General features: G+C 37.9%; 1 protein-coding gene and 1 pseudogene across 8 annotated transcripts; one reads left to right on the top strand and one right to left on the bottom strand.

Moving 5' to 3' along the window:
- Window positions 1-58,850: 58,850 nt before the first annotated feature.
- Window positions 58,851-287,935, bottom strand: RPS6KC1 (ribosomal protein S6 kinase C1). 7 transcript variants are annotated; one of them, XM_082471434.1, is made up of 15 exons: window positions 287,694-287,935; window positions 260,913-260,948; window positions 254,644-254,764; window positions 220,985-221,100; window positions 208,215-208,308; window positions 195,068-195,430; window positions 163,655-163,770; window positions 154,148-154,240; window positions 120,830-120,877; window positions 119,478-119,610; window positions 108,291-109,886; window positions 107,930-108,019; window positions 90,469-90,551; window positions 89,279-89,374; window positions 58,851-59,337 (listed from the first exon to the last, which is right to left on the bottom strand). In XM_082471434.1, the coding sequence occupies exons 1-15, from the start codon at window positions 287,796-287,798 to the stop codon at window positions 59,269-59,271; spliced, it is 3,159 nt and encodes a 1,052-aa protein (XP_082327560.1). In that variant the 5' UTR covers window positions 287,799-287,935; the 3' UTR covers window positions 58,851-59,268. The 7 variants fall into 7 exon arrangements, with proteins under 7 accessions (XP_082327560.1, XP_082327559.1, XP_082327565.1 ...); XM_082471433.1 differs by lacking the exon at window positions 58,851-59,337 and adding an exon at window positions 79,160-80,148; XM_082471439.1 differs by lacking the exon at window positions 58,851-59,337 and adding an exon at window positions 79,160-80,148 and having other exon boundaries at window positions 109,863-109,886.
- LOC309665497 (NADH dehydrogenase [ubiquinone] flavoprotein 2, mitochondrial pseudogene) lies at window positions 253,572-254,629 on the top strand (annotated as a pseudogene). Its single transcript has one exon. The product of its transcript is annotated as an NADH dehydrogenase [ubiquinone] flavoprotein 2, mitochondrial pseudogene (transcript).
- Window positions 287,936-288,358: the final 423 nt, after the last annotated feature.

The following is a 288,358-nucleotide window of genomic DNA, read 5'->3' as shown; positions in this document are numbered from 1 at the left end:
CTTTCTACAAGTTACAAAAAGTTGCTTCATTTTTTTCTTATTTTTTTAATTTACGAGATGAAAGCTAATATTATGTCAGGCTCATAATAAAAGCTCAACACTGAGAGATCTAATAATTCAGTCGGGCTGAAGTAAGCTTTAAGGGCAACTTCTTGGGTAGGAAGAGTCAGAAAGGACTTTGCCAGTTCATTTAACTCCATTACACAGCCACGGAATTGCACCTGTAATGCTGATCGGACACCTTAGTAGTTTTTTTTTTTTAACTTTTTGGCCGCACTGCATGGCATGTGGGATCTTAGTTCCCCAACCAGGGACTGAACCTGTGCCCCCTGCAGTGGAAGCATGGAGTCTTAACTGCTGGACTGCGAGGGAAGCCCCTGATCAAACACCTTAGACCCAAGTCCCTGAGAAGGAAAATGGAGTAAGCATGAAGAGGCGAATGCACGAAGCAGATGCCTGGGTTAGAATCGCTGTTTCAAAAATTACTGGCTGGGGACTTCCCTGGTGGTGCAGTGGTTAAGAATCCGCCTGCCAATGCAGGGGACCCAGGTTCGATCCCTGGTCCGGGAAGATTCCACATGCTGCGGAGCAACTAAGCTTGTGTGCCACAACTACTGAGCCCATGCTCTAGAGCCTGCGAGCTACAACTACTTAGCTGCAAGCCACAGCTACTGAAGCCCGCGCGCCTAGAGCCCGAGCTCCTCAACAAGAGAAGCCCCTGCTCGCCGCAACTAGAGAGAGCCCATGCGCAGCAATGAAGACCCAATGCAGCCAAAAATAAATAAATTAAATAAATAAATAAAATTAAAAAGGGAAAAAAAAACAATTACTGGCTGGGTGACCTTAGGTAAGTTACTTCCTCCTCTTTGCCTCAGTTTCCCCATCTGTAAAATTAGGATGAGAATACTAATAGCTACGTCAGTGGACTAATCAAACAATTTAATATATGTTTAGGGCTGAAACAGTACCAGGCACATTTTGAGTGAGACGTATGTGTATTTTTCAAAGCATAAATGGGTGAGCACTATTGCAGAAGCATACCAAAGCGTTCGTTTATTCAAAAGGTATTCAAAAAATCCTGAACACAGACTCTGTGGCAAGTATTGTTCAAGACACTGGGGGTAACGAAACAAAGGTCTGTATCCTGATGAGCTTACAGTCTAGCAGGTGGAGACAGACAATGAACATAATAAAGTAACTCTACAGTATGACAGAGAATGTTCTTTACTTTAGGAGCCCGAATGGTGTCAGCTTATAAGTGCCTGAGGACAGCCTTCTCACATTGCATTGTTTTGTTTTATTTTGTTTTCAAAAGGATCAGCACAATAAATCTAGTTAACAACCATTGCCACACATAGTTACAATTTTTTTCCTGGTATGAGAATTTTTAAGGTCTACTCTCTTGGCAACTTCCAAATATATTATGCAATACGGTATTATTCACTATAGTTGCCATACTGTACCATACAGGCTCAGGACTTATTTATTTTATAATTGGACATTTGTACTTTTTGACCCCCCTGCATCCATTTCTGCCTTCACCCTGCTCTTACTTCCCCCCAGTGCAGTCATTCTGGGTTCCTGAACCTGAAGGTGCACTGTAAATTAAATTGATTGACTGATTTTTAAATAGATAGCATACGTACCTAACAGTACATACTTTGCACACCTTGTCAGTGCCATGAGTGTTGATCGAGATCAGAGATCTGGAATTACATTTGCCTGTGCCAATTTGAGTACTGGGACCAGCCCAGGGTTAGATTGTTGTTGTTGTTATTTTTTGTTGTTGTTATTGCTGTTGCTGTTATATCCAAGTCTCTTTAAACACCCTAGTGGGCTTTCTCCACTGATAGAGGTGAGGATAAGCATTAAGGTTAGGGAGGCTTCAAGCAGTAGAGACTTAGTATTACTCATAGGGAGACCTGAGAGTCAAACCCAGTTGGACTAAACTCAATCAACAGTCACCTTCTGAGGGGCTTCCCTGGTGGCGCAGTGGTTGAGAGTCTGCCTACTAATGCAGGGGACGCGGTTTCGAGCCCTGGTCTGGGAAGATCCCACATGCCGCGGAGCAACTAGGCCCATGAGCCACAACTACTGAGCCTGTGCGTCTGGAGCCTGTGCTCCGCAACAAAAGAGGCCACGATAGTGAGAGGGCCGCGCACCGCGATGAAGAGTGGCCCCCGCTTGCCGCAACTAGAGAAAGCCCTCGCACAGAAACGAAGACCCAACACAGCCTAAAATTAATTAATTAATTAATTAAAGAAAAAAAGAAAAAACAGTCACCTTCTGGATGTGTTTTCCTGCCCATTCGCAGCCAGGAATTGCAGAAGCCACCTCCCAACAGAGTAGCTTCAAAGAGCCTGTGTTTGTAGGATGGTGAGTTTCCTTTGGTTTTTGAGACCATTTAGTTTCTTTAGAAAAAAGATCTTCCTTCCTTTTACTCCAACATTTTGCACAGCAAATAGTGCCTTCTTTGCACTGGCCCCAAAGCTACCTTCATTGAATTCCAAAAATTACTGCATATTTACAAAATTTCAGGATTCAGTTAGCAAATCTCTACTTGACCAGCTGAAACCCTTTGTGCTTTTATGAACTTCATCCATGTCTCCATTTGGCATTTGACTTTTCATGCTGACAAGTCCTCAACTTCTAAATTCTTATTTCATATGTCTCTACTGAAATCTGGCAAAGAAACCTTTAAAATATTTAAAACTTTTGACCCCATAATTCTACTTCTAAGTATTGATCCTAAGGAAATAATCAGAGATGCCCAGGAAGGTGTGGGTAGAAAACATTTCATTGCAGTGTTAATTATAAAAGTGAATATGCAATTTCAATATAATCTAAAAATAAACTAAATCTAAATAATGCAGGAGTAGTCACATACAATTTTGTAGACCCGTCAATTGCTATATTACACAGTCATGAAAATGTTTCAAAAATACTCAGTGACAAAGGATACAAATCCTACCAAATAGGATACAAAACATGTACCAAATAGGATACTAAAAAAGTACATACAGGGACTTCCCTGGTGGTGCAGTGGATAAGACTCTGCACTCCCAATGCAGGGGACCCCGGTTTGATCCCTGGTCAGGGAACTAGATCCCACATGCATGCCTCAACTAAGGAGCCTGCCTGCTGCAACTAACACCCAGTGCAACCTAATTAATTAATTAATTAATTTTTAAAAAGCACAGATACTTTGTTTTTCAACAACTATTTAAAAGAAATACATACATATATAAATGTGTACGTATATAAATTTTGTTATATGTATATTTGCATACATAGAAAAAAGAAAGAAAATACAACAAAACATTAAATGCTGTTACCTCTGGGTAGTAGGATAATATATAATTTTATTTTCTTTTGCCTTGAATATTTTCCAAGTTTTCTATAATGAATCTGTATTATTTTTTTTAATTATTATTTATTTATTTATTTGGCTGTGTTAGGTCTTCGTTGCTATGCATGGGCTTTCTCCAGCTGCGACAAGTGGGGGCCACTCTTCATCGCGGTGCGCAGGCCTCTCACTATCATGGCCTCTCTTGTTGCGGAGCACAGGCTCCAGACGCGCAGGCTCAGTAGTTGTGGCTCACGGGCCTAGTTGCTCCGCGGCATGTGGGATCCTCCCAGACCAGGGCTCGAACCCGTGTGCCCTGCATTAGCAGGCAGATTCTCAACCACTGCGCTACCAGGGAAGTCCTGTATTATTTTTATAATCTGAAAATAAAAGTGTTTTTAAAAACCATTCCAACTCTTTAATTAATTCAGCTGTCCTTTCCTGGGTCTTCTCCAGCTCCATTATGTCATTCTTAAGAAGCAATAGCCAATATGGCACAGGATTTTCCAGGTGTCCACTTTTGGGAAATCTGATTTCTGACTCTCAGAGGCAGCTCTCTCTCAATCTCTCTTTCTCTCTCTCTCACGCACACACACACACACACACACACACACACTCAGCCACATCTGCCGCAGAAGTGTCCATCCTATTTACCAGGACCCCTACCTGCTCTCTTGTTGATAAAAGAGAATGCTCTACTTGCACCCAGATCAAAATATCACACGACCATCTAGCTGCACGTGCATATGATGAAAAGAAAGAGCAAGGTCAATTCTGATTGCAAAGCTGTAAAACTGATCTCTGATTTATTTTCCATCCACACGTGATCCTAGAGATGCAGGACTTTAATTAAGGAGAAAGAGAGAGAGAAAACACAAAGGAGAAAAACTTTGAGTCATAACCATCGCCAAGCTTGCTGCAAGGGGACAGACTCCAGGATCAAGGTCTAGCCAGGCAGAAGGAAGCAACATGCCATCCCATAACTTTTGCTGGAGGTCTAAGTCCACACCTCCCAAGCTGCCCAGTTCTCAGACCTGTGGGGACTTCGGAGAGTACTCAGACCACCCAGAGGTCCGCCAGGAGTCGGGGGGGGATTTGAGGAAGGGTGGGTAGAGCGCCATAGCCCTCAACATGTAAACAGTCTAACAACCAACCTAAATGTTTATCTTTCCCGTGATGAGACCCTCTGTCTCTGGGGAGAGAAATGTTAATAATACCACGTTTTATCATGCGCTCATGGCCCTGTCAAGTTTGATCGTTACTGCCAGGTCCCGTAGCACAGCTAACTCTAAGCAACTTTACTATAAAGGACAAAAGGCCTGTTTTCCAATTTTATTTCTGAAATACTGAAATACACCAAAACGAACTGTTTTGTTTCCCATGTGGTCTGTGGTTTTGTGTTTGAGAAGGTTTTCAGGTTTTACAAATTTGAGTTCAAATAAGAAGTGACTGCAGGGGAATTCCCTGGCAGTCCAGTGGTTAGGACTCCGCGCTTTCCCTGCCAAGGGCCCAGATTCGATCCCTGGTCCGGGAACTAAGATCCTGCAAGCTGTGCAGTGCGGCCAAAAAAAAAAAAAAGTGACTGTAAATTCTCTGAGAGAGTCCCCTTCTGCTCTTTGGGACCGATTTGCCAATCTATGATTGGCCCTAAGAGTCTGATGACCCTTAGCATTGACCTCAGGCTGAGTTCAGCCTGCTGAAACTATTGTAAGCCAGAAAAGTACAGAAACCTGGGGAAACCTTTCCCTGGGGCAGGGAAAGCAGGCTTGTCAGAAGCACCTTGACAATAACCTCAAGTATCATAGGGTCTACAACCATCCGACCTCCCTTTGCTGCCCTGGATCATCCCAGTAGTGACGTGTTACCCTCCTCCACATCAGTTCCGGTGGTGACAAATGGCACAGGGTACGGACAGAGGGCCAGAGGGAAAACACATCCACAAGACCTGCATGTAGTTAATAAAAATGTATAAATTTTTAAAATAGGTACTAAGCCTTTCCTAAGCTAATAGGACATTTGTTAGAAAAGAGTAATGAGGACAACAGGATAGTTGCCAAAGAAAACCAAAGCCATCTTTAACTCTAATTTGAGAAAGAGACCCTAAGAATGAAGACTAGTGTGTGCTGGTGTTACTTCCTTTTTCTCACAGCCCTTCAACAAATTCAGTCACCCATTCACTCATTCATTCAATTCAAGGAGCACTTATTAGGCACTTATCTGTGCCAAACATTGTGCTGAGGGCTTTACAGACATTATCTCATTTCATCCTTTCACAAACCTGCCCAATAGGATTTGTTGTTATACGGAGGAGGGAGAGAAGCAAGGACATATGGCTTTTCATTCTACCCAGAAGAACTACAGAGCCACTTAGAAGATCTATAGTCTGTTCTTGCTACATCAGTTAGGAATACTTCAGCGGCAAGTTGCAGACAAACCTACTCCAAATGCCTTAAACAATACGGGAATTTATTATTTCTCACAGCAGAGCATCCAAAGACAGGGTGAGCTCAGGATGGGTGGATTCAGCACCTTAATAGTGCCAAGTCCTGGGGCTTCCCTGGTGGCGCAGTGGTTGAGAATCTGCCTGCCAAGGCAGGGGACACGGGTTCGAGCCCTGGTCTGGGAAGATCCCACGTGCCGCGGAGCAACTAGGCCCGTGAGCCACAACTACTGAGCCTGCGCGTCTGGAGCCTGTGCTCCGCAACAAGAGAGGCCGCGATAGTGAGAGGCCCGTGCACCGCGATGAAGAGTGGCCCCTGCTTGCCACAACTGGAGAAAGCCCTCGCACAGAAACGAAGACCCAACACAGTCAAAAATAAATAAATTAATTAATTTTTAAAAAATAGTGCCAAGTCCTACGTTCTTTACATCTTTTTTCTGCCATCCTGTATGTCAGCATCATCCTCAAGATGACAGAATAACGGCTGCCATATTCAGATAGTTTTAAGGGCAAGGACAATGTCTGTAGAAGCACCTTTGGAAGACTTCTTTCATGTCTCCTAGGCCAGAATCAGGTCACATGCCCTTTCCAAAGCCCATCACCTGCAAGGCGAACAAAAACAACCATGAAGATGAAGAAGAAGAGGAAGAGTTAGGTGGAGAATATTTATTATCACACCCCTCGGTGTTGTTTTCATCTGGTGCAAGTAGTTTCCAGAGTAATCGCTGGAAACATCAGTGAAATTATCTGGGCTGCTTTAGAAAACGTCAGTCTCCGGGGCTTTTCCTCAGAACCACTGAATCAGAATCTCTGGAGTCCAGAAATGTATATATTTTTAAATTTATTTTATTCAAGTACAGTTGATTTACAATGTGTTAATTTCTGCTGTACAGCAAAGTGATTCAGTTATACATATGTACCTTCTTTTTCACATTCTTTTCCATTATGGTTTATAACAGTGTATTGAATATAGTTCACTGTCCTATACAGTAGGACCTTGTTGTTTATCCATTCTATATATAATAGATGGCATCTGCTAATCCCAAACGCCCAATCCATCCCTCTCCCACCCCCTCCCCCTTGGCAACTACAAGTCTGTTCTCTATGTTTGTGAGTCTATTTTGTAGATAAGCTCACTAGTGTCATATTTTAGAATCCACATATAAGTGATACCATATGGTATTTGTCTTTCTCTGTCTGACTTACTTCACTTAGTATGATAATCTCTAGGTCCACCCATGTTTCTGAAAATGGCATTATTTCATTCTTTTCTATGGCTGAGTAGTATTCCATTGTATATATGTACCACATCTTCTTTATCCATTCTTCTGTTGATGGACATTTAGGTTGTCTCCATGTCTTGGCTATTGTAAATAGTGCTGTTATGAACATAGGGGTGCATGTATCTTTTTGAATTATAGTTTTGTCTAGATACATGCCCAGGAGTGGGATTGCTGGATCATATGGCAACTCTATTTTTAGTTTTTTGAGGAACTTCCATACTGTTCTCCATAGTGGCTGTATCAATTTACATTCCCACCAAGAGTGTAGGAGGGTCTCCTTTTCTCCACACCCTCTCCATCATTTATCATTTGTACACTTTTTAATGATGGCCATTCTGACTGGTGTGAGGTGATAGTTTTGAATTGCACAGAAATATATATTTTAACAAGCTCCCCGGTTGATTCTCATGTTCGGTGACTTTGAGAATATTAAAATACATCCTCAGACCCTATAAGAGATGATGCAAATCTTTAGTGTGGTCTACTAGCCCTTCCGGAGCTGCTCCTGCCCCCCACACCTCACTCCAGCTACACTGAACTCCCAGAATATGCCAATCCCATTCTCACCTCAGGGCATTTGCCTTTATGTTCCTGGGCAGGTTGAATAACAGCTGCCCCAAAGATGTCCATATTCTATCCCCATAACCTGTGACTATGTTATAGGACTTGGCAGTCTTGGTTAAGTTACATTTACCTTTGTTTCTTTCCCATTTCCTACCCACTACAGAACTGATCAAGTTTTCTTTACTCCTTTATTTTTCCTCTGCTGATTTGAAAGCTAGACTTTTATTTTTATTATCCTAATTACCTGTACCTTTTAATATATATACATAACTACATATTTTCCTAATTCTAAAGCTGTTCAATGTCTCTCATCTCTTCCAAAATAAAGCAACTATCTCCTGAGAACCAATAACCTTAATTTTTCTTGTTGCACCCTTTGTTAAATAGGAAAAAAAGTTTTTACAATAATTAATCTTATTACCAAGAGATACGAGTTTCACTTTTCACCAGCTTTTTGGCATCCACTTCCTTCCCTCTGGGATCACTTTTCTCCTCTTTATGTATACCCTTTATTAATCTATACTGGAAAGGTTTTAGAGGGCTAATTCTTTTGGTTTTTGTATTAGTGAAAAGGTCTATGTATCATCTTGAATCTTAAATATTAGTGGGGTTTTTGGCTATGGAATCTGGGTTAATGCCTTTTATCACTCAACACTTGAAGATATTATTCCTTTGTTTATATTTATTGTTAGTTATGAGAAATTCATAATGACTGTATTTGTCATTCTTGACCTCCACTACTGATAACAAAGGGCTCTAGGTAATTCATATTCAGACCAAATTTCCTGCAAGAAGTTTCTAGCTCAGCTCTGCCCCATGTATCTCTCATCCTCCTGGGATTGGCAAACTAACCTGGACATGTCCTTTTCATGAGAATGAAAGAAGCACAAGAGTACATATATGTTTGTAAAATCATGCTCTGTACATATGTATGCACATAGAGCTTTCATGTAAAGAGTGTCATACCATACATACTATATTGTCCAATTTTTTTCCACTTAAACAATATAATAGGCATTATGCTATGTTAGTACACATAGATTCTACTTTATATGGTAAAAAAAAAAAAAGCTTAAGCAAATGAGCTTAAATAAAAGAAGAGCAAAACTCTTATACCCTCACAACATTCTGTTTCATTACTCAGAGATAACCAATTCTATTTTGTTTTTCCAATCATTTCCATCATAATTCTTATACTTCTGTGTCATGACTTATGAACTTGATGGTATCAACTGACTCTCCTCTATCAAATACGAAATTTATGAAATTTAACTCTATAATACTACCTCTTACCTCACCAGTATTCCCAGAATTTTATTGGCTGTATCTTTCATTGTTCTGCTGGTTACCTTTATAATGATGAATATCCAATATTAAGTTGTCTGTGCATTATCTACAGGTTAATTATAAAAAATTAAACACCAGTAAATAGGAGTTCTACTGCTGACTATAGCAGATTAGCTTATAAGAGATCAGCCCTCCTGCCAGGAATAATTAAAAAGTTGGGCTTAAAACAATACATTTGCTAAATGCAGTGTGATATCCTAGATTGAATCCAGTAATTTTTTTAAGGACATTAGTAGAGAAATTGATGAAATCGAAACAAAGTCTGCAATTTTGTTAATAGTAATGTACCAATGTTAACTTCTTAGTTTCAGCAAGTGTACCATGGTGATGTAAGATGTTACATGTTACATTAGGAGAAGCTAGGTCAGAGATACATGGAAACTCTCTACTATACTATTTTTGCAACTTTACTGCAAGTCTAAAATTATTTCACAATAAAATATTTATTAAAAGAAAAAAAAAAAACATTTGAATGCACTGGAAAGCAGGAAGATTTTGGAGGGCCAGTATATCAAAGAGAAGTACAGAAGAAAGTCAGCTCCCCATGTAGTTTTCAGCCTCAAGGCATCTGCCAATTCTTAAAGCTGCAGATAAGAGGCTAAGAAGCAGAGTGTCAGAGAAGCAGTAGTGAACATGAGAGCCCCAACCCTGAGAGGCTAAACAGAATTCTAGGCACCCTCACGTGGCTAGAAGAACAAAAATTGGAATTTAGGGCCCATCGAGACAGAGGATCCCTGGAAAACATCCCAGTCATGCCCTAGAAGGGAAATTCCCTAGAAATAAAGGCAAACCAAAATAAACCAGTCTTTCCCAAGACCGAAGCCCAGCTCTGAATAAACTTAATCTTAGTCTAGATTCAGGCGCACTGCCTGCCATCTCTGAAAACATCATGCACAGATCCCCTGTACAATTTTTATTTCACAACATCCATAATTCAATCAAAAATAGTTGGTATAATAACAGGCAAGACTAAATGACTGAAAGAGGAAAAAACAAACAATAAAAACAGATCCATCAAGAGAATGAGAAGACAAGCCACAGACTGGGAGAAAATATTTGCAAAAGACATATCTGATAAATAACTGTTATCTAAAATATACCAAGAACTCTTAAAACTCAACAATAAATAAACAAACCACCCAATTAAAAGATGGACCAAAGACCTTAACAGATACCTCACCAAAGAAGATGCACAGATGGCAAATAAACATGTGAAAAGATGCTCTGTATCTATGTCATCAGGGAAATACAAATTAAAACAACAGTGAGACATTACGCACCTATTAGACATTACAACCTCTACACACCTATTAGAATGGCTAAAATCCAAAACACTGACAACACCAAATGCTGACAAGGATGTAAACAATAGCAACTCTCATTCATTGCCCATGGGAATGTAAATTGGTACAGCTACTTTGCAAGAAAAGTTTGATGGTTTCTTAGAAAATTAAACATACTTTAACCATACGTTTTACCATCTGGCAATTGCACCCTCAGTATTTATCCAAAGGAGCTGAAAATTTAGGCCCACAGAATAGCCTACACACAGGTGTTAACAGGAGCTTTATTCATAATTACCAAAACTCGGAAGTAATTTAGGATGTCCTTCAGTAGGTGAATGGATAAATACTGTAGTACATCATACAATGGAATATTATACAGGGCTAAAATGAAATGAGCTATCAAACATGAAAAGACATGGAGGAATCTTAAATGCATATTACTAAGTGAAGGAAGCCAGTCTGAAAAGGCCACTTGCTGTATGATTCCAACTATATGATATTATGGAAAAGGCAAAACTAAGATTGCCAGGCAGTGAAACTCTTCTGTATGAAACTATAATGGTTGATAACATGTTACTACACATTTGTCAAAACCCATAAAATGAACACCAAGAATAAACCCTAATGTAAACTATGGACTTTTGGTGATGACGACATGTATATGCTAGTTCACTGAAAGTAAAAACATACCACTCTAGTACCAGATGTTGATGGCGGGGGAGTCTGTGGGTATTTGGGGGAAAAGGGTACGTGGGAACTCTCTGTACTTTCCACTCAAACTTTCTGTGAACCTAAAACTGCTCTAAAAAATAAAATCTATAAAAAAATAAACTAAACATACCCAAAGGAAATCCAAATATTGCAGTTATCAGATAAGAGTTTTGAAATAACTATGATTAATAACGTTCAAGAAAATAGAAGAAAAGATCGATAATTTCATCAAACTGAGAGAGTAATTGGGACAACTTTAGGATGCTGTGGTGTTTTGTTTCTTGATCTGGATAATAATATTCATCAAGTTATACCCTTTGATTTGTGAATCTAGATTATACCTCAGTAAAATAATTTATTCTTGAAAAATAAGCAGTATTTATAATATTAAGTTATATAATTATTCACTGCAGAACCAAAGAACGTGATTGAACTCAAAGGAAAATGACCGACCCTTTGTCACTAAACCTGTGTAATTTGAAGAAAAATGTACTAAAAGTCAGGATCAAAAAGCATTGGCATTTTCTTAGTCCATTCAACTATTTAACAAATAATGAGTGCTTACTGTGTGCTAAGCACTTTTCTAGGTGCAGGAAATAGAACAGTGACTGTAATAGACAAAATTCTCTGCCCTCACGGAGCTTACATTCTATTGGGGGTATAAAAAACAAAAACAAAACAAAAAACAAATAAGATATTTATAAGATATAATAAGATTATAAGGAGTATTAAAAGATGTTAAGTTGAATGAAATCCACTTTTTTTTCTTAAAAGCATTCTTCTTGGAGTTATCTGACATCCAGTTCTAACTTTATCTGATTGGTTTTTTGGCCTGCTGTCCAGCTGTCAGACTGGGATTTCTTTCTTTCTTTCTTTCTTTTTTTGCATCTTTATTGGAGTATAATTGCTTTACAATGGTGTGTTAGTTTCTGCTGTATAACAAAGTGAATCAGCTATACATATACATATATCCCCATATCCCCTCCCTCTTGCGTCTCCCTCCCACCCTCCCTATCCCACCCCTCTAGGTGGTCACAAAGCACCGAGCTGGTCTCCCTGTGCTATGTGGCTGCTTCCCACTAGCTATCTATTTTACATTTGGTAGTGTATATATGTCCATGCCACTCTCTCACTTCATCCCAGCTTACCCTTCCCCCGCCCCGTGTCCTCAAGTCCATTCTCTACATCTGCATCTTTATTCCTTTTGAATACTCTCTGCGTATTGGATTCTGTGTTTTCCCCCTTCTTCAATTCTTTTCTTATTTTGTTGGATTACATACTCAGATTTTGTTTGTTTGTTTTGCCTTGTTTTGTTTGTTTGCTTTGTGTTTATTTTGTTTTGTTTGTGTGGGAGATAAAATTTCTGAATCCTTTCATCTCTGAAAAGTGTCCTAATACCTCACACTTGAACGATAGTTTGGCGGGTACTAGAAATATAGGTTCGAAATCATTTTCCCTTAGGAGTTGAAAGGTATTGCTCAATTCTCTTCTAGCAAACAGTGCTGCTGATGAGAATCATATGGAAATCTGATTATTTTTCCGTAATTGGTAATCTGTTTTTTCCCCTCCATATCCTTTTAGAATCTGCTTTTTTCCCCTATGTCCTGAAATCTAATGAACAGAGAGCTAGATGTGGATATATTTTATTCATCTGTTTGATAGCTAATGGGCTCTTTTAATTTTTTAAAATAGGCTATCTTTCCTGAACTTTGGAAATTTTGATTATCTCCTTTTCTTCATTTCTCTGGTATCTCTTTCTGGAACTTTAATTGCATGGCATTATATCTCTTAGTTTGACCTTTTCTGTCTCTTAACTTTTCATTTGTATCTTACATCTTTTCGCTCTGTAAAGAAATTTTTTTTCAGTGTTAACTTCCAGGACTTTTATTAAAATGCTTATTTCAGTATTTTAATTCCAAAAATTCTTTCTTGTTCTTTAATTTCTCTCTTTTTTAAAGCAGCAGTTATTTTACAAATACAATATTGTCTTGAAGTCCTCTGAGGATACCAACTAAAAATAATTTAAGTCCTCTTCTTTTCTCTAAATTATCTGTTTCCTCTGGGATTAGCTCTATTTGTTGGTTCTTCTCTTTTGCACTTTACATTTTTTTCCCCTTAATGTCTAGAGATCACCCAGTGTATATTACACTAAATAAAGGTCTTATTTATAATTATGAATGAAGTTTGACTAATATAGGTAGATGGTACAACTTTCATCTGATATTGTATGTGTCTTTCCCACTATGCCTCTCCTCTGGACGAGAAGACCGACTACAAGCTGTGAATATAGCAGAAGGCTGGCAACTGACTAACTGTGTTAGGGGACATGGGTGGGAGCACGGAAACAGGCTGGTTTCCAATCCCTGCCAAATTAGGAAAGAGCTGAGCTACCAAGAGCTGCACGAAGAAACTTTTCCCATTCCAGATGTGACATTCATGTTTCTTTAAAGAACAAGCCTCTATGTACCAAACACTACTGCTCTTTATCACTCCAAGGGAGAAGATTTGCTTTTCTTTAAAATGCTAAAAAACAGTTCATAATCTAAATTTGGTCAATAAGTGAGATGATGAAACTTTCCCAGTAAAAAAATGATGGGCAATTTCCAAGAAATCAACATATTGTGACAGGAGGAGATGGTACCAGTCAGACTTTAGGTAATGGGAGTGATGTCGGATCAAGTGTGTGACTTCCCCTTTGAAGGGGCAGCATTCATCCGGTGGATCACATGCAATCAGACTCACCCCTCACCTCTACACCCCACATGAGCAGGAAAGACCACCTGGTGAGAAATCGACGGAGTTGCAAATAATGAAAGATAGTGGGAAATGGAGGGCATGGGAGAGACTCAGACTTGCCAAGAGGGGGGCCAAACAGAAATGAACACTTGCTGACCTTTGGGGTAAGAGACAAGCTTTGCTAGGATAGAGTATGTACAATGTGCTGGCTATCTGTGCTGTCTCACGTAATACTTACAATAGCCCCATGCAGTAGGTGTAACGACTGCCACCATCTTGCATTTGAAGAGGAAAGTATATCATAGAGGCAAAGAATTCAGGCTGTGGAGCCAAGTGTTGAGAATCAAATCCAGGCTACTCCACTTCCTAGCCAATGGCCCAGACAAGTTACTTAACATCTCTGTGCCTCACTTTTCTCACCCATAAGATGAAGACAATTATAGCATGTACCTTGTGGGATTGTTATGAAGATAAATTAATTAGTATGCATAAAATAGTGCCTTAAAACAGTGCCTACAACATAGTCACTGGTCAGTAAATGCTAGTGTTTTTATTATTACTGGGGGGCTAAGTAATTTGCTAGTGGTAGAGCCAAGATGTTAACCCCGGATATCTCAGACTCCTCGATCCACGCTCTTACCCACCACTCTATGTGGCCCCTCTCAAGCGGTATAGCAAATGTCTCCATGGCGAGATACCAGGATGCCCAGAATTGCTCCGGACCCAAACATTTCACTAACAGCCTGTTAACTGGGCATCCTACAGGTCAGTAGCTGAAGGCTTTGTTTCCTGTTAAAATATAAATATATCCCCTCGTCCCCTGGCCCTCCCAAAACTTTCATTCATCGGTCAGTCACACTGGAGTGTGAATGAGCTCCAGATTCTCTCGTGAAAGCAGCTCTTAATTGGAAGGCTGGTGTAGGCAGCTTGATGAGTATCTGAGGGCCCTGAAGATAAAGGGGACAAGCTGAAGGAGCAAAAGGCACAGAGGTCAAAGATCAGGAGCTTCGGGCTTCCCTGGCGGCGCAGTGGTTAAGAATCCGCCTGCCAGTGCAGGGGACACGGGTTCGAGCCCTGGTCCAGGAAGATCCCACATGCCGCGAAGCAACTAAGCCCGTGTGCCACAGCTACTGAGCCTGCGCACCTAGAGCCCGTGCTCCGCAACAAGAGAAGCCACCGCAATGAGAAGCCCAAACACCGGAACAAAGAGTAGCCCCCGCTTGCCGCAACTAGAGAAAGCCCGTGCACAGCAACGAAGACCCAACGCAGCCAAAAACAAATAAATAAATAAATTTATAAAAAAAAGATCAGGAGCTTCAAAGGTAAACTTCAACCAATCACTTAGGATAGCATTTGACAGTTTTATATTTTCTCTTCATCATTGCCCTGAAAGACAGGGATTACTATCATTTCTATGTAATATAAGGAGGAAACTGAGGTTCAGAGACACTAAGCGACTTCCCTGAGGTGATTCAACTGACAAAGGGCAAGACCCGAGCTGGAGTCCAGATCTTCCCAGGCCACATCTTGACTCTGACCATGGTCCTGGCTCGCCCCTCTCCAGCCACTGCACGGTTCGGCTCTGGTTTATTCCTGCCCACAGCCACTCAGATGGAGTCAGGCAGGGCCAACAAGCCCTCGTGCCCCACATTTCTGTCCATTCACTGGCAGCTTCTGTAGCAGGTCCAGATTTATCCAAAGAGAGGAAAGGTCATTGTTCTACACCATTTGCAAGAATATCTGAGTTAAAAATGCAAGATTTGTCATTTGCATGGTGAAGGGAGGCGGGGGAGAGGAAGCATTGTTAGGTGTTGGTAATGTAAAAACATAAGTATGCTGTTATTTATGTAATTAGTTATTGCTTTCATTATGGGTGCAGTCTTAATGGTTATAGTATTTATGTATAATTACCTTAATATTCACTGAAATTTCCAAGTAGCTCTCTAATTAACTGTCTCAAATATATAATTACATTGCATCTTTACGCAAGACTTGCCTAATTAATGTAGTTACACCACTTCTTTTGTGAATGTGCATTATTAAATGCTCTTTGCATCATTCTTCTGACTTCTTGTAATTCACGCTTTACAAAAATTAAGACCCCGAATTAGAAACCTTCACTAGCAGCCCAATGTAGCAGCAAAGCGAGACTCAGAGCTACTCAAAAAAACAAGGACTTGCTAAGCCTCATTATGAGTTTCTCGTTATACAACCTTCCTGTTTGGAGGTGAGAGGAGCCCAGAGTAGCCAGGCTCATTAGAACAGGCAGCCTCCAAGTGAGGCCCTAAGGTCTCAACTTTCCTCACCCACCTCAGGCTATTGTCCTCGGGTTAACCTGCCCTCAACAGGGAAGGCCACCTGGTGTCCTGGGACTTCAGCACAACAGGGCTGTTGAGCACTAATTCTTCATCCCCTTTGAGGTAGCATGTCTGAGGCAACCTCTCTAGGTCTTGATTTCATAATCTGTAAAAAAGGTACAGTGGCAACTACCTGTCTTCTCAAAAAATTCTGCAAGAATTAAATGAGGTGATGGACATGAAAAAACTCTGAAGTATATCATGAATGCAGCATATGAGTGCAAGGGATTGTTTCTAGAACCACTTCGCCTTGCTACCAGTGTTCTCACAGAATGTATTGGTTACTCAGTGCTGCATAACAAACTACGCCAAACCCAGTGGCTTAAAACCACCAGCAGGTTATTTTGTTTGTGATTGTGTACCTGGGCAGTTTGGTTCAGGCTCCGCGGAGTGATCTTTCTGGTCTGAACCCAGCTCAGCTGTTCTTGGCCAGGCTTACAGCCATGAATGGGGCCACAGCAGGGATGGCCAAGACCTCTCTCCATGTGGCCTCTTGCCCTCTTCCAGGCTCGCCTTGGCGTATTCAGTGTTGGAAGCATTTCCAGCCCAAGATCAAAAGCTACAAGGCTTCTAGACCCAGAACTTGCACAACACTCTGTTCATCAAAACGCCTCACAAGACCAGCCCAGATTCAAGGACTGAGGAAAGAGACAGCACATCCTGATGGGAAGAGCTTGTGCCACTGTCTGCAGTTTATTACCTGCAACCTGTTCTTTCCAAGAAGAAAATAACCCTTCAACTGATCAATAACCAAGGGTTTGTTGAGCACCTGCTATGGACTTTGCATTGTGGGAGATCCCACAGGGGATCCAGAAGGAGTTAAGACAGCTCTATGATCAGGACAATCAAGATGGCTGTTCTCTTCTTTTTTTTTTTTTTAATAAATTTACTTAATTATTTATTTATTTTTGGCTGCGTTGGGTCTTCGTTTCTGTGCGAGGGCTTTCTCTAGTTGCGGCGAGCGGGGGCCACTCTTCATCGCGGTGCGCGGGCCTCTCACTATCGCGGCCTCTCTTGTTGCGGAGCACAGGCTCCAGATGCGCAGGCTCAGTACTTGTGGCTCACGGGCCTAGTTGCTCCGCGGCATGTGGGATCCTCCCAGACCAGGGCTCGAACCCATGTCCCCTGCGCCGGCGGGCAGACTCTCAACCACTGCACCACCAGGGAAGCCCCAAGATGGCTGTACTCTTGCTCTCTGTGCATCCCCTGCTCGACCAGTGCCTGCTTCACCTGTACTCTACTGACGTGACTGACCTTCCTACATCCTTGCCCCAGGTCCCAGCTAGTGATTGTTCTAGCTTTAGATCAGAACTCTCCACTATGCTTATCAAAGGGGTGTTGAGGGGCATGCCCCTCTGCTGGTTTCCCTGGTAATCGATGAGCCAACCTGATGTCAATTCCCCCTATAACTGATAACCTCCCTTGCCCCTGGGAGTAAAGACTGCCGCCATGTCCTGCCCACTGTCCAACCCCCATGGTGGGGTGTCGCTCTAGGACCTTGCTTCAGACGTGTAAGCTCCCCCATCCATTAAGCCATTGATGTCTCTGTTGCTGACTCCAAGTCTTTCTTCAGTCTTGAAGCTGGGCAGGTACAGGTCTTGCAGGCCTGTAGGGTGCAGTCCAGCATCGCTCACTTCCAAACTACTGAGCCGCAGTTGAAGAGGCAAAGCGAACAAACATGAATGGAGGGGAAACAAAGCATGTGAAACTATGAGGTGCAGACTACAAGCACAATAAAAATGCCCAGAAAGGAGAGGCCGATGGATTAATGAGAGAAGACTTCATGGAGCATAATCGGCCAGGCCAAAGCAGGGTGGTGAGAATGGACTTGATACAGGAGGCCGTGAGACAGTCAGATGAAGACGAGAGTGAGGCTCATGCTGGAAAGGCCCTTGGAGGCATCTGGACTCCACGGTCCATGGGAAGGCAGGTGGGGTTTGAACAGAGTAGGCCCAAGATCCGTGAATAATGATGTCTTTAACGTTAAGGGAACATTTTCCAAGAACCTAGGAACTCAGCTGTTCTCCCAGATAACCACATAGTTCACTCCCCTTAATTCAGGTCACCTTTCCAGGGAGGTCTCCCCGACTATCCCACACACATGCACACACTCACACACACATATACACACACACACATATATACACACACCACTTAAACACATGCACAGAGCCTCACCCCTCACCAACCCCTTACCCTGCTCTACTGTCTTCAAAGAAATGTCACTGCCTTATGTGGTATTACATACTTTTGTGTTTCTTTTCTTTTTGTCTATCTGTCCTCCCTTCCCCCACAGGATTATAAGCGGCATGAGGGCAAGAACTCGATTCATTTTGTGTGGAGCTCTATCATCTCCACACCCTCGAATATACCTGGCACACAGCAGACTCTCAGTAAATATCTGTGGAACGAATGTACACTCTATGCCCGGAACCAATCAGCTAGGTCCAGTCTTCACCAAGAACAGCACCAAAATCAATAACCATAGTGATTATGAGATACTGGAAGAAATGCCATGGGGTTTAATGATCATTCCCTGAGTGCATCACATAGAGGGCAAATCAACCAACCTCACCAACCTGTGTCCCTCTCTGCGTGCTGCTCCTGCCACCTATGTCCTCCAGAAGCTGACGGGGTGGAGGTGCATAAGGTGTAAACAATGCTGGGTAGAGACGCAGAGCTGGACACATAGAATTATTAACATAACCATAAGTGGTGGTAGAGCATCTCCATTTTTACAGAGCAGAAATCTAAAGTTCAGAGAGAAAAAGGGACTTATCCAAGTCCACATAGCGGCTCATTGATGATGAAAGTGATATTCAAAGCCAGATCCTTTGGCTTCAGATCAGAGCTTGGCCAACTACTGCACTTGCTGCTGTAATACACGGGCTGGCTGCGTGGGAACTCTGAGCCCTATCCTCTGAACCAGGGAGAATGAGGAGGGCAGGACTTAAGAGGGAGAGGGAAGCAAAGTTTACCCCTGTCATTGGAAGGACACCATTCACAGTGTAGTCTGTGGTATCCCCCAGAGCTGTGCAACACAGGAAAAGGCAGTAAGTGTATGAAAAACTCAACAAGCAGGGTGACAACTAGGAATAGAGATTTGCACTTGGAGTCGGTAACTTTTGGCTCCATCGCTTACTTGCCTCGTGTTCTTGGGCAAGTCACGCTGCAGCCTGCTTCTTGAGAGGATCAAAGAGATAAGGTATGTGAAAGCACTTTGTAAATATGTAAAGAGTCAAAAAAATGTTAGGTATTGTCATGCCCTCCATATCAAATAATGACTCTGTGCCCCTCCTTAACTGGACACACCCCATCACTAAGAAGAGGTCTTTCTGTAACAGCAAATACGTATCACATAGCCTCTCTGTGCCCAACGGTCTCCTACGTGGTGGAGAGGATTTAGTGAGAAGCACTTGGCACCTGGCACAAGAGTGGGACCCTAGCTCATAAATTTTGACTCATAAGCTTGATTTCAGCCTCACTATACTTACTATACAAGAAGAATTGGGGCTAAATTTGTCATTTTCAAGCTCAAGTTTGAAGAGGTTCCGAAAATATCTTATTGCATTTCATCACTCAAATGCACTTTATTTATAAACCAGTGGAAAACACACACGCCCAAATGTATCACCTATCAAATATTAGCACACTAGATACCTTCAATGCTTTAACTCAAGTTCTTGTCAATTTTAAAACAAGAAAATGTTATAACTTTTAACTTCAGAAATTTATTTTAATAATATATTGCTTTCATGTCTTACATATTGGGGTCCCATAAAAAATTTCTTTCGAAAAAGGAAATATACTGATAAAAAGAAGTTTGAGAATCACTGAACTGGATGATCTCAGTGGCGTTACACATGCTGAAATATCTCTCATTCTGTGGGTGAATATAGAACAGAATTCCTGCCTTTAAAAAGAATGCAGTCGGGGCTTCCCTGGTGGTGCAGTGGTTGAGAATCTGCCTGCCAATGCAGGGGACACGAGTTCGAGCCCGGGTCTGGGAAGATCCCACATGCCGCGGAGCGGCTGGGCCCGTGAGCCACAATTACTGAGCCTGCGCGTCTGGAGCCTGTGCTCCGCAATAAGAGAGGCCGCGATAGTGAGAGGCCCGCGCACCACGATGAGGAGTGGCCCCTGCTTGCCGCAATTAGAGAAAGCCCTCGCACAGAAACGAAGACTCAACACAGCCATAAATAAATAAATAAATTTTAAAAATTAAAAAAAAGAAATTTGCCAAAGAACACATAACTAATAAATGGCAGCACTAGGGTCCAAAGCATTTTAAAAAAAAGAAAGAAATAAATTAAAAAAGAGGATATTTAAAAAAAAAAAAAGAATGCAGTCTTCTTGAGAAGATAAAAAGCAAAATGTGATGAAATACAGCATAAGACAATTGTGCTGCCTGCCCCCTAATATCATTTCTACCCTTTCCCCATAATGTTATCTGTATACACAACGCTTGCCCAGAATAAAACCTACACTTCCCAGTCTCTTTTGCATCTTGGTGTGGCCATAGGACCAAGTTCCGGCCAACGGGATTGTAGATAGGGGTGGAAGTTGTGTGCTTGTGTGTACACACAAAGTTCTCAGTAAGTGTACTTAAAAGGAAATCTGTCTTCCTTCTGTCCTTTTCTCCTTCCTGCTGGCTAGACTATAGACTTCATAGTTGGAGCTATAGCAGCCACTTTGGAGCATGTATCAGAAGCTACATGTGGAGGTTGGCAGAGCAATAAAATAGAAGGAAGTTGGCCCCTGACCATGGTGGACCAGCTACCTGGACCTTCACATGAGTGAGAAATAACATCCATCTGATTTCAACCACTGTTATTTAGGGATTTCTGCCACTCACAGCCAAAACTAATCCTAACTAATACACCAACCTATCATTATGTACTTAACTTCCCCTAAGGAGCAATAAGCTCTCTGCCATCCCATCCTCTTGAGGCCATGAAATGTGATCCTCATTTGTGCTTTTTATAGAAGCCATCATTAGTTCATGTGAGTAAAAAGTGACTATCAGAGCTGGTTCTTCATTCTGTGTACCTTTCTGCGCCTCAGCTCCTGCATGTGCAAAATGGGGATAATAATTCCTAACGCTGTTGTCGCAGGGAGACGTATGGTGGGGAAGTCATTTGATATAAGCCTCAACTTCCCAAAGGGTTTCAAATGTAGCCTTTTCATATTATCTCCAGGTGAGGTATTTTTTCTGTCACAACAATACACAATAAGATTGGCAGCAGAAGACAGCCATCAAACACCTTCAGACGAGCATCCCGCTACCATTTGTGTGTGTGTGTGTGTGTATATTTTTATATATATAAATCCTGTAAATATCTTACGATCAGGAGCATATTTATCGTGGAATTAATGAGCCTAAGTTTCCGGGCCCCAGATCACTTTCAAAGACCACAAGAGAGGCCCTTGAAATGTAATCACGTTATCATATATTTTTATAAATTTTGCAACAGTAAGATATTTTAGCCAGTCGGTTAAGACTTCTCCCTCTTTCCACTCACCTCCATTCCAATTTCCACTCGGGTGGTAGAGGAATGGCTGCAGGCATTTTTGAGATTCAGCGCAGGGAGAGCTGAGTTGATGATACATTTAGTTTGGGTTTTGCGGGGTATGTTTGTGCGGTTTGCAATCCCTTGTTATATTTATTGTTAGTGCTCCTAGTGTAGAAATGGCTGCCAGGAATACTTCTACTATCATCAATTCGTAGAATACTTAAGAATAGTACATAAGAAAAACTTCATAGAGGTGTTCCCAAATCTGACAAAATTTGGAGCCACCTATGTGACCTCGGGCAAGTTAATCAACCTCTCTGTGCCTCAGATTCCTCATCCATCAAATGAGGATTAGAGTCTACTTCATGGGGTGGTCGTACAGATTAAAGCAGTTAATTCACATGAAGCACTTTGAACAGGGGCCTGACCCTGTTCAAATGTAAAAAAATGTAGTAAAAATGCTACTGCTATTATTATTATGGCCCTGAAACTGGAGGCGTTTTCTGTCTGCTTCCCCTTTGTTGACCAGGAAGTCTTTTTTTTTTTTTTTTCTTTTTTTTTTTTAAATTATTTATTTATTTTATTTATGGCTGTGTTAGGTCTTCGCCTCTGTGCGAGGGCTTTCTCTAGCTGCGGCAAGTGGGGACCACTCTCCATCGCGGTGCGCGGGCCTCTCACTGTCGCGGCCTCTCTTGTTGCGGAGCACAGGCTCCAGACGCGCAGGCTCAGCAATTGTGGCTCACGGGCCCAGGTGCTCCGCGGCATGTGGGATCTTCCCAGACCAGGGCTCGAACCCGTGTGCCCTGCATTGGCAGGCAGATTCTCAACCACCGCGCCACCAGGGAAGCCCTGACCAGGAAGCCTTAAGCCTGCTCTTGAAGTTTTCCAGTGAGTGTCTCCTAGTCACCATTAAAAAGCCAGTCCTTGTTGCCAAAATGTCCCTAATATGCAACATGGAGCATCACCGGAATATCGGAAAAGAGTTCAGGAACGTTCCTACAGCTGTACCTTTCATGAAGCTGCAGAAAATCAAGCAACCAAAACAAATAAACACACACCCCAAATCTCACCCTAAGCATCTCACAAGACAATTTACCACAGCTAGATAAATCACTGGGCTCGATTATCCTGCAGATCAGTTTAAGTCCGCTGTGTACATGGAGATAATGGGCGTGGATATTTTCAGTGAACATGAGACAATCACCACATGGGTGAGTAAGTAAGTCGTATACCCTTAACACAGGTGACACATCAGGCTTTTCCCTTCATTTATGACATTCACTCCACCAAATTCAGCTTTTCAGTTTTAGAAAATATAGCTCTCCATGTAATGAAAGAAATACCAGGAACCGTGGTCACAAATATGGCAAGAATTGTGCAGGATCAGTCGGCATACCCCTCTTCCAAGTCTCTTGTGCAGACACAAGGGTCTACACACACTCACAGGAGAAATGCTGGGATGGCTATTTCTCTTTAAATATGTAACTATGGGCCTAAGAGCCACCTATGATTGTGGAATGGAAAGAAAAAAACGGATTTGAGAAATGTTTGGGAGACTTTCCCACTGATTGGATGTGGGGTGGGGGGTTTAAGAACAGGAAGAAACCCAGTTAGAACTCCCATGCCCTGACTTCTAGCCCCTGCTCTTTCAGCTCTGCCTCTTGTCGTCCGCTTGGAGCCCTGAGTTTGCTTCCAACTAAGAAAGGCAATAATGCCTCCTCTACCTAATCCATGGAGTGGTGGAAAAGTCCAGTGAGGGACTGGTGTCTTTTTTGTCACCTGTTATATGTCAGTTATGATGCTGGATCCATCCCATGGAGGGTATGAAAGAGTGGTGTCTAAGGGCACGTGGTCCTGCCACCCCATCCGAGGTCAGCCCTCTGGATAAGAGTGTGGCCTGGTCAGGGCAGAGAGAAGACACCCCCTCCACACAAAGAGGAGCTTACAGCCCCCCTGGGCCGCCCCACAGATAACCACAGAGGAGCCGACTAAATGGTATCTAAGGAAACAGTTTACCTGCCTCCAGGATCTGGCCCACACAGAATGAGACTCTTCCTATAGGCCTTTCTCAGGCCAAATTCCCAGGCACGGCTGGCCGTCCCGGTGCCAGAGATCTACTAGAGTCCCCGTCGGAGAAGCATATGTCTTCCGAGGCATTTCTTCTGTTTGGCATATACAGACAAGCCTGGCCTCCACTGCCATTTGACTGGATTGCTGTATCATGGATTTTGTTTTTTCCTATATGACAACTGGTAAAAAAAATTGTTTGTTTAAAAAGGACCATAAACTGTCACACCTAAAAAGATATCTCCAGGAAGGCTCCAGCACTTAACAAATTTAATTTAGCCAATGTTTAGTGAGAACCAGCTATGTGCCGGTGCTGTGGTGTGCTACAGGGAAGTGGCATAATATGAAACAACTGTGGATGTTTTCACTGAATTTGCTACCTTTTAGTTGGTTGGCTCTGTCATGAGTAACAACACCTAAGCTATGCATTTGAAACATTGGGATAGTCCATTATGCAACCTGGGATACATGTATGGAAATTTTTTTTTCCAATATAGGATTTTTCCATTGTCTTTTTTTTTTTTTTTTTTTTTCGATCTTGTGATGCCCTGATAGCTACCAAAATAACCAGGGGCTGCAACATCTGGGAGACCAAACAGACACAGGAAAAATACGGCAGAGGGGGAAGATCCCTGAAAACAGGAAACATGGAGAGGAGAGCCCAAAGATGTCAAAACAAAGGCAGGCTGGGCGGGCAGCAAGGGAGGAGGCCGGGAGAGAGGCCGGGGGTTCATCTGTCGGCACGAGTTCCTCAGGAGTCTGCAGAGAATTGCAGGGTGACGTAGTCCCTGCCACACAAAGGGACCACAGCCTTTTCACCTCCGTTTTACACAAAAGGCATGGCGTCCTTCAAAGCCAAATAACAGCAACGCCACCAACCTCCTTACCCAGGCGCTAACCCTGCCTGTCGCGGCCTCCCAGCCCCCAGACATTAACAGACGTGGAGGGGTAGCAGTGCCGCGGGGGCCCGGGGGCAGGGGCCGCGTTCCAGCGCTGCCCAGCCTCATCACACTGGCCCTCCGCGTGCCCGCGCGCCCTCGCTCTTCTCCTTCGGCCCCATCTCCCCGCACGGGCACTGGGCCAAGCCCACAATATATAGTTGTTCAATTAATAGTTGACCGGAAGGTACTAGAAGTGGCTTTGACCCCACCACGCTACACTTCTACCACATCGCTCTCATCTCCTGGTCCGTGTTTTCAGTTCCAGCTAGAGCAAAGTTCCTCCCATAGCGGAGATGGGCGGCCCTCCTGCCTAGAGTGGGCACCCAAAGGACAAGCCCAACTCTCCCGGTTGGATGGGGACCTAGAATTCATCACGCCCAACCTTCCGCTTAGACATGAATCCTCGATCCATCTTTAGAACAGAGACACTTTAGTTTATGGGTCTCCTGTGTCAGGACACTAGCACCCAACGAGGGACACGTGTTCACTCCCTACTATGGACAAAACAATGACTAAAAGCTCATTTCTCTCTTTGTTTTTTCTTCAAATGGCAAAAAAACCCACCAACACCACCTCTTCTTCTTCCTCTCTGTTCCTTCTTCCATGTGCCAAGAAAAAATGTCACCTTCTGATTCTACTTTTCCAGCAGTTTCCCTTGTGAACTCTCAGCAGGGATCTGAGCTCCTCTTGCTTTGGCAATTACTTCTTCTCAAAGTAGCTGCTGAGGCCATGAAAAGTCCCCCTCCTGGGAGAAAGTGAAAGCGTTCTAACCCCACAGCTGGACACTCAATCCACGGAGCGCTCCTGTTCACCTTCTCAAGAAAAGGAGGGCAGTGGAGAGGAGAGGAGATAACACCCTGTTCCCATGACACCCTGGAATCTTCTTTCTCCACTCTCCACACTGGTCCCCACCCTGTACGAGTGAAATGAGAAGGGCTTCGGGGCAGTTCTCTGTTCTCCCCGTTGTCACACCAACCGAGTCCCCTACCCCTGTGACCACGAAGGTTGGTGCCATCGGTCACCAGGATCAACGAGCCTTTAGCGACCCCAGCTGCACATGGACCAGGCCCTCTGCCGGAAGAGCTGCTGTCTGGGAACTTCCAGCTCCTGTCGCACTGCCCTGTAAGTTAATGGTTACATGTATCTCCCAACAGGATGGTGATTTAATTATCTGATTCCCCAGTGTCCGGCAATAAACGCGTATTAACCTGAGACGTGAACAGAGAGGCCAGCTAGTTATGGCATTTCCAGACAGGGAGTCAGTGGTGACTTGGTGGTTAGGGGAAATGAGGCATCTTGAGACTAAAATCCCAAATCCAGAGCAGACAGGATGGGACAGGAGTGGGTTTAGGTTTCTCCTCTATCCCATGGGAATCTTTTTCTTTGGTCTGTTTAAAGTTAAAGCAATGGCTGAAGGAGCCAGAGTGGACACAGTGCCCAGTGTGAACGGGTTTCCATCCCTCCGGTGCCCCACGGGAGGCCCTCAGACAGACTGGTGGAGAGGTCTGTGCCGGGAGATTTTCCACACAAAGCGATGTCCCTCTTGAACCCTTCTCACTTCAGGTCCCTTTGAGAGGGTGCCAAGGTTTCACTTGCTGGCACGGAGACCAGCTCCTTCCCTCAGACACGATATGTGAAAGGAAGGCAGGAGGAGCTTTTGTTGCCTGTGTGACTGGGAGGGGCCGGGGGTCCAACGGTGAGACCCCAATAGAGGAAGGACCTCAGACAGCTGTCTGCCAAGGCACAGAAGAATGTCTTTCTCACTTTAGGAGAAAGAAAACAAACAAACAAACAAAAAGATCTAAGGAAAAGGGAGAGAAAGGTAACCATGGAGCTTTTTCCAAGGAGCCTAAGACAGCTATCTCCGCCAGCCAGAGAGTGGGAAAATTCAGCTTTGTTCTGATGAAGGGATATGAGGCTTATTTGGACCAGGAAAAAAAAAAAGAAGCCATCCACTGAATAATCAGATGCCTCTGGACTGGCTACAGAAGGCTCTGTCTGGTGGTGTCCATTCTGCCCGCTGGCTTCCTACAGAGATGAGAGCCTTCCCCAACAAGGAGGCCGCCATTCTCCGAAAGTCGAGTTCTTGGCATGGAGCTGGGGCCCTTGCGATAAGGGATTAGATGGTCTGGGGCCCACTCTGGCCTTCTCCCTGCCAACGCCACAGAAAATTAAAATGCTCCCTTGGACCTGCCTGCCACTCCACTCCCCACTCCCAGTAAATCTGTGACCCCACGGGTCCTCTGCAGGGGGAGGCATCTACCTCTCAATAGATGAGCTTCCTGGGATAAAGGAATCTTTCCATCTGTAAGACGGGAAAAGAAAAACAAGCCCCAAGACGAACTTCATTTCCATTTCGATCAGTCCTGGCAAGTTCCAGAAAAAGAACTTGCTTTGCTTTATTTTGTTTGTAACGGCCCAAGTGGTACTCTAAACCAGAAGAAAAGGGGCTCCGGCTAACACCCGACCCTGGTGGGGGGCTCAGGGTTGGGAGATGGAACTCTTCGTGACTGCAATCTTGGTCTGTGTAATAGGAATTTTTAAAGGGTGTGATCAAACCAGAGGAGGAAATGCCTTTCCCCGTGACTCTCTCAGCTTATTCAGCTCCTGGAAAAAAGCTGTTAGCCTGTGTCCACTCGTTTAACAGAGATCAACCAACCTGGCGTTTCTCTCAGCCTTTCAGCTACGTGGGGGCCGTTCGCAGTGCCTCTAACTTTGCAGTGTCGGGACCAGGGGAGCCGCCTCCCTCCTTGTCTAGGATCTTTCCCTTCTCATCTCCCCTCTCTCCCCTCCCCCCTCCCTCCTCACCTCCTCCCAGCGGTCCTCCCACACCCAGAGGTCCACGCACAACCGCAGAGATGGCGGACTCCCGGCTCACACTGAGTGGACACAACACAGAGCATGAATTCAGGAAAAGAAATGTCTTTCCTTTCCAAGAAGTCACTACTTCGCTTACCCAACAAATGAACACCAGGCTTAAAAACGGGAATTTGGCAAAACGCCTTTTGTAACTGAAGGAGCTCAGCGGCCCACATTTTCGCCTGCAGCAAATTCTGTGACGGTATCACAGTTTGGGAAAATAATTTGAGTAACCTCTTAGAGATGATGGTTAATGTGATTTGATCTCTAGGCCGCATTCGTTTTCAGAAATCATTTGTTTACAGAACAAATACGTCGCATGCCTTCTGACGGTGGAGACATGGGGATGCCGGACTAAAACGGATAATACTGCCCTCACAAAACCCACCCTCTAATAGAGACAACAGATGATAGACATGTAAATAAAATTCAGTAAATAAGTAAATAACTTTTACACCAATAAATTTCAGAGAGTAGTAAAATCATACAGCAAATAAAAGCAGAGTGACAAGATAGAGATGGGTGTGGAAGGGTGATTGCTAATTGACCTTTGGAGGACAGAGCCGGCCTCTCTGAGGACGAGGGATTGATGCTGAGACCCGCATGATGAGATGACCCAGGCTTGGAAAGATCCAGAGGAAGGGACTGTCAGGCAGAGGGAACAGCAAGAGCAAAGGGAGGTTGGGGAAGAAGTGTCAGAGCAAGCCTGGGTATATCAGTCTAGCCAATTACTTTTTCAACAGTACCGGAAAAGTCCCCTCACTTTCTGAATGCTTTCTTTTTTTTTCTTCCCCAAAGAGAAATCAATCATAATTATTTTTTTCCCCCAATTTCTTCCCTGCCAGGGCCTCTTGCCTTATATCAGCCCCTTCCCCCAACACCCTCCCCTGCCGCCCCAGACACACACATATGCACACGGAGACACGCAACTACTAGCAATGCAGGGGCTGCAGAGAGAAAATGAAGTTCCTTCTTCAAAACCTTAAGACCACCCGCAAGTCGGGCACGTAACCAGGAACCTGAGTGGAATTCCTGAGAAGAGGTCCCGGGGCTGGAGACACAGGCCAGGGTGTCAGAGAGAAGCGAGGAAGCATTGGTCAGACTCTTCCGCAGTGTTTTCTTTCATCTTCCTTGGTTTCTATGAGCAGCACTGGTTAATAGTGTACCTTTTGTTTTTTTTTTTTTTAGCAGATTAAGAGTTAGTCCGAGGCAAGAAAAGTATCCCAGTGGTTGGAAAATAGAGTGACTTCTTTCTTTCTTTGCCCCATTTGCTCCCTCCTCCTCGGGCTCCTGTCCCTACACCCCAGGCCTGTGCAATCTTCCCATTTCCTGCATTTTCGTGCGAAGGAGCATTCAGGAGGTGGACAAACAAGGGTTTTATTCAACTTGATCATCTCCTCAAAACAAGAAGAGAAAAGAAAGAAAGACAGAGAAAAAAAAGATGAAGAACAAAAGTTGGGAGAGGCCAGACTAAATGGATATGATCTGAATGCATATGTGTGTTACAACTCATACAACCAGCATCAGAGAGGGACCAAGATCAAATAAATGGTAAAACCTGACAAAGAGAAGAATAGATGGTATGTGGAGCCATCTGTTTTGGAGGACACCCAAATCTGTCTGAATCTGTGAGGCCAAACTACCAGCTATTCTAAGACGCCCCATTCCAAGAGTGGCCTAATGCGTATCTACACAATCAGTTTCTCTCACCATCACTTTGGCTGCAACTTTTTTGTGCAATTAAGTAATTTATTCCTTTCTTCAGCCTCCTGATTCTAATGAATCTGAGCCACAAACAAGCCTCAGTTGCTCCTATTCAAGGAGTCTGATTGCATCTGGCAGTGATTGCTGAAAATCCTGAAGAGGAAACAGGGAAGGGAAGCATATTGTTTGGGGGGGTAATAGGTGAAGACCTGCCTCTCTTGACCTATAATACATTAGTGTCAGTGAACATTTGGCAGCCTTCAGATGATTAGCAATGAAGATGAATCAAGCAAAAAAGAGGTAGAAATCTGCCTCATCTGAATCACCAGAACTGCATACATTTGCATGCTGATTAGCTGTTCTTTTGTCTGTGTTCCTAATTATTATGACACATTATGTCTTCATCAGGCAAGATTCTGATCTGTCTTGTTCAAAATGCATGTAGAAAAAAGTGCTGTTTATTGATTCAACATGTAACTTTTATTTTTATGTTTGCTTTAATTAAATACATATTTGATTGCCTTTGACTGCTGTCCTTTTTTTTTTTTTTTTTTGCTCTTATTTATTTCATCTTGTTGACAAACACACAGGTAACCTTCCTTTATCATTCTCAGATCATTTGGTGCCCACTGTCTCTTCCCCCTCTGCCGCCCTCTCTCTCTTTCTAAGGTGCTCACTTTCATTTTCTTGAAGAGGCAAAACAAAGGAGGAAAAGAAAACAAAACAGCATCCCTAGTAACACAGCAGAGAGGGGAGCAGGGGGCCGGGGCGGGGGCAGGGGAGGGCACCCAGGCATGCCCAGAGGAGGGAGGGAAAATGGCTCCAGCCTTAACAAGAGCAAAGAAATGTTCCTGACTCTGGAGAATGGCTTTCCAAAGGGCCCTGGGTAGCAGAAGGGGGTTAGAAATAACAAGATCCTGGGAAAGAAAGAGACCCTGTCATTCCCAGTTGTCTTCACACGTTATTGATTGTGAGGATTTGTAAACAAGGTGTGAAAATGCCTGTCCCACGGGTTAAGCCTCCATTTTTCCCCAAACCAATGACTCTGATGGAATATCCAGGAAAGGAGGGAAAACTGTATTCCCAATGGGCTCTCCTTAGACCAACTCATGCCCTCTTTCTGGGAAGTGGAAGTAGTGAGGGAAACTCAGCATCTATCCTTGCCACACCCCACAGACCCTCCCAAGAAGCAGCCAGGAAACCAAATCCTCAGGGACACGGGCACTAGGCAGAGAAGGCTGGAATGAAGGACCTCCAGCCCTCCCCTAAAAAGAGGCAAAATGTACGAGCATGTACCCCACTGCTTGCTGGGGTTATTCCCTCCAAACAACAGGGGGTTCTTTCAGTAGGGGACGGGGGAGAAGTGTGAGCAGAAAGGAAAAGGTGTTTGTTTCCTGCTGGTTACAGCCACCCAAAGCCCTGACGTCCTTATCACCCTCCACCCAGGGATATGCTAAACAGCTGTAGTTAGCACCAAGCTATTTGGCGAATCCAATCAAGACACTTGGAAAGCAAAAGAGCATCATAGAGGAAGAGCCGGATGCAGGAGTAATTGAGTGCGCTGAGGGTCCATGGATGCTCAGAAAGAAAGCGGGGCCCAACCAAATGCAAATGGCTCCTCACTGAAGAGGCATAATGCCCACCACTCTTCCCTGCTAATGGGCAATGATTGGCTGGAAATGTAATCAACAGCTCTGCCCCCAACATCTATCCCTAGTGAGGGATGATGGAAATCCATATTCATGAGAAAGCAAACCAGCAATGTTTACTGGGTGCAGAAAGGGGGCAGGGCTGGCCTGGGTGAGACTGAGGTCCTTGGAGAGGGATAATGAGGCTGGGAGCAGGGAAGCTGGTGGTGTTAGAGCCCCCGCCTCACCCCGACCCTCCCCCACATATCTGCCCCTCCCCAAAGTGTACACACATCAGGTGAACCTGGGACTACAAAGAACTCCATGTGCCAAATCCATAATCTACCTGAGCAGAATTTCCCCAGTGACAGTGGCCTCCAGACGTCTATCTGGAGGCCTCCGTCTCACAGCATCTTGTGTAAAAGCCCTCACTCCCTTCCCCACCAACCCACCCTCTAAGAGTAGCATATCTACTCCATAGGTAGGAATAGACATGGAGCAAATGATAACAAAAGGTACAGGTATAACACAGACATCTTGAAATCTATTTGGGGATGCCTCCATCATACACTGGGTTATCTAAGCTAAAAATAAAGGCTATCAGGCCTTGTGCCAGGTTGAATATTGTTTATATTAGTCAGCTTGGGCTACCATAACAAAATACCACAGACTGGGCAACCTAAACAACAAAAATTTATTTTCTCATAGTTCTGGAGGCTGGAAGTCCAAGATCTAAGCCTCTCTCTTTGGCTTGTAAATACCCACCTTCTAGCTATGTCTTCATGTGGTCTTTCCTGTCTGTGTGCACACTCCTGCTGTCTCTAATCTCCTCTTCTTATAAGAACACCAGTCATATTGGACTGGGGCTCACCCACATGATCTCACTTAACTTTACCTTTAAAGGCTTTATCTCCAAAGTCATACTCTGAGGTGCCAGGGCTTAGGGTTTCAACATGTTAATTTTGAGAGAACACAATTCAGCCCGTAACAGTGTTTCCCCAAAATTCATGTCCACAGGAACCTCAGAATGTGACATCAATTGGAAATATGGTCTTTGCAGGTGTAATTAGTTAAGGTGAGGTGTCACTGGATTAGAGTGGGCCCTAAACTAACTCAATAACTGATGTTCTTAAAAGAAGAGGAGACAAATAGAAATACAGACCCACAGGGTGAACACCAATTGATGACGAAGGCAGAGATTGGAGTGATGCAGCTGTAGGCCAGGGAACACCAAGGATTGTCAGCAAACCACACCAAGTTAGGAAGTCAAGGAAGGCTTCTCTAGAGGCTTCACGGGGAGCATGGCCTAGCTGACACCTTGATTTCAGACTCCAGCCTCCAGAACTGCAAGAGAGTAAGTCTGTGTTATTTTAAGCTACCTGGTCTGTGGTCCTTTGTTACAGCAGCCCCAGGAAACTAATATGAGCATGACGACTGAACCACAGAGAACCCCCAAATCTCAGTGTATAATTAGATTATCACTGGAGCCAACCACCTGATCACAACAGCACAAACAGGTTTGCATTTCTATTCCCTCTTCTGCCTCCCAAGCCTCCCTCTGATGAATGAGCCAATAAGCAGTGACAAGGTTTTAGAAGATCCACAAGTGAGACAGCAGATCCTAGACATCTGGTCACCAGCTCTCTGAAGTCAGAACCCAAAGAAATACAGGGAGATAATCGTGTTCAATAAAGTCAGAAGTCCAAACTACAAACAACTCAAACAGTCTTTTGTCTCTAGGCTGAGGTTTAGAGACCTGTACCAATCCACAATGACCCTCAGTGAAAGGAGAAAAATAAAGTCAAAACACTGAGTTTGTATAAAGCCAAATATGTTTAATTCGATGGACTCCCCCTTTATTCTGAGAACATATCCTTTTAATATCTTAGATGTCCTACCTACTATGAAATGATGTTAATAAGAGAGTGTAAGAATTTTTCTAATATCCATTCTTAGCAAAATTAAAAGCTGGCAATTCTTTGACTGGCCCCCAATTAAAAAAATTAAAATCCATGACCTGTTACTTCTTCCAAGAAGCCTCTCTACATTCCTCCCTCCTTTGATATTGATGCACAAGTCCTGTGTTTCATTTTTTACTCACTTATATTTAGTTCTATAATTATTCCCTGATTCCTTCCAAATAGATTGCAAATAGATCCTTATCTCCCAAGGAGGAGGATCGTGACTCTTACATATTCTATTTCTATTTTTACATAGAGCAGTACACTCCACAGGTGCCCAGAAAATGCTGATGAGTGAATAAAAGAATAACCAGATAAAGTTGGTAAAAAAAAAAAAAAAAAAAAAAAAAATCCAAGATATTTTCAGTGGGCCCAGGACAAAGCAGTAATTTATAAATTAATAATGAGGACTTGATGGCTTCTGAAGTCCCTTCCCACTACAGCTGTCTATGGTTCCTGTCTCTGGGCGAACTACTGGGGTGAGAAACAGACCCCAAGTCAGTTGAAATGATCATGAAAAAGGGGGTACCCATGCCACAGGCCCAGAGAATTATGGAAGCTTCCATGCTGAAATTGGCCCAAATTATGAGGCAGCGTGGTACATCACCATGATCCAACTGCTTCTCACCACCTTCGCCCAAACCACCTTCATCCTTCGCATGAATGCGTTAACCTCTAAGGTAGTCAGAATCCTGGCCTTCCAAAAGATGAACACATCCTAACCCCCAGAACTTGTGAATATGTTACCTTACATGGCAAAAAGGACTTTGCAGCTGTGATTAAATGAAGGACCTTAAGCAGGGAGATTGTCCTGGATTATGCAGATGGACCCAATATAATCCCCAGGGCCCTTATATGGGAAGGAGGAGAATCAGAGTCAGAGAAGGAACTGTGACAATGGAAGCAGATGTCAGAGAGGAAAGACTGGGAGATGCTGTGCTGCTGGCTTTGAAAATGGAGGAAGAAGGCATGAGTCAAGGGATGCAGGTGGAAAAGTCAAGGAAGTGGATGTTCCCCTAAAACCTCCAGAAGGGACGCAGCCCTGCTGCACCTTGATTTTAGGACTCTGAGCTCCATAACTGTAAATTAATGTATTTATGTTATTTTAAGTCACTAAATTTGTGGCAATTTGTTTCAGCAGCGGTAAGAAATGAATACACCCTCCTCACTGGCCTCTCTGCTTCTGCCCTGTCCTTCTACGGTCTATTTCTACACACAAAGGCAAGAACAATTCTTTTAAAACCAAGTCACTCTCCTGCTCAACATCTTCCTGTGGTGCCCTATCTCAGGGTAAAATACAAAGTTCTTAGACACCCACAAGGTCCTGCCTGACCTAGCCATCCACCTTCTGAGGCTTCCTTTCATTCCACCACGGCCTTATTGGTCTCCTTGGGGCTCCAGGCAGCCTCCTGTCTCAGAGTCTTCACATTTGCTCTGTCCTCTGTTTAGAAGGCTCCTTCCCAGACATCAAGAGCTAGATTCCAACCTCCTTCATGTCTGCTCAGACGGCACCTTCTCAGAGAGGCCTTTCTTGAACACCCTGTTTAAAGCTGAAACCTCAAAACTGAAACCCCCTTCCACTCCCAGACTTCCCTCCCTACCTGATGTTCTCGAAGGCACTCAAACTCTCTGACGTGGCTGGAGCCGATGAGACAACGTAACCAGTGCTGATAACAGCAGTCATGCTAATCGCAGCTAAGTCCCTGGGTACGCACCAAGCCAGGCGTCGTGGTCAGCGCTTTCCATGTATTAACTCGGTTAAGCAAATCTCAGTGGCTCTTCACATAGGGCCCTGAAAGGTACTCAAGGAGCCACAAAATTCAAAATGTAGGGTGGGAATTGCTGATTTCCGATGAAGGTCCCAGCTGGTTCAGGACAAAAAGAGGAAACTTCACTGGGCAAAACTGATGTCATCACAAGAGCATTGATAAAATGGAATCGGAGCCAAGAGCCAGCCCTCCAGCTCTGGAAAGTGTCTGAACCATAGTAGGTATATAGTCAGAACCTGCTAATTCGGGTTTTGTTTTGTTTTGTTTTGTTTTAACAACAAACAAACTAATGTCACCAGCCCATATGGAAAGAGAAGGCCCACATTCAGAAACATGGAAAAGCTCAGAGAAATAGGAGACTTTGGCTGAAGAAGCCACACTTGTCAAAGCCTCCAAATCCCACCCACCTTTTCTTGTCACAGGCCCGAGTGGTAGCTAAGAGTATAGATGAGAACCAGACCAGTGACAGAGGGCAGGGATGAGACGCGACGGGGGCTCAGTAAGGGGCCTGTGAGAGCTCTTGCTCCCCAAGGATTCACAGACGGGGCAGCGTGACCAGCGGCGCCCACGTGAGTCTGTGATCAGATGTGGGGTTGGGGGTGCTGCAGGCGGGCTCTCTCCTTTCTGACCCTCCTCCCACGGGCCTCATCTGGGGAAATGCCTTCTGAAGCAACAGAAACCCATCTACAACGAACTCTTCTCCTCCACTCCGCTCACGGGCCTCAGCATCCCTGAGGTGGTAGAAAAAGGAATCCCCTTTGGAGGCCACATTAAGGGTGGGGATTTTCCTTCGTTTGCAATTGTAATCTCAGTAGTCACTCTAGTCAATAAACAAACAAGTGAAAAGACTCAGTGAGGTGTAAAAATAGATTTGCACAGGGCAGACAACTGCGCATTCCATTTATTTACCTCTTCTAACAAACCGATACCTGGGGTGACATTTATTAATAAACGGCATTACCAGGTGCCTGCTATGTGACTCACAGAAATTAATTACCCAGCCCGTGGTAAAACCATAACAAGCCTGCAGTGCTGTAACATTTGTGCTCATTGAAAATGAGATAAGTGCTGTGGGTGCAATTTGCATTCAATGCAGTGTATTAATTATCTTCAGTTCTCTTCATGATAAATATACCTGACTGAATCGCTCTCCTAATTTACCGGGTAATAGAGTCATAAGTGGATTCCCTTAGGTAACCAAGGGAAGGCGCTGAGTTGTGGGCAAGATGGAGGCCCAACTCTTTTCCAGCTACTTCCCCAAGCTTAGCTCCTGTACTTCATTGCCTTGCATCATTCCTCGGAGTACAGCGAAGCCAACCTCTTATACTCACCATAACTCCCCGCCTCAGGTCCTAATCCTTCCCCCTCCTCTTCCACCAGACAGGCTGACTATTCTAGAAACTCAGAGTGTGCTCAAAAACATGAAGTTAGAGGAGATATATTTCAATCCATTGAATAACTCTTCTGAACACTGAATGTCATCTCTGCAAAGAAGGGCTTTCTGCTCTTCATTGCCTCCATATTAATTCAGGATTTAAATGTATTCGGTTCTAAATGAACATAAATTGAAACTTGTACTTCGATAACTATCAGGAAAATACAGATTGAAAGAGACTGGGCAGTTGCAGCAGATTAATGCTTGGGGATGATGGTTTGGAGAGAGGGCTCAAATGACAAACCCAAGGTGAGATGTTCAGCAAAGCTGCTCAGTACCGCCCAACAAGGAAAGCCTGCCTTTCAAGATGGCAAGAGGGAAAATGCATGATCAGTGATTATGAACTGGAGCTCCCCGACCTCCCAGTGCTGGCACGTCTGCAAAGCCATGCATTTTCCTCTTGCCTTCATGCACTGAGCAGTCTATGATGAAGGTGAGGAGACAGTTAATAATAATAATAATAATAATAGCAGTTACCATGAATTGAGGGCTTACCACGTGTCAGGCACCATGTGTCAGGACTTAACTTACATTATCTAAATTAATGCTCTTTAAGAAGCCTTCTCTGCTTTCTCTGTCTAAAGAACCCCCTCTTACACCTGAAACTAACACAACACTGTAAATCAACTCTACCCCAAGAAAAAATTTTAAAATATTTTAAAAATAAAAAAATAAAGAACCCCCTCTTACCCCTCCCCACACACAGTAACTTTTCAAGGCAGCACCTTGCTTGCTTCCTGGAGGGCACTTGTTCCAGCCTGTCATCACCTTGCCCGTTTACCTGCCTCCCCTCCCTCATTAGCATACAAGCTCCGGAAGGTGGAGTCCTAGCCTGTTCGTCTTCACCCCTACCCTGTGACCAGCACACAGTAGGGTACTCAACAAATACATACGGAATGAACGCAAACTTATAATACTCTCCCAAAGTAAGCAGACCGAAACTCAATTTATGACCCAGACCGAGCGATGCACAAAACATGTTCTCAAATTAACAACTTTATAAGGTCTCCCACCCCACCCAGAGCACTCAGAGTGGCCAGGAATCCCATGTGATAAGGGCCAGTGGCACACAGAAGGCCTACTGTGAAATCCCATCTACTAGCCAGAGAGGAAACTCCAACCTGATTCTAAGCTTCCTCAGAGTCCAAGGGAAGAGGACAGCACGGTTGTAAGAACCCATAACACAAAACCAACCAGGAGCCCAAGGGAAGCACAACTATTTCTGATCCTCACACTGGAGAGAAGTTTCTCCTGAGGACAGAGAAGACATTGTTCAATATCCAATCACACCCACGCAGTAAGGAGGCTGCTGTCAGCCCACAGGCACTTCCGTGTGAATGAAAAAAGGACATACTTCTCCAGGCCAGCGTGACCAGGAGGGCACACGGCTCGGCAAGAGGTGCCCGGCTGGATTTCAGCCCTTGTTTGCCCCCTTAGGCGGGAGGCCTTGTACAGAACATAGCACGCCTAGGGCGTCCTTGCTGAGGACCTGCAGGTGACTGTCTCCTCCTAAAGCGTCTCCTGTTAAAGTGCAATCTGGTAAAATCATCTCCATGGAGGCCCTTGGGATGCGGTCCTGGTCCTCTGGTATATGTTACCACGACATCTAGGGTAACTCTGCTAGGTTATACCTTGATATGAAAAATGACGGCAACCGCTGGGTTTCTTCTAAGAGAGGGGTGATATTTTACTTTAGCGAAATGAGCATACTCTCCATTCTGGTAAAAAAAAAAAAAAAAAAAACCCTGAACTCTTAATATGTCACTTACTTCCTGTTATGGACTGAATGTTTTTGTTCCTCCCAAATTCAGATTTTGAAGCCCCACCCCCAATGTGACTGTATTTGGAGACAGAGCTGTCTTGGAGGCTATTAAGGTTAAATGAGATCCTAAGGGTGGGACCCTGATCTGATAGGATTCATGTCCTTATAAGAAAAAACTGATCTATCTATCTCCCCACCATGTGAGGACTTGGCAAGAAGGAGGCTGTCTACAAGCTAAGAGAAGAGGCCTCAGAATGAAACCTACCTCGCCAGCACCTTGATCTTAGACTGCCAGCCTCCAGAACTGTAAGAAATAAACATTTATTTTCATTAAAGCCACCTAATCCATGGTATTTTGTTATGGCAGCCTGAGCTAAGACATTGCCCTTAATATCAATGATATTTATCCCCCTGGAAAATGGGCATCTTTGTACAAAAGGAGAATGCATAGTTGGTTGTTGAAGCCTAGAACTAGGAAAAGAGAAGAAAGACAATCGGACAGGAAATTATTTGTTCTCTGTTATATCCCCAGCAATTTCAATAGTGCCTGGCACATAACAGACACTCAGTAAGTATTTCTTAAATGATGAAAATTGTAAATGATTATAAGGTAGCAGATAATAATAGCAGTTACATTTATTGAGCAATGAGCTAAGCTATACGTCATATGTGTATACACTGGGCATTAAGCTAAACTCTTTACAAACCAGGAACAGAGCTTTAAGTACATCATCTAACTTAGTCCCTACCATAACTGTCTGAGGTAGGTGTCGTTTTTCCCATTTTACAGATAAGAAAACTGAAGCTCATCTGCACAAGCTCACAGCGGTAGTAAGGAGTGAAGTCGGTTAAGATTTGAACACAAGTCCATCTGACTTCAAAGCCCATGCTCTTAAACGCGCTACAAATCTGAAACAATCCAAAAAGTGGTATGGAAATCAGGTATCTGTAAAATAAATCTTAACTGAAATACACCAGGAGTATTTACTATTTAAAGGGAACTTGCAATCAATTCCAAGTTGTATATTTTAAAAAACTACCAATGTTTTTTATGAAAGAGCACTCATGTATTTATTTGTGATAAATATACCAGCTTCATTTTAATCCAGGACACACCCATGATTCCAAAATCGTTTTTATTTGGCTCTGCAATATAATGTGTGACATTTCCGCCAGGAGACTGACCTTCCTAGATTTTGCTCAGGCTAGTACAGAAATGGATTTGTACTCCCCAAAGCACACCAATGGGAAGAGAGGGAAAAGAAACAACTATCACAAGTTTGCTGAAAAGTCCACCTGATTAAACTTTTTCCAAAAAGATGCATAATGAACTCACATGGTGTTGTAAGGGTCAAAAAGATGGTTTTTTATTGTTGTTGGGAAATTATCATCATTATGTTCCTTTAAATATAAGCAGAAAATCAAGTTTTCCCCAGGCAGCTCACCATTCCATCACATCATTTAAAATCACTGTGAATGAAAGCACAGAATAGCATAAGGGCTCACTGACTTCATTGATTTTCCTGGTTGAATTACTGGGCTCAAATAGTAATTATGCACTGTACATTTTTAAGGTCTATTCTTGTCCCCATTTCAAATGCAGAAACACACCATAGAGAGGTCAGGTGAGTGGACTGAGCCTGTGGGCAGGGGGGACTTGCAGATATTCTGTCCAACTCTTGACCGAATTTGAATATCACTCAGAATTTAGTCTTTTAAAATCGCTCCCATTCTTCAGTGCCCATTTCATGTTATAAAAAAAAATAAAAAATTACTCAACTGAATGCCATAATACTCTGCTTACATCATTTGGGGCAATTCATATGACAGAAACAACATTCAGTGGGCCTATATTCCCCCACAGTATTGATAGTTTCCATTGCTGTTAATGGAGGAAACTTGGAGAGAAAAGAAAGTCCCTGTGGTCAAAAAAGCTAGTGAAAATAAGTTTTACTTAAGCAAGTGTCTTTATAGCAAGATTTCTCAGCTCCTTTAATAGGCTAACAGGCATCTTAAGTCCCCAGATCAGGGACTCCTGATATCATGTACCCCTAATGTGTTTGACAACAGGACACTCTTTAACCAAGAACCTAAGGTTTCCTGTTCCATAACCAAGGTTTTAGGAAACACTGTTTCAGGGAGTACATCAAATACACTAGGCTTTGAGAAGGTTACAATTTACTTGAGGGTTGTTATGAGTTGAATCATCTTGCCTAAAAAGAAATGTTGAAATCCAAACCCCTGTTATCTGCAAATGTGACGTTATTTGGAAATAGGGTCTTTACAAATGTAATCAAGTTAAGATGAGGTCGTTAGGGTGGGTCCCTAATTCAATATGACTAGTGTCCTTATAAAAAAAGAAGGTCATGTAAAAAGACAGAGATACACAAGGAGAAGACACATGAAGACAGAGGCAGAGACTGGAGTTATGCCACCAAAAATCTAGGAAGCCTGGAAGAGGCATGAAAGGATCCTCTTCCAGAGGCTTCAGAGGGATCACGGCCCTGCCAGCTCCTTAGTTTCAGATTTCTAGCCTCCAGAATAAATTTCTGTTGTTTTAAGCCACTTGGTTAGTGTTACTTTGTTATGGCAGCCTAGGAATCTAATACAGGAGGATGAGACACATGACTGACCAGCTACAAAATGGAGACTAAATAACACAACAAGGGGGGAGGATGGAAGGAGGTGGTGTAGACGGGTGTCCAAAAAGGATTACAGATACAGCTTTGTCTATATTCGATACCCTGTAATAAACCATAATGGAAAAGAATATGAAAAAGAATATATATAACAATCACTTTGCTGTACAGCAGAAATTAACACAACATTGTAAATCAACTATACTTCAATAAAATAAATTTTTTTAAAAAAGGATTATAGATAACAAAGATGCAAGGCTTGAGAAGAAAAGAGGTCTCTGGTGGCTGGGGTGATTAAAGATGGCTTCCAGGAGAAGGTGGGAGAGGTGGGATCTGGATTATCGGAGGAGCTAACACACACACACACACACACACACACACACACACACACACACACACCCCTTGATGGAGTCACTAGAATAAATTGAACCCCGCTTCTGAGAGATTTCTCCCCTGGACAGCTCAGTGGTCATCTCTCTGCTTTGAAGGCACCATGTAAAGCCTAGTAATCGCTCATAGATTTTCCCAAATGAGTTTTAGAAAACACATGCAATTCCCATTTTTGTGAGTTCTGGATTTCTGGGTCAGCTTGCATATCATGAAAAGAACAGCTAAATAAGAACAACTAAAACAATTAATAATTCTAGATCAAACCAGTTAACGCAACTATCTCGTTTCAATAGGAAAACCCAGGATAAGAAAAATATCTCTGAAAATTTGGAGTAAAAAATCTCCATTGAATGAAATAGCAGCGAAGGTTTGCATGGGGAAAGGGAAAGAAATCACAAGAACCTTAACTTTTAGCATGAAATGCATCTGTTAAATAGACCTACTAATGGTGTTATTGTAGCTAAAAACAGCAACTTGAAAATGTTGTGTACATTATTACCATCATTATCCACCAACTGTAAGAATGCTATGTTAAAACTAACTCAAAACACCTCGAGAAAGGTAATTGCTACTAATGGATCTGAAGTGTGCAAAATTGGACTTCATTACCTTGTCCTCACATTGTGGGGCTGGGGAAGCTGCTCGAGAGGGTGGTTGGTAGGCTCACTAGTCTTTCCAACAGGACAGAGGTTTGAGGAGAGGGCCGGGCTCGCTTTCATTCTGTAGTGCAGGGAAATTCCATACTGCAGAATGTTACCGGCAAGTGTTTACCGGGCAAAGCCAAGGGAAGGAGATGGAGTTTTAGCACCATGCTCCAAACTCTGCCAAGCTGATTCTGTGGTGGAGGAAGGGACTGGAAATACCATAGAATCTTCCTATGCTGAAGATCTTCCAGGTGCCAATTTGTCAGATCAATTGCCACCAAAATGAGTTGACCCTGAAATTTCGTTGAATAACTCAGAATCCAGGGTTATACAAGCCAAATGGTCACCTCGAGTCATCTTCTGCTCCCAGACACCCATGCCCGTGAGAAGAGAGTGACCCAGCTCCTCGTCTGCTCTGGGGTGATACCGCCCCAGCTCTCTCGGTGCATCACACACTTCTTCCTGACACTTGGCCTAACTTCCTTCAGCTGTAATAACTGCTCTTACTCTGAGCTGAGTTCCCCATCTCCTCACCTCACATATCCCCTAAATTTCCCTTATCCCATGCTAATTGAGAATTAAAAAAAAAAAAATCAGCCCTTAAATGTTTCCCAAACTTTCAAAATGAATGTCCCCAAACAGTACATGCATCTTAACACAAAAGCTTCCCTCTTCTGCCCAACTCTCCACCACCAACCCCATGCCCACCAAAAAAAAAAAGAAAGAAAGAAAAGAAAAAAGCAAAAACTCCAAGGAAGCTGATTTCGAGCAGGAATTTCAACCTCTTTTCTCACTACAAGTTTGACAACTTAGGGGAAATTTCCCTTCTTTTTGGTGGCCAAAATAAAATAAAGGAGAACAAGGAGGGCCAAATGACCTGAAACTGCATAGGTAATCTCTGACCTAAAGAGCTGCCGAAATTCTAAATTAAAAAAAAAATTTTTTTTAAGTCCTAGTTTGGGATTAACACATACACACTACTATGTATAAAACAGATAAACAACAAGGACCTACCAAATAGCACTGGGAACTATACTCAATATCTTGTAATAACCTATAATGGAAAAGAATCTGAAAAAGAATATGTATATATAATATATATATAACTGAATCCCTTTGTTGTACACTTGAAACTAACACAACACTGTAAATTAACTATATTTCAATTTAAAAAAAGTTCTTCATCTATGTAATTTCTTCCCAGCCCCAGTGGCTCTGGGTGAGCAGGACCCCAAGCGCCCTTGCAAGTCTGTGATCTTGAAGCTCTTAGTGACTTTGCCCCCATCTCTTCACCAAAAGACTGAGAAGCAGAGACCCAAATGGTCTTCTGGTTCCCAGGGGGTGAGGCTTCACCCTGGCAAAGAGCACGGGGGGGAGGGGGTGGCCGCAGGGGTCAGATAAATGCACCGCAAGATGAAATGCTGTTGGGGGAAGAAACCTGGCAAACAGTCTGACTTTTAAAACAACTGTCTTATATGTAACCCCAATATAGATAATATAACTTATTTCATCATTCATGTTAATTTCTTTGTTTATTCAAGAATTACTTATTTAGCATCTCCTAGCAGCGTTACTGTTCTAACAGTACCTGCAAACAAAGAAGACACAGGTGCCTGGTGCACAGATTAAAAGCACACAACGAGGGACTTCCCTGGCGATCCAGTGGTTAAGACTCCGTGCTCCCAATGCAGGGGGCACAGGTTCGATCCCTGGTAGGGGAACTAAGATCCCACATGCTGCACAACAAGGCAAAAAATAAATAAGGATCAAAACACCTTTAAAAAAACATACAATGAATACAGAACTTATATTCTGATATGGGAAGGCAGATAATAAACATATCTATATGTCAGGCCTTGATCATTTTTTGAATGAAGAATAATTTAGTAGGAAAGGATAACAAGGTGGGAATTCCCTGGTGGTTCAGTGGTTAGGACTCTGTGCTTTCACCGCCGAGGGCGCGGGTTTGATCCCTAGTCGGGGGACTAAGATCCCGCAAGCCGCTCGGCGTGGCCAAAAAAAAAAAAAAGAGAGAGGATGACAAGGTGAAGTGCTCTTTTAAAATGGGTGCTCAGGACATGCAAAAAGCACTGAAAGAAAGTGAGATATCTGGGGGAACAGCCTCCTGGGCAGAGGGAGAGAAGTGCAAACGCCTTGAGAAGAAGACCAAAGAGGCCAGGGGAGTGGAGCACAGCCCAGGAGGAGGAGAGTAAGATAGACGACATCAGAGAGCAATACGTGGTTGGGCTTTATAACCTCAGGGAGGACATGGGATTTTATTCTGAGGGAGATTAGAAGCCGCTGGAAGGTTTGAGCTGAGGAGGGATAAGGTCTGGGCTGTTTTATTAAAAGGATCACAATGGTTGCTGTGTGGAGAGTAGACATCCCAGGGACAAGGATGGCAGTGGGAGGCCAGTGAGAAAGCCACGGCAGCAATCCAGGGGAGAGACTCGGGGGGAGAGAAGTGGTCAGATTCCAGGTGTGTTTTGAACAAGAAGCCAACAGGAACTGCTCGTGGGTGGGAGGAGGGGGATGAGAAGGAACCAAACACGACTGGCTGGAGTGACTAGAAGAACCGGCGAAGTCGGCAGACCTGCGGTCCAGCCCTGCTCCACCACCAACAGCATGACCTTGTACAACCTCTCTGGGTCTTCATGTCAAAAGTGAGATGGTTGGACTAAAATTTTCTAAATTTCTTGTGGACTCTGACATTTTTCACTTCATTTTTGGCATGAAGTAAGAGTATAAAGCAGATCATTTTTTTAAATTAAATTTATTTATTTACTTATTTTTGGCTGCATTGGGTCCTCGTTGCTGTGCACGGTCTTTCTCTAGTTGCGGCGAGCGGGGGCTGCTCTTCATTGCGGTGCATGGGCTTCTCATTGCGGTGGCTTCTCTTGTTGTGGAGCACGGGCTGTAAGCGCACGGGCTTCAGTAGTGGTGGCACGCGGGCTTAGTTGCTCTGAGGCACGTGGATCTTCCCGGATCAGGGCTCGAACCCGTGTCCCCTGCATTGGCAGGCGGACTCTTAACCACTGCTCCACCAGGGAAGTCCCCAGATGATTTTCTAAATACTCAGGTATTACATCTGTGTTCTTACGGTTCAAATAATTCTCTTTTCAAACACCTATATTGTCATCATCCCTTTCAATTGTCTCTTCTTCCATTTTTAATTAATCCTGCTCTACCAGATCTCCAGTTGTCAAAGGCTTTGCTCCGTATTGTTATCAACAACTTTATGAAAACTTGGATCTTCTGCAAGATTTGCACATTTACTTTGCAATCTATTTATATTTTATTTGCATTAGGGTTGTCAAATGTTTCCAATACCCTGAAATTAGCTGAGACGGACTGAGAGCCGAAAATGTTAAAGATATTGACCCAATGGGCAGGGTTAAAACTCCGGTGTTAAACAGGGAGGGTTGTTTGAGTGGAGGCTGATTTCATAAGTGGTCACGTTATTACTGAGAATTTCCTTGTTAGAATGACTTTTCCTTCCGTATGCAACTAGGGCCTCAGATAATGAACACTCAGAGAACAAACAGATCCTTACCCCAGTAAACAGCTTTGAAAAGTTTCCCATAATGGGTCTGGGATGTCTTTTAGCAGATAGGCATGGCGTTTTAACATCTAGTTCCAAATCTGTGTGTGTGTGTGTGTGTGTGTGTGTGTGTGTGTGTGTGTATAATTATAATTATGAGTACTAAATATTCTGTGGGTCCCAATAGAGAAAATATTTTGGAAAATCGGTCCCTAGACTTATTTATCATATAGACATAGAGATAATAAGGATGAAGAAAAATGTAAAAGCACATTTCCTATTTTTCTTTGGAAATAAATTCATTTTTCATTTTTCTTTTTAATTTTTGGCAAGAGCCCACTGTCATTATACAGCCCTTTACTACTCAAGGTTGGCACAGTACTTGACTTGCTGCCCGCTGTACCACGAGAAGTTCCCAAGCAAGTCCTGTGCTCTCTGGAATGAGAGAGCCTGGGGGAGCCAGGAGAGTCATGCTGACGAGAAGAACAAAGGGAGACAGGAAACCGGTAAATTGACCAGGTAGGTCCTGCTAGGACTCCCCTTGTCCTGTTTACCATTTCACTTGAGTTTCATGGTGCAGATTCTGTGGGGAACCCATCCCAGAGTCCCAGCCAAGAAGGAGCCCCTTTGGAGATCCTGTGGGTCTTCACACCACTTCTCCTGAAGCAGCTGACAAGGAAAGGTGGCATTCCCCCTGCTCCATCCTAGGGGGACTAAAAAAAACCCAAAAAACTTAGAAGAACCAGAGGAGAGACATTCATATCATTCCCATTTGCTCGTTTCAGCTTTTTAAGACAAGAGAAAATTCTGTGTAAGACAATAGACTCTGGGACCCAATAAGAATAAGCAAAGTTTTACAAAGCAGCCAGAGGAATGAGCAAGGGAAAGAGAAACATAAAAGGAGATGGTGCTCCATTAACACCTTTAGTTTCCTTGAAAACCCATGTCACAGGGATGAAGCACATAGTTAGTTCTGCAGGACTCATCATGATCAGGGGAAAGCACTTCAAAACCTACATCCTTCTTATGGGAGTGCATGTGAGAGAGAGCCGATTAGCAATTACCTCTATTGCTTGAATTAATCTGGCACTAACTGAACAGTCACATTAGCTCAGAGATGGAAATATGAAGACAATAATGTGCCTCCACTTCCCTGACCCACCAGACACACACACACACACGCACGCACGCACGCATGCAGGCATCCCGTGACAGACACCGCTAGATGATATCGATAGTTCCATGCGAGCTGCAGCATCAGGACTTGGTAGAGTGCCTACTGTAGTAAGTGTTTTGTAAATATCTGTTGAATGAATGAATCACTGCACTCTTCCTCCCTGAGCCTAGATGCTGCCTTAGAGCCCTGCTCAACAAAGCAATTGAATTCTAAGAACTTTACTACCAATCAAATAGCCATGGCACACAAATTTAAACCTGCCTCTGGTCCCTATACAAAAAGCTAAATCATAACACTCTCCCTTTAAGTGATGCGATTTGTATAGAAACTTTAGGTAGATTCCTGGGTTACTTTGAGCTCCATCATGACATCCAGGTTAATTTGATGTTGTTGTTTTCACCGTGAGGCATACAGCTTCACATATTTGTAAACAACAAATTCAGTTTGAAACATAAAGCCTAAATAATGGATGCTCTCATAAATCACTATTTATTGGTGCTGCTTGCACATATTTAATAATGATGTTTTTCTCTAATTACTGTGTTTGGACTACATTTTAAGGCCTCTTGTTTTGGTAATTCAGGTAGACATCATAATGCTCAACAATATTTCCAGTTCTCTCTCCTTCCTGAACCTACAGACAATCACATTTTCCTGACCCCAGGCGATCAGGTGAGGTCATGTGCTTAGTTTTGACCCAAAGGCTGTAACTGTGTGTCACTTCCAGGTTGAAGCACTTAAGAGATGATGCTCAATTTTCTGCACACTCATCACCTGCCATGGTCATCCTGAAATCATGTCTTACGATCAAGGTGCCATAAAATCCAAGCAGACTGGATTGTTGAGTCGTACCCCACTGGATGACAGCTACCTGAGTGAGAAATAAACCTGATTATGTAAAGGCACTAAGATTTTGCTGCCATTGGTTACTATAGCATTACCTAGCTTACCGTAAGACAGTAAAGATGAGGCCTGTCAGTTGTGATGGAATACCCGTCCCCTGATCTCAGTCCAGTGCAATTTAAGAGCGGCAACCAGATTCTCAAAAGTCACAGGGTCAAAACAGTTGATGAAAGAGCAAAGCAGAGAAGAGGTGAAGATAGAGAGGGCAGGGGGAGGAAGGAGGAGATGGCAGGGGCAAAGAAAGATGAACAGAGGAATCCATTACCAGGAAATTTGTGATAATGCATTTGGCCAGTGGGATTTGTCCTTACCCAAGACACCAGACACACTGATGCCAGCTAAGGGAAACCCCAGCTGTCACTCCTAACTCTTCTCCACTCCCCTACCCTCTGTTCCGACACCTCCCTCAAGCTCAGCCATGGGCGCCGTCTCCCTTCCGCTGAGTTAAAATGAGCTAAGCAGAACACTCAGCTGATTGAAGTTGGGGTTTTTGACTCTGCACTTTTCAAACAACTAGTTTCATAAAGCCAGAGCAAAGTCGAACTTTACTCCAGATACTGGTTTGGCAAGTATATTGTAAACAGTCAAGCTTAAATCCCAACTTGATCCAGTAGTAAAGATTTTGCATGATTTCAGCTGTTTCCCAAAGACAGGTTCCAGGAAAGAAGACTGTGGTTTTACAGTATTAGTAACAGCAAAAATGGGAAATAGTCTAAGTGATCAGCTAAAGAGAAATTCATTAAAAAACAAACAACAACAGCAACAAAAACAGGAGACACCCATGAAATAGAATGTTATGGGTAAAGCAAAATGGTGTTTTCAAAGAAGGTCTCAAAGGATGTGGAAATAACTTAGAATACAATGTTAGGTGAACAAAAAGATGCAAAATTTTCTAAACAGAATCATCTCAATTTTACATAACAACACATGACATGCATAAAAAGACTAGAAGGAAATATATTAAAAATGTTACCAGTGACTATCTCTGAGTGATGGGTTATGGTGATCTTTATTTCTTCTTCAAAAGTGTCAAAATTTTTTCAAGTTCTCATTAATGAATATATACGATTTTAAATCAGAGGAAAACTTTTATTTTAAACAAACTAAATTTGTATCAGGGCTTCAGTGATTTTATTATTCCAGGGTATGTTCTGGGGTGAGGAAAGCTTTGGCTCAATCCTCTATACCACCTAAATGCAATCCTAGACAACAGTCATAAACGCGCAATATGATGGCTCTGTTGAAAGGATGTTTTATTTCTATATTTTTCAGTTGATATATTATTTAATTAAATAAAATACGATTATAACACTGTTCGGAGCCTTGTTGTTAAATTATTTATAAAAATCTTTTGGTAATATAAGGCTATTATATTATTAGCTCATTTGAAATCCAGGGATTCTTAAGATAATTCAGCATGGCTGGGAGGAAGGTGCTGGATCCTCCAGGCCTCTGGCACATCCTACACTGGACTTTGTCAGGAGAAACACAGCCCTGTTTGGAAAAGAGCCCTACCCAACCTCCACATTGGAGTCTTAGGGCTGCCCCTGCACCGCAGGCCAGGGTGCAGGCATCCAAGCAGGCATGAAATCTGCTCCAATGCCCAAGACTCCTCCACAGAGCTGGAAGCAGTCTAGGATGGCATCAAGTTTCCAGGGTTGCTTTAGGAGTGGGGGGAATCTCAAAGGTCAGTTTCGATCTGGAAAATCTTGAGATGAATCGTGAAGGGAATACTAGAAGTTGCTCCTGGGGCTTCCAAATAGGTTCAAGCTCCCAGGCACAAAGCAAGGACTTCTTTATCTTCTCCTCTCCCTCCCATCCTGGAGCTGACTGGGAGCTCATAAAACAGAGGGCCCTCTGCTCATGCTGCAGCCTGGCTTGCTGAGGACCAGCCAATCAACTAGTTCTTACTGGGCAGCCAGCACATGCCAAGTACTGGCAGGGCACTGCCCAACATTTGAGGTAAACAAAGCAGAAAAGGCATATAATCTAGTGCTTCTCAAACTTTCTAAGTGTGCACGCACATCACTGGGGGATCTTGTTAAAAGTACACATTCTGTCCCAATAGATCTGGGGTAGGGCCTGAGAGTCCAATAAGCTTCCAGGTGAGGTCGATACTTCTAGCACTTGGACGATATTTTAAGTATCAGAGGTCTAGTGGGAGGGGGAAAAAGTCCAGCGGGCAAAACATATACAAAAAAATAAGCTACTACTATTGAATACCTAGAGTGTGCCAAGCAGTAGGAGAGCTTATTACATGAGCTCTATCCCTGGGTTTCTCCCAGCCTGGATCTTAGTAACAGGTGTCTGGAGGGACACTGAAGCCACTGGGACAGAGAGGAGGTGCCTATGGTCAAACCTGTGCCCACGTGTGGATGGGCCAGTTAGAGCAATTGGCATGTTAATCTTCCACCAAACCTCAACCCTACCGTTGGGTGCTCACTATGAAAATATGATCCAGTAACCTCAGGATCTGAGGCTTAATCCATACGGAAACCACAACAGGAATATAAGTATCACAAACGGGTCTTTAGATCACTTCTTAGGTCCTTTCCAATTCTAGGAACCTATGAACATAACAGATGTAGAAACCTATAAATAGCCATTAGCCAACTTCTGGCCAAGCAGAGACATCGTAAAAGCATAGATGGGCAAAGCATGTTATTCCTAAGCAAGGTTTATAATGAAATTAAACATCTTTCATGTTAGAGACTTTTTTCTGATGTCCATTCACGTTGAGAGTGAAGGGCTCAGAAGTTGATTGGAAGCTCTGTGTGGGAGGACAGGCTTATCTACCGGGCGAATCTCAGGCCCTACGCCAGATCTACTGAAACAGAATTTGCATTTTTAACAAATCCCCAGGTGATGTGCATACACAAAGGTTTGAGAAGCATTGAACTACATGCCTTATCTGCCCTGTTTGCCACTGCATACCCATGGCCATGACAATGCCTGGCATCTACTAGCTGCCCAGTAAGTATTTCTTGACTGGCCATTATATGGACTGTAATTTATAATGAAATTATATGCTAAATTTTAATTTTAAAAGCAGCACAACTGTTGAACTCAACAGCTAGAAGTTCTAAGGCACCAAAGGGCCTGACATTCTTTCTGGTGGCACTGTCATATTAGCAGGACATCGGAGCTTTACTATCTTAAAGCTATCTCTGTTTCCTACTAAAACCCTGCTAAAATAATAAGCAACAGAATAAACAAAGGACAAAGAAAACAGGAGAGGAGAAGACAGCATACAACAGATGTTTCCAAATATTTGGGGAATGGAAGGTGGATGCATGAGTGATAACTGGCTTAGCAGAATGGAAAAATATGAAATCTAAGAACCATAGAGAGGATGCCCTGAAATGGGGTTGCTTCACAGTAGAGGCCCAGAGAGGCTCAGGGGCCTTCCTCAGGAGGCAGGGTGAGGGTGGAGCTGGAAGAGGAGGATTGGCTGCTCCCCAGCCCTACCTGTGGCAGCCTGGAAACCACTCTTCCACAACTCAGTGAGCCCTGGGAGGTTTATTCTTTGTATAATTAGATCAGAGCGGCTCTGGTGAAGACACCAGTCACTACAGAGGGATGAGGTGAGGTGCTTTACTGAAACAATGGCATTAGGTAAACATTGACACCATCCCTGCCGCCTCCGCTGCCTCCACCGCTGACAGCCAGGCTTATATATCCTAAGGACACTGATTCTTCTCCGAAGAATCTGACCTAAGAGAGACGACCAAAGATGCTGACCTGTGACGCATCCCCAGTGGGATGACCTGCCCCCATCAATCACCCTTCAGTGAAGTCTACCGACAGATAAGCCTTGCCCAAGACACAGAGCTTGCACCAACCTCTAAGAGCTTCAGTTTTAGTAAACAGGTGTTAGAAGAAAGTCTTCACCTTAAAATACGGAAAATAAATCAAGGGAAACTTGGAGCAGATGGCCGCAATATTTCTGTTCCCACATTTTCCTTAAAACTTTGCTCCTTCTTCCATTGAGAGGTGGCGTTTATGTTCTCTTCCCTTGAATCTGGGTGGCACTCCAACTAACAGAGTCACACTGTTCAATACGGGAGCTGGTGGCCAGCAGGCCCGTGTGGCTATCGAGCATTTGAATTGTGGCTATTGCAACTGAAGAACTGAAATAATCATTTTATTCAATTCTAAATCATTTAAATTAAAAAATTGAAGTAGTATAAAATATTTTGCCAGTAACTTGATTGTTTGGATAAGACTGTATTTCCCATTAACTACTGAAAATTTTGCATCTGAAAAAAATTTAGCATTTGAATTGAGATGTGCTATAAGTATAAAATCTAAACTGGATTTTGAAGACAGTTTGAAAAAAAAGAATGAAATATCTCATTAATAGTTTTATATTGATTACATATTACAATGATATTTTGAATATATTAAATACAATATTAGTAAAATTAATTTCACCTATTTCTTTTTACTTTTTTTTTTTAAACACATGATTATATTTTAATACACAACCAAAATATCTTTTTACTTTTTTAATGTGGGTACTAGAAAGCTTAAGATTACACCTGCGGCTCACAATTATATCTCAGCTGGAGAGCACTGCAATAGAGTAAAGAGGAATGACTCTATGTGACTTCTGAGGCTAGGTGATAAAAAGGATCCGGCTTCCACCCAACTCTCATGCTCTCGGGACATGCGCCCTAGAAGCCCTGAATCATCACATAAAAGTCTGCTGTCCTTGAAGCTGCCATCCTGGAAGGAACATATGTTGCTAGAGAGAGATGCCCCAGGTGTTTGAATCTTCCCGACCCAGACACCAGACATGCAAGTGAGCGAGCCTTCAGACACTTCCAGCCTAGGTGACGCTGAATGGACCAAAGATGAGTTGCACCTGCTGAGTTCTTCTCAGTCGAAGGTTCATGTGCAAAATAAATGTTATTATAAGCCACTAATATTGGGGGAGTGGGGATTTGTGACATAGCACTAGATAACCAGAACAGAGCGAATCATGCTAGAAATACGAAATACAAAAAAACTAAAACTACAGTTCCTCTCTCCTTACAGAGATAAATATATATAAATATATCATTAATAAAAATAAGAATAGGATGTTATCAAATAGGTGTATCCAAAGAACAAGAGTCTTGAAAATTAAAAAGATGACTGCTGAAAGAAAACTCAATAGAAAAACTGAGATTAAGCTGAAGAAATGTCCAAAAAAAGAATAAAAAGAAAATAGAAAAGAAAAAAAAGGTTTAATCATGCAAAAAAGCCCAAACCTAGCTAACAGGAATTCTTGAAAGAACAGCAAACAGAAGAAATATACAATAAATAGTCTCTAGGCTAAAGGACATGAGTTTCCAGACTGAAAGGTCTACTGAGGGCTCATCACTGGGAAACTGAGAAAAAGCCACATGACTGGGAAATTCAGAACAGGAGGAATTGAGAAAAGATCCTAAAAGCTTTCAAAGAGGGAAAAAGAGTTGCCTCATTCTTGCTCTGCTACTCCTCCTACATCTTCACCAGACCCTCCTTCCTCTCCTCCACTGCTCCTTCTTAAACATATCTTTCTCACTGGACAATATCACCTCACAATGGTTTTTAAAAGGAGGTGAGAATGAAAATAATCCCAAGGTCAATGGCTTTATAACTTCAATCCTTAGTCAAATGTAGTAGGAAAGATGAAAGTTCACTGAAGAATTAAGGATTGTCCTCGGAACATATATTCTGGGGCTCCTCAGTCTCTATCAATTTATTTTTTGATCATATATTTTGTCAAATGTATGGATCAAAAATTGACCATGGATGGATATAAAAAGAGCATAAATACTAGAAAAGATCTCTTAGCAGCTCTCCCTGAAATCTTTCATGTCAAAATTGAGTGGCCAAAAATCCAGTTCTATAAAATAATGCTATTCTGATCTCAGACTATTAAGTATCTCACCTTCCAGTACTACTCTGATCTCCCTGTAAAGATATCACAACTGCCTTATCTACCTTCTGTGTTGGTGTTCTTAAACCTGAGGTGTACCTCTTGGAAGTAACCTTATCAGGTACCATTAAATACAAATACTGCAGTGAAATTCCAAGGAATTACCCCCACTGGATTCATGATTCCCAAGATATCATACACCCACATCCTGGGCTTCCATACTGACAGGAAATCTAAAACTGAAACTCCCTCAAGATTCTTCTGAAGCAAATGGCATCACAAAGGAGCCACTTTTCCCAAGAATCCCAGATCAGGCAGCAGACAGCTAGACACGAACAGCTTTGACCCATGACCTCCTGATCAAGATCCAGAACACAGGGAGCCACTGAATGCCATACCCTTGTTTGTCTCTTTCTTTCATCATTCTTTCCATAACTATCTATTCCCTCCTTCTCTGTTTGTTTAAAACTTTGTTAAAAGGAGATTCTTAAAATTACTTCCTCTAACGTTACAGTATTCTGGATGCCAGAGGTTAAACCTTGGTAAATCAAGAGGATGAATGAAGTATTGGGAAAATTTACTGATATCAAACCTCCCTTCTCCTTGGTCTGGAAATGGAAGTGTTCTTCTGGCTGATCTGAGGATGGGGCAGGATCTGGACTAATAAGCATTATCCAAGGCCTTTTGACAACTCTTTTAATCCATGTTGTCTCCACAGTCATTCACTGTGTTCTCTTCAGAGTCTTAAATGCTTCTAGTCAGCCACTTATTCAAAAAAAAAAAAAAGGATTGAAATTCAACTACAAAGGCAAAACAAAAGTCACAAGAAACTCGATAGCAGTCCTCACCAATGGGTCTGAGACTGCAGTTGACAGGAGTTAGATAATTTGAGGGAGTGAACAACTCAGAATCTGATCAGATGATAAGACTTGGTCTCCCTGTTGACCAAGAAGGGGAACTCTAAGAGACTCCAAGTGACTAAAAATTTCCTGCTGTGGCCCTTATATGACATGGCCCCTGCAGCTGTTGTTCCCCCATTCTTGATAAAACCCAAATCAAGATCGATTCCACTTCATTCCTCTAATTCTTCCCATCTTACTGATGCTCTGGTCAATTTTCTTCTACACCTGCTGACTATGGTTTTACTGTTTGACAACTTTGTGTCCACTGTGAACAAAGAATGCAAGGGGATAATGAACAACTGAAAACCATTGTTGTGTTAGGGTAGTGAGACTATTAAGACTTGTTTCCTATTTTCCAAATTTTCTCTAAGGTAGTTACATCATCTTCACAGTAATTATATCTCCTAATAAAAACGGGAAGGGATGCATTACTCAGTTCCTACACAATTATAACCACTCCAAGAAAAGATTTCCAAGAACATCTTAAGAATTTGATGTTTTCCACATAGTTACTCAAGGTAAGTCTTGAGTCACCTGGAATATTGGTTTCTCTAAACTTTTTCTTTACTTAAAAAATAGGGTGGGAGGGAGACGCAAGAGGGAGGAGATATGGGGATATCTGTATATGTATAGCTGATTCACTTTGTTATAAAGCAGAAACTAACATCATTGTAAAGCAATTATACTCCAATAAAGATGTTAAAAAAAAAGTAGCCTATTTCTCCAGCAGAAACATGAATATTTGGTTTAGAAATGACCAACGAAAGCTTTGATTTCCTGCCACCTACTCTTCTCCAAAATGCCAAATTAATGGCATCTGATCCTAACAAAGTGAGGCATCCACATCTAAAAATCTCTTTATAATGGGGGTAGGGAGAGAGGGGGAAAACGCAAGGGTAATTTTTTCCCAATATGTTTGTCATTATTATAGGTTATATATACAGAAGGAAAGTTAATTAAGCTTTAAAAAAAAAATCCATCACACATCAATGGCCGCATTTTAATGAGTACAAAAAGTTGAGGTGTTTACTACCAATTAAAGTGGTTTTTAAATAAGCATTAATTAACACAGAAATTCAGAAGAAAGTTATACCTTGTCAAAGAAAGGCCAGTGCAGGCTATGCCCACTTCTGCTCCCATTCATATTCAGATAGTAATTACCACCAACCCTATATTTTCCATAATAATGAGGAGATGCTGTCATGTCTATCAAACAACAACACACCACAAAAGTGGTAGAATTAGAAATTCTCAACCTGAAGTAAACTTTTCAAATTTTTTCCTTCTGGGCTTTTCCCTCATCCGTGTCAGAGTTATTCAAAGAGGAGGATGGCCTGATTTTAATGGTGAGTTTCTCTTTCTTTTTCCCCCTTTTGTAGGGAGCACTGTGTAAGGAGTACTCACTGGTCAAGTCTACATCAGTAAATCAGAACAATTACCCAATCATGATTTAAGAGGGCCTGCAGTTCTTCCTTTGTTTCTTAATAATTATGTTAATGTGCATAATACTACTCTCTCTATCCCATTTCCTTTTAGAAAATATTGTCTATCATAAGGTGGTAAGGAGGAGAAGGACGTAAAATCTTTAAAACCCACAACCTAACTAGCACACAGTCTGATGGATGGTCTCATCCTTAAGTGGAAAGTAATGGGGAGTATGCTGGAGTTTGGGGCAGCACCTAGGAAGACGTCATGGGGGTGGTCACAGGAAAGGGGTTCTCAAGCACCTCGAGGCAACACGTTCCAGAGATTGAGCCTCAACCTCACAAATCAGATTTTCTTACTGATGACCTTATTCTTACCAAACTCACATACAATTAGCCAATGAATCAGTATATTAATTTACTAATCTTTAATGGAAGAGTTCAGAAATTCCCTTTTTAGAGCTTGGAATTCTCATGCTTCCTCTCCAGGTGATCCCCCTCCCAATATCAATGTGTTTATTAGGAAAGGAAGCTGAGTTATTAATCAGAAGGCCCCTTGGTGAACTCAGAATTGGAACAGGAAAGCAGAATGGTGTGGGAGGGTTCTGCTCAATGGAATTTCCCCTCTGCACAACAGGGAACCTCTTTTCTTGTGGGCAAAACACTCTAATCCTTTGCATGCAGTGCCTCTGCCTTATACAGTGCAAATGTGCCAAGTTGGTCTCTCTGGACTCCAATTTTCAGTGAAGATTCCTCCCCTGTTTCACTGGTACATATTTTGCTTTATCTAACAGTAAAGTTCCTCCCTTTGTGGTAATTTAATTAGTCAAATTCTCACCATGCGAGAAGCTCCTCACAGCCACAGTCTTTAATGATCCAAGGATAGAACACCAAACAAGAAAGATCAATTCCAGGAGTTTGCATTGGACATGTTTTCGATCAAGTTGGCTAAGTTGCTGTAGAGTCGATTCTTGAAGCTAAAGGGGGAGAGGAGGCAGTGGAAGAGACTTCATCATCTCCCAGAGAGGGGTGGTTTCTCCCCAGTGTGCAAGAAGGTGACAGGATGCTTCCACAAGTTCGCACAAAGAAGTGGGAGGGAATCTACCAGTCTTCTTGAGCCTTGAATTATGCATGAATAAAGAGATGGATGAAGAGATGGTTTGATTATGTGGCCTTTTAGTTGCCAGAGTGTATTTTCAGTGCATCCCCGGCAGGCTGTGGTAGCTTCAGAATTTCTATTTATAAGACAGGTTTAGGGAGCAATCCAGTTGGAAGGGGCTTAGAGAACTTGTCTGGAAGCCACATTTGCAAAGCAGACATGCCATTTTTACCTAGATTGAACGTTTCTTGGAGTGGCCTGGGGGTGCTGATGAACACTGAGGGAGGAAATGAGGACTCTGCCCGTTGCTATGGGATTACTGAGGGTGGGAGCCAGGTCTAATTTATCTTTTTTTTTTTTTTTTTTTGGCTGCACTGCGTCTTCAGTTGCTGTGCGTGGGCTTTCTCTAGTTGTGGTGAGCGGGGGCTACTCTTCATGCATTGCGTAGGCTTCTCATCCCGGTAGCTTCTCTTGTTGCAGAGCATGGGCTCTAGGCGTGGGGGCTTCAGTAGTTGTAGCACATGGGCTCAGTATTTGTGCCACGTGGGCTCTAGAGCACAGGCTCAGTAGTGGTGGCGCACAGGCTTAATTGCCCCACGGCATGTGGGATCTTCCTGGACCAGGGCTTGAACCCGTGTCCCCTGCATTGGCAGGCAGATTCTTAACCACTGTGCCACCAGGGAAGCCCCTAATTTATCTTTTATCTTTGAATCATGTAAATGCCTAGCAGGATGAGTAGTATAAGACAAGTGTTCAAAATTTTTATTAAATGAATGATGAGTGAGTTTTTAGTTCCATGTTAAAGTTGGTTAGTTCATGCCTGGGTTTGATTCCCTTATAAGCCCACTGGCTTCCCTCCTGTTTCATGACTAGTGACTGCATTCTTAATTTGTACCAAACAACTGGTATACCTTCCCTTGTCACAACCAGGCGCAGGAAGAGGCTGATAATGGACCAGCAAAAAGCTACAAAGAAAAATCTCAAAAACCCAGGAATTTAGTTGGAAAGAGAACAGGCTGAATTGACACAGGAGAGAAGGAGTGGCTGGTAATCAGTGTGCAGTAGGAAGCATACCGTGGCCCACAGCTCACTGACGAGCCACAGAGCACAAATATCCTGCCATTCAAGTTGTAGGCACTCTCCATCATACTTTTTTTAAAAAAAATACAGCTGTTCACTGTTGACACTCACCTCCATCTTATCTGATCCATTTGTACAGGAATAAACAGGCTTTGAAGAACAGTTAAGTACCAGTGTGCTTCTTAGGAGAGAACAGTAAAAGGCTGGCAACCCCTCAAATTCCAGAAGTATGAAAATCTCCTACCAGGGCTGCCACTTTGGCCTTTGCTTTTTTCTCATTCTTTTCACTGCCGTTGCTTTTATAGGAAAATACTCGTTTAGGGCACGGTTTAAACATGCAGTCAATTGTACTTCTTTTTGGAAAAGTGTGCAATTTCCCCCCATAGCACAGAGTTGGGTAACATGCCTCCTTGGTCAAGTCTGGCAAAAGGAAGTGCCTCTTTTTCTGAAATTCCTCAGTTATGTTACCTTTATCTGGCCTTATTAAAATGGAAAGAACTTCCCCTATGTGTGTCCCATTCTTCTATTTATCAGACTAGGGATAGATTGTGCCTTTCCACTCAATTTGGACAATGAACTGAGTTTCATTTTTATTTATGGGCTTCATAAATCCGTTTCACTTGCTGCTTTTCATGCCCCAGTTCCACGCTGTTGTGCTGGGATTTCCCACCCTGCCAGGCAATTAAACCAAAAACTCAGGGAAAAGAAATTTCTTTACAAAACTCTTTTAAATCCAAAATACACATAATCATCTCCATTTTGGGTCCAATATATTTAATGGACAGGGCCTTTAAGTCTTTTTTTTTTTTTTTTTTTTTTGAGCATCCAACTCTCCAGATTAATTCTTTCGCTGTCATAGCCAACCCCTCATTTGAGTTCTAAAAGTTAGTTCAAAATTCCAGGATGGAAAGCATGCTTAATTTTAAACCCTCTGTCTCCAGACCAGGTGCCAGGCTTGTGAGAAGGTACTACGGTGGCCATGTGGCTGATGGGCCTGAGGAACAGCAGGGGGTCACACACCATGATCACCTGAGCTCGGAGCAGGACGAGCCCAGAAACCTGGAACAGCACCAATAGTTCCATGTTCTATGCTGGATTAGATAAAACCGACAAACAAATAAACAAAAGCAGCCAAACCCAACCAGACAGACCAAACAGCACGCTTCTGCCTGATAAGGCTGCATCCAATAGGATCCAATCCCATCTAATAAAATTTATAGACTGGGCTCAGGTATAGTTCAATCCTGTTATACGTAAGTCTAAGAAAAGAAATCCAATAAAACTTTATTTAGACAGAGACCCAATAATCTGAATCTCACAATGCTCAGACACAGGCCAAGCTAAAGTTTACTTTGATGCTTTCTCTGATTCAATCTCACACCCACACACACATACATATATATGTGTGTGTGTGTGTGTGTGTGTGTGTGTGTGTGTGTGTGTGTGTGTGTGTATTTCAAGCAGAAGTGGGCAAAGAATGTTTAAAGCTGGCCCTACAAGGCTGTAAGCTACTTAAGACCAGGAACCATTGCTGGTCCCTCTTTGTGTTTAGTCCATCGAAGGTGCTGCAAGTTTGTTAGATTCATTGACCTGAAATTCTTTATATGTGAGGTGAGCAGGCTGCTTCAACTGTCATGCCACCAATCACTAGGGCTGACCCAGATGCTCTGGCTGACTGTGAAGGTGTCTCCTTTCTCTCTCTATGTGGAGCCTGGGAAAAGATAAACTAGAAAGTAAGAATTTGTAAGTGTGTGTATTGCACAATGTTGACACGGCCGACACAAGTGTTTTGGTCCAGCTGGCAGGTTTCTCCCTGGAGTAGAGGTGGGTGGATCAGAATGTGATAAGAATGTCACCAACCATTAGGATCATCCACCTCCCTTTGCAAACCACATAACCTTCTGTCTTCGAAGGTACTTGCCTAGTAGGGAGAAAACAGAGATCATATGAGTACCCTCATTCATTTAGCAGTTACTATTATTTTGGAAAATTAATAAACTGACATTCTGATTTATATCACAATCTTTTGAACCTTTGTTAATGTGGATCTATCTCCCTGAACCTGATGAATTATGGTGAATCAAGTTCTGGACCTGGCCAAGATGGGGTCTAGAGCCCGAATTGTGCTAGCAGAGCAGGGGTATAATACCATGGAACATCCTGCCTCAGCAGCCAGTCAGCCCCCCTAAACCTTTCTAATACTATATAACATCTCAGGAAATACTTAATTCTACCTTAGGGATACTGCATGCTAAAATGAGTAAGAGAAATATTAGCTAGAATAGCACTTTCTCTATCGCACTGGATTGCTAAACTGCACTGAAGTAAAATCCCTCAAAGAAAAAAATGGTGTTGCAAAAGAAAAAAAGAATCCCTTTCCTTAATAACACTGAACAGAGATGGGCCTGAACCAACATAGAGACTCAAGGCTGTTTCATAACATTGTGCAGGTTGTACACTGTACAAAGGCGCCATCAAAGAGGCACTTTTCATTCATAGGCATTGTTATAGATTTTTGTATTTACGCAGTAAATGCCCAAGGAAGGGCTGCCTTTTTCTAAATTGCACAAAGATAAAGGCTGGCAGTAGCTCTGTAGAAACTCATATCTAGTAAAAGGACAAGGTAGCCAACATCCTCTTTATTTCTATTTATATATTTTTTATGTTTTTATTTTTATTTATACATTTATATTTGTGTATATGTATTATGTGTATGTGTATATATATATATATATATGTATATATATATATATAGTATCCCCAAGAAGTCCCTCCATGTGCCCCACCCAATCATAATCCCTCCCTTCGCCCAAAGTAACAGTTATCCTGTTGTAGTTATCACTTCTTTCCATTTTAAAAATCATTTTATCATCAAAATGTGCATCTCTAGACACTATTGTTTAGACATGCCCTTAAAATTTTCAGTATCTTTCTTTTAATCTATGGGTTTCTCCTCCATCATTTTCATATCTTTATAAATTATCTGTTGAAGAATTCAGGCAATTTGACATATAGTTTCCCAATGTCTTGATGTTGCTGACTGCATACTCATGGAAAAGTTCAACATGTTCCTATGACTTCTGTATTTCCTGAAAATTGCAAGCTCAGTCCACTTAAGTATCAGACCGCTTTTGGATCCCCTCATGAAGGCTACAGGTGGTGTTTAGCAATAATACTATAGGAGACGCAAAATGTCTGGTTGTCTTTCTTTTTATAATCTTAGCAGCCATTGATGTTTAATGCTTGTATCCATCCATTAGGGGTTGCAAAATGGTGATAGTCTAATTCTATCACTTCTTTAACATTCTGTAGCTGGAATAACTCTATAAGAGACTCTGTCCCTCATTTACTATGTGGATACCCAGTGATACAGTTCATATAAAAATCAGTATAAATGCTTAATTCTTTCCCTTTATTTCCCAGTTTTCAAGATAATGAATTAGTTCTCTATAATTCTCTGAAGGTGATCATTCTTTGTAATATCATTATTAAATCATGGATTAAACATACATGATGGGTTTCGGTTTTTCTCATTACTAAAGGTCAAACTGTCCCATCTTTGGCCAGTAGAAGGCTCTGTGTCCTTTTGACATGACCCTAGAAATCTTGGATTGCTTCTTTGTTATCCAAGATGTTCCAGCTTTATTTTGTAAACTTTCTGCCCCAGACTTATTTCTCCAAGAAGCCATAATTTATTTTACAGAAAAATGGTATTTCAAAACCACAATCTGAGTGCTAGAGATGCTCTTTGCTAAATTAGACATAGTTTCTAAGACTTTCCAGTGGAATAAACTAGGAAATAGTATTGATTCAAAGGAAAAACATCTTATAAATGCATATTGGTGCTTTCTATTCAAATTCAACACTACAGAGCTTTTACCTAACCACTTCTCTGTAACATTGGAATCTTCTTTCTTCCATTCTGAGAATCCTGGTTCTTAAAAGCAGAAGGGATGATAGACTTAGAACATTTCACAATGACTTATTTGTTTTATCCCACGTTACACAGCAACAATCTCAGAATGACAACACTAATATCACCACCAACATGATTACCAAAAATATTTTTATATTTTTGTATATGCTCTCCCTACTTTCCCCATTAAAAAAATAGACCTACCAAATCTATACTGTCAGAGTATAAGGTCATTACACACTATACTCTTTCCCCCTTAGTCCTCCTTTAGTCCTAGTTCTAAGGGCAACTATTTACTTAATGCTTAAGTCTTCCCCCCACCCCACCCGGCACCGCACGGCACGTGGGATCTTAGTTCCCCAACCAGGGATCGAACCTGTGCCCCCTGCATCGGAAATGTGGAGTCTCAACCACTGAACCACCAGGGAAGTCCCCACTTAATGCTTAAGTCTTACGTTGGTGTCTTTCTCATCACCTCAGTCATCTACAATATATTCTCTAGTAGATTTCTCAGGAAGAGCTCATGCAAATAATACTCCATGAATACTCACATGTTGATAACTACTGTGCTCTTCATACTTAAAAGTTAGCTTTATTGGGTATAAAATCCTTGGCTCACTCTTTCTTTCCTTATTTTAAATACAGTTGACCCTTGTACAACACAAGGGTTAGGGGACCTGATCCTCCACACAGTAGAAAATTTAGGTATAACTTATATTTGGCACTCCATATCTGCAGTCCCTCTGTATCCACAGTTCCACACCTGCAGATTCAACCAACCATGGATGGTGTAGTAGTGTAGTATTTACTATTGAAAAACACATATAAGTGGACCCACAGAGTTCAAACCCATGTTGTTCAAGGGTTAACTCTATGTTGTTTCATTGTTCCCCCCTCAGTAAAACACTGTTGTTGAGAAGTGATTAATGATAATCTTTTCTCCTTTGTAAGTCATGTGCACTTTTTCTTCTAAAAGCTCAAAGGATTTCTTCCTTTTCTTGGTGTTAGTCATACTGTAGTCATTCTCAGGTATGCAGTGTGATACTTCTATATTTAGCTTCAATTTTTTTTTTTAATTTTCAGGAAAGTTTTCTTGAATTAGTTTTTCTAGTTCAATTGCCTTGCTTTGGTTTTCTTTGTGATCTCCTACCAACCATATATCCAATTTCCTTTGCCCACTTCAATATTTGGCACTTTTTCTTTAACCCTTTGTATCTCTTTCTCTCTTAATTTTTTTATTTAAAAAAATTTTCTGACATTCAGTTTCCGGTTCCACATGCAAGGAGCTTAGAAGTCACCACTCTATCCTAACAACAAGTAAAATTCTGAACAGACTGAAAAAACAACAGTTCTTCTTGGATCTGTAAGAGATGGGCAAGGACACAAGGCAAACTGCTGCTCCCAAGAATGGAGAGACAGACAAGTGAATACAGGGAGTCATGGCTTACCATAGCAGAAATTCACAAATGGAAGACTCAGGTGGGAACCTAGGCTGTGGTAGGAAAACCTGAATTGTAATTGACAAAGTGATAGAGGCTCAATGTGGACAAGCTTGAGACTTAAAAACTCCAGGGGACTCAGTCATTGGGGTCCCCTACAATATCATGAGATTTACCTCCAGAAACTCAACCAATTTATCAATTTATCAGAGAAAAATCCCCTCATGCTTCCATGCTCCCAGCAAGGGAGAGGGAAAGGAACCATTTTGAAATATGCCAGAGCATTCTGTTCTTCTTGACAAGACCTTCCCTCAGGGGAAACTAGTTAACCATAGCCTAACCTGCTGGGATATTATCAGAGCCTAACTGAGCTGGGGAAGGAAAATACCCAACTCCAGTCTCCTCTAGCCTCCATGTGGGAGAATGGAAATATCTAACTCCAGTCCATTCTAGCCATCCTGTCCTACCTAAGGGGGTTGAAAAAAACTAAGAAACTCTTGTGAATTTCACAGTCCAGAGCCATAGTTTCACTAAAAGAGTGAGACCTAATCACAGGACTATAGAATGCTTCCCCTCTCCCCATACTTCACAATGACATTACTAAAGGCTTATTTACAGCAGGTCATTTTACATAGTACATCATGTCTGGCTATCAAGAAAAAATTACAAAGCATACCAAAAGGCTGAAAACACAGAGCAAGCAACAGAACAGAGATGTTGGCATTACCACACTGCAAATTTAAAACAAGTATGATTAAAATTATAAGGACTCTAATGGGTAAAGTAGACAACATGGAAGAACAGATGGGCAATGTAAACAGATAAATGGAAATCCTAAGAAAGAACCAAAAAGAAATGCTAGCGATAAAAACAAAAACACTGTAACAGAAATGAAGAATATCTTTGATGGGCTTATTAGTAGACTGGACATAGCTGAGGAAGGAATATCTGAGCTAGAGGATATATCAAGAGAATCCTTGAAAACAGAAAAGCAAAGAGAACAAAGATTGGAAAAAAACCCAGAACTGAATATCCAAGGACTGTGGGGTAACTACAAAAGGTATAACATATATGTAATGGTAATACCAGAAGAGGAAAGAAACAGAAGAAATATTTGAAATAATAATAACAGAATGTCCCCCAAATTAATGTCAGACATCAAACCACAGATCCAGGAAGCTACACCTAGAGGAACAAAGATAGGACTCACATCTGACTTCTCCTTAGAAACCATGCAAGCAAGAAGAGAGTGGAGTGAAATATTTAAAGTGTTGAGAGAAAAAAGAATGCCAACCTAGAATTTTGTATCCTGAGAACTTAACATTCAAAAGTGAAAGATAAAAAAAGACCTCCTCGAACAAACAAAAACTGAGGGAATGGCTCAACATTCAAAAACTCATTAATGAATCCATCATAACAGGCTAAAAAAGAAAAATCACATGATCATATCAGTAGATACAGAAAAAGCATCTGACAAAATCTACCCCACATTCATAGACTCTCAGGGAAGTAGGAACAGACCGGAGCTTCCTCAGCTTGATGAAGCACATTTACAAACAATCTATAGGGAGGGATAAATTAGGAGGTTGGGATTAACATATACACAATACTATATATAAACTAGATAGCCAACATAGACCTACTGTATAGCACAGGGAACTATACTCAATATTCTGTAATAACCTAACTGAGAAAAGAATTTGAAAAAGAATAGAAATATGTATATGTATAACTGAATCACTTTGCTGTACATCTGAAACTAACACAACACTGTAAATCAACTATACTCCAATATAAAATAAAAATTAGGGAATTCCCTGGCAGTCCAGTGGTTAGGACTCCATGCTTTCACTGCTGAGGGCCTGGGTTCGATCCCTGGTCAGGGAACTAAGATCCCACAAGCTGCATGACACAGCCCAAAAAATAAAAAAATTAAAATTAAAAATTAAATTAAAATTTTAAAAAATCTACCCCACATTCATAAAGACTCTCAGTGAAGTAGGAATAGAGGGCAGCTTCCTCAGCTTGATAAAGCACATTTACAAAAACTCTATAGGGAGGGATAAATTAGGAGTTTGGGATTAACATATATACACTACTATATATAAAATAGATAACCAACATGGACCTACCGTACAGCACAGGGAACTATACTCAATTTTTTTTTTTTTTTAATTTTTATTATTTATTTATTATGTTTATTTTTGGCTGTGTTGGGTCTTCGTTTCTGTGCGAGGGCTTTCTCCAATTGCGGCGAGTGGGGGCCACTCTTCATCGCAGTGCGCGGGCCTCTCACTATCGCGGCCTCTCTTGTTGCAGAGCAGAGGCTCCAGACGCTCAGGCTCGGTAGTTGTGGCTCACGGGCCCAGTTGCTCCGCGGCATGTGGGATCTTCCCAGACCAGGGCTCGAACCCGTGTCCCCTGCATTGGCAGGCAGATTCTCAACCACTGCGCCACCAGGGAAGCCCTATACTCAATATTTTTAAAAAATCAATAAGGGAAAAGAATCTGAAAAAGAATATATATTTTTTTATATTTTATATATATATTAGATATATAATATATATAACTGAATCACTGTGCTGTACACCTGAAATTAACATGACACGTAAATCAACTGTACTTCAATTTTTAAAAAGTACAAAAAAAGAGATGAAAGTAAATAAAGTACTCCTTATTAAAAAAAAATCTACATCTGACATCATACTTAACGGTGAGAAACTCAAAGTTTCACACTAAGATCAGGTACAAGACAAGGATGTCCCCTCTCACTGTTCCTTTTCAACATCATACTGGAAGTTCTAAGCTAATGCAATAATACAAGACAAGGAAACAATAGGTATGCAGATGGGAAAAGGAGAAATAAAACTGTATTTGTTCACAGATGACATGATTAGCTATGCAGAAAATCAGAAAGAACTGACAAAAAAAACTCTTGGAACTAGTAAGCGATTATAGTGAGGTTGCAGGATACAATTTCCTATATACCACCAATGAACAAGTGAAATTTTAAGTTAAAAAACACAATGCCATTATATTAGCACCCCCCCGAAAATGAGATACTTTAGTATAAGTTGAACAAAAAGAAAAAGACAAGATCTTCATATGAGGAAAACTACAAAACTATGATGAACAAAGTCAAAGAACTAAATAAATGGAGAGGTATTTCATGTTCATAGATAAGAAGACTAAATATTGTCAAGATGTCAGTTCTTCCCACTTTGATCTATAGATTCAATGCAATCCCAATCAGAATCTCAGCAAGTTATTTTGTGGATATCAACAAACTGATTCTAAAGTTTATATGGAAAGGCAAAAGACCCAAAATACCCAACACAATATTGAAACACAAAGTTAGACAACTGACACTATCCAATTTAAAGATTTACTATAAAGCTACTGTAATCAAGACAGTATGGTATTGGTGAAAGAATGGACAAATAGATTGTTAAACAGAATAGAGACCCCAGAAGTATTAATAGAACCACATAAATACGGTTAACTGATTTTTGACAAAGAAGCTAAGGCAATACAATGGAGTCTTTTCAACAAATGGTACTGAAACAACTGAACATGCAAAAAAATGAATCCAGACACAGACCTTACACCCTTCACAAAAATTAACTCAAAATGGATAACAAACCTAAAGATTAAAAAAAAAAGACTATAAAATTCCTAGAATAAAAACCTAGATGAATTTAGGTATGGCAGTGACTTTTTAGATACCAGACCAAAAGCACTTTCCATGAAAGAAATAACTGATAAGCAGGACTTTGTTAAAATTTCAAATTTCTGCTCTGCAAAAGACAATGTCGAGAGAATGAGAAGACAACCCACAGACTGGGAGAAAATATTTGCAAAATACATATCTGATAAAGGACTGTTCTCCAAAATATACAAAGAACTCTTAAACTCAACAATAAGAAAATGAGCAACCTAATTTTTAAAATGGGCCAAAAACCTTAACAGGCACTTCACTAAAGAAGATACACAGATGGCAAATAAGCATATGAAAAGATGCTCCACATCATACGTCATCAGAGAAATGCAAATTAAAACCACAATGAGATACCACCACACACCTATTAGAATGCCCCAAATCTGCAACACTGACAACACCAAATGCTGGAGAGGATGTACAGCAATAGAAACTCTCATTCATTGCCAGTAGCAGTGCAAAATGGTACAGCCACTTTGGAAGACCATTGGACATTTTCTTACCAAACTAAACATACTTTTACCATACAATCCAGCAGTCAAGCTCCTTAGTGTTTATCCAAATGAGTTGAAAACTTATGTCCACACAAAAACCTACGCATGGATATTTATAGCAGCTTTATTCATGATGGCCCAACCATCTTGGAAGCAACCAAGATGTCCTTCAGCAGATGAATGGATAAATAAACTGTGGTACATCCAAACAACGGAAACTTATTAAGCCTTAAAAAGAAATGACCTGGGGACTTCCCTGGTGGCGCAGTGGTTAAGACGCCACCTGCCAATGCAGGGGACACAGGTTCAAGCCCTGGTCTGGGAAGATCCCACATGCCACGGAGCAACTAAGCCCGTGCACCACAACTACTGAGCCTGCACGCTAGAGCCCACGAGCCACAACTACTGAGCCCACGTGCCACAACTACTGAAGCCCGCGCACCTAGAGCCCGTGCTCTGCAACAGGAGAAGCCACCGCAATGAGAAGCCCGTGCACCACAACTAAGAGTAGCCCCTGCTCGCCGCAACTAGAGAAAGCCTGCATGCAGCAACGAAGACCCAACGCAGCCAAGAATTTAAAAAATAAACATAAGATAAAATAAAATAAAATAAATTTTTAAAAAATGAGCTGGGACTTCCCTGGTGGCGCAGCAGTTAAAAATCTGCCTGCCAATGCAGGGGACATGGGTCCGAGCCCTGGTCCGGGAAGATCCCACATGCCATGGAACAACTAAGCCTATGTGCCACAACTGCTGAGCCTGCGCTCTAGAGCCCAGAAGCCACAACTACTGAGCCCACGTGCCGCAACTACTGAAGCCCGAGCACCTAGAGCTCATGCTCCGCAACAAGAGAAGCCACCGCAATGAGAAGCCCATGCACCGCAAGGAAGAGTAGCCTCCGCTCGCTGCAACTAGAGAAAGCCTGCACGCAGCAACGAAGACCCAACACAGCCAAAAATAAATAAATAAATTTACTTAAAAAAAAAAAAGAGCTATCAAACCATAAAGACATGGAGGAGGCTTATAATGCATATTACTAAGTGAAATATGCCAATCTGAAAGGCTGCATCACATATGGATTCCATCTATGACATTCTAGGAAAAGCAATGGAGACAGTAAAACGTTCAGTGGTTTCCAGGTGTCGGGGGTGGGAGGAGGTAGGGAGGGATAAATAGGCAGTTGCAGAGTATTTTGAGGGCAGTGAAAATACTCTTTACACCATAATGATACGTGTCATTATACATTTGTAATGAAAGTGTGACACCAAGAGTGTGACACCAAGAGTGAACCACGAACTTGGACTTTGGGTGGTAATGATGTGTCAATGTAGGCTCATCCGTTGTAATGAATGTACCGCCCTGGTGGGGGATGTTGATGATGGGGGAGGCTACATATGTGTGGGGCAAAGGGCCTTTGGGAATTCTCTGTAACTTCCCCTCAATTTTGCTATGAACCCGAAACTGCACTAAAAGTCTGAATTAAGAAAAAATTTTTTTTAATTTTTAATTTTCATTTTATATTTCTCTTAAGGCATTATCTGTCGTGCTTATTCACTCTTTTGGTCCTCCCAGTTTAATCTTCATTTCTGAAATAATTGTTTAAATTTTATCTCTAAGTCTTTCCTGAGATGTCACATCATTTCTGAGTTTTCTACTTATGATTTATGCTGTTCTTTCCTGTCTTGTATAATTTTCTTAATGTCTTGCAGTGCATTTTGAAATTGTAAATTAATTTTTATCTGTTTTGTGAGAACATCTTTCCAGAATGCTTTCATTATCTGTAAGGATGTTATTCTATTCCTAATTCTCTTTTTTTTCTTATAGTAACTTTATATGGGACTTGATTCTTTTCTGTTGTGTATTTTTATGTGAAATTAGTTTTCCTAAACTATGAGAATGAAGCAGGTTAAATTTTAAAATGCTCCAACTTCACAGAGCTCCCTCTTCTGTTGTTTTTGTGAAGTGTTTAAAAAAAAAAAAAAAAAAGAAGTATGACATCTTGCTTTCTGAGATTTCCTGGCCGCCCTTCCCTTCCTTTGAACTGGACCATTCTCTTGTCCCTACCCTGCTCCGTTGTGATTCCATTCCCAGCAATTTCTCCTCAATGTAGGGCCCTGTACTAGAAAGCTGTTCTGGCAGGTCAATTTTGAGAGTTCAAGGAGCCCGCCCCTTTATTCTCTTGTATTGCAAGCTCTTTGCACTTTACCAGGTGTTTGAGCAGGCAAAACGCCTTCACCTTCAGCTGCTGTCCTCAACTTGGCCCACTGAGTTTCCTAATGAGTACCAGTTGGCTAGCTAGGATTCTCCCATTCTCCAGTCCAGTCAAAAGCTGCACTGTTTCTTCCTTTTGTTTCCCACACGGATGTGCTTATCATGCGAGTCTTGTGGTTCTTGGTATTTTGTCCCCAACTGCTCACATTCTGGGATTCCTGGTATCTTGTTACCTAGTTTTGTTGTAAATGTCGTCTATGAAATTTTGACTTCGCTTATCTAATTGCTCTGTACGTTTATACGTGGGATTATGTGAGTAGTATGCTACTGCCATCATTCCCACCATCTTCCCAGGATCATCACCATCTTTTAATTCAAGCTAATTTTTTGCTTTATCCTTCCTCTTGATTCCTTCCTTTAGCCTGTCACAGGAAGAACTTGGCCTCAGTTTGTAGAGTCCCTGTACTAGAGTGAGTGTGTGTGTGTGTGTGTGTGTGTGTGTGTGAGTGTGTTGAGGTGAGATGTACGGGCACAGGGTCATGAGTGAGCAGAGGTTGCTAATTGGGGGCAGATGTGCAAAAAGTTAAAGACATAGTCCCTGCCCTTAGGCGTTTATAACCTAAGAGTCCAACACATATCTGCTTAGTGAAGCGCAAGTACAGCTACCCAGTTTTCAATCACAGCTCTTACTAGCTTGCCATGCCAACTGGGGTAAGGCAACTTCTCGGGACTTTAGTTCCTCCCTTTGTAAAACACAGAGCCTATCACTGCCCTGTCCAATTGTGTAGGTGTGGGGAAGAAATGAAATAATGGGAGCCTATGTAATCTGGTCACCAGTGGCCTGCATCCTGGGTTGGGGGAGGGCCGCAACTCTGTGATGTTCTCCATCTTTGTCTCTGCTCCGCAATGCCTCAGACAGTGCTTGACACATTCTGAGTACTCAGTATTTGCACCTTGAAAAAAAGTACTAACAGCCCTATTATGTGATAATTAATTTAAAGAGCTCCTTGGCCTCATCAGTGATGACAAGAGTTAATCAACCCTTGTTTGGGGCTGGAGAGGCTAGCCTCAAAAAAGACCCTTCACATGGAAGCAATGGCCTTCACTCCGAAAGTCAACCGTCAGAAGACAGGGAAGAGCTGAGTTTTTAAAATGCGTGTTTTATTATTCAGCCTTCAGCAGAAATGTCACCTTTCTAAAGCAAGCTGTTATCATGCGCTCACCGTGCCAAACAGGCGCCTCTGAGGAGCAGGATTTTATCTCAACATTTCTCGTGATTTGTGTTTCTCTTTCAAGGAGCTCCATGCCTTAAGGCACCTGAAACACTAACAGCACAAGAAGGTGAGGTTACAGGAGGTGCAGACTCCAACAACATGAAACGGGGATTTTTGCAAAACAGGTCCAGGATCAGCATCAAAGCCCTAGTCTGCAGTCACCCTGCCCAATAATTCATGTCCTCTCCGCGCAGTTCATTGTTTTCTGGTGGGCTCCTTGGTTGAAACCATATTCTCAAAGAAACTCCGTTTTGTGACAGGGCCCCCATTAGCGGGCTCAGCCACAATGACAGGCCTAGAAGCAGCCAGCACAACTGCCGGCAACGCTTGCCAAGAAGCCAGATGCTGCCACACACTGGCATCTGGGTCCTGGAATCGCAACCACGCTCTCAGTCTGGCTAGGGACTCTGACCCCAGCTACGGAAGGAGACAAAGGAAGGGAAGAAAGAGACGGAGCAAGGGGAGGGAGGGCAGGCTGGGGAAGAGTCTCCTGGTAATTTCCCTACCATGGGTTTAGAGCTTCCACAACAAAAGACTCGTTGGAAGGCTGCTACCAACGCTGCCATGGGCGGGAGAGGTAGCGATGGGGAGCATTCTAAACCCAGCGAGCTCTTCTGGCACCTGGGGAATGGGGGTGGCTGATTCTAAAGGAGACAGCTGCAGCGGGCAGCCACCGCTCTCCCCTCGGCTCCCTCACGCCACGACAGCCCACAGCGGAAATAAGCTGCCGGACAGGGCTTCAGTCTGCAGCAGAGGGATAGAGAGTGGCAACGTCAGGAGGGCTGTCGCTTTCTGCTTTCTGAGTGCCAAGGCTGACCAGCGTCAGAAAGGCCAAAGAAATGGCCAGGGCGAGATCCAGACTGGCAATCTTCAGGGGATCCTTACAGTCAAGAAAGGTGTGATGGGGGTGTTTTGATCACAGGAACAAGGTGCAGGCAAAAAGAAGCCCTTTGCCTTGAAGTGGCCTTTGATGCTAGGGTAATACGAGCCTGAGTGAACTTTCAGGTCCTGCTGGAGTCACGTTAGGTGGAGGTATGACCCGGAGGGGTGAGTTGAATGAGGAAAGTTTAGGGTTTGAAGTGAGAGGTGAGAGAATAAAAAGCAGGCAGCAGATCTTCTTTCTCAAAATACCAAATTCTATCCAGCACCCCCTTTACCCACATCACGCTTGTCGGGAGTTGCTCAGGGCCTTACACTTGAAACACAGGTTAGAGGAGCAAGCGAATGAGAGAGTGACGACACGGTGGGAAGAGTCGGGCCTCTGCGGCCATAAGACTCGGGGAAACAGCCCCAGAGGACGCTTACCAGCAGGAGGGCTGCTTCTCTCAGGGGCACAGAGGCTTTTTTCTGTTCACCAGATACTGTATTCCCTAACCAGAATCGTGTGGTGTGCCTCTGCTCATAATCAGCGGGGAGAAGCAGGTGTTGGGGGAACCTCTGTCTACCAGTGAAAAGACTTGTGCAAAGCACGTCCTATCAATGGCGGCTTAAGAAATAGTGTCATTTTGGGGGATAGGGAGGGTGGGAGGGAGACGCAAGAGGGAGGAGATATGGGGATGTATGTATACGTATAGCTGATTCACTTTGTTATACAGCAGAAACTAACACACCATTGTAAAGCAATTATACTCCAATAAAGATGTTAAAATAAAATAGATAACCAAAAAAAGAAAGAAATAGTGTCATTTTTAAGAAGGATAGCACATTACTATTGAGGCTGAGTCCAGACATAGCAAGAACACAGAGACACATGAAGCCACTGCCAACACTGAAACCCCACCTACTGAAAACATGAAATTATCTAAACATCTTGCACATGCTCATGAGAGGTCAATATATATTTGGTCAAAATATACTTTATTAATCATCTCATCTAATAACCTTGGTACCTTATAAACAAAAGAGCCTTAATTTAAAGTGAAAAATAGGAAAAGAGTGGGTCACCCACATTTCCCCCCCGCCAACACACACACACACACAAAGCCTTCAGGGAACATTTCATACATTTTACTTGACTCCTGTGAAGCTTGGTGCCCATTTTCAACAGGCCAAACCAAGTCTACCGAGAAAGCATCCCAAACTAAGTCCCTCAGTTCTAAAGAGAACACTGAGCAGCTCTGCTACCCTTCAGAATGAGATGAGAACATTCTGGCATCTTTCTCAAACTTGGTTTAGATTCTTTACATTCAGATTTTGAACAACGCAGGGACTAAATACTAAATTTCCACTGTGGCTCTGCTTAAGAATGAGCAAACAACCCAGCAGTATACAACAAGTAATGAAAAGAATTATGACTATAATGCTTATTCTACTTCTAAATGGATGAGTCATTTGAATCTAGTAACTATGACAGAAGTGGCTGAGTCTCTTTGGGGGGACAGAATCACTCCCCACTATGTATGCCTCCCTTTGCCCCCTCCTCTGATGTTTTCTTTATCCAACTGGCTATTCCCCTTGCCTTTTCCCTTCCTCCTTGTTGTCCTCATTATCTATCTTCTCTTGTCATCTGTTCCCATTTATGCAAAAACTGCTTGGGCCAGCCTTCTGGGAAATACGCTAAGTGTTGGGAAATGTCTTCAAACTCAAAACACACACCACAGGATGTTTATGTTCATACAAAGCAGAGGCAATAAACTGACGTTAAACTAAGACAGTGGTTCTCAAACTTGATCATGCATCAGAATCACCTGGAAGGGCTTGCTAAATAAAACAGATTGCTGTGCCAGCCCCCAGAATTCTGATTCAGTAGATTTGGAATAGAGTTCAAGAATATGCTTTTCTAACAAGTTCCCAGGTGATGCTAATGTTGATGGTTTGGGAACCCCTTTTTTTTCACTTCCCTAAAACTTTTTTTGGGGAGAGTAATTTCAAACTTAAAGTCACAAGAAAAGTAAAAATCGCTGTATTTCCTTGACCCAGATTGGAATCATTTTTTTTAAGGCCCACTAAGCTAAGCTACAGGTAGTCAGAGGGGAGAGCAATCACCTGACAGGACGCAATGCCTTCTAAGAGCAAGAGCAGAACACCAGCCAAATAGAAAGCAAAGCCAACTGTTTAAAAGGTGGGAAGAAGTGGCACAAAATGATGAAAGAAAGTGAGATGGGACCCAGGGGTTTTAAGCTCAGAATAGTAAACACCGTTATCAACCAACGCGGGAAACGTGTAGAAGCTCTCCTGGTTTGTCTCTCTGGTGATTCCTTGGAGGTGATTTTACAAACAACAAATCGGTATCTCCTAGTATAAACTGGCTTCATGAAAAAAGGAAAGCAATTATCTGATAGGGAAACTCTACACCTGAGAGACATGGATGAGAGGACGGTATTTTACCCCTCTTTTGTATTCTATCTCCTCAACTTAGGACTTTATCTCTTGCCTGAATTTCTGCAGTGACTCCTAACTGATCTCTCTGCCTCTTATCACTTTCTCTCCAATATTATTCTCCATTCTAACCCTAAAGTTACCTTTTTAACAGCAGGCTGCAGTAATGTCATCTCTCTAAAGTCCCCTACAACTTAGAGAACGAAGTCCAAATGTCCACGTGGCATTTAATCTGGCCCCAACCCACCCTTCAAATTCATATGCCTATGCACCAGTCCAAACACAATACGCCCAGCTTTACGTTTTTCCAGCGCCATGCCTTTGTATACAACTGTTTTTTGTTCCACTGGAAACTTTCCTTCTTCCCAAACAAAATCTGGAAAAAAGAAAAGCCCTTATGTTTAAAAATACCATTCAGAGGTCAAGGTTTTGTTCCAATACAGGAAGCCTTCCTGCAGTTCCTCGGATCTCTCCTCTGTATGCTCACCGTACTCTATTTGTACCCTGCAACACAACATTCTGCCCTACTTATTATTTATGCTTTATTTCCCGAGTTTTATAAGATCCTTGAAGACAGGTACCATGTCTTTTGTTCAGTGACCAGAGAAACCCATAGGAGGCAGGGTGGGTAGATGAAGAGGCGATGAAGAGAGGAAGACGGAGAAGAATGAGAAAAGAGTAGGAGAGCACAGGGAGGGGACATGTTCAGTTTTATAGTTTTCTTAGGCATTTAGAATGTTTTTGCTGAAGACAGATCCTTCAAATATCTAACACATTTTCTTTCCAGAACAACCCAGACTGAACAGTTGTATAGATTTTTTGTTTTGCCAGCACTACACCACCTTTTCTTCTTATTTTCTATCTATGTCACAACTGAGTCAATTTCATGTCTGTCTCCCATATGATAAGGGCAACATCACACTGCAGTCATTATTTGGGCACTGAAACAGGCTCAAATCCCTTTACATTTGTCAAATCCCCTTTGACATTTGCCTCTTTGGGTGGGGCTGGTCAAACTCCTGCCTTGTGGATTAGCTTTAGGAGGAATTTGATCAACATTCCCAGAAGAGTTACCTTTTTGATATGAAAATTTTTTGAGACTTACAAAAGCAGGATGCCAGCATCTCTAAGTGTGACTAAAAGCTGGTTCATTTGCCATTCTTCCTTACCCCATTCAATAAGAGGTTTTCCTGCCCAAAGGAATGAAAGCAGCTCTTCGTAGACACTCACCAGCTGTCTTCTGCAAGAAAGCAGAGCTAGAACCAACTCTGGATAAGCGTGTCACTTAATTCTTTCCAAAAAGTTAGTTCAGCATCTTTTTTCCTGGGATAGGAGGAACAGTTTCAGTTTCTGCCTAACTCTTGCTAGGGGAAGAACAAAGAATAGCACTTTAAATCTAGCTCAAAAAAACACGCTCTCTATTGCTCCAGATACCTGGGCCAACACGCCTGACAAGTATCCTGCTTCACTTTCCTAGAGTAACACTCACTTTCTCTCTTACACCTCCACACATTTTCTCTGCCGCTATTTCTCCCTGAGATAGATCCCTGGATCAAGGGAAGAAGTCATGTGATAGGGACAAAAAATACAATGCTATGCCATCTGACTACATATCACCACTATTGTAAATCTTCCTAAAAAAGGAAACTTGTTCTCCGGTTTCCTATTTACTGTCCTTGAGAGAATAAGTGATGCCGAGTCACAAAAACCTGTAGTACTTTGCTTCCCATTTCCCTACGGCTACTAAGTTTACAACTTTACTTAGAAATAGCTGACTTCACAGCTTTTGCCATTTAGTAACCCTTCAACATGAGGACTTGATATGAAATCCTTAAAATGAGCTGAGTAGACATCAAATACTTAAAAGTCCAAATTACCTAGACTGGTAGAGGTTAATGTTCTACATTAAATAGGAACAGAAAGTATCAATTTTGTACTCTGATTATGCCTGCCCAATAATTGAGTCAAATAAACACATAAAATATGATAGATGAGGGCAATGGGGGTAGGAAAACCACCACGGTTGTTGAGAAAGGTCTAAGAAGTGAATAAATGTAGGTGTGTCCTACCCTCCTTTCACCTCTGTGTACTTCTATCTGGACTTTCAACTCTCCTTTTCCAGCGTAGAGCTGACTGAGAAATAGTCTTTTAATATTTCAATCTATTTTAAATTTTTATAGCCACATAACCACTAAGGGCTATGCTACTGAGTGGGTAAATGGCAGTAACCCAAGTATCTGGGATTACTAAAAAAAACAATTATAAGAAAACAGTTAAGTACCAATTTAAGATTTTCATTAACCTTGTATTTTTACAATGTTGGTTTATCAAATTAGTTCACTCTGAAAAAGAGAAAGGCCACCGTATACTTGGGAAGCTTAGAACTCAACTACCTTTTCATTCTATAGGTGAGGGAACAGGTCTAGAATATTGTTATTTGATTAAAGTTAAAAGAAAAGGCCAGTTAGTTACAGAGACAGGACCAGATAACACTGGTATAGTGTTTTATATAGTTTTATAGTTTTAAAAGACTAAGACTTTCTATTATATTCCACAATCCTCAGAGAAAGAACTTGAAATACGAGGCTTCATTCATTACCCAGAGCATTTAGAAATACCAAAGGTTAAATCAACTACTCTAAGAAGAAAGATAATGCATCTTATGCCTTGGCCTTTGCTATAAAGTAATCCCTAAGTGAGTCCAGTAAAGATGCTAGAAAGGGCCCCCTGAGAGGCAAAGAATCTTTCAGTGCTATAGTCAGATTTCTCTCTATTTAGAGTCATAAATTATGAACAAGTGAATTCAACTAAGGCATACTATGTGTAGGGTCCTAACATAATGTTACTGGTCATAGCATGAATATTATTTATAGATTTTAAATTCTTCATTAAATGCACTATATAAAAGCCAAACTCAATCTTGGTTCACAATGACTCTGAAATAAGATAGGGTAGGAAAAGCCTGAGCATCAAAACACAACAGGAAATATAGCTGTTTAAAAAGGTTTAAAAGGCAAGTTTAAGTATGTTAACAGGAGGTCAGTTATTACAACAAGTAAGTCGAAAGGATATATGTTCCAAAAAAGTATTAATCATATCATAGTTAAAACAAACCGCTAGAATCACGGCATTCTTTTTTACTCTTAGGGAGCTTAACTTACCCTTCTGTGAAACAGAAATGGTAGATTTTCATGCCTTGCCTGAAGATAGGTGGCATTACACCAAGTTATTGGCGACCCACTGGTAAAGCTCTCCTATAGAGAACATAGTAACATAACAGTCAAGGACACTGGTACTTTCATATAAAAGTATAAAATCAAAAGAGAGCAAGGACTCAAACAGATGTTTGAACATCAACGTTCTTAAGGACATTGTTTACGACAGCCAAAAGGTAGAAATGCCCAAATGTCCATTGACTGATGAATGGCTAAACAAAATGTGATATACACATACCATGGAATATTATTCAGCCTTAAAAAGGAATGAAATTCTGATATAGGCTACAGTATGGGTGAACCTTGAAAACGTTATACCAAATAAAATAAGCCAGACATAAAAGAACAGATATTATATGATTCCACTTCTGTGAGAGACCAAGAAGAGTCAAATTCATACAGAAAGTAGAATAGTGGTTACTAGGGGCTAGGGGGAGGAAGAATGGGAAGTTATTGTTTAATGGGTAAAGAGTTTCAGTTTGGGATGATTAAAAAGTTCTGAAATGCATAGTGGTAATGGTTGGGAAAAATGTGAATATACTTAATGCCACTGAATTGTATACTTAAAAGTGGTTAAAATGGTAAATTTTATGTTATGTAAATTTTACTACAATAAAAAAATCAGATGAGAAAAAAATAAAAACAAGTTTAAAAAATCAAATGAGAAATACTAAGTGGTAAGTTCTTCTCTGATTTTGATATTTCTAATATACATCATCAAGTAAAAACAGACTAGGGGCTTCCCTGGTGGTGCAGTGGTTGAGAGTCCACCTGCCAATGCAGGAGACATAGGTTCGAGCCCTGGTCCAGGAAGATCCCACATGCCGTGGAGCAACTGGGCCCGTGCGCCACAACTACTGAGCCTGCGCTCTCAACTAGAGAAAGCCCACGTGCAGCAACGAAGACCCAGTGCAGCCAAAAATAAATAAATAAATAAATAAATTTTAAAAAAGAAAAAGCTTTTCAAAAAAAAAAAAAGCAAACACAGACTTGGGTCCATCACCCCAAAGCTATTTATCCTGTGTGTTTATTACTAATATAATTCATGTCCACCATGATTATGAATGATGTATTTACATTAAGCACAATTCCAAACACAGAGAGAGAGAGAGAGAGAGAGAGAGAGAGAGAGAGAAACTGAAGCAGTGGAATTCTGTCAACACACTAACACAGCAACCATCTGTTAACACTGCCCTTTGAATCCAAGGGACCCAAATCATGTGGTAGGGCTGGGAGCTTCACCTTAGCTGTGAAGTCCTACTTTCATGTCATAGGGCACTTCTGGAAGGAAGCTCTGTAATGGCCAGCTCTAACTACTTACAGATTTCCTACTAGTCCTACACAGGAAGTCATTCTTGTGTCTCACCTGCATGAGTTCCTGTTATGAGGCCAGGGGGCTGGTGAGTTGAAATCCAGTTCCAGGGAGTGATGTCATCTTGACTGAGCTATGATCCTGCTGACCTGCTCCCCATCCCAGTGTTGTTGCAGCACTTCAGCTGGGGTTCAGGTTATAAGGGGACCAAAAAGGAAAATGGGGGAGTAGGATAATAGAAAAAGCAAAAATGCTTGCACATTTCCTTTGTGCCACTAAAGCATTTTCTGCTTCCATTTAATTTGATGGGCAGACCTGGCCAATGGCAGCTGGAAGCTGTACAGATGCTCTTGGAGTAGGGATAGGCTCTCACACAGATCTCAAAAATACAAAGAATTAAAACATACAGAAAACTTTCATTATGTTGTGGCTCCTAACTTGAAAATGGTGACTTATTCTTTCTTCTTTGGATAAAGTTTAAAAAGCAGACATTAACTTACAAATTTTGTAAATTGTTGTAAACAATGCATGACTACAGGAGCTATCTTAGCAACAGAAAGAAATAACGAATACAAGTGTTGGGAGATGTATAAATACTCATGTTCTTTCTATACAACGTCAAGTAGATTAGGAGGTCAAATCTGGAAATCCTGTCAATACATAATAAAAGAGGATTGCCATTCAATCCCATTTAGATGAGATCCTTTGGTTCTTAGGATACTAAGCCAAAAAACTAAAATGAAGTCAAGCATAATAAGAAGCAGAAATTGCTAACATTCCAAAATGAAAGGAAGAGAGGCCTTTGAAAAAAAGAAAAAAAATCTTAAGCAATTAAATGAAAGAGAGATTTAAATTTTTACCACGTTTATTTTACATGATTCTTTAGTTCTTATTAAGTTGATACAATTTAGGGAAATAAATACTCCCTTCCCTTTTTTGTTGCATATGTATTAATAGGGGTAGGAAGAACAGAATATGACAGAATAGACAAAGGGTGTAGAAAGTGAAAAAATAAAGATGAAGAGAGAGAGAGAGAGAGAGAGAGAGAGTGTTCATATGAACCCTTCTGTTAGTAGTATCAACCAACAAAGTACAAAGTTGACAACATGAAGTGTTTTCTTCTCACGTGGACTTCAGAAAGAATGACTATGGGACCATATTCGACATACATTAATTATATAGCATCGTGGTTCAGTTTTCCTATCAGACATGATGTGTATATTCTTTTTTTCTCACTTTTTAAGCTCCATAGATGACATTATTCATGAAGCACTTTTAGTATATTATTCAGCAAATATTAATTTGATCATATTAAACCAATCTTGGTTAGCGGAAAGCACTGTCAGCTGCCATGTAAAGGTCCTCCTTTCAAGTAACACTTCATTCTACACTTGGAGCTTCATATCAGAGGAAGGTCTTGAAGGGCATTCCTCTTTTAGTTGAGTTTACAACTCACCTGCAACACTAAATGCAGATAAAATAAAGATCACACCTCAGTTAAAGGTTTGTACATAACAGCCCCTTGCAAATGTAGCCAATATCTTGTCCAGACAGTAACTGTAAAGGAATTGTTCTCTCTCAGGCTTTTTCTTTCTCCATTTCCTCTAAAGATCTTCATCCCAATGCTTGGTGCCCCATAACTGAGTGTAAGGCAGAGCTACCTCTGTGCTGGAGACGCCTGTCATAGAGAAGATCAGAACGTGTGCAGAGAACCCTGCATTATGTTCATCTCATTAGTTCTGCCCAATCCACAGGGGTAAAAAATGGATGAGATTTGATATCTTCAACACCAGCAACTCCAGCACCAAGACGCTCCACAGGGTTGAACTGTAAGAGCTAAAAAAGAAGGATTTAGTGAATAGTGGGAATCCAACTAAAGAATCAAAGGAAAAGAAAAATATATGAAAGGAAAGAACTTCTAAATTCAACCCCAGTAACAAATGGACTTGACTGACAGCCAACTGACTATATTTCCTTGAAAGGGAATTATGTCTATGATACCACTCTAGCTGTGGGGTGGTGGGGAACATATCTGAATTTATGACTTTTCAACTGATTTGAAATATGACCTTGAGTAACTCACTTTGTTTCTCATCCTCATATAGTACAATAGGATAGTTACACCTATCAATTTCCTACTCCAAAAGTACAATTATGACATTAATTAGATATTGCACCAAATTCTGAGAGATCCAGTTACTCCTTTCATGATGAGAAAGTTTGGGAGGCACAATAAGTCTTTCAACCCCTAGTGAATTATATATGCACCGGGTCTAAACTTTACCTAAGGTCTGAATAAGCCAATTCATATTCCAGAATTGCTTTCTTTGAAATAGCTGACTCACATGGAACAATTTGATACAATGAGTGAAACGTGTTTCGACTTCTTCACTAATAGGAATCAGGTATAAAATAAGTTAATAAATGTTACACGCAATAGGATTGTTAAGTGTGGGAAAATAAAAGTAGTCATATACAATTATAGACGACCCTGGGCATACTGAAAGAATGTGTCTTAAGACATTCATGCATCCCCAAATTTTTGTTTTAACAGCTTTACTGAGGGATAATTTATACAGCATAAAATTTATCTGTTGTAATTGTACAACTTAATGATTCTTAGTAAATTTAAAGAGTTGTGCAACTTTCACCACAATCCAGTTTTAGAACACTTTCATCACCCTAAAAAGTTTCCTCATCCTGTCTGCAGTTAATCCGCATTTCCGTCTCCAGCCCTAGGCAACCACTGATTTGTTTCCTATCTCTATAAACTTGCCCTTTCTGGATATTTCGTATAAATGAAATCATAAAAATATGTTGTCTTTTGCAGCTGCCTTCTTTCACTTAGCATAATGTTTTTGAGATTCATCCGTGTTGTAGCACGTATCAACAGTCTGTTCCTTTTTACTTCTGAACAGCATTCCACTATTTGGATATAACACATTTTGTTAATATATTCACCAGTTAATGGACATATGGACTTTCCAGGTTATGGCTATAATTAATAGTATATATGACTTCCTGCTGACACATATTTTCATTTCTCTTAAGGACATTCCTAGGAGTGGGACTGGTGGGTCTTGTCTTAAGTTTATGTTTAGCTTTTCAAGAAACTACCAAACTTTTCTAAAGTATCTGTACCATTTTATGTTCCCGCCAGCAATGCATGAGAGTTCCAGTTTCTCTACACCCTCATCGATAATTGATACTATCTTTTTCATTACAGCCCTTCTAGTGGGTATTAGTGGTATCTTATTATGGTTTTAATTTATATTCCCTAATGACTAATGATGGTGAGCATCTTTTCATATCCTTCTTAGCCATTTATATAGCCTCCTTGGTGAACCTTTGCCCATTTTTATACTGAGCTGTCTGCTTACTGCGTTAAAAGGTTCTTTACACATTCTGAAAACAAATCTTTTATCAGTTGCATGATGTGCATATATTTTGTCCCAGTCTGTGGCTTGTCTTTTCATTCTTTTACTGGTATCTTTTGAAATGCAAAAGTTTTTAATTTTAATGAAGCCCACTTTACCATTTTTTTTTCTTTTATGGATCATGTTTTGGTGTCATATCTAATAATTCTTTTCCTAACCCAAGGTCATGAAGATTTTCTCCAATTTTTTTCCTACGATTTTACAGTTTTAGCTCCCACATACAGGTTTATGAGCTATTTTGAGTTAATTTTTGCATATGATATGAATTAAGGGTCTTAGTTCATTTTGGTTTTAGCATGTGAATATTTGATTTTCCCAGCACCATTTGTTGAAAAGATTATTTTTTCATCATCGAATTATCTTGGCACCTTTACTGAAAATCAATTGACCATAAATGTAACAGTTTATTTCTGAACTCTCAATTCCATTCCATTGATCTATATTGCCTATCTTTGCTCTAATACCACAATAATTAAGTAGTTACTGTGGCTTTATACTGACTGGAAATTGGGAGTGTAAGTACTCCTTCTTTGTTCTCTTTCAAAATTGTTTTGGATACTCTAGGTCCCTTGCCTTTTCATATTCATTTTGAAGTCAGCTAAAGGTTTCCCAATTTTGCTGATCTTTTCAAAGAACCAACTTGTGATTTAATTTTTCTCTTATTTTTCTCTTCTATCCAATGAAGATTTTCTCTTTCATTGATTTCTGCTTGCTTTCTTTCTTCTGCTTGCTTTGGACTTACTTTGCTTTTCACAGTTTCTTTTTCTACCTTCCTCAGTTACAAGGTGAGATTTTTATGTGAGACCATTCTTTTGCTATACAGATGTCTAAAGCCATAAATTTTCCCCAAGAACTGATGTAGCTGCATCCTATAAATTTTGATATATCATGTGTTTGTTTTCATTCCATTAAAAACAATTTCTGGCTTCTCTTGGCATTTCTTCTTTGACTCAGGTTATTTAGAAGTGTGTCGTTTAATATCCAAATATCTGGTATGGATTCACCAGATCTCTTTCTGTTGATGATTTCTAATAAAAAGTTGCCATGGTCAGAGTATGCTGTATAATTTCAATCCTTTTAAATACTGAAAGTTGTTTTATGGCATAGCGAATGATCTATCATGGGGAATGTTCCATGTGCATGTGATAAGACTGTATTCTGCAATCATTGTTCTATATATGTCAGAGTTGTTTGATAATGTTGTTCAAGTCTTCTCTATATCCTTGCTGATTTTCTATTAATTATCAAGAATGGGGTATTGAAGCCTCCATTTATTATTATTGGATTATCTATTATTTCCTTCAATTCAATCAGACTTTGCTTCATATGTTTTGAAGCTGTTATTAGAGCATATACATTTATAATTGTTATATCTTTCTATGTATTGATCCTCTCATCATTATAAAACATCTTAGTCCCTGGTAATTCTCTTGTCTCCACATCTATTTTCTCTGATATTTAATAAAACCACTTCACCTCTCTTATGGTCACTGTTTGCATGGTTTATCTTTTCCCACCCTTTTTCTTTCAACCTATTTGTGTTTTTAATTGAAGTGTGTCTATTGCACACAGATAGTTGGAACTCTTTTTTATCCAGTGAACAATCTTTGCCTTTTGTTTGGCATGTTTAGACATTCACACTGAATGTAATTATTGACATGGTGGGTTTACGTTTGCTAATTTGCTACTTGTTTTCTACGTCTACTGTCTTTTTTCATTCCCCTTTACTGCCTTCTTCTGTGTCAAATACTTCTTACTGTACTATTTCAGTTCCTCTATTAATTTTCCTTTACTATTTTTTTTTAGTGGTTGCTGTCAAGATTATGCTTCTTAATTTATCACAGTCTACTTCAGATTAATTCCAGTGACATGCAGAAATTTTGCTCCACTATAGTTCCATTCCTTCTGTCCTCCTTTGTCTTCTACTGTCATTAAATACTATATGTTACATCTATATACATTATAAACCTACAAGCACAGTGTTACAAGTATTGCTTTGTACAGCCTTATGTCTTTTGAAAGAAGTTGAGCAGAGAAATGAGAAAAAACATATTTAGTGTTTTCTATTAACTCATATTTATCATTCCAGCACTTTTCATTTCCTCCTATGAATTTGAGTCACTATCTGGTAACTTTTAGCCGAAGGACTTCTTGTATTATTTCTTGTAAGACAGGTCTGCTAACGATGAATTCTCTGTCTTTACTTGGAAATTTCTTAATTTCATTTTCATTTTTGAAGGATAATTTTGCTGGATATAGAATTCTTGGCTGACAGTTACTTCCTTTCAACACTTTAAATATGTCATTCCACTGTCTTCTGTCTTCCATTGTTTTTGATGAGAAGTCAGACATCAATGTTCCCTTGGATACAATGAGTTGTTTTTCTTTGGCTCCTTTCAAAATTTTCCTCTTTGTTTTTGTCTTTCAACAATTGGACTACAATATCTCTATGTGGATCTCTTTGTATTCTTCCACATAAGGTCCACTAAGCTTCTTGGATGCATTTCAATGTTCTTCATCAAATTTAGGATGTTTTCAGACATTGTTTCTTAAACATTTTTTGCTGCCCCTTTCCCTATGTCCTCTTTTTGGAACTCGCATTATATTGGTATATTTAATATCATCTTACAGGTCTCTTTATCCCTGTTCATTTTTCTTCAAATTTTTTAATCTGTTTTTCAGATTGAATAATTTACTATCATGTTGAGACGCTCCAGTGAATTTTTTTTCCCCTACTTAATTCTTCACTTCAATTATTGTAATTTTCAACTTGAGAATTTCTATTTGGTTCTTTTTTTCCTTTTAATGTAATTTCTATCTCCTTATTGAGAATCTCTATTTGTTGATTCAGTATTGTTTTATTTTCCTTTAATTCTTTATACATGATTTCCTTTAATTCTTTGAACATATTTATAATAACTGCTTTGAAGTCTTTATTAAATCCAAAAATCTGGGGACACTCAGAGTAATTTCTATTGACTGTTTTTTTCCCTGCCTGTGGGTCATACTATCTTGTTTCTGTGGATATCTTACAATATTTTGCTGAAAATGAGACATTTTAGATAATATATTTTAGTGATTCTGGAGTCTTATTTTTTTCTCAAGAAGACTGTTATCAATTGTTGTTGGTTGGTTTATTCTTTGTTTGATAACTTGTTCAGCTAGATCTGTAAATCTGCTTCCCCCACCCCACTGTAACAAGCAGAGGTTGATATCTCTGCTCATTTTTTTTTCTTTTTTAAGAAAAAAGTTTTAAGTTTTCCTTTTTTAAGCTTGGTTTCCTAAGGGTCACCACTGTGTCTGCATAGCTTAGTGGTCAACCAGTGACTGAAAAGGGGTTGCATTCAAATACCTTAGCTACTGAAGCTTCCATCCTATGCCAATGGGCAGGAGAACATATTCAAAATTTAGGCCACTTTCAAGTCTGTCCTGGTTTTTACTTTCCACTGAGATCTTTCCCTGCACATGCATACAGCCTCAGTGCTGGTCTTCATGGCCTACGCCAACCTGGGAGAACCTTCACACCTGACCAAGCAGGGAAGAGAGAATGCAAGTAGCCCCAGGCAAGAATGCCACAGAGTCCCACAATTCTTTCCCAAAGTTCAGCTATTTTTCAAGCATAAGTACTTTCCAGATTGTTGCATCCCTTTGATCAATTTCCAGAGCACAAAGATGGTTATTTTTGCCAATTCTGTCCAACTTTATAATTTCTTTTTTTGAGAAGAGAAGTTTCCATATTTCTCATATGGCTATAGCCATTCAAATTTGAGAATATTCCTATAGCATATAATTTTTTCCACAGAATTTAGTCAACTGCAACTGAAATATTTGGATGATTACATTAATGGTTCTATACCTATAGGAAATCCCACTATTCAAATCAAACCTAAACTTTTATTTCTTCTTTTTCCTTTATTTCTATTTTTCTACTATTCACTAATAATTAATTATTTATATAAAAGCATCAGTTGATTTCCTATTATGTGCCAATCCACTACTTTTTAGACCTCTTCAACCTGTATCACCAGCAGTTGCCTCACTCTCATGTTAGCAGCCCTATACTATAATCCAACTATATGCTTCATCAAATTATAAATTACTACATGTCGTGAGCTTTCAATGCTGCCCTATCAATAATAATAATACAAAACATTTATGTGACACTTACTGTGTGCCAGGCATTATTCTAATTGCTTAACATAGGTTAATTCATTGAACTCACAACAACTCTATGAATAGCTACTATAAATATCTCTGTTTTATAGATGAGAGAACAGAGACTCAGAGAAATTAAATAACTTGTTTAAGATCATATAGGTAGTAGGTAGCAAGGATATGATCTGAATTCAGGTACTCAGTCTCCAGAATCCCCGCTCTTAATCACAACATTACACTGCTTTATGAGTGCGTGATCTGCAAATGCCAAGAATCTATTACTTCACTTTGATATCACCAAATCCACAAGGGGAATGAAGCATATACTTCAAAAGACTGTACTCACAGTCTTTTCACTTGAAATTACTGTATCTAGCATTCAAAATGACTACTTTTTATCAAAGTGAACTGCTCAAAGAATTTTTATATTAGAAGTTGCTAAACTGTGTTAAGAGAAAAGCTGCTACTATAAAACAAACAGCATAAGCACATCCTAAACATATCAAATCCATTTTCAAAATCAGACAAGTCACGCCCACTGACTGAAATGTGGAAGGCATTAAACATTTGAATACAAATCTAAAATATCAAACATTGGTAAGAATTAACTATAACTATAGCATGTTTTTTAATATTTCAGGAAACATATAAACATATAAGTTCTTTCTTTCTTGTTAAAATTGGCTTTCCCACCCCCATTCTTTCCAAAACATGACCTCATTATGAAATTCCAATAAAAGTTCATATTTTGACTTTTACTAAAGTCAATTTACCTTAGTTCATGGACTCTTCTATAATTTTGCAAGTGTAAATCTATAGGCAAAAGTATAATTGTTTACCCATGACTGTCTTGCTTATCCTGCCATTTTAAATACTCTCCCAGGCCTTCTGAGAGATCACACAAAGATTCTATTGCTAAAAGAATGTGTCAGCCAGTGGCAAAACCAAGACAGTCACTGCCAACCTCCTTTTTCCTAAAGAATAGGCAATAAAGCTGAGCATTGGAGGCACAGAAATTTGTTTTGAAGGTCTTTTTCTCATATAATATCTTTCAACTGACAAAGCGATTATGTCACAAAGAACTAAATGTACACTGTGAAGTACAAACATCCATGCTCTGAGGATCTGTAAAATGTTAATATCTTTTTTTAAAACTGCATTTAAAATGTAACTATGTTTACTTTAGCACCATTCACTTGGACTGAGATGACTAAACCATGGGTACAGGGAATTATGAAATCTAGGAAGAAAGCAAGGAGCTGAAAAGACCAAAGAGGGGAAAATCTCCTCAAAGTGGAATAATTCTTTCCACATAAATCATTTTGTGATTTTTTAAAATAACCTTTATGAACCATGAGGTAGTGGAAGAGGAAAGTCAAAATGACAAATTGCTAATCATGCCAAGAGACCCCTTTTCCCTTTCCTGATGATGTTTCCTCAACATGAGTGGTAGTTTCCTTAGGCAGGCCAATGACAGAATGCTGCTTTAACTATATAAGCTATACATATCTGTATTTGGGAACTTAACATATCTTAAGCTCAGACTCCTTTACAACATAAATTCTGATAGACAGGAGCAACAGACCTTTATTAATTAATGTGGGGAATTCTATTCTCAATATTATATAATAACGACTACTTCTTTAAGAAAGAGAAACAAAAAATAGCAGTTGCTAGCCTTCCTTAAATTAATAGCCAAAAAAATACTTTGAATTTACCTTGCTGTGCCACAACAAAGAATATGAAATCAAACGAGGAGTTGTCCTTTTTGCCCATTAGAATGAAATGTTTTATGTGTCTTTGCATTACCTCTTAATCCTTTTACAAAGTGCTCAGGGTACTCTCATCTCACTATTTCCAACCTGATTATGTTTCTTTAGACTTTACATACTCTGGGCAAATTAATCTTCCTGAAGCACGACTCTGAGCCTTTCACTCTTGTGCACAAAAACTCCAAATCTCAATTTTTTACTGAGTTAAATACTATCATTCTCCCCTGGTGTTCATGATAAGAGAGCCCCAACTTCTCTTTCCATTCTCATCTACTTACTATTACTCATCCTTATATTCATCCTTGTACTCTAGATAAACCAAACTTTTGATTTCCCAAATTGAGTCTTTCTGACTCCTTCCTTGCCTTTGTCCAAGCTTTTCATTCCACCCAGTTATTCCCCCACATCCAACCTTGCAATGCCAAAATTCTGGCTAAGGCTCTGCAAAAATAACACTTTAACAAAAACTTTCCTAATACCACCATTGCATCAATTATCACACCTCTTTATCCTGACTCGCCAAAGTATTTTTTAAACCTCTCTGATAGCCTTTATTAAATCCATCTGTGATATAATTATTTGTGAATCTCAAGTTTGTAGCTTATGACACTATGCCTTACATATATTCGTTGAATGGAACAAAAATCACTGCTCAAGAGAATACTAGGTAATACTCTTCTTAATATATTCTCCCCTCCCCTTTTCTCTTTCTTTTTTTTTCACAAATTTTGTTTTCCCTGATTTAAAAAATAATTCATGTTTCATTAAACAAAAATTTTAGTTCTTCATCTTTTTCAAATAACTTTTCCCTTGATATTTTCCCAAAAGCACAGGGGATCACAGTCCTGACAATTCTTGCTGATTTGCTGTGAGCCTATCACACCTCAATGCTAACAACCCTCAGTGTACTCATCAAAACTTGCTCTTCAAAGCTAGATGAGCATTTTACACATGGCGAATCAATTTAAGGAGCTCACTAGAGTTCCAAGCCTACCTCTGGGATACTGAACTTTAATTATCAATAGTCTCTTTCTTCAAAGCCACCAGAAATACACCAACTGACACCAATATTCAAGTTCCATGAATGGATCTACAAGTGATCTAACTTGGCAAGATTTTCTACCACTTCTCTCCTAAGTAGCCCATTCCTATGTTTATAAATATAGCCATTCACCATATACTGTCTCGAGACTAGCTCTAAGGAATAAACTCTTTGAAAAGTTAAAAAAAAGAAAAGAAAAGAAAAGAAAAGAAAATAGCCATTCACATATGGTTACAAAATGTAATAGAGCAGCTCCAGACCAGCTAAAAGCAATACTTAAATCTCACACCTACACAGATATATGGAATTGACTAAACATTAGCCTGGATTTAAAATAAATAAATAAATAAATAAATAATACCAACAAGCTTTACCTATTCTCTCCGACATCACCAATACTCAGATAATAGTAGAAGCCTAAAGATATACAGTACTAGTTCTGAATTTGTAATTAGTAAAGGGTCCTTCTTGTCCAAAACTAATTTCTTTAAGGTTTTGGAGCCGTGGGCTCTGCTAATTTGCATGGTTGATATACTTGGCCAATAGGTCAATTAAATTACCTGTTGAATGAGTGAGCGAGCCTCTTCAGAGACACATTCTGGCATGTTCAAAGTAGTGTGAGTATTTATTCCTGCTGGATGGCACTCAACCAGAGTCTGAAACAATCAATCAGGTACACTTCTTATCCCAAACAACATCATATTCTGTTCCATCACAGGGTTTATGGACTGTAAATACAGAAAGCTCAACAACCACCTTAACTGGAGGTGCAGTAATCACCACAGTACCCTCTAAGCAGTTTAGGACAAGGGCTATGAGCCCACAGAACTCTAACTGAAATACAGGCAGTCATCAAAATCACATCATAAGCTTAGGCCACTCACCTTTTCCCTTAGTTATGAAGAGAGTGCCTCATAATAGAAAAACTTCCATTATACCCAAAAACGAAAATGGGATTTGATATCTCAAATTTTTTAATGTTCTTAAAAACCTTCAAAGTTGAAAATTTGTTAATAATAATGCTTTATGTATGTATAGCACTTTATGGTTTAAATGTATGTATAGGTGACTTGTATATTCCACAACCATGTTAGGCGCTCAGTATTAACTACATATTTAAGGTAGATGACTACTTACAAAGGTATGACTGTTCATTTCCTCTGCTTTCATCCCAGGAGGCAAACTGCACAATACTCTATTAAAATCTATTAACTATTAATCTCAAATATCTTACTTAAAAGTTATTGATCAGAGAGTATAAATTCTCTCTGATCAATAACTCTCTGTTAAGCCAGAATGGACAGGAAAAATTCTAGTATTGAGAAAAAAGATAATACTACCTTTAATATCTACATTAATTTTCTAAAATGATAATTCCCTCCTGGTTTCAGACAGGTATTTAAAACATACAGAGAATTTAAATCCTTACATAGACCTTACAGATTTAACTCTGTTAAAACTGACTCACAGAAAAAGAAGAGAAAGAATGTGTAGTCTTATATCTCGTTATGGACTAACAGTGTGACATAACAGAATTTTACCATCAATTTATTCAGTGTAATAGAAGTCAACTTTTTAAAAAATCTGGAATCTTGATAAACATGCATTTTTCTGCCCATCCCCCTTTTTGGTATCAAGGTTTTCTTACTTAGTACCTGACCTAAAAACTAAAGGCAAAGGCTAAATATTCTCAATTTGAAATCAAGGTAGCATCTGGATAAACTTAATAAACCTCCAGGTCACTGCTTACCTTGCCAGTGAGAAGCTCAAAGAGGACAGCACCCAAACTCCACCAATCACAGGCTTCAGTTTCTTCCGTGATTGCTCCAACCTCTAAACACACCAAGAAAGGTTGATATTAAAATTCCAAAGGTCAATTAAACTCTCAAAATTAACATGTATTAGCAAGGTGACCTTTTTAATGCTGAGAGAGCACATACTAAATACTACTGGGTTTTCAAAATTCCTGAAAGTTACTTATCCTTTTGGTCACCTACTGTGGTTGCATTTTTTTATGCAGTCATATATTAAACTGAGACATTTGTTCTTTAGTTGATAGAGGGACACCTTCAAGATGCTATACTTAAAAGTTACATGAATCTACTAGATCAGCATTTTGCTTAATTTTTCAAATTTGAGAATGTACAGCCAACCCTATCTCAGGGGTCATTTTTTGTTTTAGAAATAAAGACTCTAGGTTTCAGAAAGAACTTCAAAAATTATCTAAACCAGTATTAATTATCCTTTGAGTTACAGACTAGAAACCAGAGAGGTGAAATGCCTTGTCCAATGTCATATAGTAAATCAGAAGCAGAACTAGGACCTATAGTATGATCCCTCTCCTAAACAATCAATTGTTTTCAACTAAAGAAGGAGGATGTGAAATGCAAATTTACCCATTTTACTATTCGGAAGTACAGATAGATATGGTGTTTTAAGCCACAACTGAAACTACTGGCTAAGATGAGGGCTTTTAGAATATCTCCAAATTACAGTTTTATCTGTGTTATCCCTATCTCTCACCAGCACAAGTTCCTGAAATGTAATATGAGTTTTCAGGTGTCATCCTTCAGTTTTCTTCACAAATCAGCAATAACTCCTCATTTCACCGTTTTTGAGGCTTTTAGCTCTTAATTCATGTTTGATGTCTTCTTGTCCTTTCCTAATGACATTCAATTAGTCACTAAGCCTGAATATATCTGCCCTTTCATTTCCATTAAACTGACAAAACACGCTTATTATTTGTCTACAGGTAGCCCAAAACTCACAACAATCATGTTGAAAAGGTTTTAAGTAGTTAGGTTGGAACGTGGACAATAATAAGTGGAAGTGGTGCTCAGGCGCCCCAGCCTTTTAACCAATACTTAGTGAATCTACTGTGTTGGAGAACGAAAAAAACTCGTAACACAGCTCGAGTTTTAAGTCTTGAAGCAAAGGTCATATGGATCAGAAAAAGAAAAAAAGAGCCACTCCACTCTTACTCCACTTCAGCAACCTCCTTCCTTATCCCTGCACCTACCGTATTCTGGGTTTCACAAGGCCTATGTACAGCTATACCCTTCACACCAGCTCCTACCCATCTTTCCTCTCCTTATCGCGCTACCTGCCAAATCACAACCTCCATTCTCTAACTTAGCTGTTCTCAGCTAGGTGGTAAAAAGAAAACATAGATATTTAACTAACTCATATTATTGTGTGAATGACCAAAAGTCTTCTAATCCTCTGAGAGCCATCTGCATTCATAAAATAGCAGCTTGTTTGAAAAACTGAGAACTATCTTACTATCTAACAATAGAGGTTTAATTATACATGTTTTGACACATGAATTCAATGAAATATTACTACATAAGCATTTTAAATGATGTATTCACGCAAGGTTTAGGTATGTAAGTAAATGTCTGGATATATTAAATTTAAAAATAACTATAAAGCTATAAAACAATAGAATCCTAATTTTAAAAATACATATATTTTTAAAAGACTGGTGAGAAAATGTAACAAAATGTTTTAGTGCTTCGCCTCTGGGATGGTGAGATTTTTATTTTCATTCTTATACTTATTAACCTACACGAATATCTAAGTGGTACAATTTTAAATGTATAGCAAGATGGCATGAAAACATTCAGGCTTGTTGGAGCAGGAAAGATGAAGCTATATAGGCCAGTCCTCCCTAAGAGTCTGTTTGCCTATAGTTTCCTCTACAACTTTACACTTGATCTTAGCCAAAAGGCCACGAAGCGATCCTCTACAACTTTAATGTATCGTATATTAGAGACAGCATTGCACTAGGAATCAGAAGTCCTGGGTTAAGAGCCTTGAGGAATTCACTTGATCTCATCCATAACATGAGGGTGAGATCTGAGGACCTCTAGGTTAAATTTAGCTCTATAATCTACGATTCTGATACTTAAGGATTCCCTACAACAGTGATTTTCTTGAAGGACAATTCCTTGGGGGCTGTCATTCAAAGTACTTATGTTACCCCTACCAGATTCAAATACACTGCCCCCAACCCCATTCCCAAGCTCCCCACAGAAAGCCACCATCACCTTTGGAAGTGTGCTCCAGAAACTTTAAAAAGGATGTGTGTTCTTAGAAACTTCAGAAAAGTAGAAGAAATTTACCATAGCCCTGTCATCAAATATAACCTTTTGCACATTTCCTTCCAGTCTAGGCAGGCAATGGATTACGTCACTTCCCTGTTCGAAATTCTGAAATGGCTTCTCACTGAACATTAAATAACATTCAAATGTCTTGCTTAACCAGGCATGTATATATATTCAGGCCTCTATAATGAGGTCTCAACCTATCAAGATTCATTCAAACACGTATAAGCAGTACAAACTAGGTCCCCTGCTAGGCACTATTCCTCCACAGAACACTATGTACTCACCACATTGCTAAATGATGTGAAACTAAAATCAGTTTTCAGAGTTAATGGCTTTATTTTTAAATATCTTGCTCAAGAATTTAAGTTATGTCATTTTCTTTAATCATAAAGCAAGCAGTATATACTCCTTAGTTTTAGAAAGGTGTTACATGTTCACAACTCAAGACCCCAAATTATTGATCAGCCATCTGTTTTGAATATGCAACCTGCAAGTCTCACTTTCCGTGTCTGAAGGTTGCTAGTAGGCACATACTGTAATAATGATAGTTGCAACAACAAAACAGTAGCTAAGATCCGTTGACTGCTTACTATATGTAAGGAACCGTGTTTAACATTGTACATGAATTATTTAAAATTTCCAAGCATCCTTACGGAGAACTTACTTGGGTAGAATGGCTTTGGAGGAGAAAGAATACGTATTTGTGTGTTCAGGGAAAAGAGGAATGCCTGACCCAGTCAGCTCAGAGAACGTTGTGAAGATCAGATGGTTTTATAGGGTCTAATAACACGCCCTGAGGAGCTCTAGACTAGAACCACACCCCAAGCCCCTGCTCACAAAGGTTTCCTGTCAGAATTGAGCAAAGGGTTATTGTGATAAGTCTATGCAATGTAATCAATGACTAATATAATTTATAAAGGGAGCTTTCAAATTCACCAAAAGGTCCAAAGTGCCGTCACCAGTGTAGCCTAGACCACCAAATGCTACACGTTGTGCCTGCTTCCCATATCACTGCTGGGAATGTGCGCTGGGGGTGAAATGTGTCAGAGCGAGAGAGAGAGAGAGAGAGAGAGAGAGAGAGAGAGAGAGAGAGAGAGAGTGTGCGCGGGCGCGTGCGTGTGTGCGCGTGGGCGCGCGGTGGGGGGAGGGGGATCTCTGATGCTACCATAAGCACAGTGCATCCTCCTGAGCATCAAAGAATTTTATATGTGTGGGAGGCGGTAGGATGTTGTTTTATTATTAAAAGAAACACAGACCCATTATGGAACAGAACGTAAACCTTGCATGGATCTGCAAGATAAAAAGACTTCAAAGAAACTTCAGGATCATATTATTAGTCTCGGAGGTCCCCATTTCATGTCACCTCTACAGTCAGAAGTACTTTGGTAGAAAAGTTTGAGAGGCACTTCAGGAGACAGACAAGGTGTTATTCCTTTTTTGGTTTCTGTGACCTTGCTCAACTAAGGAGGTCTAAGAACTAGGTTCACTGGTTTTTATGCTGCTTTGAAATCCCTCACAATTTTCTGCCAGAGCCCTTAACTGGTAGATAATGACCAACATACTGCTTCAAATGTGGATGCTACAGTGTCTGACAAGCACCAGTCTGAACGTGAGGCAACACAGACAGTAGCAAGAGACCCAAGCAGGCCCTAAAGTTAATTTAATTCCCATTTTCAGTCGGCTCGCTTTCTGGTCCAGGATACGGGGTGCACCACGTGGCACCTGATATAACTGCTGGTGACACCCTAGCACCATCAACCTTAGTCTACTTCATCCACTCCCCATTTCTTTTCCCATCTTTCCTTGATCTTCCCCTCTTCTTTCTTCCACTGACAGCCTGCTTCTTTTCCCCTCCCCTTATTCTCTTTTTCCTCCCCACTCCTGGCTGTCATTGGTTAAGCTTTCTAATGGCACTTGGGCCTAAAGAAACTACTGATTCCATCTAAGAAAAACTGCTTCTGAAAGTCTGAAGACAACTAGGCTGAATGTCATCTTTAATCTGACTGGGCTAATAAAGAAGGATAGCAACTCTAAAAGGTTAATTTTTTTCTCATGGAAATCTGGGAAAAAGACACTGAACAAGTTTTAAATCCATCCCCTTAACAGCGCAGCTTGAATCACTTCAAAATGACTTTATATTAAGGATTCATTAATTAATGTGAAACTGACATCATGACCAACTGTGCTTGATTTTAATAGATGACTCTGAACTACAACAAAGAGTTCGATATTTAGATAAGATACAAAGAAGAACTTCCAAACGGCTAAGGAAACTTAAATATTAGAACAACTGGAAGAAGATACTTACATAATTTCTTCTTTAGGGTTTTAAAATAGAATTTCACTTTCTTTTAATAATCAGAATGAAAGATTTTGATTGTCTTTTCAATATCCCTTATAGATCAATAATTCTTAGATTAAAATTTTAAAGATATACCTTGAAATTGCATTGCCAAAAAGAAGACTGAGGTTGTGTGGCTGTCAAAAGCAATACTCTAAAACTGCTTTACTTGCAAAATCTATACAAAATTTTAAGCATAAACCAAGAGTACTGATTCATATATAAAGCTACATGATAGCTACTACAAACACTAGGTGAACAGTCAGGTATGTTGTGTCCAAAGTCAAAAGCAGAGAATATAAAGAAATATCAAATAAATTTGTGAGGGTTCTTTTAAAGTATAACATACTAAAGCTGAGAAATCCCTTTAAACTCCCTACCTTGAATTTTTTAAATCTCTGGTGAGAAAAAAAGCAGAAAAAAATTTTAAAGGATAAATTCTCCACTGCTTTGTCAATTTTCAAAATATTTTCCCTATAAAACCCAATGTATTCAGTTCCCATGCATGCCCCTTCCCCTGACACTACATTCTATATTCGCAGTTTCCAGGGTGGTAAAGCAGTATCCTTATTCTCCACAAGGACAGCAGGGCTATAAAGCATTAAGCAAAGGGATCGGGGGAAAAATAAACTATTCCCTAAGAAAACAAACAAACCCTCAGATTATTCCCACAAAAACTCAAAAAGAGACAGTGATATCGAAGAATCCTGAATTTTTGTCTTTGAGTCAAAGAGATGTATTGACAGGGCTCTAGTTCTGCTACTGTTTGAGCCTGGCTGGATATTTTAGCTTCTCTGAAAATGAGGACAGCCAGACCTCTAGCATTCTTTTTACCTGTAATTTTACGATCCTGAAAGTGTTTTCAAAAGCACTCATGAGCCTTTCTCATAACGTCTTCTCCCTCCATTAACCTAAGATGCCCAAAGAGTGGGATTATGCTAAAATGAGCCAGCATTCCACATTCGTCCTTCTTCTCCTTTCCACACACAGCCACCCTTCCTTTCCCTAAGAGACCTGGTGGCAAGCAAAATGAATCAGTGCCACTAAATCTAACCGTTACCATCTTTTAATGTAATGGAGACACAAAATCAGCTCCAGATTAGATTTCAACTCATCCAAAATTTTTGGAGGACATCAAATATGTGAGAACAGTTTAGTAAAATTCTAGAAATCCCATTTTAGCGCTATCAATCCTCATACTCTAACACAATATAGAATTTTATGGATTCATACTAATGATTCAAACTATCATAATTCACAAGTGAATAAACAAGTTTAAATAAAATAATAAAGATACCACAAGATAAAAATGTGTCTTGCCTACCTTTGTTTTACTCATGTTTAACACCTCATAGAACACTCTTCAACAAGCCAGGACACCTCTCAGAAAAATAATGCTGCCTTAGTAACCCATACTGTCAAAGGGCTTGCTAAAACATAGACTAAGAGAGTTTTATAGTCCTATGATAGTCAGAGTTTACTAAGTCTCCCTCTTACAGCCAAAAATAATAATGTTAATCTGACCCCAAAACTGTACTATAATAAGCCTTGCTCCTGAAAAGTAAAAGAGCAAAAAAACAGAAAGCCTGGACTCAGGAAACCGTAAAATGTCTCTATCTGTATGAGAAGTGAAGGGAAAGAAGCGAAGTATACACTCTTAGACTTGAGAAAGTCTGAAAGACACTGGAAAGACCATTCGATCCCAGCATTACTGAGATCATGACATATACTATCTACTGGCCCAGGCCCTGCCTTTTAGGGCTATATAGTTTAAGCCACATGGATTTGTCAAAGACGTGACTCAGAAATAACTGTAGATAATACTAAAACTATGCTGGAAATTGTACAGAGAATTTTAAAAGCTAGAAAATGCGTCTCAAACTCAAGCTTTATAAATGAACACCAACCTTCCTATAAAGCTTTATAAAGATGAATCACCCAGCTCGGTGCTTTGTGACCACCTAGAGGGATGGGATAGGGAGGGTGGGAGGGAGATGCAAGAGGGAGGAGATATGGGGATATATGTATATATACAGCTGACTCACTTTGTTATAAAGCAGAAACTAACACACCACTGTAAAAAATTATACTCCAATAAAGATGTTAAAATAAATAAATAAAAACAAAGAAAAAAAAAGATGAATCACCTTGCATTTTAAGTAACTGTGAATTCCCAAATCCAGAATTTACTTTTCTTTAAGAGACATTACTGTTATGGTGCTTGATAAATAAGGGAATATGATATTCTACATTGAGCTCTTTGATGGATTTGTTAAGGCACATTTTCAGACTGGTGACATCACTTGATTCTCCACTAAGGGAGACCCACACAGGTCATCACATGCTTCTTCTTACCTCTGCTGATCACAACAAATAGCTACCCATCCCCATTCCAAAGATCTTTAGAGACGATTCCATGACCTCCCTCTGGCAGTATGTTCTACTGTTGCTGTCTTCCTTTCAGGATATGATAGGAAATACAGTAAGTTCAGAGTTTTCTTAGAAGAGAATTTCACATATAGAGAATTTCTACTTTAATTTAGAGCAAGTATTTAAATACTTCTCTCAAACTCTTTTCCTTAACTATACTTTTTTAAATAAATAGAATCTTAGATGCCTCATTTCTCTTCACTTTCAAAGTTATAGTAACCCTGGAACTGTTATTAAGAGGTCATATAAAACTCAATGAAAAATCAACAATTGTTGCAAATCATGTGTTTATATAAGTCAAATTAAACCAACATTTAGATGTTGAAAGAATTAGTCACATAAATGATAGAGCACTTTATCCAAATATCAGAATGACGGAACAATTTTAAAGCCACAAACCTATAGAATACATTAAAATGATAATTAGCAGTAAGTATACTTTCGGGGGGGGGGGCAATATAGTTTCTAAATGCACAGGGCTTTTTTTCCAAAACAATATTTTAAATTTTGATGTTAAATACCTGATCTTAAGGATTCCAACTCTCTCTTTTAGGAAAAAGAAAAGAAGTAAGAAAAATACATTAGCTTTTAGAATAAAAGAGAGCTCTTTGGTGAATAAGACAATATAAAAATTAAGCCACATTCTTATAAACCTTAAAACTAAGCACCATATACACTTTTATAGTATCAGAAAAAAAAACTGTGGTGTCTAAATCTTCCATAAATTCTGTAAGTGTTCAGTAAGATTTAAAACACTATTACAATTAGTTTGTTAACTTTCTTCCAGGGGAGTCAAGACTTCATTAATGGCCTTAGACAGTTTTTTTTTTTTTTTTAAATCTGATCTATCATTAGTGACATACTTGGACCAAGGGTAAAAGAACGTCTTTCTTCTGCAATGAGCATTCCATGTTAGCTAGAGCATGCAAACATTAGTCCTGTGTTCCTACACAGTCTTTCCCTGCAGCATCTGTTGCTAATTGAAAGGGACTAGAATTACAAAATTCTAGTCAATTTCTCTCACCAGCTCTTGCTGTGTATAAAGATTTTCTATGCAGGGGTTGAGCATTAGTCTTCCACTACAGCTGATGACTAAAGAGCTAAGAGAAAGAAACACAGAAGAAAGCATTTCTTTTTTCTTTATATATCCAACAATACATGGAACTAAACTGTGAGAAGAGGGACAGCTAAGCATATCTTATGTTAGCTTAGTAAATTACAATTCTGTAAACATAACTATTCACCTATAAAGTCTATTAATGTCCTAGTTAACCAATTGTGTATGTCTTCTGTTCGGACAGTCTCTTCTTTTTATACACATCTTCAAAAGGAACTGTCAATATTAAACCAATTATGTCTTATTTCTAGCTCCTAGGCATAGTACCTGGCACACAGAAGGCACTTAATAAATGTTTGTTGAACAACTATCTCCATCTTGTGTTTTGTAGCACGGTGCAACCAAAACACCTCCAAAGGCCTCATCACATGCATTTTCTTTAAGTCTATTGAGCACAGAGATCTACATCAAGTCCTTCTGCACCTTTACATGTGGTAGGCCAGAAAGTTTTCAACATTATCTAAAGCATACTCTGGCTGCTGGATGAAACGCAAGAATGGAGGTCAGTCAGCTGAGGACTGCAGGAGTCCAGGCAAGAGATGATGGTGGCTTCAAATGGGGTGGTCGAGTGGACACCTTCCAGGGCTCCCCTCTGCAGAGCACAATGACTGCTACAGTCTGTCCTGGCACGGATGGCCTGTAGTAAAGAAAAGAAGCTGGAAAGCCCTGGGAGGAGGAAGAAGACAGGACTGGGAGATAAATCAAGGTTTCCCCTGTCCCTGTTCAATGGAAGGAATCTAGACACACAATTACATGAAATGTGCTCCAAGTGGGTAAGCTGGCGATAACATCTGAGTAACTCTAGAGCCTGGAATCTGCATTTCCTAGCCCATCCTTTCAAATGGGCATTTTGCTCCTTTTTTCTTATTTTATATTTATATTCATATAGTTCTATTTACATTTCAGAAAATGCTGGCTGCCCAGTTATCTGTTCCACATTCCATAAAGTCCTTCAGCATCGTACTCAATCGAAGATTCAAATGCCTTATTGGTCGAGTAGAGAATATGAACTGTTTAAAAGCTGCTGGTATCACATTGCTCTAACTCATGAGAGTGCTATCAGGGAAGACCAGCAACAGGGGCAAGCACTCTCCAGAGGGGAGAACCTGCAGCAGCTGGGGCTCAGCGCTCCTGCGCACGCCCCCCACGGTGATGGGGGAGAGGCGGTGCTGCCCCCCTTTCACACGCCTGCCTTCTTGGCTCATCCCAGTCTCTAGGTTTGCTTCCTGCCGCCACCACATGACTAATTCAGTTGGTTTTCAGGTAATCGAATTATATGAAACCCGGGGCCTTGGGTTGTACTGCGGAGACATGAACGTAAGTACTAATTCAGGCGAGGTTTAACAAAATTCTGCTTCTCCCACTACCCAGCTTTTAATTCCTTGTTGTCGTGGTGACCTGGCAACCATGTTCTGAGCTTTCCTGCAATTATCTGCACAACTTGGGTCAAAGATCCTTGACTTAACTAGATTCAGCATTCCAGAGCCAAAAATTACTTGTTCGAGGAAGTTTATAGGTATCATTACTATACAGTTTTCTTGTGAGATAAACTAAGAAACAGCTAACTACCATATGACTTCTGGTTGACTGATTATAATTCTGAGCTCTATACAATCTTGCTTACTCTCACCCTGCGTTTCTGGTAGGAAAAAAACCAATAGCATGCTCCATTTTCCATTGATCATATCACAACTCCATTCTGAATAGCCATCGGGTGTCACAGTGTTACCCAACCAAAGCCATTACAGTTGATTGATGAGAAAAAGGCTAACTGAAAATTGTGAAAATGACAGGAGCAGTTTTCTCTCTCTCCCCGCTGCTCTGTTGCTGTGTTAGGCAGGCAGAGCTACATGCACTGCTATTAACGGAGCTTCAGGAATTCTATTTGCTTTATCACCAATTTTTTAAAACCTTAGCATTTTTAAACATTTATTTGAAGGAAGTATTTATAAATAATTGTTTAGAAGGAGTCAGCCCTGGTTACTTCCTGGAGATTCAAACTGACAAGATTCTACATGGTATAAAAACTGATGATTTGGTCAAAGTAGCTAGCCAATAGTTCTGGTACATAATGTTGAACTCAGCATTACATCTTCTTTGTTAAATATCACAGGTAAAAGATAGTTCACTTCCTTCTTTATAATAATATGGTGGTGAGACCAATTAAGTGAACAGTTGCCAAAAATCCATTTAGACCTTAAAATTAAGAAGCATTACACTGCAGCTCTTACTTAAAACAGTAAGTATCTAATGTTGTGTTCCTCTTCTAAAAAAGAAATTTGTCCAGGATCATAAAGAAAAAGATGTAGAGTAAATAAGAAGTTAAAATTAACTTCCTTTTAACAATCTAAAGCTTGAAGTAAACCCCCTATTCCCCAATACCAGGTAGTACTAGGAAATGTACAGAGATATTGTTTTTATACAGGAGGGGTGAAATACAGTATCAATTCTTTCACCCTTATCAATTCTCTAGTTCTAACAGCTCAAGAATTTCTTCCCTTGAGAGGAATTAATGTGTTATTCACTAAGGTGCCAAATAACAAGGACTGAATACTCTGCTATTACTCTGTCTCATTCTCACCACTAGAGACAAATCACATTCTGGCCTGATGAGAAGTATGGTTTCAGAATGGGTCTATTTCAATATGGAGTGACCTTAATGCAGAGGTGAAGGTGACTGGCCCATTTTTAGGGGGTTTGTGAGGACTCCAGGATATACCCTACCTAGGGATGGATCCCAAGGTTTCAGACCCTCAAACATGTATAAAGGAACCCTTTAATCTTCTTTCCATCAGAAGGGTCTTGCCCTTCTGGACAAAGTTAAGACTTGACTTGAACCTCTTTTTGCTTAGCCTAATATACTCATGGCACAAGCTTCATCAGTATACAGTGGTGGAGCGCAGCAGGGAATTTTCCTCAGTGTAAAATTTCCGCTATTCTATGTCAAACTTGAAAAGATACTGGCTCTCTCAAAGAAGACATAGAGTTAGTTATATAACATTAGGAACTAAAGGCAAAAGATTAAAAGTACTTGCTAATCATTCGAGGAAAACATTAAAACATTTACTATGTACATGGGAGCTACTGTTGAAGTTTTGCTTAAGGGTAAATCAAACAAAACAGTTCCTGTTTGAAACATAACGTTTAAATATTAACCACAAATATTTTACTCTTTTAAAATTATTTCTATAGCTCCCTCTTGCCTTTTTCTTCCTTCTCCTTTGGCGGGGGTGGGTGGGGGGGAGACTGAACCAGGGATGTAGCCATATTTCCTGGTGATAACATTATTATTTCAAAATATACATCTATATTCATTTGCTTTCTCTAACAACTTCACATGCCTAAAATTAGATTCCTCACGCATGGTGAAGTTACCCAGGACCCAGAAATTCTCAGATCTAAATGATTCTTTCTTCTTTTAAACAGCTTTGTTTGTTAAAAATCTTGGCATTTAAATTTCACCCTACTCAAAAGTTGTCTTGGCTTTTTTCCTGCAAATGAAAATAGTTTCCATAAATTCCTCATTTCCATATTATATACTTTATGTACAAACTATAAACGAGTAAAAAGAGAATACTGAGAAAGTCCTCCAAGTGAAATAATTTTTTTAACCTTACTGATGTTAGACAGGAAATCAGTATTTATTTCTCGGCAGAAAAGTTCTTGCCCTTAATAAGATGGACTTGAATTTTGACATCTGTGACCTTCTTAATATTCAACAAATCTGTTTCGGATAGATATATGATAAAGCAAATATTATAGGATGTTAACTGCAGAATCTAGGTGATGGGTAAATATGGGTGTACAATTCTTCCGACTTTTCTGTATGTTTGAAATTTTTCAAAATAAAATGTTAAGAAAAAAGTTCTTAAAAATCTATTTTACTACTGGTAAATTAAGGCCTAAAAAGTCTTAAATAACTTGCCCAATGTCATGCAATGAGTTAATGGCTGATGTTAGAAAAATATTGAGTTTTGGTAATTCTCAATTTCATCGTAACATTCTAAATCTTAAACCTACGACGACCTCATGGTATTTTTAAACCATCCATGGTCTGAGTCCTAGATCTAATTATCAAATACATAACTATCACACAGAGCACCACGCTTAAAAAGCAACTAATCGTGTGTAAAGCACGCGTATGAAGAAAGGCAGGGGAGACTATGCCCCAAAAATATATTCATGGATTATTTGATAAAGTCAGGCTAGAAGAGCAAAGAGTAGTAGTAAATAAATGTTATGCTCTAAAACTGAATTTTGCAGACAGTTATCAGCATGATTTTTCTATGTTTCACTTTTCACCGTCAGCTGTGAGCTGTTTCCAAGTGTGAAATCGCCTAAGAGAGGAAGCAAAGCTGTCATTTGACATCTGGGAGCGTGGAGATTGGGCTGCGGTAAAAAGCACTTTGGACTTCTTCAATTTACACACATATTCACCTATAAATTCTCAAGTGTGAAAAGTATTCAATGAGAAATATCAATGTAAATTTCAAGCATTTATAAAGGCTCATAATCGGGTGGAAACTAAAGGTGAAGGACACATTCCTAGGATACTATATCAACTTGTTAAGACTAGAATGGGAAACTTAAGTGATTATGTTAGCATAATAACTAACATATAAACAATTTTATTCACTTGTCTTAGATTGCATATTAAACTTTCAAATCCAGTCTTTTGTGTTTTATGTGCTTAATAAGTTCTATTTTCTAGCTGCTTTTTTATGATGAGAGACGAGACTGCTAAGAAAAAAATACTGGTAAAAGAAAAAATAAATACTTTCTTGACATTTTATTTTTCCTTTATACTTAAAATACTATAACAAAAAATTTATTCTATATTATGATAAATTAATAGTTCCAATGATAAAGCACATTAAATCTTCTAAATACATGTGTGTTTGTGTGTATATACAAATTGAAGTAAAATCAGAGTAACTACAAGGAAGTCCTCTGGAGAAGAATAACCAATTAACTCCAGTTATTCTATAATTCTCCAGATTATTCTATAATCTCTCATAACAAAAAAACAGAAGAATCTGTCTAAACACCTCTTAATAAAATATCTAAAACTCTCCTCATATGGAAACTAGACAGTGTTATATTTATATCGTCATGCTATACAATCTATTCCCACTTTGGGGACTATTTCTTTGCTCTTTCTTTCCTGAACTCCGTTCTGTGTTTCTGTGGTATGAAAGGGACCCATTTACCATGAATGATGTTTATTTAAAATAAAACCTTTCTAGAGACTCATCCTAGATAACCTAAGGATACAAAGTGAACCTAAAAGGAACGGCTTCTACTTTGAAAACAGGGCTGGGTTTGATCAGTGAATTCGTATTCTCAAGACCCTCTTGATGAGTCTGCAGCTGCAGCCATTTATTTGCTGGCTTTTTCACAGATGTAGACAGAGAAAAAGCTCCATGGTTTTTGTCTTTTTGTTGTTGGATTTATTTTCCTTAATATAAAAAAGTGGCAACTTTTTTTTAAAAAGTTCTTCATTTCACTGTAGAAACTTGTGAACATCGGACATCCTTGGTAGTATACATCGTTGAAATGACTATGACTTTTAAAATCTAAGATCGCAAAGTTGGCAGAAACTACACTTAAATAACAGAAGGTGATCATTTGCATTTCAAAATTTATCTATCTTGCTTTTCCCCTCAATTAGACCAAAACATGTTGATTCACAGGTTTCTGTGTGTGTGTTTTCTTTTTTAAACTTATTTATAGAGCAGAATAATGGCCCCCCTGCTAGTTTGGCATTTGCTCAAGTTTCTGTCCATGTAAATCGAATCTGTTACTGGAAAATTTTCTCAAAATATAAAGGCACATCATCCACAAGATAAAAAGATACACTGCTGATATTATAAAGTACAGGGCAGGTGGATAATGTTTTTAGGACAAATGTGTGATAAGGATTCCCAGGAGGGAGGCGTGGTAGGGGTAGAGGTTGCATGCTGTTCAAACAGAAGTGAATCGTTCTCATCATAATCTTGTGACAACTTTACTTTCTAACCAAACATCAGCTGCTTAACAGTTACTTGGACAAAAATACTAAGGTTAGAGTTGGGAAACAGGAGGGCAAGGGGATGTGGGAGGAGAATTACTTCAACCCTCAGTATTGCAAAGGACAGATCAAAAGATGACTTAGTACTCTATGTCCCCGTGTGTTCATTGATTTGTGATTTTAAAGCATTGAAACATTAGCTTCTTATCATTGCACCCACCCCCTTGAGAAGAAGAGCAAAGTCTACTTTTATTTTTATCAGTAGCACTGCTATTCAGTTTTGAAACAAACAGTAATTCACAAATTTTTGTTCCAATTCCCTTTGCATTATAAGCAATGGGCAGGAGTACACACACTTAACTGAGTTCTGCAACTCTAGGTTTAAGACCATCTAAATTAGAACACCAGCATCACTTTTCAATTAAGGTCATTACTGATTGAGTTTTATACTGTTGATAAAACAAATTAATAGGCCCAAGGAATGGAGAGACTTCCCACATTGTTCAATGTATGCCATAATACTAGAACACTTTCGTAACTCACAAAGCTTGAAAGTACAATTCTTTTATGCAAATAATTAAAACAAAGCCCTTCTTCAGACTACAGCTTTTTGCAAACGTTAGTGAAGGACAACCTGGATGATGACAGCAAAAATCCATTAATGGTAGACTGCCACCTGCTGGTAAACTATGAGAATTGTGATTTCTGGGAAAAGGCTTAAAAATTAGAACTTGCAAACTGATCGCTATTAAATTCAGTACACAAAACTGTATTTCAGCACACAAAGTTGAAAGTATGTATTTGCTGATGTATGTAGTATGGTTTTATTCCACATATATTAAAATTCTCAGGAGGTCAACATGCTATGAACGTTAAAGTGAACATGCCTATAGTTTGAAGAAAAATAATCTGCTAGAAAGCCAAAGTACAACCTTACAGATAGTTTTCAACAAGAAACTAAGAAGAAAAATAGGAAAAAAAAGAGTCAGTTATAAACATTAAACTGCCCCATAAACATTTGGTTTTGATGTGAGGTTTATACTGCACTTGACTTCAGGATTTAACAGGTTTTACTTAAAAGAACTCCCAGATTTAATTTTGATCCTAAAACCCTGAAATTTATTATAATTAACATATACTTATTTACATACATTGGTACCTAAAGTGTTATTTATAATCAAATTAGAAAGGGGAAGGGTCTGTTAAAACATAAACCAAATAACCATAATAAAGTGATTTCACTATGAAATTTTTTTGTTATCCCATTAACTAAATCATACTAATAAGATTTCAAAAGCCAGCATAATATTATCTATTTGAGAAAGAAAAAAATGTAGGCATGCTCTATCACCCCTAGGAAGAAATAAAATCAAACAATCCTAATTTGGGGGACGAAAGAGGAAAGAAAAGAGTATAACAGTAAGAAGAAAATCTAAATCATTGTTTTCAGAAAATAGTTTTAGTATATTTGCTTTGCAGATTGAAAAACTGTGCTATTTCTCAATACAGAAATAATTCTTAACAATGAAAATTGTAACTAAAAACAATATAGCTCTTTGCATCCTAATTATAATCATTTCCCATTATGCAGGGAAACAATGTTAGCATCAATAATAACGCTGGTTTGCTAGTAAGCATTAAATACTGTATTAATCAACAACTAAGCGTATCATGTCAATACAATCAGCTTGAACCTCCTCTGAAAGCCAGAGGGTGACAAGTGAAGCAACTTTGGCCATTCAAAGAGGCTGAATGCTAGGCAAAAGGTGAACAAACTTTGGATTCAAACACAGCCCCATCTGCACTGATGACAGACAGAAACTAACTAAAATCCAATTCATATGCTTAAGAGACCTATAAGTATCAGCAAAGGATCTAACACCCCCAGAAATAAATCTCTAATTTAAAAAACAAAGACAATACAGTAAAAGTAAGAGAAACCTGTTGTGTCAAATATTTGGTTATTTCTAAACAAGAAGAATATGCTTCCTAAAATTTCTCAAATATGGAAAGAACTCTTTAAAATCTGCTCTAAAATGCCAGGATGGCGCATCACTGAAGTCACAACATTGCATTTTTTTTTTATTTCAAATTTTATCCATTTTTAGCCTTAGGAATTTTACTCTTTTAGCCATCTACCTCTCACATCTTAAAAATCATCCATTTACTGGGCTTCCCTGGTGGCGCAGTGGTTGAGAATCTGCCTGCCAATGCAGGGGACAGGGGTTCCAGCCCTGGTCTGGGAAGATCCCACATGCCGTGGAGCAACTAAGCCCGTGTGCCACAACTACTGAGCCTGTGCACCACAATTACTGAAGCCCATGTGCCTAGAGCCCGTGCCCCGCAACAAGAGAAGCCACCACAATGAGAAGCCCGCGCAGCACAACGAACAGTAGCCCCCGCTCGCCGCAACTAGAGAAAGCCTGAGCACAGCAACAAAGACCCAACTCAGCCAAAAATTAAATAAATAAATAAATAAATAAATAAGTAGACAGTCCTCTGTGACTATGAATGGATAAAGAAGATGTGGTACATATATACAATGGAATATTACTCAGCCATAAAAAGGAACGAAATTGGATCATTTGTAGAGACGTGGATGGATCTAGAGACTGTCATACAGAGTGAAGTAAGTCAGAAAGAGAAAAACAAATATTGTATATTAACGCATATATGTGGACTCTAGAAAAATGGTACAGATGAACCGGTTTGCAGGGCAGAAGTAGAGACACAGATGTAGAGAACAAACATATGGACACCAAGGGGGGAAAGTGGCGGGGGTGGTGGTGTGATGAATTGGGAGACTGGGATTGACATGTATACACTAATATGTATAAAATGGATAACTAATAAGAACCTGCTGTATAAAAAAATAAAATTCTAAAATTAAAAAAAAAAATCATCCAATTAAAGAGGATACTTAAAGGTCCTTTTAAACACTAAGAAGTTGACATTTCTACGAATTCATGGCCAGTTCTAAGAGAAGTATAAACCCATTTAACATCATATACTAACAAATATACATACACACATATACTATGGATTATATAATGATTTTATCCCCCAAATTATCTTTTGTAAAGGGTTAAAGAGATAACCAAATCCAACATATTGTCAACTGCTAGTGAAAATACAACTTCAATAAAGAAATGAGAGCTGCCAAACTACTTTTCCAAGTGAAACATTTTAGGAGATTGCTCTAACCTGGGGCACAGTACATTCTCTCTATGGCATCGCTGTCACAGGAATCTTCAACCTCACTCCACCTGCTAAAATACGTTAGCTGAATGTGTCCTAAAAACAAAACGACAGGAGAAATCAAAACATTTTTCTCTTCCATTTTCTGCAGAAGTGAACTGTAATTACTCCTTTTGTAGCTAAAAACAGTATCATTAAGAATAATGGCATCATTAAGTACTAGAAGCTATTACTGGGGGTGAATTTGCTGCACTGATAATGAAGCTCTAGACAGGAAATGAAGATACTAATTACAAGATAAAACGCCTACTCAGTTAATTGGAAGCAACAGCGAATAAAAAGAAATGCATTTGCAAAAGTTCCTGACCTCTATCATTCAATAAGATGTTGTTTGGGTTCAAATCGCGGCACACAATTCCCTCTCTATGTAAAGCATCAAGGGCTACCACCATTTCAGCTGCCCATCTTTGAATACAGCCCTCTGGGATGTAAAACCTGGAGTTTAGTGCTAATTTTTTATCAAGGTCCTCAAAAATCTGATGTATTTCCTTGTCTCCTTCTAGTGCTAACCCACTCTCTGCCTTAGTCTCAGAGTCTCTCTGAAATACAGTCGGCTCCTCTTTAGCCAAATCATCAGTTTGATCTGTAAACAGCAATACTTCTTCAGTTTTTAAAGTGTCTGTATTTACGTTATATTCATTAGCACCTGAGAGTGGGTCAGAAATATGGAATAAGCTTTCTTTTGCGTTGTTTGTTGTTACTGCCGATGCAACCAAGCTAAGTCCTTGAAACTTAGGATCTGAACTGTGTAACAAAGACATGTCTCCCGCATTACTATGATCATCAGCTGCTACAAATAACATCCCAAGATCTCCCTGTGCGTAGTGTTTCTCTGTGATACTATGGGATTTAGGCCCACAGGGATCACTCAGTTCCTCTGTGCCTTTTTCTTCACGTGCTTGGCACTGTTCAGTACTAAGCCTGAGGCATAAAACATCAGGGGTTTCCAACAGTTTACTTTCTATTATGCCTATATTAGTCTGTGTGAACTTAGTAGGTCCCATTGCTGCACCATCTTTCATTGGCTCCAATTCACCAGGCAGATTTACAAGAAGATCAGGCCTTCCTTCATCAGTACCACTGACATCATCAAAAGCAGCATCTTTAAAAGAAATAACCGGGACTGAGTCATCTGAGCCCCTGCTAATGGTGTCATGAGCTATAAACTCTACCTTGCTTTCACTAGTACTAAAACTCCTGGAAGTGCTGTCTCCATCAGAAAGAGTGAAGAATGGTTTCAAAGGTTCTGACTTTAGACTATACAATTTTTCTCCAAAATCAAGTCCTAAGAGTTCACTAGTGCTATCCTTACTATCTATTCTAAAGAATTCCATGGGGCTGTTTTTAGATCTACTGAGGGAATCTGATGTTCTTGGAGAACTAACTGCTTCCAGGCCATCATCCTCAGGAAAGAACTTCAGCTCGTGGGCTGTCAGCTGTGTGCTGGGGCTCTCACTGTCAGCAGCAAGGTGGGCTGGGAAGTTTTCTATAGCTTTGGTATCAACATCATTCCTTTCAGTCTTTATGAAAGGCTCCTCATTCAAAGACCCTGGTTCAATCTTTTCTTGCCCATATTCATTGCATAATGTTAAATAACTAGTAGTACATTCTTCTTCTGAACTTGAGCCAGAATCTGGCCATTTTGGAGAGCTGTCTTGCCCATCATCATCTTGGTTGCTATCATCTTGAGAGCTTGGAGTAAGACTGGTCTTCAAAGGCAGAACTTTAAGCATGGCTCCACCATCACTTTCTCTGGATTCAAAGCTGCTGCTGTCCTGAGGACTAGATGTTGGCTGTTGCAGCTGAACTTTAGCAAGTGAAGATTTTTTCACTGCTTCGATGTCAAAGCTTTCTTCAGGACTTCTGTTTAGAAACTTACTGATATATGACCAGAGTTTGCCACCTGTGAATAAGCATAACCAAAAAAAAAAAAATTAAGAACACCAAATTAATGGTTATTTATTGAAGCCATTAGAAAAACAAAAAGTATTCTAATAATCAATCAAAAGCAAGTCAATGATACCCATTAATGTCAAGTATGTTGTAAGAAGCAATTTAATAAAATGCCTTCTTGAAGAATAGGCGAGCTTGGATTTGGGATTCACGACAACAAAGAGTCTAAATAAAATTTTTGCAATTAAAAAAAGAAACTAAATAACTAAATAAAATGCTTTCTTATTATTGCTGACTGGTGAGTACAGTTTCAAGCGTATCTCCTAATATCAATTATTTTTAAAATGACAACCTATTTCTTCCTTTGAAGAGAAATTGGTTATAACAAATACTAATATGAAATTTCACAGCTAAAATTCTACTTTAAAGTTAAACATAATTTACTTTAGAAACGTCTATGTTCTGCTCTGTTTATTAATAATTTTTTCAAGCATGGCCACTGAAGCTCTACTGACTAGAAATAGTATTACAAAAAAAAAAAATAAGAATAATTAAATTTGATTCAGAAATCTTAAAAACAGTAATTGTGGGAGCATACTTTGTAAAGACATAACTATTGCTCCCCAAAATAGGAAATAATACATCAAAAATGAAACCCTGTACTAATAAGGAGAAAGCAATTTTTTCCAGCACATTTTTAAATGTCATTATTAAACATCATATACCAAGGAGGACTAAATCTTAGGGGAAATAATCACTGGCAGTCAATTATATGTGTAAAAAGGTCAGTGGAAGCATCCAAAATATCTTTCTCTCCTTGGCATTTCATTTCATTTAGAGGAACTCAATAAATACATAAAGCGCCCAATACTGTGCCCAGCATAGACTAATGCTATAAAGGGTAACTGCATAATATTAATCCTAGGATACTCAGACATCTTCTTCTATCAGTGATCTAGTTAACAATCTTATCCCATTTTGATAATAGTTAGTGGTATAGAACATTGTGGTGTTTAACTTCCCTCTTGCTTCTTCTTAGCTAACTTTCTGTCATCACTAGATTATACTCAGTATCTCATATTTCTCCATATTCAAACTAAAGTTTAAAGATTCATATATGGCTTTGAAATTCACTCACTCACACACAAAAGAAGCTATGCATCGATTCCATCTTTTTTGATTCTTTTGACAACAATAACCACATTCCTCTTATCACAAATACCTCCATTGTGGCACACTAACAGTAATGCCTGCCCTGAAGCTGGGGTTCTTGTATGCAGTCCAAATAAAATGATGTATATTGTTCAACTGTCCTACTGTGAGGACAGGACTAAGTCTTTTTCATCTTTATATATCTACTGCCTATACAGTGTGCAGGACATGATAGGCATTCACTCAATGCTTGTTAACTCAAATCATAACTTATCAGAATGGGATACGCTATCACAAAGGAGACACTATCTATAGCTGTAAAATTCCAGTGATCAGCAAGGAACAATACCTAGTAAAGTTCTAAGAAAAGTTGCATTCATTCTTAGGCTAATTCAACCTGGATGAGCTGCTCAAATCTAAAATTGAATGTGCTAAAATTCTTTATTTTTGCTCCCCAAATCACTTCTTCTTTCTGAATTCAGAGCTACTGAGGCACAAAAACTTGGACTATTTTCTCTCCTTTGTTCTTCCTATATCTGACATGTTTCCAAGTCCTATAAGATCTACCCATGTTTCCCACAGTCTTCCTCTTCTTTTAATTCCTTTGACCACTCTGTGTGTCTTGGAATAATGTTATAGATACAACTAGACCAGTACTTTCAGTCCTTCCTGTATCACTCTATCATACTAACTGCTGCCCAAGTAATCTTCCATTTTAGCACAGATCTTATCATGTCATTTCTCCAAGAACCCAAACCCTACCCCCACCCCGCCCACCTACTGAACGACGCACCAACTCCATATAGGCATTTGGACCCTTAGTAATACAGTATCAACCCATAATTTGTTCCTCTCCCTCAACTCATCACACATTTCACCTGAATAGAATTTCTCCACATATAATCCATGCTGGGCTTTTGCTCAAACTATATCTACCACTTAGAATTGTCTTTCTTATTAGTTTCACCAATATCTGCTTGTCAAAATCCTACCCATTCTTGAAGGTCCTTCAGAATTTGTTTTCTTTTATCAGTTTTTTTTACATACCCTCACTGTATACAACTCCTATCTTCTCAGAATCCTCTGTATCACTTCATCCCTCTTATGACATTTACAACATTCTATTTCATACTAATATTACTTTTATGCTTTCATTAGCTCTTTTACCATACTGCAGGGTCTTCATAACTGCAAGGAGAGGATTCTGTCTAGCATGTAAAATAATAGGAATTAAATATTTATTAAATTGAGTTATAAAACGATGACATCTTTACAAATTTTTTGAAAACCTTTCAAGGAAAAGTTTATACAAATTAAAAATGTCATTATTTTTGGTCATACTTTCTTCTTATTCTAAAACAGATACATGGTTCTATTATTTTTAAAAAATTTAATATAGAAAAGGACACAGAACAGCAAAAATATCAGAATATATAAATCACCCATAAACACTATTAACCATTAGTACATTTATCTTCTGACTTTTCACAACTAACATCTTATCATAAACATTTTCTAGGGCTTCCCTGGTGGCGCAGTGGTTGAGAATCTGCCTGCCAATGCAGGGGACACGGGTTCGAGCCCTGGTCTGGGAGGATCCCACATGCCGCGGAGCGACTGGGCCCGTGAGCCACAATTACTGAGCCTGCGCGTCTGGAGCCTGTGCTCCGCAACAAGAGAGGCCGTGATAGTGAGAGGCCTGCGCGCCGCGATGAAGAGTGGCCTCCGCTTGCCGCAACTAGAGAAAGCCCTCGCACAGAAACGAAGACCCAACACAGCCATAAATAAATAAATAAATAAATAAACTGAAGTGGAGTGGAGTGATTTTAAAAAAAAAAAAAAATTTTCTAATTTCATGAGAATATGAACTTGAAAGGCTATATAGCATATCCATAAGATAGATAGATATGGTGTGTTTAAATGTTCCTCTATTGTTGAACATCTAAGTTGCTTCTAGTCTTTTACTATTAGAATTAAAATAATGTATACTTTAGCTTACAAATACTTAACACCTCTGATTATTTCATCAGGACACAATACCAGAAATGAAAGGGCTAGGTCAGGAAGTATAAATATCTTTAATGCTTCTGATATGTGTCATTAAATTGCTTTATAGAAAAGCTGTACCAGAATCCACTCCTACAAGCAACATGTATTAGTGCCATCTTCATAGCATCTTACCTATATTGGATATTAGCAAGTTTACCAATTTGATTAATCAAACATGGCATCTTATTTAATTCCATTCTTTTCATTATTAGATTAAAATTTTTTAATGTAATTGTTGGCATTTTCTTTATGGAAATTTGTTACTAGCCTAAAAAAGTACTCTAATGTGAAGTATAAAAACTGTGCATTTTCAAGAGAGGAAAAAAAACTGTTTTAGCTCTTTCCATTCCTTTTTGGGGACCAAGTTAGATTTAATGCTCAATGTGGAGCTATAGAAACAAAAATTTGGTCCTGTGATATACTTTTTTCAATTACAAAATCATGAAAACCACGTAACTTACAAAAATACATAATTCCCATGAAGTTTCTTTCCACAGAAGCTGAGTTCTACTTTCTACAGAGTTAAGATCAGGCCTAATACACAAACTTACACAAATGTGAACGTTATTATTGTAACATTAATAATATTAACCTAAAAAAATCCTGTTATTGCTAAATCACAAAATATAAATAGAAAATATCTAAAATATTTATAATTTTTAATACTCTAAGAATATAAATGACACTTTTCTAAGCCCTGTTGAAGCACATACAATTGCATATATTAGCTACTTTAAGCTATGAAAATAGCAATCCATAAGGTTTAATAAAAACTCTTTTTGTCTCTCTTTAGATTTTCATCTATTGGTTTTCTGCAGGATTACAAAGAAAATCTTTTCAATTTACTTGACCAGAACTGGAATTTAAATTTAATACATATGATAAAATATTGATGGACCCATGATCAAAAATCATCTTTTGACCCAGCAATTCTACTTCAAGAAATTTGTCTTACAAATAATTCTCAAAACAAAACAAAATAAAACAAAAATGCACATATATAGGGACAAGTACTGGAAACAATTTAAACAACAGTAGACAGGGGACTACTTAAATCAATTATGGTAAATCTGCACAACCAAATACCTTGTATCTATTCAAAAATAAACAAACAGAAATATTGCAAACACTTAGTGTTTACCATGTACTAGGCACTATTATAACTGCTTTACATATACCAACTATTTAATCTTCACGTCTACCCTCACATCTACCCTATGTAATTATTACAGTTAATTACATAATTATTATGTACTTCTTATTATCCCTGTTTTACAAATAAGGAAACAGAGGTATAGAAAGGCTAAATAATTTGCCCAAGGTCACACAACTAGTAAATTGTGAGCCAGCCTTCAAGCTAACATAGTCTGGCTCTAAGATCCTTCTTTTTTTTTCCCTTAATTTTTATTTAATTATTTATTTATTTTTGGCTGCATTGGGTCTTCGTTGTTGCTGTGCGCGGGCTTTCTCTAGCTGTGCAAGCAGGGGCTACTCTTCGTTGCGGTGCGTGGGTTTCTCATTGCCGTGGCTTCTCTTGTTGCGGAGCACAGGCTCTAGGCACGCGGGCTTCAGTAGTTGTGGCGCACGGGTTTAGTTACTCCGCGGCATGTGGGATCTTCCCGGACCAGGGCTCGAACCCATATCCCCAGCATTGGCAGGTGGATTCTTAACCACTGCGCTACCAGGGAAGCCCTAAGATCCTTCTTTTTAATCACTATACTATACCGCCTCTCTCAGTGGACACCTATATGTACTGATAAGGAAAGATGTCCAAAGTACACTGTTAGGGTGGGGGGAAAAGCAAGCTACAGAACAATATGTAAAATCCATTTATGCTTTTAAAAATCAGGGACGTTCCTGGTGGCACAGTGGATAGGACTCCGTGCTCCCAATGCAGGGGGCGCCAGTTCGATCGCTGGTCAGGGAACTAGATCCGATGTGCGTGCCGCGGCTGAGGGTTCATGTGCCACAACTAAGGAGCCCACACAACGCAACTAAGGAGCTGGCAAACTGCAACTAAGGAGCCCTGGAGCTGCTACTAAGGAGCCTGCGTGCTGCAACTAAGGAGTCTGCCTGCCGCAGCTAAGACCCCACGCAACCAAATAAATAAAAATAAATAAATATTTTTTTAAAATATCAGACAGGTATGGGGGAGAAGTATATGTTTATATACACAGGAAATTTCTGGAAACGTTCACCCTATTTCTAGTGAATAACGAGGAAGAATTTTTATTTCTACTTTATATACTTCCATCTAGTATGAATTTCTTTCTATATTAGTTTTATAATTTTTTTTTTTAAAACTAGTTAATAAAAAGAGAATCATTTCATCCCTTTGGTCCCCTCTTAACTTGAGGAGAAACTCTTTCCCATCCCCCACCCATTTGCTTGGAAGCTTTTCCAATCACTTTCTTGTAACCTAGTCATTCATCTTTTCTTAGTCAGTATTGAGCAATTATACACTGAGCACCTTCTATGTACCAAGCATTCCTATAAATGCTGGGATATATATATATGTATGTATGTATATATATATATATATATATATGATGAATCATAATCCTTAATCTTAGGAACTTAAAGTTTTAATAACACATATAGCACATATTGACTGAATACATTTGTTTCTCCCACCTTTTCTTCTTCAAACAGAGTTAAAATAAGAAATCCATTAATAGGAACAATAAACATTTTAAACCTCTCTCCTAAAATCCTGTCTGGCATATCCAACTGCCTACTCGACACCACCTGGAAATTTAATAAGCATCTCAAACTCACATGTCCAACACTGAATCTCTGGTTTTTCCCTCTAAATCTACTCCTCCCACAGTTTTCCTCATCTTAGTAAATGGAAACCATTCTTTCAGTTATTTAAGCCCAAAACCATGGAGTCATACAAGGCAGAATCATGTCAGTTCTACCTTCAGAATGCATTCAGAATCTAATAAGCATTTCTCACCACCTCCACCACTAATGCTTTGTGGAAGCCAGCATCGATTTCACCTGGAGTGCTGCAACAACCTCCAAACTGATCTCTCTGCTTTTGCCTTTGCCCTCCTAGATTCTATTTCCCACCAAGCAACCAGAGTAATCCCTACCTTGCCAATGCTCTGCTCAATATCCCCCAGGGTCTTCCTATCCATTCAGAATAAAAACTATGTTCTTAAAGTGGCCTAGAAGACCACGCCAGATCTGCCCACCTGCCTCTCCACTTCTCTGATACCATTTCCCACCACTCTTCCCATTCTGCTCCAGCCACACTTGACCTTGCTGTTTCTTGTACAGCAAATACACTCTTGCCTCCAGGCCTATGTACTTGTTCCCTCTTGCCAAGATACTCTTCACTCCCATGTCCACATCTGCTCCCTCTCTCATTTCCCTCAGGTCATTGGCCAAATGTCTCCTTCTTAATAAGGTGACAACTCTATATAAAATAACAACCCCCAACTCACCCTTCTGGCATTCCCTCATATATTTACTTATATATTTGCTTATTGTCTGTTCTGCCTCTATACTGCAAGCTCCAGGTGGGCAGAGTCTTTATTTTGCTCACTGCCATGTTAGAACTAAGCCTGTATCCCAGAGAGCACTCCATATATTTCTAAATGAATGAATTAAAAATGTTACGAAAATTAGTCCAAGAGACTCATGTGAATCATGAATAGTTCTGTTAAGCAAAGGGAAGTTAAAGCCCAAATCATAAATATTCAAGGATACATATTATGGAGAAAACAATTCTTCAGTGTTTACTTTTTCAGTAATAGCTATTCACGTATATGAAAGTGATGTTTTTATGATATATGCACAACCTCCTAATTCACAGAGGTAACAAAGAAAGTACCACTGACATGTAAAAAGATAACACACTGTCCATCAGCCAGTTCACTTGACTGCTCATGCCAAATCCAGGAAATCATCCTAGATTCTTCTCTCCCTAACCTCAAATCCATCCCAGGTCCCACTGACTACCCTCAGAGCAACTCCACAAGTAACCCAGAAGGCCATGCCATCATCATCTCTTGCCCAGACTACTTTATTACCCTTCATTGCTTCTCCTCTTGCCTTTCTATAATCCATTCCACATACAACAGTCAGAGTGATTTTCTTAAATGTAGATCAGACATCGTCACTGCTTAAAATGTCCAACGGTCTCCCAATGCACTTGAATGAAAGCCAAAGCCCTTACCGTGCTCCTGCCTGCTTCTCCAATAGCTTCATCTACCACCACTGCCTTCACCTACCAGACTCCAACTGAATGGTCTCCTTTCTTGTTCATCAAACATTGCAAGTTTCTTTTTGCCTTCGATTTCTTACACTGATCCCTATACCTAGAATGGGTTTCCCCCTTACATCCAAACGGTTATTTCTTTTGTCATTCAGAACTCCTCTTAAATGTCACCTTCTTAGAGCGGGCTTCCTTGACTAGTCTAAAGTAGTCCCCCAGTCATTCTCGATTAGAGCTCTCTGTGTTAAAGATGAGTATGGTCCCTATTATTAGCCAATATTATCACGCTTTTGTTTTTCTGTTTGAGTCTCCACAAGAAGAATGTAAGTTTCAAAAAGTCAGACTCTTTTCCTGTTTTGTTCACCTAAAAGAAAGCCTAATAGATAGTACACGCTCAATAAATTTGCTGAATATTTAATGAATCCAGAGTCCCTATTTACACCATAATCCAATATATTTGTATTATAAAATCTTCTTAAAATTAAACAATAAACACCTGAAATGAGTAGTCAAAAGATATTCCTGCCCACCCCCCCCAAGTTTAAATAATCCAGGACAAATTCTATGGTCACGTAACCATTCAAAGTCAGGCATGGTCAACAATAAAGGAAAGAGACTTGGTAAAGATAATCTAAAACAGTGGAAAATTTGAAAGCCACATGTCTATGGCTTTAAAGCACATTATAAACATTTTCTATAGTAGCAAAGTAAAATCAGTTGAAATATCAGCTTTGGGAAGTATAAGAGAAGGTGAGAAGATGGCCCAAGAAAAAATGAAGTATTGTATTTGGAGAAGGAAAAGGAAAAACAGGAAGAAGAAGCTGCAAATAGCAGAGGTACACTAGGATTGAAAATTTGCCACAGATAATCTCCAACATGAGTAATCCACACTGGGTAATAGAATATTGACTATAATTACATTCATCCTACTGACCTTGTTCTAAATTATTATGGATTATTACTACGCAAGTTATTTTGTTCCACACCAGAGGTGGCTGTATTTCGCTATCGGATGACATGACCTCTAATTCAATAATGTCTGTAATGCACTGGTATCCTCGGATAAAAGCTGTCTATAATATCTGAACAAAGGTGAATTAGTTATCCAATTCACACACGCAATTAACTCTCTTAATACCTGAGAGACCATGGAGCCCCTTCTGAATTTCCTATCAAATACTACATATGGAGGTCTTCCCTCCATCTGTAGTTATCTTGTGCTGTACTTCATAATAAACAATATTAATAGTTTATTGCCCCCGCCAAAAATCTTACATTAGTTATCATACGAGACCTCATTCCACAAAGCAATGACTCATTTTCCTGGGAAAACGCATTCAATTCAAATGTTATGCCTGTTACTAAAGCACAGTAGTTCTTTATTCTCAGTAATGTTAAAATAATAACAACACCTTCATGAAATATGGAAAATAATTTAATTTTCTTTACTATTTTAAGAACACCTCTCAAAAGCCAAAAGGCAATATTTATTTTGTGGATTAATATTTATATGCTGTGTTCATTCTACATAAAAGACTATGTATTTAAATTTAGGTGTTAAAGGGCAAAAACAAACCAAAATATAGTATTTTTTTGCCACCTGTTCCCTTTACTAAGAGCTGAAATTTCACAGTTTGAAGGCAGAGCACTGTGCCTTTGCTTTGTACCCATATGTGATGCCAATGGCTGTATTCGTAAAAACCCAGATCAGAATAACTAGGTAATGTCAAATGTTAAGCAAATACCTATGCCTTCTAAAAAAGGAGGTAATTAATTAATTCTTCAGGGGATGCTCTTCATTTTGTCATCTAACATTAGTGTATCTTCTCAGCAGAAAACAAGAGAAATCCCTAAAATAAAACTTAGTTCTCTTAGCACACATTCGCATTAAAGTTCTCATCATATTGGACCAATCCTAGGAGTGAGTAAGTAGTTAAGTATATCTAAGAATGTTACTACAGTTCAAATGAAATCTGCTTCTCGCCTGGGCTTTCATTCTCCCTCACAACTCCAACTAGGGAGGGAGAGCAGAGGAATAAGGAAACAATTTCTCACACGTGTTTCCTATGTTTTATCCGCTCAAGTAATGACAGAAGTAAGAAGGACATTATAGAAACTAAAAAGCTAAGCAGGTGACATTCTTCACTCCACAAACAATTTAAACTACAAACCAACCTTCCGCATGCTGCAGCACAAGAAATACCGACTCCTCAGAAATGATGTACTTGTGCAGACACACCATGTTGGGCACACAGCGGGGGATGATGGTCTTTCTGTTCCTGCTGTATTCACTGCTTTTCCTTAGACCCTGACAGAGAACAAAAAGGTCAGTTGTACCCTCCGTTGCCTTTGGAGCCTGCTGTGCTCTGTGTTTATCAACCAAACTAATCTATCCGAGTTACCCTGGGCTTCAGAGAAACCACTCATCTGCTGCTCTATGCCCCTCAGTCCCTGGAGGCTCTGCTGATGGCATCTGGCGTGAATCCAGAGAACGGAAGATGCCACAAAGCTGCCATTAAAATCAATTACGTGGGTCAGTGTTTTTATTAGAGATGCTCTCAAACTAAGTCATCAGGATGACACACAGTTATTTCTCTATGACCTTTTCTTAAGTTTTATTTTACTTATGTATATCTTTAAAGCAGGAGACATCGTGAGATCAATTCAAATTCCTGAGACACAAAAGGCAATCCTAGATTAAACGGGCAGTTTTAAAATTCTATTCCAAAAAAGTACAAAGATCATTTTAAGTTTTCTCCAAAGGAACAAGGTATGTGTAGTTTCTGCTGTCATATCCTGGTTTAAAAATCTGAGAAAATGCCAGTGATAAAGGATACTCATAAAAATAAATTTATTTCAGTATATGTCAATGTGACCAACTGCCATGCTGATAAGTAAAAGAAAAAATATCAGAAAAATATAAAACTAATCTGAAATTCATTAATTCTGGATGCTGTGGAAATGCTTAAATTAGGATACTTTTAGAATATGTACTATCACAATCCACTTCAAATATGATTTTGAAATTACAAAATTGAGGGGGTTTTCTTCCTTTATTCATTTAATTACAAATTGAGTAATACAGAGAATCAAAATTGAATTTAGAAAAAAGACAGGGCCAGGGATGTAGATAACACTTTCCCAAATACCTGCAACAAAGACTTTAAGGCAAAATTTCAGCTCTTAAGAACTATAATCATAATCAAAGGTATGATTGCGTGTGGTCTTCACATACTATGCAAAATGTACTAGAGATGTACTTAAATTATATACTATACATTTAAACAGCATAAAATGAGTCTTCAACTTATCCAAATTATTTCCTCCATACTCTATAACCTAAGCCTCTTTTTAAACGTATGCTATAGAGTATTTATCCACTGTGATGGAAGGACACAAAGTAAAATACAGATCACTGCAAACATAAAAGAACATTCAAACACCCAGAAAAAAATTAAATATTTTCTTTCAGAAGCATAGTTTGAAAATAAATTTCTAAATTCATTAAACAGAAAAATTCTACTTACTTTTAGAATGAATGTCTGTTCTGTCCTTGTGTCCATTACAAGTAAAACCTACATAAAAGACATGAGTAATAATCTCTTTACAATACAATGAAACATGAACTCATAACTTTTTGAAACTATACTTTAAAGGTTTGGGGGAAGTGTTGAAATTGACTCTGCCAAAATTGTTTATTTCTGAATAGATTTTTTTTTAAGTCGCCAAATCACAGAATTAAAACAGTCTTATCTAAAAGTGTGTTTCCTTTCTAAAAACGCCATATTTTAGAAACACTACTACATTTTCCTAAATTTATTTTAAAATATATTTCTTAAAAGGAAGAATTATTTTAGAAAAAGAACTTTTCCTCATGAAACATATATGGTTTAAAAAAAGTTAAAAAAAAAATTTTTTTTTACAGAAATTGAAGTCTCAGTTTTCTTCCTAAAACCTCTAATGTAGCAACTTGCTACAACGTGATCTCAATAACCCAGGCTCTAACCCAAGGCACCCTTCTGGTGCTACTTCTCCATCCTGGACTCATCCTTAACTCCTCTTTTCCCATCAGCAAATCCTGCCAGCTCTATCTTCAAATTGTATCCAGAATCTGAACTCACCTCACCACTTCCACAGCTATTACCCTGAATGAAACAAAGATTTACCTGGATTATAACAATGGTGTCCCAACAGATTTCTCTCCTTCCATCTTTGCTGCCCTATGGTCTATTCTCAAAATAGCAGGCAGGGTTTTCTTTCAAAAACATAAGTTATATCATGTCACTTCTCATTCAGAGAAAAAGCACACATCCAAAACAATGACCTCAAGACCCCTCATAATCTCACACATTGCCCCCTCAAACTATCCACTCCCCCTGCACCCATCCTGGTGAAAAAAAGAGTGAATAGAGATAGGGGATTATGCTACCATATTAATATTTATATTTATAGTTTATACTTTATAAACATTTTAATATTTATATTATATATTTTATATTATGTTAATCTTATCATTTTGGAGACACTATAGCAGAGGTTGGCAAACTTTTCCAGGAAAGATGCAGGTAGTAAATATTTAAGGTTTTGCAGGCCCACACGGTCTCTGTTGCAGCTATTCAACTCCGCCGTTGCAGCACAAAAGCAGCCAGAGTCCGAAATGGGCCATCGCGGGAGAATTTACACCACAGAAATCTGCAAACACTGTAAACAGGGCTTTTTTTCCTCACCCCCTCCAGAGAGCTGGGAGTCGACGGTAAAAGAAGATATTAAGCTTAGAAAAATAAAAGAATGGTCAGAAAGAGAAAAACAAATACCATATGCTAACACATATATATAGAATCTAAAAAAAAAAAAAGTGTTCTGAAGAACCTAGGGTCAGGACAGGAATAAAGACGCAGACGCAGAGAATGGACTTGAGGACATGGGGAGGGGGAAAGGGAAGCTGAGACAAAGTGAGAGAGTGGCATGGACATATATACACTACCAAATGTAAAATAGATAGCTAGTGGGAAGCAGCCACATAGCACAGGGAGATCAGCTCGGTGCTTTGTGACCACCTAGATGGGTGGGATAAGGAGGATGGGAGGGAGACACAAGAGGGAGGGGATATGGAGATATATGTATACATATAGCTGATTCACTTTGTTATACAGCAGCAACTAATACAACAATGTAAAGCAATTATACCTCAATAATGATGTTAAATAAATACATAAATAAATAAATAAAAGAATGGTGAGAAGAAATGGGAGTTACAAAGAGGAACCCGTTTAAGACCTGATGAATTTGAAGTAATAGTGACAACTTCATCTTTGACCCCTCTTCTGAGCGCTTGACCTAAACTATTTAACTCTATTTAATTTCTATTGAATATTCCCACAGATACCTCCTAAACTCATCCCTTCCACTTCCCAAAGCCCTGTCCCCACTAAAACTAAAACAAAACTCCGCTTCACCTCTTACCATATTGAATAATACCACCACCCATGGAACGCCCCAAATCAAAAAGCTCCCTAAGTCTCCATGAATTCTCCCCTGCCCCCCACCTTCATAACCAGTGACCAAGTCCAGTCAATTCTACCTCCTAAGTATTTCTCTCCTCCACCTTCTACTCTCTTTCGCCTACCATGTTTTAAGTGTTTAGTATGTGCTATGTTTTAGTCATGTGTAATCATTGTTAATTCTTTCAATTACCCAATAAGATAGTTTTACCATTCCTACTCCACATGTGAAGATACTATAACTTCATCTGTAGAAGCTATAACGGTAGATAATAATAGTATCTACCATTTGTGAGAATTTCAGTGAGATAATCATTAAAATTGCTTGGTACAGCCAGTTATTACTATTATTGCTATCACTATTATTGCTTCTTCTCCCTGAAATGTTCACCCAGCCCCTTATCAAACAAGCACTTATCTTTCCATATTCAGCTCAAATGTTACTGACACTTTTCTTCCTTTGTTCTCCCACTGTATATGGTACCAGCCTCTTCAATTTGGTTTTATTTGGTCACTTGTCTATATCCCAACCAGATTTCAAGCTTTTTATCAGCACATTGTAAGCAGAATAACAGTCGCCAAAGACACTCATATCTTAATCTCCATAACTTGTGAATATGTTATGTTACCGGCAAAAAGGACTCTGCAGATGTAATTAGGGTACAGACCTTAAAACAGATTACCCTGGATATCTGACTGGGCTTAATCAAATCACATGACCCCTTAGAGAACTGTCTCTGTCCAGAACTGAACAGTACAAAAATGATACGGCAGAAGGGGAGATCAGAGGGATTCGAAGTATGAGAGGGACGTGTTGTTGCTGGATACAGAGGTCCACATGTAAGCACTGGAAAGAGCCCTCTAGGAGCTCACACTAAGCATGAGAAGGAGCAGGCAGCTTCTAGGAACAAAGACCAACCCTTGGCTGAGAGCCAGCAACCACAGTCCTACAACCACAAAGAAAAGAATTCAGCCAACAACCTGAATGAGCTTGAAAGTGGATTTTCTCCCAGAGTCTCCAGTAAGGAATGCAGCCCTGCCAGCACCTTGATTTTAGCCCAATGCAACCCATGTCAGACCTCTGATCCAAAGAACTTTGACATAATAAATTTAGTTGTTTCAATCTGCGAAGTTTGTGGTAATTTGTAATGCAGCGATAGAAAGCTAATACAGGACAGAAATTGTATTTCCTCCAACACATAACCTATCCGTCTCCCACAGTAATTGTTCAATAAACATATGCGAATGAATTTAGGTGTAAAAGTTTAGAAGGTAGACAGCAATTTGGGAATGGAGCTTAGAAAATAAGTCAGGCCTAAAGATGTACAGTAACTGAGCAATCTCCATGAAAATAACAGCTAAAGACATGAGGAAGTACCCCAATGGAATGCTCAATTTATAGCAGGCACTGTGATGGGGTTTAAGGAATTAAATCACATAATTCATTCAACAATCCAATGAGGTAGGTATACTTTTTTTTCTTCCTTTTTGGCCACGCCATACGGCATGTGGGATCTTAGTTGCCCAAGCAGGAATCGAACCCGTGCCCCTTGCAGTGGAAGCGCAGTCTTAACCACTGAACAGCCAGGGACGTTCCAAGGTAGGTATACTTTTATTAACCAATATTACAGAGGAGAAAACAAACATAAAACTGTTAACCTGCCCATGCTCACAAAGCTAAGATGTGCTAGAGGTGAAATTTAAACCCAGCAATCTGGCTCCAGGGCTCTTCCTCTTTAACTGCTAAACTATACTATTTATGTCTGTGTATACATAGCTGGAATATTGAGGGTATATAACACAATAACAACCAAAAGTACAGTGAGAAATACACCAAAAACCCCAGAAAATATAGTGGTTCAGACATCAGGAAAAGAGAACGCTTAAAATGAGAGTAATCACCTGTGCCAAACGACAAAGAGAAGCCATGAAGAATGAGGACTAAGAAGGGACTACTGCCTAAGGCAGTTAGGAAGTCACTGATAGCTTTCAATACTACATTATGCAGTCCACTGGTGGGGACAGAAGCCAATCACTCTGAGTTAGTAATGGGTGATAGGAAAATGGAGGCAACATATACATGTCTTTCCAAAGAGAAGTATGTCACAAGAAGGAAAAACACTAAAATGAAAGAGTTAGTAGGATCATCAGGTTTGAACTATTTTCAGAGAGGGTAGACCTATTTGCCCATAATTTCCCTCGGAGCTATATTCACCACCCATCTTGAACCTCATAGGCATGGAAGCACATCCAAAGAACTTGAACCTTGACAGTTAAATTAACATATCATGAGTGCAAAAGGGGGCACACCTCTGTAAAGGAGGGCTCAATAAACATCTACTGAGTCTGTGAAGACATTCAGTATTCCTTAAATCTCATCTGTTTTCACATCAAGTTGTGACTCTTTTAAGCTATTCATCAGATTCCAATCCTAATTTAAATAACATACTTCCATGTGAAATAGAAAACGTTTCACTAGGTAAAAGGTAAGGCAGCCGCACAAAGCAAAGAACTTTTTTCTACCAGAAACTTCTTAATCGACTGAACAGAATGTAGCTGCATAAATCAGGAGTGATATCTCTTTGCTGGTCTCACATAGCCACGAAGCATGAAGTGGATCAGATAAAAAGGCCAAATTAAGATCGATAAACATGGCTGAGAAGGGCTGCTTTGTTTACATTTACTTTCTTCTCCTATCAAGTTTGTCTGCAACTAGACAATGTTCACATTGAGGCAATAAACACAAGAACATATGTGATTTTTTTTAAATGTGCCCTTTGACTGTCAATTTCTCCCAAACAGGTGTTGGCTAAATGATTATAAATTGGCCTCTGGATACACCTCTTCAACTGAGCCGTACAGGGCTGGTGATAATATAATTAGACCTAAAAACATCAGGCTGGTGAATGCTTTCCATCTGTTTGGCAATAATGTTTAGTTAACAGTAGTCTTTAAAAGAAGCACCTTCAACTTCAGTTCTTAAAGTTATTTATAGAGCCATTCTTAACACACCAGCACTCCTGCTAACAAGAGCTTTAGCCACTTGGAAATTATTAGCCATACGGCTGTATACAAAGAGAAACGACTGCATTTAACATCCGTATCTTTCCAAATTTACACGCTTCAACCTCATTTAGAGTCATTTCTTAATGAACAGTGCTACGGCGCTGCATTAATATTATAGTTGCATGCACAAAGATCATAAGGAGCCAAACATTTTTTTAATGCCAACAGTAGGCCGATCTGTAATGAAGCTGTCAGCATAAAGGACAAAATAATAGCTTCTTTAACCCTCAAACAGAATTCGTTCATTTGTGGACTAGAACATATCAATTTAAAAACTGCTTCATGGGTTTGCTCACCTTTATAAAGACAAAAATCTAATTTGGTACTAATTTCATACAATTGTCTTTCCAATAAAAGACTCCTAAAACCATCTTTTATTTCATGATAAAACAAGTACTATAACTAAACCTGTCATGAAATAATTATCTTGGATCGCATACCTTATTGAAAGAATACAATTAATGTATTTTTCCCTTTCATTTTTCACACTTACTTATCAGCACTATATTAGCATATGGTCTAACAGGAGAGATTACTTCATCTTTGCCCGTGGTAATATATAGAATCACTGCTCCTAACTGGGAAAAAAACACAAAAAACAGACAACTTATCCCTTCAGGATTAGCCTCATCTGCTCCTCAACTCCACCAGCACAATGAGACTTGCCTACTCTTCTTTCGCAACAGTAGCAGGAAAAGCTCCAATTGATTATAAGTCAATTTTGTTAACTAGAATGGGGAAGGCCCAATATTTAACTAGGTACCACCTCTGGAAAGATAGCAGAGGTTAGGGAATATGTCAAAAGTATCAAATGATGAGGTTTTTTTAAGCATATGAAAAATAAATTTGGAGAAAAGAAAAGAGACAAATAGCAATAAAGACACTATGATTGTGGTGAGGAATCATGGATAGTTCCCTTCAGTGAAGATTATGGGCCACCCATTTTTTAATTTTTTTAGATACTTAATTTAAAGGTTGACATTCAAAGTCTGTAAGTCTCTAAAAGTAAATTCAACTCCAATTCCTTTAAAAAGAAAGACTACCTGGGTTATCTGAGGGAATATCTATCTCTACTTTGGTGCCAGTTACTTCACAGGACTCCAGAACAATTAATAAAAGTGTTTTTTTTAATGTTTAAGAAAAGCTTACAGAGATAGCCATACCAGACAAACAGCGTTTCCCTTAACGGTGTCACAGTACCATTCATGTTGACCGGATGTCATCTAAATGGACTTCAATTGTGCAAGTTATACTGCTGGGAATTCACACATAAACAAACATACCAGAAAAGAACGGGATCAACATAATAAAGAAGCCAGAGAAAACACAGAAGCCCAATTCCACAAGTTAGACAGTCTTTTTCAACATAGTTCCAGATAAATAAGATTATACTTACTGTACTCTCTTTTTTAAAAAAGTCCACACTTAACTTGACCATTATTAGATGAGTTATTAACTAAACTCATCTTGGCAGCATTATAGGAGCTAGTAATGTTATTCTTCTGTAGAAATGGTTTTGAACAACAAACCTAAAGCACTAAACCTTTGCTCTCCCTGTCAATACCATATGATGATAATCAAATGTTATTTATATTTATTGCTAAAACCCATCTCATTTTATATGCTTAGAATATTCAAAATGTATTTCTACTGTTGATTGTTAATTCCATACCTTATGCTCATGAGACAATCTTATAAAAAATTTAACTACCAGAAAACAAAGAGTACTAGGTGACCTTTAATACCAACAATTCTCCCCACTGGGGTCTAACTTTCTCTTTCTTTGACATCAGAAGGCTAGCAATCAATGCTCCCTGTACCATTGCCCAGCAACTCCAAAAGCAAAAGATACTCAGCCTACCACTTCTGTCCATGAGAAGCTGCAGCATCAGGCGCATCAGCATGAACAGACTGTGTAGAGGAACTTCTCACCTGTTATGCCATGAAATCAATCTGTTCTTAATGGTCATATGCTCACAAAAGTTGTTTCACTGATAAGAACTGAAGTATGAAAAGTAAAATTTGACATGGATACTTACAACTCTATCCTAAAGGACATTTTCATTTACTACTCTCAAGAATCTATTTTCAGCAAAGCATAAAAGGTACCCCTGTGATGTAAAGGGAACAGAAAAAAATTATTTGGAGTCTTACCAGTGCTTTATTTGTGTTAGAACTTCCAACATAGCACAATGTCATGAACTAAGTGAACAAACAATCAAAAAGGTACTGCTTTGTGGACTGATAGCAAAGCCAAAACATCACGGACCAACTTAGAGCAAGGAGAAATATCTTTTGAAGCGGGTTAAGTCCTTTAGGCTTCTATATAACCTAGAAATATCTTCAAAGGTAGGAACAACAGAACTAATCTACTAGGATTGTATGGATGTAGTACGTAAGATCCACATTTCTTTCCAATTATTAAATTCCAAATTACCATAAATCAAAATATACTTTACACAGCATTGTAAAGCAATTATACTCCAATAAAGATGTTAAAAATAATAATAAAATAAAGAAATGTAAAATTATATATATATATACTTTAAATGTTTGTCCAAACACATTTAACTCCCAAAAACGTCCCAGTTCAGTTTACCTAATTCTTTTATCTGCCTTAACTACAAGCATATTGGGGCAGGGGCAGGGGAAAAGAACCACAGTAGGATTAGCAAGCAACACAAATCTAAGCTGGTGGTAAATAAAGAATTCCTGTATAAGAAAACAACTAATTTTAGATTTCTTTAAATGCCCAGACATTTACAAAGGTTTGAGTATGCTAATTTTTTAATTAAAAGATATTTCAGCAGCGAAAGCTCTTTCATATGCACTACTGATTCTTCATCAAACGTTAACTTTCCAACTTAACACCAGTATAGCCGGTGGCAGCCTGAAGGTTCACCATCTGCTGCTACCCAAAGTCACTGTGGCCACCTTCAGAACATATGCATCAAAGCCTGGAGATAAGAGACTGAAGGAATACCGCGTAAGTCGGCATAAGGGTGATGACAAACCTAGAGGCAGGCAACAGGCAAGCTACCAGAAAATTCAGAACATCACGAACCATCAGTCACCTCTTAGAACACATACCCAAGGTCACAAGGGACTCTAGTGGCTGAACAAAAAGACAAGAGAAATACTACCTCTAATGGAATTTACTTAAGTAAATGTGATGATTTTTCCTTTAAAAAAAGGGGAGAGGTGGCTAGTTTTTTTAAATCCCCTATAATTTTATACAAAGCAAGCATACAATAAATAAAATGAAATATAAATTGAAGGCGTGTTCAGTCTATGAAATAATAATAAAGGTATATATATATTTTAGGTAGTCATAAAATAAGGTACGTTGGTTTGAAAGGTTTGTTTTCTGTGTACCATCATATCCACAATCCAAATGTTACCCAAGGTAAATGCACTTTGAGATGAGGTTTTATAAAATCCACAAAATAGCAATTAAAAATCCTGATTTCTGGCTACTCAAAAATGTCATTTATTTAAGGTAATGATTATATTCACCACAGTACCTCATGTAGAAACAAAATACTGCAGTGTCTTTTAAATTACTACAAACAGAGAATCTCAAGAACCTGGCTATATATTCATCTTAAAAGAAATGCACTTATATGAAGTTTTCTTATACATCATCTTTGATTCCTGGGTTGGTTTTTTTGGTATCTTAAATATAGTTAGAAGAAAAGCAATATAGAAAGTATTTTTTAGAATATATAAAGCATCTTTTAATTCTTGATTTTAAAATGGCAGCAGATACATTTAGTTTGCATTCATTCTAATCTTAATCCTGATTTTTAAAAATTCTTCCAAGCTTCCACAGCGAATTAGTTATACATTAATTTAAAACTAGGGCATTATTAAACATTCATGTACCCTAAGAACTGTCATAACAAGCCCATTTGTCCTGACCTCTATTTAAATTGAATACAACCTGTTAAGCACAACTATCTACAGTTTCTATAATCAAATACAATACTGTTGTGAGTGTATGCTCCACGGGAACACAATTCATGCCTCTGTATACTTAGCAACTTCAATAATAATCGTGATGATTTTTTAAAAGATCACAGTTTGTCATTGTGATAGCTAAAAGTAGAATAAATGTTACCAAAGTAACTTTATCTTCCGAGATGTTATGAATATATTATGAATCATAACGTTAAAAAAAGAAAATAAGCATATTTTGGTGGTGCTAAAAGAGATGTGCAAATACAAGTAATTTACTCAAAATTCAAAGGCCAGTCATTCCCACATTGTTTCATTCCTCCAAGGGGCATTGAAATATGGTTGGCAAAGATTGTTTTATCAGGATCAGAAAAGATAAAAAGGATTTTAAAGATGTTCCTCGGGACTTCCCTGGCGGTCCAGTGGTTAAGACTTCACCTTCCAGTGCAGGGGGTGCGGGTTCAATCCCTGGTTGGGGAGCTGAGCTCCCACATGCCTTGTGGCCAAAAAACCAAAACATAAAAACAGAAGCAATATTGTAACAAATTCAATAAAGACTTTAAAAATGGTCCACATCAAAAAAAAAAAAATCTTAAAAAAAAAATGTTTCTCTGAAAGTCACTTGGCCAACACCTGGATTATTTATCCTTAGGCGAATAGCTAAATCTAGTCCTGCCCTAGGGCAATGCAAAATACATATGATTCTCCAGAAAATAATCCAGGGAGTAATTATTTCAACCACAAATATGAATTTTAAATCTCATATTCCTGTTAGCCAAATGTCAATGAATGTGAGCCATTCCTCAATGATGTCTCATACTAGGATGTGAGGTTAATGATTTAGTGAACAATAAAGCTATCACAGAAATGTCTTTTTTATATATATGAAAAAAGAGTTTTACTTTGTATAATTTTTCAAATCCTAGGCCTATACATCTATTACTTCATAAAACATGCTTCCAAAGGACATGGTGTGTCTTTGTAAGAAAACAGGATATAAATATAGCAGAAGGCAGAATATAAAAAACAGAGAAATCGAGTTTAAAACAGAAATGCTGAAGAGCTAGGAAAAACATCCACTTAGGAGGCTCTTCTCAGATCCAAATGCTTTAAAAGCTAGATCTCTACACCTTTGTCATCCTCATTTTGACTGTCTGTTTTCTGTTTCTGCAAAGCAACTTGCCCAAGGCCACAAAGAGATTATGCTAAAGAGAGGTAAAAACTCTGAAGTTCTGGGTTTATAGGCCCAAATTCAGTTTATGTCATTCAATACCATAATGAAACCATTTGTTCTGTTTCTTTGGTTTGAATTCTGAAGTTCACTTGGGATAATGACTTGACACTGTTAAATTTAGATGAAAATTAATTCAATTGTAAGTATAGTCCACTGTATTTAGCTTTAGATCCTTATTTGCATTTGCTAGAAACATCTAATACTCTGGTGCTGATATAAACTACGTCCATTCATACTCTGGTTTAATATTTTCATTCTGCTGCTAAGTGTGTTCCATAAATATGCTCAAATAAATTTATAGGCCCTGGAAGCTGAAATAAGTCCCTAAAGAGCAGCAAATATGTCCACATAGTTTTTATATAGTGTTCAAAATTGGTGCAGTGTGTACTCAGTAAATGCTATCATAAGGATAACAGACGGACACAGAGGCTACATCTTCAAGTCAATCAATACATATCCAACTAAGTTGCCAATGTCAGAGATAGCCTGATTCCAATTCGGAAGAAAATGTTTCAAGGGCAAGAAAGCTTTAAATGTTATTACTTTTAAGTGTTTTAAATGAGTTTTGTAGCAGATGGAGTTGAAATTCTGGTACTGGTCAAAATTTAACAATGTTTTAATATGACTAGAAATTTTATTTAGTAGAAGAATACAATGTGTTGATGTTCTAAAAAATTCCAAAATATTTTAAAGCATATATGAAACACAAAGACACAACACTCATTCTCAAATTGACAATTTCATCGACTGCAACAATTTCCCCGCCAACAATCTACAGGTGTATTCTGTGAGAGAGGGTGAAAAAGGGAGGAGGATGAATGTTTTGACAGTTTTCAAAACTACTCTTCTTGCTCTGATCCTGAACGTGTAGTATATTTTGAGGTGCAGACTCACAGAGTATTTGAAATCTTAAAACACATGTACTATCTCTTTTTGTCCCCTTTCTAACTATTCAGCAAGCATTTGTTAAATCCTTACTGCATGGACAGCACTGTATTTAGTTAGGCATTATCAGAGAAAATAAAGAAGGATAAGTTACAGTTTCTGCCCTCTAGGACAGGTTAACAAGATATTTAAGGCAACTAAAGGCATACAAGCTAAAATAATACACAACTGAATGCTAAGTTGTGTTAATTCAAAGAAAGGAAAGACGAGTATTACAGTTAAGGCGGAGATAAGCTTTCAGCTTAAGTCTTGAAGAATGGACTAAACATAGGTGGGCAGGAAGGAAAAAAGGAAGAATTCAAAGAGTTGAAGAAGCTAGAAAGAAAGCATGCTCTGAGTCTCCAACAATTCCTTTAGACTGAAACACTATTCTAGGAGCTAAACCCTACTCATTCCTCATGTCTTTGCTTTGCTTCTAAGAAGCCTCTGGAGAGCCCCAAGCTAGGCACCCGTCCTACATGTTCTCACAATACCCTAGTGTACTTCCTTCACCCAAAGCAGTTTCACACTGTATTGTAACTGCTATTTCCCACTGAATTATAAACTCTGAGAGGGTAGAGATTAGGTGTTTTATTCACCATTGTATCTCCTCCAGTGGCTATTATCACACTTGACATATAGCAGGAGCTCAACAAATATCTGCTGAATGAATGAATGAATAAATGAGAAAATAGAAATGGAAAAGACCTGGAGAGAAATGGTGAGGAGGCAGGCCAATTAGAATAAATGGTCCCTACCTTTTTTAAGATAATGTGAGTAGAGAGGTATCATTCATTCATTCATTCATTTTTTTCAATACATATATATTATCTGCTGTTTTTAAGTCACTATGCTAAATGTTAAAAATACAAAATTAAATAAGATATAGTCACCAAGCTGGTGTTTGACATGTTATAGAGGCTTATTCTCCAAACACACATATCTTCTGCACAGGATTTAGACTATCTTTTCTATCTAATAGATGTCTGTGAATACTGTACCAAAATATATAAAAATGTTAATTTTTAGGAAAGAAAGAGGAAAATACGTGGTATTTGAGGCATATGAAGGCTTGTTGGAGGAGGCATAGAAATAATATCAAAAACTACCATACAACACGGATGAATGCTATGACAGATAGGTTCAAGACATTAAAAGGACACAGCAAAAGATATTTACATTAGACCGTAGAGGTAAGTAAGCAAGGGAGCCTTCCAAAAGAAGACAATAATTAAGAATAAGACAAATTAAGTGAGGAAGGAAAGGTAAAGTCACTCCAGGTAGAGGGGTACATCATGTGTAAAACATGCCACCTTGTGTATCTTACAAGTTCCACAGCGCTGTAACCAAGACAGCATGTTGAGGTGGTCTGGGAAAGATCTTTGTAGGCTTAGCTAAGAAGTTTGAACATTATCCTAAAATTCTATGTGAAGGTATTAAAGACTTTTAAGCAAGAGAGTTATTCGTTTTAGAAAAATCACTTTCCTAAAGCATCAGTTTTATGAATTATTCTGGCAACAGTGTTGATAATGAACCAGAGGAAAATGAGACTAGAGGCAAATAACAGTACGTCTTAAAAGGGGGCTAAAGAGAATAGTGTATATCTTTAAACTTACAAATAACTTGGGATGCCTAAATTTTGATTTGAAACAGCTGAGAGAAAGATGGGTTAGTTGTAACTAGCAGTACCCAGAAGGTATTGGGTCAACCTGAAATAATTATTCTAGCTATATGTCATCTGCAGGATTCTTTGTCCTATTTTGTTGAAAAAAATTTGTTAACAACTTGAAAAAGGTCAACAAAGACATGTTGATCAAACTTATGGATGCCATGAAGCTGAGAGGATTACACAATGTGTTAAATTTAACATTCTCTGAAATACAGATCACTATCCCCTAGAGAAACTGCATTAAATAACAGTAAAGAAATGTTTAAAGTTATACAATAATGACTACAAAGAAAACAAGAGAGGAGATGAGAAAAGATGGAAAAGTTTCAGAAGACAGAAAACAGAATGAATCAGACAGATATTACAGACAGCTAAAGGAGGGACTGAAGAGTGCTACTGAAAACAGGGGCAGTATATGAAAACCTAAATGCCAAAATGATGAGGACATCAGTCCTCCTTCAACCACTGGGCTCCCAGAATGCTGGTTGGTCTAATACTAGATCCCTTGGTAAGAGATTTAAAGGTTCTTTTCTAAGAAAACCAAATAGCCTAAAAGATAAGGCATATAGATACTGACATTATTAGGTCTCCTAATAAAACATCTGGATTATTACCCAAATTGAAGGTCACCAAATGCCCAGCTCAACAAATGAAAAAACAAAATCCCACCAAACAAATCACTGTGAAATTTTAGAACAGTAGGGACAGGGAGAAGAGCCTATAGGCCTCCAGCGAGAGAAAGGGAGGAAGAAAAAAATGGGTCGGGAATTGGAATGCAATATATTGGGTTGGCCAAAAAGTTTGTTCGGGCTTTTTATGGAAAAACCCAAACGAACTTTTTGGCCAACGCAACAGAAGACTGATGAAGAGAATTCCCACAGTAACAAGAAGTGGAAGTGTGATGAGGAAAGCTAGGTAGAAGGCCAAGAGAACAAACCAATCCATACGTAAGCAGAACAAGGAAGGAATCCAAGAGAAAAGACTATGAGAAAACCACTGATCTAATGTACTATCTGAGGTGTCTGACTGCATTGAGACGTTTTAAAGTTTTATCAGAGAGTTTAGTAATAAATAATGATAGGGACAGAGGAAAAAATAAGCAAATGGGGAGAAACGAGGCAATTTATTAACTCTAAGAAAAAAACAAAAATTTGTACATGGAAAGTCCAAAGATATTTCAACAGATTGAAATTTAGGCCAAATTTAAGCAAAATAAAACTAGAAGAAACAAACATAAAACACTATCAACTGGAAAGACGACACACTGTGTTGAAATAACTAAAAACTGGTTATTGGAGAAGGGCAGTACTAAGGACTAAAGAGGCAGTATTCGGCTCAAGAGAAAAAAGGACTTTCTAAGAGTTTCAATTGTGTAAAATGGAATGACTGACTTTGAGACATTAAGTAGCTCTGACTTTATTCACACTTCTTTACAGTCCCTTCCATGCTGTTTTAGAATTTATATACTGACCTATATCCCTCCTGCTAGACTAAAGAGAAGAACCATGTCTTATATAGCACCTAACACAGTGCCTGCTACATGGTGGCATTCAAAACAAGTTTGTTAAATTAATAAATAAAAGGCCCTGAAGCTGAACAGCCATTCAACGGGGCACTACAGATGGGCCACAAGATCTGTAATTCACTGGGTCAGATGACCTTAAAGTCCTTTCTAACCCTGAGATTGTATACCCCAAGCCATTAGGAGGTAAAATGGAACTTGTCCCTTTATTTTGAAGTTACTTAGGTTCTCCTATTATAAAACTGACCATACAAATATATTATATATTATACAATCATACTTTAAATACAAAAAGAATTTGACTTCTTTGGAACAAAAATACTCTATTAGCCCAATATATTAACATTAATATTGCAGATAAAGGGTTTTGCAAGCATAGAATTCATTTTATACTCTTAATTATAACTAAGATGTGAATTTCAACAATAGAGACAGAATAAGATATTAAAACACTGAACATTATGAAACATAACTAAAACTCATGTGCGTGTGTATCAAACATGTGGTTGTCCCTTGTTTTAAAAAAACAGGTATATTAGATGTGGTTCCTTAAAGATGATATTATTAATTATAATCAAAGCCTATTTTGTTTCCTTATATAAAAACTATGGGTAAACTACATTCCCTTAAATTAAGTTTGTGGTTATTAATATTATCTGCACAATCTAGCTCTATTGTTTACTATTCCTTATCTTCTTGAAGCAGTTTTTGGTTCACAACAAAATTAAGCAGAAAGTACAGAATTCCCATATACCTCCTGCCCCCAAACACCCACAGCCTCCACTACTATGATCATCTTGCACCAGTGGTACGTTTGTTGAAACCGATGAACCTACACTGACACACTATTATCACCCAAAGTCCAAAATTTATATTAGAGTTCACTCGTGGTGCTGTACATTCAATGGTTTTTGACAAATGTACAACACGTATCCACCATAATAATATCATGCAAAATAGTTTCACTGCCCCCAAAATTCTGTCTCTGCCTATTCATCCCTCCTCTCTCCTCCTAATTCCTTGCAATCACTGATCATTTTACTCTCTCCATAATTTTTTACCTTTTCCAGAATGTCATATAGTTGCAATCACACAGTATGTACCTTTTTCAGATTGGTATCTTTCACTTAGTGATATACATTTAAGGTTCCTCCATGTCTTCATGGCTTGATAGCTCATTTCTTTTAAGCGCTGAATAATTTTCCATTGTCTAGATGTACCACAGTTTATTTATCCATTAATCTCCTGAAGGACATCTTGGTTGCTTCCAAGTTTTGGAAATGATGAATAAAGCTGTTATAAATATACACAGGTAGATTTTTGTGTAGATATAAGTTTTCAACTCATTTGGGTAAAAAACTAATGAGCATGACTTCTGGATTATATAGTAAAAATATGTTTAGTTTGGTAAGAAACTGTCAAACTGTCTTCCAAAGTGGCTGTACCATTTTGCACTCCCAACCAGCAACGAACGAGAGTTCCTATTATTCCACATCCTCGTCAGCATTTGGTGTTGTCAGTGTTCCAGATTTTGGCCAGTCTAATAGATAGGTGGTGGTATCTCATTGTTGTTTTTGTTTGCACTTCCCTGATGACCTATGATGTGGAGCATCTTCTCATATGCTTATTTGCCATATGTGTGTGTATCTTCTTTGGTGAGGTTCCTGTTAAGGTCTTTGGCCCATTTTGTAATTGGGTTGTGCATTTTCTTATTGTCAGGTTTTAAGAGCTCTTTGTATATTCTGGGTAACATTCCTTATGATATATGTCTTTTACAAATATTTTTTCCCAGTCTTCAACTTGTCTTCATTATCTTGACAGTGTCTTTCACAGAGCAGAAGTTTTTAATTTTAATGAAGTCCAGCTTATCAATTATTTCTTTCATGGATCACGCCTTTGGTTATATCTAAAAAGTCACTGCCATGCCCAAGTCATCTAGATTTTCTCCTATGTTGTCTTCCAGGAGCTTTATAACTTTGTGTTTCCATTTACGTCTATGACCCACTTTGAGTTAATTTTTTTGAATGATGTAAGGTCTGTGTCTAGGTCCCCTTTTTTCATGTGAATGTCCATTGGATGTGGTGTTCCAGTACCACTTGTTGAAGCAACTATCTTTTCTCCATGGTATTGCCTTTACTCCTTTATCAAAGACCACGAGACTATATTCATGTAGATCTATTTCTGAACTCTCTATTCTGTTCCATTGACCTATCTATTCTTTCACCAATCCCACACTGTCTTCATTTCTATAGCTTTATAGTAAGTCTTGAATTCAATTAGAATTAGTTCTCTGAGTTTGTTCTTTTCCTTCAATATTGTGTTAGATTTTCTGGGACTTCCGTTCCTCTGTAAAAAATTTACAGTCATTTTCTCAACATCCACAAAATAACTTGCTGTGATTTTGACTGAGATTGCACTAAAGGTATAAATCAAGCTGGGAAGAACTGACATCTTGACAATAATGAGGCATCCTATCCATGAACATGGAATATCTCTCCATTTATTAAGTTCTTCTTTAAGTTTTTCATTAGAGTTTTATAGTTTTCCTCATATAATGTTGTACATATTTTGTTAGATTTCTAAGTAATTCATTTTTTGGAAGTGCTGATGTAAGTCATATTGTGTTTTTAATTTAAATTCCCCTTATTCACTGCTGATATATAAGAAAGTGATTGGCTTTTATACATTAACCATGTATCCTGCAGCCTTCCTATTATCGTTTATTAGTTTCAGGAGATTTTTTTGTGCTTTCTTTATATAGACAATCATGTCACCTTAAAGGAAGTTCTCTTTCTTCCTTTCCAATTTTCATATTTTTATTTTCTTTTCTTGTCTTACTGCAGTAGTGAGAACTTCCAGTAGGATGTTGAAAAGGAGGGATGAGAGAGGACATCCTTGCCTTGTTCATGATCTTAGCGGGAAAACTTCAAGTTTCTCACTATTAAGGATGATGCAAACTATAGGAGTTTTGTAAATGTTCTTTACCAAGTTGAGGAAGTTTTCCTCTATTCCTAATTTACTGAGAGTTTTTATCATGAATGGGTATTGAATTATGTCAAATGTTTTTTCAGAGTCAACTGATATGATGATGTGATTTCTTCTTTAGCCTTTTGATATACTGGATTACATTAACTGACTTTCAAATGTTAAACCACCCTTGCACACATGGGATAAATCTCACTTGGTCATAGTGTATAGCTCTTTCTATACATTATTAGATTCAATTTCCTAATATTTTGATTAGGATTTTTGTATCTATGTTCATGAGAGATACTGGTCTACAGTTTTCATTTCTAGTAATATCTTTAGTTTTGGTGTTAGGATAACGCTGGCCTCTGAGACTGAGTTAGGAAGAATTCCCTCCACTTCTATCTTCTGGAAGAAATTACAGAGAATTGGTAAAATGTCTTCCCTAAATGTTTGCTGGAACTCACCAGCGAACCCATTTGGCCTGATGCTTTCTGTTTTAGAAGTTTATTAATTATTGGTTCAATTTCTTTAATAGATATAGGCCTGCTCAGATTGTGTATTTCTTGTGTGAGTTTCAGCAGACTATGTCTTCCAAGGAATTGGTCCTTTTCATCTAGATTATCAATTTTGTGTGCACAGAGCTGTTCACAGTATTCCTTTACTACCCTTTTAATGTCCATGTGTGTAGTGATGTCCACTCTTTCATTTCTGATCTTAGAAATTTGTGTTATCTCTCTTTTTTTCTTAGTTAGCCTAGATAAAGGCTTATTCATTTTATTTATCTTTTCAAAGAATCAGCTTTTGGTTTTGTTAATTTTCTCTACTGATTTCCTGTTTTCAATTCCTATGATTTCTGCCCTAATTTTTATTATTTCTTTTCTTCTGCTTACTTTGTATTTAATTTGCTCTTCTTTTCCTCATTTCCTAGGATGGAAACTTAGATGACTGATTTTAGATCTTTCTTCAATTTTAATATATGCATTCAATGCTATAACTTCCTTCTAAGCACCACTTTCACTGCATCTCACAAAGTCTGATAATTCGTTTTTTCCTTTTCATTGAGTTCAAAATATTTTGAAATTTATCTTCAGATTTTTTATTTGGCCTATGTGCTATTTAGAAGTATGTTGTTTAATCTCCAAGTATTTGGGAATTTTCTAGTTATCTTTCTTTCACTGACTTCTAATTTAATTCCACTGTGGTCTAAGAGCAGATATTGTAAGAATTCTACTCTTTTAAAGTTGTTAAGGTGTGTTTTATGATCCAGAATGTGGTCGTGGTCTACCTTGGTGAATGTTCCATGTGAGCTTGAGAAGAATATACTTTATGCTATTGTTGCATGAAGAAGTCTGTAAGTGTTGATTATGTCCAATTATGTTGATTGATAGTGCTGCTGAGTTCAACTATGTCCTTAATGATTTTCTGCCTACTGGATCTGTCCAGTGATGTTGAAGTCTCCAACTATGACAGATTTACCTATTTCTCCTTGTAGTTCTATCAGTTTTTTGCCTCACGTATTTTGATGATCAATTATTAGGCACATACACATTAAGGATTGTTATATCTTCTTGGATAACTGATCCTTTTATCATTATGTAATGCCTCTGATAATTTCTAATAATTTACCTTGCTCTGAAGTCAGCACTGTCTGAAATTACTATAGCTATTCCTGCTTCCTTTTGATGTGTGTAAATATGGTCAATCTTTCCCTAACCTTTCACCTTTAATCTAATGTGTCTTTTAAAGTGACTGTCTTATAGATAACATATAGTTGGGTCTTGTTTTTTAATGTACTCTGACAAGTTCTGTCTTTTAAATGGTACATTTAGACCATTGATCTTTATGATTATTCACTTCTATTAATTGTCCTGCTTATTTTTCCTATTTTTTTCCTCCCACTCTTCTACCATTTGTGGCTTTAATTGATCATTTTATATGATTCCATTTTTTCTCCATTTTAGCAAATAAATTATACCTCTTTTTTTACTTTAGTGCTTGCCCTAGAGTTTGCAATATACATTTACAACTAATCTAACTCCACTTTCAAATAAAATTATACTGCTTCTCAGGTAGTACAGGTATCTTATAATAGCAAAATATTCTTAATCCATCTCTCTCATCCCTGGTATCATTGTCATTCATTTCACTTATACAGAAGTACATATAAGCATAAATATACACACATAACTATATATAATTGGATATACTGTTTCTATTAATATTTTGAACAAGCTGTTTTTTCTCTTTCCAGTATTCTGATTATGCTTGTATTATGCCTTTTATAGTTATACCACAGTTCTTGGATATCCTGTTCCATTTTTTTTTTAGTGTTTTTTTCCCTTTGCTTTTCAGTTTGAAGTTTCCACTTACATATTCTCAAGTTCAGAGATTCTTTCCTCGGACCTGTCCAGTCTACTAATGAGCCAATCAAAAGTACCCTTCATGGGGGCTTCCCTGGTGGCACAGTGGTTGAGAATCTGCCTGCTAATGCAGGGGACACGGGTTCGAGCCCTGGTCTGGGAAGATCCCACATGCCACGGAGCAGCTGGGCCCGTGAGCCACAACTACTGAGCCTGCGCGTCTGGAGCCTGTGCCCCGCAACGGGAGGGGCCGCGATAGTGAAAGGCCCGCGCACCGCGATGAAAAGCGGTCCCCGCACCGCGATGAAGAGTGGCCCCCACTTGCCGCAACTAGAGAAAGCCCTCGCACGAACCGAAGACCCAGCACAGCCAAAAATAAATAAATAAATAAATAAAGTAGCTATAAAATTAAAAAAAAAAAAGTACCCTTCATTTCTGTATAGTATTTTTTACCTCTAGTTCTCTTTCCTATTCTTTCTTAGAATAAAATTTTTTCTCTCTGCCTACATTATCCATCTGTTCTTGTATGTTGTCTACTTTGTCTATTAGAGCACACAGTATATTAGTGATAGTTGTTTTTAAATTCACGACCTGATAATTCCAACATTCCTCTATATCTGAGTCTGGTTCTGATTCTTGCTCTGTCTCTTCAAACTATGGGTTTTTGCCATCTAGTATGCCTTGTAATTTTTTGTTGAAATCTGTACAAGATATACTGGGTGAAAGCAACTCCAGTTAACACTTTTTTAGTAATGTGGTGGTAAGATGTCAGGAGAGGGGAGGAATTCTATAGTCCTATGATTATGTCTTAGTCTTTTAGTGAGCCTGTGGCCCTGGACTATGAATTTCACAAGTGTCTATCAGCTTTTCCCCAGCCCTAGATGGAAACAGATGGCTACAGGGAACTGGAGTTGGGTATTTCCCTTCCCTTACACACAAAGCTAGAGCCAAACTGGAGTTTGGTATTTCCCTCCTGCCAAGTCAGTTAGGCTCTAATAAGAATAGAATGCTCTGGTGTATTTCAAAATGTTTACTTTTCCCCTTCCCGGAAGCCTGAAGGGATTTTTCTCCAATATTCACCGTGAGAACCTGGTAGAGCTCCAGGAGATAAAACTCACAAAAGTGAGGGTACATCCCCTGGAATTTTTAACCCTCAGACTTGTCCCTATTGGATCTCTGGCAATTTGTCAGTTACAGTCCAGTTTTATACCCTGGGACTACTTCCCACAGAGGTTTATGCTGATGGGTTTCTGCTTCAGTAACCTGTGATTCTCTGTATCTGATGTCTGTCTCTCCAATGTGGGGGGCAGCTATTGGCCCTATGACTTTACTTCTCTAGTAGATCTCAGAAGAGTTCTTAGTTTTTCAGTTTGTTTAGCTTTTTACTTGTTAGGATGGAGCGGTGCTTTCCAAGATCCTTACATGGCAGACCAAAAGCAAAAAAGTACTATAGTGATTTTTAAGTATTTATAAACATAGGTTTCAATAGCAACATTATTAGTACTATGCTACACACAAAACCATTGTGATGAATTACTTCATTATAAATACATCTACATCTATAGTACTGCTGAATATACTATAATATACTGAAACCATGATTATATTGTTTTTGCAGGTTCTAATTTGAGAATTGTTACTCTATTTTTACAATATATTATATATTTGAACTACATACTAAAAATATAGTAGTAAAGTGTATTGTTGTCTTATATATGTGAAAATTACTCTACATTTACTATAAATAATATTCGCAGCAGTGATTTCTTAAAGGTTGCAACAGAATAATAATAAATTTGTCAAAAACAATATGAAAGCATATTGGATTATCTCACTTTTGTCGTAATATGCAATCAATAAATTATAGCAGTAATTACTAACCCTTATCTAGTTTAGTAGTTTTTTAAATGTCTTTATCCTATATTACCTCGATTTGTAAATAGAATGAACTATGGGAAATGAATAAACTAGGAAAAATATAATTTTGTGACTTTAAGAATGATATATAAATGGAATCATAAAACATATATTTGAGATTGACTTTTTTTTAATTTTTAAATTTTATTTATTTTTTTATACAGCAGGTCCTTATTAGTCATCAATTTTATACACATCAGCGTATACATGTCAATCCCAATCGCCCAATTCATCCCACCACCCCACCCCCCAAGCTTTCCCCCCTTGGTGTCCATACGTTTGTTATCTACATCTATGTCTTAATTAATGCCCTGCAAACCAGTTCATCTGTACCATTTTTCTAGGTTCCACATATATGCGCTAACATACGATACTTGTTTTTCTCTTTCTGACTTAACTTCACTCTGTATGACAGTCTCTAGATCCATCCACGTCTCTACAAATGACCCAATTTCGTTCCTTTTTATGGCTGAGTGATATTCCATTGTATATATATACCACAACTTCTTTATCCATTCATCTGTCGATAGGCATTTAGGTTGCTTCCATGACCTGGCTATTGTAAATAGTGCTGCAGTGAACACTGGGGTGCATGTGTCTTTTTCAATTATAGTTTTCTCTGGGTATATGCTCAGTAGTGGGATTGCTGAATCATATGGTAATTCAATTTTTAGTTTTTTAATGAACATCCATACTGTTCTCCATAGTGGCTGTATCAACTTACATTCCCACCAACAGTGCAAGAGGGGTCCCTTTTCTCCACACCCTCTCCAGCATTTGTTGTTTGTACATTTTCTGATGATGCCCATTCTAACTGGTGTGAGGTGATACCTCATTGTAGTTTTGATTTGCATTTCTCTAATAATCACTGATGTTGAGCAGCTTTTCATGTGCTTCTTGGCCATCTGTATGTCTTCTTTGGAGAAATGTCTATTTAGGTCTTCTGCCCATTTTTGGATTGGGTTCTTTGTTTTTTTAATATTGAGCTGCATGAGCTGTTTACATATTTTGGACATTAATCCTTTGTCCATTGATTCCTTTGCAAATATTTTCTCCCATTCTGAGGGTGGTCTTTTCGTCTGGTTTATGGTTTCCTTTGCTGTGCAAAAGCTTTGAAGTTTCATTAGGTCCCATTTGTTTATTTCTGTTTTTATTTCCATTACTCTAGGAGGTGTATCAAAAAATATCTTGCTGTGATTTATGTCAAAGAGTGTTCTTCCTATGTTTTCCTCTAAGAGTTTTATAGTGTCCAGTCTTACATTTAGGTCTCTAATCCATTTTGAGTTTATTTTTGTGTATGGTGTTAGGGAGTGTTCTAATTTTATTCTTTTACATGTAGTTCTCCAGTTTTCCCAGTACCACTTACTGAAGAGACTGTCTTTTCTCCATTGCATATCCTTGCCTCCTTTGTCATAGATTAGTTGACGAGAGGTGGGTGGGTTTATCTCTGGGCTTTCTATCTTGTTCCATTGATCTATGTTTCTGTTTTTGTGCCAGTACCATCTTGTCTTGATTACTGTAGTTTTGTAGTATAGTCTGAAGTCAGGGAGTCTAATTGCTCCAGCTCCGTTTTTTTCCCTCAAGACTGCTTTGGCTATTCGGGGTCTTTTGTGTCTCCAAATTTTAAGATTTTTTGTTCTAGTTCTGTAAGAAATGCCATTGGTAATTTGATAGGGATTGCAATGAATCTGTAGATTGCTTTTGGGTAGTATAGTCATTTTCACAATATAGTCATTTTCTTCCAATCCAAGAACATGGTATATCTCTACATCTGTTGGTATTATCTTTAATTTCTTTCATCAGTGTCTTATAGTTTTCTGCATACAGGTCTTTTGTCTCCCTAGGTAGGTTTATTCCTAGGTATTTTATTCTTTTTGTTGCAGTGGTGAATGGGAGTGTTTCCTTAATTTCTCTTTCAGATTTTTCATCATTAGTGTATAGGAATGCAAGAGATTTCTGTGCATTAATTTTGTATCCTGCAACTTTACCAAATTCATTGATTAGCTCTAGTAGTTTTCTGGTGGCATCTTTAGGATTCTCTATGTATAGTATCATATCATCTGCAAACAGTGACAGTTTTACTTCTTCTTTTCCAATTTGTATTCCTTTTATTTCTTTCTGATTGCCATGGCTAGGACTTCCAAAACTATGTTGAATAACAGTGGTGAAAGTGGACATCCTTGTCTTGTTCCTGATCTTAGAGGAAATGCTTTCAGTTTTTCACCACTGAGAATGATGTTTGCTGTGGGTTTGTCATATATGGCCTTTATTATGTTGAGGTAGGTTCCCTCTATGCCCACTTTCTGGAGAGTTTTTATCATAAATGGGTGTTGAATTTTGTCAAAAGCTTTTTCTGCATCTATTGAGATGATCATATGGTTTTTCTTCTTCAATTTGTTAATATGGTGTATCACATTGATTGATTTGCGTATATTGAAGAATCCTTGCATCCCTGGGATAAATCCCACTTGATCATGGTGTATGGTCCTTTTAATGTGTTGTTGGATTCTGTTTGCCAGTATTTTGTTGAGGATTTTGCATCTATATTCATCCGTGATATTGGTCTGCAATTTTCTTTTTTTGTAGTATCTTTGTCTGGTTTTGGTATCAGGGTGATGGTGGCCTCATAGAATGAGTTTGGGACTGTTCCTTCCTCTGCAATTTTTTGGAAGAGTTTGAGAAGGATGGGTGTTAGCTCTTCTCTAACTGTTTGACAGAATTCACCTGTGAAGCCATCTGGTCCTGGACTTTTGTTTGTTGGAAGATTTTTAATCACAGTTTCAATTTCATTACTTGTGATTGGTCTGCTCATATTTTCTAATTGTTCCTGGTTCAGTCTTGGAAGGTTATACCTTTCTAAGAACTTGTCCATTTCTTCCAGGTTGTCCATTTTATTGGCATAGAGTTTCTGGTAGTAGTCTCTTAGGATGCTTTGTATTTCTGCGGTGTCTGTTGTAACTTCTCCTTTTTCATTTCTAATTTTATTGATTTGAGTCCTCTCCCTCTTTTTCTTGATGAGTCTGGCTAATGGTTTATCAATTTTGTTTATCTTCTCAAAGAACCAGCTTTTAGTTTTATTGATCTTTACTATTGTTTTCTTTGTTTCTATTTCATTTATTTCTGTTCTGATCTTTGATTTCTTTCCTTCTGCTAACTTTGGGTTTTGTTTGTTCTTCTTTCTCTAGTTCCTTTAGGTGTAAGGTTAGATTGTTTATTTGAGATTTTTCTTGTTTCTTGAGGTAGGCTTGTATAGCTATAAACTTCCCTCTTAGAACTGCTTTTGCTGCATCTCATAGGTTTTGGATTGTCATATTTTCATTGTCATTTGTCTCTAGGTATTTTTTGATTTCCTCTTTGATTTCTTCAGTGACCTCTTGGTTATTTAGTAACGTATTGTTTAGCCTCCATGTGTTTGTGTTTCTTACGTTTTTTTTCCCTGTAATTCATTTCTAATCTCATAGCGTGGTAGTCAGAAAAGATGCTTGATATTTCAATTTTCTTAAATTTACTGTGGCTTGATTTGTGACCCAAGATGTGATCTATCCTGGAGAATGTTCTGTGCGCACTTGAGAAGAAAGTGTAATCTTTTGTTTGGATGGAATGCCCTATAAATATCAATTAAAACTATCTGGTCTATTGTGTCATTTAAAGCTTCTGTTTCCTTATTTATTTTCATTTTGGATGATCTGTCCATTGGTGTAAGTGAGGTGTTAAAGTCCCCCACTATTACTGTGTTACTGCTGATTTCCTCTTTTATAGCTGTTAGCAGTTGCCTTATGTATTAAGTTGCTCCTATGTTGGGTGCATATATATTTATAATTGTTATATCTTCTTCTTGGATTGATCCCTTGATCATTATGTAGTGTCCTTCCTTGTCTCTTGTAACATTCTTTATTTTAAAGTCTATTTTATCTGATATGAGTATTGCTACTCCAGCTTTCTTTTGATTTCCATTTGCATGGAATATCTTTTTCCACCTCCTAACTTTCAGTCTGTATGTGTCCCTAGGTCCGAAGTGGGTCTCTTGTAGATAACATGTATATGGGTCTTGTTTTTGTATCCATTCAGCAAGCCTGTGTCTTTTGGTTGGAGCATTTAATCCAGTCACGTTTAAGGTAATTACCGATATGTATGTTCCTATGACCATTTTCTTAATTGTTTTGGGTTTGTTTTTGTAGGTCCTTTTCTTCTCTTGTGTTTCTCACTTAGAGAAGTTCCTTTAGCATTTGTTGTAGAGCTGGTTTGGTGGTGCTGAGTTCTCTGAGCTTTTCCTTGTCTGTAAAGCTTTTGATTTCTCCTATCAAATCTGAATGAGATCCTTGCCAGGTAGAGTAATCTTGGTTGTAGGTTCTTCCCTTTCATCACTTTAAGTATATCATGCCACTCCCTTCTAGCTTGTCGAGTTTCTGCTGAGAAATCAACTGTTAACCTTATGAGATTTCCCTCGTATGTTATTTGTTGTTTTTCCCTTGCTGCTTTCAATATTTTTCTTTGTCTTTAATTTTTGCCAGTTTGATTACTATGTGTCTCGGCGTGTTTCTCCTTGGGTTTATCCTGTATGGGACTCGCTGCACTTCCTGGACTTGGGTGGCTACTTCCTTTCCCATGTTAGGGAAGTTTTCGACTATAATCTCTTCAAGTATTTTCTCAGGTCCTTTCTCTCTCTCTTCTCCTTCTGGGACCCCTATAATGCGAATGTTGTTGCATTTAATGTTGTCCCAGAGGTCTCTTAGGCTGTCTTCATTTCTTTTCATTCTTTTTTCTTTATTCTGTTCCGCAGCAGTGAATTCCACCATTCTGTCTTCCAGGTCAGTTATCCGTTCTTCTGCCTCAGTTATTCTGCTATTGATTCCTCCTAGTGTAGTTTTCATTTCAGTTATTGTATTGGTCATCTCTGTTTGTTCTTTAGTTCTTCTAGATCTTTGTTAAACATTTCTTTCATCTTCTCGATCTTTGCCTGCATTCTTTTTCCCAGGTCCTGGATCATCTTCACTATCATTATTCAGAATTCTTTTTCTGGAAGGTTGCCTATCTCCATTTCATTTAGTTGTTTTTCTGGGGTTTTATGCTGTTCCTTCATCTGGTACATAGCCCTCTGCCTTTTCATCTTGTCTGTCTTTCTGTGAATGTGGTTTTTGTTCCACAGGCTGCAGGATTGTAGTTCTTCTTGCTTCTGCTGTCTGCCCTCTGGTGGATGAGGCTATCTAAGAGGCTTGTGCAAGTTCCCTGATGGGAGGGACTGGTGGTGGGTAGAGCTGACTCGAGATTGACTTTTTTATTCAGCATAATGCCCTTGAGATCCATCCCAGTTGATGTGTGTATCAGTAGTTCATTCCTTTTTATTGCTGAGTAATATTACATGGTATTGATGCACCACAGTTTAACTGTTCACTTTTTGTAAGACATTTTGGTTGTTTCCAGTTTTGGGCTAATACAAATAAAGTTTTCTAATAGGTGTATAGTGATGCCTCATTGTGATCTTATTTTGCATTTCTCTAATGACAAGTGATGTTGAACATCTTCTCATATGCTAATTTGCCATCGTTTAATCTGGTGAAATGGCTTTTTGTATTTTTTGTTAATTTTCTGGTTGTATTGTTTGAGTTTTTTAATGCTGGCTTTCAAGAATTCTTTATAGATTCTAGATGAGTCCTTTGTCACATATGTCGTTTGCAAATAATTTCTCCTAGTCTGTAGCTTGTCTTTTCATTTTCTTAATGGGTTTTTCACAGACCAAAAGTTTTTAATCTTGATAAAGTCAACTTATCAATTTTTCCTTTTATGAATCATGCTTTCAGTGTCACGTCTAAAACCTCTATAAACCAAGGCTTAGCTAATGAAGATTTTTTTCCTCTGTTTACTTTGAGAAGTTACATAGTTTCACATTTCACATTTAAATGTATGATCCATTTTGAGCTAATTTTTGTATAACGTATGAGGTATAAGTTAAGGTTCATTTTTTTGCCAATAGACATCCAACTGTTCCAGCACTATTTATTAAAAAGATGATTCTTCCTACAAGGTCTGCTTTTGTACCTTTGTTAAAAGTCAGCTGGCTGCATTTGTGGGGCTATTACTGCATTCTCTATTCTAATCCATTGATTTATGTGTCTCTCCCTATACCAATACTACACTGTCTTGATTACTATATAGCTATATGGTCTTGAAATCAAGTAAATTGTACCCACTTATTCTTTTTTCAAAGCTGTTTTAGCTATTATAGTTCCTATACTTTCCCATGTAAATTTTAAAGTAAGTTGGTCTATGTCTACAAAAAAAAACTAGAATTTGACAGAAATTGTGTTAAAATTGTGTATTGATGTGGGGAGAATTTACATCATTTCCATCATTTCTATGTTGAGTCTTCCAAGCCATAAACATGGTACATTTCTCCAATTATTTAGACCTTTGATTTTTTTCATCAGTGATTTGTACTTTACAGCATAAAAGTCTTGTACATATTTTGTTATATTAACACCTAAGTAGTTCAATATTTTTGGAGTGATTGTAAATGATATTGTAATTTTTTTTTTAATTTTTTCTTCCTCGGAAAGAACGACAATGGGGTTGTTAAAAGGCAATCAGCCAAGGACCAGGGGAGCCATTCAATCAGCACATGTGGCATGACAAGTATCCCACTCAGTCAGTGATGCAGGATTCCCCTCAGTCACCAACTGCTCCTAGGAACAGCTCATGGCTGGTCTGGTATACTCAGGATGAGGGGTAAGGCACAGTGCTATCTTAGTCCCAAGAACCAAAAGATCTGACTCTTTGTAGACCCTAAGAATTAAATCCATTCTGTGCCCTGGGTGGAAGGGGGAGAGTTCAAGTCACTTTATAATACTTGCCTCACTCTAAATACCACCTGTCCCCTTCCACCTCCCTTTTCTTGCAGTCCTGATTATCCAAGGAACATCTACAACTCTGTTTGATGGAGGCAATGGTGTTAAGACTAAATGTGAATATGCAACACACCAGTGATATTGTATTTTTAATTCCAGTTTCTATGTGTTCACTGTTAGTATATACAAATATAACATTGTTTTAAGCTGATTTTATATCTTGCAACCTTGCTGAATTCACTTATTAGTTCTAGTTTTTTCATAGAGTCCATGTTTTTATATGTGTAGAACATCATATCTCCTTCAAATAGGGTCAACTGTTTGCTTTCTTTCCAATTCATATGCCTTTTATTTCTTTATCTTGCCTAGTAGTACTGTCTAGAACTTCCAGTACTATGTTTAATAGATGTGTTAAGAATATGCCTTGTTCCCAACCTTAGGGTAAAGCATTCAGTCATTCATCATTAACTATGGTTATTAGCTGTGAAATTTTTATAGATATTCTGAACGAAGTTGAGGAAGTTCCACTCTATTCCTAGTTTTTAGAGAGATTATTTTTTTAAATCATGAATCGGTGTTGAATTTTTCAAATGCTTTTTCTGCATCAACTGGTACACTCATACAATTTTTCCTCTTGTTAATGTGGATGGATTACACTGATTGATTTTCAAACACTGAACCAACCTGGCACCCTGAAATCAACCCCACTTGGTCATGGGACATAATTCCTTTTACATACTGCTGATTTCTATTTGCTAATATTTTCTTGAGGATTTCTGCATCTATGAATATTGGCCTATAATTTTCTTTTTTGTACTGTCTTTGATTTTGGTATTAGGACAACATTAGCCTCATAAAATGAACTGGGAACTGATCCACCTTCTTCCATTATCTGGAAAAGAATATATAGAATCAGTGTCAATTCTTTAAAATTTTGGTAGAATTCTCCAGTGAAACCAGTTGAGCCCCAAGATTTCATTTTAGGATTTTTTTTTTTATTGTAAATTCAATTCCCCTAATTGTCATAGGGCTATTCAAATTATCCATTTCGTATTAGGTGATAGTCTACACTTTTCTACAAATTGGTGCATTTCATCTAAGTTATTAAATTTTTTCCCAAGAGCAAGCCAACCCAAGAATTCTACCTAGCAAGCATCAGATGAAGTTGGGAAGCTATCTCAATTACAAAATGCCAAGGCACTTGAAGTAATAGTTTTAGGTTTACACTATGTGGCATCTCTTATAACAGTGACTTATAAAGCATCCCACTGAAGCTGTTTTTCAAGGAGTGGCAATGTATTTGGGCAATCCAACCATACCATCCTCACTGGTTAACCTTGTAAACACCATACACACACCACATGCAGAATGACTCTCCAGCTACACACAAACTAGAAGAGTTAACTGGACGTGAAGGGATCACATCTTGGTATTTTTACTCTGATGTTCAAGTCAGTGTTCCTCCTAGCCTTTTTTTTTTTTTTTTAACTCTGTTTAAAACTCACAAGAAGCTGCAAAAATAACAGAGTCCCATGTACTGTTCACCCAGCTTCTCCTGATGGTGACATCTTATATAGCTATAGCACAATATCAAAACCAGGAAACTGACATTAGTACATTATTAGATTATGGATTCCTTTATCGTTTTTATAGATAAGCTATATTATAGTGAACTTTCTCAGAAACTCTCCCAGCACTTGGGCATCCTATTAGCAATCAAACTACCAATCCAGACTTCTAATTTAACTGCAAACTACCTATATATAAATAATCCTTCTACACACAAACATATATATACTCTATATATTCATACCTCACACACAGAAACACAAAAGTTTGCATCCACACATGCACAAACTTATATGAAAACAATAGCAATCTCATCCTTCTTATCTGAGTACTGTATTTCACTAATTTCTACTTTCCCTAGCTATTACTACATGAAGACTATGTGTAAATGAGTCTGAGGGCTAAAAGAAATCTTTAAACGTTATCTAACATAAAAATCCATCCAATGCTTGATTCCTTGTACAACATCCTCATCAATGATCCTTCAGCCTTTACTTGAGTATTTCTAATGACAAGAAACAAATAAGATATGAAGGAATCCAATCCACCTTTGGTCAATCCTAATTTTTGAAAGGTATCTGTAATCATTAGCCCAAAACTTAAAAATCTGTACTCATTTACTTCTAGTTGTATCCTTTGGGGGATATGAACAAAAAAGGCTTATCCCTCACTGCCTTTCTCCCAGGAAAGACAGATGCCCTATTTTGCCTAAGATGTCCTAGTTTGCATCTATTGCTCTGGCATATTTAATAACCCCTTTTACCCTCAAGATCTGAACAGAACATTATATATTCACTCTATCCTGTATAGCCCTCAAAAATATGAAGACCACACGTTTTCATTAGGTTAACCTCATTTTTCAGCTCTTCTTTGTATGATACAATTTTGAGGGCCTTCACTAGCCTTATCATTCTTGCTTCTGAATGCATACCAGCTTATTGATATTCCAAGAGCTTAAGTTCCTTGTCCCATATATATATTAATGAAAGATTTTCTAATCCCAATTAAAGAACAGAAAGTCACTTACACCCCTTTGAATTCTAGACCAAGATACAGCATTGCAATTTCTGTGCCTCTGGGTAAAGACATCTGAGTGTCTTGAACCATGATACTAGGTAGCAGTCTCACATTATACCAGTAGGTGTCACTCTATATATGATATATTTAAAGTTATTTAAGTCTCAATTTCATTCATTCAACAAATTTTTATTAAGCATCCATTATGTGCCAGGCATGCTTCTAGGTGCTATGAGATTATAGAGGTGAACAAGACACGATCTTATTTTCATGGAGCTTACAGGCTAGATATTAATGAACAAATCTGCTTTATTTACTTTATATATAAAAGTCTATAAAATTCTATTCCTAGAGAAATTTTATTTTCCTGAGTTATTAGATAATAACACTCAAAATAACTCATGAAGAACATATTAATGAAACAGAATCAGAGCGGTACAGGTGAGATTAATGTATCCAGTGTATTTTCTAGCTGTTTGAATTGATGCAACACTTCTCTTCCAAACTTCAAGTTTCTAAAACCCAAATTTTAGGTATCCCTCATTACAGTGGGGAGGAATTTATCTTAAAAAACAATTCAAAACTAACACAACATTGTAAAGCAATTATACTCCAATTAAAATAAAATTCAAATTTTAAAAAAATCTACCTATTCATGTTTTTACAAAGGAGAGACGGGTATACAAATTTTTAAAGATTATTTGTAAAGCTTATTAATTCCCAAGTTCATATTTCCTTGTTTCTACTTAGAAAAGTTAAAATGTCCCCTTCTAAATACCAACATACTCCCCAGGTTAATAAAAGAAAGACAGTAATGAATTATGCCTCAGCATAGAATTTAGGAATTCTTCCACTGTCAACATCCTTATTTGAATACATGTGAGACTCACAGCTATTATCAGGACTTAAAGGTGACCTACTCATGATTAGAGCAGAGCAATGAAAGGTCACACTTTGTCAAAATAGACAGATCTAAGAGAAGGAGGAGACACTGTACATCAAAAAAGTATATTTGCCTGCACAGAAATCCAAGAAGCTTTCATTAATCCAAGAACTATTTAATTGCTATTTTACTTCTCTGTATTCTCAAACAGAATGTTCTCTAAACTGGAAAGGCTAGGAAAAACATGGTTAAGGAAATATTTCAGGCTCAAAAGTCCTACTGCTTAGAATTCTTTAACTTCAAAATTCAGTCAAATAAATCTATTTGAGAAAAATGATGCTTATAAGAATTTAATAAGACCTGAGAGCTTCATGTAATATCCAACCTACTGTTTATTTTGAAATACCTCAAACTCTTATTAGTTACTGTTCAAATTACCTGAAATATACTGCATATTGTTCAATTTTAGCATGGACTCACATGCATACTTTAGAACACAAGAAATACTCAATGAACATGAAGTTATAAATAAACACTAAGGTGCTTCATAAAACATGGTTAACATAAAAAAGATTAAATTAATTTATACCTAATATTAAGGCATTTTCTTTCACTTTGAAAGGTAAAGTGGTGCTTGACCAAATATATGTAAAACACGGTTTACTGTGTATGATTTTTAAATTACATTTGTAAACTCTCTGACAGGCTCAGTACTGTTAATGTCTGGCATATCTGAGATGTCACCAAATTTGGGGAAACTCAATGGCAGAGACCTCTGTCATCGCAGTACTTTTATTCCAAATATAAAAATGTGTGTGTGCAAAAGGGGGTTTAGTGTATTGGAAAAAGCACAGCTTTTGGTGTCACAACGATCTACGTTTGAATTTCAGTACCACCCTAAATAGCTATGTGATTTCTGGGCAAGTTACTTAAACTGTTCTAAGCATTGCTTTTCCACCAACATGCAAATAACAGGTTGGATAGGATTAATACATTGTTTATATTATATAAATGCCTAATACATGGTTTGATACATAGAAGGTACTCAAGAAATGGTATTTATTAGGAGAATGTCATTTTTTTTGACCATTAGATTGACTATACCAGTTAATGTTGAACAACTACTGACTCACTAGTTTTTATAACTATAACAGGTTTATAAAACCAAACCCCTTACTAGACTGAATGCCAACAAATAAGCACCTTCTCCTTTAACACAAGTATATTTTGCATGACCTTACATGAATTGCTTAGATAAAAGCTTTTTCTCTTCTCTTTTGTTATTTTAAAGTGCAGATGCATTTGAGTCATTTTCTCCTTTTGTTTCATATCCTTAAGATCCAAAGCTTCAAAGACATAATGTCAGCATGCATCGATTTATGACTGAACTCTTGAAGAGACACTGAAGAATTACCTTGTCAATCACCCCAAGGACTCTGAAGGCCTTCAGCTCCTCGGCAGGGCTCCTTAGGTTCCAAGGGGGCCTTGAACTTAGTGATCCTGGAGGCTAATGGAAGATATCAAAGATTATACATCAATCAGGGAGGTGCTTGAAGGAAGACTGCCTGCTGAAGCAAATGCCAGGCCAAAGGAACTAAATTTATCATAAATCAGAGAATGGAAAGATGAAAGGAGGAAGTTTCTGTTTGTCTGTAATGTAAAATAAAAAAATAATAAAATCAAAAATGAAGAAAATCACAAATAAAAATCAAGAAAATAGTTGCAAGTAAATAAATCATAACACTGAAAACAAAATTTTAAAAAGAAAAATTAATGAGCTGATATAGTTTCCAGAGCACCAATGCAATTCAGAACTGTACAGCTGTAATGAAACTTTGTAACAAATGGCTAACTGAGCCAACAATCAATCACAGCCTTATATTTACCCCAGAAGGCTCAAGAGTAATTTAGAAGGAGGGGACTAAAACAAACGTAACAATAGATAAACTTGGGGAGGGAAGGAACATAAGTCATTTTCTCTCATCATAAAACTATAGTCCTTTAATGTTACTTTATAAATATATACTAGGTATGTTAGGGATTGGCAAATTCAAGTTCAATCAGAATTGCCAATAATGGTGAAAAATTAAGAAACTCTGTCATATAACCAATAATTATTAGAACTGAGATTGTGTAAGCCTAGAAAAGAGATGAAAATATTTTTTAATATTTGAACATCTGTGATGTGGAAAACTTAGTCTGTTCGCCACAAAAAAAAGTCCAAAAAAGATCAGTGAATAAGGAAGGGATATTTCAGTACCACATACAATAAAAGAATAATCCTAACTTTCCATCCATTGGTCTTAGTTTTTCCCTATCAGTAAAGTAAAACATTAGACTAGATAAACTCTAAAGACATCTCCATTTGGCATTTACAACCAGAAAGCAATGCTTTATTAATCCTTATATTAAAATGGTGATGCTGCAAAGGATGACAGGACACACAGAGCCTTATTATACCCTCAAAGCAGACTTTTTTGTTGTTAAAAAATCTGTTAGAATATATAGGAAACATTTATCATCCCCATGAGTAGACGATAAATATCCTGGTTAACCGAATGTCAGGATTACCAGAGTTACTGAGTTACATTTTTGATACTTCAAGGCCTAGTGCAGCTCAGCATCACTAGACAAGAAGCTCCTTGAGAACAGGAAGTATGCCTTATTCGTCTTTATATTCACAGTGCCTAGCATGTTGGTTGGAAGCAAAGAGAAAGAGCAGAAAAGAGAGGAAGGAGGAAGAGAGGAGGGTAACAAGTGAGGGAGGTTGCATAGACAAATTGGGTGTCTTTTACAAACAGGGAAAACTGTCACTTTGTGAAATTTTCTAAAAGCAGCAATCCTAATTGCTTTCAAAATAATTTCTTTTTGTTTTTAGGTTTAGTAAGCAAATACTAACTTCAACACGCCTGAAGAGGTGGTATTTAATTTTTTTAAAAAAAGACAACTTTTTATTTTTTAAAGAGACTTAACTTGAGAATGCTGGTGACAAATGCTGGTGACAGTGTCAACTGGACAGGATGATAATAATCTTTTCTTTCTTTTAAAGTACATTGCTCTTTTTTTATGTTTTTTTTTAAATATATTTTATTTTATTTATTTATTTTTGGCTGTGTTGGGTCTTTGTTGCTGCGTGCGGGCTTTCTCTAGTTGCGGCGAGCAGGGGCTACCCTTCATTGCGGTGTGCGAGCTTCTCATTGCGGTGGCTTCTCTTGTTGTGGAACACAGGCTCCAGGTGCACGGGCTTCAGTAGTTGTGGCATGCGGGCTCAGTAGTTGTGGCTCGCGAGCTCTAGAGCTCAGGCTCAGTAGTTGTGGCGCACGGGCTTAGTTGCTCTGCAGCATGTGGGATCTTCCTGGACAAGGACTTGAACCCGTGTCGTCTGCATTGGCAGGTGGATTCTTAACCACTATGCCATGAGGGAAGCCCGATAATAATCTTTTTAAATCTATTTGATTTCTACTTCTAGGATATGTTTCCAAAAAATTCCTTTTTAATCTCACTTTATTAGGTGCTGAGCTAGATGACATAAAACAAAGATACATCTCTGCCTCCCTAAAATCCAAGGGGAATTTTTAAGGACAGAAAAACATTTAGCAGAGTATTTTAATAGACATATAACAGAAATAGTCTCTTCTCTCTTAATCTATATTATTTTATCTTCATACCTCACACTGGCCTGAGTGTAGTACCTACAAGAAGTTATTATTATAATCCCCATTTTACAGATAAATAAAAGGAAGTTCAGAATGGTTGGGTGTTTACCGTCAGAAAGAGCAGTGAAAGATCCGAGGCTAGACCCCAACTCCTTACTCTATTGCTTGCAGTCCTTCTGCTACACAACACATTCTGATAATTAAGAATTCACCTCCCCCTACTCTATTACCAAGTAAGAAATCACTGCTTGTGATTTTGGTGAAAGGAATGATTAGGAAAAGTTATAGGAGGAAAAAGAACACTTTAAGTGATAACTTATCCATCACATTCATCTTTGAAAATACGGCCAAACATGTCCAACATCCCTATCTCCTACTTATCCCTCTTATTCAGTGATGTCATTGGATCTTTCAGTTTCCAAAGAAAGTTATCAGTTCACTTTAGCAATCTCAACAGCAAAGACAGCAAACCACAAAATCTCTACTGTGCCTTTCAATAAATTACTGTGTGCCCACTATGTGCATGATAACTGAAAGGGATATAAATCATCAAAAGACACCGTCCCAGGACTTCTTAACTGCTGGTGGTCCAGCAGTTAAGACTCTGCGCTCCCAATGCAGGGGGCTCGGGTTCAATCCCTGGTCAGGGAACTAGATCCCGCATGCCGCGACTAAGAGCCCACATGCCGCAACTAAAGATCCCGCACGCCGCAACTAAAGATCCCGTACGCTGCAACTAAGACATGGCACAGCCAAATAAATAAATGTTAAAAAAAAAAAAAAAGAGACATGGTCCCTAGCTTCAAGAAGTTTACAACTCACCTGAGGAGATAAGCCAAATACATGAAAAGTTAAGTAACAATAAGACATTTTTTAAAAACATAAGACAATAGAGATAAGTCACTAGTTTATCACATGTATGATAAACTGTGGTCTCAGGAAGAAGTGGAATCAAAGGGGATTTTAAATGTTATGTAGGAATTAGGTTAGGAAAGGATATTATACATAGGATTGGGGGAAAAAAAGCTCTCTTGGTGGGGAAAAAAATGTTCAAATTGTAGAACAAAGGAAAATAAAATTGCACTTTTAAGGTTGGTCAGTTATATTGACTTTAACAGGCCTTGAATGCCAGGGGAAAAAGTCTGGACTATGTTTTCCAGACTCTAGAAAACAAGTTTTTGTATGAGAAACAACCCAACGAAAACAGTGATTTAGTAAGGTTACTTTTGCAAAGACAGGAATGGTGAAATTGTAATGGGGAAAGACCAAAGGCGAAGTGATCATTCAAGTTCTCTTTCTACTTTAACCATCTATAAAAGTTTAAGATCAGAGAAATGAACAAAGAAAGATCATGAAATAAAACCATCAATAAAAAATCCTGTATTTCTGATATGCAGTGTTTAAATTGGGTAGAATCCCTATAGATCTATTCCTTTTTTAGATGGCAAAAGGAAACATAAATCCACAGAATTTTAAGAAAAGAAAGAGACCGAGATCAAGTCCAACAATTTTTTTTTTTTTCAGATGAGAAAACTGAAAAGCAGCAAGGTTAAGCAATTTGTCTAAAATGACAAAACTAGGTAATAGATAAGAGGGGATTAAATCTTATTTATAAAATAATATAACATTGTTTAGGAAAACTTCCACCAATGCTATTAGGGCAGGGTGGGGTGGAAATATTTCTAGGCAACATGGCTGATTTCCTTAAAGAAAAAAGTAAAAATTTCACTTATTTGTATTGGCTACTATATCAGAAGATGCCTAGAGAAGCAAGGAGTTCAAAACTTAAATACTGAGGGTGAGGAGAAGGGAAAGGCAAGAATATATGATAATCCAACAACCTTCAAAACCAAAGATGGCAAGTATATATCACTCAACTGCTCAAGCCAATGGCAGACTTTATTAGTCCCACACTCTGTCTTGCAATACAGCCACTACCAGTGGACTAGAGTTAGCACACTAGTAAAACCTATTTACTATTTCTGTTCAACATTGTCTAAATAGTTAAGTGAACCTTACCTTTGTTTTCATTTTTGGGGTTTTTTAAAGCTGTTGTTTATCCTGCCCAGAGTCTCTTTCACTCGATATTATTACCTTTTCTCAATGAGAGCTATCTCAATTCTTACCAATCTGTTAGTGAGGTACTTTCAAACTTTAACATGCATGCACATCACCTGAGGACCCTGTAAAAATGGAGATTCGGATTCAGTCAGTCTTTGGTGGAGCCTAAGATTCTGCATTTCCAAGAAGCTACCAGGTGATGCTGTGCTGCTGGTCCACCAACCACATGGGGAGTAGGGTTAGCTACGCATCCTTAAATAACCTGAGAGTATGTCAGCATTATTTGGGAGGGAACAAGCAATCAAGGACAAAAGGAAAGCTCTACAAAGAACATATCAAGAATCCACGTTCTGAACCATGATAGCTAACTACACTAGTTTCTGAACTTGGCTTCATCTGTAGATTTTTGGCTTTGCCGAGACTTTCATTGGCAACCTATTAACCCTCAATACTCAGTTTCCTAAAAAAATCTCTCTTACATCACATTTCAAGCACAACTCTTAACTGCAGTCCTATTACTGATTTGGAATGCACCTGATTTCTATCTTTGCTTTGCCCATGTCTCACTAAGGGTGACACAACACTCATTTTAAAATATTTGCTAAAGAAGAACTGAGAAATACCAATAATACCAGTAAACAAAATGCACAACAGAGAAATATTTTCAATATTATAGCAACTATACACAAAATATTCAGGAAAGCCATACATTCTACAGTTGTCCCTCAGTATACACAGGGGATTGGTTCCAGGATCCCCACGAACACCAAAATCTGCAGATGCTCAAGTCCCTTATTTAAAATGGTGTAGTATTTACATATAACCTACACACATCCTCCCATATACTTTAAGTCATCTCTAAACTACTTATAATACCTAAAGCAATGTAAATGCTATGTCAATAGTTGACAACAGGTGCCAAATTCAAGTTTTGTTTCTTAGAACTTTCTAGAATTTTTTCTCCCCAAATATTTTCGATCTGCAGTTGATTTAATCCACAAATGTGGAACCCATGGGTACAGAGGGCCAATTGTATTTTCATTCGTACCTTGTAATTGCAAACAAAAAAAGGTATTCGTGCTTTAAAAACTACACAATCCTTTATGTCCTAAACTTAGACCATTTACTGTCTTTTTCTAAATTTCATTGATCTTAAGTTTTAAATGCCTAGAGCTAAAAATAGCAAATAAGCTATTTCAAGTCTTTTCCAGAGAAATCCCCTCTAATACCAATTCTTAAATCAAAGTCACCAACAATTAAAAAAAAAAAAAAGGAAAAGAAATCCATGTCCTTTAGTTAAATCTGCACCTTTAGTTCAAATAAAGCTCATTTCCTTTTTTTCTCAGACTTGCTCCTTAAGTTTCCTCGGAGCCTTTTAGTAATGAAGTAATGACGAAAAGAAAGAGTAGGAGAGTACTTTTGCTCCTTTCTGTCCTTTTTTGAAAAGGATTATTATCACCAACGACGGGGAAATTCGGAACTTTTTTATTTACCACATAAGAGTCTCAAATAAACTCAATGAAGCAAAAGCTTGAACTACCACAGGAAACTCAGGTAAAGTGAGTCATGACCTAGACTGCACCAAAGGGAAAAACAGTAATCAACAAAAAATTTCAAACCCAAAAAGGAGTCCTTTATTTTCTTAACCAGACAAGAAAGAAATATTTGCACATGTATTCAAGAAAGAAATAATATCTGCTCTGCACAGAATTTAAGATTTGCTAAAAATCATTTATATCATTCTCTCATTGTGTTGGTTGAAATTATTGCCCAAAGATGGTTAAAGAAGAGAAATAATAAATTCACCAAGCTCATCCAGAACCTCTAGAAGACATTTAAGTTAAATTACAGATAAAAAATAATCAACCATATCTCTGACCCAAATAAGGGCCAGATTTAATAGAGTAAAATACAAAAGTGAAAATAAAAAGCAAATCCTTACCCTAAAAGAAAAACATCTTGCTCTATCAAGAAAAACTCTTCTCTAACCTCTTTGCCTAAGAACTGAAAAAAAATCCTAGCATATCAAATCTGATTCACTAGGTACCCTTTTTTAACCCTTCCTGATACAAGTTTCCATTATTCTACATGGCTCTTACAATCCTCTCTAACTTTTGTTTCCTCAATTACGTACATATTTTGGGTCCTCAATTATGCTTTAGGGTTTGCAAGAGCAGAGACTGTGCCATATCTTTAATATAACTCCAAAGTATATCTAGTTTGATACTATATACACGCAGAGTCATAACAGATGCTTAATGAATTTATATAAATCTAATACAATCAGCTTTCCTATACTAGATCTCTTTTGTTTTATTTTCATTTGAAGCTATGCTTGAAGGAAAATTCTGACTGCTATACTTCATGGTTCCTTTCTCCAAGTCAAAAGCTATACAGCAGGCTTTATATATTTATTTGCCTAATAAGTTATTGCTCCATAAAATGATTGTGGGGAACTGTAACAGCGGATGCATAAATAGGGAGTTTGAATGAGTAAGTATAAGTAGAACATTCAAAGTTAACATTAATAGAAAGAACAGAATACTGCTGATTTTGACTCCCTAAAGCTTTTAGAATACGGTTATCCCTTGAATAACACGGGATTGGGGTGCCAACCCTACCCACAGTTGAAAATCCTAATATAACTTATAGTAGCCCTCTGTATCCACAATTCCTCCTGTATCCATGGATTCAACCAACTTCAGATTGTGTAGTACTGCAGTATTTACTGCTGAAAGAAATCCACGTGTAAGTGAACCCACACTGTTCAAACCCATGTTGTTCAAGGATCAATTGTATTTATATACAAGATGGATTTAGTAAAAGTTCATAGAGGCGCATCCTATTTAATGCATTTATGAGTATCCCCAAAAATGGATGGAGAATATACACATCAGGATAGCACATAGGGTAGGCTGCCAACTCCACAGAAAATAAGAATTAGATTCAAAGTAATGTTTAGATAAATATTCCATTTAAAAATGATAAAATTCAGGGACTTCCCTGGTGGCGAAGTGGTTAAGAATCCGCCTGCCAATGCAGGGGACATGGGTTCGATCCCTGATCCGGGAAGATCCCACATGCCGGGAGCAACTAAGCCCGTGCGCCACAACTACTGAGCCCGCGTGCCACAACTACTGAAGCCCGCGCACCTAGAGCCCGTGCTCCGCAACAAGAGAAGCCACTGCAAGGAGAAGCCCGCGCACCACAACAAAAAGTAACGCGCGCTCGCCGCAGCTAGAGAAAACCCATGTGCAGCAACGAAGACCCAACGCAGCCAAAAATAAATAAATAAAAAATAAATAAATTTATTTTTAAAAAAGATAAAATAAAAAGATAAAACTTAATCCTGCCATTTGCAAAATGAATGGACCTAGAGGGTATTAGGCTAAGTGTCAGGGAAAAACAAATATTGTATGATTCCACTTACATGTGGAATCTAAAAGACAAAACAAATGAATAAACATAACAAAACAGAAACAAACTCATAAATACAGAGAACAGACTGGTGGTTGCCAGAGCAGGGAGGAGGTGTGAGTGAAATAGGTGAGGGAGATTAAGAGGTACAAACTTCCAGTTACAAAGTAAATAAGTCAGCATAAGGAATATAGTCAATAGTATTGTAATAACTTTATATGGTAACAGATGATAACTAGACTTATCATGGTGATTATTTTGTAACGTATAAACATATTGAATCACTATATTGTACACCTGAAACTAATATAATATTATAAGTCAATTATACTTCAATAATTTTAAAAATTAAAAATAAAATTCAATAGTGAAGCATTAAAGGAAATAATATAATTGAAACAACGATGAAAGAAAACAGGAAAAGATTAGCAAACAGAATACAGAGAGTCACAGTAATTAACAATCTGAAAATGAGTCAGTAGCTATCTTACTTATATATATTTATTATGTTAGAACAAGTAACAAAAGTATATTAATTCCAAGTTGGAATATATGTTTTTGTTCTAAGAAGATTGGCCAAATGCTTAACAACAAAATTTCTTATACTAATAAGTACAGTTCTGATAACTGTATGTTTTAAAAGGTCACACAGAAAGTGAAAAGGGCTCAGAAAAGCAGCAAAAAAAGTTTTAGTTGTCCAATGAACCAAGATTAAATAATGGGCTATTTTTAAACTAGAAAATTGAGACATTTGATAATTTTCAGAAAGTATAAAAAGCATTTAAAAATGTGGGAAAAGGTATATAAAGCAATATATGAGGGGAGATGAACAATAGGGCTAATGCTTATTAAGCTAGTCTTAAAAGCTTGGCTTACAGGCTGGTCTTTTTATGAGGTAGGCACTTGAATGTTTACGTGTGTGTGTGTGCGTGTGCATCCACATATGAGTGAATTTTTTTTAACTCATTTAATCCTAACTACAACCTAGCAAGGAATTACTATTATCCTCATTATTCAGATGTAGAAACTGAAGCTAAGAGGTGGAGTTAAGTATCTTGTCCAATCTTCCATGGCTTCAAGGGACAGAGTTGAGACGTGAACAAGCCTGCCTGCCTCTTAGGTCAATTAAGAAAATAAACACTTTCTCCCACCTCTAGAAGGTATAACTCTTAAATTGCATCAGAAAAAAAAACTTAGTTTCATATAAAGAAAAAAAGAAAAAAACAGAAAAATTTCTTCCAGAAATTTGCCAAATCCAGACGGATATAACATAAAAACAATAATGATAAACCAAAATGTTTCTAATGTTTTAAACATTCACCTGCTTTCCAGACAAGACTAGGTGTAGCCCCAAATAACCTAAATATCCCTGTTAGAATTATACCTTTATAATTCTAGGTGATCTATAGCTGCTACTTGTAGGACTTATGCTTAAATAATTAGTTTTAGCATGAATCAATGAACGGTGCAGGAATGGTAACAGAATCATAACTTAACTTTAAAATTCTCAAATAAAATTCAGTATAAATTACTGTCATTCTACACACGGTGATATTAGGTATGGAGTAAAGAATAAAGGGCCGAGAAAGAGAAGGAGAAAGTGAGTCCCATTTTATTCCACTTTTGGTGGTTTGCTTTAATGCTTTTCTTCCCGCCAACACCTTGTAAGAAAATCACTGATAAAATTCCAAAGACCAAAATGCTCAAACATTCTAGTTAGAAATAAAACTGAGCAACAAAACAGCAAAAATGGCTAAAGAAAATACAAAATGAAACATAAGACATACCTGAGATACATCATCAAGTTGAGGTTTCACATAAAGGCTAGAGAGACTCTCTGCTCGCATGAGATATTCTGCGGTTCTTCTCTTCACAGCTTCTCGACGAGTAGGGCTTGACTCTCCTAAAAGGAAAAAACAAAAGTCAGGACATGTGAAAAATAAACTTTCTTTTATCCAAACTGTAACTTCCTTTTACCCAATTTACCACTTGTTCACACTTCTAACTGAAAAGAAAAGAGAAATCAAAATTGGAACAGACATCAAAGTTATTAATATCAGCAAGGTCTAAATATTACCCAGATGAATTTCATTTATCTAAATTCTGAAACGCCCCTATTTAAATATGTATAGAGAACTTGATGTATTTTATAAGAGGAGCCGATATATAAAGAATGTAATGTAAAAAGCTCTGTGGACAAGAGACTAGCCTAGTCCAAACAGTATACGGTTGTCCAACTCAACAAATAGGACTAAATGCAAGAGACATTTAATAAAAGCTGTGACATGGATGTGATAGGCTATAAAAGTACCACCAAACTGGAGAATAAAATTATTTAGGGTAACTCTAAATTCACTCTGATTTTTGTAAGCATCAGGGTTTATTCATTAATAACAAATTGTCACCCACCTTACAACTGAAAACAATAATGTGATTTAAATCCTTGTAATATATTATGTGAAAGTGAACAAGGATCATTTACCCTGTCTGGCTCTCAGTTTCCCTAAGGAAAGGGTATTCAAAGTGGCCTCTAAGAACTCAAGATCTCAAAAAGGAGGTGTTACACTCCTGGATCTCTCCTCTCCAGAGTGGGATGATCCTATGCTTTTACCCATCTTATATATATACTTGACTATAATATAACATTTCATTTGAAGAAAGGATTCCATGGCTGAAAGTCAAAAAGTCTGAAACCACTGTACTATATGATGTCTAAGGTTCCTTTCACAAATAATATTCAATACTATTCATGACTCACTTTTATCAAAGCACTTAATACACAGTACTGAATGAAGTTAACCAAAATGTAAGTATCACACAATGGAAAGTACCCTGGATTACATGCCAGAAACCCTGGTTATCTGAATTCTGGCTCTGCCTCTTGTTAGTCATGTGTCCGATGATAAGTCATCTCAACTCTGTGAACCTCTTCCTCATTCTCTAAAATGGAAATATATAGCTCAAATGACTGTAGAGATTAAAGGAGACAACATACATAAAAGGTACTACAACAGAGCCAGTGCTATATAGGAAGCAATAAGTTGTAAAGGTTTTCAATCTTGGTTTTTCTCTCAAAACCAAATCCTACATAATAATGTCACCTGGTTTGTTGAATTAGAAGTGAACTGAATTACAATGAAGGAGATATTTTCCCCCAAAAGATTACAGGTGGAAAAACCTCTTCTTATTTCTGCCTGGAACAACATCTTCTATTTCTTCTGGGAAATGTCCCTTTCTCCTCCCCTTCATACTCCTCCACCTCTTCCCCCAACCACTACCAACCCTTAACAACGTGGTTTGAATGAAAGCTGCTACCTTACTTCACATCTCAGCCCCTCTAGTCACTACTTGTCAGCCAAGGGTGAGCCTCCCTATCACAGTAGGGCCAACCATAGAACCCCATCCTCTTGGCCACAGTTGGAGAAGGGAGAAATTGGCCCAACACAAACCGGACCAATCAGTCCTTCTGTGTTATTGACGCTGGAAGTAAGAGAGTGGGAACTGCCAGCAGCCATAGTTTCCGCCAAACCAAAAAAAGAGACACAAATATGAGAGACCAAAAAAGAAAACCTAATGTGACTGGGGTCCCTGATTTCAGTTGAACCTACAATCCTGCCATTCGTTGCCTAAGGTAGTGGATTTTGTCACATGTAAACCAAAGAACCTGAATGAATACAGACCTCTAAGAAAAAGTGCAGGGACTTCCCTGGTGGTCCAGTGGCTAAGACTGCACTCCCAATGCAGGGGGCCCAGGTTCGATCCCTGGTCAGGGAACTAGATCCCACATGCCGCGACTAAGAGTTCACATGCCACAACTAAAGATCCCGCAAACCACAACGAAGATCCTGCATGCCACAACTAAGACCCAGCGCAGCCTAATAAATAAATAAATATTTTTTAAAAAGAAAAATTGCAACAAAGTTGGGATTGCAATTTTGCTTAAATACCTTTCCTTTCACAGCTTTTATCTTACAATTCCATCTCTTCTCTCCTTTATGAGTAGTAATTCACAAATATAACTGGTCTTGGTGAGGGATGAGGATCTCTACTGCCTTTTAACTGTGGAACAATCTATATTTATTAACCCACCAACTCCTCAAACCTCAAATAAAATGTCAGTATGCTTCCTGCCTCTGTCCTTAAAATTTACTTAATTTCTAAACCCAAGGTTTTTATTTTTACTCAGTTGAAAAATGGATATAATCTGTGAAAATCACCTAACTATAACACATTTTGAAGATAAAATGTGCCACATAAATAAGAAACATTCACTATTTTGACATACTGCTCGTTCTTAGTTTTGAGCTTATTGCTCATAGACTCCAACTGCTACTCCCATTATCATTAGCTCTTCTCATTGCAGGTTATACCTTTCAAGCCCTAATTTAAATCCCCACTTAGAATTTTTGGTTCTTCTTAGGCTCAACTCTAATAGAAACTATGGCAATTTAGGGTTTTTTTTCTATTTAATTCAGTGTCATTAAGCTTTAATAAAACTTCAAATTTTTCTTTTTTCAAAAAAATCAACTTGAAATTCAAAAATGTCAATTATAAAACACCTAATTAAAGCTAGAGTTAAAACCATATTTTGTAATCAAATTGCTGCTTTTTAAACTTTTGGTACTTCTGTTGCTTTCGAGGCAGTCACCATAGTAACAGAGAAACAAGAACCGGAAGCCAGCAGCTGAAATGGACTCCTGCTGATGATAGTGGTTCCGCTTCCATGGAAACAACAAGGAAGTGATGGAAATACTGGAAGGCTTTTTAAATGTAACCTTAAATATACATACTATGCCTCCTTCCTTATCAGCCCCTTAAAAGTAGGTCACAAGCACTGCTGATCAATAGCAGCAGCCAAGGATGAAAACCACCTCTTGCAGATTTCTGCTGCAGGATACTTACTGAGGTTTTTGACTACCAGAGAGAAAAGATTCATCTATCAATTTCCAGAATAATTCCAAGTAATCAACTTATTCACAAATATGACTTTAAACAGATTTTACTTGATCAAAATTTTTGACTCTAACCTTCTTAATTTCTTAATCTTCATTTTAAGACACACATGCAGCATATAATGATTATTTTTCAAGGAAACTAGGTTACCTGGAATTCAACTTTTAATCCCATATTAGGTCATGTAGCTATTATTTCTTCAGTAATATATCTAGGTAGACACTTAATAAATGCTTTTTAAAATGGATATGTATTTAACATTCTACCTAGGGACCTCCCTGGTGGTCCAGTGGTTAAGACTTCACCTTCCAATGCAGGGGGTGTAGGTTCGATCCCTGGTCGGGAAGCTAATATCCCACATGCCTCGGGGCCAAAAGCCAAAACATAAAACAGAAGCAATATCGTAATAAACTCAATAAAGACTTTAAAAATGGTCCACATCAAAAAATATTTTAAAAATATAAAAATTCTATCTGAAGATAAACCAATACCTTCAATAAGTTCTCTACATTTCTGTTAATCATTCAGACAGAACAAGAATTTCCACTGTGTTTTGGCATTCAAAAGAGAAAAACTGCTTCCATTATTTATTTACTAACCTTTATGTCAAAAAGTTCTGGTGTACCATAAAAGATGTCTTATATTTATATATTGTGTCAACCCATATTTCTTTACCTCAGATCAAGAGAAAGAATAGAATTAGGATGATCATAAAGCATGATTCATGAAAGAAGAGAGTGTAGCTGAACAGAAATGAGCAATTTCAAAGTTGTCATTGAAAATTTTAGAAAACTGCTATCCAGCAGTCCAGAACACCAACCCTGACTCAATTTACTAAGAGAAGTTATTATAGAAGGCACAATCTATAGATAATAGAATTGTGAAATTCTAATTTACCCAAGAAATCATCACCATTTGGTACTCCTTCACTATATCAAATTCATTTAATATATTACCTTCCTTTTATAACTAAGGAAATTGAGGCTCAGGGATGTGAAATGCCTTTCTCAGTCACAAAGTTAAATAACAGCCTAAACCTAAACCAGATCTTATGCTACCACACTTCAGGTAACTGAATTTGAATTAGATTATTCTACTGTTACTGAGAAGAGCAAGAAAAATACAGAGCACAGGACAAGTACAAGCGAGCATGGGAACAAAGATGAAGAGAAAATAAAGGTAAGGAGTTGAGGCAGGAGCCTATCAGACAAGATAGAGTAGAATCAGAGAGAAGGAAAGACTGAAGAAGATAGACAGGCACACGAGAAAATCAGAGCTATGAAGAGGTATAAATTTCACACTATGTAAAAGAGAATGGGCCTCTCTGAGAAAAACTGGGCTCTCAAACATCCTTGTAACCCAAGGATTTCCTTGGAAAACAAAGGTCCTTATTCATTTACCCATTTAAAAAAAAAAAAAAAAAGGCATTTTTATTCACAGAAATAATGAAAATCAGTTTCACGAACTAGAATAAAAAGTTAATTCTTCCAATTCTGTTATTCTACCCTTAGTCACTAAAAAGAATATAGCTACTGCCTCATCACTGATTCAACAAAAGAAAAGCAATGTTAAAGGAAGAATTGGCCACGTCAGACTTCTTGAAAGCCAGTATGTCTACGTTTGTACTTTATGGGAAATTTTAAGGGATTTTCAAGAGTATTTTGACCATACTTGATCGTCTCCACATGCACAGAATTTAATCCCCATATAAGACTCTACTTAGTCACATCTTATATTCCTATCTCTACTCCACACTCTCCAATAGGCCCTATGTCACTTTACTCTTGGTCCAGCATGCTTGGTTTTCATTCAGATTTATCACATTAGAAAGAACATCCAAATCAACCTGGGTTTGCTGGGATAAGTTTTTGTTTGTTGGTGCTTCCTTTTTTTTTTTTTTAAACAACTTCAGTCACATAAAAGAATATGCCTGTTTGAGATGGCCTTGGTGGTTAGAGTTTTTTTTTTAAGTGCTGATTTATTATATTCAATGGGTTTTTTGTTCTTTTCAGGTAAAGCCTACCATTTCTGACTTATGCTAAGTGTTCTGACAACAAAAGGCAACCTTGAGAAGAACTGTAATTTACGGTTCTACACATCACCCACAAATCTAGAGCCATCAGCCTTTCCGTGAATAACAAACCTGGTCAGTCAGGGAATCTGCTTCCCATTTGCCTTTAACCAACCCCCTATTAATGTTTTTTCTAAACTAAGTGTTATGTGAACCCTAGAAGTTCAAAGAGTCACCAAAGAATAGTAAAAGCAAGAGTCACAATAATATTTGTGCCCAGGCATTGCCTCAACTATAATTGCTTTCAATGTTGTTTAAGCAGTTTTTCTGCCATTAAAAAAAAGAAACAAACAGCCCAAAATGGAGCCACTAAGCCCATGTCACCAAACTTTAGAATACCTAACTTAATCGCAGTTTCAACCTTGCCCAGGACTGGAGTCTTAACCAGTCAGCCTGGAACCTCCTCGTCAGCACCAGGGAGGTAACCAGACAATAAACGTTTTTGTCGCCCAGAGGAAGGTGTCTTGCTCAAAATAATCTTTTTTTGTTTGTGACTTCCTTGTCCCATCCCCTCTCTGGCTTTAAAAACCTTTCCTTTTCTGGAGCTCCTTGGAGCTCCTTTCTACTTGCTAGATGGGATGCTGCCTGGTTCACGAATCAATAAAGTCAATTAGATCTTCAAATTTACTCAGCTGGGTTTTGTCTTTTAACAGATATGGTGTCAGTGTCAGGGTCCAAAGTGAACAAACTTCTGATGGCATTCGAGGACAAGAAAGACAGGTGTGGTACCTGTGAACCCCTTTTTGCGTTCACTGTCTTTCTTTCAGCGGTAAGTTTCTCTCAATTCTGAGCTCCTTTCTCTTTGCATCAGGCTTCAGATATAACTGGTTTTCCTTTACAGAGCAAGACAGCTTGAGCTGGTGGACAGTTCTGCCCGGGACCCAGGCCCCTAGCTTTATCATGGACTGCAATTCCCAGGTTTTTGAGTGGAACCCCCAACCCTTAATTCTGTCCCAGGATCCACTTAGGCACTGTTAGTGGCAATATGCAGTTCCCTATTTATGTGGGGCCCCCAGTCCACAGCCCGCATTTGTTGAGATCTACTGGTTCAATGCTTTCCCCAGTCCAAGGTCCCACATCCCACACTGGGGAACTGGTATGGTACACACAGGGCCTTTTCTTGGTTAGGACTCAGTATATATTAAGGTACACATTTTTTTGCCTTACTTTACGTAGATAAAGGCTAAATGCTAATAGGAATCTCAGAAGTCAAAACAGCCTCAAAATTGATGCATAACGGTTGAGCATTTAAGATCTGTTAGAATACCCACCAGCTAACTCAAAGACTCCCATGTTAGGATAAGCTGGTCACAGAACAGGTTACTGACACTCAGTCACTTGCCAACCTTAAGAAAATTTCCACGCATAGAGGTACACTGTAAAACACCACATAATCCCTAACCCTATGACACACCCCTCTTAGGTATTAGTTTGGCTCCAAGAGACCCAAAGACCTAGCTAAAAAAATAAAAACAATAATGGGATCCTTAAAATCCAAAGAGTTAAGCACACCCTTCTGGCATACCTGCTTATTTTATGTCTAACAACTGTAATCCTAGAAACTGTAGATATCTACAAAAATGGCAAAATCTTACTAAAAACAACCTAGAATTACAGTGGCCATTATGGGGAACATTCCAATTAGACAAGATCATTCACTTAAGAAGTGCACTTAAAAGTAAGAGTTCCCCAATTAAACAAACAGAATAGGATACATATTTTAACTGGTATGCAGAAGCTTCCAAAGGCTTCAAAATGCCAAAAGAACTTTATTGAAAGTTTCATTACAAAAAGCTAACAAAAAATTAAAGACACAAGAGGTACCTAAAACAAAGGACTATAAGACAGACACAGGACTTCCCTGGTGGCGCAGTGATTAAGAATCCGCCTGCCAATGCAGGGGACAAAGGTTCAAGCCCTGGTCCGGGAAGATGCCACATGCCATGGAGCAACTAAACCAGTGTGCCACAACTACTGAGCCTGCGCTCTAAAGCCTGCGAGCCACAACTACTGAGCCTGCGTGCCACAACTACTGAAGCTCACGCGCCTAGAGCCCCTGCTCCGCAACAAGAGAAGCCACCACAACGAGAAGCCCGTGCACCGCAATGAAGAGTAGCCCCCGCTCACTGCAACTAGAGAAAGCCCGTGTGCAGCAGCGAAGACCCAACACGGCCAAAAATAAATAAATAATAAATAAATAAATTTATTTAAAAAAAAAGACAGACACAACTCCTACTGCCCCCTCTGTCTTCCTTTATCAAGTACTCATTCTAGTAATCCTCTGTTTGAATTGTCTTTCCACTCTGAAGAGACTACAAGGCAATAAACAAAAGTCCGCCAAGTTAATGGCCATACAGGAACCCCTATACCTTTGAAAGAAAGACCCTGTAAGGATCTCTCTCAGAGGTAAGGAGACTGAGGATTTTCTGGTAAATTGCTACATCATTCCCTTAAACAACCAAGGGAAAACTGAAATTAAAAATTAATTTAAAACCTTGCCAAATTCTGGTAAATATCAGAGATACATTCTCCACTTAAACCCCACTCAGACCTTGCAGGTGGGATCCTGGAAAAACTGGCAGAAGCCAGCTGAGGGTGAGAATTATTACCAGAGTCAATTCTGGATCTCTGTCTGTAGTACCCAACAAAGAGAAAAATAAAGTATCTTTTGCACCCAATTAGGGGATGCCTCTTAAGTCCAAGGGGTTGTTCAATACTGCCAGAAATATTTACTGTTTATCTAAGCTGAAAACTGACAAGATTTTTTTTTTAATTTTAAGTAGCTCTGTGGTCAAAAGTTGGCCAAACTGGAAGCTAATATACAGAGTCTGCTAATAACTGTTTTTTAAGGCCTTCTCCCCTAAACTAAAATAATGTACCCAGCAGGAAAGAAAAAACTTCTAAAGCCCTTATAAAAGGACTTATGGGTGGATCAACCTATGATGTCATTTAAATAACAACCCAATTCCTTGTGTAACTGAGAGCAACTGTCCTTATCTTACAAATCTTTGCAAAACTAGAAATGCAGCTCTAGAGGCAGTCCAAAATTCACCTATTCCTTTTTCCAATCCCAAAACCTCCTCTATTTATCTTAAAAGACTTGTAACTTGCATTCTTTTCTTGTGCCTTTGAGATGTAAATATTAAAGTACAAACTTCAGAGAGGTAGTTCTTATCAGTTAAAAAAAAAGGGGGGGGGAAGGGGGACAGAGGGTAGGTCATTTGGAACTTGAGCAATTGAGAAATCCTAAGTGTACAGAAGCTATGAGGTCCCTGTTCACATCTGTCTACGTGTTCACATGTGCCTATATACATGTGTTACAGATATATTTTCTAACTCTGGATAATATTGCCAAAATTAACTTATAGAAGAGCTCTATTTAACTGGCTTACAAAAAAAATTAAGTGCTTATATAAATCATGTATTCATAAAATTCTTAAAAATATAAGAAAAATTAACCCAATGCTTTTGAGGTTCACTCGATCTGAGATAATCTTTAGTAAATAAAAGCTCATTTTAAGTTTGTTGACTTAATTAAAACAGACATGTCTTTAAAGTTATCATACTAAAAATAATGTTGATATACACTTTTTATTCAGCCTAGGCTAACTAAAGATCAAATAAGTTCATGTTATCTCTTACAAAATTTGTCAGCAAGAAGAATGGCTTGGGATGAAGACTGACATTGTCTAATGTCTCATGAAGTTTTTGTGGGCAGTCTAAACATAATTGTTGAAAACAAGTAAATGAAATAGATGTCAGTAGGATAAAAAGTTTTTAGGTGAACTTTCCAATAGTTTCTCCAAATCTTTTTGGTAACCTGAAATTTTGTTAAGTTAAATTAAAGGATAGTCATTAAGTATCTAGATCACTTCCAAACAAGGTAAAGTACTGAAACATTAATTACTGAACACAGGTTTATCTAATTTTTGCTTCCTTTTACAGAGAAATTAAAGGCATTTGGGTCTATTAATAAGCATGTTTTATGCCACACTGAGAAACTGTCTATGAGAAAACACATTTCTAGAAATAATAAGAAGTATTTATGAATCTGCCAATCCACAGAATGCTAATGTAAAAGATAGTTCATAATTGCTTACTTCCCAGTTTTCAGTAGAAATTAAAGGTTTCTAAGGGTTAAAAATTCTCATGTAGGTACTTAAAACTACTAGAAATAATAAGGAAAAGGAATTTTATGTGTGATCAGGACTGGCTAAGATTAGAATGAATGTGATTAAGTTTCAATACCAAAAGTAAGCTGGTGTAAAATTAGAATTTGAGTTTCTCCCTATTAAAAGGGACAAAGTTTTCTTGGACTACTGGTCTGCTTTTGATAGTAAGAGATTATAAAAGGTTTTCTTTTACCTTTTGAACAATCTGCCAGGTCCAGGGAGGAGGTGGGGGACACAAAGATCTTGTGTCCTGTCAAAATAATCACCTATGTTCCCTGTTGTCTTTATCGGGTCTTTGATTTCTTAAACCTAGTCCTCTGGATATTAAAAGAAGTAAGTTTTGCTCAGAACTATGTAACCTATATTTGCCTGTAAAGTCTTTGCCACTTTGGTTAAATACGTAAGCATTGTTTCGTAGTGCCCTATGACCCTATTTGACCAAGTGTTTTTAAACCGTTTGATATTTTTTACAAAATTCCCAAAAATCAAATTCTAAAAGAAGTCTTTCTGACCTCAAACTAACTTTGGGATTTTTCCAGAGGGCCCCTGGCATATCTCAAAAGATTTGTTCTCTCCTCTCATAAAAAGATAGATGTTAAACTAATTAGACTTATTTGATATGTTAAATTACATGTGAAGCATTGAGAAATAAAAATACTAGGCCTTCTTTATGTTCTATTTATATAGGTATATAAGTATTCTAAAAATTGTATGAAGTTCCTAGAAATCTGATATATGTTAATATCTGACAGTGTTATAATAAAAATTATAATACATATAATGACATTATATTTATAATAATAACACAATAATAAATCTGATAATGTTATCATTCATAATTCTAGTTATTGTCCTGGAGTGTTGTGTGTCACAGAAGTAACCAAATTTCCTTGTCAACTGCGCTGTAATGATCTCTAGTCAGATCTTTAACCATGGGCATTTTAAGTCTTTTGACATTTACAGACGGTTATTGTTTTACTCTTATGCTTTTGCTAAAGCGTTCCTACAAAAGTGTTTCTTCTTCAGAGAAATCTCTAGAAAGGATTCTGACAAGTACTCTAGGATACTAGTTTCTGGTAACTTTCAGATCATAACACCAACTGGTTAAGAATTTATAGAACTCTAAGGAAAAACTGGATTCATAAAACTGCTAACAAAAGATGAAGATCAAGAACTAATTACAGTGTAAAGCAACTATACTCCAATAAAAATTAATTTAAAAAAAGAAATAATTACATAGAACTGAATGAACTGATGAAGATGATTATAATTTTTTATGACTTTTTGCTTAAAACATTGCTGGTTCTTTTGTTTTGCCAGGTTTAAGGAAATCCTTTTATCTCTTCTTTTAAAGCTATCAGCAATTTGGTAATATACATCTGTGAACTAAAGTGGAACATTTACTTTTTCTCCCTACTTGATCCCACCAAAATTCAGAAACTCCTGAGTATTCTCTTCACGGCAATAAAGTTCATTATTTGCATAAGTTCAATAAGAATCTGTTCTCATTGTAACAGAACACAATTGGAAACACTGGCTATATTACCAAGACTTTAACTAGAATGTCATATTTGACAGAAATGTGTATACACTCAGATATGACCAGACAGCTTTAAGGAACTGCTTGGAAAAATTGGCCTGGTGCCTTACTTACAGGGTTACCGTCAGCCTTACCAGATGAGTATGGAAGGTTATACTTCCTGACAGGCCCAGGAACCTTGAAAAGAGAGGACTTCACTCAAACTGTAGGTATTGCAGGTAAAATCTAGTGATGACCCTTGGATTGGCTTCCTAGCCTCAAAGGCTTTTAAGAGTTCAATCTGAGATCCCCTGTGAAAAGTTCCACCAAAGCAGTCTTACAAAGAACTTATACAATCAATCACTATTCTTGCTGCACTTATGTAAATAAGCAGGCTAAGTCTAATGCAAACTGATTAGTTTTACTGTAATTATCCTTAAAAAAAAGAAGTGGGGATAACTGTAGGGAGGAAAATTATGTCTGCACCTTTGTCTATTTTAGAGTAACCCTGTTAACTGTCTTTGAGGTTTGGTTAAACACCTATAAACTGAACTAGATCCTAAATTCTTCTAGTTTCCTCAAATATCTGGCTACAACTCTCCAAACTAACATTTCTAATTTTCTCCCACCCTTCTAATTTAAAGTCACTAAAGCCTCTGTTTTAAAGGCTGCCATTGAATCTCCTGTAAGAGACTACAAGGGACCATAACCAGGTCCTCTTCCTGCCCAGACGGCAGTCAAACTTCAGAGACTTGAGCCTCGGATATACGTCTCACAGCTGAAGAAGGCTCCACCTGACCTCTGGTCCTGTACAGACACTAAGGACCTCTGAACCAAATTGTCAAGGAAGAGAAGTAGCTGACATCAAGGTAGATTGCTTCTGCCCATGATGCTGGATCAAGACTTCATACTTTAACAAACATGAAACCCTTTATTCTTGTCTTTCTTTCATTTACTCTGGAATTAGCCTGGAAAAACATTTCCACATCTCCCAGTCCAATGCTAAGCAGAGTAACATCTCAGACTGCTGGATTTGTCACCAAAGATTCCGATCTATCCATGATACTAGAGATCTGCTGGTCCTCCCTGTGACCAATTTTTCTTCTATTCCCAATGTCACTGGAAACTATGATCAACACTCCACTCACCCCCTCTTAGTAAGAAGTCTCTTACCAAGTTCAACTCTTGTGGCCAGAATATGAAATACCATTTTTTACCTTTCTCCAATTATAACTGTACTTCCCCAATGAGACATAATTACCTACATAATTTAGGTCATTTGCCCCCCCACATTCCCATGATTATCTAGATCAGATCTGTCCCCACTCACTAAGAGATCTCACCAGCAGCACCTATCTTTGCAAGGTGGGTGACTCTTTATTTCAGACTAAAAGATTTTCTTTCCGTATGCACTGAAATCCTAACTGACCCCTGGGTTGAACGGTAAACACAGCAATCCCTGTGAATGGTCCATTAGCAGCATCACTTTAACGGGAATGGTTTGTGCCCCAATAGGGTTTGTCTTTGTTTGTGGTGGTTATCATTCTCCTTGGACCTATGAGTGCCTAGATGGCTAGCGTACAACTGTGCAATGCCTCTTAGGTTATCCAACTGACCCCTAACTTTCCACAAATCAACTAGTCACCTCATTGGTCAACTCCCATGGATTTACATCAGAAAGTTAGAAAAGGCCTACCAGGAGATGTTCATGACTCAGAATTCACTTCCCTTGGCAAGGCCATGCTTCCCTGGTCAAAAGTAAATGTAACTGAGAATGTGATTTTAAAATTTTCCTTAATTCGTGAAGATATTCTGTTATCTGCTACTGAAACAATAGCTGCCCCCCAAAAATCCTTAGACTCTCTGGCCAAAATTTTTCCTCATAATAGTATAGCCCTTAATTATGTTTTAGCTGAGCAGGGAGGTGTCTGTGTTGTGGTCAACATCACTTGCTATGCCTGGATCAACACTTCTGGGGAAGCTGAAACTCAATTACATAAAATCACTGAGCAAGCCACTTGGTTAAAAAGCTGACTCCTTCAGCAGGGTTGTTCTTTGACTTATTTGATTTTGATTGGTTTGGATCTTGGGGACCATGGCTCCAAAATGCACCCCAAACATGAGAATTATCCTGCTTTTTTATAATCATAATAATCTTTAAACTTTGATCACGTTTCTCAGTTAAGCTAAGAGTTTGATCAAAAGGGGAGAATTTAAAAAAAAAGAAAAAGAAACAACATGTCCAAAATGGAGTCACTTGTGCTAAGCCCATGTCACCAAACCAAGACTTAATACCTAGTCTAACTGTAATTTCAACCTTCCCCAGGATTGGAATCTTAACCAATCAATCTGGAATTTCTCAGTCAGGATCAATGAGATAATATGCATGATAAACCCTTTTGACCCCAAAGGAAGGTGACCTTGCTCAAAATAATCCTTATTTTTATTTATGACTTCCTTTTCCCACCCCCTTTCTGCCTTTAAAAACATCTCCTTTTCTGGAGCTCCTTAGAGCTCCTTGCTACTTGCTAGATAGGATGCTGCCCAAGTCATGAATCCATTAATAAAGCCAATTAGATCTTCAAATTTACTCACTTGAATTTTGTTTTTTAACACTGCTATCAGTAATACTGTGTGAAAACTAACACATCGTTAGACCATAGGGTGTTAAATGCCTACAGAGATAGTCTTCTCTTAGATTCAACAATTTCTTTCTGCTCCCTAACCTATTTTTGTTTTGCATTTTTAAAGGGGAGAACCCAAAAGACCAATCATTCAATTCCTTCAAAACAACACTGCTTGGACAGTCTCTTTCTGACAATAAACTCTTCTAAGTAAGAAAGTAAATAAATAAACAATCCCTTAAATGTTCCTTATGATGATGATGATAATTATCCCCTAAGTGTCCCTTATGTTCTAATCAAATGACTTCTAAAAGATTAAGATAAAAAGATTAAAAGGAGCTAGAGACATATTGAAGGAAAAAGGAATAAAGAATTAAAACCAAAAAGCTAAATTTTGTCTTATAAGATGGAATAAAAATAAGATAGGGAAAAATCTGGAAAGGAAACTCCACATAAACTTAGTTTTTTATCCGCCACACAGATAAATATGGAAAGTCCCCCAAACCATACAAAAGCTTTTGCTCATTTTTCACTAGTTTTAAGAGACATCTTAAGAGAAGCAGCAAATCTATGGAAGACTCAGTTCAACAATTGTTTTCTTGATGTCATGATATGGAATCACATTTCCTTTGAGAGGATGTAAAATGATCAACAGAAATACTGATTATAAGCAGTTAATTCTTCTCAATTCCGTAAGTTTCATAGCCTCCATTAATGCATCCCCACCTTAAAAATTAAATTGCCTTAGTGTATACTAGAATTAGAAACGACTCCATCCCATCTTTCTTCAGACTGATTTAAGGTGAAAATTACATATCGCCACACTTAAACAATTCAAAGTATGTGTCAAGCACTACTCCCAGAGTATATCAAAGGTGAAGCCCATTTCAAGATAACAAAGAAAATCCTCCCAGCAACTGGCTTTCTTTAAGTAAGGCACAAGAGTGAAAAAGTTCTCCATACCACTTATTCCTGCCTCTCCTACCCCTTTCAGAAGGAAAGATGTCTAATAGTTACTGAACATCTATTATGTTCCAGACACACAGTCATCTCAATGTTTATGGTCATTTCAATGTTGTCATAGGACATTACATATAGAAGACTATCAATAAAATTTTGTTAAACAAATGAATGAAAAAGTAAATGAATGATTTTTCACCAATATTACACAGTCTGATTACAATACCTTCACGCCTAGAGATGATTCAATTATCTCCTTCTATAACTTAGTGCCTTTCATAATAGTCACATAAAATACATGTCAGAAAATGTGTATAATTATTGTCTTTATCATCTGTGCAGGTGAAATGCATAAAAAAGGAATATAGCATAGAAGTGGCATGGCTGGACTAAAAAGAGAATCTATATTTGGTTTAATTTTATGAAAAATTATCATAATAGTATCCGTGAGGAAAATACAACACAGATATTCTAAGTAATTATAAATCACTGTATAAAATAAAATGAAGCCTATGAACTCTATCGTTTGACAATTACAATTTTGGAAAATGTGTTTCTTAACAGTTTGTAAAAGTATGATACAATGATCTGGTTATTTTTCAAATGAAACACACTTTGAGACCACTAAGAGAAATACAGTATAATCTTCTGAGAAAAAGCAGATATACATTTTTAATACTTCCTAAAAGAGAATAAATAAGCTGAACTTCCATGCAATTTATAACTAGCTCAATGTTTAATTAAGATATAGCTTAAGCTGTAAATTATGTAAAAGTATGTAACTCAAGTAAAAACAAAATAATGATTAAATCCTTGCCCAAGTGCCTAACGACCTGCCAGCACTGAAATAGCAGTAGTTTTTCACTTAGGGTATTTTAGTTTTGTTTGGTTTATTTTAAAATACTCATAGATATCTACATTTCTTCTGATCAGAATCAAGGTTTTTTTCAATAATCACAGGGATTAAACCAACCCTCTCATTTTATGTTTTTAAACTGTGCTGCTGAAGATATTAAAATGTGGTGATACTGATGACAGAGACCATCTAATAAAAAACCAAAAAAAAAACTCGAGAATCCTCATCTCTCTTTTGCTATAGAGCAGCTGTGCCTCACACAGATTCACATGAATGAAAATATTTAGACGAGAAACCACCCACTTAGTTTATTTTCCATATGACTTTCCTGTAATTATTTTGTAAACTGTTCACACAACAATACATAAAAACATCTGCAAAAACAGGTAATTAATGTGTCAAGCCAAACTAATGCATTTTTTATGGTGTCCATGCTTCGTCAACTGTAATTATAACTCTTTTTTTAGCAAATGATGATGTGTTTGTTGCAATGTGCAAGTGGTTATTTTAGATGCTCTGTTTACTCTTCATACAATCTGAATATAAAACTCCACAGCTACTTTACCCCACATCAATGCTTTACCTACCTTTTTGCAGAAGCAGGAAAGTGGTTCTCTTTTCCAGGCTATAATTTCCAGTGAACATTTTTGTCATTAAAACATGAAACTCTCAACATAAAAGTTGACACCAAAATATCCAACAACTCAGGAAACATATGCCAGCAGATGATTCATCCAGACTTTCCTCCTTCACTTGTAACCATGTGGAAAGGCAGAACTTTATGCCCATCGGCTGCAGTACGCTGAGCCTCCTGATCATCAGAGGTTCAGAAGGTTCATTATTTTTTGAACGTATGATATTCATTCCATCTAGACCACCAAACACATATATCTTTGACATGAGACCAACAAATGAAGAATCAAAACCTGCCCAAAGCATACTGCTTCATATTCAATTTATCCTGCTTGAGTTCTAACTACATGAAAGATCATCTTAGTTATCATTATTACTATTATTATACATTAACAATATTGCATACCAATAATCATCCTCAGATGGACATTATTCTAGGCCCAAGGTATGTGATCTCTAAAGTTCTGTTTCCCGAGGTAACAAAATCTGAAATTAAGGAAGAAGCACAACCCTATAATATTCTTATAGTGTCTCTTCTCTTTCTAAAAAGGGCAACTTTTAAAACATCTATGGTGAAAACCTGTAGTATTAAAAAACTGTGGTAATAAAGAACTCTTAGGAAACAAGGTTTTTCTGTTTATTTTCACAATCAAAATTTTTAGAGATAATGTAGAATTAGCCCTTCTGGGTCCAAGCTTATATAACTCTTTATTTTGACACAAATATTTCTAAACTGAGTTACTCCATTCTTCCCCTGATTATTAGCTACTGTGATATGCTACAGGTGTCTATTCAGCTGCTAGAATATAGTATAGGTGTTTGTCTATCCCTACCTTGTTCCCAAAAAGAACATGAGAAAAGTATTAGAGTAAATCGCATGACAGTTTCCCAGCTGCCAAGTTTGCATTTTAGGTCAAATGCTAATTCTGGACAATTTGGGGTTGAGTCTAATCAAAACAGAATAGAGCCCTAGTTCCCAGGATGCTGAAATAGGGAAGACAAGACCAAGACAAGGAAAGGAACCAAGACAGAAGCTTATTTACTAAAGCTAGAAATCAAACTCAGGGTCATATTAGCAAGAAATAACACGGAGTTCCCACTACTTATATAGCTACAAATATAAATGTAATAATGCATATAATTAATGTCATTTCAAATGGCTGAATTCTACACCTTGTCAAACTTTCGGGACAAATATACTGATGTCTATGTGGAGTACTGATGTGCCTACAGGAGTCATGTTAAGCCTATTTGACATTTTCACAAGCTGCCTTAATGCATACTGGCTATTTACTGCACATACTTTAAGATTTCACTTATTTATCACCTCCTCCAGAAGCCTTCCCTACAAGCTTTCTCCTTTCCCCGGTCAAGTGCCCATTTATATGTATCTATAGAATTATTCTCATTCAAAAATATTTATAGAGGATTTTCTATGGAAAAGCCACTATACTAGAAGATACAATGATGAATGAGAAAATTCCTTGCATTCAAGGACATTACAAGTAAACAAAGAGATATTCATTCAATAAATAATTGCATAAATAATTATTTCATTGTAAATATGATAAGTACTTGAAGCAAAACAGTGTGCAATGACAACAAGATTCAGGAAATCTATTCTGGTCTGAATAGAGGTGAGGAAAGGCTTCACTGAGGAACTGTCATTGAAACTGAGACCTGATGAACAAGGGGATATCAACTGAAGCAACACAGAAAAGCACTCAAACAGAGCACAGCTTATGTGGAAGTTCCAACACAGAAAAGACCCTAGTGCTTGCCAGGAGGTAAAAGGCGGCCACTGTGGCTAAAGAAGAATAACTGAAGAGGAGTGGTTCAAGATGAGCCTGGAGAGGGAGAAAGAAGCCAAATCATTCATAGCCTTGTAGACCATAGTATCTTTGGATTTTATCCTCAAAGCAATAAATTTAATGCAAGAAACTGGCATGATTAGACTATTTTTAAAAGATCACTCAGACTACTCTACTGGTAGAGATAGAATGGATTAACATCAAGCAAGAGCAGATCAGGAAAAAAATTATGAAGTTGTTAGGAAAGCAAAGACAGAAGGTAGGACTTCCAGAATATCAGAGAGAGGAACTGGAGAAAACCTCTTCCCAGACAAAACTGGTCAAAATTATCAAAAACAACAACTCTGGAAACTGACTACAGACATAAAAAAAATTAAGAAATATTTATATAAGAAAAAGTACTGCACTGCAATAGAGAAGCAAGGGTGTTTTAACATGCAGCTACTCCTACCCAGCCCTAGCCCAATGTCGATAGCAGATGTGAGGATCAACAGCCTTCCTGCTGCCGACGGGGGGCTAGTCTGATATCCACTGAAAAAAGTTCCAGGCTATTGAAATCAACAGCAAACAGTGACAACAGACAAGCCAAAAATTTAACAGGAAAATCTGAGAAACAAGATAGTCACAGCGTGCTTTGCTAAGCTCCCATATATTCGTGGGGATCTTGAAAGTTATACACATGCACAGAAAAGACCACAGAGGGCCACAGCTATCCTCTCACTCTTGGTGAACAGGAGACCATGCAAAAACAGAAAGTAAAAACCAGGGAAGACTCGTAAACCGCCTGAATTTTGAACGCCCTAGCCCACACACAGACACTCTCAGCAAATGGCAGAAGCCTCACTGACTGAGGCAGTTTAAGCATAATCTCTAAAGGATCACTGTCTGACCACACACAACAACAACAAACAACCCTAGAAAAACAGAGGGGAGGAGGTAGAATCTTACAGTTGCTATAATATATTATCTAAAATATCAAGTTTTCAACAAAAAATATGAGACATGTCAAGAAACAGGAAAAGTATGGCCCATAAACAGAAAAAAGAAGCAGTCAGTAAAAACTGTCTCTGAAGGGACTCATACGTAAATCTTAGTAGACAAACAATTCAAACAATTATTATAAATACGTTTGAAGAACTAAAAGAAACCATGTTTAAGGAATTAAAGAAAGCACAAAGACAATGAATCAACAATACAGATTAACAATGAAAACACGGAAATTGTGAAAAAGAACCAAATAGAAATTCTGGAGTTAAAAAGTACTCAACAGCACACTGAGCTGACAGAAAAAAGAATCAGCAAATTTGAAGATAAATGAGTAGACATTATTCAGTCTGAATAAAACTGAACAATAAAAAAAAAAAAAGAGGGAGGGTGTGGGGGAAGAACCAAATTCAGACATAAAGCACACTAACATACAAATAATGCAGTCCAAAAAATAAAAGAGGGGGGGAAAACGGAAGAAAGGAATATTTTAAAGAAATAATAGGTAAGGGACTTCCCTGGTGGTCCAGCGGTTAAGACTCTGCACTCCCAATGCAGGGGGCCCGGGCTCAATCCCTGGTCAGGGAACTAGATTCCACATGCCACAACTAAAACAGCCCACATGCCGCAACTAAATGAGCCCACGTGCCGCAACTAAAAGATCCCAAATGCCACAATGAAGATCCCCCACGTGGCAACGAAGATCCCACATGCCACAACTAAGACCCAGCACAGCCAAATAAATAAATATAAATATATATTTATATATATACATAAATATTTTTAAAAAAGAAAGAAAGAATAGGTGAAAATTTCCCCAAAATGATCTACATATCTAAGAAGGTCATCAAATACCAAGGATACAACAAACATTAAGAAGGATAAATGTAGAGATTCACACCCAGATATATAATAGCCAAACTGTCAAAAGCCAAAACAGAAAATCTTAAAAGTAGCAAAAGATAAACATTACTTATCACATACTAGGGGATTTCAACAAAATTTAACAACTGACTTATTATCAGAAAAATGAAAACCAAAAGGCAGTGGTATGGCGTATTCAATATGCTGAAAAGGAAAAAAAACAGTCAACCAAGAATCCAATATCCAGGAAAACTATCTTTCAACAATAAAGACAAAATAAACATTCTTACGTAAACGTTAAGAGAATTTGTTGCTAGGAGACCTGCCTTACAAGAAATACTGAAGAAGGAAAAAAAAAAAAAAAAGAAAAAAAGAAAAGGAAATGACACCAGAGAATAACTGAAATCCAAATTTAAAAAATAAATAAATAAAGAGAGTAAGGAAATTACTTAGGTAAAATTTTAAAAAGACAGCATAAATATATTCTTTTCATTTCTTCCCCAAACTGGTTTAAAAGACAAGTAAATTTAATCAATAATTATAAAACTGCATTGTAGGGCTTTTATATAAAGATGTAACATATATGACAATACTAGCAAAAAGTAGAAGGAAAGGAAGGAAGTTATACTGAAGCAAAGTTTCTCTTTATCACTAGAATTAAGGTAGTTTTACTCTGAAGTAGAATGTTTTAAGTTAAAATGTTTATTACTGTAATCTTCAGAAAAACCACTATGGAAAATCATAGTCAAATCAAAGTCAAAATGAGATAGCCTAGAAAAAAAAACAGATAATAAAGGTACCCTAGAAAAATATCTACTTACCACAGAGGAGGTAGTAAAAACAAAGAAGAAATGAGACATATAGAAAACAAATAGTATGACAGCAGACATAAATCCAATGATATTATTAAATGTATATGGATTAAACATGCCAATCAAAAAGCAGAGGTTATAAGACTCAGGTTTTTTTTTAAAAAAAGGATCTAACTACATCCTGTCTACAGGAGACAGACTTTGATTCAGACAAACAGGTTGAAAGTAATAGAATGGAAAAACATATATCATACAAAAAGTAATGAGAGAGGTAGATAGCTATACTAACATCCAACAAAAAGATTTTAAGAAAAAAAAAATTTTACTAGAGACAAAAAAGATTGTAATGTTAAAAAGTTAAATTAATCAGTAAGATATAACAGTTATAAAAAAATTATGCAGCTAATGACGGAGTCCCAAAGTAGATGAAGCAAAAACTGAAAGAAATAAAGGGAGAAACAGACAATTCAACATTAGTCAGAGCTGTCTCAATAACTGCTAAAACAGAAAAAATCAGCATTCATTTTTTAAATATATTTTCACTGGGTACAGAATTCTCAATCGACAGGTTTTTTTTATTTCCATTATGTTAAAGATGTTAATCAGTTGTCTACTTATTCGCATTATTTATGACAGGAAATCTGATGTCACACTTTTCTTTGTTCTTCAGTTCATGTTTATTTATTTTTTTCTGCCTGCTTTTAACTTTAAGATTTTTCCTTTATCACTGGTTTTGAGCAATTTGATTATAATATGCCTTAGTGTTGTTTTCATGTTTGTTATGCTTGGGGTCTGTTGGGCTTCTTGGACCAGCAGAATGTTTTAACTGAATTTGGAAAGCTTTTAGGCATTACTGAGTTTTATTCTGGGATAGTTATGTTTCTTGGAAGCAGTTTCATTTTGGCAGGTCTTACTTCTAAAGTTTGTTAGGGTGGGCCTAGAGCTAACTATTACTCCACCCTACTGGAGCAAGACTCTTCTGAGTATTCTACCCAATTCCCCATGGCTGAGGTTTTCAAGACTACCTTTTAGGAACAGACACTATTCCCAGCCCTGTGTGAATGCCCAGAATGTTTCCCCTGATCCTTTCAGGGAATCTTTCCATGACTATGGAAAGTTTCTCCACATCCGTGCACTAATCTGTACTCTGCTAAATATTCCAGGGGATACTCTGTAAATCTATATACTGTCATCTCTTCTCTAGATAAAACACTAGACATCAAGTAATGACCCTGCAAGCTCTAACTGCAAACTCTAGCTTTGGTCTTTGTGGACTCTCAGCTCCATCACTTCAACTCAGAGGTTTTGCCATGATCCATCTGGCTTCCCTGTTCCCTGTCCTTGAGCCCGGAAACTCAACACAGTAAGCTGGACAATCGTAAGACTCATCACATTTATTTCCTGTACCTCAGAAAACACTGCCCTTCATTACTTAATATCCAGTGTCTTGAAAACCATTGTTACATATACTTTGTCTGGTTTTTTAGTTCCTTCATGAAGGAGAGTAAATATAGTTACCCTGTTACCCATACTGGCCAGTAGTGGGAGTCCTAGTTTTAATGTGGCTAGTGGAAAAATTTAAATGTGTCTTACATTATATTTCTATTATACAGTGTTACTGTAGATAGTCTTCAAAACTGTAATGCTGAAATCATCTAAGAAAGCAGGGTAAGGAGCTTAAGAAGGTTAACAAAAAAGAATCAACAAACTTCAACAGTTAAATGCCAAATGGAAAAGAAGGAGCTGGCAAAGTAGATTAGAAAAGGCAACCTAAGAGAGAAAATGAAGAAAAGTGTGGTGTCACTGGAAAAGTAGAAGAGATTTAGGAAAATCAGAGATTGTATGAAATACAATCACTACAGAGTGTACAGATGTGAGTTAACCAAGGAACATCAAGGATAAGTAACATTATTGAGGGCCCAGTTAAGATTAGTAACAATGAATTCATTTTGGTTAGCAACCTCTGTAAACCAGAAATATGGGAAATTCATGGATACTCCAAAACAAGTGGATAACTTAATCCATAGCTGGGGATCTGCCAGGTAAAAGTGATGTAAGGTCAAAAAGCAAGGGAGATTAAGGTATCTGCCAAAAGACTTTTTGAAATGATGGCTCATGAAAACTAAGATAAATACAGAAATAGAAACAACTGAGAGGTGCCAGAAAGAAAAAGTGGATAGGTTAGCCATCAAGAGGTACTAATAAAAGTAATTTGAAGACTAGGAAAGTACAAAGTAATGGCATTTTTTAAATTGATTGTTTGCCATTCTCTGCCCTCTAATAACTCATCTTTGCCTCTTCTCATTTTTTATTCCTTCAATTCTTGCTTCTTGTTGCTTGGATAAAGATGGGCCTTTTATTAGCACTGCAAGTCAAGGCACTGTTCCCCCTCCAAGTACCAAACCAATCAACTACAACAAAAAATCCAATTTGGGGCACTTTGTTTCTAATCTCTGATCCAGCAAACAAGTTTATCCTCTGAGCTTCCTGATACTTGAGTAACTCTCATTCAAAGGAATAAATCAATAGTCAAAACTGTTTTCTAAAGCACTTGAGTATATGTCATTATGACTGCACAGAGACTAGCCACATTCATAGAGCCTGGACATGTTCTAGAACTAACTCTACAATTCTGAGCTAATCAAAGTGACTCAAAGGAAACCTAGAAGTGTATGTAGGTTTATGGTTTCTCCAGGAATTCTATTCCTCACTGTGGGAAAGAAAAATAGTCAAGACCCAATAAGAGACCCAGAATGACATACCAGTAGTACCACAGCACACTAGGTCAGCTTTTGAAATATGTCTGAACATCCCTGAGAGCCTAGCACACATAGACCCAGGTATGGGGTAAACTATAAAAAATGGTTTGGTACTGCTTATTATGCCATTTACCAGGATGAAAATTGCAGAAGATGGTTTGCATCTCTCAGCTAAGTAGCAACATCATAAGTAGGCTCATACGTCAAAAATATCAACAAGTTTGACAAAAAAATTAGATACCAACAACATCCAGAAACTCTTTTCATTGTGATATTCATAATGTATGCAGGAGACTTAAACAGAAACAGGAAAGGGGAGGGATGGAGAGGGGAAGGGAAAGGAGAAGAAAGGATGGGCAGAGAGGAGAGGAGGTCTCATTGTTCAATTTTATATTTTTATAAAAAAACACTGTATATTCACTATCACAGTACCTGGTACATACAAGTAGTAAAAGCTTGTTGAATGGTCAACTGAATGATAGATGGTTGACTGAGCAAAGAAATAAATGGGTAGAAGGAAAAAGAATAAATACGCAAAGTTTTAAAGATACAAGTCTTCTCCAGGAAACTGGAGAAGACTTGTGTTTCCATTTTAAAAAGCTAATCTAATTATGTGTGAGAAGTAGCATGGCAGAGTGGAAAGAAGGCAAAATTTGAACTCAGACCTAGATTTAAAGCCTGGCTGAAACTTTTACTGGTTTGTGTTGCTGAGCAAATTGCTTACTTTATATAAGTCTTAGTTTTCTCCACCTGTAAAATGGGGATTCCAGTATCCACCTTACAAACACAATAAACCAGCAATGTTGGCACCTAGAACAAACTGAACAAAACCAGCTCCCAAATCAACTCTGTAATTCATAATGTAGCCCACAGATGGGTGTTACTAACAATGCTCGCCATCTGGTAGCTTCCTGTTTTAAATAATTATTCTTGCTAACTAGGTGCCAAGCTTTTAGAATCATTATATTAAATGTCTGCACCCTCTAAGTTTTGGTGTCCTTAGACAAAGCCCAGCATGACCAGCCATAGCTCAGCTTATAGGTTTGTTCTGAGGATTAAAAATAACGTTAAGAAAAACCCCTTGTACAGTGACAGGCATGTATTAAATAATAAATTATTGTTATTTAAATATTTCGTTAATACCTTTATGTCATCCATTTGCCACTCTACATTATCACAATTATTCCAATAAGCCCACACTAAGAATACAGATTAGTCATATCAGCCACTTGCAGAAATATATAAATAAGACAGAAATGAAAGGTTATGTACTGAAACATTCTCTTCAAAGATTCAAGTTGATTCCTTCAATCTTGACTTTTGGATTTTCCCTCTTAAATCCATAAAAATCTCTTCTGGACTGAGAACAGTAGAGGGCACCTTAATTTCAAGAGCCATTTCTAGACTGAGGAAATAAGTGTCGGATTCAAAAGGAGAATTCAAAGTTACCACTATCAGGGTATGCTTTTTCTCTGCTGGATGGGCAAATAGAACTGCTGCTACTGTGTTTTGCATCTAACCTCAGCTGTGCAAACACGAATTAAGTAAGAAAAACATCAAGCCATCTTTATCAGATCTCCAAACAACCTAGATAAATTCCTTTAAATGAATAGTTTAGTTAGGATGAATAGTTAGTATGCAGAATAACAAAATTTACAAACTCTTAAGAACCCCTTTACAAAGCACTTCTACTTAGCTCTGAAAGATTATTTCTCTGGATTATCAGATATCCAGAAATAGTTATTTTATTAGAAAGCATGCCAATCCAGTCTAAGGTCACAGGTAACAATTCTCACAGCAAGAGTTAAATCAAAATGACTCATAGGTATAACTGGTTATAGTGATGTCTCAATAACAGTTTCTCCAAGGACATCTCTTCTGCTTCTAAATGTCAAGTTAGCTCACAAGCTGGAGCCCCCAATTTCCCCACAAATTAAAGAATAAAGTCCATTATACTCAACATCACTTGACAGTGATAACCTGAAACATTCTCCTCTAAGATCAGGAACAAGACAAGGATGCCCACTTTTGCCACTTTATTCAACATAGTACTGGAAGTCCTAGCCAGAGCAATTATGCAAGAAAAAGGGAAGAAAAAAAAAAAGGCATCCAAATCAAAAGGAAGAAGTAAAACTCTCTCTTTTTGCAGATGACATGATATTAGATAGAGAAAATCCCAAAGACTCCCCCAAAAACTGTTAAACTAATAAACGAATTCAGTAAAAGTACAGGATACAAAATCAATATACAAAAATCAGTGTTTCTACACACTAACAACAAATTATTAGAAAGAGAAATTAAGAAAACAATCCCACTTATACATGTATAAAAAAGAATAAAATACCTAGGAATAAATTCAATCAGGAAGGTGAAAGATCAGTACACTAAAACCTACAAATAACTGATGAAAGTAACTGAAGAGGAAAACAAAAGATATTCCATGCTTATGGACTGGGAGAATTAATATTGTTAAAATATCCATACTACTCAAAGTGATCCACTGATTGAAAGCAATCCCTATCAAAATTCCAATGGCATTTTTCACAGAAGTAGAAAAAAAATTCTAAAATTTGTATGGAACCTCAAAAGACCCTGAGTAGGCAAAGCAATCTTGATTAATCTTAATTTCAAACTATATTACAAAGCTATAGTAATCAAAACAGTATGGTAAGCCAAAGCAATCTTGAGAAAGAAAAATGGAGCTGGAGGAATCAGGCTCCCTGACTTCAAACTATACTACAAAGCTACAGTAATCAAGAGAGTATGGTACTGGCACAAAAACAGAAATATAGATCAATGGAACAGGATAGAAAGCCCAGAGATAAACCCACACACATATGATCACCTAATTTATTACAAAGGAGGCAAGAATATACAATGGAGATAAGACAGCCTCTTCAATAAGTGGTGCTGGGAAAACTGGACAGCTACATGTAAAAGAATGAAATTAGAACACTCCCTAACACCATACACAAAAATAAACTCAAAATGGATTAAAGACCTAAATGTAAGGCCAGACACTATCAAACTCTTAGAGGAAAACATAGGCAGAACACTCTATGACATACATCACAGCAAGATCCTTTTTGACCCACCTCCTAGAGAAATGGAAATAAAAACAAAAATAAACAAATGGGACCTAATGAAACTTAAAAGCTTTTGCACAGCAAAGGAAACCATAAACAAGACAAAAAGACAACCCTCAGAATGGGAGAAAATATTTGCAAATGAAGCAACTGACAAAGGATTAATCTCCAAAATTTACAAGCAGCTCATGCAGCTCAATATCAAAAAAACAAACAACCCAATCCAAAAATGGGCAGAAGACCTAAACAGACATTTCTCCAAAGTAGATATACAGACTGCCAACAAACACACGAAAGGATGCTCAACATCACTAATCATTAGAGAAATGCAAATCAAAACTACAATGAGATATCACCTCACACTTGTCGGAATGGCCATCATCAAAAAATCTACAAACAATAAATGCTGGAGAGGGTGTGGAGAAAAGGGAACCCTCTTACACTGTTGGTGGGAATGTAAATTGATATAGCCACTATGGAGAACAGTATGGAGGTTCCTTAAAAAACTAAAAATAGAAATACCATATGACCCAGCAATCCCACTACTGGACATATACCCTGAGAAAACCATAATTCAAAAAAAAGCCATGTACCACAATGTCCATTGCAGCTCTATTTACAACAGCTAGGACATGGAAGCAACCTAAGTGTCCATCAACAGATGAATGGATAAAGATGTGGCACATATATACAATGGAATATTACTCAGCCATAAAAAGAAACGAAACTGAGTTATTTGTAGTGAGGTGGATGGACCTAGAGTCTGTCATACTGAATGAAGTCAGAAAGAGAAAAACAAATACTGTATGCTAACACATATATATGGAATCTAAAAAAAAAAAATGGTTATGAAGAACCTAGGGGCAGGCTAGGAATAATGATGCAGATGTAGAGAATGGACTTGAGGACACGGGGAGGGGGAAGGGTAAGATGGGATGAAGTAAGAGAGTGGCATGGACTAATATATACTACCAAATGTAAAATAGATAGCTACTGGGAAGCAGCCGCATAGCACAGGGAGATAAGCTCGGTGCTTTGTGACCACCTAGAGGGGTGAGATAAGGAGGGTGGGAGGGAGACACAAGAGGGAGGAGATATGGGGATACATGTATATGTATAGCTGATTCACTCTGTTATAAAGCAGAAACTAACACACCATCGTAAAGCAATTAAACTCCAATAGAGATGTTAAAAAAAAAAAGTATGGTATTGGCATTAAAAAGACACAAATATCAATGGAACAGAATAGAGAGCCCAGAAATAAACCCATGTATGTGCAGTTAACTAATTTTTGACAAAGGAACCAAGAATATTCAATAGGGAAAGGATAGGCACAATAAATGGTCCTGGGAAAACTGGGCATCCACTTGCAAAGGAGTAAAACTGGACTCCTATTTTACACCATACACAAAAATCAACTCAAAATGGATTACAGACCTGAATGTAAGACTTGAGACCATAGAACTCCTAGAAGAAAACATAGAGGGTAAGCTCCTTGACATCAGTCTTGACAATAATTTTTTGGATTTGAAACCAAAAGCAAAGGCAACAAAAGCAAAAATAAACAAGTGGGACTACATGAAACTAAAAAGCTTCTTCTGCACAGCAAAGAAAACCATCAACAAAATGAAAAGGCAACCTACCAAATGGGAGAAATATTTGCAAATTATATATCTGATAAGAAGTTAATATCCAAAATACACACAAAATTCTCACAACTCAATAGAGGAAAAAAAATTAATCAGATTAAAAAATGGTCAGAGGAAGTGAACAGACATTTTCCCAAAGAAGAGATACAAATGCTTAAAAGGTATATGAAAAGGTACTTAATATCACTCATCATAAGGGAAACCCAAATCAAAACCACAATGAGATATCACCTCACACCTGTCAGAATGGTTACCATCAAAAGGACAACAAATAAATGTTATCAAGGATATGGAGAAAAGTGAACTCTTGTGCACTGTTGGTGGGAATGTAGATTGGTGCAGCCACTATGGAAAACAATATGGAGGTTCCTCAAAAAATTAAAAATAGAACTACCACATGATTGAGCAATTCCACTTCCAGGTATACATCCGAAAGAAACAAAATCACTACCTCAAAGATACATACATTTGCACCTCCATGTTCGTTGCAGCATTATTTACAATAGCCAAGACATGAATCAACCTAAGTGTCCATCAACAGATGAATAGATAAAGAAAATGTGGTGTATATATACAATGGAATATTATTCAACCATAAAAAAAAAGAAAGAAATTTTTCAGGGTACTATGCTAAGTGAAGTGAGTCAGAGAAAGACAAATACCATATGATTTCACTTATATGTGGAATCTAAAAAGAACCAAACCCATAGAAACAGAGAACAGACTGGTGGCTGCCACAGGCAAGGGGTGAAGGTGATCAAAAAATACAAACTTCCATTTATAAGATTAATAAATCCAGGGGATGTGACATACAACATGGTGACTATAGTTAACAACTGTATTGTATATTTGAAAGTGGCTAACGGAATAGATCTTAAAAGTTCTCATCACCAGAAAAAAAAAATTTACAACTATGTGAGGAAATGTATGTTAACTAAACTTACTGCAGTAATCACTTCACAATATATACATATATCAAATCATTATGTTGTACACCTTTAATACAATGTCATATGTCAATTATATCTCAGTAAAACTGGAGAAAACATTTTTTAAAAATAATGTCCATGTGTGGTGACTGGTATACTTTTAAACAGAATCCACAGACTAGAAGCACTGCCCTGATATTACATTTAACAAGTAGTTAAATGTATAACCATGGGCCTCAAACAGAAGTTATCTTACATTTTGGTTAAAATTAAAATCCTGTGATTGTGGTTCCCACAGTTTGTATGAATAAAATTGAACACATTATGAATAAACAATAGAAGGTTACAAGCAATTAGTTGATTATAACTTTTTAGATCTGATGGCATATTAACCACAAAAACTAATCCAGGCAGAACTGGAGATTGTGGTTTCAGAGAGACAAGCGTAAGTTAAATAGGACAAATATGTTTAAATAGTAACACTCCTTAAGCTAGAGGTTTAGTAGGTTTGGTATCAAGTTCCAGTGGAGAAATAATTCACCACCATAATCATAAAGTAACTAACTAAATTATGTACTTTTTTTGTTATTTGCTGACATGCATCCCTAATTCTCATTTTGAAGCAAAGATTTTTATTTTTCTGGTGCCATCAAGTGGTAACATTATGAAGTGTTCTAAGGTTAAATGCAAGTAACTTTTAGACAGAAAAGTATCACACTGATGTGTTTTATATCAATATATATCAATTTTGTGTTTTAGCACAAAATTATATAGAAAGAAAAGGGCAAAATATCAGAGCCAACTGTTTGGAACTCATCCCCATTTTAAACTCCCAACCCCAAATGAAATTTAAGACAAAGAAGAAAAATGAGTAGATCATTAAGACCAAAATACTCCACTAACAGACAAAAAAAAACGCAAAAGACTATGAAACTATTCGAAAAACAAAAATTTATATCAAAATGATATATCAATCATACACCATAAGAGATGTTCCCTCCTGAAGTTCCATTAATGTGGCAGTAAAAAAAAAAATTATTTTTAAGGCAAAACCCTGTAAGAACAAAGAGACTGAGAGAGAAAATAGCAGCAACAAAATTTTAGAAGCTAAAAAGTAGATGGATGAGTGGTTATTGACTTGGGCAACTCAAGGAAGCTGCTTGACTTACACAGCACTTTAAATCTGTCCAAAATTCCAGGAACTAGTGGTTTTAGGTAGCTGTGGAAGTTGAGTGTGAAGGTTAAAAACAAGAGAATTCATCAAAATCCTGGTTAAGAAGTAATTAGGACACTACTACACACACTCCCTCTTCCACTCTATACAGTCAAGTATTCATCTTTAAACTAGATTAGAAGATGGAAAGTTTATACTCTAGGAAGAGTAAACAGAAGTCTTCTAGACTATAGGACACCAGGCATAGTGAGAGTGGGAGTACTGTAGTAAAAAAGTATTAGTAATCCAGGAGACTGTGGTAATCTAAATGGTACTAACAAGTCAAAGACTACAAAACAACAAGGACGATGATGATTTTTTGGACAGAAAACCACTGGAAGAAGGTCCTATCAACTTTTGATTACTGTGTCCAGAAAGTCAGGTAACGAATTGAAGTATGCTTCAATCTGCTTCCATAAAGAAAAGGCAAATGATAAAAATTGACGCTTAAAAAATAAGTAAACAGGGCTTCCCTGGTGGCGCAGTGGCTGAGAATCTGCCTGCCAATGCAGGGCACACGGGTTCAAGCCCTGGTCTGGGAAGGTCCCACATGCCACGGAGCAACTAGGCCCGTGAGCCACAACTACTGAGCCTGCGCGTCTGGAACCTGTGCTCCGCAACAAGAGAGGCCGCAACAGTGAGAGGCCCACGCACCGCGATGAAGAGTGGCCCCCGCTCACCACAACTAGAGAAAGCCCTTGCACAGAAATGAAGACCCAACACAGCCATAAATAAATAAATAAAGTTTAAAAAAAAAATAAAATAAGTAAATAAAATGCTAAGTTCTACTTACAGACATTCAGCAACATTCAGCTCTACATGTCCCATATCACCCACATTAATTAGCTGAGAATTTATCACAACTAACAAAAACAGAATAGTAGGCAAATCCAAGAACCCTTTACACTCTCAGTTTAAAAGCTCATTTCATCTTGTCTCTTCGGGCCGAGAGTAGATGTACTAAAGAATCTCTGTGAATACTCCTGAGATAGGTGAAGGCTGGTGAACATGTCAGAAAAAAACATTATTATTCATACAAAAGACTTAGAGCCTTCATTTTTTTAATTGTTTTTGCTGATTAATTGATCAAAGCAGAACTTAACTATCTCTGATACTGTCCTCCATTTCATGTAACTAAAAGTGTATGTCCATATTTAAGTCATTTAATCTCCAGTAATTTCTCCTTTTCAGTCTTGTTTTTACATAGAATTATACACAAGCAACAGTTATACATCACATACTTTTTCTTCCCCAGATACCAACACACGAACATGCCAAAATACATTAATACAGATAAAATTGTACCTTGAACACCTTCTAGGAGTAAGTCAACTCCCTTCCTATAAAAATCAGAAGCAGCTTCATAGTCATTTTCTTCTTCCTTTTTTAAAGCCAGCTTTATTAATTCTCCTGCTTTCTCCAAATAATCTCTCTTGCCAAGCTTGGATTTTAAACTGCCAGGAAAGAGGCCACGGCTTTCCCGTTCTTCTGTTTTATTACTCTGTTCACTGTCAGAAGCAACGGCCCCTAGTGCTGAAGAATCCGAAGAAAGACTGAGACCAAAAGTTCTAATGGGAGAATTTTGATTGGAAGCCATTCCATCATCCAACTCAGCAAGAGAATCCACATCAACAGTAAGAGATATTAGATCACTGTCACTGGAGAAGCCTAGAAATATGATCACAATAGTAAACAGATATTAAACTGAGAATCAGCCAAAAGAATACAAATCATACTGACTATTCATTTTTTCATACTACCCATGTCAATCAGGAAGGGTGTAATTTACTGATGGAAGTCAGTGTCTAGCAATTTGTTTCAGCTTAGTTCATTCATTTTTTTTTAATATCTTTATTGGAATATAATTTCTTTACAATGTTGTGTTAGTTTCTGCTGTATAACAAAGTGAATCAGCTATACATATACATATATCCCCATATCCCCTCCCTCTTGCGTCTTCCTCCCACCTTCCTTATCCCACCCCTCTAGGTGGTCACAGCACCGAGCTGATCTCCATTAGCTGATCTCCATTAAGCAGGGCTATGTGGCTGCTTCCCACTAGCTCTCTATTTTACATTTGGTAGTACAGTCAATGCAACTCTCTCACTTCATCCCATCTTACCCTTCCCCCTCCCCGTGTCCTCAAGTCCATTCTCTACATCCACGTCTTTATTCCTGTCCTGCCCCTAGGTTCATCAGAACCATTTTTTGTTTTAGATTCCAAATATATGTGTTACTATACGATATTTGTTTTTCTCTTTCTTAGTTCATTCATTTTTGCGCTGTCTCCCTACAGCTCTAGAAGACAGTCTCCTTGCCTTAATCATCAAACTAAAACTGAGACAAGTCTTTATCTAGCCTTGTTGTCAAAAAGGGCCCTTACCACAAGATCTTGTAAACTATGTATAGAAGGCTGATGCTTGTATACACAGCTGCTGTGAACAACAGCATTATGATAAAAGGAAGAGTAAGAGCTTTAGAGTAAGACAAAAAAGAAGTGCCTGAATCCCCGCTCTTTAAAACTTACTGTGTGACCAACAGCGAGTTACTTAATAATATAACTTATCATGCAGGGCTTTAAATGAGGAAAAGAGTTAATGGATATAACAGGCTATCATTAAATTATAACTATTATAGCAATTACATAATAATTATTTTACAATAATATAATGTATCCTCAGAGGTGTGCTTTTAAGTAACCATCCATATCTGGAAAATGTATGCCACTTATGGTTTTTTTTAACTGAAGTATTGAAATTTACATTTCAGCCTCTTCCACAAGCTTTTGGAGGAATCTTTGGTCTGTATTTGCATCTTAGTTTTCTGACATAAAGTGAATAATGGGTGCTACTGAAACATTTAAGCAATGAAAATTACTTCTTCCATTTCATATAACTGACTTCATGGTAAGTGAAGTCATTCTTAAAAATGATTAAGAACCTCAAACAGCTTTTGCTTATATGGATTGTACCTGTAAATATTTACCAATCTTGATATTTTAAAAACAGACTGAATTTTTTTTAACACTAAAGCCCATTACATGTTAACATACTGTTTTTTCCTTTTTTTTTTTTTTTGTTCATTCATTCTCCTGTTACAGAACCTTTTTATCATTTCAAGTTTGTTTTTTATTTTAATTTATTTTTGGCTGTGTTGGGTCTTCGTTGCTGCACACTGGCTTTCTCTAGTTGCGTCAAGCAGCGGCTACTCTTCGTTGCAGTGCGCGGGCTTCTCATTGAGGTGGCTTCTCTTGTTGCGGAGCACGGGCTCTAGGCACCCGGGCTTCAGCAGTTATGGCACGCAGGCTCAGTAGTTGTGGCTCACGGGCTCTAGAGCACAGGCTCAGTAGTTGTGGCGCACGGGCTTAGCTGCTCCGTATCATGTGGGATCTTCCCGACCAGGGCTCGAACTCGTGTCCCCTGCACTGGCAGGTGGATTCTTAACCACTGTGCCACCAGGGAAGTCCCAACATAATTTTTATAAAAATAACTAAGAAGTGCCATTGTGTTACATTTTTGCAAATCTTGTTAACAGAAGATGGCTGCAGTCTCATGACTAATTCTGCACTCAGTCTGTTGTCAGATGTTTTTCTGGTTGGAAAATTTGAAGAAAATGTCACATGGGTAAGTAACTGAAAATGGGGTGAATATTTTAATAGCCTTTTCAAATAATTGTGGCTATTGCTTTTTTGATACTGCCAGAAAACTTAACAAACAGTAGTTTCTTAAAGGTTAGTTTACATGTGGAATATAAATTTCTATCAGTGTAATTTCTGTTTCTGTTACATTCAAATCCATGGGTCTGTCTTACACACTGAATGGATCTTTTATCATGCATGAGTTTGTAACATCACACCCTGGTCATTTTGAAAATATTAGTTCCCTGAGTTACACAGATCCTCCAAATGGTGACAAATTTCATTATTACAATATCTCCAAGAAAATCATATTTGCTACTTACCACCACCAACATCATCAGAAAATTCTTTAAGTATTGGAAACTGTCAGGCTCAAAGTGGCTGATACAGGTTCTCCAAAATTCTAATTTGGGACTGAAAACTAGAATTTTATCAGTATTTGGCAACAAATACTGTTAGCTGTTTTGCTCAAAGTGGCTGATACAGGTTCTCCAAAATTCTAATTTGGGACTGAAAACTAGAATTTTATCAGTATTTGGCAACAAATACTGTTAGCTGTTTTCCTTGAAGTGTCAGCTCACTTCATTCATTTTCAAAAAAAACATTTGCTAAATACCCAAGTCTGAACAATGATAGTTTGTATGTCAATCATTCTTTCAAACAAAAATGGGGTCCCCGGGAAAAAGTAGCTAGTTTATGGCTCAATTGCACAAGTGCTTTTTCTCAAGGCAACCATGGTAGTTCAGTATACAAAGTGTTTTATGTATACTTCCATGTCATCACACAGAATACCAAGAAGACATGTACCCAAGGGTTGAGATTTAATAAAATTAACAGTTTTTACTGCTTTATCAAGGCTTTAATTCCTAGGTGAAACTACCATTGGTATTACTGCAAGTATGTGCAACAATTACTGTTACAGTCTCGTATCACTGTCTTGATTCATGCTCAAGTACATCAGTTTTATCCACCATTGCTTTTGGATCATCAAATGTCAGCAGAGTGGAAACAGCAAATAATTTCCTAGATTATTATGAAAATAGTTTCTGCCTTGGGCATCCCCTGAAAAACATATCAGGAATACCCAGGGGTCTGAAGACCATACTTTGAGAGCCACTGATTTATATCATTAAATAAGATTGACAATAGGGTTAGGCAAAACTTAGGTCTGGGAACAACTATGAGATCTGCATCTCCACTGAATACTGACTGCCAAGTTTCTCATAAAGGAAAATATATTAAGAAGAAAATGATCTCCCCAGGATCATATACTAAGTCAAAATTAAAGGTGGATTTGAGTGTACAATTCTAGATCAGGGACCAGCAAACTTTTTTTCTGAGGGCCACAGGGTGACTATTTTAGGCTTTGTGGGCCATATGACCTCAGTCACAACTAATCAACAATGCTGTTGTAGCATAAAAGCAGCCACAGACAATGCCTACGTGAAAAGTGTGCCTGTGTTCCAATAAAACTTCTTATATGGATGTTGAAATCTGAATTCCATATAATTTTCACATGCCACAAAATAGTATTCTTTTGAATTCTGTCAACCATTTAAAAATGTAAAAACCATTCTTAGCTTGTAGGTCATATAAAAACAGGTGGCAGGCCAGACCTGGACCATGGGCCACAGTTTGTCAACCCCTATTACAGACTCAAATTGCTTACTTCATACGGAATAAAGTAAGTTAGGGTAAAAACATTTACTGGCAGCTAAGCTCAAATTTCAAATCAGCTTTAGACACTACTTTGGCACTCTGTCAATATATCCTGTTTTCAGGGATTTTTGGGTTTTTTTTAATCCTTAGAATGCTCATAAAGTACTAATTTTGTTCCCTAAAAGCAACAGATTTCATTAAATCCACAATATCAGATGAAATTCACTGGACCTAGTGGAAATCTTTTCAATTCTCTGACATTTCAACTGTATAGACAGCACTTAAAATCAAAATCTCTTTATAGCAATCTACAAAATTATTTATCCACTGCTCTGAGCAATATATAAACTTTACAAGAGATTTTTTAAAATAATTTTTAAATATTTTAGATATTCAATACAAATTTATTTCCTTAAACTAGGGCCATAGTTATCATTATATAACCTGGTCCATTGAAATTAATAAACAGACAAAGAAAAAAAATGTTGTTTATACAGCTAATCACAAAACAAAGGAAATGTTATAGATCTTTTGTCTGCCCTCTGATGTCTTGTCACTATAACCTCCACATCATCTATCACATTGCACTGTTTCATGCTTTGCCTGATTTTCCTTCCTAACAAGAACAATAATACCAAAGGGTAAGAGGGTAAAGTTATGTGTATTCAGTTTCTTGGCTTTTGACCATAAACATCTAGTCACATAGTCATATTTCCTCTTACTTTTCCAACCTTATTTTATTAGCAAAGGAAATTATGATTAAATGAAATTAGATCAGAAAAGTAAGACCATCAAAACACCTAGGGAGAAAGTCAGATAGTAAAATAAAGTAAAAAATAAGTATTCTATACAAATTGTTTCCTTTTCAAATTCTACCTAATTCTAAATGAGTGCTTTTTTTTTTAATAGATCTTTATTGGAGTATAATTGCTTTACAGTGGTGTGTTAGTTTCTGCTTTATAACAAAGCGAATCAGCTATACATATACATATACCCCCTTATCCCCTCCCTCTTGAGCCTCCCTCCCACCCTCCTTATCCCACCCCTCTAGGTGGTCACAAAGCACCGAGCTGATCTCCCTGTGCTATGCAGCTGCTTCCCACTAGCTATCTATTTTACATTTGGTAGTGTATATATGTCAATGCTACTCTCACTTTGCCCCAGCTTCCCCCTCCCCACCCCGTGTCCTCAAGTCAATGCTCTACGTCTACATCTTTATTCCTGCCCTGCCACTAGGTTCATCAGTAACATTTTTTTTTTTTTTTACATTGCATATATGTGTGTTAGCATACGGTATTTGTTTTTCTCTTTCTGACTTACTTCACTCTGTATGACAGACTCTAGGGCCATCCACCTATAAAGGAGGAATGTTTCAAAATAAGCAAACATAAAAACTAGCAGGTTAGGAAGAGGAAATTTTTTAGCCTAAACAGGAGAAGCAAAAGGAAACAAAAAGACTTGCTCTGGTTTAACCTTTTTGGAGGACAACTTGGCAATGCATACCAGATGCAAAACATGCTGGTATCTTTGGCCCAGAAATTCAGCGATTTATACCAGAAATAAACAGAGACATGAAAAAAAGATCCATACATAAGAATATCCATCACAAAAATTAGTGCAATTGGAAATAACAAATTCCTAATGATAGGAGATTATGGCACATCCTTATGATAAAATATTACACAGTTATTAAAAATTATGTTATAGAAGAATATTTAATGCTAAAGCATTCATGCTCTATTAATCAAAAACAACAAACTGCAAAGCAGTATATATATACTATAATTCTAGTTTAAAACCACAAACACAGAAAAAAACTCTAGGAAGGTACACTAAACATTAACAGTACTTTTCTCTGTATGCTGGGACTGCAGGTGACTCTTATCATATTTGCTGTATGTGTATGACAAGTTCTTAAGGCTCTGTATGTGAAGGATATCAAAGAAGATATAGCAAGAGCTAAAACTGGGAATTTGTTTGTAAATAAAGATATGTTATACAGACATAATTTATAAAATGTAGGCCTGTGTGAATCATGGCCAGCAGCCAGTGCCAAGAAACATCTAACTTAAGAGAGAAGACAGACATGATTATAAAGACAGATCTGTATAAAGCAGACTAACCCCTGGCACTTCTTCCTTGCTTATTTTCTTCCTTTAATTCTCCTCTTAAGATGTACCCTAATATACCTGAAAAACCTAACCTTATCATATTTCCTCAACCATACACTGCAACTAATCTAGTATTATCTGATATGTTTCTCTTCCATATTGAAGCAATTTCTACCTTCCTTCTTCTCAATGAAGGGAATTCCCCAATCAGCTCAAGAAGAACACTCCCCGTCTACCACCTCAGCAATTAATATAAAAATATAGATAGAGGTATGCAAATACTCAGTACCTAGTTTATTCATCTTATATCCTTAGTAAATCTACTTAATACAGTGCTTGCTCAACTCCTTGAAATCACAGTCCTGTCATTTAATCTGTTTTTTTACAAAGCTACACATATAAATATCACATGAAATGGACACTAGCTCCCTGAAACCCAGAAAGTTAACAAGTAAGATAGAGAGCTGCAAGCAAGAAAGAGGTTCTCAGTTAAGGTGAGTAGCAAGAACACTGTGGATAAGGCAGGGCAACAACTGACAATACAGAGACTATTTGTCAAAAGTTAAACCAACTTGAAGTCAATCCATGTTTAAAGGGGCCCTCTGGGCCATCATGAGAGTAAAAGGTGCATCCTTTACCAACACCATCAAGTCAAAAACCTAAGCCTTTTTTGGAAAGGGTGGGGGGTGGAGGGGAGTCAAAGGTTCTATGAAAGCGTTCTGCCTCCAGGTTCATATCACAGAGATTCAAGTCTCAGGGCTATTAGAGGGCCCCAGGCGACTGGTTAAAAAGCAGCTACAACAGTTCACCTACCTACCCTCACCTTCTGTGCTTTGAACTGCTCAGAGTAGGGCAGTGTAGTGTAATCTGTCTAGGACACCGTCTCTGAAAGACAGGCGCCAGGGGAAAAGGCTGAGTTGCCATAGAATAAATCTTTATACTATAAGCTATCAGAAATCTGTATTTGAAGACCATCTGCAAAAAAGAGATCAGTTTCCTTTAGAACAACAGGTGGTCTCTCATGGCCGACTATATATAAAATACATGGCCTCATTATTATTAGCTGATAGCTTTCACTGAGCCCTGAGGTTCAAGTATTGCCATAGTCAATGAAAGGGAATTTCTACTTTTCCTAGCAGCAATGACTCAAGCTTCACACACAAAGCAAGATTTCTCACGAGCAGAACAAAGGTCACCCTGAGGTAGAAGACATACATATCAATCTCCATTAAGAAACGAGCCCTTATAAATATGATTTTAAGTGAATACCTAAAACTAAAAGTTGATGTTAGTCAAGATTCCTGTACTTGAATAAAGACGCAGACGTAGAGAATGATCTTGAGGACACGGGGAGGGGGAAGGGTAAGCTGGGACGAAGTGAGAGAGTGACATGGACTTATATATACTACCAAATGTAAAACAGATAGCTAGTGGGAAGCAGCTGCATAGCCCAGGGAGATCAGCTCGGTGCTTTGTCACCACCTAGAGGGGTGGGATAGGGAGGGTGGGAGGGAGACGCAAGAGGGAGGGGATATGGGGATATATGTATATGTATAGCTGATTCACTTTGTTATACAGCAGAAACTAACACACCATTGTAAAGCAATTATACTCCAATAAAGATGTAAAAATAAATAAATAAATAAATAAAAATTTAAAAAATAAAAACACCCACAATAAAAAAAGTCTGTACTTGATTACCAACTCATCATTCAATAATAGCTATTGTTACTAAAAAGAACCATTCCTTTGACATTTCACATTTTTATAATGTCCTCGATACATGTCTTTGTTTCACCGTTGAAATTTTATAAAAAGAACATCAGAATATCTACTGCATATTTGCTTTAAAAAAAGAGTAAACTCATAAAACAATAAATCAATCACAATTACAACCCTAATACTGTTACCTTATCATGAACAACAAAGATCTATGAGTTCGCTTCCATTTCTACCTAATGAACTTTTTCTGCTGCTACTCTCCATAATCTACTCTGCAAATCAAACCTGTTACCAGCACATAAGTAACTCACACTGAGCTTTCTATACCAAATATGTATTCTCACTGCCTTCCCCTATATAAAATTAAATCTCATTTCAAAATACAGTTCTGTGATTGCTATTAAATATCTGGAGTGCCGTGACTGCCTTAGGCACCTGGTTTAACTTCTCTGAAATTCCAATTTTTAATTGCAAGATAAGAGATTTACCTATATCATTCCCAATGTTCCTTCTATTCTAAAACCCATTCCCACAACATATTAATATAATGAATTTTTTATTTGCCCCACCCGACTGCTAAACTCTTAATATCCAACGTTATCCTCAATAGCCCTAGAGTTGTTAAGGGTCAATACTTAAAATTTGTGTCATTTGTTTTATATGCACACATAACCACAATGACACATTCTCATTTGTGCTTATCTTGAGAATAATAACTTATTCTTTTTTTTCCTATTTATTTTCAACTTCTCCACCAAAGGAAATTCAACTAATAATGGACAGTGAATAAGAGTTAAGTAGATAAGCACTTAAGAGAAAAAGGAACTTCAAACTGAATAAGCACGCTCGAAAGTAATACAGGAGGGCCTAGAATTAGCCCAGTAACAAGATTTACAGTTCTCATGGTGCCACCTAGTGGACATTTGCACTAAATTCTACTTTAAATTTAAATTACTTTTAATTAGGCTTTCTATATTTTGTCATCTTTGTGCTTACCTACATAATAGAAATTATTACCCTGCAACCAAATAAATACACAAATCTTGAACTGAAAGTGATTTAAAGAGGTCCCTTACATAGACTAGCAATAGATGCTATTTTCAAAATATACATCTCATTTACTCTAAAAATAGTTAATTCAAGACCGCTTAACAGATCCTTTCTTGTGTCTACAATTGTTACAATGAGCACTTAGGGAGCTCTTACTCCACAACTTACAGGCAAAAAGAAAAAAAAAGGTAAATTTGACTACTCCAGGAGACATTTAAGAATATTTATTCTTAAAGATATGCTACATATAAAAAGCGGATCTCTCCAGTGGTTATGATCACCTAATTATTTTCTCTTATTTGCTGCATACACCTGGAAAATGTCCCTCCCAAAACTGCAAAAGAAGTCAAGTAATGTACTAGGAAGAGGAAATGACACAGTTTACCAGATGAGCTTATACCAACATCAAAGGCTCCAATACCAAGGCCAACATGGCAGTAAAGCAACCTACATCCTTCCAACAGGCCAACAGATGAGAGAAACATATCAAGAAGCTCAATTCCCATGCACCATTTTGGCCAGGTTTCCACTAATGTCACAGTAACTTTATAGCTAAGTTTAATTCAACAAAAAGATGGAATTTTAAAAAGGAAATAAGATGTTAACAATCAATTAAATCTTCTTTCATCTTTGAGAAAATATAGTTTAATTTCACTGAACAAAGGAGATAAAGAGCAACCAGCATTTCATTTTAAAAACATAAAACATTAACATCTTATCTAAAAACCTACTGAATAATTTTATAATTTTCAATTTCATATTAGATAAAATACATCTAGCAGTTAATTACCAAATTATTGGTTTTATGAAACCTTAAAGAGGTTTCCTCTATCATACTATACTATAAAATAATGAATTTTTTTTTTAAATCCACTAACCCAATTCTTTACATTTTCCTTAGAAAACTTTCTTTCAAGGTAAATTAAGTAAGACCTGTTGATTGCATTTTATGATACTAATAAAAATGATGATCACACAGATTTTATCTAAACCTGCTGCCACTACAAATCAATGCTAAGTGAGCAACAGGTAATGTTTCCCCATGCCCATATTTGATTTCTACGATTACATTCATCTAAACCAATATTCACACTCTGCAATGCACCAATGTAAGGAAACCTTTGCTTTTTTGTTTTATTTTTTGAATTGAACTCTCAATTTGTGCTCCACTCTGCATAAATGATCCATAGGAAAACCACACAACACTTTTATACATAATTTCCTTTAAAATGTGATTCGAAATGACTATAATTTTTATCAGTGGAAAATGCCAGTAGGATTGCATAAGGAAGATCCAGAGAGACATGTAACAAATCAAGAGTGTTAAGTAGGAAAAACTGTACGTGTAATGTCTCTGAAATAGGATACAAATAAAAACCTAATTCTGTTCAGGAAAAAAAAAAAAAAAAAAAAATGATGATCACTTTGCCTCTACATATGTTCTCTGTCACTCTAACTCTAACTGAAGGACCTTGGCACAGCAGACTATATATTAAGATTTGCCCTTCTGGCTCACTCCACTGGCAAACTAAATCACAAGTATGAAAAATGAATCCACCTTCAAAACACCATTTAAAATACTACACTCAGAGGAGCTGTTATGGAGAAAATCACCTCCTCACATTTTGGCTCTGAATTCAAATCTCAAGCATTTGCCACCACAATCCCTCTACAACCTTCCATTTCACTGCATACCTGTGGGGCTTGGCTGGCTGCCAGCTTTCCCTGTTCTTTTCCTACTAGAGGCCCTCTCCCTTGGTTGTCTCTGTGGTTTGCAGACCTTTTGGTATGAAAGTAAATCTTCCACTTGTCTAGTATGCCAGACAATCTCATGATATTTAAAAGTCATTTTTCCTCTCAAATAACAATGAATTTGCAAGTTGTCTGACACTCCAAGCTGTATTTGTCAACAGGTATCTTTCAGCAGCATTAATTAGCCAGGCATAGAGGCTTTTAAAGGGAGGGGGTAAAAAACATATACATTAACAGCATTTCCAGTTCCATGTTTTTCATTCTTCAAGGATCACAGTGTGTTTTAGAGATGGTAATATAGTTAGAAAACTAAACTATGCACTGAAAGGATAAAATTTCAGTATTACTTTTAGGTACCATTAAGTCTTTTTCTGTGTTTTTAACAGAAATGTTGCCCCCAATTTCCCTCATAAAAGCATATTCCTAAATGATAACTGCTTCCAAGGAAAACTCATCTTTTTGAAGCATCAAAGATAAACCCTGAAACAAATATACTCTACCTCTGCTGTAGGTAGGGTGGCCCATTCACCCAGTTTGCCCAGCTTGTTGGTTTATGCTTGTTGTCTTGGCGTACAATAAGTACAGTAGCATCTTCTTTAATTCTCAGAAGTGTCTCAGTTTGGACAATAAATTATAAGCTCACCCTAGCTTATAAAGTTAGAGCTATAATCTACCTTAGGTTATATCTCCTTTAATATCAATACAGCCACCTTTTTATTCCGAACAGCTTCCACATTTTACAACACCATCCCAAGGAAAGTCATCCTAATAATAATGCTCCTCCCCTTCTCTCCTAAACTAAGGCAAAAGACCTCTGCACCACTCCCATCCCTGATTACCTTATACTCAAATAGGCTTCTGGGACACCCTTCTCTCACCATGGTTGACTCCTACCTAGGTAATAAAGACTTATCAAGGATATCAAAGAATATAACCATCCCCAAATCAAATACTCTTCAATTTCTGCATCAAAAAACAAAGAGAGAAAAGAAACATTCTGTAATTTTCAAGAACAGTACTCCTCACTGAATACTCTCCCACAAATCTAACTCTCCTACTTGTCCTCTCTTGGACGTCACCAAATCAGCACATTTACAGGCAGAAAATGCCCTCTCCTTCCTTCTCAGGAGTAGGAGTGTATCTCTGAGGCAACACCCAGATCAGGTTATCCCAGGAAAGTCACCCTCCAAGGAAACTAGTTCTAGAAACAGAGTCACCTTAGGAACTCAAGCAGTGATTAGATTTTCCAAAGCCTAGCAAGGATCTCAGATCAAAATAGGTCGTGGAGAATAGATTTTTTTTCCTCCAACAAACCTGATGGACTATAAAATAAAATTACTATCAACAATGTTTTTCTATGACCTTAGCTAATTCAGGACGGAGTCAAAGATATTGAGGACCCAAGGGAGACCCCTGGGCCTAAGGTCCCCCCTAAGGTCACAGAACAGTAGGTGTAAATTAATGGACTGTGCTTTTAAGTCAATGCGAGCCATTGTGAAAAACAAGAAAAGCTAATCACTTCTCAATGTGGTACCACCAAAAGAAAAATAAATTTTAAGTGCATCAGCCCACACAATGGATGGGAACTTGTTGTTCCTACCAAAACATGATGGGAATTACTGCAATAGATCTATGTCAATGTGTCTGTCACTGTATGACATCAGTACACATCCCCACAAAAACATCACTACAGTGAGATCATGGCTACCTCCCATGTTAGAGTCATACACCATTCTCCTCTACCATAAATTCTTACTCATGAAAGAGATCAAGAAATATTATCTAGTCTATGATTTTTCCTTTATATAAACCAAACCTAAGCCACCTCAAACAAATCTAATTACGTATTTTTAAAGACTCTTCCCACCCTATCCCCAAGTCTCTCTCTTTTTAATTCCAAAATATTTTCTGGAAGAAAACTAGCTAAGGAAATTCAAAGACCAAAATATGTATTTTAAATCTTCATAAAAATTCAAAGATGGCTTAATAGAGGAATAAAACAAGAGATTAAGCATTCTTGAATTAAAGTGATTAAAAGTACAAAAATTGCTTTGGTTTAGGCTCATGTTATTATAAAATATATCAAAAACACTAAAACTGCCTTAGATTTATTCTTTCTGGTGCATGACTAAACTTTTAAAGCCAGTCTTGGAATTTATTGTCTGATAGTCAGATGCTGCTAAATAAACTTTAGCAAGGCATTCTTATACTAGACAACACAAATTCTGAACACTCATTATACCACATTTCATCAAATCTAAGAAGCCATTAATTGTAGGACAAATCATTATTTTATACATCACTAAGAAAGAAAAAAGCTGTCTATTAAATGTAAGATATCATCAACCCAGTATTATGTACTCAATATCAGTGACGTTAAAACATGAGGGAAAAAAATACCTTAGAATTAGTGAAATACTCTCAAATTCCTATATCCATCTAAGTGTGGCAATGTAGCTATGATTTATAGTCTGTTGCAATCAAAACCACTGAAATGAAAAAAAAAATTTAAATCTCTTACCTTCTGTAGTACATTCAGGAAAGCTATCAATGAGGGAATCCGAATAAGCTTCAACGGGACCAATCAATTCAGAACCATCATTGATTATTCCACCCTAAAAAGACCAAAGTAACTGTTCTTCATTGTCGATATGAGTATTTTAAAAAATCAGTTATGAGAACAATGGTTATCTCACCTATGTACAAGAATTACAAAAATGTTCATCTATTAAACTAGATTACAAGTACTTTTAAAAAATCAATAGGAATATCAATATTGGTTCATCAAATGTAACAAATGTACCACACCAGGGAAAGATGTTAATAATAGGGGAAACTGTGAGGGAGAAAGGGGAATCTATGGGAAAACTCTACACTTTCTGCATAATTTTTCCGTAAGCCTAAACTGTTCTAAAACATAGCCTATTATTTAAAAATTCAACAGGAATTTTACAATGTTTTTAATAATGTGTGGCTTTTTATAAAAGCATGTTATTTTAAATCTACCAAAAGTACTCATTAAAAAAAATGCAGAAAAAGAAAAAGCCCACCAGCTAAAGTGGTGGGTATTACTCAGTATCCTTAGTAGTCACTAGTCTTTCTAATTAATGATAAATGATGGACTCCATTAGGAAGTCATTTAATTTTACCAAATTAAAAACTACAACATACAACACAGCACCTCAAGTGATCCGAGAAGTGCCTTATATTCGAGAATCATTTGAATGCAATGTACATAAGACTAAATAAATTTAAGATATTTTATTAAAGAGATACATTTTTAATAAATATAAAACTGATTTATCCATGTGACCATCATTTTAATTCTATATTTAAGTTTGAAAACTCAGGCCTGAAAAGATTATTTTCTCTTACTCTGTGTGCAACTAGAGAACGCTCTATCAGGCAAGTGGTGTGGTGTGATTTTGTGCTGTGGCTTTATGGACTGAATGCTCCAATCACATATATAAAGGTTTATAACCCTTAAATAACTATAACTAATTAAAATAATAGCTCTTCTGCTCTTTAACATATTTCCTTTTACCTTCCACCAACAGTTCTATACCCCCAAACACTATTACCAGGATAGCAAAACCCAAGAGAAATACAAGACCCCTATTTCCTCTCTGTGTCAGAACAAAGAACTCAACAACTATCCTTCCCCCGCCCCTAACAACTATCTTTACCTAATCAAGTCTCCCTGCCAGTTCATCTTTAAGGAAGAGAAATTTGAAATGGTCCCTCTCAAATGATCAAATTTTACTTCCCTGAGTTTTAAGTGAACTGAAACTTTGAAAACGATTATTTTTAGAAGAATTTTTATCACATTATTCTATTTTTTTATTAAAATATTCAAATCACAGATTGCAACTGAATTTTTCTCCAAAAAGAAGAGTATCTATTCTAGACTAAGCCATCCTTTAAACAATATCCAAACCAAACCCTATGAAAATGTAAAAGTATTCCTGAGAATTTTAATAGGCAAATTTGATTTTAGGTATAATCTCACGTAGTAGAAAGTGCCTTTCAACTACTAACTACCTCTTCCACTAACAGGTATGTGACTTTAAGTTACCTACCTATAAAATGGAAATAATATCTACATAACTAACTCAAAGAGTTGTTAGGACTAAAAGGTTTCACAGATGTAAAGTGTTTAGAACAATGTAATAAGCACTCAAATTTTTATTTGTTATTACTAGCTGATACAAGATCTGCTCATAAGATAAAAACAAAATACTGAAGAATGCAAGAAATGTTTTAGCTCATAATCCTACAGAAATTTTACTTACCTAATTTAATAAACAATATTATACAAAATAGATAATAAAGAATAAATCTTTAACGAAACAAAATAATAACAAAAACTGTTCTAGAGGAACTTAAGGGAAGTAGTAGGAAAATATGCCACAATTCTACTTTAAATCTCTAGTTCAAAAACATTAACCTTTTAGTGTTTCTGAGTATGCAGTAAAAAGAAACTCTTATTATACAGCATCTCAAAGGTTTTGATTAATGAAGAGTCAATCTGGGGGGGGAAGGAGTTCAGATATGCTGGAACATGCAAATATGGTGGTAAATCAGCAAATGCCCCCCAAAAGGCAATGATGAAACTAGAGAAAACTGTCAAAACAATTTTACATTTCGGAGCTCTGGAAATTAACCAAAAACATAAAGCAAATGAATAAGTGGCTACTCATAAAACCACAGAAGCCCGGGTGAGAACTGTGGGGGGTCTGTGACATTCTTGCCTGAGGTTGTTCCCATATTCCCTCCCAGCTGGATTGCCATGGTAATTATACAAGGGAAGGCAAGCCTTAAAAACAAGTAGATTCACTTGCAGAAGAGGCTGGCATGATTTAGACTTAAGCACAGAAAAAAGTACCCCCCCAAAACAGTGTTATCAATAATAGTAGCGATCTTAGTGCCAAACAAATGGCAAGAACAGTGGCTCAGCAAGCATGAAGTTGTAGTAAGCAAAGGACCAGCACGTTAGCCAGACATTTAGCAGGAAGATCCAGAAAATAACATGGCCATAAGGGTTCTTAATAAGTTCTCTACCTATCCATGCAGGAAAAACCAGAGACAGATCAAGCTATCTGCAAATCCCTGGCAAACCATGAGAGGGTGCGCATGCAGAGAAATGCAAGAGATCCCAAAGGAAAACAAAAGCCAGGGCAAACTTTAAAACTGCTTGAACCTTGAAAACACACAAAGAATCATCAGCATAAGGGAGAAGCATTTAATGAAACAAAGTGTACAAGCAAAGGCCAATCACTGGCTGACCCAAGCTATGCTTATACAAGGCACCTAGCCAGGTTTAAAAATACAATAAAGATTTTAAGCTGAGCAGAGATATTAGCAGTCACACACTGTACATCAAACAGACTACACAGATTTCGTACAGACATGTTACGGAACACACTAATAAAACAATGGCAACAACCCTCAGGGGAAAAAAATTAGAACATAGAGTTGCTATGTTATCCAAATTTTTCAGTGTTCAACAACAAAATTATGAGACATACAAAGAAAGAGCAAAGTGTGATGATGAATGGATACACAGAATGTGGTATATTCATATCCACTTAATGGAATATTATTCAGCCATCAAAAGGACTTAAGTACTGATACATGCTACAACACAGATGAACCTTGAAAACATTAAGCTATGTGAAACAAGTCAGATGCAAAAGGCCACATACTGTATGATCCCATTCATGTCCAGAATAGGCAAATCCATCAAAACAGAAAGTAAATTAGTGTTTGCTAGGGGTTGGGGCAAGTGGGGTAGGAGGGACGAATGCTAACGGATATAATGTTTCTTTTGGGGTGATAAAAATGTTCTGAAATTAGATAGCAATAATGGTTGCATGACCTTGCGAACAAACTAAAAAACACTGAACTGTACGCCTTAATTGGTGTATTTTATGTAATGTGAATTAATCTTGATTTTAAGAAAAAAAGAACCAGATGAAAATCCTAGAGTTGAAAAGTATAGTAACAAAATTTTAAATTCACTAGAGAAGTTCACCAATACATTTGAGAAAGAAGAATAACCAATGAACTTGAAGATTAACAGAAACTATCCAATATGAACATCATAAGAAAAAAACTGAATAATAACAGAGAACCAGGGAGAGCTGTGGGATAATAACAAGCATACCAACTTACATGTAATAAGAGTACCAGACATGAGAGAGGAAAAAGGGCTGAAAAAAAAATATTTGAAGAGGTGAGGGCAGAAAACTTCCAAAATTTGACAAAAATATTAATCTACAAACACAAGAAGATAAATTAAACCCAAAATAAAATAAACAGAAACAGATCACCAGCTAGTCACTGTTGAAAGACAAAGGCTAAATTCAGAAAGAAGCAACAGAAAAAGACTTATACAGTGGAACTACAGTATAAGTAACAGCTGACTTCACATAAAAAAACAATAAAGGAAAAAAGACAGAGGAATGATAAATTCAAACTGTTAAAAAGAACTGTCAATCAATAATTCTATACATCCAGCAAACTATTCTTTTAAAATAATGAGTAAATAAAAACATTTCCAGACAAGGACTGGGAGACTCTATTGCTAGAAAACCTGCCTTGCACAAAAAAAGAAACTACAATCCTTCAAGATGAAAGGAGATGACAACATATGGTAATTCAAATCCACCTGAACAAATAAAGAACACCAAAAAAAGGAAATATGAGGGTAAATAAAAAGACTACATAAATATATGTTCTTCTTTTTCCTCCCTTAACTCTTTGAAAAGACATCATAACACTGTATTGTTCAGTTTACATTTGAGGTATACGATAATATAACAAAAAAGGAGGAGTAAATAGAGCTCTATGGAGCAAACTTTCTATATTTTACTGGAATTAAGTTAGTATTCTTCTCAAGTAAACTGTCATAAGTAAAAGTGCATATTTTAATCCCTAGAGCAAACAGTAAGACTATAACTTTTAAAAACACACACCTAAAAAAAAAGAATTTAAGTGGTATAATAAACAATACCTATTTAATACAAAAGGTGGTATAAAGTAGAAAAACAAAAGAACAAAAAATGAGACATATAACAAATAGCAAAATGGCAGACAAAAATTCAATCTTATCAATAATTAAATATAAAAGGACTAAATACCAAAATCAACAACAGCAATTTACAGACTGAATAAAAAAACAGGATTAAACTATATATAGTGCACATAAGAGTACCCTTTAGATTCAATAATACAAACAGACTGAAAGCAAAAGAATAAAAGAAAGGTACCATGCAACTGTAAGAAACCTAGAGTGCCTATATTAAAATCACACAAAACAGACTTTAAGACAATAAATATTACTAGAAAGAGGGGCATTTCATAAGGTTAAGAAAATCAATTCATCAGGAAGATATAACCATTCTATGCCAAAAAAGCCCCAAAATAAAGTAAAAATTAACATAACTGAAAAGAAAAATAGAATATTCAACAATAATAGAGACTTCAATACTTCAATCTCAATAATTGCTAGAACAACTAGACAGAAAATTAGCAAGGATAAAGAAGACAACACTATCAAGTAACTTGAATTAACAGATATTTACATAAAACTCCACCTGACAACAAAATATATGCTCCTTTCAATGTTGCTAGGAAATAAATCAGGTCTCAGTAAATTTTAAAGGAATGAAATCATACAATGTATATTTTTTTTTCCTTTCATAAATTTATTTATTTTTGGCTGTGTTGAGTCTTCATTGTTACGCGTGGGCTTTCTCTAGTTGTGGCGAGTGGGGGCTACTCTTCGTTGCGGTGCACAGACTTCTCATTGCGGTGTCTTCTCTTGTTGTGGAACACGGGCTCTAGGCACGTGGGTTTCAGTAGTTGTGGCATGTGGGCTCAGTAGTTGTGGCTCGCAGGCTCTAGAGTGCAGGCTCAGTAGTTGTGGCACATGGGCTTGGTTGCTCCGTGGCATGTGGGATCTTCCCAGACCAGAGCTTGAACCCATGTCCCTTGCATTGGCAGGCAGATTCTTAACCACTGAGCCACCAGGGAAGTCCACAATGTATATTTTCTGACCACAACCACAAGAAAACAAAATTAGAAATCAACAACAGATGAAACTTTAAGAAATCCACAAATATTTGGAAATTAAAGAACATGTTTCCAAATAACCAATGGGTCAACAGAAAAATCATAAAAGTAATCAGAAAATACTTTGAACTGAATAAAAGTGAAAAGAAAACAAAAGTTTATGGGATGAGGCTCAAACAATTCTAAGAAGAAAATTTATAGCTGTAAATGCCTATGTTAGACAAGAAGAACCATCTCAAATCAATAACTTAAGCTTCAAATTTAAGGAATTAAAGAATTAGATAAAGAGCAAAGTAAACCCAAAGCATGCAAAAGGAAGGAAACAGAGTTTAGAACAGAAATCAGTGAAATGAAATAGAAAAATAGAGAAAAAAAATCAATGAAACCAAGTTGATCCTTTGAAAAGATCAACAAAAATATCAAACTTTTAGCTAGACAGGTCAAGAAAAAATAGATAAGACACAAATTACCAAAATCATGAATGAAAGAGGGGACATCACTACCATACCTATAGAAATTAAAAACATTGTAAGGAACACTATGAACAAAGTATAGAATTTAGATGAAAACTCCTAGGAAGATACAAGTTAACAAGCTGATTCAAGAAGAAAGAGAAAATTAGAATAGACCTACAACAAGAAAATGAACTGAATTAGAAATTTAAAATCTTCCCACATCAATTCCACTCCTAGGTATATACCTAAGAGAAATGAAAAAATATGTCCACACAAAAACTTATATGCCAGTATTCATAACAGCATCATTCATAATAGTCAAAAGGAGAAGACAACCTATATGTGCATCAACTGATGAATGGATAAACAAAATTTAGTATATCCATGGATCCATACAAAGGAATATTATAAGAAGTATAAAAAAAGGAATGAAATATGGATACTGGCTATAACATGGATAAACCTTTAAAGTATAATGCTAAATGAAAAAATATAATTCCATTCATAATAGCCACAAAAGAATAAAATATTTAGTAATAAATTTAACAAAAGAAGTGCCAGACTTATACCTGAAAATGGCAAAACATTGCTGAGACAAATTAAAGAACACAAATAAATGGTGAGTTATTTCATGTTCATAGATTAGAAGACAATATTGTTAAGATAACAATTCTCCCCAAACTGAACTACAGATTTAATACAATTCCAATCAAAATTTCATCAGAATTTTCTGTTGATATGGACAAGCTGATACTAAAACATTTTATGAAAATTCAAAGGAATCAAAATTGCTGTAACATCTTTGAAAAAATACAAATAAAGTGGGAAAACTTACACTTTCTGATTTCAAAACATATTATAAAGCTACAGTAATCAAGAGAGTATGTACTGGTAAAAGAACAGGCACATAAATCAACAGAAGATGTCAAAAGTCCAGAAATAAAGCGTTACATGTATAGTCAATTCTTTTTCAGCAACAGTGCCAACATACTTCAATAGGGAAAGGATAGTCTTTTCAACAAACAGTGCTGAGACTATTTGATATTCAAGTGCCAAAAGATTAATTTAGACTGTTACTTCACACTATACGCAAAAATTAACTGAAAATGGATCACAGACTTCCAGAAAGGAATGTAGGAGAAAATTCTCTTGACTTTGGGTTAATCAAAGAGGTCTTAGATATGACAACAAAAGCATGATTCAAAAAAGAAAAAAAATGGTAAATTATACTTCATCAAAACTAAAAACTTTTGCACATCAAATGACACCATTAAGAAAATGAAAAGACAAGCCATACATTCGGAGAAAATATTTGCAAATCACGTATCTAATAAAGAACCTGTATCCAGATTACATTTGGAACTCATTAACAAACAACTCAACCAAAAGATGGACAGATTTTAATAGACATTTCACCAAAGAATACATATAGATAAGCACATGAAAACATGTTCAACATCATTAGCCAAACTGAAATTAATACTACCGTGAGATACCATTATACACATACACATAGTTATGATTTAAAAATCACACAGGGACTTCCCTGGTGGTGCAGTGGTTAAGAATCCGCCTGCCAATGCAGGGGACACGGGTTCGATCCCTGCTCCGGGAAGATCCCACATGCCACGGAGCAACAAAGCCCAGGTGCCATGACTACTGAAGCCTGCGCGCCCTAGAGCCCACGCATCACAACGAAGAGTAGCCCCCGCTCGCCGCACCTAGAGAAAGCCCGCACCTAGCAACAAAGACCCAACACAGTCAAAAGTAAATTAAAGAAAAAAAAAAAAAATCACACAATACCAAGTGTTGGTGAGGTTACGAAATTGAAATTAATACTACAGTGAGATACCATTATACACGTAGTTATATTTTTTAAAGCACACGATACCAAGTGCTGGTGAGGTTATAAAAGAACCAGAGCCTTCATACATTGCTGGGGAACGTAAAATGGTAAAGTCACTCTGGAAAACAGTTTGGCAGTTTCTTAAAAACATAAACTTACCATAAGACTCAGCAATTCCACTGCTCAATATCTATCTGATATATGTTTTCTTTTCTTTTTTTTATAAATTTATTTATTTATTTATTTTTGGCTGTGTTGGGTCCTCGTTGCTGTGCGCGGGCCCTCCCCAGTTGCGGCGAGCGGGGGCTATTCTTCGTTGTGGTGCGCAGGCTTCTCACTGCGGTGGCCTCTCTTGTTGTGGAGCACGGGCTCCAGGCACACAGGCTTCAGTAGTTGTGGCGCGCAGGCTCAGTAGTTGTGACGCACGGGCCTAGCCGCTCCGCAGCATGTGGGATCCTCCCGGACCAGGGCTCGAACCCGTGTGCCCTGCATTGGCAGGCAGATTCTCAACCACTGCGCCACCAGGGAAGCCCCTGATATATGTTTTCTATATGAAATGAAATTAGAACATTTTCTCACATCATATACAAAAATAAACTCAAAATGGATTAAAGACTTAAATGTTAGACTGGAAACTATAAAACTCCTAGAAGAATACACAGGTGGAACATTCTTTGACATAAATCATAGCAATATTTTTTGGATCCATTTCCAAAGGCAAAGGAAACAAAAGCAAAAATAAACAAACAGGACCTAATTAAACTAAAAAGCTTTTGAATAGCAAAGCAAACCATCAACAAAATGAGAAGACAACCTACTGACTAGGAGAAAACACTTGCAAATGATATGACCAATAAGGGGTTAACATCCAAAATACATAAAGAGCTCATACAACTCAACATCAAAAAAACAGTCAACCCAATTAAAAAATGGGCAGAAGACCTGAATAGACATTTTTCCAAAGACATACAGATGGCCAACAGGCACATGAAAAGATGCTTAACATCATTAATCACGAGAGAAATGCAAATCAAAACCACAATGAGACATCACCTCACCCTGTCAGAATGGCTATCATCAAAAAGACCACAAATAATAAATGTTAGCAAGGATGTGGAAAAAAGGGAACCCTGTGCACTGCTGATGGGAATGTAAATTGGTGCTGCAACTGAAGAAAACAGTGTGGAGGTTTCTCAAAAAACTAAAAACAGAACTACCATATGACCCAGCAGTTCCAATACATCCAAAAAAAACAAAAACATAATTCAAAAAGATATATGACTTATGTCATACAGTGTTCTGCCTATGTTTTCCTCTAAGAGTTTTATAGTGTCTGGCCTTACAATTAGGTCTTTAATCCATTTTGAGTTTATTTTTGTGTATGGTGTTAGGAAGTATTCTAATTTCATTCTTTTACATGTAGCTGTCCAGTTTTCCCAGCACCACTTACTGAAGAGGCTGTCTTTTCTCCATTGTATACTCTTGCCTCCTTTATCAAAGATAAGGTGACCATATGTGTGTGGGTTTATCTCTGGTCTTTCTATCCTGTTCCATTGATCTATATTTCTGTTTTTGTGCCAGTACCATACTGTCTTGATCTGTAGTGAGGTAGATGGACCTAGAGTCTGTCATACAGAGTGAAGTAAGTCAGAAGAGAAAAACAAATACCATACGCTAACACATATATATGGAATCTTAAAAAAAATGGTTCTGATGAACCTAGGGGCAGGACAGGAATAAAGACACAGACATAGAGAATGGACTTGAGGACACGGGGAGGGGGAAGGGTAAGCTGGGACAAAGTGAGAGAGTAGCACTGACATATATACACTACCAAATGTAAAATAGCTAGCTAGTGGGAAGCAGCTGCACGGCACAGTGAAATCAGCTCAGTGCTTTGCGACCACCTAGAGGGGTGGGATAAGGAGGGTGGGAGGGAGACGCAAGAGGGAGGGGATATGGGGGCATAAGTATGCATATAGCTGATTCACTTTGTTATACAGCAGAAACTAACACAACACTGTAAAGCAATTATACTCCAACAAAGATGTTTAAAAAAAAAGATATATGCACCCCAATGTTCAGAGTAGCATTATTTACAATGGGCAAGATATAGAAGCAACCTAAGTGTCCATCAACAGATGAACAGATAAAGAAGATGTGGTGTATATATACAATAGAATACTACTCAGCCATAAAAAAGGATGAAATTTTGCCATTTGCAACAACATGGATAGACTCGGAGGGTGTTATGTTTAGTGAAATAACTCAGAAAGAGAAAGACAAATACTGTATGATATCACTTATATGTGAAATCTAAAAATAAAGCAAACTGATGAATATAACAAAAAAGAAACAGACTCAGATATAGAGAAACAGTGATTATGACTGGGGAGGGGAAAGGGGGGAGGAGCAAAATAGGAGTAGGGGATTCAGAGGTACAAACTACTATCTATAAAATAAATAAGCTACCAGGACATATTGTACAACACAGGGAATGTAGCCAATATTTTATAATAATTATAAATGGAGTATAACCTTTAAAAATTGTGAATCATTATGTTGTATACCTGAAACTTATATAATGTTGTAAATCAACTATAGCTGAATTTTTAAATATATATATATGTGGAAAAAGAAACTTTGTTGTATGAGACAAATAAACCCTTTTCTTGTTTAAGATAATATGGTGAGTTTTGCTGTTGTTATTGTTTACTTGGAGCTAAATAACCTTCAAAGACCATATTTACTGATCTCTACGTAAAGAAACTAAGCATCACTGTTGTGATATTACCAAATCAGTATCTCTCTCCTGCCAAGCACACTGCTTAAGATATTTCCAAATATTTTCCAAGACTAGCTTGACTTCTCTTAAACTGCCCAATTTTTTTTTCCTTTCCTTTTGTTTCTCATTCCACAAAGCCTAAAAATAAGTGTCTTCCAGCAACAGTTACAATTAGGAATTCCCAGACCCAAAAGAAATAGAATGAGCAGCTAGCTTTCATTTAAATTGTTCAGTCTATGATCTGACCCCTATATCCCTTTTATAGCCCTTGGCATGTGTTAATTTCCGAGACTGCCTTTCACAATTTCTATAGAGCAATATTCTTCTTGCTTAGTAATGCTGCCATGGGATTTCCCTGGTGGCACAGTGGTTAAGAACCCACCTGCCAGTGCAGGGACACGGGTTCGAGCCTTGGTCCGGGAAGATCCCACATGCCACAGAGCAACTAAGCCCGTGCGCCACAACTACTGAGCCTGCGCACTAGAGCCCGGGAGCCGCAACTACTGAGCCCGTGTGCTACAACTACTGAGCCCGCGTGCTACAACTACTGAAGCCCGCGCGCCTAGAGCCCGTGCTCCGCAGCAAGAGAAGCCACCACGATGAGAAGCCCGCCCACCACAATGAAGAGTAGCCCCCGCTCGCCACAACTAGAGAAAGCCCAAGTGCAGCAACGAAGACCCAATGCAGCCAAAAAAATTAATTAAAGAAATAATAATAAATAATGCTGCCTTTTTCTAGAAGCATAGACTTGCTGCCACATAGAAACAGCTGTATTTAGTAAAGAGCTAAATACTGTATCAATTTGACTTGGCCTTTTATCCTAAATATCTGCATTAGGTCATGAGCAGAAGCCAAATTTATCATCTCAGCCGCATTTGCAGAGTAATGAAAAATTAAGCAATGAAGTCAATCAGCAAGAATCTTATTGCTACTACAAACTTTTCTACTACTCTTTCTATTTCTAAGTCATAAGTTTATAATATCTTTCAAAAGATCAACTTCCTTCAGTAAACTAAAATAGGTCATAAAAAATAAATTCCTTTTGTAGATCCTTTGGTATATCCTTTTGTAAGATCCTCATATATCTTGCTGCCTATATGGTCTAAGAAATGACATATGTACAATTGAGTAGATTTTTAGTTAAAGAAGGGAAAAAATAATTATGGCACAATCATCTAGCTTTTTTCTAGAGAGCTAAATGCAATAGGAAAAGACATTAATATTATAAATAAAGACATTGATATTAGCCGACAACTAGCACAGGTTCAATACAAAATAAGCTAGAAAATTATTATTTAAAATGATAATGAGGGCTTCCCTGGTGGCGCAGTGGTTGAGAGTCTGCCTGCCAATGCAGGGGACACGGGTTCGAGCCCTGGTCTGGGAAGATCCCACATGCCGTGGAGCAACAAAGCCCGTGAGCCACAACTACTGAGCCTGCACGTCTGGAGCCTGTGCTCCGCAACAAGAGAGGCCGCGACAGTGAGAGGCCCGCACACCGCGATGAAGAGTGGCCCCCACTCGCCGCAACTAGAGAAAGCCCGCTCACAGAAACGAAGACCCAACACAGCCAAAAATAAATAAATAAATAAAATGATAATGAACTCAGAATGAAGGCATTACGTGTCAAGAAACTTAAAACACTACTATCCAAACATCTGTGGTAATACAACTTGTACTAGTCTACCTCTTTAAGTTGAACGGTGACTATTTTTGTTCTATCTTTACATAGCTTAGTCTAATTAGAACAAATTTAATATAGACTAATAGAAAAGAAGTCTACTACTGAAAGACACCTCAAAAAGTGAAGATAACTACTGGAGTTTCATCATATTTAAACATTTTAATGTATTTGAATTATGATGGAGTGAATTAGATAACCTCTAAACCCTCAGCATCAATTTTTTTTAAATCTGTGAATCGAAAATCATATACAGTTCTACATGAGAAATAGAAGACATGCCATAGACATTGTTATTTAGCTATTAACTTCTACTTATTTCAGTGAATAATGAAATTCAAAAGTAAATGACATTTTGTTTTAAAAAAACCTTGAATCTTGCTTTACTACAAATTAGAAAACAAAGAGATTTAATAAAATACAAAATATTCCAGAAAGAACACCAAACCTTGAAAAAATCTTCAAGCTGTTTACTGTTATACAGAGCAGGAATATTGGCAGAGAACTGTAGCAGATCTTCAGCACACTGTCTCCTCTCTTCAATAACAGTTTCATCAAATCGTCCTAGAATTAAATAAGAATCAACACTTAAGGAAAGAAAGACCAAACACTGATTTATGTTAGTTTATGTTCACAATTTAGAAAGCAGCAGCAGGCCTATCACTGCCTACTTGCTGTGCTTATCAGGCAACCTCCTGAAGTCAAATCTAGTCTCTACAACTGGAATCAGTAGTGCTCCCACCAGAAAAGAAAATAATGTTTCTGATAAAACAAGAGGCAGAGGTGTCAACTAGCAAATAAATAATGCAGTCATAATCTAAAGCCTGTCAATATAAAAAACTTACCATTTAAGAAACCGGTAATTTGAAACTAAAGTTGAAAGGAGAATTAATAAAGAACTCAAATGGTTTTCTATAGTAATTTAATACTGTCATTACTCATATAATTTTCCCTTTCCCACTCTTTTTTGATTTATAAACGGAGCTGAAGAGAGAAAATTACGAGAACATCTGTATGTCAGTGGGGTCAAAAACCTCAGCTTGAAGCAAAAAGCTTTCAAGCCAAACTCCATGTGTGATGCTGTCAGTGTACATGAAAGCACATTTGTGAGAAAAAAGAGAACACACACAGCACAGTGAGCTCTGGTTTGCAAGGTGATCGAAAGGTGGTTTTCAAAGAATTTTTTTTAATGATATATACAATTTGAATGATGATAAGACATTTTCAAATATGACCATTTTGTACTACTCTCAGATAAGATTACCGGTTGGCATCTGTCACATGCCATGTATCATACTGATTGCAATTTAGGTTTAAAAAAATACAAAATCAAAAGAGTACCACATCCCATACTTAAGTGGCTTTGCAAAATCTTAATAGAAAACTGAGGTATAAAGAGATTCCTAGTTATAGGCACCACAACTTATTGGAAATAAGTCAACTCCTTTGCAGTTATCACTACAAAGAAGCAAATGAAAGAAAGGGAGGAAAAAAAGAAACAGATGGATTAAAACAGAGCCCTCACTTGCTTTAGTCAAAGCATTAAACTACATCTGAGAGTACAAAGAGAAAAGAGGTTACTTTTGCAGTGCCACACTTCTTGCGGTAGCTCAATAAGTATTTAATATAACTATAAAGTACGGAAATTTATTTTTTACTAACTTTTTAAAATATCACCTCTATTTTCCACCCACTCAGAAACACAAATAATGATTAAATTTTGGTGTGCTAACTAAATTTGTGCCAACTCTCTACTCTCCCTTGTTTATGGGGAAATCTGTTTCAAAATGCTCAACTCTATTATGAAAGTACGTAATTACAAAAAAGATGTTCTAAACTAGGAAATGTCACATCTAATCCAACATACTTTAATTTAAAACCAGCCCTTATGTGTAAGATTATACTATATCCCAGCTAACAAACTTGATATAATAATTAGACTTTGTGGAAAATAATAGATTGAGGTTCAAGCATTTTGATTTTAATCATGATATCACCTTAAAATGGTTAACAATGTTTTATAGAAAGTGAACAGGTTTTTAAAAGTCTATGGAATGTAAATAAGCAAGGTAGCATGATCACATTAAAAATGCTTATCAACCTAAAGATAAAAAAGAGAGAGAGAGAGATTCCTAGTTATACTACCCACGGCAAGGATTTGAAACTGAACCACTAAATACCTCAGCTCAATGTGTCTCATGCTTATGGTGAAATGTCTACTTCATGATGACTAAAATAAATGGTTTTAGAGTTAGACCTGGGTTCAAACTACTTGCTCTATCATTCACTAGCTATAAAATCTTAGGCAGATTATTTCCTAATTTACAAAACGGAGAAAATGAGCAATGTACTTAAAATGAGCAGTTCCATACCAGGCACATAGTAAGCACTTAATAAACCAATCATGGTGTCTTTAAATCTTCAAGGACCATCACAGTGTTTGGCATACAGAACATGCTAATATATTTTTGTTGACTGTATGAGTGAATAATAAAAACGTAGAAATACTTTCTAACACAAAGAACTATCTTACAGTGGAACATTCTATCCTAAAAGATAGTCATCTTTCACAGATAAGAAATTTTAGGGACTTCCCTGGTGGTCCAGTGGTAAAGAATCCGCCTTCCAATCAATCCCGGGTGGGGGAACTAAGATCCCACATGCTGCGGGGCAACTAAGCCGTGCGCCACAACTATTGAGCACGTGTGCCACAAACTACAGAGCACATGTGCTCCGGAATGCACGTGCCAGAACTACAGAGCCCACGCACTCTGGAGCCTGCGTGCCACAACCAGAGAAGAGAAAACCTGCATGCCACAACTAGAGAGAAGCCTGTGCGCCACAAGGAAGATCCCAAGTGCCGCCAGACCCGACACAGCCAAAAAAAGAAAGAAAGAAAAAGAAATTTTAACAGTGCGTCCATAAACAACCCCCTATGCTTAATGGATGGGTTACAACAATCCTACAAAACTCCACACATATGTCCACAGGTACATTTTTCTAGGGAAAAGATCTGTAACTTGTATCAGCATCCTCAAAGAGCCCAGGCCCAGTAAAGGTTAGCAGGCAAGTGGCAATCAATTAGAGGATTCCTAACATTCAGTATGCTACTTCATTTACTTTGGGATAGCCAGTTGCTATCATATCTGTTCTCGCCTTCTTTCTAAGTAAAATAATCCCCAATTTCTAACTAGGTACATGGCGGCCCAGGGGAAAAAAAAACTGCAATTTCCAGCTTGCCTTGCAGTTACATGTGGACACGGACTAAATTCTGGCCAATAACATATAAACAAAAGTTATTTTGCAGATTACCAAAAATCTCTTTCAGAGACAACTGATATACCCCCTCACCTCCCCACCTCCAGCTTTTTCTTCTATCTCCTTTTCCCTTTCCAAGAAGGACTATGATGTGGGAGGTTAAAAATGATAAAGCAACAAGGCAGGAGCTTGGATTCCTGATTACTGTGGAGCTGCCCTGCCTCCTATGCTGCCCTGCATAGGCTACCTCCAGAGCTTATGCCACGAGAAAAAAATTGACATCTATCTGGTTTTAAGTTTTGTAACAACCAAACCTAATATAATCCATTATGCTAAATCTGCTTTCCTATTAGTTCCCAGTTCATATGCAACAATTACATTAAATTAAATTCTTCCAATGACAAAAAACACATCTAAAATGACGCTGCTAGCATACCTATCAATAATATTATCTGGAAACAAACTTCTAAGAGCCCTAACACATAGAGCAAATCCTGTGGCCTGAAAACAATCTAAGATATTCAATCTTGGGGAAAAAACCGTAGGCCAAACAGGTTAAAATGACAGCTAAATGTCCATTATTCCTTGTTTTGCCTAAATAAGAAATTAAGTATGCTTCGGTGCTTATGATTACTGTCCAACATATTTATCCTTTAAACAAAAAAGTAAACTGCAGTACCTGGAAATTAGTATTTATGTGAGCATCTGCAATCTCAGAACAGAAATCCAGAAAACGCACACATTATATTATGCTTCAACCCACAAGACCACCTGATATTGTCTTTAAATGAACTAACAACTTGTTGAAAATTTTTAATGAAAAACTTCCTAATATTTGATGACATCCTAAAAAACTCTCATTTACTGGCTGAAACAAATACATAAAAATTTAGCTGCTTTAATCCTAGTGTGATCAATGACTCATCCCACCTCCCTATTAAACTAGATTTAAATGCTTAAGCAACAAGCATATCACTTCTAAATAGAATAAACATGTCAAAAGTGTGTCTGTTATATTTCTATTGATCTATGCATTTCTATTCCACTAAACTTGGACAAGCAGAGATGAATTAGAACATTTTTCAGAATGGAGTAAAACCAAAATTAAAGGCTAATGCATTAAAAGGTTCAATTACACTGAATCCTATCATCAGAACTAATATGATGAAAGATCATGCTCACTTCCTTTGTTCCTAAGATATTTCAAAATAACAACAACAAAAAATAGTATTGGCAGCACAAAGAGAAGCAGATGAATTTTAATGCAGTAACTACTGGCCCTAATATATGTTACAAAGCCACCTAATCTGAAAATTAGGTTAAGAGTTAGCAAGATCCTAATGGTAGATAACACACTAGTGGCTATTCTCAAATTGTTAATCTTTTAATATCATCAACCTCCCTTAAAAGGCAACAACTATGAGAAATTAATAAACAGGTGCTTCTCTTATCAGCGCTTTAAATTTCCATTCACAGGAATGGAAATTTTTTTATTTTCCTGTGAACAGAGTAGAAAATTTATAGGTAATTGTGATAGAAAATGTAAAACAAATTTTTCCTGAGGTTTATTATACAATATTACATATTACATACTATATTATTTGTGTGTGAGTATGTATATATTATCTTTAAGCCACTCCACCACCTCCAAATTACTGAACAATGGTTTGCTATTAAAAGCTGCAAAAGGAAAATTAAACCAAAACCTTCTAACAAAGCTGGTAAAGCGTCGGAAATAAAGTCTCTCTCTTTGATTTATAAGCTGCCTTTGAGATTTTTCTCTATGTTTTTTTAATTACGTAGAACAACTCCTGAAAGCAGCGTTCACAACTTTTTTAAAATGCAAATGTCGATGACCATAAACTGATTATACAAAACTAAAAGTTATCCTTGACCAGTAAGAAACTAGCCAGAAAAGCTTGGTGCTAATTCTTAACTGTATTAAAAATTCATTCACAGAGGAAAAAGAGGGAGGCCAACGTTCTCAGGTGTGAACTCCCTCTAGTCAACAGCACCAAGAATATACCTCTAGTTAAACAAGCTGGATTTAAGACTCCGAGAAAGTATACTATGGGGAACCCTGAGGCATTTCACTAAGAGGGTGTTAGAAAGGACTTACAGGATTTGAGCTTGTGTTAGGTGCTTTGGGGAAAGATTCAAAGAAGTGGGGCTTTGTTTGCCCTAGCTTGGATGCTGTCAGGAAGTGGGAGTAATTCTATGATTCTGTTAATTCTATCTAATTCTATGATTCTATGATTTTAATAAATCTTACTATAAGGCAAGAAGAATGAAGAGAGGCTATAAGGCTGTGATTTGTAAGAAAAAAAGCTGTAGTCATCACGATAGCCAGGATGAAGATATGCTTGATCATTTTTGTGACTTGAAAAATGTTTTTGTCTGTGTCCAGACATGATTACAGAGTGGTCTCGTTTTAGTCTTGATCCAAGGACACAGAGTGACCTTGTCTAATGTTCCTGTTCTGTGAAACTGCTTACGTTCAACAGAAGAACAACACAGCTTAGCTGTGAATGCCAGGCCAACTTTAAGAAACACGAAAGTCAAAAAAATAGGTAGTGTCGGGCCAGTTCTTTCTTAGATCTGTCAGGAACTGCTTTGCCTTTCTCACAGGAAATCATACTGTGAGGAGAGATGTAACAAAGCAAACAAAAAACGATCTAATCATGAGAAAACAATCGGATCAAGATTGTGAAACCTAAAAACAACTGTCTCACACTCTTTAAAAATGTCAATGTCATGAAAGACCAAAACAAATGCATAAGGAATAGTCTAGATTAAAGAAACAAACCTAGAGGCATAATCCTGGATCCAAAAAAGAAAAAAATCTAAAAAAAACATTTTTAGAATAAATGGAAAAATCTGAATATTGACTACATATTTGATAATAGTATTATATCAATGCTAAATTCCTTGAGTGCTAAATTCCTTGAATAATATGGTATTGTGACTATAGGGGAAATATGGGAAGTAGGGATGAAATGTCACAATATCTGCAACTTATTCTCAAGTGGTTCAGTAAAAAAATGATACACACACACACACACACACAGATACAGGAAAATGTGGCAAAATGTTCATCAGTGAACTTGGACAAAAGGTATGTAAAAGTGTTCACTACACTATTCTTTAGGGTCTTCTGGTAAATTTGAAAATTTTGCAAGTTAAAAAAGTTGGAGAAAAATAAAATGAGTTAAGTGTCATATTGGTGAGATGTAGAACCACAAGGGGAAAACAAGTAACTCAGCCTAAAGGAAACAGAACTTCCTAGAAGATGAGACAGCTAAAACTCTTAAAGGCTAACCAGAACGTCCTCAGTGGAACAGTGCAACACTGAAGAAGGAGACAGAGAAAGTGTGGTACATTAGAGGAAAGGCAGACCGAGCAACAGATGAGAGCTAACAGTAGCTGACGTGTGTCAAGCACTGAGCTATACACACTACGGATATGATCCTCAGAACAGGAAGCTATAATCCCTAACTCACCAATAACAAAATAGGCTCAGATGTTAATTTGTACAAGATCACACTGCTAAGTAAATAATGGAGAGAAGATTTGGGCCTAAATCTATCTGACTGCAAAAGGCATGTTTCTTTTCACTGTAACATTAGAAGAGTAACTACATATCCAATGGTTCTGTAAATTACAATAGGACTCTCTTTTGCAGCTGAGGCTTATGTACTAAAAATGTGAGAATAGCTAAAAGACAGATGATTAACCAACACTTCCCTCCACACAACCACAGCTGCTGCCTGCAAGGTTCACTGCAACTATAAGTATTACAAATGGACTGTACCATTTATTGAAAGAGATAAATTGCTCCCTTACTAAGATTAATAAGAAAATTTCACTCTTTAATATATAAGGATGTGGAGAAAAGCTGAAAATAATCCACTAGCAACAGACAATAATAGCTAAGAACCTCAACCAATTCAGAAGCCACTCCCTTTCACCCAGTGACAAGCTTATTGTTTAAGAAGCCGGGCTGTACATCTCCCAACATTAAAGTTACAGCTACTTGGGTGCAGTTGAATTCCACAGTACAGAACGTATAAGGCAGAAAGTAAAAATATCCCTCCACCCACATCATCATAGGTTATACACATTAGGTATCACTTCACACAAATATGTATGTCTATTTAAACACAGATGGGATCTTACTAAACATATTGCTATGCAACATTTGTTTTCTGTATCTTAAAAGTATATCTTGGACATCTTTCTGTATCAGTGTATCTCAAATAGCTGTAGAATTCTATTAATTGGCTAAATTATGGCACAGCCATAGAATCACACAGTGCAAAAATTCAGTGTCAGTATTGAAAATGCTGCCAAGGAAATCCATGTGTATATACATATAAGTGTGTTCATATATGTGCTGTGTGTTCTCAAAGTTTGGTCCACAGACTGCTGGGGGTCCCCCCGAGGGCCTTTTAAGGTATCAACAAGGTCAAAACCATTTTCATAATAATACCAAGACAGCAGGTGCATTTTTCACCACATTGACATTTGCACTGATAATCTAAAAGCAATGGCAGTAAAACTGCTGACCTCTTGGCATGAATCAAGACAATGACACCAAACTATACTTACTAGTACTCATCATATTCCTTATTGCCACTCACTCATATTAAATTTTTTTAAATGCCAGTTTCACGTGAGAATGTCCTTGATGAAGCAGTAAAAATTATTAACTTTATTAAACCTCAATCCTTGAGACCATTTCTATTTTTTTTTCTTTATTTTTGGCTGTGTCGGGTCTTAGCTGCAGCGTGCAGGCTCTTCATTGTGGTGCGCGGGCTTCTCTCTAGTTGTGGCGTGCAGGTTTTCTCTTATGTAGTTGTGACGTGCGGGTTCCAGAGGGCTCTGCAGTCTGTGGCACGTGGGCTCTAGTTGAGACGTGAGAGCTCAGTAGTTGTGGCACACGGGCTTAGTTACCCCATGGCATGTGGGATCACAGTTCCCTGACCGGGGATCGAACCTGTGTCCCCTGCATTGCAAGGCAGATTCTTTACCACTGGACCACCAGGGAAGTCCCTGAGACCATTTCTTTTTAAAAGTCTATGGGTAAAAAAAAACTATAACTACTCAGACTTGGATATTTGACAGATATTCTCAAAAATAAACAAACTGAGCCTAACACTTCAAGTAAAACAACCAATGGCATTGTTTTCAGTGATGAAATTCAAGCTGTCAATTCACTATAAGCTTGACAGCTTCGCAATACTTAAAAAATTTCCTTTAGCGATCTGTGATGATATTAACAATTTTTGATATTATATAATGAAATGGGTCAACATTTTGAAGATCTGCGTAACTCAAGGAACCAATCTTTTTCAAATGATCAATGCATGATGTTACAAGCTCATGCATAAGTAAAATACCCATTCAAATCTAAGACAGACCAGATGGATTTTTTTTTTAATTTTTTACGTTTTTTTTTTTTTTGCCTGTATTGGGTCTTCGTTGCTGCACATGGGCTTTCTGCAGTTGTGGTGAGTGGGGGCTACTCTTCGTTGAGATGTGCGGGCTTCTCATTGTGGTGGCTTCTCTTGCTGAGGAGCACGGGCTCTAGGAGTGCGGGCTTCAGCAGCTGCAGCACGCAGGCTCAGTAGTTGTGGCACGCAGGTCCTAGAGCGCACGGGCTTCAGTAATTGCAGCGCGTGGGCTCAGCAGTTGGAGAGCACAGGCTCTAGGGCATGTGGGCTTCAGTAGTTGTGGTGCGTGGGCTCAGTAGTTGTGGCTCACAGGCTCTAGAGCGCAGATTCAGTAGCTGTGGCCCATGGGCTTAGTTGCTCTGCGGCATGTGGGGTCTTCCTGGACCAGGGATCGAACCCATGTCCCCTGCCATGGCAGGCAGATTCTTAACCACTGCACCACCAGGGAAGTCCCCAGACCAATGGATTTTAATACAACAAAGTATCAAAGGTTCAATGATAGGGTTTCAGATTCCATAATGCAATTAAACCTTTAAGAAATTACTGCTGTGGGGGGCGGAGTCAAGATGGCACAGTGGGAGGACGCAGAGTTTGCCTCTCTCCACAACTAGGGCACCTACCAGATGCTGGTGGGGGACCTCAACACCCAACGGGACAGGAGGAACCCCCAAGTGACAAGGTAGGATGTAGGGGGGAGCAAGGGGGGGAGGAGAAGTAGAGGCCAAAAGGGAACAGCACCCATGAAGGGTGGCTGGGGGAGGAAAGGGGTTCCCAAGCCTTCAGAGACCCTTGGGGGTTCAGAGGATCAGAGGGGAAAGCGGCTAGCATTTCCCCTGCCCAATCGGGCCCTGGGAAGCCTGCTGGGGTCCCAGGCCGGGTCCTCTGCCCTCCGGGGCCCCTTCTGGCCATGTGGGTCCTGGGGGCGTGGGAGGGACGGGGGGGAAAGAAGAGGAGAGGCAAATGGGGAGGGATCCTCAGGGATCGGAGGATCAGGGAGGGAACGCAGCTTGTGTTTCCCCCACCTAGGCAGGCCCCAGGAAGCCTGCTGGGCTCCCCGGCCTGGTCCTCTACCTTCCAGGGCGCCCTCCGACCGCGTGAGTCGTAGGGGCATGGGAGCAAAGTGGTGCGGGGGAAAGAGAGGAGGAAGACAAGGGACCCTCCAGGAATGGAGGATCGGTGGGAACGTGCCTAGCATTTTCCCTGCCCACTCGGGCCCGGGGAGCCTGCTGGGGTCCCAGGCCTGGTCCTCGATCATCCAGGATCCCCTCCAGCCGCGTGGGTCCTAGGGGCATGGTGGGGGAAGGGGGGGAGAAGAGTAGAGGCGAACGGGGAGGGACCCTCTGGGATGGGAGGATCAGCGGGGAGAAGCGCGGCTAACATTTCCCCAACCAATCAGACCCCAGGGACCCTGCTGAGGTCCTGGGCCTCATCATCCACACTCCAAGGCCAGAGGCACTCCAGGGCCCCTCTGGCTGCACTGAGCCTATGCCCCGCCCCCATCCACCCAGGGCCCATAGGTCCTAAACCTAGACCCCGCCGCCGCCTAATCCACACCCCTGCCTAAGCCCCACCCCCCCAGCCAAGGCCTTTTCTGGTTGTTTTTCTTTTCCCTCTTTCTTGCTACTGTGGTTCTGTCTTATCTTCTTGTTATTGTTTCATCTATATTTTTATTTTTTCTAACACATCTGTTAGTTTTCTAATCTTATTTTATTGTTTACTCTTTGTTATTGTCTCCTCCCTTTTTTTATTCTTTGCCACCCCGCATGTCTTGCGGGATCTTGGTTCACGGGCCAGGGGTTGGGCCTGAGTCCCTATGTAGGAGCTCTGAGTCCGAACCACTGGACTAACAGAGAACCTCAGACCCCAAGGAATATTAATCAGACTGAGGTCTCCCGGAGGTCCTCATCTCACCACCAAGACCCAGCTGTACCCAACAGCCTACAAACTCCAGTGCTGGAAGCCTCAGGCCAAACAACCAGTAAGACAGGAACACAGTCCCACCCATCAAAAAAAAACAAAAAACAAAAATGAGACGACAAAAAACCATGTTACAGATAAAGGAGCAAAGTAAAAACATATGACCAAATAAATGAAGAGGAAATAAGCAACTTACCTGAAAAGGAATTCAGAGTAATGATAGTACAAATGATCCAAAATCTCAGAAACAGAATGGAGGCACAGATCAAGAAAATACAAGAAATATTTAAGAAAGACCTAGAAGAACTAAAGAACAAACAGAGATGAACAACACAATAAATGAAATTAAAAATACACTAGAAGGAATCAACAGCAGAATAACTGAGGCAGAAGAACAAATAAGTGAGCTGGAAGACAGAATGGTGGAAATAACTGCCGAGGAGCAGAATAAAGACAAAAGAATGAAAAGAATTGAAGACAATCTCAGAGACCTCTGGGACAACACTAAATGCACCAACATTCTAATTATAGGGGTCCCAGAAGAAGAACAGAAAAAGGAAGGGTCTGAGAAAATATTCAAAGAGATTATAGTCAAAAACTTCCCTAATGTGGGAAAGGAAATAGCCACCCAAGTCCAGGAAGCACACAGAGTCCCATACAGGATAAACCCTAGGAGAAACACACCAACACACACATTAATCAAACTATCAAAAATTAAATTCAAAGAAAAAAATATTTAAAGCAGCAAGGGAAAAGCAAAACATAACATACAAGGGAATCCCCATAAGGTTATCAGCTGGATTTTCAGCAGAAACTCTGCAGGCGAGAAGGGAGTGGCAGGGTATACTTAAAGTAATGAAAGAGGAAAACCTACAACCAAGATTACTCTACCCAGCAAGGATCTCATTCAGATTTGATGGAGAAATTAAAACCTTTACAGACAAGCAAAAGTTAAGACAGTTTGCCACCACCAAACCAGCTTTACAACAAATGCTATAGGAACTTCTCTAGGTGAAGAAAAAGACCGACAGAAACAAACCTAAAATAATTAAGAAAATGGTAATAGGAACATACATATCGATAAATACCCTAAATGTAAATGGATTAAATGCCCGCACCAAAAGACACAGACTGGCTGAATGGATACAAAAACAAGACCTGTATATATATGTTGTCTACAAGAGACCTACTTCACACCTAGGGACACATACAGACTGAAAGTGAGGGGATGGAAAAAGATATTCCATGCAAATGGAAATCAAAAGAAAGCTGGAGTAGCAACAGTCATATCAGATAAAATAGACTTTAAAATAAAGACTGTTACAAGTGATAAGGGAAGACACTACATGATGATCAAGGGATCAATCCAAAAAGAAGATATAACAATTATAAATATTTATACATGCAACATAGGAGCACCTCAATATATAAGGCAAATGCTAACCATAAAAGGAGAAATCGACAGTAACACAATAATTGTAGGGGACTTTAACACCCCACTTACAGCAATGGACAGATCATCCAAACAGAAAATAAATAAGGAAACACAAGCTTTAAATGACACAATAGACCAGATAGATTTAATTGATATTTATAGGAGAGTCCACCCAAAAGTGGCAGAATACACTTTCTTCTCAGTGCACACAGAACATTCTCCAGGATAGATACATCTTGGGTCACAAATCAAGCCTTGGAAAGTTTAAGAAAACTGAAATCATATCGAGCATCTTTTCCAACAACAAGGCTATGAGATTAGAAATCAATTACAGGAAAACGACTGAAAAATCACAAATACATGGAGACTAAACAGCGTGCTACTAAATAACCAAGAGATCACTGAAGACACCAAAGAGGAAATAAAAAATACCTAGAAACAAATGACAATGAAAACACGATGACCCAAAACCTATGGGACACAGCAAAAGCAGTTCTAAGAGGGAAGTTTATAGCAATTCAATCTCACCTCAAGAAACAAGAAAAATCTCAAATAAACAATCTAACCTTACACTTAAAGCAATGAGGGAAAGAAGAACAAAGAAAACCCAAAGTCAGTAGAAGGAAAGAATTCATAAATATCAGAGCAGAAATAAATACAACAGAAATGAAGGAAACAATAGCAAAGATCAATAAAAGTAAAAGTTGGGTCTTTGAGAAGATAAACAAAATTGATAAACCTTTAGCCAGACTCATCAAGAAAAAAAGGGAGAGGGCCCAAATCAAAAAAATTTGAAATGAAATAGGAGAAATCACAACTGACACCGCAGAAATACGAAGGATTATAAGAGACTACTACAAACAACTATATGCCATTAAAATGGACAACCTCAAAGAAATGGACAAATTCTTGGAAAGGTACAATTTTCTAAGACTGAACCAGGAAGAATTAGAAAATATAAACAGACCTATAACGAGTAACGAAATTGAAACAATAATTAAAAATCTTCCAACAAACAAAAGTCCAGGACCAGATGGCTTCACAGGCAAATTCTACCAAACATTTAAAGAAGAGCTAACACCTATCCTTCTCAAACTCTTCAAAAAAATTGCAGAGGAAGGAAAACTCCCAAATTTTTTCTATGAGGCCACCATCACCCTGATACCAAAACCAGAAAAAGATATCACAAAAAAAGAAAATCACAGACCAATATCACTGATGAACACAGACACAAAAATCCTCAACAAAATACTAGCAAACAGAATCCAACAACACTTTAAAAGGATCATACACTATGATCAAGTGGGATTTGTCCCAGGAATGTAAGGATTCTTCAATATATGCAAATAAATCAATGTGATACACCATATTAACAAATTAAGGAATAAAAACCATATGATCATCTCAATAGGTGCAGAAAAAGCTTCTGACAAAATTCAACACCGATTTATGATTAAAACTCTCCAGAAAATGTGCACAGACGGAACCTACTGCAACATAATAAAGGCCATATATGACAAACCTACACCAAACATCATTGGTGAAAAACTGAAAGCATTTCCACTAAGACCAGGAACAAGACAAGGATGTCCACTCTTGCCACTCATTCAACATAGTTTTGGAAGTCCTAGCCATGGCAATCAGAGAAGAAAAAGAAATAAAACGAACACAAATTGGAAAAGAAGTAAAACTGTCACTGTTTGCCGATGGCATGATATTATACATTAAAAATCCTAAAGATGCCACCAGAAAACTACTAGAATTAATCAATGAATTTGGTAAAGTTGCAGGATACAAAATCAATGCACAGAAATCTCTTGCATTCCTATACACTAACAATGAAAGATCAAAAAGAGAAATTAAAGAAACAATCCAATTTACCATCACAACAAAAAGAATAAAACACCTAGGAATAAACCTACCTAAGGAGGCAAAAGACCTGTACTCAGAAAACTATAAAACACTGATGAAAGAAATCAAAGATGACATAAACAGATAGAAGAAATATACCACGTTCTTGGATTGGAAGAATCAGATTTGTGAAAATGATTATACTACCTAAAGCAATCTACAGATTCAATGCAATCCCTATCAAATTACCAGTGGCATTCTTCACAGAATTAGAACAAAAAATTTTACAATTTGTATGGAAACACAAAAGACCCTGAATAGCCAAAGCAATCTTGAGGGAAAAAACATGGAGCTGGAGGAATCAGGCTCCCCGACTTCAAGCTATACTACAAAGCTACAGTAACCAAGACAGCATGTTACTGGCACAAAAACAGAAATATAGATCAGTGGTACAGGATAGAAAGCTCAGAGATAAACCCACACACATATGGTCACCTACTTTATGACAAATGAGGCAAGAACATACAATGGAGATAAGACAGCTTCATCAATAAGTGGTGCTGGGAAAACTGGACAGCTACATGTAAAAGAATGAAATTAGAACACTCCCTAACACCATACACAAAAATAAACTCAAAATGGATTAAAGACGTAAATGTAAGGGCTTCCCTGGTGGCGCAGTGGTTGAGAATCTGCCTGCCAATGCAGGGGACACGGGTTCGAGCCCTGGTCTGGGAAGATCCCACATGCCGCAGAGCAACTAGGCCCGTGAGCCACAACTACTGAGCCTGAGCGTCTGGAGCCTGTGCTCCACAACAAGAGAGGCCGCGATAGTGAGAGGCCCGCGCACCGCGATGAAGAGTGGCCCCCGCTTGCCGCAACTAGAGAAAGCCCTCGCACAGAAACGAAGACCCAACACAGCCAAAAATAAATAATAAATTTTTTAAAAAAAAAGACGTAAATGTAAGACCGGACACTACAAAACTTTTGAGGAAAACATAGGAAAAACACTCTTTGACATAAACCACAGCAAGATCCTTTTTGACCCACCTCCTAGAATAATGAAAATAAAACCAAAAATAAACAAATGGGACCTAATGAAACTTAAAAGCTTTTGCACAGCAAAGGAAACAATAAACAAGATGAAAAGACAACCCTCAGAATGGGAGAAAATATTTGCAAACGAAGCAACAAAGGATTAATCTCCAAAATATACAAACAGCACATGGAGCTCAATATCAAAAAAACAAACAACCCAAACAAAAAATGGGTGGAAAACCTAAATAGACATTTCACCAAAGATGACATACAGATGGCCAAGAGGCACATGACAAGACATTCAACATCACCAATTATTAGAGAAATGCAAATCAAAACTACAATGAGGCATCACCTCACACCGGTCAGAGTGGCCATCGTCAAAACATCTACAAACAGTAAATGCTGGAGAGGGTGTGGCGAAAAGGGAACCCTCTTGCACTGCTGGTGGGAATGTAAATTGGTACAGCCACTATGAAGAACAGTATGGAGGTTCTTTATAAAACTAAAAATAGAACTACTGTATTACCCAGCAATCCTACTACTGGGCATATACCCTGAGAAAACCATAATTCAAAAGGACACAAGTACCCCAATGTTCATTGCAGCTCTATTTACAATAGCCAGGACATGGAAACAACCTAAATGTCCAATGACAGATGAACGGATAAAGAAGATGTGGCACATATATCTACAATGGAATATTACTCAGCCGTAAAAACGAATGAAATTTGGTCATTTGTAGAGATGTGGATGGACCTAGAGTCTGTCAGTCAGAATGAAGTAAGCCAGAAAGAGAAAAACAAATATCATATAGTAACGCATATATGTGGAATATAGAAAAATGGTAGAGACAAACCTATTTGCAGGGCAGGAATAGAGACGTAGATGTACAGAACGGACATATGGACCCAGGGGGTGATGGGGAAGGTGGGACGAATTGGGAGATTACGACTGACATATATACACTACCATGCGTAAAACTGATAGCTAGTGGGAACATGCTATAAAGCACAGAAAGCTCAGTTCGGTGCTCTGTGACGACCTAGATGGGTGGGATGGGGGGCGGGGGAGGGAGGTCCAAGGGGGAGGGGATACAGGTAGATAGACATACGGCTGATTCACTTCATTCTACAGCAGAAACTAACACAATGTTCTAAAGCAATTATACTCCAATTAAAAAAAAATTTTAATAAAAGAATAAGAAATTACCGCTGTCTACTCAGTCATAGAAAAGAATAAAATTTTGCCATATGTAACAACATGGATGGACCTGGAAAGTATTATGCTTAGTGAAATAAGGCAGAGAAAGACAAATACTGTATATTTTCACTTATATGTAGAATCTAAAAAATAAGACAAACAAATGAGTATGACAAAACAGAAACAGACACACAGATACATAGAACAAACTAATGGTTACCAGTGGAGACAAGGCTGAGGGGAGGGGCAATATAGGGGTAGAGGATTAAGAGGTTCAAACTACGAGGCATAAAATAAATAAGATACAAGGATGTAATGTACAGCACACAGAATATAGCCAACATTTTATAACTTCGAATAGAGTATAATTTATAAAAATATCAAAGCACTATGTTGTACACCTGAAACTAACATAATATTGTAAATCAGCTAGACTTCAATAACAAAAAAAGAAGGAATCTACCACTGTCAAGCTCTGATGTATCAAAGAATATCTTCAATTATCTGAAGAGCTATTAAAATACTCCTCCCTTTTTCAACTACATCATCTGTGTGACCCTAAATTTTCGTCATATACTTCAACCAAAACCATCACCACAGACTGAATCCAGAAGCAGATATAAGAATCAGCTGTTGGGACTTCCCTGGTGGTGCAGCGGTTAAGAATCCACCTGCCAAGGTAGGGGGCACAGGTTCGAGCCCTGGTCCAGGGAGATCCCACATGCCACAGAGCAACTAAGCCCATGCACCACAACTACTGAACCTGCACTCTAGAGCCCGCAAGCCACAACTACTGAAACCTGCGCGCCTAAAGCCCGTGCTCCGCAGCAAGAGAAGCCACCACAAAGAGAAGCCCACACACCGCAACGAAGAGTAGCCCCTGCTCGCCGCAACTAGAGAAAGCCCGCACACAGCAAGGAAGACCCAACGCAGCCAAAAATAAATAAATAAAATAAATAAATTTATTTTTAAAAAAAAGAATCAGCTGTCTTCTTTTAATACAGGCATTGGAGGTTCGCAAAAGTAAACTAATACTACTCCTCTAGATTTTTTGCTTTGGAAAAATCATTTTTCATAAAAATATTAACATGTTAAGTGTGTTTTTATTCTTAATTTAGTACAATAATATTTTTAAACTGCTAGTATGGTAAATATTAAGAGATACAACCAAATAAACAACAGTTCTTCAAGCTTCAATAATTTTTAAGAGTGTAAAGGAGACTTCTGAAGCCAAAGCGTCTAATAATCTGATAAATATCTCCTATGTAGACATGAGAATAGACGTGTAGTAAAATTTACCAAAAACAGGAAAAGGTATATTCCAAATTGTCTTCCCCAAACTGGTCAAATTTCTACTCTTCCTGTATCTATTTCCCCATAGTAGCTATAATCAAACTTTTAAATTTCTGCCATGAGACTGACTTTTTTTTTCTTTTTTGGGCTTCATTGGGTCTTCGTTGATGCACGCAGTCTTTCTCTAGTTGCGGCGAGCAGGGAATACTCTTCGTTGCGGTGTGCGGGCTTCTCATCGCGGTGACTTCTCTTGTTGCAGAGCACGGGCTCTAGGTACGCAGGCTTAAGTAGCTGTAGCACACAGGCTCAGTAGTTGTGGCTCGCGGGCTCTAGAGCGTAGGCTCAGTAGTTGCGGCTCATGGGCTTAGTTGCTCCGCCGCATGTGGGATCTTACCGCACCAGGGCTCAAACCTGTGTCCCCTGCCATTGGCAGATGGATTCTTAACCACTATGCCACCAGGGAAGCCCATGACTGACTTTTAATATCATTGCCTATAACTACTCCAACTCTTAAATCTTAACTCATTTTCTTTTTGCTCAATTTATTTTTCAAGCATTTATATGTTAGGCATGGTCCTACATGCTGAAGATATATCCATAAGTAAGAATAAAGCAGTCTCTAAACAACACAGCTTAGAGTTGAAAGGGGGAGGAAAAGACAGTTAAGTACAACATGAGGGAGGTTTCTTTACTTTCAGAATACAAAAAAAAAAAAACTTTTTGATGTGGATTTAGAAGTATGATTCTTAAAACTCCTCAGATTAGTCAATTTTTTAAATTATTTGCATCTTCATAGTAAAAGTAGAGTGTCACAAGATTTAAAAACTTGACAGTAAGAATGCCACATCCTAAAGCACTTCTGGATCATGATGCTCACTTCAACTATGAGACTCTAAGTTTCTTAGAAGACAGAGATTGAGTCCTTGTATCCACAGTGCTTATTTCTAAAATGTTTCTTGAATTAAATGTGCCTATAAAATTTCCAGATAATTAAGAGCTAAACTGAAATTAATCAGAGAAGACTCCACCAATAACAGATTTGTGGCATGTAACCAGCTACAATTTTAATCAGGACAGGTGTCAAGAAAAAAGGTAGGGAACCATAGATCCTGGATAGTAACTATGAACAAAAGGCAACAGAAATGTGGAGTACCAACGGAATGACTGGACTCAAAGGCCAAAAGCAAGCAGTCAAAGGTTAATAGCCTAGGACAACAAAGAGTTTGTGGATCCCCCTAATGCTTAGTAGGAGAACGGAATGAATGGATGGACCCATCAGGACTAATGGTTCTGTTGCTAGTGACGAGTTGCCCACATCCCTCAATTGTTTTTCACCTTTTTAATTATGCATCCAAGATACTTCTTGCTATTACTTATATTTCAAAATATCACTATATATCATAAATTGTTAATATTTAGTATTTATTAAAATTACAGAATTGTAGCAAGAAGCTTTCGATGACCACTTTATTCTGGCATAAATGCCACTGATGTTGCTATACTATGTAAGATTCTCTGCATCTTGTGCCCAGATCTCAAGGAGCTGTTAAAACGTGCTGAATATCCTGAGGAAGCAGGTGTGAAGCTCAGTTAGTACTGTGGTCCTGCAATCAAATCAGAATGAAGAAATCCCTGTGCCACGTGGACTCTTAGCCAATGGAGACAAGATAACGTCAGATCATCCAGAATTCTTCTAAAATGAAAGACAGACAGCAGGGTTCAGTCAAGAGATCAAAACCACACAGTAATTGGAACAGGAAAAGTTTAATATAAAGAATTATTAACCATGACAATGGAAAAATGAGAAACTCTAGGGTGAAAAGAGAACTCTAAAGAATACCCCAGGGTACCCAAGGAAGAAAAAAATTGGAAGGGGGAAGCCCTCTCCAAGGTTAGGACTCAGATCTTCTTGGAAAAGGTATGGTTACAGCCACTGGATGGGGGAGACATTTGCTGGGTTCCCCGGGCCAGAACTGGTCCACAGTTGCCAGGAAAGACCCCTGCAGACTTCAGAAGGGACAAGTCTGGCGGGTGGGCAACGAGAGAGTCACAGTGCCGGGAGCCCACTCACAAGCAAGGTAATGCAAGGCCTGGGGGACACAGTGGCAGTGTCGGGAAGGCCACAGGAAATGACTTTCTGAAGTAATAAAGGCAGGCCAAAGCTGTCAGACATGCATGGAGAAGGAGAGGGGCATCAAGAATCTGTTCGCCTGCAGGGCAACAAGGCCTTAGGTCTACAGTGGCCCTGTCAGGAGGGGTACAGGGTGCTAGCAGGCTGAAGCTGAGAGGCAGGTACACAGAGGAAGTCAGAGAGTCTGAAGCCCATTCTCCAATAGGTCTGGGGGACCTTGGTGTGCTTAGCTAAATGGCCATAATTGGCTGGGGCTGCAAGCTTATCAGGAGCCTGGGCTCTAGGTATACAGCTGAGGCAGATGCCTCTGGCAACGGTGCAGCAAAAGCAAAATGAAAAACAAAGCCCATAGAACACTGGAAAGAAGAAGAAAAGACCTGACCCTCCCACAGTGCCCCTCCAGTGTCCTCTACTGTGAAGCTTAACTGCATACTCACTGTAAAGGAAAATGCTTACGGAGTCCAACCCATTAATGCAGAACGGAAAATGAAAGAAGGGACCTGAAGGGAACTCCCTGGAGGTCCAGTGGTTAGGACTCTGCGCTTTCACTGCCGAGGGCACGGGTTCAGTCCCTGGTTGGGGAACTAAAATCCTGCAAGCCACGCAGCATGGCCAAAAAGAAAAAAGAAAGAAGGGACCTGAAGCTAAGAGGTAATAAATGGATAATTGGCATGGCTTCTTAAAACCAAGAAGCACCAATGTAAGAGCCCCAGGAATTCCAGGATGATCTTGAAAGGCAGCAATTTCTCCAATGTTGATGAGAAATATAGCTGGTATCAGAACATACTCTATAAAGCCATTATACGAAAATCAACATGGTATAGAAACAGGAATTAATGTAAGAAAAGACAAATAAATGCCACAAAAGAAAAAAACCTTTATGGCAATGCATATGAAAAGTATAACAAAGATTTCACTAGGAAAAATATGGATTATTTAATAAATGATCTTATAACAGATACCTAACCATCTGAAAGAACAGTAAAATGGAGCATCATCTGACATCCCATTCAAATATAAATTCCACATGGATATTAAAAAGAACTTTTTAAGCTATAAAAATCATCTTACAAGCAAATGTAGGTATGGGAGACCTTTCTAATCAGGACCAAAACTGAAAAATCTTGGCAGGGAGGTTAGTGGAGGGGCATGCAAGAATAGACCTGAACATATAAAAATTTGTTTGGCAAAAGCTATCATAAACAACTCTGAAATATGTATATGTATATGTACATGTACATGTATATAAAAATATATGTGTACATATACATGTATATATGCAGGTTTGTATATGAATGGAAGTATGTATTATGTATGCATTGTAATATGTATGTACATAAATACATTGTGTTTCCCAACTATAGCAGCTGAAAGAGCCTAAAAGCAAGCGACCATGAGCTTATCTACTGTCCAGGCAGTCGTCTCTTTCGTCTCTGTGGCAGCCAGAGTCCAGCCAAAAAATGGAATCCACACAGCAATTTGAACAGGAAAAGTCATATAAAGAATTGTTAACTATTTACACAGGATTAACTACTAAGAAGGAATAAAAGAGAACTGTAAGGAATATCCTAGGGTGGAGAGAGAAAACCAAAGGCAGTACTAGTAAGGGGTGCCTCGTCCCCAAGGCTGGACTTCAGATCTCATGGAGACAGTGTGGCTGCAGCACACTGGGTAAGAGAAGTTAGCTGGGCTGCCCGAGCCACACCTGTTCCATAGTAGGAGGGCCAAAGTCGGTGCGCAAGGAACTGCAGGCTGGAACTGACAAACAGGAAACTTTGCTGTGGTGTCAGCAGGCCAAGGGTGGAAGGCAGGAAGCCCCAGATAGGAAACGGCAACAAAATTTGCTAGAGGGTGAGCACGCTGGGCGCCCACACACACACATGCCACTGGCAACACAGCAAGCAGGAACAGAAGTACACCCAAACCCTATCTCCCACAGGGCCCCTCCAACACCCTCTGCGGATTAAGTTTATACATGCCAGTTGGAAAAGTAGGTCCAATAAGGCAATAAAAGGTGGATTTGGAGCTAAAATGCAATAAATTGATAACTAACATAGTTTCTAAAATCACTCCCCACAAAAAGCAACCAGGGCTCTGTGAAAAGATGGCTGATTCCAGGGCTGGAGCATAATAAATTCAAGATGAGCAATGAACATCTTCTTATGCCTAAAAGTAAGAAGTTCTTTAAAAAAAAAAAAAAAATTTGATAGGAAGAAGTTACAAGGACAGAAAAGCCAGAGTAAAAGGTCTCCTACTGGTCAAAACTAGGACAATTTGAGCATCAAAATAATTAAGTACATTAATGAATTCTAAACTATTAGGGGAAAACAATAGGTATATGTGTCCAAATAAATAATGGATAGATGGATAAATATACAGACAGATACAATACACAGACATATAGCTGTATAGACAGATAAACAGATACAAGCAAAAAGAAGAATAGTTAACAAAGATACACAGAAAAAGTGAGAAGGGAGGATAATCATTAATGTGGAAGGGGTGCTGGAACTGGAAAAATCATTATTTTGTAGCCATCATGCAAACATTGGTTCATGCAAGAATCAATGGATGCTAAATCTAAGAGGCAGTTTTGTAGAAGAGCAGGATATATTCATGATCTTAAAAGTTCTGGAAGAAAGGAAGGAAGAAGGAAGGGAGAGAGGGATGGAGACATGGAGGGAGGGAGGAAGGTGAATATATGTGATAGTCTAAAAAATGACCCCAAAGATACCAGGTCCAAATTCCTGGAACTTGTAAATGATATGTTATTTGGACAAGAGTCTTTGCACATTTGATTAAGGATCTTGAGATTATCCTGAATTATCAGGGTGGGCACTAAATGCCATCACAAATGTTCTTATAAGAGAGAAACAGAGAGAGATTTCACAGAGAAGGCAATATGAAGATGAAGCAGACAGAGGTTTGAAGATGAGGGCTTTGAAGATTGACATGATGCTGGCACAAGCCAAGGAACACACCCAGTCACCAAAAACTGAAAGAGGCAAGGAACATATTCTTCCCTAGAGGCTCTAGGCCATGCTGACGCCTTGATTTCTGCCCAAAGATACTTATTTCAGACTTCTGGCCCCCAGAACTGCAAGAAAATTAAGTTCTATTGTTTTAAGCCACCACAAAAACAATCCTTCCTTTAATTTCTCTCTCCTCTCACATTTTACTAAAAGCAACAAGAAGAAACCACACCATACTTATTAAACACTCTGGTTGGAAATCTCCTTAGCTACATTACCCTCTTCTTTGGTACATTTTCTACTTTCCAAATAACTGTATGCAACCATGTGGCTAAACTTTCTGCAACTACATAAGAAGGATCCACTACCTTCCTCTAATTTCCAGTAACAGTTACCTAATTTTCCTGCAAACTCTCACCTGCAGTCTTATCAACGACCGTGAGGCTTCTATGAATAGCTTCTTCAAGACACTTCAGGCCCTCACACTCTCCTCAAAGCCCATGAGGAGCCACTCTCCACATTTTTTGGTTTTTGTCATAACAGCACTCTACTTACAGCTTAAAAAAAAAAGAATCTATTAAGTAGTCATTGCTATGAAACAAACTACCCCCAAACTTAGCAGCCTACAACAATAAACATTAGTATCTCACACAACCTCTGATAGTTAGGAATCCAAAAGTGGCTTGGCTGGATGGTTCTAGCTCAAGGTCTCTCATGAGGCTGCAGTCAAGCTGTCAGTCAGTGTTGCAGTCACCTCAAAGTTCTACAGGGACTGGAGAATCTGCATCTAAGTTCATTCACTTGGTTGTGCCAGGTGTCAGATGCCTGCAGGGTGTTGGCTGTTGCCCTCTGTTCCTCTCCATGGGGGCCTCGTCATAGGCTGCATGAGTGCTCTTACAATACGAAAGCTGGTAAACCTCAGAGCAAGTAATGAGAGAGAGAGAGGGAGGGAACATCCCCAGGAGAGCAGCCATGGCCTTTATAACCTAATCTCAGAAATGACACACTGTCACTTTTCCTTATGCTACTGGTCACAAAGACCAATCCCTGGGAAGAGAATACACAAATGTGTAACTAGCAGGAGAGAAGGATTACAGGTGGCCATCTTGAAGACTGTCTACCACAAAAGGCATGGTCCAAATATTTAGCAAACCAGCATGCAGCATGAATTTGACTTATCTATGTAGTATAAGGAAAAAAGACTCCATTAAAACTACATTGTCCTAAACGTAAGGCCAGACACTATAAAACTCCTAGAGGAAAACACAGGAAGAACACTCTTTGACATAAATCACAGCAAGATCCTTTTTGACCCACCTCCTAGAGAAATGGAAATAAAAACAAAAATAAACAAATGGGACCTAATGAAACTTAAAAGCTTTTGCACAGCAAAGGAAACCATAAACGAGACCAAAAGACAACCCTCAGAATGGGAGAAAATATTTGTAAATGAAGCAACTGACAAAGGATTAATCTCCAGAATATACAAACAGCTCATGCAGCTCAATATCAAAAAAACAAACAACCCAATCCAAAATTGGGCAGAAGACCTAAATAGACATTTCTCCAAAGAAGATATACAGATTGCCAACAAACACATGAAAGGATGCTCAATATCACTAATCATTAGAGAAATGCAAATCAAAACTACAATGAGGTATCACCTCACACAGGTCAGAACGGCCATCATCAAAAAATCTACAAACAATAAATGCTGGAGAGGGTGTGGAGAAAAGGGAACCCTCTTGCACTGTTGGTGGGAATGTAAATTGATACAGCCACTATGGAGAACAGTATAGAGGATCCTTAAAAAACTAAAAATAGAACTACCATATGACCCAGCAATTCCACTACTGGGCATATACCGTGAGAAAACCATAATTCAGAAAGAGTCATGTACCACAGTGCTCACTGCAGCTCTATTTACAATAGCCAGGACATGGAAGCAACCTAAGTGTCCATCAACAGATGAATGGATAAAGAAGATGTGGCACATATATACAATGGAATATTACTCAGCCATAAAAAGAAATGAAATTGAGTTATTTGTAGTGAGGTGGATGGACCTAGTATCTGTCATACAGAGTGAAGTAAGTCCGAAAGAGAAAAACAAATACTGTATGCTAACACATACATATGGACTCTAAAAAGAAAACAAAAAGGTTCTAACGAACCTAGGGGCAGGACAGGAATAAAGATGTAGAGAATGGACTTGAGGACATGGGGAGGGGGAAGGGTAAGCTGGGATGAAGTGAGAGAGTGGCATGGACATATACACACTACCAAACGTAAAACAGATAGCTAGTGGGAAGCAGGTGCATCGCACAGGGAGATCAGCTTGGTGCTCTGTTACCACCTAGAGGGGTGGGAGAGGGAGGGTGGGAGGGAGACACAAGAGGGAGGGGATATGGGGATATATGTATACATATAGCTGATTCGCTTTGCTATACAGCAGAAACTAACACCACATTGTGGAGCAATTATACTCCAATAAAGATGTCAAATAAAAAAATTTTTTTTAAAACTACATTGTCACAGTAGTCATCACAATTAAACTTAGAGAACAAAATGTAATTCTGGCACACTACCTGACATAATAATGAACAATATTTACATAGTCATAATAATACAAATGTTACAGATGATGTCTATTAAATTCCAGATTTGAAAATCATTCTACAGATTAAGTATGGGATCTTAATAATGATTATTGAACAGAATACAAATACTATCACCTTTGATAAACGTTAAAATACGCTGAGTGGTGAAAGGGGCTAAAGAAGTAAAAGAAAGGACAAATATGCTCTTAGATTCATCTTACAGAGACAAATGGTATTGTCCATAGTTATGGAACAAGAAATAGAGATGCAGTCAATAGAGGAACTAAAAATATTATGTAATAATACAAGGGAACAGGGTAAGTCAAATTCTTACCTACCGGAGTAAAAAGTCAAAAGACATGTCATAAGCTGTTATGTCAAAGAAAAAAAAAGGTATAAACTTACTATTATAGATATGGAATACACACTTAAGAAATGAAAAATAAAAAAGATATAAGTCAGTTCTCTCTAGAAGCAAAACTGGAAGATGGGTAGAGCGGAAAATTAGTTGTTTTTTTTTTTGAGGTAACGTTGGTTTATAACAATAAATAGGTTTCTTGTGTATAACATTATAATTCAACTTCTATATATACCACGTGTGCTCACCACAAAAGCCTGGTTTCCATGCATCACCATGCATTTGATCCCCTTTACCCTTTTGGCCCTCTCCTCACTTCCCTTCCCCTCTGATAACTGCCAGTCTGTATCTATGTATTTGTTTTTGTTTCATTTAGTTCCTTTTGTTTTGTTTAGATTTCACATGAGTGAAATCATATGGTATTTGTCTTTCTCCATCTAATTTATTTCACTTAATATAATACCCTCTAGGCCCATTCATGCTTTTGCAGATGGCAAGATTTCATTCTTTTTTATGGCTGTGTAGTATTTGATTGCATATATATACCACATCTTCTTTATCCATCCATCTATCAATGGCATTTAGGTTGTTTCCATATCTTGGATATTGTAAATAATGCAGCAATAAACAAAGGTCTGCATATATCTTTTCAAATTACTGTTTTCATATTCTTCAGATAAATACCCAGAAATGAAATAGCTGGATCATATGGTATTTCTATTAATTTTTTGAGAAATCTCCACACTGGTTTCCACTGTGGCTGCACAAATTTACCTTCCCACCACCCGTGTATGAGGGTTCCCTTTTCTTCACATCCTCTCTAACACTTTTGATAATCACCATTCTAATGAGCATGAGGGGGTATCTAATTGTGATTTTGATTTGCATTTCCCTAATAATTAGTGATGTTGAACATCTTTTATGTGCCTGTTGGACATCTGTATGTCTTCTTTGGAAAAAGATCTATTCAGATTTTCTGCCCAGTTTTTAATCAGGCTGTTTGGTTTTCTTTGTTGTTGAGTTGTATGAGTTCTTTATATATTTTGGATATTAACCCTTTACCAGATAGGCGACTTGCAAGTACCTTCTCCCACTCAGTAAGTTGTCTTTTCATTTTGTTAATGGTTTCATTTGCTGCACTGAAGCTTTTTAGTTTGATGTCATTCCATTTATTTTTGCCTTTATTTCCTTTGCCTGAGGAGACATATCCAAAAAATTATTGCTAAGACTAATATCAAAGAGTGTACTGCCTATGCTTTCTTCTAGGAATTTTATGCTTTCAGATCTGACATCCAAATCTTTAATCCATTTTGAGTTAATTTCTGTGTATGGTATAAAATAGTGGTCTAGTTTCATTCTTTTGCATGTGGCTATCCAGTTTTCCCAACACCATTTACTGAAGTGACTTTCCTTTCTCCACTGTACTTTCTTGGCTACTTCGCTGTAATTAGTTATCCATATATGTGTGGGTTTATTTCTGGGCTCTCAATTCTGTCCCATTGATCTGTGTGTCTGTTTTCTGCCAATAACACGCTATTTTGATTAGTATAGCTTTGTAGTATAATTTGAAATCAGGGAGTGTGGTATCTCCAGCTTTGTTCATTTTTCTCAGGATTATTTTGGCTGTTCTGGGTCTTTTGTGATTCCATACAAATTATAGGATTTTTTGTTCAATTTCTGTGAAAAATGTTGAGATTTTGACAGTGATCACACTGAATCTGTAGGTTGCTTTAGGTAATATGGACACTTTAACAATGTTAATTCTTCCAATCCATGAACATGGGATATCTTTCCATTACTTTGTGTCTTCTTCAATTTCTTTCAACAATGCCTTACAGTTTTCAGCGTACAAGTCTGTCACCTCCTTGGTTAAGTTTATTCCTAGGTATTTTATTCTTTTTGTTGGGATTACAAATGGGACTGTTTTCTTAGTTTCTCTTTCTGCTAGTTAATTGTTAGGGTATAAAAATGCAACAGAGTTTTGTACTTTGATTTCTTACCCTGCAAATTTACTATATTCATTTAATATTTCTAATAGTTTTTTGGTGAAATCTTTAGGGGTTTCTATATATAAAATCATGTCATCTGCAAATAGTGACAGTTTTACTTCCTCCTTTCCAATTTGGATGCCTTTTATTTCTTTTTCTTGACTAACTGCTCTGGGTAGGACTTCCAATACTATGTTGAATAAGAGTGGCAAGAGCAGGCATCCTCATCCCACTGATAGAAGATACCTTTCAGTTTTTCACCACTGAATATGATGGTAGCTATGAGTTTGTTATATATGACCTTTATTATGTTTAGATACGTTTATGTTTAGGTACATTTCTTCTGTACCCATTTTATTTTATTGAAAGTTTTTATCATAAATGGATATTGAAAACTGTCAAATGCTTTTTCTGCATCTATCGAAATGATCATATGATTTTTATCCTTCATTTCATTAATGTGGTGTAGAACGTTAATTGATTTGCAGACACTGAACCATCCTTGCATCCCTGGAAGGAATGTCACTTGATCTTGGTGTATGATCCTTTTAATGTATTGTTGTATTCAATTTGCTTAATATTTTGTTGAAGATTTTTGCATCTATGCTCATCAGAGATACTGGCCTGTAATTTTCTCTTTTGTGTGTTGTCCTTATCTGGCTTTGGTATCAGGGTAATGGTGGCCTCATAAAATGTGTTAAGAACCATTCCCTTCTTTTCAATTTTTTTGAAAGGGTTTGAGAAGGACAGGTATTAAATCTTCTTTGAATGTTTCATAGAATTCACCAGTGAAGCCATCTGGTCCTGGACTTCTGTTTTTTTGGGAGGTTTTTGGTTACTGTTTCAACCTCTTTACTAGTGATCAGTCTATTCAGATTTTATACTTCTTCATGTTTCAGACTTGAAAGGTTGTATGATTCTAAGAATTTATCCAATTCTTATAGGCTGTCCAATTTGTTGGCATATTTGTTCATATCAGTCTCTTATATAATCCTTTGTATTTCAGTGCAACTTCACCTCTTTCATTTCAGATTTTATTTATTTGAGCCTTCTCTTCTTTCTTAGTGAGTCTAGATAAAGGTTTGTCAATTTTGTTTACCTTTTCAAAGAACCAGCTCTTAGTTTCACTGATCTTTTCTGTCATTTAATTCTCTATTTCATTTATTTCCACTCTGATTTTTATTATGTTCTTCCTTCTACTGACTTTGTGCTTCATTTGTTCTTTTCTTCTAGTTCCTTTAGCTGTAAGGTTAGATTATTTGAGATTCTTCTTGTTTCTTGAAGTAGGTCTATACTGCTATAAACTTCGGTCTTAGAACTGCTTTTGCTGCATCCCACAGATTTTGGTATGTCTTATTTTCATTTGTCTTTTTTTGATTTCTCTTTTGATTTCTTCATTGACCAATAGCTGTTCAGTAGCATGCTGTTTAGTCTCCACATATTTGTGACCTTTTCCAGCCTTCTTGTGGTTGATCAATCTTCTTAAAGAGACTTGATATTTGTCCCAACATATGGTCTATCCTTGAGAACACTCCATGTGCACTTGAGAAAAATGTGTATTCTGTTCCTTTTGGATGGAATGTTCTGTATATATCTATTTAATAAGTCTAGTCTTATGTTTCATTTAAGGCCAATGTTTCCTTGTGGACTTTCTGTCTGGATGATCTATCCATTGATGTAAGTGGGGTGTTAAAGTCTCCTACTATTATTATGTTGCTGTCAGTTTCTCCCTTTACAACTGTTATATAATTGCTTTATATATTTTGGTGCTATGTTAGATGTATACATTATTAGTAAATGTCATGTCTTCTTGACGGACTGTTCCCTTTATCAATATAATGTCCATCTTTGTCTCATTATTTTTTTGACTTGAAGTCTATTTTTGTCTAAGTATGGCTACACCTGCTTTCTTTTGGCTGCCATTTGCTTGGAGTATCATCTTCCATCTCCTTACATTGAGCCTGTATTTGTCTTTAGATCTGAGTATCCCAGAGGCAACAAATAGTTGGGTCTTATTTTTTAACCCATCCGGTCACTCTTTCTTTTGATTGAATTCAATCCATTTACATTTCGGATGATTAGTGACATATGAAGACTTAGTACTGCCATTTATTTATCATTTTCTGGTTGCTCTCTATCTTCATTGTTTCTTTTTTCTTGTGTTTGTGTCTGCCGTTTTAGTTTGGTGTTTTGGGGTTTTTTTTTTTAAGATTTTTTTATTTTTAATATTTATTTATTCATTTATTTGGTTGCAGCTCGCCAGCTCCTTAGTTGTGGCATGCGAACTCTTAGTTGTGGCATGAATGTGGGATCTACTTCCCTGACCAGGGATCGAACCCAGGCCCCCTGCATTGGGAGTGCAGAATCTTATCCACTGCACCACCAGAGCAGTCCCAGTTTGGTGTTCTTCTGTGATGTTTTGCTCAGTTTCCTCTTTTTTATGTTTCATGTTTCTGCTCTAGATTTTTTGTTTTGTGGTTATCATAAGGTTTGTATAAAACATCTCATAGATAAGATAGTCCTTTTTATGCTGATAGTATCATATCTTCATTTGCCTATACAGTTCCATCCTTGCCCTCTTCCCCTTTTATGTTTCTTTTTTCCCCTTTTATGTTTTTGTTGTCACATATTATCCCCTTTTATGTTGTGAGTTAATTACCAAGTTGAAGTAGCTAGTTATTTTTAATGCTTTTTTTCCCTTTAACCTTTATGTCACAATTGTGTTTAACAATCTATTCCGCCATAGAGCTGTACTTTCTGATTCTATCTATTTATCACCTTACTCGAAGTTTTGTGTACTTTTGCCTTTTCATTTCAGGTAGAAGAGCTCCTTTCAACATTTCTTATAAGACAGGTCTAATGGTGATAAATTGCCTTAGCTTTTGTTTGTGTGGGAAAGCCTTTATTTCTCCTTCATATGAAGGACGACTTTGCCAGATAGACTATTCTTGGCTGACATTTTTTATCTTTCAGTATTCTGAGTATGTCATCACACTCTCTCCCAGACAACAGAGTTTCTGCTGAGAAATGTGCTGAAAGCCCAATGTAGGGGGGTACCTTTGTAGGTAACTATCTTTTTTCCCCTGGCTGCCTTTAAAATTCTTTCCTTATCATTGATTTTTGACAGTGCATCAGTGGGATCACATGCCCTGCTGCATGGTCCCCTGTGGCTGCAGGTGCCATCGCAGCTGGAAGGCCAGAGTCATGTGCGCTGCCTCCACTGCTGTTACCGCATTCTCTGGGGCTGCGGACTCAGCCACCATGGCCAGGGGGCTGGAGTTGCAGGTACCACCTCCACTGTTCCCCTGGTTCCACCTCCTCTATGTGCTCAGTCCACTCACCTTCAGATGTAAAAATGTGTGGATCTCTCCAGCATCCTGTTCTGTTAGGCAGAGGAAACTTTGTTGAGTTGTTTTACTAGTTATAGACTGAAGGGGAAAGAAGGGATCATCTCATGCTGCCATGATCCTGACGCTGCTCTCCAGGAAACTACTGCTTTTTATTGAACATTCTTCTATTAGCTTTGTTTTGTGCTTTGTTTTTCTATTTTCTTAGCCATACACCTGCATTACTTCGACTTCTAAAGTTATTCCAATGTATAAAGAATACTGATGTTAAAATTATTTGAAAACAATAATGCAATATGCATCAAAAGTCACAAAAATATGCATACCCTTTGACCAAGCAATTTTGCTCCCACGAATTTATCCTAATTAAATAATTGTACTTCTGCATAACAGTGTACAAATAAGAATATTAAGTAGTGTTGTTTATAATAGCAAAAAAACTAAAAATAATATATGAGTAAAAGTGGTTAATAAATCATGGTATATACAAAAACTGAAATACTATGCGTCTATTAAAATTAATAATGTAGATTCTTTTCACTGATATGAAAAGACAATCACAATATACCACTGTATGAAAAAGAGGTTTCAAGACTACATTTAGCAATACTTCAATTTTGAAGTTTATATGTACAGAAAGGTAAAGAAGCATGTGCATACTCATATGTACACACAAGCACAAGCACACATAGACACACACACAGAGTCTAAAAATTATGCTAAAATGTTATACCATCTAGGAAATGGTATTAAGCTTGAATTTTTATTTTAAATAGTTTTCTGTAACATCTGAGTTATTTGCATATGGTACTTTATAACCTGAAAAAAAAACTGTCTAGTTTGAAAAATAACGTCCATGTACTTTGATTCTACAACTCCACATGCAGAAATTGATTTTTAAAAAAAACAGGATGGGACTTCCCTGGTGGCGCAGTGGTTAAGAATCTGCCTGCCAATGCAGGGGACATGGGTTCGAGTCCTGGTCCGGGAAGATCCCACATGCCATGGAGCAACTAAGCCCGTGCGCCACAACTACTGAGCCTGAACTCTAGAGCCCGCGAGCCACAACCATTGAGCCCGCTGGCCACAACTACTGAAGCCTGCGTGCCTAGAGCCTGTGCTCCGCAACAAGAGAAGACACCACAATGAGAAGCCCGTGCACCGCAACGAACAGTAGCCCCCACTCGCCACAACTAGACAAAGCCAGCGCACAGCAATGAAGACCCAACACAGCCAAAAATTAATTAATTAATTAATTTTTTAAAAAAATAACAGGATGAATATAAAGCTGTCCATACAAGAAAATTTTTGGTAAAGTTATAGAAGAAACAAGAAATACCATTCTGTACTCTACTGGTCAAGGTCCAGTCAAGGGATTAAAAAAATATCAATTATTTTAACAAAGAGAATTTTTTTAACAAAGAGAATTTAATATAAAAAAAGTAAACCAAGTATGTGAAAACGAAGGCAAAAAAAGGAACACCAAGGTATCAAAATAACAGAAAATAACAAGTGTTAGCAAGGAGGAAGAGAAACTGGAACCCTTATGCACAGCTAGTGGAAATGTAAAATAGAGCAGCCACTATGGAAAACAATATGGTGGTTCCTCAAAAAATTAAAAATAAAATTACCATATGATCCAGTAATTCCACTTTCGGTATATACCCAAAAGAATTAAAAGCAGGAATTGAACTGATATGTGTACACTCATGTTCACAGCAGTATTATTTTTAATAGCCAAAAGGTAAAAGCAATCCAAGTGTTCACTGATGGATGAAAAATGGTGTCTACACACACAGTGGACTATGTTCAGACACAAGAAGGAAATTCTGACACATGCTATTGATACAACATAGGTGAATCTTGAGAAATAATGCTAAGTGAAATGAGCCAGTCACAAAAGGACAAATACTGTATGATTTCACTTATATGAGGTACCGATCCACAGTTGGTTGAATCCATAGATGCAGAACCTGCAGATCCAGAGGGCTGACTGCACAACACCATTTTATATAAGGGACTTGAGCAGCCACAGATTCTGGTATCCACAGGGGGTCCTGGAACCAATCCCCCACAGATACCAAGGGACAACTGTATAAGAATAATTCAATGTCACCTCATGTTTCTACAGGGTTTTTCTATTTGCTTCATCAGTTAGAGTTTGAGTTGTTGTTCTGGTGCTGTTTTTTCATGAAAGAAAGGAGTAAATGCATTCTGAGTTAACAAAACCACAGCAAGAACATGAAAAAACAGGCGACCTGAAAGGCATACAGTTTGGCCTGCCATGTTCCTCTCCGTGGCACTCAGGCCCACACGGCCAGCCTCACCGCCCAGTGGGGAAGACATATAAGGAATTTGCATAAGACAGCCGTGCAGAATGGAGCTGGAGGAGCCTTATTTGTGCAGAGAGATACTCCTGAGAACAACCCAGATACTCCATTTGATTTCACACCAGAAAACTATAAGAGGATAGAGGCCATTGTAAAAAACTACCCAGAAGGGCATAAAGCAGCAGCTGTGCTTCCAGTCCTGGATTTAGCCCGAAGACAGAATGGATGGCTGCCCATCTCTGCTATGAACAAGGCTGCAGAAGTTTTATAAGTACCTCCAATGAGAGTATATGAAGTAGCAACTTTTTATACAATGTATAATAGAAAGCCAGTTGAAAGTATCATATTCAAGTCTGCACTACTATACCTTGCATGCTTCGAAATTCTGACAGCATACTGGAGACCACTCAGAAAAAGCTTGGAATAAAGGTTGGGGAGACTACACCTGACAAACTTTTCATTCTTATAGAAGTGGAATGTTTAGGGGCCTGTGTAAATGCACCAATGATTCAAATAAATGACAACTAATATGAGGATCTGGCACTTAACGATATTGAAGAAATTACTGATGAACCCAAAGCTGGCAAAATCCCAAAACCTGGGCCAAGGAGTGGACGATTCTCATGTGAGCCAGCCAGAGGTCTTACCTCTTTGACTGAACCACCTAAAGGACTTGGCTTTGGTGTGCAAGCAGGCCTTTAATTTATATTCAACAGTAAATATGTCACTGGAGAAATAAAATAGGAATCTCCTATCTTAAAAAAAAAAAAAAAAAAAAGAACATGAAAAAACAACTTCAATTGCTTGAGGCATGATAGGAATTATCTTAATAGGGGCTTCTGACTTCATGGTACAGTGTTTCAGTGTTCAGTATATATACATAATTAGCTAATCATCACTTTTCAAAATCACAATTTCAAAATAATCACTTACCAAACACTATTCCTTTAGCAAATGGAGGAAACAATTCTGAACGTTGGAATAAGTTTTTGTGAATTTGCCATAGTTCTTTGTGTAGTTTCTTAAAGTCACTATATCTCTTCCATACAATTATCTAAAGAGAGAAGATAATTAAATGTGTAACTCACAGTGAAACCATAGATATCTGAACAACAATCTTTTTATTAAAGTGCTCAAAATTGTCATGCAAAGGCAAACATATATGTTCTAACCAATATGGTTAACTGTCTAAAATTAACTAATAATATTTGATTTAAAAATATAAAGCAGCAATTCTTCCTCAAACTGTTCTGCTTGGGTTTTTAAATTTCATTTTAAACAAGTACTGTTTTCTTCATACTAGAAAAATATCAACCTGGCACAAAAAAGGTTTACACTACATAAAATGTCACTTAACCTCTTCAAACATTAATTACTATTACCCTGGAAATGAGTTAGATGTCAAAATATATATTCATCTCAAAAACAGCATGTTTATAAACACAAAGTAGTTTAGACAACTTTTAAACATAAAAAACGTACTCAGCACTTGCCTAAAAGGATAAATAATCTGAAAAACACTGAAAAAAAAAATGGCTTTGTAGCAAATAATTAACCTAAACTTTTGCATTTCATAAATCTCAATAAAAATAGTAACAAGATTTCTGGAGGCAAGGTAAATCCTGATCAGAATACCACTAAAATTAGGATATTTCAAAAAACAAAATAACAATCATTTAGATTATATAACATGTAAAAGTGTACCTTCATTAGTTTAAATTATTGTCTAAACTTATTTAGATTAAATTAGAAAGAAAAAAACACTTAATAAAGAAAAAGAATTTGACACATGGCCTTGATGTCGCTGATTCAGCCCCTCAGTTGCCACAAAATAGGGTAAAACTGAGTTTTAAATTCCATTACCTGGTATATTGGGGCCTTTACTTCTGCAAAACCTAATTATTTCACTTCTAACAAACTCAATAGTGTGATGCTAATAAGCAAATCTTAGGCCAAAGAGGTAACCAAGTATGATTTAAGAGATTTGTCAAAAAATCTACTCCTGCATATAAGAAATTCTTCACTAAACTCTGCCATACTATCAAAAATTCTACCATGATTACTAAGTGTCTTGCTTTAATATAGGAGACTTGCTTTTAATCCTAGGAGACTAGTCAGACTATAATATGAATTAATTTAAACAAACTGCTTCCTCCTGATCCTTCCTTTTATTCATTTACTTGACAACAAAAATAGTCATCAAAACAAATATTTTCATGAGCCTACTTTATGCTAGGCACTGTGTTGGCACAAAGGATGAAGAAATGAGAAACATAGTCCCTCCTTTAAAGAGTTCCCTGTCAAATTAGGAAGAATAAGCCAACACAATAACTACATCACAAGACAGCATGATAAATGCTTAAAACCGCAGCCCAAGCGTATTATGGAAGGAGCACCTACACAAAGTATTGCCTTAGGTGGGCACACTGAAGGTACATAATAGCTAGAACAAAAAAAAAAAGAGAGAGAGAGAGAGAGAAGTGGTTGGGAATGAAGTATTTAAAAGGAGAGTGAGATGCCAAATATAATTACTAAAATTTTGGCTTTTGCAACTGGATAAATGGTAGTGTTATTCCCTAAGGTAAAGACCAAAGGAGAAAAAGCTGTTTTGAGATAAGAACGAAGTTCAATTTTAGACATATTTTATTTAGGTGCATGTGAGGCATTTAAGTGGAGTTATCCAATAGAAAAGACAGGTTTGGAGCTCAAGAGCAAAAACTAAACAAGATGTATTAACTGGGGAGTCATCGGGAGAGAGGTGGTAATCACTCAGAAAACATTTCTCAGCATTTGTAACAATATGAGGAATCTAACAACTGAGTGATGGGGGTCAGCCAGAAGTAAGGAAGAAACCAAGCACAAAGTAAGTATTTAAGAAGCTCAGCTATGCCATGACACAGGACACCTGGATGGAAGAAGAGATTTTATTTTAAATGGGAGTAAACAAGACAAATGCTGACAGCAGAAAATCAACAGTTCCAGTAAAAGACACAGTAAGAGGAACTGAGAGAGCCAAACCAACACTCGAAAAGTAAAAGGTCTCAGGACAGTCAGTGAGATTACAAGTGATTTTAATTTTCACATCTTGCTTCTCTGCAGTTTCTAATTTTGATATATTAACATAATTTTGTCATGGGAAAATAGTGTTATTTTTATATTTTTTAAATAGATCAAATTATGGAGCTACCACATTTGCCAAGGGCTTAAGGGGGAAATGGGTGGTGGGCACATGACAGTAATCTTTTTTTTTTTTTTTTTTTTTTTTTTGGATGTGTTAGGTCTTCATTGCCGCGCACGGGCTTTCTCTAGTTGCAGTGAGCGGGGTCTACTCTTTGTTGTGGTGCACGGGCTTCTCACTGCAGTGGCTTCTCTTGTTGCGGAGCACGGGCTCTAGGCGTGGGGGCTTCAGTAGTTGCAGCACGTGGGCTCGGTAGTTGTGGCTCGCAGGCTCTAGTGCGCAGGCTCAGTAGTTGTGGCGCACGGGCTTAGCTGCTCCACGGCATGTGGGATCTTCCTGGACCAGGGTTCGAACCCGTGTCCCCTGCATTGACAGGTGGATTCTTAAGCACTGCGCCACCAGGGAAGTCCTCATGACAGTAATCTTACATAAGGGAAATGCAATCCTTAAAGCCATTATAAACTAGACACAAGAGCTATTCAAAAGACTGAAGCTCATGGAAACAACTAAATCTGCAGATAAAATTTATATTCTAGTTAGGGTCATTTTCAGATAAAGTCAGAGAAACTTAAAGGGCAGAAGTTAACAACTGAATCACAATAAGAATAATAATACCATGGCATATAAACCAGTAGATAGTCTGTCATAGCAAAAATTAGAGAATCTGTGTTTCTTCACCATGCCCTAATTTATTCACTCATATAGTCCTTATTCTGGACTCTAAGACTGTAGAAGTGAAATACCTAAGAGCAAATATAAACCCCCAAAAAAGGCAGGAAATCAAAGCATCCCAAAAATGTCACCATCTACTGCCTCCTTTCTTCTTACTCCTTTTGAGCTTGGACATTTCTAGAAATCTTCAAAATGGAAATGTGAACAAAAGCACACGTCCATTACATCAGCAAGTATGGATGTCTATAACTGGACTATACAAAGTCCCAAAAGATACATGCAAAACATATTTTTTCTAATAATCAATTCTTTCCTATCAGGAAAAAAAGAAAAGTTATATTAACAGCTATTACTCTGCAGAACCAACCCTGCAGAAATTTCCTATTTATTATAGTTACTCTGAATAAAATTCCTCAATTAAATATTAATTCAGTGACAATCATAATAGATTACAAATTTAATAAAAGCTTAATTTTCATTAAAAACACTGCCTTAAATACTTTTTACATAAAACAAATGCTTTCTTTTCAGATAATTTCTCTTAACGATACCAAAAAAAATTTAGATCTTTTACAAAACCACTCAATTCAATTAACTTTGTCCTTTTTACTCTCATATAGTATTTAAAACTAGCTGGATCATCTTTTCCTGTAACATCACTACCATACTATCTGCTTACAGATTTTCTTTCCTCCCCTTTTGAAGAGCCTTTTCTTTCCCTTGACACATTTCCGAATGTGCTCAAATAGCTTTTCTAAAACTATTTTATTTATGAAATGACTTCAACGTTAGAGGTTTCTGACATGATACATAGAAAGTTCTATTTTGGTTCTCCTTTCCCACATTTCCCCAGTGAAATTTACTACCTAGAGAGAAACAGAGCTACAGGTTACTTTTTTTTTAAAAGATGGGGGGAGAAGGGCACAACATCTCCATCTTTTTCTTTACCTTCTGCAAGTGTTCAGAGGAGCGGTCCCCAACCTTTTTGGCAACAGGGACCAGTTTCGTGGAAGACACTTTTTCCACGGACTGGGGTTGGGGGTTCATGCGGTAACGCAAGCAATGGGGAGCGGCAGATGAAGCTCTGCTCGCTCGCCTGCCACTCACCTCCTGCTGTGCGGCCCAGTTCCTAACAGACCACGGACCAGTACCAGTCCGTGGCCCAGGGGGTTGGGGACCCCTGCTCTAGAGAATCTACTGAACAAGAGGCCACATTAACTATTGCTGTCCCCCTTAAGATTCACCCATGCTGCTCTTAATAAATAAAAATTTAGAGGGAATTCTTAAAAGATAAAAAGAAAAAACTATCCTGGATAATTTTAAACTATTTACTCCATGTGAGTATTTTGGCATCCTTAGGAAGAAAACAGAGCTATCTGGTAGCATGCACCAAGGGGTGTGTGTGTGTGTGTGTATAAAAGAGCTAAATTTTTCCACTTTTATAAGGATACCATATTATTAGCCCTATACTTGCTTAGACAAGCAGTACATCTACTGACCTTCAATAGCACTTGTGAAGCATGACTAAATTCTAAGCAATAACTAAATGAATCTGTTAACAGAGAAAGAAAGTGAAAAGAAAGGAAACAGAAACAAATTCTAGGTGGTAAAATTCCTCTCCTAAATAAGAATTCCAATGTTTAAATGAAATACGTGGGAAACTAAAAAATGTTGCCATAACTTCAAGGTTATTCTATACTTCAAGAAGCAAGCTAGACAGAAGACATTCTTTTTAAAATTTTATACCATTTCTAACAAAGGACCATGCAATCATCTAACTAAAGGACACTTACAAGAGTTTTCTGATGAATGGTTCACCAACAGTTGTTATTATAAAAGAGATTTCCCCAAAAAAGGATTAAGGAAATGGCAGAGAGTATGTTCATGGATAGGTTGGTTCAGGATTCTCCCTGGAAAAGGGGAACATCAAGCTACAAACTACAGCACAGCAATCAGACAATGTATTCAACGGAAACACAACCCATTTTCAATTCTAACAGAGTTGTAAATTTTCAAAAGCAGAATAGCCTGGTATTGACTATTAATTCAACATAATTAATAGAATTCTAAGGAATAGTTCATACTAATCAACTGACACTTAAGTAGAAAGAGTACTTTATCAATCAAAGGTACAAGTTATTTTCACTGCCATTTTGAAAGGAAAGAGACATATAGATACAGATCTAGACATAGATATAGATATAGCCTTTTCTTCCTAAATAACAATATTACAATGTTCTCTTCCTGGCTATTGGTGGGGGGTGGGATGAGATATCTTAAAACCCCTAAGGAAAAAGTATGAAATCGTTTTAAAATGTGTCTTTTATTGAACTCTTTTTAACAACAGGACAAAAACAAGTATCAGATCAGATATAGCAAGAAATGGTAATATATAAAAGTTAAAATATTATCTAAACATGTGTCACAAATTCAAACCAACTGGTAGCAAACAATCAACTTAAATCTATGAATCAAGCCAGGTATGTACAGTAAGGAGTAGTGGGGCTTGTGGCTAAATAGATAGTATACAGCCCACCTGAAGACATTAAAATGCAATTTAAAAAAATAACTTGCAGAATCAAGACTGCCAATTTACAACATCTGTTTTAAACACTTTAGTAGGAAGAAAAATATATATATAGATATAGATATATGCTCTTCTAATCCTACTGTAAATAAGCAAGGACCAAAATGAAAATAAATTTTTAAATGTTAAAAAAAAGCTAACTCCTCACAGTTAGGATTCCTAAAGGTATATAACAAGGATAAAGTAATTACAAATAGAGAATTCCACAGTTTTAAGCAAAAATATAACAAGCTGTTATTTTAGAAAGAGGGAAATAGTCTGTAAAAGAACTACAAAATTTTAAAAAGAAACATCTACACCCAAAGCAGTTTTCCAACATGTCAACATGCCAACTCAGTATAAAAATGAAAGTAGACAGAAACACATAATTTATTATTATGATCTTTAAAATTAATACTAGTTACCAAATACTTTTTTTTTTTTTTAACCAAACAGCCATCATGATTTTGAAATAGGTAAAGAGGAGCCCTTAACTGATACTGAAATCTTATGAGTGGTAGTTATCAGAAAAATTATCACATTATTAAACAGCACTATAATTCCTGAAATTCTTATTTATATAACTTAACACCTACTGAAACTTAACATGTACTTAATAGGTCTGAAATAAGATACTTCAGCTATTGTTTAATGAATTGCAGACAATCTCCAGACAAACATACAAATACAAAACTGACATACAAATAATTGTTTCCTCAATAAAGCATTTAATTAAATTTTTGTCAAATACATAAAATAAAATTTTCATATGGATAAACATGTTACCTCCTGGACATCCTCTGGATTTCTTCGTGAAACAACCTAAAACAAAGCATACACATAAATCATTGCATTACTTTCAACAGCATTTGTATGAAAAATTCAATTTGCTTAAAGAAAAAGAAATACTATATTATATCACTTACACAGAACTCAGTTATATAATAACTTCAGCATCTGAAACACACACTAAAAAATTAAGCAAAAAGCCAACTAAAATAAAGTCCACACGCTAAAGTTCATGTACTATTACATTCACAAGAGAATGCCTCATGTTTTCCCTCTTACTTGACATAATTCTAACAGCTTGTCTATCCCCCTTTCCAGCCTACATATAAATCAGAAGCATAAAAAGCAACTGCACCTGGACAAAGTATACAAAAGGATAGCACTGTTTTATTTTTTTTGTTTGTTTGTTTTTTTTCTTTTTTTCTGTATTATTTCTTACAACTGTATGTGAATCTACAATTAGCTCAATAAAAATTTCAAGTTAAAAAAAAAAAAACAGCAACCACAATGCTCCCATACACCACTATCTGTTAGAAGTAATCACTGACCTCCTAATGGTGAAGAAGAAAACAAAAGTAACCCATAAAAAATTATATACTTCATCCTCATCCTTAAGGAGCTCCTGGTTGAAGGCATAAAACAGTAAACATGATACGATGGCCATTCTGTAAGTACAGACTGAGATAGGAACAGGGATGGAGGTGCAAATAAATCAGACAGAAAAGGGAAAACATCAAAGATGAAGGACGAGGGGGAGGAGAGGATTCCAGACACAAGAGAAGGAACGCTGGACAAGCTGAAATGGAAGGAGCTTTAGGGTCGCTTGCAAGCTGCATTTTACAGTTAAATTCAAATTTAAATTCATAAGACTGACTGTATATGGGCCTTTAAGGTGTGACTGGCACCTGGCATCATCCCTTACTATCCTGCAAGGCCCCAGGACCTATCCCCATTACCTCTTGGACCCCCACCCCATCTTTCCAACCACACAGATCTCTTTTCCAGGAGGTCAAATTTATCAAGTGTATCCCCACCCCTACCTGAAGGCTACCATGCTCACTGTTCCCTTTGCCTGAAATGCTTTTCCCCTCAGTATTTTCATGGGTTGTTCCTTCATCTCTTTCAAATCTTTACCCAAATGTCAATTTCTCAGCGAGGACTTTTCTGTCCTTCCTATTTAAAATACAGCTCTACTCACACCTGGCATTCTCTATCCTTTTCCCCTGATTTATGGTTTTCAAAATATTATGCCATGTATTTTACTTGTTATCTATTTTGTAACCTGTGTGTGGGCAAGGACTTTTGTCTGTTTTGTTCACTGCTATACTCCCCTGGCCAGTAATTGACTTGTGGTAAATATTCAGTAAATATTCAAGGATTAAATTTTAAAAATTATATACATCATTCGGGGACAAATAATCCTATCAATATTCCCTGAGCAAGGGGGGTGGGGGGGTGAGGCGGTGGATTCTTTCAGACTTCTCTAATGACAAAAGCCAAAAAGTCTAACACCATTTACAAAGAATTCCTCACAAAATTTACAAAAAAGAAGAAGGCTGGGTGCTTAAATCATCCAACAGCATTGTAGAGTGGGAAAATCTCACATTAGATACACAGTACCCTCTATGCAAATGTACAAATCATGACTTTGATGCTATAACACGTATTTCGCAGAAACAAACAAAAAGATACATCAAACATATTAAAATGATTGCCTGTGGATGAGAGGAAGAAAAGTCCTTGATGACTGGTGACAATGAACTGGGAGATTACAATCAACTCAACACTACTCCTGAGGTCCAAAACAAAAACAAAAAGTATACTATTTAAAGTCAGACAAACCTGGGTTCAAATTATAGTTGCTTCACTTACAGGTTTGATCTCCTCTGTAAAATGAGGGTAATACTCCCTAGGTTTGATCTCCTTTATAAAATGGGGATAATACTCCCTGCCTGACCTGGCTGTAATTGACATCAAATAAGAACAGAGCAAGAACTCCATAATTAAAAAGTCATCTCCCTCTCTCTCTTACTACAGAATTTAACACAAGAATGCCAACAGAGGGACCTCCCTAGTGGCAGAGCGGTTAAGAATCTGCCTGCCAATGCAGGGGACACGGGTTCGAACACCGGGAAGATCCCACATGCCACGGAACAACTAAGCCCATGCGCCACAACTACTGAGCCTGCACTCTAGAGCCCGTGTGCTGCAACTACTGAGCCTGCATGCCACAACTACTGAAGCCCACATGCCTAGAGCCCGTGCTCCACAACAAGAGAAGCCACGCACTGCAACAAAGAGTAGCCCCCGCTCGCTGCAACTAGAGAAACCCCATGCACAGCAATGAAGACCCAACACAGCCAAAAGTAAATAAATAAATTTATAAATAAATAAATTAAATTAAAAAAAAGAGTGCCAACAGAAAGGTTTTCAATTTCTTTCCACTCTATTCTCCAATTTTCAGGATATAAAATTTGGTGAAATCTCTTAACAATTTTCGTTAATTTACAACAGTGCTGTCCAATAGTACTTTGTCTGGTGATGGAAGGAAATGTTCCCTATCTACACTGTTCAGCACAGTAGCCTCTGGCCACATGCTTCTGTGTGGCTCCTGAGCACTTGAAATATGGCTACTGCAACTGAAGAACTTAATTTTTAATTTTATTTCATTTAAATTACATTTAAATAAAAGTAGCCACATATGGCTAATGGCTACCATATTAAACAACAGAGATTTAGAGTAAGAGGTTAGAAAGGTAACTAACAACCATATATTATTCAAATACTGGATTTTAGCTATTACTTTCAAATTCCAACCCTCGCCGAAAAAACTTTCCAAAAGTTTCTGGAAACACACACACCTTTCCAAAAGTATGGTGTTTCACATAATTAAATGATTTAATTTTGCCTCCGATAATTTTTTCTTATATTTTTGTAAAATGTGGTAACGAGAAGAAAGTTAGAGATAATCAATCCACTAATATCCACCCACCAAAAATAATCAACATATGATCACTGGCAATAAGATTTATTCAGGTGTTCCTTACATTCTAAGATGTACCCTTCTGAAAATTTACTAATTTCCTGAATTTACAACTCAATCATTTTATAAACATACTAAAGTACCTTGCTATTTTAAATAATCTTTTTTTACACATGCAAATGATCTTTTTGTGACAAAAGAAATTATTTCCTGGTTTGGTGTATGTATCAGAAGTATCACATTTTAGATTTTCCTCAGGTAAGCCATTCCAGAAATCAAATATATGTGTACTGCAATAAGCAAAAATACATTAGTAATCCCCTAACGATATCCACAATTTTAAAACCATTTCATCAGAAATAACCAATCTGATTATGATTCCTCATCCACACTCTTACTGGCTCACATACTTCTGCTGTGTGCTGGGGCTACAATGGAGAGCAAAAGAAAGTCCCCGCCTTCACACCTCCCAGAGCTCACAGTCTGGTGGTGCGCAAGACTGTAGCGTGCTAAGCAACAGAGTAAGAAGTGCTTCATCCTAGACGCTTCCCATGATACTGAATGCTTGCTGAATTCTCCTTGTCCAGACCACAGTGGCATCCCAGAAGCAAACAAGAACAGTTTAGTGACTTAAGACCTCCAATGTTTTCATAGTAAGTTACTCATGGTTATTACAGAAAATCAAAGCCTAAGTACTCAAACTACCTAAGTGAAGGTCTTTTTTTTTTAATATTTATTTACTTATTTACTTTATTTTTGGCTGTGCTGGGTCTTAGCTGCAGCACATGGGATCTTTGTCGCAACATACGGGATCTTTCACTGTGGCATGCAGGCTCTTCATTGCAGCGCGGGGGCTTTTCTCTAGTTGTGGCACGCCGGCTCAGCAGTGTGGCGCATGGGCTCCAGAGCACGTGGGCTCTGTAACTGCGGCACATGCGCTATCTAGTCGTGGCTCGCATGCTCAGTAGTTGCAGCATGCGGGCTTAGTTGCCCCGCGGCATGTGGGATCTTAGTTCCCCGACCAGGGATCGAACTCGCATCCCCTGCACTGGAAGGGGGATTCTTAACCACTGGACCACCAGGGAAGTCCCAAAGGTCTTTAATTTTAAGCTCCCAAAAGGAACTTCTCTTCACCCTCACATACTTCTCATATGAAGGGGGGGAAATTTACTTAGGCAGAGTTCAGAAAACTAAGTCAAAAGCTATTTCCTGAGCATTAATTATCCTTTTCCCAAACAGCATAAACAAAGCTTAGTGAAAATCATGTCTGGAAAGTAGAGGGCCTGATTCTCCTCTTTCCTCTTCGGTTTTTTTGCTTCTCTTCTGTAGGTTCTTCTTCCTCCTTCTACCCTCAACACTCTGTAATCACTCCAAGAATCAGTCCTAACTCTGCTTCTTAGCCTCCTTTTTAGTATTAAGAGAGAAAGTCCATATCCATGCTAATACTGTTCAAGGCACTGTGCTAGGCATGTGGGGGGGGGGGGGACCTTGACTTTGTACATTTACATTTGCAAAGCATTTTATTGATATATCAGTGTTTCATGTTACTCTCTCAGCAACCTATGAATTAGGCAGAAGTGCTTATTATGAGTCCCCGTTTTACCCAACAAGGAAGAGATCCAGAAACTTGTGCAAGGTCACATGGCTATTCACCTTCAGATTGGAATGAGAACTCGGAGAGTCTGACTCCTGGTTCAGTGCTCTTTCTGTGGTACTCTACTGCATCCGTCCATTCGTCTGCAGTATTTTTAGCAATAACTAAGTTTACTTACTTCCAGAACACCCTTCACTATTAGGTTTTATTTATTCTTTCTCTTAGTCATTCAACAAATATCAGTGCCTACTCTGCTGCTAGGTACTGAAGCACAGTAGTGAAAACACTGGGTCTGATCCCTACATCACATTATAAAAATATAATCACTTGCCAAATACATTACCAAGTTCAACCACTTGGTATCCCACTATAAGGGTTTGGTATTCCCACGTGTGTAATCTCACTTAAATGAGTTAACAATGTGTCCTCTGAAATGAAAACCAAAAACACAAATGTATTAGGATAACATGAGTTAAGCCCAAATATCCTTTAGTATTAACTCTAACTAAATAATTCTCTTCAGCGGGACTGCCAAACTGACAAAAAATAAGAATATCAAATCAGAATCTGAAGAAAAATATGATCATACTGAAAATGAACAAAACTGAGCCCTCAGACCCAGATTTCTATAACTCTTAAAACTATATTAGCAATTATCTCAACAAGTAATATCAATTCCAAGACAAAAATACTGTAATTTCACCCTGATATAGATTGCTAGCATTTAGTAATTTTTTTCTGGGAGAATTTCAATATTTTGTCATAGAATTCAGCCTATAATTTCACAAAAGTTAGAATTTAAAGCAGTGATTGTTTTCATTTAAAGTTCATAAATTTCCATTGCAAGCGTTAGCTACCACTGGCTCAGTAAGTACTATACATATCTTGAAGAGCCTTTTGCTATAGAGAATTATATCACCAAGTCATCCTGAAAATTATTATGCTAAAGCTGTGCTTCACAAGCCATGCTGCCACGGAATACGGATATTCTTTAATAATCAGTGCTCTCAAAGAGGCTTAATGGTCAACTCAGTTTACCTTTGTTTTAAAAAAAAATTTTTTTTTTTACAGCATAATTTCTCAAGGCCTGTAACACATTATTATGCCTAGTAAATCTCCAAAAGGAAAATATATAGTATTCCCCAAGGTAATTTATCCACTCAACTTTTTATTTTTATCACAGGTTGTTTATTTATTATTATTTGATTTATTTAGTGCAACACCTACTAAAATTTGAAACACAGTTGGGAAATGTTACTGCAACGTTTGTAGTCCATCTGCCTCGGTTAATGCCAATGACAAGTTCTGAATTTAGGAAAACAAATAAGGCCTCACAGTGAAGGTTAACTCTCTCTCACTGTGCTAAGAAATTAAATACTTTATTTCATTCAATCAACAAGACAATCTTGCCTGGTAGAATGAGATAACCAAGGACCAAGAGCATATATTAGCATACTAATACTAATCACATTAATCAGTAACAGACAGGAATGGATCTCACAACTCTGTGATTCCAAACAAAGTGCTCTTTCCAGGACATAACAGATCTACCCTCCTAGAGATTAAAATTCCAAGTAATAGTCCTAATGCCTGTTAGGTAAACCCATTTGTCTTTCACAAAGAAATGCAAGTAAACCAAAAAATAGACATTGAAGAAGCACTTCGGCAGATCAGAAGGATCGAAGAAGAGAGTCTGAATACCAGCCCTGGCACTAGCTATAAACTGCTTTCTTGCCAGTTCAGCGATAAACCAAAGAAAAGCAACCTTAAAATGAGCCCTCTGGCCCATCTTAAAAAAAAAAAAAAAAATCAATGTTGTGGCTTGGCCTAGCTAAGGCCCATAATAAACAACAAAGCATGCGGTCATTAGGTCCTCTAAATCCTTTCCAGTGCTAATTTACTTTATATACTTCTGAATAAGTTTTACCTAGTATCCTTAAAAGTCAAGTGAAAAGCACTCTTTTATCTAATTATTATCATCATAATTCATAAGAATGATTTGAAATCAACCACTTAACTCAGACATACACAAAAGAATTGTCTTCTTCATAAGATTAAGAGTAGCTACTGGAAAATAAAACTATAAAATTTATTCAAATCTAGCTATTGTATTTCCTACCAAAAATGATCACAAAATAAGTCCCTTTAGAAACAAATGGAAATCAGTTAAATATAAATTTTAAAAAGCTACTTTTATGAGCAATTTATTATAATCAAGTCTTCTGATGGCCACTTCACTATTACTATTCAGCTGCTAGTTTACGGTAATAGCAGATCTAAGAGGATAAAATATTAAAAAAAGTAACATATTAAAAAAAAAAAACTGTCAACATACAAATAATCAAACACAACGAAAAAAAAGAGACATGCCCACTCTTTTCATTTCTCAAAGATATGACTTTCCACACCTACGAATACACCTGACCAAGGAGGTGAAAGACTTATATTTGAGAACTATAAAACATTAATAAAGGAAATTAAAGAGGATTCAAAGAAATGGAAAGATATCCGATGCTCTTGGATTGGAAGAATTAATACTGTTAAAATGGCAATGCTACCCAAAGCAATCTACAGATTTAATGTGATCCCTATCAAATACTCAAGACATTTTTCACAGAACTAGAACAAATAATCCAAAAATTTATATGGAACCATAAAAGACCCAGAATTGCCAAAGCAATCCTGAGGAAAAAAATGAACAAAGCAGGAGGCATAACTCTTCCAGACTTCAGACAATACTACAAAGCTAGAGTAATCAAAATAGTGTGGTACTGGTACAAAAACAGACATATGGATCAATGGAACAGAATAGAGAGCCCAGAAATAAACCCACACACCTATGGCCAATTAATCTTCGACAAAGGAGGCAAGAATATAAAATGGGAAAAAGACACTCTCTTCAGCAAGTGCTGCTGGGAAAGTTGACCAGCTGCATGTAAATCAATGAAGTCAGAACATGCACAAAATAAACCAAAATAAACCAAAAATAAAATAAACCAAAATAAACCTCACACCATGCAAAAAATAAACTCAAAATGGCTTAAAGATTTAAACATAAGACCTGACACCATAAAACTCCTAGAAGAGAGCACAGGCAAAACATTCTCTGACATAAATTGTACCAATGTTTTCTTAGGTCAGTCTCCCAAGGCAATAAAAATTAAAACAAAAATAAACAAATGGGACCTAATCAAACTTACAAGCTTTTGCACAGCAAAGGAAACCATGAAAAATAAATGAAAAGACAACCTACAGAATGGGAGAAAATATTTGCAAATGATGCGACGGACAAGGGCTTAATCTCCAAAATATACAAACAGCTCATAAAACTCAACAACAAAAAGAACAAACAACCCAATCGAAAAATGGGCAAAAAGACCTTAATAGACATTTCTCCAAAGAAGACATACAGATGGCCATTGGGCACGTGAAAAGATGCTCAACATCACTAATTATCAGAGAAATGGAAATCAAAACTATAATGAGGTACCACCTCACACCAGTCAGAATGGCCATCATTAAAAAGTCTACAAATAACAAATGCTGGAGAGGGTACAGAGAAAAGGGAACGCTCTTACACGTTGGTGGGAATGTAAATTGATACAGCCACTGTGGAGAACAATATACAGGTTCCTTAAAGATGTAAAAATAGAGGAAACTTCCACATGCCTCATAGAGAGCCTCATCCACCAGAGGGCAGACAACAGAAGCAAGAAGAACTACAATCCTGCAGCCTGTGGAACAAAAACCACATTCACAGAAAGACAGACAAGATGAAAAGGCAGAGGGCTATGTACCAGATGAAGAAACAAGATAAAACCCCAGAAAAACAACTAAATTAAATGGAGATAGGCAATCTTCCAGAAAAAGAATTCAGAATAATGATAGTGAAGATGATCCAGGACCTTGGAAAAAGAATGGAGGCAAAGATAGAGAAGATGCAACAAATGTTTAACAAAGACCTAGAAGAATTAAAGAACAAACAAACAGAGATTAACAATACAATAACTGAAATGAAAAATACACTGGAAGGAATCAATAGCAGTACAACTGAGGCAGAAGAACGGATAAGTGACCTGGAAGACAGAATGGTGGAATTTACTGCTGAGGAAAAGAATAAAGAAAAAAGAATGAAAAGAAATGAAGACAGCCTAAGAGACCTCTGGGACAACATTAAACGCAACAACATTCGCATTATAGGGAGCCCAGAAGGAGTAGAGAGAGAGAAAGGGCCCGAGAAAATATCTGAAGAGATTATAGTCAAAAACTTCCCTAACATGGGAAAGGAAATAGCCACCCAAGTCCAGCAAGCGCAGAGAGTCCCATACAGGATAAACCGAGGAGAAACACACCGAGACACATAGTAATCAAACTGGCAAAAATTAAAGACAAAGAAAAATTATTGAAAGCAGCAAGTGAAAAACGACAAATAACATACAAGGGAACTCCCATAAGGTTAACAGCTGATTTCTCAACAGAAACTCTACAAGCCAGAAGAGAGTGGCATGATAAAGTGATGAAAGGGAAGAACCTACAACCAAGATTACTCTACCCAGCAAGGATCTCATTCAGATTCAATAGAGAAATCAAAAGCTTTACAGACAAGGAAAAGCTAAGACAATTCAGCACCACCAAACCAGCTCTACAACAAATGCTAAAGGAACTTCTCTAAGTGGGAAACACAAGAGAAGAAAAGGACCTACAAAAACAAACCCAAAACAATTAAGAAAATGGTCACAGGAACATACATATCGGTAATTACCTTAAATGTGAATGGATTAAATGTTCCAACCAAAAGACACAGGATTGCTGAATGGATACAAAAACAAGACCCATATACATGTTATCTACAAGAGACCCACTTCAGACCTAGGGAAACATACAGACTGAAAGTGAGGGGATGGAAAAAGATATTCCATGCAAATGGAAATCAAAAGAAAGCTGGAGTAGCTATACTCATATCAGATAAAATACACTTTAAAATAAAGAATGTTACAAGAGACAAGGAAGGACACTACGTAATGATCAAGGGATCAATCCAAGAAGACATAACAATTATAAATGTATATGCACCCAACATAGGAGCACCTCAATACATAAGGCAACTGCTAACAGCTATAAGAGAGGAAATCGACAGTAACACAATAATAGTGGGGGACTTTAACACCTCACTTACACCAATGGACATATCATCCAAACAGAAAATACATAAGGAAACACAAGTTTTAAAAGACACAATAGACCAGATCGATTTGATATTTATAGGACATTCCATCCAAAAACAGCAGGTTACACTTTCTTCTCAAGTGCGCACGGAACATTCTCCAAGATGGATCATATCATGGGTCAAAAATCAAGCCACAGTAAATTTAAGAAAACTAAAATCATATCAAGCATCTTTTCTGACCACAACGCTGAGATTAGAAATGAATTACAGGGAAAAAAACGTAAAAAACACAAACACATGTAAGCTAAACAATACGTTACTAAATAACCAAGAGATCACTGAAGAAATCAAAGAGGAAATCAAAAAATACCTAGAGACAAATGACAATGAAAACACGATGATCCAAAACCTATGGGATGCAGCAAAAGCAGTTCTAAGAGGGAAGTTTATAGCTATACAAGCCTACCTCAAGAAACAAGAAAAATCTCAAATAAACAATCTAACCTTACACCTAAAGGAACTAGAGAAACAAGAACAAACAAAACCCAAAGTTAGCAAAAAGAAAGAAATCATAAAGATCAGAGCAGAAATAAATGAAACAGAAACAAGGAAAACAATAGCAAAGATTAATAAAACTAAAAGTTGGTTCTTTGAGAAGATAAACAAAATTGATAAACCATTAGCCAGACTCATCAAGAAAAAGAGGGAGAGGACTCAAATCAATAAAATTAGAAATGAAAAAGGAGAAGTTACAGCAGACACTGCATAAATACAAAGCATCCTAAGAGACTATTACAAGCAACTCTATGCCAATAAAATGGACAACCTGGAAGAAATGGACAAATTCTTAGAAAGGTATACTCTTCCAAGACTGAACCAGGAAGAAACAGAAAACATGAACAGACCAATCACAAGGAATGAAATTGAAACTGTGATTAAAAATCTTCCAACAGGGCTTCCTTGGTGGCACAGTGGTTGAGAATCTGCCTGCCGATGCAGGGGACACGGGTTCGAGCCCTGGTCTGGGAAGATCCCACATGCCGCGGAGCAACTAGGCCCGTGAGCCACAACTACTGAGCCTGCGCGTCTGGAGCCTGTGCTCCGCAACAAGACAGGCCACGATACTAAGAGGCCCACGCACCGCGATGAAGAGTGGCCCCCACTTGCCGCAACTGGAGAAAGCCCTCGCACAGAAAGGAAGACCCAATACAGCCAAAAATAAATAAATAATAATTTTTTAAAAAAAAATCTTCCAACAAACAAAAGTCTAGGACCAGGTGGCTTCACAGGTGAATTCTAGGACCAGATGGCTTCACAAGTGAATTCTATCAAACACTTAGAGAAGAGCTAACACCTATCCTTCTCAAACTCTTCCAAAAAACTGCAGAGGAAGGAACACTCCCAAACTCATTCTATGAGGCCACCATCACCCTGATACAAAAAGCAGACAAAAATACTACAAAAAAAGATAATTACAGAACAATATCACTGATGAATATGGACGCAAAAATCCTCAACAAAATACTAGCAAACAGAATCCAACAACACAGTAAAAGGCTCATACACCATGATCAAGTGGGATTTATCCCAGAGATGCAAGGATTCTTCAATATACGCAAATCACTCAATGTGATACACCACATTAAAAAATTGAAGAATAAAAACCATATGATCATCTCAATAGACACATAAAAAGCTTTTGACAAAATTCAACACCCAGTTATTATAAAAACTCTCCAGAAAGTGGGCATAGGGGTAACCTACTTCAACATAATAAAGGCCATATATGACAAACCCAAAGCAAACATCATTCTCAATGGTGAAAAACTGAAAGCATTTCCTCTAAAATCAGGAACAACAGAAGGACCACTCTCACCACTATTATTCAACATAGTTTTGGGAGTCCTAGCCACGATAATCAGAGAAGAAAAAGAAATACAAGGAATACAAATTGGAAAAGAAGAAGTAAAACTATCACTGTTGGCAGATGACATGATACTATACATAGAGAATCCTAAAGATGCCACCAGAAAACTACTAGAGCTAATCAATGAATTTGGTAAAGTTTCAGGATACAAAATTAATGCATAGAAATCTCTTGCATTTCTATGCACTAATGATGAAAAATCTGAAAGAGAAATTATGAAAACACTCCCATTTACCATTGCAACAAAAAAAATAAAATACCTAGGAGTAAAGCTACCTAGGGAGACAACAGACCTGTATGCAGAAAACTATAAGACACTGATGAAAGAAATTAAAGATGATACCAACAGATGGAGAGATGTACCATGTTCTTGGATTGGAAGAATCAATATGGTGAAAATGACTATACTACCCAAAGCAATCTACAGATTCAACTCAATCCCTATCAAATTACCAATGGCATTTTTTATGGAACTAGAACAAAAAGTCTTAAAATTTGTATGGAGACACAAAAGATCCCGAATACCCAAAGCAGTCTAGAGAGGAAAAAACGGAGCTGGAGGAATCAGACTCCCTGGCTTCAGACTATACTACAAAGCTACAGTAATCAAGACAATATGGTACTGGCACAAAAACAGAAATATAGATCAATGGAACAGGATAGAAGCCCAGAGATAAACCCACGCACCTATGGTCAACTAAGCTATGACAAAGGAGGCAAGGGTATACAATGGAGAAAAGACAGTCTCTTCAAAAAGTGGTGCTGGGAAAACTGGACAGCTACATGTAAAAGAATGAAATTAGAACACGCCCTAACACCATACACAAAAATAAACTCAAAATGGATTAGAAACATAAATGTAAGACCAGGCACTATAAAACTCTTAGAGGAAAACATAGGAAGAACACTCTTTGACATAAATCACAGCAAGATCTTTTTTGATCCACCTCCTAGAGTAATGGAAATAAAGACAAAAATAAACAAATGGGACCTAACGAAACTTAAAAGCTTTTGCACAGCAAAGGAAACCATAAATAAGACGAAGAGACAACCCTCAGAATGGGAGAAAATATTTGCAAGTGAATCATCAGACAAAGGATTAATCTCCAAAATATATAAACAGCTCATGCAGCTCAATAATAAAAAAACAAACAACCCAATCCATAAATGGGCAGAAGACCTAAATAGACATTTCTCCATAGAAGACATACAGATGGCCAAGAAGCACATGAAAAGCTACTCAACATCACTAACTATGAGAGAAATGCAAATCAAAACTACAATGAGGTATCACCTCACACCGGTCAGAGTGGCCATCGTCAAAACATCTACAAACAACAAATGCTGGAGAGGGTGTGGAGAAAAGGGAACCCTCTTGCACTGTTGGTGGGAATGTAAATTGATACAGCCACTATGGAGAACAGTATGGAGGTTCCTTTAAAAACTAAAAATAGAATTACCATATGACCCAGCAATCCCACTACTGGGCATATACCCAGAGAAAACCAGAATTCAGAAAGACACATGCACCCCAATGTTCATTGCAGCGCTGTTTACAATAGCCAGGTCATGGAAGCACCCTAAATGTCCACCAACAGAGGAATGGATAAAGAAGATGTGGTACATATATACAATGGAATATTACTCAGCCATAAAAAGGAACGAAATTGGGTCATTTGTAGAGACGTGGATGCATCTAGAGACTGTCAAAGAGAGTGAAGTAAGTCAGAAAGAGAAAAACAAATATTGTATATTAACGCATATATGTGGAACCTAGAAAATGGTACAGATGAACCGGTTTGCAGAGCAGAAATTGAGACACAGAAGTAGAGAACAAACATATGGACACCAAGGGGGGAAAGCGGCGGGGGGAATGCGGGTTGTGGTGGGGTGAATTGGGAGATTGGGATTGACATACATACACTAATATGTATTAAATGGATGACAAATAAATAAATGAATAAATAAACATTAAAAAAAAAAGAAACTAAAAATAGAAACTCCATATGATCCAGCAATCCCATTCCTGGGCATATACCCACAGAAAACCATAATTCAAAAAGATACATGCACCCCAATGTTCACTGCAGCACTATTTACAATAGCCAAGACATGGAAGCAACCTACATGTCCACCAACAGAGGAATGGATAAAGAAGATGTGGTACATATATACAATGGAATATTACTCAGCCATAAAAAAGAACAAAACAATGCCAGTTGCAACAACATGGATGCAACTGGAGATTATCATACTAAATGAAGTAAATCAGAAAGAGAAAGACAAATACCATATGATATCACTTATATATGGAATCTAAAATATGGCACAAACGAACCTATCTACAAAACAGAAACAGACTCACAGACAGAGAGAACAAACTTGTGGTTGCCAAGGGTGAGGGAGGTGAGGGAGGGAAGGACTGGGAGTCTGGGATTAGCAGATGCAAACTAGCATATATAGGATGCATAAACAAAAAGGTCCTACTGTATAGTACAGGGAACTATATTCAATATCCTGTGATAAACCATAATGGAAAAGAATATAAAAAAAAGCATGTCAAAAAAAAAAAAGACTTTCCAAATGTGGAAGTGAAAAAATAAGATATACAGAAATGTACGGCTACACTATACTGAACATTTCCCACTGTGGTGATTAGGTTAACTAAATGGTACATCCATCAGTGTAATGCATGCAATCCTGACTTTCAGACATTTGACTTTCATAAACTCCATACTTTCATATAAATATACTGACACCTTTAAACTGCATTTAATATACACACACAAACTCTGGCAAGAAGAACAGGTATCTCAAAGTGCCCAGCTCACATAGGCAAGCATCCACTTACCAAACTCAACCTCCCTCCCACCCCATCACCTGCATCTCAGCTCCTCTCCCTCTGTTTTCCCTGCAGAGCTGCAGGTGTCACTGGTTGGCAGGAATATTTGGGCTAGTTAATCACTTGCCAGCCAGGTCGTCAGGACCCAAGAAGCAGCACCTGCACAAACCACAATTAGATATTTTACAATATTTTTTTAGTACTCTGGAGTAAAAGAGCTCCAGATAAAATAGATAAGTCAATGCGAAAAATTTTAGACATTCAACTTTCTATTAAGCTCTTATGAAAGTAATATGTTGAAAGTAATAAATACTTTCTACATTATTAAAATCTCAAAATCTAAAGGAGAATAAAAGAAACTATCACAGCAAGTTACCTTTGTATACTCAATAAATGTTTGCTAAAGTTTCTTTTCTCACTTCAAATTTTACCAATTATAGCACTACTCTAAGGTAAACTATTTTCCAATCAATGTTCAAGGAAAGTAAAAATCCTGATTGTTAAAGTTAATGTAAAAATCCTTAATATTAAAATCTTAATATCTGAGCATGTAAGTTGTCAATAAACAAGATGAAAAGAGACATGGTTTACAGTTTTTAAAACCTGATGTCAATAAAGAGATTTTAGATATGACACTAAAAGCCCAATTTTCTTCCATAAAAGAAAAATATGATAAACTAGACTTCACCAAAATTATCAATAAAAATTTTTACTTTGTGAAAGACACTGTTAAGAGAATGAAAAGATAAGCTATACACTGGGAGAAAATATTTGCAAACCACATATCTGACAAAAAACTTATATTCAGAACAAATAAAGAACTCTCGAAACTCAACAGTAAGAAAACAAACTACCCACTGAAAAAATGGGCAAAAGATGGTCTCAATAGGTAAAATACTCTATGATACTCTTTATAAGACATCCTCAAAATGACAAAAGTATAGTGGTAGAGAGTGGATCACTGGACTAAGGGGTGCCAGGGACTAAGGCGTGGGGAGAAGAGTGTAAAACAGGGAAAGCAGAGGGAGTTTTTGAGGCTGATGGAACTGTTCTGTTCCCTGATTATGGTAGTGGACATATGAATCTATTCATGTGTAAAGATTAACAGACTTATACAACAAAAAAATGTCAATTTTACTGTATGTTAATTTAAAAAGTAACACAAAGGAAAATACTGCCTCTTTCCAGCCTTCTATCAAGTCCCTACTATAGTCCAGGCTCTGTGCTAGGCACCAAGAATACAAAGTTAAAAAGACAGAGTTTGTCCTCAGAGGGGGAGGCAAAAAAGCACAATATGATACAGGCTTTAATGGAGGAATATACAATACACACAGAGTTCCACACTTAAGAAAGGCTTCCTGTAGAAATCAAAAGCTTTACAGACAAGCAAAAGATAAGAGAATTCAGCACCACCAAACCAGCTCTACAACAAATGCTAAAGGAACTTCTCTAAGTGGGAAACACAAGAGAAGAAACGGATCTACAAAAAAAAACCCAAAACAATTAAGAAAATGGTCATAGGAACATACGTATCGATAATTACCTTAAACGTGAATGGATTAAATGCTCCAACCAAAAGACACAGGCTTGCTGAATGGATACAAAAACAAGACCCATATATATGCTGTCTACAAGAGACCCACTTCAGACCTAGGGACACATACAGACTGAAAGTGAGGGGATGGAAAAAGATACTCCATGCAAATGGAAATCAAAAGAAAGCTGGAGTAGCTATACTCATATCAGATAAAATAGACTTTAAAATAAAGAATGTTACAAGAGACAAGGACACTACATAATGATCAAGGGATCAATCCAAGAAGAAGATATAACAATTATAAATATATATGCACCCAACATAGGAGCACCTCGATACATAAGGCAACTGCTCACAGCTATAAGAGAGGAAGTCGACAGTAACACAATAATAGTGGGGGACTTTAACACCTCACTTACACCAATGGACAGATCATCCAAACAGAAAATACATAAGGAAACAGAAGCTTTAAATGACACAATAGACCAGATAGATTTAATTGATATTTATATGACATTCCATCCAAAAACAGCAGGTTACACTTTCCTCTCAAGTGCGCACGGAACATTCTCCAAGATGGATCATATCATGGGTCAAAAATCAAGCCACAGTAAATTTAAGAAAACTGAAATCATATCAAGCATCTTTTCTGACCACAACGCTGAGATTAGAAATGAATTACAGGGAAAAAAACGTAAAAAACACAAACACATGTAAGCTAAACAATACGTTACTAAATAACCAAGAGATCACTGAAGAAATCAAAGAGGAAATCAAAAAATACCTAGAGACAAATGACAATGAAAACACGATGATCCAAAACCTATGGGATGCAGCAAAAGCAGTTCTAAGAGGGAAGTTTTTAAGTATACAAGCCTACCTCAAGAAACAAGAAAAACCTCAAGTAAACAATCTAATCATACACCTAAAGGAATTAGAGAAACAAGAACAAACAAAACCCAAAGTTAGCAGAAAGAAAGAAATCATAAAGATCAGAGCAGAAATAAATGAAATAGAAACAAAGAAAACAATAGCAAAGATCAATAAAACTAAAAGCTGGTTCTTTGAGAAGATAAACAAAATTGATAAACCATTAGCCAGCCTCATCAAGAAAAAGAGGGAGAGGACTGAAATCAATAAAATTAGAAATGAAAAAGGAGAAGTTACAGCAGACACCACAGAAATACAAAGCATCCTAAGAGACTATTACAAGCAACTCTATGCCAATAAAATGGACAACCTGGAAGAAATGGACAAATTCTTAGAAAGGTAAAATCTTCCAAGACTGAACCAGGAAGAAACAGAAAATATGAACAGACCAATCACAAGGAATGAAATTGAAACTGTGATTAAAAATCTTCCAACAAACAAAAGTCCAGGACCAGATGGCTTCACAGGTGAATTCTATCAAACATTTGGAGAAGAGCTAACACCCATCCTTCTCAAACTCTTCCAAAAAATTGCAGAGGAAGGAACAGTCCCAAACTCATTCTATGAGGCCACCATCACCCTGATACCAAAACCAGACAAAGACACTACAAAAAAAGAAAATTACAGAACAATATCACTGATGAATATAGATACAAAAATCCTCAACAAAATACTAGCAAACAGACTACAACAAAACAGTAAAAAGATCATGCAGCATGATCAAGTGGCATTTATCCCAGGGATGCAAGGATTCTTCAATATACGCAAATCAATCAATGTGATACACCATATTAACAAATTGAAGAATAAAAACCATATGACCATCTCAATAGATGCAGAAAAAGCTTTTGACAAAATTCAACACCCAGTTATTATAAAAACTCTCCAGAAAGTGGGCATAGAGGGACCCTACCTCAACATAGTAAAGGCCATATATGACAAACCCACAGCAAACATCATTCTCAACGGTGAAAAACTGAAAGTATTTCCTCTAAGATCAGGAACAAGACAAGGATGTCCACTCTCACCACTGTTATTCAACAAAGTTTTGGAAGTCCTAGCCACGGCAATCAGAGATGAAAAAGAAATAAAAGGAATACAAATTGGAAAAGAAGAAGTAAAACTGTCACTGTTTGCAGATGACATGATACTATACATAGAGAACCCTAAAAATGCCACCAGGAAACTACTAGAGCTAATCAATGAATTTGGTAAAGTTGCAGGATACAAAATTAATGCACAGAAATCTCTTGCATTTCTATACACTAATGATGAAAAATCTGAAAGAGAAATTATGGAAACACTCCCATTTACCACTGCAACAAAAAGAATAAAATACCTAGGAATAAACCTACCTAGGGAGACAAAAAACCTGTATGCAGAAAACTATAAGACACTGATGAAAGAAATTAAAGATGATACCAATAGATGGAGAGATATACCATGTTCTTGGATTGGAAGAATCAATATTGTGAAAATGACTATACTACCCAAAGCAATCTACAGATTCAATGCAATCCCTATCAAATTACCAATGGCATTTTTTACAGAACTAGAACAAATCATCTTAAAATTTGTATGGAGACACAAAAGATCCCGAATAGCCAAAGCAGTCTTGAGGGAAAAAAACGGAGCTGGAGGAATCAGACTCCCTGACTTCAGACTACACTACAAAGCTACAGTAATCAAGACAATATGGTACTGGCACAAAAACAGAAACACAGATCAACTGAACAAGATAGAAAGCCCAGAGATAAACCCATGCACCTACGGTCAACTAATCTATTACAAAGGAGGCAAAGATATACAATGGAGAAAAGACAGTCTCTTCAATAAGTGGTGCTGGGAAAACTGGACAGCTACATGTAAAAGAATGAAATTAGAACACTCCCTAACACCATACACAAAAATAAACTCAAAATGGACTCGCAACCTAAATGTTAGACCAGACACTATAAAACTCTTAGAGGAAAACATAGGAAGAACACTCTTTGACATAAATCACAGCAAGATATTTTTTGATACACCTCCTAGAGTAATGGAAATAAAAACCAAAATAAACAAATGGGACCTAATGAAACTTCAAACCTTTTGCACAGCAAAGGAAACCATAAACAAGACGAAAAGACAACCCTCAGAATGGGAGAAAATATTTCCAAACAAATCAACGGACAAAGGATTAATCTCCAAAATATATAAACAGCTCATGCAGCTCAATATTAAAGAAACAAAGAACCCAATCCAAAAATGGGCAGAAGACCTAAATAGACATTTCTCCATAGAAGACATACAGATGGCCAAGAAGCACATGAAAAGCTGCTCAACATCACTAATTATTAGAGAAATGCAAATCAAAACTACAATGAGGTATCACCTCACACCAGTTAGAATGGGCATCATTAGAAAATCTACAAACAACAAATGCTGGAGAGGGTGTGGAGAAAAGGGAACCCTCTTGCACTGTTGGTGGGAATGTAAATTGATACAGCCACTATGGAGAACAGTATGGAGGTTCCTTTAAAAACTAAAAATAGAATTACCATATGACCCAGCAATCCCACTACTGGGCTTATACCCTGAGAAAACCATAATTCAAAAAGACACATGCACCCCAATGTTCATTGCAGCGCTGTTTACAATAGCCAGGTCATGGAAGCACCCTAAATGCCCATCGACAGACGAATGGATAAAGAAGTTGTGGTACATATATACAATGGAATATTACTCAGCCATAAAAAGGAATGAAATTGAGTCATTTGTTGAGACGTGCATGGATCTAGAGACTGTCATAAAGAGTGAAGTCAGAAAGAGAAAAACAAATATCGTATATTAACGCATGTATGTGGAACCTAGAAAAATGGTACAGATGAACCGGTTTGCAGGGCAGAAGTTGAGACACAGATGTAGAGAACAAACGTATGGACACCAAGGGGGGAAAACCACGGTGGGGTGGGGATGGTGGTGCGCTGAATTGGGCGATTGGGATTGACATGTGTACACTGATGTGTATAAAATTGATGACTAATAAGAACCTGCAGTATAAACAAACAAACAAACAAAAAAACTAATACTAAACTTTCTTTGGGTTATTTGTATGGAAATATGTTAATATAAATGTTTCAGACATTACATGAAATTTCTAAAAATCTTATATGTTCTGGTATAATGTTATAAGTCATAATTCTAGTTATTACTTTAAAATGTATATCTCAGAAATAACTAAATTTCCTTGTCAATTGCATTATTATGAACTTTCATCAAATCTTTAACTGTGGTCATTTTTAAGTCTTTTGTCATTTACAGACAGTTCTGGGTGTACTCTGATGGTTTCGCAAAAATGTTCCTATAAAAGGGTTTCATCTTCAAGGAATTCATGGAAAAGACTCCGACAAATACAGGTTTCTGGTAACTGACTATACTGCTGAACTGAATGAATAAGCATTTTCAGAACTCTAATGGAAAACTGATGAATTCATGAAAGTGCTAACAAAAGTTCAAGAGGAAAAAAAATTAATTACATGGGACTGAGTGAACTGATGAGAATGATTATAATTTTTGTGACTTTGTTTGAATAAAAAAAACAAAAAAAATCCCACAAGGACTCAGAGGTAAAAAATATACAAATCAATTTTCACTGCAAAGGAGCTGTTACAGTGGAGGATTACTGGACTGAATGTCAATATTATGACATAGTATGAGTGTGTTTCGTGTTTGGTAATTGCAATCATTGCTGCTTTTGTTGTGGTCATCCATTTACAATGCTTGGTGTCAGTTTATTTATCTCTTGTAAAAATAAAATACAGTGTGTGTGTGTGAGTTGTGGGGAAAAAAAAAAGGAAACTTTTAAATTCCTGATTCTGGTTTTGTACAACTGTATAATTAATGGTGATGATCATACTATAAGGGCAGATTTATATGTGTGGGGGAGGTGGTGGTGATGGGGAGGCCCAAATAGAAATTACAAAAAAAGGAAATAAAATTCAAAAAAAAAAAAAAAAAAAAAGAAAGGCTTCCTGTAGAACACAGGGCAGAAGCTAACACTTGAGATGAGCAGGGACTGCCAAGACAAAAGGAAAGAGCATTCCAGACAGAGGAAACAGCATCTAACAGAGAGGTATGGAAGAATGCAGGGTACCAGCATACTTAGAAAACTACAAATAATTATCTTCCCAAGCACAAGCAGGCCATACAAGAATGTGCTCAGGAATTGAAAGCAGGTTCCCTCTAAGCAATACAAATAGTGCTTGAATATGAAGCTTTGGAAATGGCAGCTTTCAGATTCGAGTCAAGCTGAGTACTTCTATTCATTCCTTGCTCCCCTTTGTTCACATCATCCTAATCACTGTAGTATACTTGCATCTATCACTTTTGCCAAGCTACAGTACAGCCACAGCCTCTAACGAAATATGTTTAGGTATTCAGCACAGCACTGGGATTAAAAACCCAGTCTACCAGGGTTCAAATCTAGACTCCACAATTTGCTAGTTGTGTGACCCTAGGCAAGTTATTTAACCTCTCTGTGCTTCAATTGTCTCACAATAAAGTGAGAATAATAATTGCAGCTGCTCATCCGGCTGCTATGAAAAATGTGCTAATTTATATAAAGTGCTTAGAATAGAGCTTGACTCATAGAAAGCACCACAGAAGTGTCTGCTATTAATACTCAGTAAACATTAGCTATGTAAAATAAAGACATGTATTCTCACAGTTTGAAAACAAACCCAAATTACTTTAAGTATGTGCAAGACCTGCACACTGAAAACTAGAAAATATGGTTCAAATTAAAGAGCTAAATACATGGGAGATGTGCGTTCATGGATCAGAAGATTCAATATTGTTTAAAGATATCAATTTTTCTGAAACTGATCTACATTCTCAATGTAATCCCAATCAAAATCTGGGTAGGCATGTTTGTAGAACTTGACAAGCTGATTCCAAACTTTTTATGAAAATGCAAACAATCTAGAATAGCCAAAACAATTTTGAGAAAGAAAAAGAAAGAGGACTAAGACTACCAGATTTCAACTTAGTATAAAGGTATAGTAAACAAAGCTGTGTGCTATTAAGAGAAATAAAAGCCCACATTTGTACAGAGACTTGTATATAAATGTTCATAATAGCTGTATTAACAGCCAAAAACTGGACACAACCCAAATGTCCATCAACAGGTGGATAGATTAATTGTAGTATAACCATACAAGGGAATACTGGTCAGCAATAAAAGAGAATAAAAATACACAACATACGGGACTTCCCTGATGCCGGAGTGATTAAGAATCCGCCTGCCAAGGCAGGGGACACAGGTTCGAGCCCTGGTCCGGGAAGATCCCACATGCCACGGAGCAACTAAGCCCATGTGCCACTACTGAGCCTGCGCTCTAGAGTCCGCCAGCCACATCAACTGAAGCCCGCGCCTAGAGCCCGTGCTCCACAACAAGAGAAGCCACCGCAATGAGAAGCCTGTGCACCGCGACGAAGAGCAGCCTCCGCTTGCCACAACTAGAGAAAGCCCACAGCAACGAAGACCCAACGCAGCCAAAAGTAAATACATAAAAAATAAATTTATTAAAAAAAAATACACAACATAGATGAATCTCAAATAATCATACTGAGTTAAAGAAGTTGGATCCCCCCCCCAAAAAAAAGCACTGTATATGATTCCTTTTATATAAAATTCTAGAAAATACAGCCTAATCTACAATGACAGAAAACTGCCTAGTGGTTGCCTAGGGACAAGGGGTGGGGAGAGGGGACTGACTGCAAAGGAGCATGAGGGAACTCCTGCAGTGATGTCTGTGGTGGTGGTTACACAATTATAGACATTTGTCAAAACTAAACAAACTATACACTTAAAATTGGTGAATTTTACTGTATATAAATTATGTCTCAATATAAACAACATAAAGTCATAAGGCAAACCATCTTTTAAAAATAAAAGCATCAAAAAATCTAGAAACAATAAATGCTGGAGAGGGTGTGGAGGAAAGGGAACACTCTTGCACTGTTGGTGGGAATGTAAATTGATACAGCCACTATGGAGAACAGTATGGAGGTTCCTTAAAAAACTACAAATAGAACTACCATACGACCCAGCAATCCCACTACTGGGCATATACCCTGAGAAAACCATAGGTCAAAAAGAGTCATGTACCAAAATGTTCATTGCAGCTCTATTTACAATAGCCAGGACATGGAAGCAATCTAAATGTCCATCGACAGATGAATGGATAAAGAAGATGTGGCACATATATACAATGGAATATTACTCAGCCATAAAAAGAAATGAAATGGAGGTATTTGTAATGAGGTGGATGGAGTTAGAGTCTGTCATACAGAGTGAAGTAAGTCAGAAAGAGAAAAACAAATACAGTATGCTAACACATATATACGGAATCTAAGGGAAAAAAAAAAAAAAAGGCCATGAAGAACCTAGTGGCAAGACGGGAATAAAGACACAGACCTACTAGAGAATGGACTTGAGGATATGGGGAGGGGGTGGGGTGAGATGTGACAGGGTAAGAGAGTGTCATGGACATATATACACTACCAAATGTAAAATAGATAACTAGTGGGAAGCAGCCGCATAGCACAGGGAGATCAGCTCGGTGCTTTGTGACCACCTAGAGGGATGGGATGGGGAGGGTGGGAGGGAGGGAGATGCAAGAGGGAAGAGAAATGGGAACATATTGTATATGTATAACTGATTCACTTTGTTATAAAGCAGAAGCTAACACACCACTGTAAGGCAATTATACTTCAATAAAGATGTTAAAAAAAAAATAAATAAAAGCATACCTTTTTCTTTCCATGATACAGGCAAGAATTAACATTCACTTAATATTGTTGAGAAATCTATATTACATTATGAGAATTTTGTAAACTTAGCATGATGAAACAACCAAAAACACTGCTAATGGTTCTTTCATATCTGTGTCTCCGTTAACTAAAGAATCAATGGAATTCTACAAGAGAATTTTCCAATCCTGAACAGAAGTACTTATTCTAGTTGAAAATTAATAAGCAACACAGAGTTTAACTAGGAAATCCATTAGCAAGTTTGTAACTGGCCATAAGGTTATCTAAGCCTGACAGGTTCCAGAGAATTGAGAAAAAAAAAAAGATAAAGGAGATTTAAGAACATGAAACAGCTCTTATGCTACTCAAAATTTAGCAATGGTACTCCGCATGATTCTAATTCTACTCCTACATAAAGAACCCTGCAAGGATCAAGAATATAGAGATTGTTCCTTAAAGCTAGAAGTCAGTCAGTAATAGGAAACATAAAGAAGACATTTTTATCTCATGAAGTTCTCTCAGGGGAGCACTACTTACCTGATTAATTCTCCTGAGTTAAGCTGTTTTTCTCCTTAAGTCTCAAAAAATAACAAATATTTTACTTATTTTATAATACTAAGTGGTTGTTTTTTAAGTATATATCAGTATTAACCCTCAATCCTTAAAATTAAAAACAAAATCTGTACAATAAGTAATAAATGACGTAAATATTTACAAGGAGAAAAAAAGGCACTGTAAGCCATTTTCAGTTAAACAACCAAAGCAATATGTAGCATGCATATTATATGGATTTGGTTAAAACAGGCAATGTGCTACTTTACCTTCTAATTTATGTTGTCGTGTAAGTTAGTTCACAGCTTAAGGTATTTAAGATCTCAATTAGGTTAACCTTTCCTTTTGTAAAGTAAGAATACAAGTAATAATCATACTCAGTGCTTCCTATTCAAGTTCCACACACATTCACACCTTCAGGCCTTAATGGGCTCTATTCCTTCTACCTACCCTTCTACCTACGAAGCCCTCTCCATTTATCCCACCCATCTAGATTCTTCCCATCTCTCACCACCTATCTTAATTGGTACATGTTCCCTGATCCCTTGAGCCAGAAGCAATCTCTCTGTCTTCTAAAATCCCATAGCTCTTTTCTGTAGTCCCTTATGGCATTTAACACTTTCTACCCTGTACTATACTTCTTTAAGTCCAGCAGGAGTATCCTTTTCTACTAGGAGTATCCTTGAAAGGAAGGTCCACACTTTATTCAGCCTTGTATCCCTAGGAGCACGTAGTGCCTGAAACTAAACATTTATTGGGTGTGTTTAGAGAAGAAATAGAGAGGAAAACATTCAACAATATTTTTTTAGGCATTCTGTGCCCCACTGCCTTAGGAGATATAAAAGGAAACAAATACCAATGATAGAGACCTGCTCTAAACCTACTAAGAGACACAGACATGTAAAAAGATTAATACAATATAACTGTGATAAGTGTTATAATAAGAGATAAACAGGGTGCTGTGAGGGGAACATTACGTATGTTGAAGATTGTTCTAATTCCACAAACTATGTTAGGAAAACAAGTCTAGATTTTTTAAGGGCCCAAAGACTAGAAAGGTTTCAAGAGTGGTATAACAAGAGCCCCCTTAATCTTAAAAATTTTTCTTAACCTGAAACTAACACTCCACCTATATAACAACCTTACTTGCAAACAGGGAGTAACAAATTTCTCTCTATTCTTGGTACAGCCCTCTGCAATAACCAGGCCTGGTCTTATTATATTTACACAAATTTGCTCATCTCATCTTCTCACACTTGTCTGAATTGTGCACCCTTTCCATAAGGCATGTGCCATTCCCATGCCCCAAACTCTGCTTATCTAAATCTATTTAACCTTTACGGTTCTTCTGAAAGCCCACTTCCTAAGCTATCACCCAAGATTACTACATCCCCCAAATGTATATTGTACCATTACTACTATCTATACCTCTCTTTTTTAACAATTAATGATAATGATAAAGTTAATTCTTAACATTTTATACAACTTGGAGTTAAACAGAACTGATCTCAAACCTCTTTTGTGCTACCACCTTGCAACGTGAAGTTGGACAAGCCACAACACTCTCTTGAACCTTAGTTTCCTCATTATTAAAATTAGTATTAAATTGGGTGATGTGTACAACATATACAACAATATACACATACATTCATACTACATACATGTATATAGACATTTAATTTTAATATTCTTATTTTATATTTAATATTCATATTTAACTTTATTACTATTATTTTCCAAGAAGGGAGACGCAAACTGTCTCTAAAACTCAAGGCAAGAGCAATGAAACATGAACAAAGTGGGTACTAAAAACTGGATCAATTAGTTGATGTAAGGGAGCCTCACAACTTTTAAATGTGCCCTCAAGACAACTCACACAAGACACCGTCAGCAGAATTTCTCATGTCTCCTACTGAAAACCATGAAAAACTCAGAGGCAGAAAGACATAGACAGATACATAGGTCTTACGATGGTGGCCCTACCAGACATACTTCCCAAGAGTTTATCTTCCTCAGTGCAACCCTGAAGCTGTATAAAAGGTCAAGGGAAGAAATATCTTCTATTACGTACATCAAATAGTACATAAATGTAACATTTTTTTTAACCTGCATTATCCCTCGGAGGCAAGCAAAACCACTTCTGCAAATTTCAGCCTCACAAGAGAAAGTCCAAGTGGGATGGGGCTGAATCATCAATTTAAAATGATCAGCGTTTGCCCCACCCTGGAATGGGGACACTACCGCGACCGTTTCCAGCGTTGTCCGGGACATCCCACGCTCTGTCCCCACCCAATCCTTCCTTAAGTCCTCACCTCCGACGCTTGTCCGGGCACTAGGCGCAGCCAGTCCCACCCTCGGCTCTGACCCGGTGTCAGGCATCCCCACACCAGGGTCCACACCCGTCTCTCGTCCCAATTCAGACTCTTACCCCAGCCAGACAACTGCACTCACCCGGGCGGTGACCTTATACACCGTGTAGCCCCTCGGGTGTCGCTGGGGCTCGGTGACAGTGTAGAAACGGGCCAGGTCGGCACCCCGCTCTCGGGGAGAGGTCATTCTCCCGCCGCCTCTGCCGCCGCCGCCTGCCGGGGATCATCAGTGCAACCCGACACCGCCGCGGCCCGGATTCTCTAAGGAGCTGCCAGGCGGCGAGGGGGCGGTAGCTCTGCGGCGGCACCTCCGCCGCAGGGCTCTGCTTCCGGGTTGGCGGGAAAGCTTCCGGGTCAGGCCGGGGCCCCAATCCTGGGGAAGAAGAGATTTCACCTGAGATACGGATCCTAATTAGGGCCTGACCCTGGTAAATGGGCTGGAATCAGGCAGTAGAACCGCCTGTAACGGGATGGAGGGATACCCGAGCCTAGCATCTTCTTTCCTTCCCTACTGACGACCCATCGGTTTAAATACCCACAACACCTGAACTCTCTCCGTGACATAACTCTTCCTTCTTTCTAAGACAAATCCCGTCCACCTGTGCATATGTCTTTATACCACCACAGCAAGCCCCCAAATGTTTAAAAAAAAAAAAAAAAATAGAGCCTGCCTGTTAGAGTTTTACAAGGATTAAGTTGCGACCCACTGCAGTAGCCCACTGACAGTACGCCCTGCGGGGAATTCAA

The sequence above is a fragment of the Balaenoptera physalus genome (assembly GCF_965194825.1).
Source record: "Balaenoptera physalus genome assembly, chromosome: 1".
In the NCBI taxonomy this organism is placed as follows: Eukaryota; Metazoa; Chordata; class Mammalia; order Artiodactyla; family Balaenopteridae; genus Balaenoptera; species Balaenoptera physalus.
This window is presented reverse-complemented; position numbering and strand designations above follow the sequence as displayed.

Bases quoted from the DNA above. Each gene is read 5' to 3' on its own strand.
- RPS6KC1 (XM_082471433.1), bottom strand. From the start codon at position 287,798: ATGACCTCTCCCCGAGAGCGGGGTGCCGACCTGGCCCGTTTCTACACT. The intron at 195,431-208,214 runs GTAAGAGATTTA...TCATATTTCTAG, and splicing joins TCCTGAATGTACTACAGAAG to GCTTCTCCAGTGACAGTGAT. The intron at 89,375-90,468 runs GTAAGCAGTGAC...TGATTGTTTCAG, and splicing joins TTGAGCTTCTCACTGGCAAG to ACTCTGGTTGAGTGCCATCC.